At 45.5% G+C, this 285990-nt stretch overlaps 7 protein-coding genes, 1 non-coding gene and 2 pseudogenes across 32 annotated transcripts; 5 read left to right on the forward strand and 5 right to left on the reverse strand.

The window, feature by feature from the left end:
- Nucleotides 1–7492: 7492 nt before the first annotated feature.
- LOC123836639 (U6 spliceosomal RNA) lies at nucleotides 7493–7592 on the reverse strand (annotated as a pseudogene).
- Nucleotides 7593–17553: 9961 nt separating this feature from the next.
- On the forward strand, nucleotides 17554–62958 carry ANXA6 (annexin A6). Of its 2 annotated transcripts, XM_045902437.3 has the most exons (26): nucleotides 17554–17701; nucleotides 26717–26760; nucleotides 30854–30944; nucleotides 31665–31759; nucleotides 32309–32422; nucleotides 33386–33476; nucleotides 34386–34465; nucleotides 36466–36522; nucleotides 37367–37460; nucleotides 37886–37981; nucleotides 39097–39155; nucleotides 40197–40319; nucleotides 41351–41409; nucleotides 43056–43134; nucleotides 44787–44868; nucleotides 46011–46105; nucleotides 46710–46823; nucleotides 48736–48826; nucleotides 49482–49561; nucleotides 50104–50157; nucleotides 55328–55345; nucleotides 56129–56222; nucleotides 57388–57483; nucleotides 58918–58976; nucleotides 60267–60389; nucleotides 62560–62958. In XM_045902437.3, the coding sequence occupies exons 2-26, from the start codon at nucleotides 26743–26745 to the stop codon at nucleotides 62617–62619; spliced, it is 2022 nt and encodes a 673-aa protein (XP_045758393.1). In that variant the 5' UTR covers nucleotides 17554–17701; nucleotides 26717–26742; the 3' UTR covers nucleotides 62620–62958. The 2 variants fall into 2 exon arrangements, with proteins under 2 accessions (XP_045758393.1, XP_045758399.1); XM_045902443.3 differs by lacking the exon at nucleotides 55328–55345.
- An 11047-nt stretch (nucleotides 62959–74005) lies between these two features.
- Nucleotides 74006–123904, forward strand: TNIP1 (TNFAIP3 interacting protein 1). 9 transcript variants are annotated; one of them, XM_064596636.1, is made up of 18 exons: nucleotides 74006–74137; nucleotides 94925–95096; nucleotides 96276–96410; nucleotides 97765–97850; nucleotides 99200–99283; nucleotides 101910–102101; nucleotides 105710–105804; nucleotides 107384–107504; nucleotides 111575–111664; nucleotides 113488–113553; nucleotides 113710–113841; nucleotides 115879–116007; nucleotides 118127–118258; nucleotides 119549–119674; nucleotides 120158–120223; nucleotides 120532–120723; nucleotides 121558–121648; nucleotides 123151–123904. In XM_064596636.1, the coding sequence occupies exons 2-18, from the start codon at nucleotides 94961–94963 to the stop codon at nucleotides 123183–123185; spliced, it is 1908 nt and encodes a 635-aa protein (XP_064452706.1). In that variant the 5' UTR covers nucleotides 74006–74137; nucleotides 94925–94960; the 3' UTR covers nucleotides 123186–123904. The 9 variants fall into 9 exon arrangements, with proteins under 9 accessions (XP_064452706.1, XP_064452708.1, XP_064452707.1 ...); XM_045902455.3 differs by lacking the exon at nucleotides 74006–74137 and adding an exon at nucleotides 80011–80179; XM_045902475.3 differs by lacking the exon at nucleotides 74006–74137 and adding an exon at nucleotides 80011–80179 and having other exon boundaries at nucleotides 121562–121648.
- Nucleotides 123905–124439: 535 nt separating this feature from the next.
- GPX3 (glutathione peroxidase 3) lies at nucleotides 124440–133320 on the reverse strand. Its single transcript, XM_045902488.1, has 5 exons — nucleotides 133139–133320; nucleotides 128238–128391; nucleotides 126924–127041; nucleotides 126149–126248; nucleotides 124440–125518 (listed from the first exon to the last, which is right to left on the reverse strand). The coding sequence occupies exons 1-5, from the start codon at nucleotides 133223–133225 to the stop codon at nucleotides 125297–125299; spliced, it is 681 nt and encodes a 226-aa protein (XP_045758444.1). The 5' UTR covers nucleotides 133226–133320; the 3' UTR covers nucleotides 124440–125296.
- A 23162-nt stretch (nucleotides 133321–156482) lies between these two features.
- Nucleotides 156483–164980, reverse strand: LOC123863206 (zinc finger protein 239-like). The gene is made up of 5 exons (XM_045902498.3): nucleotides 164787–164980; nucleotides 162745–162789; nucleotides 161879–162005; nucleotides 161492–161587; nucleotides 156483–158739 (listed from the first exon to the last, which is right to left on the reverse strand). Exons 2-5 carry the CDS (start codon nucleotides 162757–162759, stop codon nucleotides 157820–157822), a joined length of 1158 nt encoding a protein of 385 aa, XP_045758454.1. The 5' UTR covers nucleotides 162760–162789; nucleotides 164787–164980; the 3' UTR covers nucleotides 156483–157819.
- A 263-nt stretch (nucleotides 164981–165243) lies between these two features.
- Nucleotides 165244–203780, forward strand: LOC123863227 (zinc finger protein 300-like). Of its 16 annotated transcripts, none has more exons than XM_064596642.1 (7): nucleotides 172462–172713; nucleotides 176147–176248; nucleotides 176928–177102; nucleotides 177695–177792; nucleotides 179066–179192; nucleotides 179523–179633; nucleotides 197911–203780. In XM_064596642.1, the coding sequence occupies exons 4-7, from the start codon at nucleotides 177703–177705 to the stop codon at nucleotides 199452–199454; spliced, it is 1872 nt and encodes a 623-aa protein (XP_064452712.1). In that variant the 5' UTR covers nucleotides 172462–172713; nucleotides 176147–176248; nucleotides 176928–177102; nucleotides 177695–177702; the 3' UTR covers nucleotides 199455–203780. The 16 variants fall into 16 exon arrangements, with proteins under 16 accessions (XP_064452713.1, XP_064452719.1, XP_064452712.1 ...); XM_064596650.1 differs by lacking the exon at nucleotides 172462–172713 and adding an exon at nucleotides 175546–175750 and having other exon boundaries at nucleotides 179523–179618; XM_045902547.3 differs by lacking the exon at nucleotides 172462–172713 and adding an exon at nucleotides 175547–175750 and having other exon boundaries at nucleotides 177661–177792.
- A 4233-nt stretch (nucleotides 203781–208013) lies between these two features.
- On the reverse strand, nucleotides 208014–210831 carry LOC123835531 (protein phosphatase 1 regulatory subunit 12A-like; annotated as a pseudogene).
- Nucleotides 210832–219561: 8730 nt separating this feature from the next.
- On the forward strand, nucleotides 219562–229776 carry LOC123863236 (zinc finger protein 300). Its single transcript, XM_054513951.2, has 6 exons — nucleotides 219562–219844; nucleotides 220556–220682; nucleotides 221343–221386; nucleotides 225619–225745; nucleotides 225988–226114; nucleotides 227216–229776. The coding sequence occupies exons 3-6, from the start codon at nucleotides 221372–221374 to the stop codon at nucleotides 228768–228770; spliced, it is 1824 nt and encodes a 607-aa protein (XP_054369926.1). The 5' UTR covers nucleotides 219562–219844; nucleotides 220556–220682; nucleotides 221343–221371; the 3' UTR covers nucleotides 228771–229776.
- A 28580-nt stretch (nucleotides 229777–258356) lies between these two features.
- On the forward strand, nucleotides 258357–258463 carry LOC123836365 (U6 spliceosomal RNA). The gene has a single exon (XR_006788951.1). It is a non-coding gene; the product is annotated as a U6 spliceosomal RNA (small nuclear RNA).
- A 25711-nt stretch (nucleotides 258464–284174) lies between these two features.
- Nucleotides 284175–285542, reverse strand: SMIM3 (small integral membrane protein 3). Its single transcript, XM_045902606.3, has one exon. The coding sequence runs from the start codon at nucleotides 285540–285542 to the stop codon at nucleotides 285360–285362; it is 183 nt and encodes a 60-aa protein (XP_045758562.1). The 3' UTR covers nucleotides 284175–285359.
- Nucleotides 285543–285990: the final 448 nt, after the last annotated feature.

The raw sequence follows: 285990 nt of genomic DNA on the forward strand, positions 1-285990 counted from the left end.
GTTGATGTAGATCAGCATGTACTTGGTAGAGATTTGTCTCAAGCTGCCCAGGCTGGCCAAGCAGAAGAGGGCCAGCCAAGGAATCTCGGGGCCAGTCGATGGTGAAGCCCTTATTCACATCGAAGGAGATGTCGATCCCATCCACTGGGACTTCCTCCGGGGGGAACTCCCAACGCAGTGTCACCTGGGCCAGAGGGTTGGTCACCTGGCAGGGAAGCAGGAACGGCTGATGGCTGCACAACTGTACCACTTCATAAGACTCCTCAGTGGGGACAAAGAGCTCTTCTGGGTCTGGGAAGGAAGGCAGGATAGAGAAGAACGAGCATGGCCTAAATTAGCTGTTTCCTGATGCTCTAGCACCCACGAGCAAGAGGTCCCTCATGGGGACTTAAAATCCCACTTTCCCTGCCCATTCTCAGTCCTAGACTGAGAACTGAAGCCCAGCCTGCTAGTTCCATCTTCGTCATTTTGATTGGCGTTCTTGGAGACCCCGACCCCAGGGCACCTGCGAAGAAGATGAAGGTCTCTCCCTGGCGGGCCTCGCCCTCAGCGTACGCGCTGTCCTGGCCGAGCTGAGCGTAGCAGCTGTAGTCCTGGTGTCTGCGCCCGTGGAGTTCACCAGCTGCTGCTGGCTGTGCCGGCCGAAGGGCTTGATTCCAAAAGACAGTCGTGGGGCTGGCCCGGGGTGCGGCGGGCAGCAGATGGGAGTGGCCGGGGACACCTAGTGAGCAGCGTTTAGCCGGCTGACAGCCCTCCTCCCCCGTGCTCAGCACGCCGCCCACCCAGTCTTCGCCCTTCCCCACTGACAGCATGAGGATTTGTAGTGACCTCACCTGGTTTCTGATTGCTCGCCTCTCACCAGCCCCATGCACATCTCCTAATGGGTCCATCTACTCGTCACAGAGCTTGTCCTTCCTTTGCAAATGGCATGCCCCAAACTGCTCTGTGCTCCCTCCTTGGCTCCTCCCATGTGTCCCTCTGTTCAGGCGGCAAATGCCCTCTAAGCAACTCCACCCCCTAACAGAGGCAGTGTCCCAGCAAATCTCACTTTAAGAGGCTGAGCTGAGAGAGGGTGGACAAATCTCCTGACCCGGATTAATATCCCAGCCTCTGCCTGATTTTCTTCTGGACTGGGGTGAGCAATGCTGGTGGGGTCAACTTTGCTTTTATCTCTGCCTTCCCTATGTTGGTGTCCCCGACATAAGGGTGTCTCAGCCTGACATTCAAACACAGGCGGGACAGTCAGCCTCCTTCCCTTCCCATGGCCACCTTACTCCCTACAGGCACTATGTGCTGCCCCCAGAAATGACATCCAGTACTGTGGGAAGCCATGTCTCCCCTTCTGTTGAACCACTATGCATCTGATGGGTCTTGTGAGCCCATCTTACTGTTCCTTTTTTTTAAAACACTTTTTAAAAGATTTTATTTATTTGAGAGAGAGAGAGAACGAGCAGGGAGGGGGGTGTGCTGGGGGAGAGGGACAAGCAGATTCTGCTGAGCACAGAGCCTTATTCAGGGCTCCATCCCAGGACTCTGGGATCATGACCTGAGCCGAAGTCTGACGCCTAACCGACTGAGCCACCCAGGCGCTCCCTGTTTCTTTTAGATGCCTGCAGTTGTACCTACTGGAAGCCCGTCGTGGGTTCTGGACCACTCTAATCACCATAAAAACTGTCCTCAAGTTGTCTGTGAACTGCTGCCCCCTCCTGGACCCATTCATGCTGTCACAGGAGTTCCTCCACCTCATACCTCAGGCGTTCCTCACCTTCCTCCTCCAGGTTCGCAGGTACCCTCCAGTGAGCTACCTGCCCCGCCAGCGCAGCTCCAGGGGATCCCCAGCCCGCAGGCTCAGAGAGTCCCCCGCCTTCTGGAAGCAGCCCCTCCCCAGCCCCTGGGTCAGGATGCGGTGGGGGGGGGGGTTGTGGCGCTGGGCTGCCACCTCCGCTTCTGCGGGAGTCTTCATCTACAGGGACTTCTGGCTCAGGTCTGATTTGGGTTTCCTCCTGCCTGTGGCTCCTGAGGGCTACCTCTCCAGGGCTGGTGGCTTTAAAGCCTCTCTTTTTCAGAGCCTTTGGAGTTCTGGCCGGCTCCTGGACTTCAGCTGCAGGGAGATGAGGTGAGTGTGGGGCCACCAGCCTTCACCATTCATCTCACATGGGCTCCTCTCCTCCCCCCAGCAGTTGGCAGAACCTCAGAGCTCTGTAAGGAATCCTCACTCTTTCGAGAAAAATTATAAAATACAGACAAACCAAGAAAAAGGGATTAAATTTGCCCCCAAACTTACCATCCAGAAATAACCACCATGATTATTTGAAGCATATTTTTCCAAGGCTTTTTTTTTTTTTTAAAGATTTTATTTATTTATTTGACAGAGAGAGACACAGCGAGAGAGGGAACACAAGCCCGGGGGGTGGGAGAGGGAGAAGCAGGCTTCCCGCTGAGCGGGGAGCCCGATGTGGGGCTCGATCTCAGGACCCTGGGATCATGACCTGAGCCCAAGGCAGACGCTTAACGACTGAGCCACCCAGGTGCCCCTCCAAGGCTTTTGAACGCAAATATTTTAAAGACATTGTTAAAAAAATAAAATGGAACCATAGAACACATATTTTTAATAATCTGTTTTTTCACTTAGTAATATGTTGTGATTACCATTCCATGTCAATAAACACACGTGTACCAAAACGTTCTGAACGATTTCGATGGTATTTCATGGTAGGGATGTAACAATTTATTTCTTCATTGTTGGGTATTTGGGTTTTTCCACATTCTTAGCCAAAATAATCAGTTCTGCAATAATTATTTCTTGCATGGGGATGCCTGGGTGGCTCAGTTAAGCGGCTGCCTTCGGCTCAGGTCATGATCTCAGGGTCCTGGGATCGAGTCCCGCATTGGGCTCCCTGCTCAGTGGGGAGCCTGCTTCTCCCTCTCCCTCTGCTTGTGCTCTCTCTGTCAAATAAATAAAATCTTAAAAAAAAAATTATTTCTTGCATGCACCTTTGATCAGATTGCTTCCTTAGAATGAATTCCTTAGAAATGGAATAGCTGGTGGGCTATGGAAGGGAACTTACACACTTTCTTATCCAAGTGCCAAAACCTTCCAGGACACACTCCAAAAGAGGTCACTTAACCTGCACTTAGATATGTCCAGCGATGGGGAGCTCAGTATTTAACAGTACTAGTAGCTACCATTGATGGCGCCTACAGTGTTTCTGGAAGAGTACTGGCCCCTTTCTATACATTTTCTTATTTCATCCTCCTAATGACTGCAAAGTAAGTGTTATTCTTATTTTACGGATGAGGAACTTGAGGCTCCCAGAGGCTCATTTTCCCCAGGTGCTGTGCCAGGGGGCAGGAGACCCTGAACTTAGACCCAGCTCAGCCTGGTTCCAGAGCCCATGACAGTTCCACCAAAAGCGTATCTTCAGGCTGAATGGCTCTGACTGCTAGAAAGACCTTTCAGATGCAGACCCCCTGTCTTCAACTTTTACTGCTGATCTGATTTTTCTTCCCCGTGGAAGAGGACACAGCCATTCCACATGCCTGCGTGCCACCCAGCCCCCAATTTTCTCTTCACACCGAGGTTGTGCAATTTGTACCAAGTTCCGAGGCTCTTTCTTGTCTGTCCTGATAGCTCCCAGATACATCCTTCCATCTTCGTCCCCACTGCTACTACCACTCAGTCCAAACCCTGGTCAGATCACATCTAGCCTACTGCAGTAGCTCCCAGCTGGTCTTCTGGCTTCCAGTGTGACACGCATCACACACCTCTTCGGAAACCATCATGTTAAGACCAGTTACAAAAGCCTGGGGCCACCCCATCCATCACGGGGAGCGGCAGGGGCAAGGGGCGGGTATAGTGTTTGGACAGCAGCAACAGAAAAGATCCCAATGGAGTTTAGCAACTGTCTTTTTTTTATGGCCCCAAACCATCATCACCAACACACACAGGGATCAATGGGCAAAACAACCAACAAAACAACAAAACAAAGAAAGGACCCAAACCGCCGCTTTCAAGCCTGAGACCTTTGGTTTTCGCAGCTGTTAAGAAAAAACTACACACCTTCTGTGTGTGTGTCATTTCCTCGCACACGACTACCACCCACAACACTTCTGACACCAGATTGAGGGAGGGAGATTTCCACACCAAGCAATTCTCTGAGACACCATAGGGGTATCCTACAAATCAACTCAGTTCTGACACTATTTACCTGGAAAGAGCATCAGACCCCACAGGTTAAGGGCTCAGGTTCACAAGGCTGCCCTTCCCCCACTTCAGATGCCAATCCCAAGTCCCAGGTTGTCACCTGTGCTTCTGGCTGACTGGCTATAAATTGGGGTTCCCGTGACCGCAGGCTGGGTTCGATAATTTGCTAGAATAGCTCACAGAACTCGGTGAAACACTTACATTTACTTAGGATAAAGGATAGAGATGAATATCCAGCTGGAGGAGATTCGTAGGACAAGGTGTGTGGGAAGAGGCTCGGAGCTTCCATGCCCTCTCCCCACACACCACTCTCCCAGAACCTCGATGGGTTCAGCAACCCGGAAGCTCTCCAGACCCCATCCTTTGGGGACTGTTATGGAGGCTTCATCACATAGGCATGATCCACCATTACCTCAGTCTCCAGCCCCTGACTCTCCCCCTCCTGGAGGATGGGAGGTGGGGCTGAAAGTTCCAAGCTTCCAATCATGGCTTGGTCTTCCTGGTGATCAGCCCCCATCCTGAAGCTCTCCAGGAGCCCACCTAGAGTCCCCTCATTAGAACAAAAGACACTCCTATCACCCAGGAAATTCCAGGAGATTTAGGAACTCTGAGTCAGGAACCCGGGTCAAAGACAAATATTAGAACAAAAGATGCTCCTAGTGCTCTTAACACTTAGGAAATTGCAAAGGCTTTAGGAGCCCTGTGCCAGGAACTGGGGGCAGAGACCAATATATTTATCTTCTATTATTTCACAACAATGTAAAAAGTCTCCCTAGTGGGAACATCTATCATGGCGGCCTTGCCTGGCCTTGGAGGGATAGGGTACTCCCCAAATAGTTTGGGGAAGTTTTGGTAGTTTGGGAGCAGGTTTATTGTGAATTTCTTACATGGGATGAGCACTTAGTTCCCAGAGAATTTTTCCAATGCATAGTCTGGTTTAATCCTTGCCATAGCCTGGAAAAAGCACCCAGCAAGCATTATTATTTCCTTTTTAAAGGTTGAGAAACTAAGCATCAGAGAGAACAGCTGGGCTCAGCATATTAATGAGGTGACATAGAACATTGCAGTCTAGCATCTGAAAACAAAGTTTCTCTAAGCAGTTATCTAGGCCGCTCCAGAGAAGGGGTGGGGAGCCCGGGTGAGCTGATGGAATATGGACTTTAGAGCCAATGGTGCTAGACTTTGAATCAAGCTAGCTGTGTGACCTTGGCCTAGTCATTTCATTTCTCTGAGGCCCAGTTTCTTCATTTAGAAAACACCTGCCTTGCAGGACTGTTCTGTGTATTAAATGAGATAATATACATGAAGCACTGAGTGCAGTGCCTAGCTTATAACAGAAGCTCAATAAATCCCTGTCGTCAAGAATAGTGTATTCATTTCCAATTGTCACTGTAACAAATTACCATAGACTTGGTGGCTTAAAACAATATAAATTTATTATTTTATGGTTCTGGAGGTCAGAAGTCTAAATTGGGTCTCACTGGGCTAAAATCAAGGTGTCAGTAGGGTTGCAATCCTTCTGGAGGCTCTTAGAAAATGTTTCCTTATCTTTTCCAGCATCTGGAGGCTGCCCAGATACCTTGACTTATGGTCCCATTTATCCATCTTCAAAGCCAGTGCTGTTGGATGGAATCTTCCTCATGCCACCACCTCCCTGGATCCGCCATCTGACCCCTCTTCTGCTTTCAAAGACCCATCTGAATGAATGAATAATCAAGACCACTTCCCTACTTTAAGGTCAATTGATTGGCAACCTTGATTCCGTCTTCATCCTTAATGCCTCTTTGCCATGGAAGGTTCTGGGGATTAGGACAAGATATCTTTGGGAGGCTATTATTCTGCCACAAATAGTATATTTTTTTTAAATGCAAATATAAAGCTAATGCTTTCATAGCCAAACTTGCATAGATAGAGGCCTTCCGTGAAGCAGAAGCAAGTCAATCACAGGGCAGGATAAGAGAGGTTTGGGGGTACCTGCTGGTTCTTTGATTGCCCTGACTGGGAAGCTATTGTTAGAGCCGCTAGCTGGAGGTATCTCTGGGTCCTGGGTCTCGAATCCTATTTGATCTGGAGTTGAAATTCAACCAAGGGTTGGGCCCGAGAGGCCCCCAGAGCTGGGGCTGCGCTGGCTGGATTCTGACAGGGCCCACAGGGACCTCTGTTTTGGGGGAGCATGCTGCAAACACATCTTCCTGAGCAGGGGCTCCACCTCCCAGCACGAGGGCCAGGGCTGGGCCGCTGGGCTGTGGGGGAGGTGACTCTCTGGGAACCATCAAGATGTCCTCGGCTTTGGAGCCTCTGGGTTTGCAGAGCCAGCAAGTCACGTAGGAAAACTTACGGAAGATACCAAGTCTGCTCTCAGGATCTGAGGATGATGATAATGACCTTAACTAAAAACTAGTGGGCACCCAGGTGCTGTGCAAAGTGCTTTGCATGCATTATGTCATTTAATGCTCACAAAGGGTTCTGGAAAGGGTTTGGAAGATCACGCAGTCCAATCCTGTCATTGTGCAGATGAGGAAGCAGAGCTCAGAGAGGGGACTCTGCCAAGGCAGCGCAGACAATCCGTGGGAGAGCTGAGCTTAGGGGTTCGAGTGCTCACTCTCCCCTGTACCCCCACCATGCCATCCACAGGGTACTCTTGGGAAAGGCAGAAACAAGGGGTCTCAGGATGCCCCAGGGGAGTAAAAAGATTCAAGACAGAAGTCCATACCTGAAATGACACAGATGAGCAGGCAACAGGACAGCCAGCAGAGGGCTCAGGGGTCTCTTGTGAAGGACCCGCAGCTCAGACCTCAGGCGATGTGGCCCAGGGGCTGCAGGGGAGACACTGATGCAGCCGAAGGGTGGGAGCAGGGAAGTGGCAAGGGACCCCTGGGAATGGGAGAGGAGGGGCCTGATTTCAAAGGCAAATCCAAGTCCTGAGTCCTGGCTTCTCTAGGACTCCAAACAAAATTCCTTTCTCAGGGTTCCCTCTGCCAAGGTGAGCAGAGCTATTCCGAGCCCTCCCTGTTCAAGAAAAAAGTCCTGCAGCCAGGAGAGGTGTGTCCCCCAGGGCAGACAGGCAGAGCTGGGATGCAGCTGGTGGGCCTCGGAAGGTCGCAGGAGGGTCACGAGGGGGCCCGAAGGACAGGACTACTTGAGGACCGAGCAGGTGAGTGTGGCTGGCAGGAGGTGGGGCTTGAAGTGGCCTTAACGCGGGGGCGGGGGGGGGGTGGCCAAATCTGCAGGCAGCAGCCCCCTTCTGCATAGCCAAGCTAAGAATGGCTTAACATTTTTTTTTTTAATTTAAATATGGAACCCTTCATGAATTCCCTGTCATCCTTGTGCTGCACTAGTCTTCTCTGTACGGTTCCAATTTCAGGGGATGTGCTGCCAAAGGGAGCACTTACCATTTTTAAATGGTTAAAAAATCTATATTTGGCAACGCATGAAAATGATATAAAATTCAAATTTCAGTGTCCTTATATAAAGCAGTCCTGGAAACCGGCCACACTCACTGGAGTACGTCCTGTCTAGGGCGGCTTTTACACCACAGCCGCAGACAGAGTAGGGGCCAAGAGATGCGGGGCCCACAGCGCCCAAAATATTACTGTCCGGCCCTCTGTAGAAAATATCAACTCTTGCTTGAAGCTTGGTATTTCTAAAAAATAATTTTACTGAAGTAAATAATATGTAAATAAAATTCATGCTCAAGAAAGATGACAGATGAAGCTTAAGTTCCCTTTGACCACCCCCCCCCCAACTTTCCTCAGAAGTCACAGCCTGGGTGCGCCTTCTTCTAGACTTCCTCCTGCACTTACATCGGCATGTGTGCATATCCATAGCAAAATAAAGGATCGTTTGGTGAATTTTCTTTCTGTAGATGGTTTTAGACGGTGCCTGTGCATAGTTTTTTTAAACTTGCTTTTTTTTTTGTGAACTTGGCCCCCTGTGAAGACCTACCCTGATACTTTTCAAAATGCTACATAATATTCTATGACTTGGCTCTGCGGTTTATTATTCCCTTACCAAAGGACACAAAGTGTGTTTCCTTTTTGCTATTGGAAACAATGCTGCAAAGAGCAAGGAGCATGCCAAGGCTCAACTAGCTACATGTCCTTGAAGATGGAACGCTTGTTAAATGAAAGAATGGTATTCCATACAGACATGTGAGCGGATGTATTCTTACTCATCTGTGTTTGTGACTCAGGACACACCACCAGGCAAGTCCCTCCCAATGTAGCCAGAAGCCTCCTGCTCTCCTTGCAGAGTGTTGGGTACCCGCCAACTATTGGTTGTAAGCAGGTAGAAAGCCTCCTGGCTTCCGGTTGAAACAGGATTCCTTCTGTACAAACTCAGTGGTTATTCTTGGAAGGTAGTGTGCGGGGGTGGGAAGTAGCAGAGAATGGGGAGCCTGGGAGCTTGGGGGCCCCGTTCTCACCTTCCCGCTTTCGGTGTGACCTTGAGCAGCCTCTTTGGGCTTCAGTTTCCCCAGCTGTTTAAGGAGGCTATGGGACTCTTAGAGCTCCCTGGCCTTTCGGAGCCCTACCAGCCTCTTCTCGGTGACCGAGTCCCTAAAGGAGCAGAGGAGTTCTGAGCGGTGGTGGTGTAGGCGCCCCCCGCATGGGCACAGTGCTGTCAAGGGAGGTGCGGGGAGCTAGGCAGGGCACCATGTTGAACCCACGCTGTCACTGATCATTCCCCAGGGGAGAGATTGCATGAAGAGGGCATCCATGCAGCCCACCTGAGCCCAAGGCCATTGTGGCCTTGAGCCCAGGGTCCTGGATCTGGACTGTGGGTTGTTAGATACTCCTGGAGCAACCTGTTTGCCTCCATCCTACAGCACTTACCACAGTTTGTTGTTCATGGTAATTTGTGTGATTGTGTCATAAATGTCCATCTCCCACCCTCTAGGGCGGGAGCTCTGTGAAAGCTGGGGCCAGGTCTATATTGCTCACCCTTTATCCCAGTCTACTAGCACAGTGCCTAACTCTTTGTGGGCACTAGACAAACCTCTGCTGAATGAATAAATGAGCTGGTCCAGCCTGGTCTCAACAACAGAGACATAGCCTTCTCTCTAAACCAAGGGCTCCCAAAGAGACAAATAAGGAGGAGTAGGGAGTAGAAGGGGCAGGGTACAAACAGTCTAGGCAACATCTCAGAATTAGAAAGGTCACTCCGTTCCTGAGTGTCAGCCCTCGGGTGAGGAGTGGTCTGGAATAGTAGTCCTTGGGGAAAAAATACTCACTGAAGCTTTGAATTGTAGTATGCATTCATTTATTCATCCATTCATTCATTTCTTTTTTTTTTCATTCATTTATTTCATTCACCAAATATTTACTGAGACTCTACCAAGCAATGGAGACATGAAGACAGGTATTTGCCAAAATCACACAAATAAATATCTAATCACCAGTGAGGACAGTGTTATGATGGGAAAGAACAGGATCCTAGGAGAGATGATGGGGAGGGGTATATAAAGTGCACTGGTGAAAGGATTAGGAAGGAATTTCTGAAGAAGTGCTATTTAAGGAGAACCCACAAGAATAGTTAAGCTTCTACCAGGCTTACAAGAAGAGCTTTCATTCCATGGAAATGGAATGTTTCAATAGAATTTTGAGTGAGTCATGGGATCTTAGAATTCCAGACAGTGAATCTCAGAGTTACAGAATCTTAATCCCGCAGAATCCTGAAACAAACACTTACAGATTCTTCAACAGCAAATGGAACCTTAGAATTGAGTGTTAGAGATTCAGTCTTCAGATGTAAGAGCAAAGGGAATCTTTTTTTTTTTTTTAAGATTTTATTTATTTATTTAATTGACACAGAGAGAGAGAGAGACAGCATGCGGGGGAACACAAGTAGGGGGAGTGGGAGAGGGAGAAGCAGGCTTCCAGCCGAGCAGGGAGCCTGATACGGGGCTCGATCCCAGGACCCCGGGATCATGACCTGAGCCGAAGGCAGTTGCTTAACCAACTGAGCCACCCAGGCGCCCCGAGCAAAGGGAATCGTAAGAGAAAGTTTATCCCATCCCCTTCTCTACTATTGTACAGATAGTAACAGAACAAAAGTGCACAGTCCTAGAACCCAGCCAGAACCCTCGCCTCTTATTATTAATAGATTAGGACTCTAACCATTTAATAAATAAAAATAATAGCAACAATGCTTATATTTATTGTCTCATTACTAGATGCTAATTGCTGCTAAGTAATTTATATCATTATTATCAGTGAATTCCAACACCAAACTCATGAGGTAGATGTTGTATAATACCCATGTATTATAACTAAGAAAACAGAATCTTGGGGGAATAAGGATGGTTAATGTTCACTCAGCTAGAAAGAGGTAGAACCAGAACCTTAGGGCTTTTTTTGCTTATTTGCTTTTTATTTTAAACACTGTGCTTTAAAGCATGGTGCTACGCAGCTTTTTCTTGTTACAGCTGCTTTCAGGCCTTTTCACAGGGACCCCAGCCTTCCTGTAACTTCCACCTTAGGGGTCAAGGTAATCTCTTGGCCCGACTCTGCTGTGGGGTGATAAGCATCCTGGAAGGTCTGTAGAACACTCTCATGTCAAAGGAGCCTTCTGAAACCGAAATGTGCTGTTAAACCTAAAAGAAGTGAGTCTGTTTATGGGATCCAAGAAACAGCATGGCATCAGGAAACCTAGTTCCCATCTTAAGGTAGGCACTAAATAGCTATGTTACGCCGGCTCAGTGATGGAGCCTCCCTGGGTCCCAGGTACCACGTCTTTTACGGATAGCGCCTGCTCTGTCCACCTCAGTGTGGAGCAATAATGCATGCAAACATGCTCTGTGATTCATGAAATATATGTAAGCATTCTAAGGTTCAGTGGTTTCTCTTCTACCTTGTGCATAAGAGCGTGGATGGATCTCCTCTATACGGGGGTAATTTGGAAATATCAGGAGCCTCAAAAAATATTGATTACTCTTTTATCTTGAATTCAAGTTTTAGGAAACAATATCGAAGCTGGGCTGAAAAATTCAGAATCAACCTAAATGTCCAATAATTGGTGATGAGATGAACAAATTATACTATTACCATGGAATGGAATTTGATATAGTTATTTTCAATGTTTTGGAGAATATTTAATCACACAAAACAGTGTCCACAACAAATTAAGGTGTTTCAAAGATAAAATAATATTTACGGTAAGTTCCAGGTTTTTGTGAATGAAAGTATACGTGTGTGGCATGTAAATGCTCCAGCAGTGTGGCAATTATAATTATTGCTGTTATTGTTGTTACAAATAGAAGAATGATGTTAATCGTAATGTTGCTGTAAGTTACCTTCGGACTGTAGGATTATGGCTTTAAATTATTTTCATCTTTTGATTATTTACACTCAATATTTTTACAATAAGAGAAACCAGAGAAACAAAAATCATTAGAAAAGTGATTCTGTGGTTTTTAAGCCTATTTTTTGTTTGCCTGCTGTTTCTCCATCTCTCCACCCTCCAAGTGACCTGCCTGCTCAAAACTAAGTGTCCTCACATCACTGAGACCCTATAGGGGAAAATCTGCTTCATGCCAAGTGGTTAGAAACTCCTTATGTTCTTTCCCACAGAGAGGAGCAATCCCCAAGCCTTTCAGAGGAATACCAGGCACTGAGACAGGACTTTCTTGTGGAAGAAGAGGGTCTTCCTGGTGGCCCTGTGAACAGTAACCCCTGGGGGTTCCTTCCTTTGGTCAAAGTGAGAATGGGAATGCGCCACACCGGGCACACTCTCCTGATAGAGGCCGGCAGAACTGGAATCTGCCAGCAGGTGGCATTATCTGACCACTTGCAGCTTTCCCAGAGGGCAACCCCGAGATCTGGAACATTTCTCCTCTGAAATCAGAGAAACTACAGCGCAGATAAAGGAGGGGAGAGAGTCTGGAATCCCAGTCCATTGTTCTGCCCACATCTCCACACCATATTGTCTCTCTTACAAACACTTTAGAAGGGCCACTCTATGTAGGAAGGGGCTTGGAACAGCACCAAAAAGATGAAGTCATCTTAGCGTGTTTCCGTCCCACATTTGCCTCCTTCAGGCTTTGTGTCCGCCAGCCAGTGAGGTTATGTGACCTATGTTTACTTGCTATTCCACGGCCCCTGGATGTTTACGTTGTTCCTTTCTGTGGTTAAAAATACCGTGTGGGACCTCAAGAGCTTTCTCTGTATTTCAAATTATTTGCTTAGGACTGATTCCCAGAAATGAGATGAGCAGTCTATTAGCCTTTCTTCTGCAGCTCAGGGAATAAGGGTCTGGGCTCAGCAGTCAAGGGGACCAGGCTTTTAATCCTGCCTCAGTCGTCAGGGCTGACTGTGGGCAAATGCCATATTTTCTCTGAACTTCAGTCATCTTTACTGCAAATGAAGGATACTAGCAGCCCCTACACTTGCCCATTAGATCCCATTCTCTCTCCAAATATCGCTTCTCTCTCTCTTCATTTCTTCACTCTATCTGATCATTCCCATCAGCTCACAAATATGCTGTGATGTCACCAATCCTAAACAAATAAACCAACCAAAATCCTCCTCTTGATCCCCACCCCCTGCCAAGGATGCCCCATTTTCTTTGCTGGCCTTTGCAGCAAAACTCTTTTTTTTTTTTTTTTAAGATTTTATTTTATTTATTTGACAGAGAGAGACACAGTGAGAGAGTGAACACAAGCAGGGGGAGTAGAAGAGGGAGAAGCAGGTTTCCTGCAGAGCAGGGAGCCTGATGCGGGGCTGGATCCCAGGACCCTGGGATCATGACCTGAGCCGAAGGCAGACGCTTAACGCATTCTTGGCTCCCCTCTCTGTCTCTCATCTTATATCCAGTCCTTCCAGAAATCATGTTAATTTTACCTTGAAGTATATCCAGTCTCTAACCACTTCTCACTGACTCCATTTATGCCACTCTGGCTGAGCCACCAGCATCTCTCACCCAGATTACTCCAAAAGCCTCCTACCAGATCTCCAGCTCCTATGCTTGCCCCCCGTTAGTATTCAGTATTCTTTACACAGAAATATATCATCTCCACAATATATAAAGAGCTCTTACAACTCAACAACAAAAGGACAACCCAATTTAAAGATGAGCACAGGAAAAAAAAAAAACTACAATGGGTAAAGGACTTGAATAACTTGAATGGGTGAAGGACATTTCTTCAGAGAGGATGTATGTACAAATGGCCAATAAGCACATGGAAAGGTGTTCAACATCATTAGTCATTAGAGGAATGCAAATCAAAATCAGGAGATACCAAAAGAAAAGAAAAGATTCAGCTACACTTCAATTATAAAAACAGAACACAAAATCACAAGATAACATTTCACACTGACTAGGATGGCATTAAAAACAAAAAATAAAAAACGGAAAATAACAAAGTGTTGGCAAGGACATGGAGAACCCTGTGCATTGCTGATGGAAACAGCTCAGCAGTTCCTCAAACAGTTAAATATAGAATTACCATACAGACTAGCAATTCCACTCTTAGTAAATATGGAAGAGAATTGAAAATAAGTTCTTGGGGCACCTGGGTGGCTCAGTCGTTATGCGTCTGCCTTCGGCTCAGGTCATGATCCCAGGGTCCTGGGATCAAGCCCCGCATCGGGCTCTCTGCTCGGCCGGGAGCCTGCTTCTCCCTCTCCCACTCCCCCTGCTTGTGTTCCCTCTCTAGCTGTCTCTCTCTCTCTCTGTCAAATAAATAAAATAAAATCTTTAAAAAAGAAAACAAGTTCTCACACCAGTATTTGTACACAAATGTTGATAGCAGCACTGTTCACAATGGCCAAAAAGAGGAAACAACCTAAATGTCCATCAGCTGATGAATGGATAAGCAAAAGGTGATATATATGTGCAATAAAATATTATTCAGCCATAAAAAGAATAAACTACGAACATATGTGTCAACACAGAGGAACTTCAAGACCATTGTCATGATGGTTAATCTTACATGTCATCTTGACTGGGCTAAGGGATGCCCAGAGAGCTGATAAAACATCCTGCCTGGGTGTGTCCATGATGGTTAGCATTTGATTCACTGAGAGATTAGCATTGGGGTCCAGTAGACTAAGGAACTGCCCTCATCAATGTGGTCAGGCATCATGCAATCCATCGAGGGCCAAATGGAACAAATGGCAAAGAAAGGGTGAATTCAGCTCTCTCTCTTCTTGAGCTAGGATGTATATCTTCCCGTTCTCACACCCCCACCTCCCCTATTCTCAGGCCTGCAGATTCCAGCAGAATCACACCACTGGCCCTCCTCGTTCTCCAATTTGCAGACAGCAGATTATGGGACTTCTCAGCCTCCATAAACTGCCTGAGCCAATTCCTATAATAAATCTCCTCCTATATCTATTTCTATATACCCTGTTGGTTCTGTTTCTCTGGAGAACCCTAATACAACTATGTGAAGTGAAAGGAGCCAGACACGAAAGGCCACACATAGTACCATTTCATTTGTATGACACGTTCAGAATAGACAAATCCATGAAGGCAGAAAGCAAATTGGTGGTTTCCAGGGACTGGGGGAGGGGAGAATGGAGAGTAATTGCTTAACGTGTTCGGGTTTTCTTTTAGGGGAATGAAACTGGTTTGGAACTATGCAGAGGTGGTGGTTAGATAAGAATGTGAATGTACTAAATGTCACAAAATTGTTCACTTTAAAATGGTTAATTTTATGTTGCATGAATTTTACTCCCAAAGAAAGAAGAAAATAAATGTCATGTCCCCCCTCTACTCAGCACTCTGAGTAGCTCCCCAGATGCCTCAGAGTAAAAGACTAAGTCCTTACGAGGACCCACAAGCCCCCTCCCCCACCCCCATTTGATTTGGTCCCTCCTTATCTCTGCTCTCCCTGTACTCTCCCTCCCCCTCACTCCACTCCAGCCACACTGGCCTCCTTGCTCTTCCTGGAACATTCCAGGCCTACTCCTGCCTCCAAGCATTTGCTCCAGCTGTTTCCTCTGGCTGAGAGACTCTTCCTACAGCTCGGCTACCTTCCTTACCTCTTCCACGTTGTTGTTCAAATCTCCCCCTCTCATTGAGCAATTACCCTGCAAATTATCTCATCTTTCTCTGGAGGGCCCCAATGGCAGATTCACTGGCACTGATTGAAAAATTCCTGATTGACCGGTTAAGACTACATTTCTGGGGGAGGTTGAAACAGATTAGGGATTAATCCCCAGGCCACGGTTTGTGAATTCAGTCTCCATGACACTGTTTTGGGCCAGCGGTTTTATTTTGAACAGATCTCATCATAAGGTAATTATGTTAATTTTTTCTTAGCCTCCTGCTAGATTCCATTCATCCTTCTGGTCACAACTTAACATCACTCTCATTTAGATGCCCAGGTTGGGCTGGGTTCATCTGCTGTGGGCTAGCTTTGCACTTTATAGTTTATAGATTACCACTCTCCAAACTTTATTGTAACAATGACCTAACCATCTGTCTTCTGTGAGAGTGAATGCTCCATGTGGGTAGGTCAGGGCCCCACTTCCTATGTGTTCACTTCAGTCTCCCAGCTCAGTGCCTGGCATGCAGCCAGGACTCAATACATTTTGTTGGGGGAATGAATATGTTGGGGAGGAAAAAATTCCTCAGCCCTTCAAGATCCTTCTAGCTGGATTAAGAATCAAATTGATATGAAACAGATTAACAGGAGAAAATCAAATTTAGTTTCATATGTAAGGGGAATCCATACAGACATGGAAATTCTAGACGTTGAGGCAACATGACACTTATATGAGCTAGGGAGGTGGGTAGGGATCTGAGGAAGACCATTAGCAGGAAGGTGAGAGATGTCTGGAAAATAAAGTTTGCCCTGTTATGAAGGTAAGTTTCTTAGGTAAATTGGAATGTCTTGTTAAAAGTTCTCTTCTTGGGTGCCTGGGTGGCTCAGTCGGTTGAGCACCCAACTCTTTTTTAAAAAAAAATTTTTTTATTTGACAGAGAGAGAGAGAGAGCACAAGCAGGGGGAGCGGCAGAGGGAGAGGGAAAAGCAGGCTCCCCACTGAGGAGGGAGCCCGATGAGGGGCTTGATCCCAGGACCCTGGGTCACAACCTGAGCTGAAGGCAGACACTTAACCGACTGAGCCACCCAGGTGCTTCTGAGCATTCATCTCTTGATTTTGGCTCAGATCATGATCTTGGGGTCCTGGGATTGGCCCCCTGTTGGTCTCCACCTCAGTGTGGGGGGGTTCTGCTCAAGGATTCTCTCCCTCTCCCTCTGCTCTTCCTCCCACTCTGCAAGCACGCACTCTCTCTCTCTCTCTCAAACAAATAAATCTTTTAAAAGGAGTTCTCTTCTTGGTACAGGCTCTTTCCTATGTAAATTTAGGCAGTTGAGGGGAGGGTAAAGAGCTCTTCCTGAATCTGGTTTTAACTCAAAATAATCTTCATGCCAAAGTGGTCTATCTTGGAGCAGCCTGCCTTGGCCCCTACAAATAGATGAAAGGACATACTTTCCAACCAGGTCTCCTTGTGGGATGCTTAGAGGACTCTGAACTAGTGACGGATTGAGGACAACCCTTGGAAAAAGCTTTGATTATCGCTATCTTTTGAATGAGCAAGTTGATAATCAAAGCAGTTAAGTGTCTTGCCCATGCAAACTAAGCAGGTGAATGGCAGCCCAGGGTTGCCATAGGTCTATCTTTTCACCAAAGCAGAACTTCTAAGGCGGTGTAGGGGATGGGAGATACTACCCACCTTTGCTGCAGGACTACCTCCTCCAGGAAGTCTTAACAAATACCCTGGGGGACAATCATTCTGTTTCCTCTGGATTCCCAAATAGTTTATCATTTTCTGTGTTCTAGCATTTTCCACACAGCCCTAGATTTTAACTGCTGGTCTCTTTGCCTTTCCTCTGAACTATGCACTCCCCAGAGCCAAGCTCGAATAAGCATCCCTTTGGAGTCACTAGACCAGGTTCGAATCCCAGCTCCACAACTTACTAGCTGTGCCACATTGGTCAAATAACTGGACGTCTCTGGGCTCTCCTGCTCCGCAAAGTGGGTGAGTAATGTCACCAGCCTGGTGGAATGTAATCTGATCAGGCAGATAAAGTGGTTGGCCTCAATTTTGTCAAGCCTCAACGTTCTGTTTCTCAACAAAGCTTTGGCGAGTGGTAGGAATTTGGGGGGAAATGTCCAGATCAGGGACTCGGAAGCCCTGCCTTCTGGCTCTGAGTGGCCATGTGTCCTTGGCCAAATCCCCCTGCCTTCTTTAGGTCCCGGCCGGGGTCTGAGCACTGACGTAGGTTCTCCTGGCGGGGCCCTTCTCGGCCGGTGACATTCTAAGATTCCAGGAGCGAATGAACTTGGGGGGTGGGGATGGAGGAGGGAAGGCGGGGCGAGCCCGATTGGCCTCTGCGCGCCACGTGTCCGGCCCCGGAGCCGCCAGCTGTCCTCCAGGTCCGCCCCGCGCTGCGACGGCTGCTTCTGCTCGGCTAACGGGCTCCCACCCCGCGAGCTCCGCGTCCGCGCGTGCGTCTGCCCGGTCGCGACAGGAAGCCTCCGCCGCGCGGTGAGTGCGTTGCGGCGGGAGAGGGGATCGCATCAGCCCCCCGCACCCCCCGAGGGCTGCAGGGACGCGGGGACGAGCGATAAACGCCCAGTCATCGCTGACCCGTGCCTCCCGCGGGGCTCCGGGGCGGGGCGCGGGCAGGTGGGGGGCCGCGGGGGCGGGCACCCGAGAGGGTCGCGAGCTGAATGTGTCTGGGGGAGCGCAGTGGAACAAATCTAGGGTGGCGGGCGCAGAAGCGCAGGCTGGGGGAGGGGAGGGGAACAGGGGAGGGGAGGGAGGCCGGACTCTGCGGCGGGTGTAGTCTAGGGGCCGGGGGCTCTCGGGCGGAGGCAGCGCAGGATGCTGGCCGTGCTTTGGGAGGGGTCGGGGGCTGGAGAGACTTAGAAGACCTGGGGTTGGGGGCAGCAGGACGGGGGTCTAAGGACCCGCAGGGAAGGGCGTGGCTGAGGCCAAAGACCGAGGCTGCAGGAAGAGGCAGACCCTCCAGCCGCCTGTGAAGTGGTTTGTGTGTGTTGTTGCGGGGGAGGGCTCTCGGTGTGCAGACCCGTGGGGAACTGGCTGGTTCACACCCGAGGGACCCTCCCGTCCCCTTTGGACCACCGCTGGCCTAAAGGAGACTTGAAAGCAGCTGGGCCCTAAGGGCAGACGCCCCACCCTTCTTCCTGCTCTCCGGAAGCCCAGTTTAGGCCTTCCCAAAACTTAGGTCTTCAGATAACTCCCAGAATACCAGCATGGGACTGAAATACCCTGAATCCAATCCCAGCTCCACCATCGACTTGCAGTGTGACCTTGAATCAGTAGCTTTCCCTCTCCGAGTCTCAGCTTACTCTTCCAAGTCCAGAGCTGATAAACCCAGCCCCTCTCCGTGGAAATGATGGCTGCCCTTAAAATTGATTTATTTGTCAGCTGCAAGGAATCATTTCAAATTTGGGAAGTCTTGATTGCAGGCTTGGGAAGCCTGGGCTACCCTTGTAGGCCCTGTGAGGGGAGGGGAGGGATCCTTTGGGAAGAGAATCCTGCCTTTGCTTCCTTCCTACCCCTCCCTTTCTCTAAACCCCCCGCGCGGGTCTTTCTGACAATTCCAAATTTGGACATATGGCTCCGGGGTTGGTGAAAGGATTCTGGTTTCCTCAGTCTGCCCTTTTCACTCACTTCCCCCTCCTGTCGCACCCAAAGCACACCTGAAATTGCTGGCCCCACCGACCCTGAAGGGATATCCTGTCCTGCTTTGCCCTTCCAGGTGAATGACCGTTCCAGCTGCAGCTCCCATAAAAACCCTGCCCTTCTGGCTGGCAGGCCCTGTGCCAGGCAGAGGGCACTGGCCTGGGAGTCTGTGGAAAGCAGGGTTACCGTTCCAGGTCCTGGAGGGGTCCTGGGGCAAGGTTCTTCCCTGCCTGGACCTTCATTAACCATCAGTAGCAAAGGCTGCTAAACCGGCTGCCACTTCCAGCGCTGGTATTCTAGGATTCAACTGTTCGAAAGACTTAGGATTCTGAGAGTTGGGTGGGGCTGGGGAGGGAGGCCCAGGCCTGCATCTCCCTCTGCAGCTGTGACAGTCACTCATCCATCTTCCTTTGCCTTCCACCCTTTGTTCCCAAGGTACTGGCTGCTTGGATTCAGAAAATATTTGCGGTTTCTGGGTTAGGGCCATAGCTCTTGCTGGGGCAGAATGTGGATACCAGTGTGCAGAGAGGGGGCTGTCCTTGGGAAGTGCAGGACCTTGCCTATCGGAGCTGACCCCGGGAAGGGGTGGGGAACGCTCTGCAGTGTTGGGGCGCTGCCAGCGTCTGGAGCATCTGCACTGCAGCACCCAGGAGGAGCCTTGGGCCACCAGGCTCCAGCCCCGGCCCCAGGCTCTGCCCTGCCTCTGAGTAGCCAGGGTCCCTGGGCACACCTGCCCCTCTAGGCCTTAGTTCCTTCCTCCCTAGAGGGGCAAGAGATGTGCCCAGGGCACCCAGCTGGTAAAGTGGGTTGGGGCTCCATGACTGTTGATGTTGCATTATTCTAGGATTTTCTGGGGAGGCCCAGGGGTATCACTTAGCCTCACCCCACCCAGCTTCACCAAGATACTTCCTGGGTGGGGACAAAGTACAGGATGTGGTCTGTACCCTGATTTCTGAGTATGCAAGTCCGGGTCTTATCTGCACCCCAGCCGCCCCCGCAACAGAGGAGAGGAAGTCTTGCCGGGGCGGCGGGGGGGGGGGGGGGGGGGGGGGGATCCTTTATGCTTATAAACTTCTTGGCTTGGAATCCTGGCCACACTGCATTTCCTTTCTTCCTGGAATTGAGAAGCTCCCACAGAGACTGGCTAAGGAGGAAGGACCGTCTTCGGGTTCTTTGAGCCTCAGACTGCGCACCTGTCAAAGGAAGACGAGGCTGGTACTTGTGCACAGAGAGGCCGGTGCTGCTGCTGTAATCGTGGAAAGGGTGTGGTGCCCTGAGCCTCAGGTTCCTCATCTGTAAAACGGGTGTCCTGGTACCTCTTAAATAATAATTAAATCATAACCTCCGTTACTTACCGAACCTTCCAACTTGCCAGGCCCTGGCTGAACCCTTGGTAGATTGGATGCTGCTACCATGCCCATTTTGCAGATGTGGAAAGTCAGCCCTCAAAAGTTTAGGGGAGAAATACTACTAAATGCCCATGTCTTTCCTGTGTGTCAAGGCCACGTCTAAGCTCTAGGTGTGTCTTCTTTTCATCCTCACCACGACTCCTCTGAGATAGGCGCTATTTTTATCCTGTTTTACATATGAGGTTAAGTACTTGCCCAAGGCCACACAGCTCCTAAAGAGCAGGTCAGGCTTCAGTCCCAGGCAGGGTGGCTGCAGCCTCTGTCCTGTTAGACACGACGCTTGTCTGCCTCACAAAAGTGACCTGAGCTGGGATTCAAACCCGGGCCCATCCAGTTCCAAGCCTGGGGCAACCTGATGATCTCCTGGGGCCTTGCCCAGCCCAGAGATCAATGGTTCTGGGTCAGGAGAGGGAAAGACACTGCTCTCTAAGAAACCCGAGTGTCTGGAGCTGGAGGGGGGGGGGGGGTGCCCAGGCACAGGGCCAGGAATGGCATTTACCTGGGCTTCATCAGAGGCTAGCTCCTGGAGGACGGTGGGGCTGGTCCTGGTGTCTTCCTGCAGGCTGGGGGCGGGGAAGGATCATGACCTTATAGGCCAGGGGCCTCTGAAGTCCGGTGCACACATCCTGGGAGGCACTAAGATGATTTTCTGGAAGAAACTATTAGGCCTCTTATTACATATGCTTTTAATCTCATGCTTATAAAATATATTTTTATCATGATGAATACTCCATTTTTTTTCCTTGGTTACTGGTGGTACATAGGATCAAAGCAATGACAGATTACGGCAGTAGATTGCCAGCTTTGTGTGGGTGGGAGACTCGTCTGTCTCATTTTTATTCCTCCCCTATCTCCTACCAACGGACATGCTCAGTAAATACTTTTTTGAAAAATGAGCTCCTGTTTAATCACTAATTTTCTTTATCACACTGGACAAATTATACTTAACCCCTCAAGTTATTTCCTCTCCTGGCTATATAATGAGGAATAAAGCACACTTTGAAGACCCCTAGGCTGGATGTTCTTTTATTATGTGATTTCCCCCCCTCCAGGGGGGTCACTAAAGAGGCATTAAAACAACTCAGTGTGTTTCACCCAATAATCCTTATAAGCCACCCTGTGGTCATGGGAGCAGCAAAGAAGCAGACACAGTAATTTTTAAGAAAGACAGTAAAGTTATGATTCAAAAGGTAGAAAAATTATCATGTGCCAAAGATTTGATTCTACTCACCTACTAATGACTGGACAGGCAGATGTTATGGCCAGCTTGAAAGAAAATAAGTAGACACTTTTATTAAAAGGAATGTGCAAATGGAGGCAGACTGGTTTTTCTGGTCAAAGGGGAGGGAGATTAATTGGGCTGTCACCAAATAGAACAGTATGAGCATGTCTGTAAGAATTATTTTACATTACCACCATTTACCTATAAATTACTGAGCTGTAAAATTGCTCAGACAGACTGGAATCATAACCTGGAGAGTTGGAAGTAGAGATTTTTTTTTCCTAGAATACCTGGAGGCAGGCAGCCTCCATCTACTCAAGGAATGGTAGATCCGCAATGGTTGAATCCAAGCCAGTCAAATGTAAGGTGGTTTCTGAGTACTGTGGGGCTTCAGAGGAGAGAGAAATCCCTTTTGGCTTCCTGGAAGAGTTGGGAGAATCACCTAGAAAAATTTTTAAAAATTACCAAAGCTCAGGCCTCACCCCAGAACTGATGAATCAGAATCTCGGAGGGTTGATCTTATGCTTCGGTAAATTGGAAAAACTCCCCAGGTGGGATTAATGAAGCCAGAATCGAAAAGCACTGGTTTTGATGCTCGAAGGCTGGATAGAAAATGGTGGTGGAAGAGGTTCTTGGCTTGGGGATGGGGGTGAAGAGGAAAGAGGGGAAGGCAGATAAATCAGGAAGGATGTTGTGGGCCTTGAAAGCTGAGCTGCAAGGGCCTACATTAAGGGGGTCACTGGGATCACGTGGGCAAGCAGTGACTCAGCTCAAGTTAGAGTCCCCTGGGCTCTCCTGCAGCACAGAGGTCTGGGTGAGTTTTTGCATGACCTTCCATGTTATTTTTTTATTTTTCTCCAATTGCTTTCCCCACACATATCTGGTTTCACCCCCTTACACTCAGCATCTCCTCCCACCCTAAAAGCACGCTCTATTCCTCCAAAGCATGCAAGATAGCTTTAGAGGACAGAAATGCTTTTTCTTAGGCTGGTGTTTCTGTTGCGTCTGATATCCCCTCTCTCCTCTGTCTGCTTCATTCCGTGATGCCAGACTCCTGATTGTGCTCACCTGTCAGCCTGAACCCCTAACATGTGTCTGTAACTTGATACGCATCACACATGCAACAGAAAAGGACAAGGTAAAAAAAAAAAGTTAGAAAGTTGTAACTTTCTGTGACTGGGATGACAGAAGCCACCACTCATTAGACATTTAATGTTTTCTGGCCATGCTGAGTATTTTACCTGCATTAGCCCATTGAATTTTCACAGAAAACCTTAGGATTAGCAATTCCTAGATGAAGACACTGAGTCAGAGAGAAATGACAGAACTTGCCCTAGGTCACGAACTAGGAATTTTCTGGAATGTCTGAATTTGAACTCAGGCCAGGACTGCAAAGCCTGCATTCTTTATTATGATGCCAGGCTGCCTCCCTTGTAAACGTTTGGGTTTATCATAATAAAAGCTTTCATTTCTTGAGCCTTTACTCCGTAATAGGCACTGGGCTTAGGGCTCTTCATCTGCTGTTTCATTTGTTTATCAGTACTTGGAGATAATTTTTATGTGCATTTTGCAGATGTGGAAATTGAGATTCAGTGAAGGCAATTTACCTAAATCACAAACGGGGGTGAGGGGGCAGAGCTGTGACTCACAGCTAGGCCCGACCTCAAAGCCCATGCCTCTTACATGAGTTGGACAAGACCCTTCCCCTGTCCAGTTCTTGGTTTCCCCAACTCTTGCACTTGGTCAGCAGCAAGCCACAAGTGGTGGTTCTCTCCCCCAGAGCGTTCCTCCTGGAATCAATCTGGAGGTCCCAGAGGGAAAGGAAGGAAACATGATTGCTTGTGGGCTAAAGAACTAAGGCAGGGGCTGGCCACAGTAGCCCAAAGCCACTAGGAGACTCTACCCTAGAATGGATTTCTGGAATGATCAGCCAGGATGAACCCTCATGGATATCCAGGTCCGAAGAGGTTCAGGGTTCCTCGGAGGAGAGAGGCACAGGTTTAGAGTGGCCACACCTGCCAGTCTTGAGAAGCTGTTTCAGCCAGGATGATAAAACTTGCATATTGGATAAGGGGGAGATTTGGGGAAGACCCCTCCTGGGACTGATATTCTGAGATTCTGCTGTGAAAATCCATGGTTGGAATCTATAAAAACCTTTCTCATCCACTCTGGATTTTCCCAAAGAGAGAGTGATATTATCCCCATCTTATAGATGAAGAAACTGAGGTCCAGAGAGGGAACCTGACTTGTCTGAGGTTACAGACAGATTGGGAACCAGACCTAGGTCTTTTTCTTTGGCCTCTTCCTAATCTCCTGTTGCAGCCAGAGTCCATGGTTGTGTGGGGGCTTTTGACCTGGGGCTCGGAGGCACAGATACTGTCCACGGTCTGGGCCTTGGCAAGTCACTTATTCTCCCTGAGATGTCTTTACCTCACCCAGAAAATGAGGGGCCTGATGTAGTGGATGGTTAAGAGCCCTCTGGGATTCTGAAACATTGTATATAAAACATTTATTCAGCCAATTTGAGAGGTAGGGTCCGGGTTGCTCTGGGAGGGAGCAGAGACCCTTGCAAAGCCAGGTAAACGGCACTGCTGTGGTTACCTCCTGAGCTTCCCTGAGCCCACAGAGGAGGGGCTGTTGGAACTGCAGTCTCCAGATCTAGTTCTGGAAGAAGCTTGTGTGTACACGAGACCTGCACTCGCATGAAGCCCATGTAAACTGCTCTCTGAACTGAGAATGTTTTCCCAAAGACTCAGAGGCCCTTCCTCTAAGCCGTCTCTCCTTGGAAAGAGGCTCTTGTCCAGATGGTCCTGGGCTGCAGCCAGCAGCTGAAGTTTCCAGCAACAAGGCCAAATGAAAACGCTTCCAGACTGGAGGTGCAGGTGACAGGCCTCAGCCCACCCTGCCCAGGGGACTTCCCGGGCCTCCTTTGGTCCCTGTTGCTGTGCTCGCCTTGGGGGGTCCCTCATCCCCAGCCCACACCATGCCCCAGGCCGGGGAAGCCGGAGCCTGGCCAGACCCTGGAGTAGATGTGATTCCCCGCCCCCTGCGGGGGAAATTTCCACTTTCTGGGAAGAGTTGCACATTTGTACAGAGGGGCCCCTGGTTGTCAGGGAAACAGCAGGGTTTCCTCCAGCTCTGCTGGGGTTGCAGGCAGATCTCTGTCCTCTGCCCTTCACCCCCAGCCCCACCTCCTGTCTGTCTGCTGACTGCAGTTTGGGGGACTCATGATTGGGCGCTGGAGCTAAGGACAAACACTACAAAGCCCGGTCAGAACTTGCCGCCAGTACAGTGAATGCCTGGCGTCCTGGGCTCTGCCCTTGACATATGTTAATGTCTCATCCTCCAACAGCCCTACAAGGCAGGAAAGGGAAAGCCCCAGTTTTGTACTTGAGGTGACCTTGAACTCAGAGATGAGCAATGTGCCCGAGGTCATGGAGCTAATAAGTGACAAAATGTAGTTGAATCCAGTTCTGTCCATCTGACTCCACACTTGATCTTAGCCAAAAGGCTGAGAAGCGATTGTCCATCGGACTCCAAAACCTGTGTTCTCCCCGCTGTGTCGCACCGTCTCCAGCAGGGTTATGGGCTGAGGTCAAGAAGGGCCGATTTCCCCTACGGTGTTGGTTTTGTTTTTGTTTTTTGGTGGCGGGTATGTGGAGAACTGGAAAGCACTGAGCTTTCCGCCCTGGTTTCTCCTCTTCTAGTTCAGCTCCTTGTAGGTCTTACTGAATAAGCCAGATAGAGTTTATTATTCTTACTTTTAAAAAAGTAATACATAGACATGGCTTAAAAAGATCAAATGGTACAGCCCTGACTGAAATGGAAAGCACTGGCCCTTCTTTCCCCTCTTGTCCTGGGAAAATTGCTTCACTTCCACCTTTGCCTTCCTGCTCTTCCTGCTGAGAGTGCTCACCGGCCCGCGCCCCCTTCTCTTCCATCTTCCCAAGCCAGTGACGGCCCTTTCTCCATTTCTTTTTAGGTGTAAGACATTTTTGTTGATTTCTTCCCTCTAAACCCTGTCTCCTACACCCTCCTTTGATAAGATCCTCTGTCCTGTTTGTCCTCACGGGGAGGAATCCAGAGCCTTTACCGTGGCCTCAGGCACTGGTCCCCGGCCCCCATTTCCTGCTGCCGCGTTAGCCGCCCCAGTCCTTTGACCACACACCCCTAGGTAGCCACATGGTTGATGATCCTCTGACCACTTGGCCTGGGCTTCTACTGCTTGTCACTCTCCCCTGACGACCAAGCGTTGTCTTTTCTCCTTACTTTTTGCCATATGCATTTGTTATTCTTCCCTGTTATAGAGTAAGCTGCAGAAAAACAAGAGTTTTAAAAAATCTCTTTTATTGATCGCTATACCCTCAGTGCCTAGAGCAGTGCCTAATCAGAGCAGATGCTCAAGAAATGCTCATTGACTTACATGGGAACGCTAGCCCTTCAGATACTTGCAGCAGGTGGCCCAGAGCCCTTTGAGCATTCTCATCTGCAGAACGTTAAGCCCTGGCTTCTGGAACCATTCTTGGTGACTTAGACGTAGAGCATGCTTGGTGCAGATAGCTTGGACTCTGGAATCTGGACTTTGTTGAATTCCGTTTTAAGCTGTGTGCCTTTGGGTAGATGATGCAACCTCCCTTACTCCCCATCCTCCATTTCCTCCCCTGGGGAAAGGGAGAATCTGATGATGGGAAAGATTGCCACGAGGATTCAGTGGGACATGTGGGAAAGTGCCCTGGACGGCCTGGAGGAGTTGTGTGGTCAGTGATCATGCCCTGTCTCCCTCTCAGTTCCAGGTCCCTCTCCCATCCTGGTGTGAGTGGACCCAGGCCAGTCTATCCATTGTCTTCTTCTTTTTTTTTTAACGATTTTACTTATTTATTTGAGAGAGAGAGAACACATGAGAGGGGATAGGGTCAGAGGACCAAGCAGACTCCCCGCCGAGCAGGGAGCCCGATGCGGGACTCGATCCCGGGACTCCAGGATCATGACCTGAGCCGAAGGCAGTCGCCCAACCGACTGAGCCACCCAGGCGCCCCTATCCATTGTCTTCTGAAAATGCGTCTGGCCTTGAGGCAGGTCTGGGTGTAATTTAACCTAAAGGGCTGGGGGCAGCTGGAAAGCAGCAGGGGGAGCATACCTTCCCTTGGGAGGCAAGGAGGGTGAGGAAATTGGGGGAAAGCATGGAGGGGACCGGATCTCATGGGTCTGTCTTCTCCACAGCATTACCTGCTGCAGAACCTGAGACCATGGCCAAGCCAGCACAGGTAAGGAGCCTCTCCCCTCCTGAAGACTGTGCTCCGCCTTACGTGGGCTCCTAGAGTCACTAGGCCCGCTCTGCTCTTCATCTAGAAGGGAGCAGTAGAGGTTCTCAGGCTTTGTTTGCTCCCGTTACAAGTCACGACCTTTTCCGTTGCACGTGCCCAATGGCAGCACACAACCTTCTAAGCAGAAAAGATGTGTATTGGCTTACGTGACTGAACAGCCCAGAGCTTCAGGTTTGGCTCGTTCCAGGGACCCAGATGGTATTGTCAGGATTCTGCCTCTGTGAGTTGAACTTCCTCTGGGTGGCTTCCTCCGTGGGCAGTTCTTCCCTCGTTTGGCACTCTAGCCACCAGCTGCCCCAGGCTTCCATTCTGCTTCCTGGGCAGCCTGGAGGACACAATATACTTTATTCCCGGTGATTCCAGGGCAAGTCCTAGGTTTGGTTCTCATTGGCTGGGCCAATGGTGACTTGGATTCAGGCGGTAGAGTTGGTCCTACCTGAACTGCATGGTCCAGAAGTGGTTCCCCAGGGAGAAGGCTGCCGGACAGGCAAAAGCATGAGAGGATTCTCTCTGCTCTGGACATGGAAGTGTCCCTTGTCACATGCATCTGGGATTAAATTTCCCTGCTTAGGAGACCTCTGTCTTTCATGCTGCAGGACTGTCTGGCTGGGCAGTAGAAATTGAGGTGTGGTGGAGCTTTTTTACTCCTGGGTGTGGTCAGGATCGGGTTCTGTCCTTGGGCAGAGCTAGGTGTCTTTCTCTGCCAGGCTTCACCGGAGACTGACCCCTGTTGGCTAGCATTAGAAAAGGAGATACGGCCACTGCAGTGATAGGATGGGGAAGGGAGAATGAAACCAAGGGACGTCTGACTAGGCCCCTTTTGCTCCTCACTTCAGTCACAGAGCTACTGGCCACAGACATAATACAAATGCTGTGTGATCTTGGGAGAGTTCTTTACCCTCTCTGGGCCTCAGGTTTCACGACTTGCCGGTGAACAAGGGCCTTAAGGATATCTAGTCACAATTTTTTTTTTTTTTTAAAGATTTTATTTATTTATTTGACAGAGAGAGACACAGTGAGAGAGGGAACACAAGCAGGGGGAGTGGGAGAGGGAGAAGTAGGCTTCCCGCGGAGCAGGGAGCCCGATGCGGGGCTCGATCCCAGGACCCTGGGATCATGACCTGAGCCGAAGGCAGGCGCTTAACGACTGAACCACCCAGGCGCCCCTCTATTCACAATTTTTGAAGAGCAGTGTTTCACATGATACAGGGTCAGCCCTCAAAAGAGTCCCAGCTGTGGCCTTCCTATCAGCCTCTGAGGATCGCGCTTTGCACAAGGGGCCTCTCTGACCAGGAGGAAAAAGTGCTAGTGGTTATGGGCAAAGGCCCAAGGCAGAACTTGCTATTCCCCATTTTCTATATGTAGTCATACCGCAGCTACTTCTTGGGAGGCATTCAAATTGCAGGGTTCTACATGACCTGAGTGGACAGAGCAGATCCTGGGAGGTCAGAGCGGCCAGGACCCCCGGGCACGGATCTTTGGAATCCTGCTCCAGTGCTCCCGGCCATGCTTCTGCCTGGTTGACCCATGGTTTGTTGTTGCCATGGATGGACCAGGGGCCAAGAGACAGTCTGCAAGCAAGAGTCCCAGAGTGGCAGAGCCTTAGGGGTCCCTCATCCCATGAGATGAGCTGGAACCCCCCCCACACACGGCACTCATGCTCTGGCGGAGGCAATAAAGGAGTTTTGTGGGCACACAGGTTAAGGAAGCTGGGAAAGGTGCCTGGAGAGAAATACCGGAGGAGAGGAAGGGGACTGATGTGCTCCAGGGGCAGGGGATGCTGGAACAGAAGGCCAGAGAGGAGATGGCGCGGTGTGTGAGGGGCAGCAAAGGTTAATTTGGCACGCTTGGCGTGCAAGGGTTTGGGTAAGGGAGGAGGTTGCAGAAGACGAAACGGGGGAGTTTGAGCAAGGTCTTTCTTCCGTTCTTGAGCTGAAGTTTGTATCTGTTGCTTCCAATTATTGACACCCAGTTCTGCATCTTGTGCACCCCCTTCCCAACCCACACATACCCCCACACACACATGCACAGAACAAGTCACTCACTCTTTTCTCCGGCGCAGATCACCCCTGGTTATTTCTGCTGTGTTAATTGTGCTGTTCTCCCTGGCTTTCCTTCTAGAGGAGGGGAACTTGGGGCTCAGAGATGTGAAGAAATAGTGTGGTGTCAGAAAGGTCCTGGACGCATGGCTCTGTGGCGTTCAGTTCACAGGGATGTTCTGGATTGGAACTTGCCAACTTGGGGCGTCTGCACTGAGCCCTGAAGCATCTGAGCTGCCTCCCCGAATGTTCTCACTTGCCCTTGCCTCCAGGACTTGACCGTCTGTTTCCTGTGTGAAGCCTTCCCCGTCTCTGCTTTTCTGTCCCCTGCCCCCAGCCCTTGGGGCCCTGCTGTCTCTCATCCTTTAGCACTCAGCGTAGAATTCCCCTCCAGGAAGTCATCTTTGTTCTGCTCAGAATATATTCAGTCATTCATCCATCCAAGTGCCTGTCCATCCAGGAAACAGATATTCAGTGGGTGCTTGGTTGTGCCAGGCTCTGCTGGGTGCAGGGGTGCGTCGGTGAGAAAGACCAACACTCCTAGGGCTTTCTAAAGGGACTGTCTCTTTCTGGTCTGGGTATTTGGCATGTGTTTCTCCTGCTCTGCCCAGGGGTGTGATCAGGTTGCAGGGGACTCACGGATGGCGGGAAGAGGGCCGTGTCCCTTTCTGGTCACCCGCCATGTCAGAACTTTAAATAGCAGCCCTGCACCCACGCATGCATACCTCAGAGGAACAGCAACTGCAAACATAAACCAAGGAGTCAGCCACACGTCTGGCCAGGTCCTTCAGTGTGGGCAGCGGGGGACGCAGGAGATGGTTGGAGGCTCATTTTTGCGTTTGCTTCTCACTCCTTTAAGGCACCGTGTATGTGGGCCGCCCCCAATCCGTGCACAGAGCCTTTCCTGGTTCCCTCCCCTCGCTGGAATTGGCCTCCCCTGTTTTCCCAAATTACTCTGCCTCTGTCTTAGGGTATTTATGGTGAGTTCTATGCTAATTTGTGTGCTTGTCTCTCTCCTCTGGGTCCGAAGCTCAGGAAAGACAGGGTCAGGTCTTCTTTCTCCCTGAATCTTCAGCCCTTAGCACTGGGCCTGGCCTAGGCTAAGTGCCCTCTCACCATGCTGTGGGCTCAGTGCTTGGGCTCCCGTATCCCCAGCCCTCCCAGCTCTCGGCCACTCTCCTGGCCCCATACTTCCCTGGGGCCACGTAGCTGACCCACATCTGACTTCTCTGTGAACCAGCCCATTGTGCACTCAGATTCAGTGTCTGGGATCCTCTGGCTCTGCCTCTCTTCCCTTTCAGCCTGGGGACCCAGCCAGCTTGTCCTCAGATGCCAGCTGCTAGCTCAGTTTACTGGGCCCAAAGGGCAGCATCTTGCCTTGGCACTGAGTCTGAGGGTGGCTCTGGGCTTCCCTTGGGCCACAACCTCACCCTCAGAAGCTGGCAGCTGCAAGGTTTCTGGAGCTGGAGAGCAGAGGGGCGCAGGCCAGAGAGCTGGGCTCTGTGGGACCCCCGGCAAGAGGCTTTTCTTCCTTGGGCTCAGTTTCTTTGTTTCTGTGATACAGATCATCTTAAGTGCTTCTGCAAGTTGGAATCACATTAATGGAGGCAAAAGGGCTTTGTAAACTGTAAAGTGCCATAAAGGTATGAGGAGCTCTTGTTACTCTTGCAGGGATCATTTCTACCCCTTGCACTCAGCCTGGCTTTTTCCTCTCTCCCAGGTCCTAGGAAGGTTGTGCAGTGCTGTGGGCTGGACAGAGCCACCGTCCCGCAGGGAAAGGGCACAGTCCTTGGGGCAGGCCGTGGCAGGAGGTACAGGGAGAGTCGTCCCTACCCTTGCCTGGGCTTTCTGTAGTCAGGGCTTAATTTTCGGGGAAGGGAACGCAGCCTAGACTCTGCCTATGGCCAGGGTTGAGAGTGTGATCTGGGGTTGGGGCTGGGAGCCCCGTTTAAGGCTAAGGTCAGCAGCTTACCTTCTGCTTTGTCTCTCCACAGGGTGCCAAGTACCGTGGCTCCATTCATGACTTCCCAGGCTTTGACCCCAGCCAGGATGCCGAGGCCCTGTATACCGCCATGAAGGGCTTTGGTGGGTGCTCGGCCACCAGCAGTGAGGCCCTAGGAAAGGGAGCAGGACTCACTGGAGCTGGGGGGTGTCCCCACATGTGGGCTCAGCCCAGAGCCCTTCTGGGGGTGAGGGTGGGGGGGAAGTGTTGAGATGTGCTCATTCATTCTTTTGTCACCTCTTTTTATTATTTTTCATCATTTTATAATGAAATATTCCAGACCAGCCCAAAGGTCTAGGGAATAATAGAAGCTTCCCCCATAGACCTGCCACCCAACTTGAGAAATAACACTTGCTTCCTCATAGAGTTGAAACCTCCTTGGTGGGTCCCCTCCTGAAGCGTCAGGCCCGGCTTTCCTCTTGGGAGTAACCACTACCCCGAACTTGGTGCTGATTATTCTCTTTTATTTTCTTGTTGTTGAAAGAACCCTGACTTGGGTGTTAGGATACCTGGGTTTTTCTAAGCCAGGTCTCATTGTGAAAGCTTGGATGAGTCCTTGCTCCTCTCTAGGCCTCAGTTTCCTTATGTGTCTGATGAGGGGCTGGGTTACAGGCCCTCTGAGCACAAATACTGTGGATGCTATGATCCTTCTCAGTAGGGGCTTGACAGGTCCCCATAGATCCTCCGCCACCGACACCACCGCCTGATGAACAGAAGGCTGGTGCTGAGGTCTGCGGGGAGCAGCCCTGGTGGGCTTCCTGGAGGCAGGTTGGGGGGGTCACCGGTGCCCTCCTGTCTTCCAGGCAGTGACAAGGAGGCCATACTGGAGCTCATCACTTCTCGGAGCAACAGGCAGAGGCAGGAGATCTGCCAGAGTTACAAGTCCCTCTACGGAAAGGTAACCGTGGCAACCACAGGGCGGGTGGGGTGGTGCTGGGGGCTGGTCTCACTCGCCTGTGTGTTTGTTGTATTCCAGCTCAGCCTCCATGCTGACACTTCTGCGCTCCTTCTGCTCTGCTCTTTAGTCAGGCCCCATTCTGCCACAGATAATTCTACAGCACTTGCTCTGTGCTTGGGCGCTGGGCTAGGTGTTGGCGCACGCAGGTGACGAGACCTGTGAGGCGTCAGCGCTGTGGACTCACAACAGTGGGAGAGACACCCAGTAAACAAGCGAACAAACAGTGCTGGGGGAGAGGCACGGTGCCATGGGCTTGGATCCTGCACCGCCATTTGCTCGCTGCGTGACTTTGGGCAAGTCACCTGACGTCTCTACACCCGTTTCTTAGGGTTGATGAGAGCCCATACCTCCCAGAGTGACAGTTCCAGGGGCTTACTTAGCCTGATGCCTTACAGAGTAGGTGCTCATTAAATGCAGTTCTTATAAGCACTCCTCCCCTCCCTCCTCCATCTCCTCCCTCCCTCCCTCCCCCCCCAACCCCTGACCTAGGACCTCCTTGCTGACTTGAAGTATGAGCTGACGGGAAAGTTTGAACGACTGATTGTGGGTCTCATGAGGCCACTTTCCTATTGCGATGCCAAAGAAATTAAAGACGCCATCTCGGTAAGAAGTGTGGATCTGTGTGTGTGTTGGGAGTGGGGGTGTGATGAATGGGAAGATTCTGGTCTCTGCAGCAAGTACTCACTGAGCCCTGCGCCCGCCAGCAAGGTGCCCTGATGTAAGAGGCAGCTTGCTCAAACCCTGTCCCAGAGGGGTGCCACAGTCTCCAGATGGCCAGATGTGGGACAGATGTTGGTGTGAGACAGACCTCATAAAGGGGGCCCTTGGCCTAGACTCCACCACGGCAGCCTATAGCCCTGAGGAAGCAGGATACAGGGCCATAAAGACAAACTGCCCGACACCCCAAGGCCAAGGGCATACTAAAGGAGGGCAGGAGGGTGGCTTAAGAGGGTGTCACAGAAGATGAGAGATCAGGTTGGGCCCAGAAGCTCCAGGGAGGATTTGGTTGATCAGAGTGGGAAGGTCATTCCAGGCTGAGTAAGAGGTCAGGAGAGGTGGTGGAGGTGTGTCCGGGACAGAAGTGCGGCTCGGTCTGGTTGAAGGAGAGGGTGGCTCCCTAGCAGGCAGGGAGGGATCAAAGCCCTCAAGTGTACCTGCACTTTACAATGTGTAAAGTGCTGTGAACTTTGCCTCAGATGAGCTATTCAGCGTGGATTTACTTGACATATTGGTAAGTTTTGCGATGCGAGAGGTTGCCTTCTCCATGTCCTTGTGAGTTGGGCAGAGCCACTGGCAGCCTTTCCATTTTACAGATGAGAAAACGGGGGCCCAGAAAGACAACGTTTCTTAGTGAGAGGTCACAAAACAAGCTGCTGGCAGAGGCAGGACTAGAACCTATGTCTTTTGATTCTCAGGGCAATGGCTCCGGTCTGCTGCCTGCAAGCTGTGGTAGGAGCACCCTGAGTGTTGGGGGTGTCATAGCTCTGGCCACTCCAGGAACCCAGCCCATGGCTGGCGGTGGCCTCCCAGCCCAGCCTGACTCCGACGTCTCTTCTGTTCCCCCAGGGCATTGGCACTGATGAGAAGTGTCTCATTGAGATCTTGGCTTCTCGGACCAATGAGCAGATCCACCAGCTCGTGGCAGCATACAAAGATGGTGAGATGGGCAGGGGGCGCCACTCAGGACTTAGATATGAAATGAGGGTAATTGCAAGGGTGGGGACCCTAAGATTATCCATCCACCTTCTTTCCTCTTGTCCTCTGATCTGTCCATCGTTTCTCCATGTCAGAAATAGCAGCTCTGTGTAGCAATGTGCTAGTTTCTCAGGATATGGTGGTGGGCAGAACCCATGTAGTCCCTGCCTCCTAGAATTTACAGATTAATGAGGTAACAAGGGATACAGACGACACACAGGTAAACACGATGATGACACATTGTTATACGATAAAGTAACAAGAATCAGACTTTAATTCGGGTGGACCTGCTCCAGACAAGTGGTCAGAGAAAGCGTGTCTTGGGAGGGAATGAGAAGGAGCCAGCTGTGTAAGGAGTGGCGAGAAGATCCTGGCAGCGGGAATGGCAAGCCCAAATGCCCTGGGGCGGAAATGAGCCTGGTAGATAGTGTGAGGCCAGAGTGGTAGAGGGCAGGGCAGGGTCACACAGGGCCTTGCAGGCCAAGAGAAAGAGGCGATGTTTGATTCCAAGGCCAGCGGGAAGCCAGGGAGCCTGTGATCAGGGAGGGCATTAAGAGTCACCCTTGTTGCTGTGGATTGGGGGGGTGGGGAGCAGAAGCAGGGGAAACAGTTAGAAGGCTGTAGTCACCGTCCAGGTTGTCGCCTACGGTATCTGGAGTAGGATGGCACAAGTGAGGATAGAGGAAGTGGACAGATTGCATCTCAGTGTGTCAGGGGTCCGTGCAGAAACCTGTGGAGGTACCCCCTGGGTCTTTCCATGACCAGCCCAGAGACTGGGTGCTGGGATCATATAGGGGGCAGCAGGGACCTTTATCCTGGGTCCCCGAGGTCTCACGGGGATGGGACTAGAACTTCTGTTCCTTCCCTGCAGCCTATGAGCGAGACCTGGAGGCTGACATCATTGGCGACACCTCTGGCCACTTCCAGAAGATGCTCGTGGTCCTGCTCCAGGTTGGTCCACGTTGGGGCCCTCCCAGAAGCTCTCTACCAGAGTGCGGGCGGAGGGCTGGAGGCCCCTTCTTCCTCTTGCCGCAGACAGCGTAGCCTGTGAGGGGTTACCTGGTGGCTCCTCAGGTATAAAGTCCCCATAAGCCGTGGCCACTCCCCAACACTCCCCATTTATCCTCGAACCTGAGATGGTTTCTCTCTCTCACCTGGGTGTAGAATCCGAGCACCCAGGGGTCTGCTGGGCCACCCCTGGTTTGCACAGGCAGGTGACCCGCATTTCCCTTTGCACACATCCCTCCACTTTTGTTCCCCGGGAAAATCCCCGCCTGTGACCTCCGTCCTCTCTTCACCCCCACCGCTCCCCCTCCTGCCTTTGCTTCCCCAGCCGGCATGGCCCACGAGTCACCAGCAGGGATGTGGCATTTCTGGGGCTTCCTGCGCTGCATCTCCTACAGCCAAGCCCCGCCGCTCCTCCCTCCCACCCGCAGAGACATGAAAAAGGACCATGAAGAGGCTGCAGACTGGCTTCAGTCTGCCAAGCTGGTTTTTTCCCCCTTGGTTTTCTACACAATGTGTTTTTTAAAAAATACTCTGAGTTAGTTGCTAACATTTAAAAATAGGGAGTTTTGGGGGCGCCTGGGTGGCTCAGTTGGTTAAGCGACTGCCTTCAGCTCAGGTCATGGTCCTGGAGTCCCGGGATCGAGTCCCGCATCGGGCTCCCTGCTCGGCGGGGAGTCTGCTTCTCCCTCTGACCCTCCTCCCTCTCATGCTCTCTGTCTCTCATTCTCTCTGTCTCAAATAAATAAATAAAATCTTTAAAAAAAAAAAAATAGGGAGTTTTTGCTCGAAAGCCAGATTTCTAGGTGCTTTAGAACCATGGGAAGTTCTGGCACTGGCAGGCCTGAATTTTGAATGGCTGCAGGGGGCTGGAAAACGTCGTTTCCCCGCACCCCTGCAGTTTCCCCTTCACCTGCCTGGCTCCCTGGAAGTCTCTGGCATTGATCTCAGGCATCGAGCAGTTTCAAGCCGACACTTGTCAGAAGCTTTATATAGAAATTAAGCCACTTCTTTGTTTCTTTCACTTGCTCCCCTCCCATACACAGCGTACCCCAGCTGCTCCCAGGTCTTTTTCTCCATTGCCATGGCAGTCCATATCCCATATTAAGCAGCTGGGGAATTACCAGAAACATCAGGAATGGGAAAGTGTGACCTTTGCCCCCAAGTGCAAAGCTGTTTGTTCTGGAGAGTTCCAGCTCCTTCTCAACATCTAACACCAGATGGGCAGTGCCGCAGCATGCACTATAAATGTGCGGGCTCTGTCTTCTGAAGCTCAGTCCTCAGGAGAACCAGGGGCTCTGAGATCCTGAGATGCCCAGTCCAGGGGCAGGAGGAGACCATGCCCACGGAAGCACGATGCCCGCTAGGGCTGGCCCCGTCCCCTACGAGTTCTGTTCTTTGTCGGATGGGGCACAGGGCCTGGGTGGGACAGCAGAAATACCAGTAGGATTTGGTGCTTTCAGTGCTTGTGAGCTCGGATCTCAGGGCCCAAGTCTCAGATCCTCCCTGGTGAGTTCTCTAGGTTAAGGTCTGGGAACCCCCGGTAGAACGCAAATGTGCAGACTTTTTAGCCCTGCGGTAATCATAGTTGGCGGGCATCGTGAGCCATACGGGGACTTGTGCGGGGTCCTGTTCTCAGTACAGGCTCTGGCTTGCTCTGGAATGGGGCTCCTGGAGGGACCTTGGTCATTACCAGGACTCCCCTCTTTGGTCCCAATTCTGAGGATGAAGGGAAAAGCCAATGAGAGGGACCCTATGATTCCCCGCAAAATAGATGCTTCGGTCTTGATGCAGTGGCAGCTGAAGTCACTGCTCCAGGATACGTCTGGGCCACCACGCTTTCTCTACCTTCACAGTCTCCACCCCTGGTATCCAGGCCTCTCCCCCCCCCTCGCCCACCCTGCCCGGCTCTGGTTTGAACCCTGTGTCCCTGTGTCTCTGCCCAGGGAACCAGGGAGGAGGATGATGTGGTGAGCGAGGACTTGGTACAACAGGATGTCCAGGTAAACCAGCACTGACCAAGGGCTCTTGGGGCACAGCAAGGGAGCCCCGAGAGTGGGGAGCTTGGGGATCCAGGGAGGGGCTGGGTGCCGGGGAAGGGCTGGGTGCCGAGTAATTTGCATCAAATACCAGAAATAACTGACTCATGGCCAGCATTTTATACAGTGCTTTGTTGAAGAAGGACTTAAATTGTTTTTCAAAGGTACACAACATATATAAAGTTGGTGAGCTATATTTTGGAGCTTTTGTCATTTGTTCCTTTATTCATTCAGTTAATTAATATGTACTGAATACCTACTATGTGCTGGGCACTCTGCCAAGCACTGGGGAATCACTAATGAACAAAATCAGACAGTACTGGGAGAGATAGGCATAGATTCATCGTACACACCTTCTCTGGGATATATCATTACATTCCAGGTGTTTTGAGCCCCACTTTGTGCCCGTGATACTGCAGGGGTAGATACAGAGAAGGCTAAGACAGAGTCCCTGTCTTTGAGGAGCCCATGCCATAGTGGGGAGCCAGGCACATAAAGTCATTATAATATACAGTGGAGCAAGCAATAAAGAAGCAAAAAACTATAGGAGCCTAGAAGAGGGAAGGAGGAGAAGAAAGTGAACTCTGCTTTGGGGATATCAAGAAGTACTTCAGAAACAAATGGGACATTTAATCTGGGCCTTGAAGGTTGAGTAGGAGTTTCCCTAGAAAGAAAGGAAGGTATACAGGTGTATGCAAAGGTCCTGAGGCTACCAGTTACTTGTATGTTCAGGGATCCAGCAGCAGTTGATTAGCTTGGCCAGCAAGTTCTGTCTCCTTTCAATGAAGTCCTTTCTCTTCCCCTTCAGGACCTGTACGAGGCAGGGGAACTGAAATGGGGAACAGATGAAGCTCAGTTCATTTACATTTTGGGAAATCGCAGCAAACAGCATCTTCGGTTGGGTAAGTTCCAGAGAAGAAAGACCTACAGCTGCTCCCTTGGGGGTTGTGCCAAGAATTCCATTCTTCCTTCCTTTTCTACTAATAGAGCAGGATAGTTACTTCATCTACAATGCAAGTACTAGTCCTGATTTTATTAGATGGTGGTTTGTGTAGTCCCTCAGCAAAGTCATTGACAGGATGCTCTACCTTCCCATCTCAGTACCAGTCCTGTCTTCCTGTTGGAGTGTGAGGTACACAGAGTCCCTCACATCATACCCGGCTTGAGTGCACGGTGGCTGGTGGTGTGCATGACCTCCCTGCCAGCTAGCTCCCCAAAGATCGGCCCTACCTTCATGCTGGGTGCCCTGGTCCTGGCCTCCCCTTCTGAGGTCCTGGTTTCTCCTGTGTTCTGGGACACCCTCAACATCCCTGTCTTCCTGACTCAGTGTTTGATGAATATCTGAAGACCATGGGGAAGCCGATCGAAGCCAGCATCCGAGGGGAGCTGTCCGGGGACTTTGAGAAGCTGATGCTGGCTGTGGGTACGTCCTGACCTTGCATTCCCAGGGGCATTCGAGGGATTCTGGGATTCTGGCCCAGGAACAAGAGGCCAAGAATGGGAAAGGGGGACTATATGATCTGGCAGCAGGAGGCAGTGAATTCTGCAGGTTGGTCAGGGGGGCAGAGTGGAGGCTCAGGTACTGACTTCCCACCACTTCCTCCCCAGGTGTATGTGGTAGGGCGAGGTAGAGCTGTGAGCCCAAGCTCGGGGAAAGAACCAGAAGGAGAGCAGGCTTGTGTAGAACACGTACCGTGTGCTGGGTGCTGCGCGGGGTGTTTAATCTTTAAAAAAGCCCTGGGCGGAGGGGGCATGATCTCCATTTCACAGATGAGGAAACCACATCTCACAGAGGCTGTGTCACTTGCCAAGGGGTAGTTCTGTCATGACTTGGGGGTGTCCCGGGCACGGGGCTTGCCAGGAGCTGACTAGCCAGTGGTGGAGTCAAGATGCAAATTCAGGGCTTCTCCCAAATCCGCTGTTGACTTGGAGCAAGTCCCCTGTCCTCACTGGGCTTCAGCTCCCTCATCTGATAAATGGGGGCAGGGGTGAGGGACTGCCTGACCCCAAGGCCCTTAGAAGCTGGACATTGCAAGAATCAGTGTGTCTGAGTCTGGGCTGGGTTGTATGTGTGTTCTGTGGGGGAGAGCTGTATCCCCGGCCTCATCCTCCTGCCCAGAGCTGTCCCGCTCCCAACTCTGTTTCAAGCAGTCAGGTTCTGGCTTGCTCTGCCAGCAGGATCCAGAGTGCATAGCTGCCAGCACTTTCTGCTGCAGCAGGATCTAAAGAAGCACCTCTCCCAGCTCCGCCCCAGACGCTACCCCCCACCCGGCCCCGTTCCGCAAACCCCCCAGAGGACTAGAAAGGTGAAGTGGGTCTTTAAGATGCACAACCCACATTTCAGCAGCCCGGTTCCTGATTTCTTTATGCTCTGGGTTTGTGTTAAAAGGGGGTGGGGCCTCGGGTTATCAGAAGCCTGGGTTCTTCCTTGGTTTGCACTTGGTGCTCCCCAAGAGGTAAAGATAAAGAAGGGGTCAGGCCGCCCCAACCCATTCTGAGGCAGCCAGAATAACTCTACCTCTTTTTCCCTCTTCTCAGTAAAGTGTATCCGGAGCACCCCAGAGTATTTTGCGGAAAGGCTCTTCAAAGCCATGAAGGTGTGTGGTAGGGTCAGTGGGAATGAGCTTGTGGGAGGGGGTCTCTGCCTATCCCCACGGGACTGTAGAGACGCTCTGACAAGTCTGTAGGGCCCACTCACTGGCCAAAGAGAGCCCTCGGGATTGGCCGCAGGAGAGAGGGATGGCCCTTTTCCCAGGTGAGCTCCCGAGCCTGGGATGCTTTCTGGTCTCACCCCTGCCCCCCCAAATACCTGCTCCAACCTCAGGATTGATCACCTGCGCTTGATTCATCCAGCCAGATGGGCTGGAAACCCACACATTTCAAAAATATTAATTGACCAGAATGTTTCTGTACAGTGTCTGTAGATTACACCACTTTGGAAGATACTTGTCATTGTCTTCTAAGGCTCATGATGTTTATCTCTGTGACCTGGCGATTCTACTCTGGATGTATACTTGAGAACAGTGATTCCCACTCTTTTGCACACAGGACACATGGAAACTGATGATAGTTCCATACATCTGCATTCATGATAGTACATGAATGCAGAGGCCACAGATCCAAGGCCCGGGAGCTCAGACCTTCCTGGCCCTGGTTGCCCATCCCACAAGGGCAAGGGAACTATGGCCCATTCACTGTCTTCCAGAGGGAGGTCAGGCAGCTCAGCCCGGGAGAGAAGGTTCCTGTGTGCATGCGTTCCTAAGAATGTGGCAGTGTTATCTGTGTTAGGAAAAATTTAGAAACAACGCAATGTCCATCCGGAGTAGCAGGAGAAATAAATGCGAAGTGGAGTGTTCACAGCATTCCAAGATATACAGACGTAAACAATCTATGCTTAGAGTTACAAAGTTATGATGAAATTACAAGGGAAACCAAGGATGGGCTGATGTATGAGGGGAGGAAGGAAATCAAAGTAAGAGGGACACATGGGGAGCTTCTGGGGGAATGACAATGTTGTGTTTCTTTTGTTCTTAAATTTAATGTTTTGTCACAAAAATTGTATTTCCAACTCAGCTGGGGGCTGTTAGCACTCTGGCCTCCTCTCAAGTTCCTGTCCCCCTAACCCACTTGTCTTCCAGGGCCTGGGGACTCGGGACAACACCCTGATCCGCATCATGGTCTCCCGTAGTGAGCTGGACATGCTTGACATTCGGGAGATATTCCGGACCAAGTATGAGAAGTCCCTGTATAGCATGATCAAGGTGAGCGGAGCTAACGGTACAGAGAGGAGCAGAGGACTTGGGAACCACTCCCAGGGGAAAAGAACTGTCCCGGAAAGCTGGGAGTCTCTTGGGAATTCCAGGAGCCCCTGTCTCATGGCACATTCAGGGAATGTGAGACAATTCAACGGAGAAGTAAGTGTCTGGCGGCGCTTGTGAGTCACGAAGCTCAAAAGGAAGGCCGGCCTGGGTCAGGAAGGGCATGCAGGCTGAATTAAGGGTGAGGACTCCATCCCAAGGGCGGTTGGGGTAGAACTCTTGGCCCCGGGCCAGGTGACTTGTGATGACTGGGGTGTCCAGCCCATGACACTTGGCCAAGAGACAGAGAGTTGGGTTTTTTCTTTTTGGGGTGGGTGAGGTAAAGCTTTATGAGTTCCAGCTATGTCCCCTGAACTATGTTTCCAAAGAGGAATTTTATAGGTATTACATGCAAAAATGGTTCATGGGAAATGTTTCGAAAAAACTAGTATAAGTAAAGACAAGCCAGTTTGTTAACTTCAGAACTTCTCACAGCCTTTAATATGTTAAATCCTTCATGAAGCTCAAACAGGGGTATAAAATACGCTACATCCATTTGTTTGGGTTTGGCATTTCCCGGTGTTTTTGCTCGTGGAGCCCTATTTTCATGGACTGTGTCACTTGGGAGGGCCGGGCTGGGGATTATCCGGGGGTAGTGGTGTGCTGGGCCCGGTTCGCACTGGCTCCACGTTCAGTGAAATCATTCTGGTAGCTTGAAAGTATCCCTGGTTGGATGTATTCACACCACAGAGATTGCCAAATGTTACAAATCGGGGCTTTTTTACTTTTTTCCCCCAAGAGCCGGTTGTTAAATATTTGCCAGCATACCATTGTTTGGCGGTCTCAGCCACCCCCAGACCAGAGGAGAGTTAGGGCAGCTACGAAAAAGTGTTCAGCCTTCCCCATCTTGGGCTCTGCAGAACGTCCCCTCCTTGTCTGAGGGAAGCCCAGGGGTGAGTGAGGTCACCTTTCTCTCTCTCTCTCTTTCTCCCCAGAATGACACGTCTGGTGATTACAAGAAGGCTCTGCTGAAACTCTGTGGGGGTGATGATGAGTAAGTGGCCCCCGGGGCCCCAGGCTGGAGGGAGTGGCCTCTGGGGGTGGCAGGCCTGGGCTCCCCTGGCCCTCATCCTGATGGATGGATGGATTGGATGAAGTTGGGGATTCCTCGGTGCCAGGAGCAACGCGCAGGTGAATGTGTGTGTACGTGTGTACGTGTGTGTGTGTGTGTGTGTGTGTGTGTGTGTGTGTGTGACGGGAATGTGCTCTCCCAGACAGGGAGGTGTCTGCTCCCGTGCACTTGGAAAGGCAGTCTGGGGGTGTGGACTGGGAATTAGGGGGGTCCAGACCCTGCTACCTCATAGCTACTTCTCCGTTCATCATCTGTTTGATGGAAGAAGTACTGAGTACATTCCGTGAGCAGGCCCTGTGGGGAAGGGCTGGTCAAGCCCCCAGCCCGGTGAGGCAAATGGACCAGGACCTGCACGAGGGGCCATCCTGGGATGGGGAAGGTATCTGTGCCTGGGAACGCACAGATCAGGGCATTATCCCAGACTGGGGGAGGCTCCTGGGGGTCAAGAAGCAGAGGCCTGAGGAGGAGGAAGTGAAGATAGGGTCTGAAGGAGAGTGGGCGGAGGAAAGGCCTAGAGATGTGCAGGTTCAGCCTGGTTCATTTCTGTAAACTGATGCTGCACTTTTGCAGCAGGCTGGGGAAGAGAGGAGGCTGAGAGGTGGGCAGAGCCTGGGGGCCTCCTGGCAGAAGAACCTCTCCTAGGGGAAGTGGGGAGTTGTGGAAGAGATTACACTGGACACAACTTGACCAGACTTGTGCCCTAGGAGGGGAGCGATGGGTCCTCTGATTTTCCCTCCCAGAGCTTATAAGGATCCAGCTAAGTAAGGGATATGATAACCTCCTGTTAACCTTTGACAAGTGCCTTGGGGGCTGATTTCAGTTCTTCAGACGTTTACCCAGCATGTGGTACACCCAGATGCTTTGCAGGAGGAGATATCGAGGTGACGTGGCCGTAAGGTGGTCACTGACTTGTTTGAGAGGGGAGACGTGGATAGAAATCACTCAGATCATGAGGAAGAAAGGGGAAGTCAGAGGATTCGAGAACTCCTGTCCTGCTTGGAACTTGGAACCAAGAAGGCTGCTGGGGAGAGCCAGCATTGCAGGGGGTCTCGAGAGAAGATAGAAGGTTCTCAGAAATGGAGGGGAGGGCTCTGAATGGACGAGGCTTGAGAGCAGGTGAAGCCAAACGGATTCACTTAAAGTGTGTGTGTGTGCATGTGTGTGCGCACACGTGGCCGTGTGTGTCCCAGCGCGTGCCGACACGTGGCCGTGTGTGTCCGAGCGCGTGCGCACACGTGGCCGTGTGTGTCTGAGCGCGTGCCGACACGTGGCCGTGTGTGTCCGAGCGCGTGCCGACACGTGGCCGTGTGTGTCCGAGCGCGTGCCGACACGTGGCCGTGTGTGTCCGAGCGCGTGCCGACACGTGGCCGTGTGTGTCCGAGCGCGTGCGCACACGTGGCCGTGTGTGTCTGAGCGCGTGCCGACACGTGGCCGTGTGTGTCCGAGCGCGTGCCGACACGTGGCCGTGTGTGTCCGAGCGCGTGCCGACACGTGGCTGTATTGTATGTGTGGAGTGTTGCCCACGATGACGGGCCCTCCTATCCTCTCCCCAACCCCCTCCCTTCCAGTGCCGCTGGCCAGTTCTTCCCGGAGGCAGCGCAGGTGGCCTATCGGATGTGGGAGCTTAGTGCAGTGGCCCGAGTAGAGGTCAGACCCTCCCCTCCTCCTGCTTGACCTCTTGACCACAAGCTTCCAGTCTTCTGCTCGCACCTTCCTGCTGCTCTGGTTGGCACCCAGCTGCCCCCTGGCTGCCAACCTGAGACACTGGTTCTCACATCTGAAGCTTCCTTGTCTTCTAGGAGTGAGGAGCTGGTGGGCGGGCACTCGGGTGTGGGCGTCTGATTCCTGCTGCAACTTCTAACGCGCCGGGAAGCATTCTGGCCCCCCGACTACTAACAGGGCTTGCTGGATGGAGGCATGTCTGGTTCTGTGGAGGGGCCTGTGTCGTCCTGGGTCGGACAGTTGGCCTTTGGAGGCATGACAACGAACAGAGGGCCACCGCTCGGTGCACTGGATGATTCAAGGTTGTTCTGACCATCCTGAGACCCAGGGTCCACAGACGGACTTGGGGCAAACCATTCCCGGGACTAGTAGCACTTGGTCCACATGAAAATATTTGGAACCTTGCCTTCTCTCTGTGACTCACGGAGCCATTTTTGGCAGGTCCCTACCCCTTTCCGGGCCTCTGTCTCCATCTTCAGAATGAGGCGTTAGACACGGCAAGCCCAGTGTCTTCCGAGGGCTCTTGAGCTCTGATGTTCCAGAACAGCATTTCCCAAATGACAAGGCAAGAACTGTCATTGCAGATGACCTTAAATTATATAAGAAATGAATCCTTTTGGGTGAGGAACCTCCATGGTATTCAGTAACACGGAACCTCACGTAGTGAGGGAGCGACTCCTTTTCGATTGCATCCACCTTCCTCATTCTGTCAGAGTCTGGTTTGGTGCTATACTCACTAGCTTTCCTTTTTCACAAACAGAGCTGAGAGAGCTCGCTTTAAGTGCAGAGCTCTTGACAAGCAACAACGTCTCGTCAAATTTGGTGATATTTGACAACACGGTTTTTTCTCTTTATTACATTTATGGTCATGGGTTATCATCTGTTGATGGCACATAATACCAGTTTTCTCTTTATGATAGTGATATAAAATTATTCTCATTCATTAATCCATTTAACAAATATTTCTTGAGTGCTTACTTCTGTTGTAGGCACTTGGGATCTATCCAAGAACAAAATGAACAAAACCTCTTGCCCTTTAGGAGTATTTAAATACTTAAACACTTAAAAATGAATGCGTTTAAGTAAAACAGAACAGATGTTGAATTAAGTAAAAATATTAAGAAATAGCACAGGGTGTATGCAAATAGGGAAACACTGAGAACCCCACTGAAGGAGTGACTGAAATTTGGGAGATTCTGCTCTGGTGTTTCAGACGTTTTGGTTGCCTTTTCAAGGGGAGGGGCTCTTGAAGAGGCAGGAGGGCCTTGGGGACAGGGCAGGATTCTGAGGGACTGGGGAGGCCCCAGTGCAGCTGGGCCAGAGCCGACTCCTGCGGCAGGAAGCTGGCTTGACCAGCACTTGCCACGCTCCCAGGCCTGGGTCTGTCTCTCCCCTTCTCCTTTCTCAGCTCTAGGGCAGGGGTCTGTCTGCTGTGCCTTCACCCCCGCCTCTTTCCCCTCAAGCTGCTTGGTGTGGAGCTCGTGGGGAAAGCTTCCCCTCCCTTGCATGCTCCTCTCTTGGCCTGGCCCCCAGGGGGGCCTCCAGACACCTGCTGAGTCTCTTTCTGCTTCTCCCAGCTGAGGGGAACTGTGCGTCCAGTTGACAATTTCAACCCTGACGCTGACGCCAAAGCACTGCGGAAGGCCATGAAAGGACTCGGTAAGGGAACAGGAAAGGGGCGGGTTGGCCTCTGGGGCAGCAGATGTGGGAGCTGAGGCCTCAAACTAGGGTCCACAGAACGAGGAGGGTCCTGGCTCCCTGAGTCTGGGGAGGAGGGGAGTGAGGGAGTTTGTAAGGAACTGGGCACAAGCCCTTCCCTGAGACCACGATGTCCCCAGCCTGTTAGGACCAGTGTCCTGGTGTAGAAGAAAGTACTAGGGCTTAAGGCCTGGGTTCTCCCCCTGGCTTTGCCTGAGACTCACCGTGTGACTTTGGGCAGGTCCTTCAGTGCCTCTAAGCGTCCATTTCCCCAAGTGTAGAAGAGATACAGACCCAATTCTGGGACGGGAGCGCCCCCTGCTGGCTCCCCCTTCAGGGCCTCCATTTGGAACTAGTGGGAAGAACTACTCTATGGGTGGATGCCCTGTTCTCAGAAAGGCCAGCAGGGACGGAGCGTCCAGGTTTGGCCTCCGTCACTCCCCCTCCCTCGCCCCTGCCCATCTAACGGCACCTCCCAGAGGCCTTGGCTTAAATCCTCCCCCTCTGGGCCTCATCTTCATTTGTCTCTTGGGAATGATAATATCCACTGGGCATATGTAGGACTGTGAGAATACAGGCGTACTGGAAAGGTAGAGTCCTGTGCCGGATCTGAGGTCGAAGGCATTAATCCGAGAGGCGGGCAGTGGCGTCCTGATGTCTTCCAGAGTTGACCTGCACCGATTAGAAGGACTTGGGCTCCAGCTCCCGGGGAGTTGAAGAGAAAGGACCCGGGGTCCCCATGGGGTTTAGAATGCCAGATTGGAAGGATCCTTTAGTAGCCACTCGGCCACTTCGTGGCGTAGGTGTGGGAATTGAGCCCCAGACAGGGGCCAGGCCTTGCTCCACCATGGCCAGAAGCAGGGCTGGACCAGAGACCCTGACTCACCGCAGGCAGGGCTCTCTGCTCCTCTGGGGGTCTTCTCAGCAGTGCAGGGAGGAGCCTGGCCTAAGTCAGCGGTGTGGGCCAGAGGCAGGGCTCCTGCAGGCGCTTGGAGCTCTAGCCAGGCTTCTGCCCTGACAAAGATCAGTGCAGCCATGGGCAGGGGGATGTGGGGAAGCTGGGCCATGACCTCCCTCTGAGCCACGCGGCTTGGGTGATTCAGGAACTGACGAGGACACCATCATCGACATCATCACGCACCGCAGCAACGCCCAGCGGCAGCAGATCCGCCAGATCTTCAAGTCCCACTTCGGCCGGGTGAGGCCTCAGCCGGGGCCCCGCACCACCCCCACCCCCCACCCCCCACCCCGGGGCTTGGCCTGTGACAGCCAGCTCTGTGCACCTGGGCGCCCGGGTCTTCACGGTCACCTGTTCTTGGAATACCACCCTCTTTGGTTTTGGGCTGCCTGCAACACATTCTGTCCATCCCCCAGTTCCTTGGGATCAACGCCTATGGGAATGGTTCAGCGCAGGGCTGAGATGAGGGACATGAGTTGCTTTCACACAGCATTTTCTGGATCTCGAAGTTCCAGAGGCTTCAAGGCTGAGCGTCAGTGATTACCGTGCCTTCGTGGGGAGCTGGCGAGTCGCCCCCAGGGTGGGAATGATGGCCTCCAGCCCTGCCCCCTTTCCTGTCCGGTCTCCTTGCCACCAAGGAGAGTGGATCTTCCCGCTGCTTGGGTTTTTTCCCCTGTCCTCTTTGCTGTCCTCTAAGGAGTAAGCATCAGCAGAGACAGACGCGGGCTCCCGCCATCCCCTGCATTCACACGGAGCCCCTGTTTCCTCGTTCCACATCTCCCTGTCCTGGGTCACACGGGAGCATGTGCTGATGTTGGCATGACCTCAGCCCTGCCCTTTGTAGGACTTGATGGCTGACCTGAAGTCTGAGATCTCTGGAGACCTGGCGAGGCTGATTCTAGGGCTCATGATGCCACCGGCCCATTACGATGCCAAGCAGTTGAAGAAGGCCATGGAGGTATGATGGGGGCACCAAAGGGATGGGATCCAGTCTGCAGGTGTTGGGGCGACACAGGTGCTCCCCACGAGCCCAGGTGTGGGTTGGCTGTAGCTCCTTGGCAGAGCCCTTCCCACGCCCAATTCAAACTGGCATGAACACCAAAGGGGACGTTGGTTCCCGTAACTGAAAGATACAGGACTCCATCTGGTTTTAGACGTGGCTGAATCCAGGGACTCGAATAATGTTATATGGACTCTTGTTTCTCCCCTACCTTGGTTGGCTCTCTCCTGTGGTGGCCTCACTCTCAGAGAGCCTTTCTCCTCGCGGTTGTATGTCCTACCAGCGAGCACCTCTGTTCCTTCTCCCCAGGAGTTCCACCAGTCTTGGCTTCTACTCTGGTTGATTCAAGTGAGGTCACATGCCCAGTAATCAGTGGTGTCAGGGGGATTTCAAGGAGCAGCTGGTGGAAGCAGGATGGGTCTGGAAGGGAAAACACCAGCAGTCGGAGTCTGTATTCTAGTCCAGGCCTGCCACTAACTCACTCTGTGATGTTGGGCCCCTTACACTTTCTAAACTTCATGCCTTCGGCAATCATCCCTGCCCTTCAAGCATTGGAGTGGGTCAAGCAAGGTCATGGGTGTGAAGGGCACTGTTAACTCTGACGACTGATTAGCAAGAAAGGACGTGGTGTCCCGGCCCAGCTCTTGCTGCAGCTGCTTTGCTTCCCAAGGCACCAGCTGTCCGGGGCTCCTCTCAGTCGTTAGAGCATACAGAGACCCGTCCTGAGCCCAGCTCCTTGTCTCATCAACCCACGAGGCAAGGCTATCGTTTTGTCCCCATTTTACAGATGAGGAAAGTCAGGCTCAGCCTAAATCACTTGATCAAAGTCACAGCATTACGAGGTTTAACAGCCGGGGTTCAGACCCAGTCTGTCGGACTCTGGAGCCTGACTTGACAACCACGTGACACCACTAGGGCTTTGGGTCCCTGGAGGATTCGGGGAAGAACAGACATTTCCCTGGGCAAAGCAAATTGAGGTTCTCGTCCTTTTAAAATGCCTAGACAAAAAAACCAAAGGATTTGAAAACATGGAGTTTAGGCGTTGAAGGGACTAGTGAGCTAAACTGACCCAACCCTTTCCATGCCCACAGTTGGGACCAGCCGCCCCACAGGCACTGACCTCTAAGGGCAGTGAATGTGCTTCCTTGCCTTTTTTTTATAGTTGTGGCCGCAGCGGCTTGTGCAGTGACGGGCACATTGCAGGTGTTCAACAGATACTTGAATCTATCGATCCGTCCGTCTCGTTCGCCTCCCTCCCCTCCCCCAAAGTGAGGACCTTTGAGCAGCTGTTTCCCAGAGCTGTCTCAGTCTAGAGGACCTAATGTGTCGGTCCCTAGGTCACTCCTCAAATGCAGATATCAACAGACACAGCATGTTTTTCCCTTAAAGCACAAAACCTTTTTTCCTTCTGACAAAATAATATGTGAGAAAGTCTACACAGAGCAAAAAAGAAGAAATGAGAAATCGCCTGTGATCCTTCGCCCACCCAGAGACCACAATCACTGTTACACTATAATGCATGATCTCTGTTCTTGTTATATACTTCAACATAAGTATTTCTATTCAGATATATATGTGTGTGTGCCTTTTAATATACACATGCCTATAGACCATATATTCTTTCCTTTTTAATTTTTGGTCCAAAGCAATTCTCATGGGAGGTTCTGGAAATCTTGACAAGCTGGCATGTTCCGCCCTGATTGTGCTGTCTCTGGTCTGGGGGTAAGGAGAAAATCCAGGAAGGCTTGGTGGTCTGAGCATTTGCCTCCTGGGTGGTTTCTTGAACAGGGGCCTTCTTGGCCAGGGCTCCTCGGGTCTCTGCATGGGGGTCAGGGCTGTGGTTCAAGTCTTCTTGGTCTTGACATTCTAGGGGGCTGGCACCGATGAAAAGGCGCTCATTGAAATCCTCGCTACTCGGACCAATGCAGAAATCCGGGCCATCTGTGAGGCCTATAAGGAAGGTGAGTGTGGGAGGCCTTGGGCCCAGCACCACTGGGAGGAGGTGGCAAAAGAGCCAGCTCACCCCACAGCACTGCCCACCTCCCTTCTCTCAGGCATGAGGCTCTGATAAGCCCCTGGGGATGCCCAGCCCTGTGCCTGAGAAAAGGGCACCCCATGCAGAGAGTCCCGGCTGGAGGGGAGGAGTGAGAGGAGAGCGTGTCCAGGCTGCCGGGGAGCCGGAGGGCGGCCTCCTGGGTGGGCAGCCTATGCAGTCACTCCAGGCCCTCGTTCAGAAGGCCTGTGCTCGGTCAGAATATTATTTTGAAGGATCTTAAGTACCAGTCAGAAATGTTTAAACTTTTCCCCTGGTAAGCAGCTTTAAAATGGGAGAAATTTTGAGTGGGGGAGTGACCTGGCCAGAACTGTGGCCAGAGCTTATGGGTCCGGCGCCTGTCCTACGGCGAGGGAAGGTAGGCGAGGGAGGACAGGGTGGCTGTGAAGCAGGAGAGGCAGGATTCCAGGAGCCCTCAGCTGGGACGGGGAGGGAGGCGATGGACTGAGGCGTCAGTGTGTCAAGATCCGCAGTGGCATGGCAGGTTGCTGCCAAGAACCAGCTTCTAGAAGCACCCCCCATCCTTAGCCAGCAGCTGCCCACACCCCCTTTCTCTGTTTCAGACTATCACAAGTCCCTAGAGGATGCTCTGAGCTCAGACACGTCCGGCCACTTCAAGAGGATCCTTATCTCTCTGGCCACGGTGAGTTCGTGGCCCCAATGCCTGCCTGGCTGGGAGAGGGGCAGGGAGCTAGGAGCCCAGTCCTAATGAAGAAAGGGTGTCCTCCCCACTTGCCTTCTCGGGCCCACTGCTGAGGCCATGACTGGCTCGTGTAAGGCCTTCTTCCTCTGTTCACTTTTCAAAGCTGGCCACTTCTCCGGGCAGCCCTCCCTGATGGCCCTCAGCCTGGGTTTTCGGGCTCCCAGCTGACAGGACAAGGCCATGTGCGTGACCCGCATGTTACCTGCAGGTTTCCTTCGCCATCAGTTGTATTCCTGCAGCCCAGACACTAGGCTCTGATGCACAGTATTGAAGATCCTTGTGTCTGAGTCACCTTGGGCTGAGTGTCTTCAAATGTAATGTTCACCACAGGCTCCCCCATGAGGGCAGGATCATTGTCCCCCTGTTATAGCTCAGGAAGAGGGTTCAGAGAGGCAGAGTGGCTGAGCCAAGGTCCTGTGGCTGCTGAGGGACAAAGAGGGTGGATGTTTGGGGACTGACCTTTCTCGCTGGTCCTGTTGCAGGGGAACCGTGAGGAGGCAGGAGAAGACCGGGACCAGGCCCAGGAAGATGCCCAGGTGAGAACCGTCCCCTCCAAGTGGCTCCAGCTCATGTCTGTCCATGCCATGCCCTGGCTGTCCGGGAGTGGGGAAGGTTCCTGGCAGGGACATGGCTGATTTAATTGGTGAACCCTTAGACTTGTGGACCCCTTGCACCTCTCTACCCTTAGAAGCGAGACTGAGTATTTTCACAACTTTCAGAAAGATTCTCATGAGGGCGGTGTTGGTCTTACTGGCATTTCCTATGTGGAAAGTAGGCTGAGAGCCTCCAGACCTTCAGAGCTGGAAGGGACTTACAGATCAGCCAGGTCAAACTCCTTATATTACAGTGGGAAAATGGAGGCCCAGAGAGGGAGGGATAACTTCTGAAGGTCACACAGCAAATCAGTGGCCCAGGTAGAACTGAGCCAGAGGGAGCAGGTCTGGGAGCCTGCTAGGAAGGGGGCCTAGGTGCTAATGGTCTCAGTTTATTATCTATGAAATGGGACCAAGGTTGAAGGAAGTGTTCTGAGAGAGCCTAAAAGTGAGTTCATCAAGGGCTGGGATCTTTGTTTTGTTCACTGATGCATCCCAGGTGGTCACATGGTCAGAACTCAGTAAATATTTGTTATTAAATGAATAAGGGAGTCAGGGGTTCTCTTGGGTCACTTGGCTGGTCTGTTTCTGCCATGCCCCCTAAGGCTGAGGAACTTGAGGTCTGGAGATGGTTTCTCATGGAGGCTGGACAACCCCACATCCCCTAAGGGTCCTTATGGTTGGGCAGGCCCTCTTAAGGCCCCATGCACTGTCCCCACTCGCCTGTGCCTTGCTCCCCGCACCCTCTGGCCTGGCCCAGGTCCAGGTGTTGGGCACAGACATCACTGACTGCAGATCCGGCCCCCTCCCTTGACAGTTGCTGGGTTGAAAAGAGCCCTGTTGGATCGGGAGTGGAGGCACCAGCTCTGTGCCCTGCTCCACTTATAGAAAAGTGTGGAGTGTTATAGCAGCATCTGAGCTGGAAGAATCCTTAGCTATAAACCTGACAGTTACAAAACTATAAAATGCGTACTAAGTACTGAGCATGATGCTAAAAGACTATTTTATACTTTATTATGCCCCCTTTTTTACTGGAGGAAAATGAAACTCCTATCCAAGGGTATGGTTTCTAAGTGGCTGTGGTATGATTTGAACCCAGGCCCACCTGACTCCAAAGCCTAGGTTACTACTATTTGATACCCTCCAGGACCCAGTACAGCAATTTCCCTACAGCCTCTGGACCAGGTAGCTGCTACTCTCCAGTTATGCAGCCCCCGGTTTGGAATGCAGCTGTCTGAAGCTGCAGGGCTGCATTTAAATGTGGTTTTCCAGCTGCATGTGAGAGTGTTTATGAGGGCTCACTTGGGAACCCAGCCCCTGGGGTGGTCTGTTGAGGCCACATTTCATTCACTTACTCAACATATATGTATTAAGTACTACTACAAATACACTTTGTCTCATTGCGCCCTTGAAGGTCTTTGATCCTGGCTTCCTCCCTAGAGCTCACCCCAAAGCCATCCTCTACCCTGAAATTCACCCTCTAGGGAATGCTTCCACCTGGGTGCTGTGCTGGGGGGGTGTGCTTCCAGTTGTTGCCAGCAGGGGGCAGTGGCGGGCTGCATTGGCAAACACTTTGCAGACGAGAAGGGGTGAGAGAGAACCTGGGGGCGCAGAAACAAGGGAGCCCGGCCCAACTCAGCTGCCTGTCCAGATTCACAGACGCTGGACCCTGATTAGTCTTAGTGGGGACTCATTTTCTTAGAGCCAGAATATTCGGTTTCTAAAGTAAGACCTATCCTTTTGTAGAAACTCTAGAAAATAGAGACAAGCCTAAATAAATAAACAGACCAATCAGTCAATCAATCCATAACCTACTAGTGACAGCCATTGTTAATATTTTGGAATATATCACTCTAGTTGTCTTTTTATGCGTATATATAAGTGGATCCCTGAATTAGGACAGTTAGAAAGTAATATGCCGTGAATGCGGTTCATACTATTTTTAAAAACTGACGTCACCTAATGGCCATGTCCTATTCCACTGAAGAAGCTACTACCAAGCTTTATTTGAACAGCCCTCTTCCTGGTCACCAACTCTTCCCTTGTATGCAGGAGTGTTTTCCTTAGATAGGTTTTCTGGAGGCGAAATGTGAATGCCAGAGGAGGATGTGCACAGAAATGGAAGGTGTTCGATCTGCAGGGCCAGGTTCCTCCTAGGAAGATGATGCACAGGGGGACTTGGCACAGTCTGTGTCACGCCTCCTCTTTCCCACACTCTACCCTGGGCGTCCAGCACACCCCTGAGCTCTTGGAGGTCCGGGTCTGCGACCACGGTGCATACAAGTGCGCGATGTTCACCCATGGTCCCACAGGGATCGCTGACCACTTCCCTTTCTCTGTGTTCCAGTTTGAGCAACAAATAACATAGGCAGTCTAATCCAGAGGGAAGTGAAGACCTGTGGCCAGTTCAGGATGATTCAGTCCCCAGGCTGTTTTGTAATATAACAGTTTTGTTGAAATTGAACCCAGACACCATGCTATCAGCCCATTGAAAGCAAACACTTCAGTGGCTTGTAGCGTCCTCACAGACGTGTGCAACCATCACAAGTCAATTTTAGAACGTCTCATCACCCCCAAAGAAACCCTGTACTCGCTCCTCATTTCCTCCCCGCCCTTCGTAACCACTAATCTACTTTCTGTCTCTTTAAGCTCACCTATTTCATATAAATGGTGTCATACAGTATGTGGCCCTTTGTGACTGGTCTCTTTCACTTACTATTTCCAACATTTGTATTTAGGCTGTATCGCTACTTCATTCCTTTCTGCTGCCAAATAATATTTCATTGCATGGCCATATCACCTTTTGGTATGCATTCAGCAGCTCCTTGACATTTGAGGTACTTCTCAAGAATAATGCTGCTTGCTGTAAACATGTGTGTACATGTTTTGTGTGTATGTATATTTTCATGTCTCCCAGGTAGATAGGAGTGGAATTGCCGGGTCATAGGATAACTCTTATGTTTAGGTTTTGGAGGAACTTCCCAGGTTAATTTTTGCGTGAAGTAGCTAGGCTAATAAGGAAAAGCCTTTATGTTGAGTATTTGGATATTTGTTTTAGTAGCCTACTGCATTTATCATATTACACGTATTATTGTCTTAAAGATGCTCTGACAAAACAAATATGTCTGGGGTTCTCTGACCCAAATAAATGAAGAATGGCACGTTAGATTCTTTTTTGTTTGATATATATATATATATTTTTTTTAGAGGGGGAGATCTCGAGAGAGAGGAAAAAAAGGGAGGGGAGGGGCAGAGGCAGAGGGAGAGAGAGAATCTTAAGCAGACTCCACGCCCAGTGTGGAGCCCTACGCAGGGCTCTATCTCACGACCTGAGCCAAAATCAAGAGTCAGACACTTAACCGAATCAGCCACCCAGGTGCCCCTTTTCTTTGATTTTTAAAATTGCTCCCTCTCTAAAAAAAAAACAGGTATTTTTTAGCATCGCTTTTTAAAAATTGTGGTAAAATCACATAATACATAATAAAGCATGACACAGTAAAATTTGCCATCTCAACCATTTTTAAGTGTAAAGTTTAGTGACGTCAATCAAGTACATCCACATTGTTGTGCAACCATCACCACCATCCATCTCCAGAACTCTCTTTATCTTGTAAAACTGAAACTGTGTTGTTCTCATTAAACAGTAACTGCCCCTCCCCCTCCCCCAGCCCCTGGCAACCACCAATTCTACCTTCTGTCTCTGAATCTGACTATGCTAGGGACCGTGTGTAATTGCAGTCCTACAGTATCTACCCGTTTATAACTGGCCTATTTTCACTTACCATAATGTCCTCAAATTTCAACTAGGTTTTTAATACAGAAAGGGATGAATAAAAACCAGAGGTATCCCATGATCCCAGTGGCCCTGATAATTCCTACTGGACATTGAAATAAAACATCAAAAGAACATACTTGCATGTTGAGAAAATGTAAACATTTCAGGAAAAATCAAATGCAAAAGCTTTCCCAGTCCTTCTCAAAGGTAACACCACTGCCCATGGCATCTTGACCATGCCTTTAGCATGACTTCCCATCAAATATGTAAGAGTGACATTTGTCTTTTCAAGAGTGCATTTATCTTTTCTTATCTAGATAAAAGGAACACTGTTGTAAACAATATGCTATACTTTACTTTTTTGCTTAATTTAAGGGGAAACTCTCTTTTTGGGCACTGTAGACTCATTCTTTTTAATAGCTGCGTGGATTTCCATTATTGAATAACCATAGTCTGTTTAACAGATCATCTATTGGTAGTTTCCAGTTTTTCTCTATTACGAAGAATGCTGCAGTGAGCACCCTTGCATGATATCTTGAAAGGCTTTCCTAGCAACGTAATTGCTTGATCAAATGTCACGTGCATTTAAAATTTTGAAAGACATTGCTAGTGTATATACTGAAAAGAGCTTTTTAAAGCATAAGGCTATTGTGAAGTTTACAAGGAGGATGGTTTGGGTCTGCCCAATAGAATCAAGTGGTCAGTAGAGTTGTAGGGAGACAGGCAAGGGCAAAACCCAATCTGGGGCACACGGGGCTGCCTAGATTTTGTTCCCAGGCACTCCAAGGCACTGCTACTTACCTAACAGAATCGCGTCCTAAGGACTCAGCATAATGCAGTGATCAAGTCACCCTTGTAAAATGACTGGAGAGCTGGCATTTTCCCACCGGATTTTGGCTGTGTACCCCCCCACAAGTCCCCTCCCCTTCCAGCCTCAGCTTCCCTGTCTCTCCTGCCCATAACATAAAGGGGTAAAATGGCAGGTCTCAGACCCCTTGCGGTAAAGGGTGTGGGGGATTCAGCACTTCTCTTGTTCTCACTTCTGGGCGGCTCTGTGGAGACCAGCAGGCTGAGGGTGGAGTCGCCCTAGGTGGCCGGGAGTGACAGGTAGAGTGCCCTGTTCTGTGTCCTCCCCGACCCCTCAGGCGAACACTTTAAATAAATTCCCAGGCCTATCCCCATTTGAGGCTCCAGCCCAAAGATCAGGAAAAGGTGTTTTCCCTCCTTCCCGCCCCCCCCCCCCACCAGACCCCTGCCCCTGCCCCTCTCCCAGCCTCCTCGGTCTCCTCTGACTCAAGCCTTCCCTCTCTCCCTCCTCTCTCTCCTCCCTGCTCTCAGGTGGCTGCTGAGATCTTGGTGAGTGTCCTGTTCTTCAAGGGGATTTTCATGGCTTCTCCGAGTGAGGGCTGAGTGGCTGTGCCTCTGGGCGGGACGAGCGGCCAGGCAGGCAGTGGTTGGGGGGCTTGCCCGTAGGTTCTCTCTCTCCCTTTCATGACTTTTTAGGAGCCCCACTGGGTAAAAAATGGGCCAGGCAAGTGTTTCCCAAATTTCAGCCACTTACCTCCCACATAATTTGTGCTACATACCACCAGCTGTGGGTATTTTTCTTTAAATGGATCCTTTTTAATCTGAAATGAATTCTTCTGAAGGGAAGTTTAGTGTCGATATGAATGGAGCTAGTAACTGGCTGGAAGATGCTTGTGGGAACATATATATGCGGTGTGTTACAGTATGTTTGCCTGTCTGCCACACTGGGGGAAACCCTTAGCTCAGCCATTTTCCTTGCAATGACAGACCTGCGTCCCCAGAGGACCTCTCAGAAGGGCTTGAGAACAGGAGAACTCCGAGTCCCCGTGCCCAGTGCCTGTTTGCCCTCCCTTGGGCCCCAGTCTTGAGGTCCTGAGGCCAGAGTGGAAGTGCCCTGTGCTAAGCCCCACCCCATGTCAGTCCAGAGGGTTCCTAGAAACTGGAGGAGGGGATGCAGAGGCTGAGGAAGGAAGGGGCCAATGTCAGCCTCCTTAGGTGGGTTGGCCCAGCTTCTGACCACCCTCAGCCTAGTCAAAGACATGAAAGTGCATAATAACCAAGGCTTTCTGGTGTTTTCCCTCCCAAATCCTTGCCCCCACCTGGGATCCGCAGGAAATAGCAGACACACCCAGTGGAGACAAAACTTCCCTGGAGACCCGCTTCATGACGATCCTGTGCACGCGTAGTTATCCGCACCTCCGGAGAGGTGAGGTCTCAGTCCCTCCCCTTCCCGATGCAGCAGGAAGGTCCCCAAATCTGATGGGAGCCTCTCAGCTCTCTATGACGAGAGGAGCCAGGTGTCCACCCACCCATTCCTTACCCCAGCAACGGAAGATTGTGGCTGGTGGGGAGTCTGGTCCTGGCTCTAACACTCAGCCTGGGGCCAACTCCCTTCACCTCCTTAGGGAAGCAGGTGGGATGCCTGGGATACGGATGGCAGGTGGGTGCCACCTCCAAGGCCACTCCAGTAGATTGGTGGTGGCTGCCTCCAGTGCTGCGCTGAGGATTCAAAGGTTCAGTGTCATGGCCCTTTGGTGGTGTCTGCCAGGAACAAGGCAATGAGGTGTGTTGATGGCCCAGGACCACCCACACGTCTTGAAGCCCCAGGCGGCCACATGCACAGGGCGCACCTGACGTTAGGTGCTCATGGAGTGCCCTGGTCACGAGGACATTTATATTTTAACATGGATTCGCCTGGCATTGTTCAGTAAAATACTTAAGGTGCTTTAGCATAGTGGCCGGAAGAATGCACTTGGGAGCCGGATCGCCTTGATTTGAATCTCCCACTTACCAGCTGTGTGACCTTGGGCAAGTTAGCGAATATCTGTGCCTTAATTCCCTTACCTGTCAATTGGGATTTTAGTTCTACCTCATGTGATTGTTCTAAAGATACAAAAAATATAATGCATGAAAAGCACTTAGCATAATGCCTGGCGCATGGTAACTTCCTCAGTGTCCTCGTTATGATTACTTACGTTAATCTCTATCCCAACTTGACACAGGAGGAAGGGGAGGCCCAGAAGGGGGGAGAGGTTCTCCCAAGGTCATTCAGTGAGCTCAGGGCAGAGCCTTTACCAGGACCCAAGCTCCTTTTGCTACCCCAGCTGAGGTTCCTAGAACGCGTCTAAGGCTCTGGGGCAGCATCTGACTTGACACAGATTTGGCTCTGAGACCAAGGCAGCCTTGAGGTCAGAATTTCCCTCCCACCACGATCCTGCCTTAGGCCTGGGCTGCGACCATACCTGCTGTCCCTTTTCCCTTTCCTGGGGCACGGCCTGCGAGGGGAGCTGGGTGGGCAGGGAAATGGTGATCTCTCCCCTCCCTCTGAATTGAAGTTCACCCCCCACCTGTGGGGCTTCTCTTGGGGCCAGTCTTCCAGGAGTTTGTCAAGATGACCAACTATGACATAGAGCACACCATCAAGAAGGAGATGTCCGGGGACGTCAGGGACGTGTTTGTGGCCATCGGTAACTGATGGGACCAAGGGACGGGGATGGATGTCCTGGGAAAGGGCTGGGGGTGCTGGGAACGTGGCCAGATTCACTGGACAAGTGTGGCCTTGGCAGCTTCCTGAGCTCCTAGTATTAGAGAATAAACCCCAGCACTGGGGGGGTCCTGCCAGCATGTGGTTGGGGGCGGGGGGTTATTGTGAAGACTTGTTCCAGGTTGCGGGGCAGGATGACAGAACAGCTCTCCCCAGGAGAGGTCACGGGGAAGGCGGTGGGGCAAGGCGGGGAGGGGCCCAGTGTTCTGCAGGACTAGGGTGTGCATGCGCGTGCATACACACACACACACACGCGCGCGCATACTATACATGAGGAGCTGGGAAGGTTGGTGTACGATGTGAGCTTTCCCGTGGGTTCCTGAGCCCGTGCATGACACATAGCCCGAGTGACTGTGCCCTTGGAGTGTGTAACCCCAGCCTCTTGCCCCTTGCCCTCCTCACAGAGATACTTTTATATCCAGAGTCATTCTGGATTTCTGATACAGGTGTCTGATTCCTGCTCCTTAAGCTGCCTGAGACATCCCTGTGTGGGCCCTGGAGCCTTGAAATTCAGCAGCTGCCGAAGGCTGGAGCCCCCCCCCCCCCCCAGGCCTTGAGAAGGGGCTGGGACTGGTAGAGCCAGGCAGCATTATGTGGGGGGGGGGGTACGTGGGGAGCCGGGGCTGCCAATGCACCTAGAGTGGGCAGGCTCTGGGGCCACACTCAGCCCCAGGGATGGGCACAGTGCCTTAAATTACACCTACAGACAGTCATTCTCTGGCCTAGTCTTCCTCTACATCAGTCGCTCTGCAACATGAGGCTGCACCAGAGTAGGGAGACCAACCCTTCTGGTCTGTACTAGAACCAGGGATGTCCCTGGTGGAGTGGGACAGTTCGGCCACCTCCTTTCAGAGTTGCAGTCTGAGCACATCTGGGATGGGCCATGAGAATTTGCATTTCTACCAGGTTCCCAGATGCTGCTGCTGGAGCCGTCCGGGAACCACGCTTTGCGAACCACTTTGCAAAATATTTCTTGGACCTGAATCTGTGGGGTGGCACCTAAAACCCAAGTTTTAATCAATTACTCCAGTGATTCTGAGGCACTTCGAAGTTTGAGGCCCGGTGCCTGGGGTTAATGAGGAGTTTCTTCCCTTTGAGTCCTCGACTGACCTTGGTCAGCTGCAAGCCCCTTAGCAGGAAGTGAGTTGCAACCCAGTGAGAGCCAAGTCGAAGGATGAGCCAGAGGAGGTGGCATCGGGAAGGAGGAGTGAAGGTCTCGGGCCCTGAGTATGAGCCTGGGGTTGGCCATGACCTGCACCCCAGGCTGGAGGGAGAGGAGGTGGGAGAAGACAGCCCAGCCCATAGTCTGGGCACACCGCCTCTGACCAAGTTTTCTGCATCTCTCTCTTCCTCCCAGTTCAAAGTGTCAAGAACAAGCCTCTCTTCTTTGCCGACAAACTTTACAAGTCCATGAAGGTAAACAAACTGTTCCTTTCCCTTCCAGCCCTTCTGCCCACTCACAAACACAGATGTGTGCAGTCACCTAGGTCAGGACTGGTGGCCACTGTTTCTTCCCCCTTGATGTTTATCAGCATCTGCCCCGTATTTGGCTCTAGGATAGTGATTTTGTCCCCTGGCGAACATTTGGCCATGTTCAGACTCATTTTGGTCGCCTCTACTTGGGGAGTGTTGCTGCTGGCATCTGGTAGGACGAGAGCAGGGGTGCTGTTAAATCCTACAATGCACAGGACGGATCCCCAAAGCAAAGAATGACATGGCCCCAGAGGCCAAGGTTGAGAAACTTGCTCTGGGGACACAGGGCTGAGTAGGGCTCAGTCTCTGCCCTCTTGGAGCTCACAGTCGAGCAGGTGACACAGTGTCTCCCGTGACAGATGATCACAAAGGTAGCCAGTGCTGGACACCGGGACTAGCCCTGGCTTCCTGAAAACCCAGGTCGCTCTGGCCACCCTCTCAGCCCAGTGAGTGGAGACTCAGCTGCTGACAGAGCCTGGGCAGGCTGTTTGGTGGGAGCGAGCCTGAGACCCCTCTCCGCCTACAGTCCCCAAACATGACAGCCATTTATTGAGCACTCGCCTTTGCCAGCTTTGACTCCGAAGATGGTGTTGCCGAGCCCCCTCGGAGCTGTTCCTTGGGCCCCCTATTCATTTCCCAGGGTTGCTTTAACAAATGACCACAGACTGAGTGATGATGGAAATTTTACTTTCTCGTGGTTCAAGAGGCCAGATGTCAAGAATGAAGGTGTTAGGTTCCTTCTGGAGGCTCTGAGGGGAGAACTCTCCCACGCGTCTCTCCTAGCTCCTGGTGGTTGCCGGGAATCCTGGTGTTTCCTGGCTTGTGGATGCGTCCCTCAGGCTCTGCCTTTATTTTCACATGACCTTCTCTGTGTGTATACCCATGTGTCCTCTTCTTATAAGGACACCGGTTGTTGGATTTGGGGCCCACCCTAATCCAGTATGCCCTCAACTCATTACATATGCAAAGACCTATTTGCAAATGAGGTCATGTTGTAAGGTTCCAGGTGGACAGACTTTTGGGGGCACACCATTCAACTCTTAAAACTCTTGTGTCTGGCCAGTCCTAGGCACTGGGGAATCTGGGTGACTATTTGTGGAAGACTGAGGCAGAATATCTCACCTGGTTTGGGAGGGAAAAGGAAGACAAGCAGATGGACACCCACGAGTTCTTGCCTGACCTGACCCTATTTCCCCTCCTGCCCTGTGTCTCCCTCTCCCCTGGCTCCACCAGGGTGCTGGCACAGATGAGAAGGCCCTCACCAGGATCATGGTCTCCCGGAGTGAGATCGACCTGCTCAACATCCGGCAGGAGTTCATTGAGAAATACGACAAGTCTCTCCACCAAGCCATTGAAGTAAGGGGGAAGGGCTAGAGATCAGTGGGGAAGGGCGTGAGCGTCACATCCCTGACCATGGGATTACGAGTCCTTTCTATTTCCAGTCTTTTTTTTTTTTTTTTAAGATTTTATTTATTTATTTGAGAGAGAGAGCACAGGAGAGGGGGGAGGGTCAGAGGGAGAAGCAGGCTCCCTGCCGAGCAGGGAGCCCGATGCGGGACTCGATCCAGGGACTCCAGGATCATGACCTGAGCCAAAGGCAGTCGCTTAACCAACTGAGCCACCCAGGCACCCTCCAGTCTTTTTCTCTATGAGTTCTCTCTGACAACAGAGATGTTGATAAATGAAAGACCTACTTCACTGTGTATACAAAAATAAATTCCAGATGGCTCAGAGGTTTATAATGAAGGACTTCTAAATAAAATAGCCCATTTTGGGGGGGCTTTTTAAAGACAACTTCATGGAAGCATAATTTATATACCATGAAGTGCACCTATTTTAAGGTGCATTTAATATTTTTTAGTAAGTCGAAGGAGTCATGCCTCATCGCCACAATGCAGTTTTAAAACATTTCCATCACCACACTAAGGTCCCTTGTCCCTGCTTACTTATTTCCATGCCTGCTGGTAAGCACCCATCAGGTGACTTTCTATCTCTGTAGGGTTGCCTTTTCTGGATATTTCGTAGAAATAGAGTCACGTGATATGTGATCTTTTGGGTCTGATTTCTCTCACTCACAGAGCCCATTTTTTTTGTCTTAGAGGTTGGCCAAGATCTTAAAGTTTGATACTGTGCTTGGTAGATAGCCTGTGGGAAATCTCACAGCGGTTTCACCCAGACTTGGGGGGGATGTACAGTAGTAGCACATCTTTGAAGGGTAATTTGGCAGATTTCAGAAATTTAAACACATACACTTTGAACTTGGTGATTCTGCATATGGGAATTGATCCTACAGACATAGCTTACAAACCAGCAGTCTGGATACCGAGGTTCAGATTTGCATCCGCATGCACGTGCTTTCCAGCTTCTGGCCAATCTCCTTCCCTCCCTGAGTCTCTACTTTTCTTATCTACAAAATGAGAGAGTTGGGCAAAAGGATGTTGACTTTCTCTTTTAACATTGACATTGTAGGATGTGCCCCCAAATCATCCCCTTTCCACTTCCCTCCTTCCATAGCTACACATGTTCCCAAAGATGTGGAGAATTTATGAATTTATGCCAGCATTGTTTACAGGAGCAAAAGACTAGAAGCCTTCATACAGAACTGGTTAGAGAAAGTGTGGTACATCCATAGGATAGGATACGATACAACCATGAAAAAGTGCGCGGGGGCTCTATCTGCTGATTTGGGATCTTCTCTAAGTCAAAAATGTATGTCCCAGAAGAGTGTGAATGCTGTGTGTCCATGTGTGTAGAAAAGGGACATTCTACACCTACACCTGTTAGTATATGCACAGACTGTTGCTGGAAACCCAGACAAGAAAATAGTCACCGTGCCTCTCTCTTGATTTGGGGAAAAAGGGGTCAGGGATGGGAGATTTTTATCGTATAATCTTTCCTTTGACTTACATTGTTTATAATAATGATTTTTTAAACCAAATACCAAAAATTATAAAAGAAAAGAAAAACAGCATATATCATAAAAATGACAGGAGCCACTGTAAAGGAGGGGGAGTCTGGCCTCCCATCGCTCTACTGTAGGCCAGACATTATGATGTGTCATAAAGACAGTGAGGTTCCCATAAATTCCTGCAAGGGCCTGGTACTCGGTAAGTGTTCCATAGTGTTTGTTCAAATGAGGAGTCTGGTTCATACATGTGTTAATGGCTGTGGGAGGAGGAAGGCAAGAATCGAGGGCAGGAACACTTCACAGAGGAGGGGGCATCAGAGGGCAGGCAGGATTTGGGGGCGGTGCAGAGGGCGTGCTGGTCGGAGGCGTGGTAGGTATTAAAGTGGGAAGATGAAGCAAGATGCTCCCAGAAGGGAGGCGGGAGGTGAAGCCAGACCACAAAAGGCCTTGAAGCCAAGCTGAGAGCTTGGCCATTTTCCTGAGGGTAGTGGGGAGCCACAGAAGGACGCAGTCACATTTGTGTGTTTGGGAGACATTACGCTGACAGCAGCTGGGAGGAAGGGGCATTGAGGCCATCAGGATTGTTTTCACTCACTGCTCTCCCTCTGCTCCTGCCAGGGTGACACCTCTGGAGACTTCCTGAAGGCCCTGCTGGCTATCTGTGGAGGCGAGGACTAGGGCCACCAGCGTTGGTCAGGAGCACCAGCCGCCATGACTGAGCCTGATTGCTCCAGCTGTTGAGACTAAGGAAGGGACGGGTGGGGCGGGGGGGGGTCGGGTGGGCTCTTGTCTTCAACTGGGGTTTAGGGAAGGCTTCCGCTCCCACAGGCCACTGAAGGCCCAGCACGGTCACCCTGCTCCCGTGAGAGCAGCTGAAGAACCGTAGCCACAGATCCCGTCCACCTCCACTCCCCGTCTTCCTCCTCAGCCCTTCTCGGCTTCCGTCCCTCGCTGCAGCCACTGCCCTGGTTTGGGCTTTGTCAAATCCAGAAACATACTGAGCCTCTGTCTGTGAAACGAGTGGAGTGTGTGCTTTGAATGGGTGGGGTGGGGTGTGGTGGCTGGTACCAGCTGAGTGTTCAAGGGGAAGGGAGGGACGGTCAGTGTCTTCCTGCCAATTGCCAGGCCTCCCACCATTTCACTACCCGCCCCATGCAGGTTTTTGCGCGAGAGATGGAACCAGGAGTCTGGATACCGAGGTTCAGATTTGCATCCGCACACACGTGCTTTCCAGCTTCTGGCCAATCTCCTTCCCTCCCTGAGTCTCTACTTTTCTTATCTACAAAACGAGAGAGTTGGGCAAAAGGATGTTGACTTTCTCTTTTAACATTGACATTGTAGGATGTGCCCCCAAATCTCACCCTTTCCACTTCCCTCTTGAAATAAAAACAGACCTACAGACTCACAAACACATTTCCAGGGGGGATCTGTGTTTTTGACTTAGACCTGCAGCCTGAGGTATTCACCCACCAGGGAGTAAGTCCTTGCCTCCTCCTGTCGCCGAGTGAGAGCGTGAGCTAAAGCTGGCCCAGCCCCCTCCAGGTCTCGGCTTTCCTCTCATCCCTCTGCTGCCTGGATGTTTCTCTGTGTTCTTCATCCATTACAACCCAACCCAAACTTCCTCTTTTGAGCTCTTCAAGGGCACCAGATGCGATTGTGATCTGGGGAGGCCTGTGGAAAGTTTCTCCTTTGTGAAGATCACTGATAAGCAGCAGGCTCAACTGCAACTTCTCGGTCTCCCTTCCGTGAGCTGTGTTTCTGCTCTGACACTTGGGTGTGAAGCTGTCCCCTGAGTGCCGTGAGGGTGCGGGCTGGCTGGAGGGCCCTTCTCCCTGGCCTGACTGGCCTCATCTCTGCTGGCAACTCAGAGCGCGTCTACGGTAGTAGCTGCCCAGGGAACAGGGGGTTTGGGCCAGCCGCTGTCCTCCCTGGGCATCTGGACAGCGGGGGTGGGCCCACCAGTTTTAAAGAGCCCCATCTTCATCTCTGCCATAATGAGGCTGAGAGCAAGAAGGTTACCTTGTTCTTCCCTCCACCAGGCTGTGAGCCCGGACACCAGGAGGGTCCGCTGAGAGCTTTTTGGGGGGATTTACCCAACTTCACGCAACTGTTACCAAAAGATAGAATTAACAAAGTGGTTAAGAGCTGTGGAGTCAGATCTTTGCCACCAAATGACCGTGAGCATGGCATTTCTGAGCCTCCAGTTACACCCATCCCCTAGCCTTTAGAGGAGGAAATGAGGTGACACCTGCAAGCGCTCAGCAGGGGGCTGCCCTGCCTGGATTTGGCTGTCAGCACCACCAGCCTGGGGGCAGGCCCCACTGTAGGAGCTGGTAAGTGGATCCCGAGATGATTTCTGAGCTCTCTTGTCCAGAAGTCAGCTGCACATCACAGAGACATCCAAAGACAAGCACGAAGTGCCTTAAAAATTTGTGCCAAGAGGAAAATAGCTCTGGAGTCGAAAGAGTGATGGAATCTGAGGGAATAGAATTGGGAGGCCCCCTGAGGCCAAGGGGAACACAAGCAGAGCAGGAATTTCTAGAATTCCTAGAAACCAGGAATGAGCTCAAACGGAGCGCTTGCAATGTACAAGACCGCTCTAATTCCTCACCGGGCAGTTTTCACTTACTTTTCAGTTATGGTGGGCTGCAGTCTGGGATTGGTCTCTGGTAGGAGGGAGACCCTCAGGGTTTGTCAGGCAAGGCAGATGAGATTGGAAATGGGAGTTTGCTCCCTCCACTTACAGAGGCCGTCAGGGTTTTTTCTTAGAACGCAGGGGGAGCCTTCGGAGGTTCTTGAGAGGGAAAGTATGTGGCTAGCCACCCACTTGAGAAAAACGTGTGAAGGAGGGCTGGCCAGTTGGGAGGCTGTTGTAACAGTCCCACTTGGGGTAAGACCCAGGTGCCTGCAGAACAAGCCACATTTTCCCTCTTGGAGCTGTGGCAGAGGGCAGAGTGGCCTCTATTCCGAATCCCGGGCACCTCCATCGGTCATTCATGCAGGCAGCGTATACTGACCGAATGCCCCGCCTGATGCTAAAGCTGTAACACGGGAGACTGTTGTGTCCTGATCCCCAAGAGCTGACACACGAGCGTCCCTCCCACCCAGCCTTCTCCAAAACGCGGTGTTGAGTGACACCAGAGATCGTTTCTGTGGCCAAAGTTCAACGGAGACAAGTGGCAGGGACTAAATTAAAACTAAAAGGAAAGAGAAAGCAGAAGCCCAGACCGCTGCTGTCTCAAAGAGGGAGAAAAGGAGGATGGTGATGTTCTCAGTGTGGAAGGGGCCCTCGGAAAGTCTCACCTCCTTCTCGCACTTACAGACAACTGTCACTTCCACAGAGGAAGCGACTGGCCCCGGGGCACTTGGCGTTTCAGCGGACGACCGAGCTGGAGCCCTGCAGTCCTGCCCGGCCCGACCTCCCACTGCCTTCCCTCTTGCCCTGGACCCCGGCTTCTCCCTCCCGCAGCCCCGCCCCGCCCCGCCTCTAGCTCCTCGCCCCGCCCCCTGCCTCCACTCCAGCCTCCACTCCTGCATTTTCCCTAACGAGGGAGCAATTCTCAGAAGTTCTAGACCGGGGTGCTCCGACCTCGGTCTTCGGGGCCACAAGGAAATGTCCCAAGTGACCGGCTGGGAGGGGGTTGCCGGGAACCGCCGTGGCCACATTTCCAGCCGTTGGAGAGCAGCGTGGGGACAGCTGGCTGTCCGAAACCCCCTGACTGTCCGGTGCCCCGGTTTTGCTGAGCAGCCAGTAATCCCCTAATCCCGCGGGAGGAGCTTCTCCTCCGCAGCCGAGACTTCAGTTGCGGTAGTGCCCGGTGATCCCCTTATTCTCCTGATGAGGAATCCGAGGGACCAAGCAGTGAAGCAAACTGCCTGAAGGTACAGGCGACACATCATGGATGGAGCCGGAAATGGGCCGAGAGCTCATCCAAACCAACGCCTCTTGTTTCACGAGTTTGAAAATCAAGGCCCCGTGACCATGGTATTGCTAAAGGCTGGATCTGGGGTCAGCACCCCGGTCTCCTGATTCCTGCTGTGCTCACTACTGACATGTCCCCTTCCTCCTCCTCTTGATTAAGGGAAGCCAGACCGCGCTGAGGATGGGAGGGAGAAGTGTCAAGTTGCCCAACCCGAATTTCAGAACCCCAAAGCAGCAAATCGGTGTTTCTAGCAGGCCTCTGAGACCTCAGGTTTCCCCAGGCAGACTTCCCCACTTTACAGCTGAGTTAGGCAACCAGGAAATTCTAGTTCCTAACTGAGCCCTCTACTCAGCAGTTAATCTATAGAGGCAGACAGGCTGGCTGGATTGGAAACTCAGCCAACCATTTAGAAGTAGCTAAGTCACTTGGCCTCTCTATGCCTTGATTTTCCCATCTGTAGAATGGGAATCACAAAAGTTTCTATTTCACAAGGTTTCGTGAAGATTAAATACAGCAACGCATGGATACCTCTGAGCACACTATCTGGGACATAATAAGGGCCCCATATTGGGTCTTTGGTATTAATACATAGGCTGGATTCCATGTCCTAGAGAAAGACTCGGAGGGGGAGTCTCTATCAACAACCTCTGATGACCACTGAGTCCCTACACTGTGCCCCCTAACCCCTCAAGAGCTAAGTGGGGAAAGAAGAGAAAAATATAACCAAGACACAGAGCAAGGGGTACCTCGTGCAGAGGCCACAGATAACCACAGAAGGACTGACACAGGATCCTTGGAAAAGGGGCATGTGCGAGGCACCTCAAAAGGTGAGGAGAGATGCCTTCAACACTAAAGGATATTGAAGGAGAAAGGGAGTTCCAGGCAGAGGCAACAGTGGGAGCAAAGGCCCAGAGGTGGGAAGTGGAGGCCATGGGAAGTGCCCTTGGGGGCCTTGGACCCCACATCCAGGGCGTGAGGACTCGGTCTGGGAGGGTCACAGAGAGTCCAGGCTAGAGTGTGGACCTTACCCTCCAGGCCCCAGCCAGCCCCGAAGGTGCCAGGGACAGGGGTAGCGTGAGTAGAGCTGTCCTTTAGAAAGAGGTCTCTGCGGCCAGTGTGGAGAAGGAAACTGGCCGGGAGACCAGTGGACAGGCTTGCAGTATTTCTCAGAAATGGAGGGATGGGGACATGAGCCAGGGCGGAAGAAGCAGACATGGAGAAAAGAGAAGAAAGACGTGGCGGTGTGAGAAACCAAGAAAGCTGCCCTATCTGCTGTGGGGAATTAGAGAGGGAAGCAGATATACAAAGCCAGATGTCATTACCTGGGAACCCAGAGGCAGGAAGTGCTTTTAAAAAGCAAGATGTGATGCCAGAGGCCACCGGTGCCTGCTTCTCAGGTAAGGACTGAAGAAGTCCTAAACCAGAGCCAAACCCTTCCCCCTGAGGCCCAGCTGTTGTAGCAGTTTCCAGAACATTCATTTCCTTCTGTGGGATGGTCTCACCCCTTCCAGCTACCACCATCTGCCTATTGTGCTGCCAACTGCAGTCAGAACCACCTAGCGGCCACCCCATTACCATCACCATGGACCTTGACCTGGAGATAGCCGTGGGTGGGGACAGGGTGGCCTGACAGGCGGAGCCGGGAGGGTGGGGAACGGACCTAGAGATCCCACGCCTGTGCCGGGCCAGTAATTTCTGTTCTCCCACACAGCTGGTATCCACTCAAAGCCCATAAATGCTATCACACATGCAGAATTCCAAATCACTGCCAGTCATACCCACAGGGACACACCGTGTGTATCCAGAATCAGGAAGAAGCACACTGCTGGTAACACACACACAGAAACACACACTGCAGACCACGTGGGGAAAAATACAATGATTGCGCCCACAAACACACTGCTCAGAAGTACAGATATTGTCATCCATACATGTACTACGGGCCGTACAGGAATCTCTTCGCACAGCTACCTAGACTTGCCTCTCACACACTTGCCTTTCACACGCACTCACCAGGGCGTGTATGCACTCGTACTTTGCTCGGCACACAGCCTTCGTGTCTGGCACACAACTCCAGACATCAGTGACCTGCCTGCTCTCTTACATACGTTCTTCCACAGGAGAACCAACCACCGGACTCTATGGAGGGCAGACTTTGCACCCAACTGCTCTGACTTGAGCCCTGTTCCTACTTGCAGCCCTGCTCAGAGGAGGCAGGAGCAGCTCCTCGGAGAACCAGGCTGCAAGTGGGGTCAGCCTTCGGAAGGAACAAAATCCCCAGGGAGGTCTTCCTGGAGTAGTGAGGCTCAACGTGAGTGAGATGGCAAGAGACAGGAGGGAGAGGTTTTTCCTTCAAAAGCCCCCATCCCATTCTGTTCCCTTTTCTAGGAATGTTCTAGAAGCTGGCAGTGAAAGGGTTAACAGTGCCGGGGCCACACACCCCACCCGTGGGCTTTGGAAAACCTGAGTGCAGGGATTTGCCCAAGGGAGGTCAGGGTCAACTATCTCCCCATCTGCGTTTTAGCTGTCCACAGGATAAAACTCCCCAGGTGAGTGAGATGGAAACCCAAAATGAAACTTTGCTGCAGTTCTCTGACTCTAGCCTTGTCACTGTCACTCTGGTCAGCAGCAGCAGCGGCAGCTCCAAATCCACCCTCCTCTTGGCTCTCCTAGGCCGGCTCTCCCCTCGGGGTGGTACTGCCTTCTCTTGGGCCAATGTACCCTCCCCTCACCAGGCCTCAGGCTCCCAGCTCTCCTGGGCTGCGAGGCTGTTGCAGGAACGAAATGAGATGCAGCCTGGTCGAGGAGCCTGGCACAGGGCTCTGTGATCAGGCTCTATCGCTTGCCTTCCCCATTTCCCTGTCTCCCGGGCCTCTCTCCCCAGGCCCCTCTCCCATCCTGGGGTCCAGGTTAATTGGACTGCATTATTTGCATAGACATGAGACCTCACCCCCGGGGAAATTCCCCTTGGTGACCAGGCTTCCTTTCTGAGGTCAGGCCACATCATCAGACGCAGCGCCTTCCTTTCCAGCTTGCCCCAGCCTCCCGCTGCCTTTGGCCCCGATTATCTGGCAGGTGGAGATCCAGGTTCACAGATTTAGTCCCGCCATGTGACCTGGGGGTGCTGTCCGAGAGAATGTGAGCATAGAGGCTGGGCTGGGGGCCGGAGCAAAGTCAGAAATGATAGATACTGGAGGCCTAGAGGAAAGACTGTAGGCAGGAGGCCGTTGAGAAGCCTAGTAATACTAGCTCTGTCAGCAACGCCCTACCTGACCTTAGGCACATGCCTTCGCCTCCCCAGGCCTTAGTTTCCCTTTCTGTCCAGCCAAGGGAGTGGTCAAGATAATCTCTACGTTTGTTCCAGATCTAATGAGCTAAAAAGCCACTTCCTTTAGCAGCACAGTCTTGCAACATTTGTCCTTGGATCTTCTTCCTTTGACAAGAACCTTGCAACATAGTGCCTTGAATCCATTTCCTTTCCTCTCCTTGGAAAGCACAATTTTGCAAAATGCATTCCTGAATCCCATTTTTTTCAGATGCTGCCAGAATTACATGTACCTCCTCTCCTCGTAGTGACTTGGTTTGAGGTTGAATATTTCCTTTCAAATCCACTATGTATAATGTCCTGTGGCCCACAAAACATGGAATAGAGCTCTCTTCTCTCCAGATTCTAAGATCTGTTGTCCTCTTAGTCTCTGATGCTGGTACTGAGAAGGCACATTCCCTGGAACAAAAAGGGGAACAGTGAGGTCCTGGGACCACCTGTATCAAAAACAACTGTTAGAAAGGCAGCTTTGAGAGCAGGAGTCACAACTTTGAATCACCTGGGGAGCTTTTAAATGCCAATCCCAGGCCACACCCCCCACATCCCCCAGATCCTGATATAATTCGTCTGGGGTGGGGCCTGAGCATCTGTATTTTTACAAAGCTCCTCGGGTGATTCTAACGTGCAGTCAGGATTGAGAACCTCTGATCTCAGGCCCCACCCCAGACTAAATGGGTCAGATGATTCTGGCAGACTCTCACATTGATGACCGCCTGACCTATGATACTCTTTATGAAATGATCTCAACGGGCACTTCTATGCACACAGGTATTCCCAGGATTATAGATGGGCAAGGAGAATCGCGACCCCCTTTCACAGATGAGGAAGGTGAGGGACAGAGAGAGGAATTGCTGCTCATGTCACACAGAGAGGTAGTAACAGTAGTGGGCCTGGTCCCTAGTGGGAACTTGTAGACTTGAAGCATTTTTGCAAAAGTCATGGATTTGATGCGTGGGTGACCCAGAGAAGTACCAGGATGCTAGGTATCTCCCACTGGTCCATGACAGTGAATTCTTGGCTGCCTTTATATGAGCAGTTAATGCTTACTTTGGAGCTGGAAGACCCAGTAAGGGAGCTTGGGCCTCTCAAACTACTAAGTACTACGATAACCCCTGGGAGCTTACTAAAAATGCTGCCTCTAGGGCTCTACTCCCCAGAAAGTATGATTTCTTAGGTCTATGGTGGGTTCCAGAAATCTGCCCAGAGTCCTGGACTAGGTCCCTGTGGCATAAGGAATTCCCATCCTTGGGGAGCATCAGCAGACTTGGTGAATCAGAACACCCATGGAATCAAATCCATTCATTTGCTAAATAAATATTGATTGACTATGATGAGACTGGCCCAGTTCTGTTCTCACAACATCAGCGAGACCAGAGATGTCAGGGTGGGAGCGGTGGGGCTGGGCAATTAGGTATCAAAGGAGTGGGCCTGTGAGAGGTTCCCTGTGTATATCCAAATTTCAGCCATCTTTTGAGGTCCAGCATGGATCATGTCTCCCCCAAGGTGAGTTCTGCTGACATGACCTGAGTTTGAACTCCAGCTGTGCTATGTACTAGGTGTGACTTAAGCCACGTCATCCATAAAGTAGGGGCACCTATGTCCTAGAGTTCTGATGAGGAAAGCATGAAACAGTTTAAGAGCCCTTAGTATCATGCCCAGTACACGTTAATCTTAAATATTAGCTATTAGTGGGCACCTGGGTTAAGTGTCTGCCTTTGGCTCAGGTCATGATCCCAGGATCCTGGGATCCAGTCCAGCATGGTTCGCTCCTCAGCGAGGAGTCTGCTTCCCCCCTCCCTCTGCCCCTCCCCCCTGCTCTCCCTCTTCCCCTCTTTCTCTCTCAAATAAATAAATAAAATCTTTTTTAAGAAATTAGCTATTAGTGTTATTATTTCCTAACCATCTTGGCCTGCCCTGATTTCTCCTTTTTCTCAACTTTTGGACTTCCTTACAGTGTCAAAATGGAAGGTCCCTTAGTGATCATCTAGTCTGATTCCTTCACATTATAGAAGGGGGAGCTGAGGACCAGAGAGGGGAAGGGACTTGCCCAGGCCACACAGCAGAGCCAGGACTCAAACTCAGCTCCTCTGATGCGCAGTCCAAGGGCCCCTTCCTCCTTGCTATCCATCCCATGGCCTGAACAAGGAAGGCAACTTCAGGGAATCCATGGCTGAAAGAAGAAGAGGTGTGAGAGAAGGCGGGAGAAGCTAATTGTGCTCAGCATTTCAGCACGGAGAGCCCAGAGCCAATCATCCCCCAGGACGTGCAAGCCAAGTGTTCCTGCCTAGAGATTCTAGTTCACGTGGGGCCAGCTTCTTGAGCCTCCTTAGCCCTTCAAGGTCATTCCACCATCTAAGATGCCATGAGCAGGAACCAGTCCAAGCAAGGCCTTGTGAATTCACCGAGGTCTATGATTACCGTGGCCTGTGGAGAGAAAATGTCATGTTTAGAGGAAACATTGTAATCCAGGAACGTCAGGGCTGAATTACACACTATACTGATGAGGGATCTGAAGCCCGTTTTCCTCAAGGAAGGGACATTCCTCAATTTCACAGAAGGCCCTGGCTGACCCAGATGGCTGGTCACAGGCCACCAGGAGGCTTCCCAGAGGGAGCCAGGGACAAGAGCATTCTCCCTGATGCTGAGTCCTGTCACCATCCTGTTCCTGCCCAGTTGGGGACATGGGTGAGGAAGGCCCTGCAAGCTGGTATGAGAGGACAGAGAGGGGAGCATCTGACACTGTCAGCGTGCGGTGTAATTTACTCCCTGCAGAGAAAAGGGTCTATGTGCTGGGAAGTGTATCATCCTTTCCACCTGATCTAGCTCGAGGATTGGTGCTGCTAGACCTGTAGAACTTTCTGTGTTGATGGAAATACCTGCACAGGCTGGTATGGAAGGCACTTGCCCATGGGGCTATTGAACGTTGAAAAAGAGGCCAGTGCGACCAAGGGACTGAGTGCAGTGTGGGAAAGAGCACTGGACTAGGAGTCAGGAAGTCCCTTCATTTACTCACCTGGGAAGTCACTTCCCCTGTCTGGCCTTCACTTCCTCATCTGTTGGGCCAGGAGTTCTTTCCAGCATTCCCCATGGAATCCCAGTCTGGAGAACACAGAAGCAGCAGAGGATTGGATTCAGGGCACTCACCTCCTACCCTCCACCTCCCAACCTCCTGCTCAAGCTGAGTGTGGCCCCTTGTGACTTGGCCTTGCTTATCTCTCCAGGCTCACCTCTTTACTTCTCCCTTGCTTCACACTCCATGTTCCACTCAGAGTGAACAATTTTCAGTTCCATGAATGTATTCTCTCTTTGCATATTCTATTCCCTTTGCTAAGAACACTCTTCCTTGTGCTCTTGCTTGGCTGCTTTCAGGTCTCAGCTGATGTGTCACTTCCTCCAGGAAGACTTCCCAGATCCCAAAATCCTGACTAGATGCTCCTGTAGCTCCCTGTATTTCTCCTGTCACTCCCTGTATTTCTCCTGTCATAACACATCTCTACCACTCTTCATTATAATTACTTATTAGCCTACAGCCCCCAGAACAATGCTATCCAGTAGAACTTTCTGTGGTGATGGAAATGTTCTATACATGTGCAGCCTATGGGATAGCCACATGTGGCTACTGAGCACGTGAAATATGGCGAGCTCTACTGAGGAACTAGTTATTCATTTATTTAACTTTAGCTAATTTATATTTAAATAGCCATGGGTGGCCTATGGCTACTGTACTGGACAGGGCAGCCCCAGAGTCTGTGACCTCTGAGTGGGCAGGAAGTGGGTCTGACTTATCCATTCCTGTATCCTCAGTGGTCTGTAATGTTGCTGTTAAGAACAAAGAAATTCCGGGGGCGCCTGGGTGGCTCAGTCGTTAAGCGTCTGCCTTTGGCTCTGGTCATGATCCCAGGGTCCTGGGATCGAGTCCCACATCGGGCTCCCTGCTCCGCAGGAAGCCTGCTTCTCCCTCTCCCACTGCCCCTGCTTGTGTTCCTGCTCTCGCTGTTTCTCTCTCCATCAAATAAATAAATAAATAAAATCTTTAAAAAAAAAAAGAACAAACAAATTCCGGAACCTGCAATGATCAAGAAAGGCCAACTCATCCACAGTCAACCCATGGCCTCACCAAGCATCTTTTCTGTGGATAATGAGCTAAGATCTTATGTTTGTAAAGTACTCAATCCTTTAGAAAGGATGTCTGTGAATCATTCTATTTTAATCACCCTCACAGGAGGCAGGCCCAGAAGGACTCATTATCCCCATTTTACAGCAGGGGATTACTGAGGCTCCCTTGGGATGGGGAAGTGCGGCGCAGGAGAACCACCTGGTTAGTGTAGAGCTGGGCTGCTCCTTGGTGGGTAGGTCACTAAGGCCCACTGGACATGGAAATGAGACCCAGCACAGAGGGAAGGAGTGGCCTTTTCCTTCCCGTGGAGAGTCCACAGACACTAAATGGAAACAGATGGAATAGGGATGGGGGGAGGAGGATATGGGCTGGGCATCTGGCCATTTCCTGAAGGCCCTGGGTGCTGGAATCCCCCACCTCAGGCAAAGAAGGAATTAGCAGTCTTCGGGAGAAGTGGGGGGGGGGGGGGGGGCAGTGGGATGTTGGGTGGGCAGACCGGGCTGCCCCTGTGCCAGTTCCTGGTCCAGCCGCAGAACCATCAGGCTTCCAGCGACTCCCCAGAACTCCCTCCCCTCTCAGAATGCTTGGCAAGTGATAGCCAGTCTGGGAAGTGACAGGTGGGGCACTGACAAAGAAGGGCCCTGTGCTCTGCCAGGGGGGCAGGATGGGGCCTCAGCTGGGCCTTGTGGGGCTGCCTCCAGCTCGGGGAATTCCCCTCCTGCCTAAAAGTCAGCCCAGCCCAGCCCTCCTTCCTGCAGAAGCACAGTGAGCCGAGGAGCCTTCACAGGGTGGCAGCCCCAGCTGTACCCACCTCGTCTTCTCCTGCTCCAGGTAAGTGACCCAGCCCAGGAGCAGCGGGCCAGGACAGGGCTAGGGCTCACTGCACGAGGGTGCCGGGGCTGCCAGACCACCCCCCAGCTCTACGCCAAGAGCCACCTGGCCTCCTACTTTCCTGCCAGCTGGGGTCGGCTGCTCCCCTGGGCCAGCTCCCTCTTCCCCCACCCGGGGCTTGGCTCTGGGTCTCTCTACCTCCTTGCCTGGCCTCATTCTGCTCTTGCTTCTCTCCCTCCATTTCTTATTTCCTCTTCCTGCCCTCCTCTTCTTGCCCCTTCCTCAGCCGCTGTGTTTCTTTCTCATCGCTGCTAGTTTTTCCCAAGGGAAGGAAAAAAAGAAAAGTCTATTTTTGTCTTATCCTTCCCTGAAGGAAAGGGATTGGGTTCACAAGTGTGAGCGTGGATTTGTGTTGGTGTGAGAATGTGTGTCTATGTTTGTGAGCATGTGTCAGACCTGTTGAGGCATACGTGTGAGTGCAAGTTCACAAGCATGTCTATGTTTGCATTGTGTCTGGGTCATTACGTGAATGTGTGTGTGTCTCTGTGTGAATGTGAGCTTTGGAGGGTGGGTGTGTGCCTGCATACTGGGCACGTTAGTGGTCTATATAGCGAGGTAGGAAGAGACCAGGTAGGAGCCTAGCGCTGCCTCCCTGAGGAACACGATGGAGGGCTGGGACGCTCCTCAGAGCTGGAGCAAAGGGATCTCTGGAGGGCTCTCCCACCTGCTTTCCTCCTAGGGCTGGCCGGGCCCTTTGGTGGTTGAACCTTCAATACAGGGTCTGAGGCACTGTGAGGGGGTGATTGCTGGCAGACAGTGGTGGTGGCCTCCTCTTTAATCACCAACAATCCAGATTTTTCAGAGCTGGTCAGAGGCCCAGCCCAGGGAAGTCCCTGGCTAGGAGGGGCAAGGTGTAGAGACCAAGTCACTGTCAGAGTGGCTTCTGGGCTAGAGAAGAATGGAGGGAGCAGGGGGGGTACCCTGGAAGGGGGAGTATGAGAAAGGACATGGGGTGAGGCTGTAGGAGGATTGCTCTCTGGGCCCTGTCAGGGCTTCCCAGGATTGGTAAATGTCTGGTTCCCGCGTGACTGCCTCCCTCAGGGGCTGGGCTGGGCTGGGCTGACCTCTCCCCACTTCCAGGAAGATGACAAAAAGCAAGCTTGGATCCAAACTCAGATCTGGCTTGACACCATGACCTGAAGACAGGGAGGCCAGAGGGAGAGGAGGTGGACTAGGGGAAGCCTAGGGCTCCTGGGAACTGTGGGAGGTGCCTGGCCACATATGCTCTGAGGCCAGGAATTTCCTCCCAGAGTCACTTGGCTCTTTCTTCTCCGTCCACCAGTGGCATCCTAGAAACCCTATCGTAAATGGCAGGCCCAGGGCCACAGTGGAAACAGCTGGGAGGGAAAAGGAGGAAAACAGGAAAGACCTTGGAGAAAAAGTCGGGAGACATGCCTTCTAGGCCCGGTGCTTCTGAGAACACTTTGTGAGGTCTAGGGCAAGTTCCTCTGCAGCTCTGGGCCCTGGGCTTTGCTGCCTTTAACTCATGCCAGTCCCTGTGGCACCTCATTCTTTCTCTACCCTATGCACTGGACTCTGCCCTTCGTGTTCTTGGTGAAGAAAGAGGCAGAGAGCAATCACAGGTATAAGGGCGGGCAGGGCTATGACCTAAACCCAAATCTGTCTGACTCCAGAGCCTAAACCCTAACCCTTGCATGACCCACATCCTCTTGGAGGAGGGGCAAATTGTGAGTATGATAGAGTTTGATTCACCTTCAGGTGCCTAATGAACGTGAAAACTTAGGGATCTCTCAGAGCCGTCTGTCCACCCCTTATGCGGTGATTTGGGAGGAAGATAGAGTTAAAAATGCTTCTGAGGCCAAGGGTGAGAAACAGGGACCATAGGTTCTGCTCACTTCTTTATTTCTTACCCAAAAAATATGATTACCTACTACAATTTCAGTCAACATCATGGGCTTGACATGCATTTCTCATTTAACTATCACTCAAATCTCTCTCTCATGTGCACACACCCAATACCAAAAAGCACCTAGAATCCACCATGGGTTTTATATTCCCCAGATTGCCTCCGGCTATAGAGCTGGGAGACTGGGTGGAAGGAAGGGACCCAGACCCGGGATCCCTCTCTTCCTAGTTCATTAGCCGCTCAGCTTGAGTTTCATTCCCCTGTAGCCAAGACCCAACTCACAAATTCACCTACTAGAGTAAGGCTGAGCTGGTTGGCTTTAGAAGCTCGTCTTCCCAGCCGTGGGATGTGTGGAAATAGCACTGCTCTGGGAGAAGGAGCCTTGGGTTCTAGCCGTCAGTACTGATCACAAACTTGCTGTGAGACCTCTAGCAAGTCCCTACCCTTCTCTGGCCCTTGGTGGCTTTATCCTTGTGAGAGAAAGCCTGGGTCTGATCCTTTCTAAACGAGCTTTTAAGGACTGGCATTTTGAGCTCTGTCTTACTGGCTGGCAAGACTCCATCGCCTAATGCTTAAGAGCGGAAAGAATTTAGGACTTGTTGCTGTATAAGACCTTGGGCAAGTCATCTAACACCTCAAAGCCCCAGTTTCATCTGTGAAATGGGGATGACAGGGGTAATGACCTCGGGGTGGTTGGGAGATACCCTGTTATGTCAAACTGCAGACCCAGCACACGGCAAATACTCCGTAAATGTTACCTCTTAATGTTTTTAATACGTCACCGCCACTCCTTTTTAGGCATTTGATTTAAAGTTCAGTCAGTTATGGGTGAGTTTCTTGGTATGTTTTATTTTTTTAAATTTTTTATTCTTATGTTAATCCCCATACATTACATCATTAGTTTTAGATGAAGTGTTCCATGATTCATTGTTTGTGCATAACACTCAGTGCTCCATGCAGAATGTGCCCTCCTCAATACCCACCACCAGGCTAACCCATCCTCCCACCCCCCTCCCCTCTAGAACCCCGTTTGTTTTTCAGAGTCCATCGTCTCTCATGGTTCGTCTCCCCCTCCGATTTCTTGGTATGTTTTTTAATTCCCTCAAATCTGGGCTTCGGTCTTTCTTTGGAGCATCCTTAGTGGAGGGGATGCAGAGGGAGGGAGTGGTGGAAGGGAGACTGGGAAGTTGCATGCTTTAAAACAAAAACAAGATAAAACACAGGCCTTTGAGTCTCCTCCCAGGTGGGGCTTTGTGCAGGTGCCTATTGTCATTCTGGAAGAGCAAGAAATTTCCAGCTGCCTGAGTCACTCAGCTCTTGGCTCGGACATCTCCTTCCAGATCTGGGGATGGCAGGGGGTGCCAGGCTAGGGGCCCTATTTCCATCCTGCCAGGGGTCTCGGGGACCACTGAGGATGTGGATGGTGACATGGAACTTGGGGAGGGTGCATTCCTGGGTTTAACAGTGAAGTTCTGTCCAGTGTTTGCAATCTGTGTCTATACACCACTATCGTTTCTCGAATGCCTACTCTGTGCCAAGCTTTCCTTGCATTAACTCATTTATCCTCATGATCACCTGAGGGGTAAGATACAATTTCCTCCATTTTTCTTTTTTTTTTCTTTATTTTTTATTTTTATTTTTTTAGATTTTATTTATTTTTTTGAGAGACAGAGAGAATGAGAGAGAGCACATGAGAAGGGGGAAGGTCAGAGGGAGAAGCAGACTCCCTGTCGAGCAGGGAGCCTGATGCAGGACTCGATCCTGGGACTCCAGGATCATGACCTGAGCCGAAGGCAGTCGCTTAACCAACTGAGCCACCCCGGCGCCCAGTTTCCTCCATTTTTCAGAGAGGAACTAAGGCTTAGGGAGACCACCCAGCTATCAAGTGGTTGAGTAGGGGTTAGAACCCAGTTAGTTAAATTCATAGCCTGTGTTCATAATGAGTGTTGAGTTTCTGTAGGAAAAATCATGACACTGGAAAGACAACATGGTGCTGTGGAAAGAGCACATATAACTGGAAAACCAAGGTCCTGGCTTCCAACAGGCATCACTCAATGGATGTGGCCCTGAACAAGTCCTTTACTATACTGAGGCCTCAGTTTACTTATCTGTCAAATAGGGGATAGTGAACAATGGTCTCCATGGCTTCTAACATGGTGGGAAGTTCTGAATTCAAACTCTAAATTCAATTTAAGACTTAAGAGGAGGGAAGGGGTAGGTGTGGTCATGACTTTGAAGAGCATTTTCTCAAACATTGTGTTAAGAAAAATTATGTCAAAATAGGGAATCAGTCAAAAAAAAAATGACCACATGACCTTTTTATGTCATACCAGAGTACTGTCCAGCAAGTCCACTTAGGGGTCATCAGGCACTTTAAGGGATGAAGCTTTTGCCTAACTCTCGAAGGTCAGACATTTTACAAAAACAGTTGAAATTGTTTGGAAGCAAAATGCAAATAGGTGGAGACTCTTCATTTTTTAAAGTAAATTTCAGTGTTCATGAGAAGACTTGGGTTGAGATTAGGAAGACAGCATTCCAGGAGGCAAATTGGGAACTGTAGACAAAGAGCAGGAAGAAAGCCGGTTTGGGGAAGCCTAATGGGTAGGGGTGATTCCTGTGAGCCGGTGGTGAACCAGCCCCAGATTCTAATCCTTCTGTACCCTCCCCTGTTGGTGACACTCAAAGGTGCTTTGCTTGGCCTTTGCATCCTCCTCTCCCCACCCTCTTTAAAATCAGAGTCTATGAGTACTTCTTTTCCTAGTTAAAATGAACAAAAATTAGTATTGTTCTGAGAATGTGGTAACACTTTTGAAGTAACTAAAGGCATCCCAGAATTTGAAGACAGCTTTGAATTAATTGAAGTCACAAGGCCTGAGAGGAGAATCCTCCAATTAGGTTTCTACTTGGATAGGGGTGTGTGTGTGTCTGTTCACAGTCGCAGTTGATTGACAGATCTCTCCTTCTGTAAAATGAGGGCCTGTATGACATAGCTCGCCAAGTCATTTCTGAGGACCAGGGCCTGTCAATGACTGTTTTCATCAGTTCCCAGGAAATAAGTCTTTTGCAATTGGTTTCTCATAAAGCTATATTTACCCCCACTTAAAGAGCTGTCCTTTATTCCCAGTTTAGGTCCTTTTTTGAAATTAAAACTCTCTTAAATAAAATGATGAGCTTAAAGAGAAACCAAAGAAAGTGTTCCCACCGTTAAACCAAGCCGCTCCTTAAGGGTCTGGGAAATCCCACAGCTGTTTGGACGATCTGTCCCACAAATACGCAGACAGGGTGGGAGGCAGACTCTAGATTTGCCCACCGGGGTTCGAATCTTGGTTCAGCCACTTACTGTCAACTAACCTCTCAGTGCCTGTTATGTTAATTTATTTACAGTAAACAAGGGTGGCCCTGCGAAAGAAAAAAAGTAAAGCATGCAAAATGCTTACAATGTCTGGGGCAGTAAGTATGCAAAAAAAAAAAAAGGAAAGAAAAGTTCTTTAGGGGGTCCTTTCAGCTTGAATTTCTGGGAGCTCTGCGAAGTTGTTCGGGAGCGCCCTGGACCCAACTCTGGGGCCCTGAGCTCTAGCTCTGGCTCAGCTCCAGATGCTTACGTGCCTTTTGGCAAGTCCCCTCCCCGCTCTGGTCCAGGAGCCCCTGGCAGCAAGGAAAGGATGGGGTGGTCTCTGCGGCTCGTCTCCGCTCTGAAATTCCGGCCTCATCCCGGACTCTGGGGCTTCCGGCGCGGGGAGTGCCACGAGGGGCTGCCCAGGCCCCGGAGGTCACCGCCCGAGGGGCTGGCCCGCGGGAAGGGGTACCCGCGCCGGCTCAGCCGCTCTCGGCCCCGGACCTCCCCGGGCGGCTGCTGTTTACCTCGCTCCGTCCCACCCCCGCGGCCGCGGGCCCGCCCCGACGGCGTAGCGCGATTGGGCGAGCGGCCTGTCAATCGCCGGGGACTTTCCCCGGGGTAGGGCGGCCCTGCCCCTGACACTTCCTCGTCCCCGGCGCGGTCCCCCGCCCCGGCCCAGGAGCCCGCGGAGCGCAGGAGGGCCAGACACTGGCCGCGGCCGATAACCCGGGGCTGGACGCAGAGAGGGGGACGGTGTGCTCCAGGGCCCCAACCTCAGGTAAGCCGGCCGGAGCGGGGCTGGGGCGGAAGGGAGTCCGCGACCCGGCCGTTCACAGCCTCGGCAGTGACCGGGCTGCGGAGGAAGGGGCTGGTCGGGCCCGGCCCGGTGGCCTGGGCTTTTCGGCTCCTGGGCCCCGGCGCGCGAGGTCCCGGCGGCGGCGACTCCCGGCCCCGCGCGGAGGGCGGTGGGCGCGCCTGCGCACTGCGTGGGCGAGCGCGTCTGGGAACGGCGTGCGGGCGGTGTGCAGGGCGTGCGGACCAGCCGGGTGGGGGAAGTGGGCCGGCGCGGGTCTGGGTTAGTGTGCGAGACCAGCTGGGAAGCAGTGTGCGGAGGTAAAGAAGAAGAAAATAATAATTCATTGGGTGCTTTCCAAGTGCTGATCTAAACCCTTTTCGTGTATTAAACTCTTGTAGTTGTCACATCTTTCTTTAAAATGAGTATTGTTATTATCATCCCCATTTTACAGTTGAGGAAACCGAGGCACCTGGAGATTGGGGTCACACAGCTAGGGAGTTGCAAAGTCAGGATTCGAAGCCTGGCATTTGGCTCCAGCGTTCCTGCTGTCCAGTTTCTTTTGAACGTACTTGGCACACTGTTGGAGGCAACATTTGTGTGCATGTGCAGTGCAGGGTAGCTGGAGTGAGTTCCTGGGAGTGATTTTAGGTGTGGAGTTTTTAGGTATGGGTGAGTTTTCCACTGTAGAACATTTGTGTATGTGTGTGTTTGTGTGTGTGTGTCATGGTACATATGGAAGTGATTACATTGTACATTCATTAATTGTATGTATGGAGGTGGGCGTGAATTTTGTGGGACCGGGTGAGAGATTGTGTTTTGGTTGGGGTGGTTTGTGGATGATGCAGAAGAATCAGCAACGTCCATCCCCACCTTCTTGCAGAATGACAGTACAGAGAAATCTGTGGATTCCTAATGCATCATTTTAATTGCACAGTATCATGAAAATAGAATTTAATCAGCATGTATTTTCCAAACAGCAGGGTATGGTAGAGGGGAATTCAGCATCGGATGAGAGGTCAGGAAACATGAATCTCAATTTTTTTTCTTTATTCCTGATCATGGATATTGCATTAGGAGGCGGAATATTTATTAGTACAAAGGCATAGGAGTCTTGTGATGTTGTATTAATATCCTTACAGCAGACAGAACCGAGGTAGTGAAAAACCAAGAGCGGTAATGATGACAGCGTACATTTATGAACACTTACCTCTGCCAGGCACAGTGCTTTATATTCAGTATCTCATTTAATCTTTTCAACAACCCTGGGAGAGAGTCACTAATAGTAGCCTCAATTTTCAAATGGGGAAATTGAGGCCCACAAAGGTTAAGACTTGGCCAAGACCAGTAAGCCTTGAATAGTATCACTCTGTTCCTTTTCCACTGACCAAGCTTTCTGTCCTCTCTGTGTCCTGGGAAAATAGTATAATCAGGAACTGGCCCTTGGTGGAAGCACTTGATCATGGCCCCCTGGGGGCTGCAGTTGTGAGTGTCTTATATTCTACATACTTCTGTGATCCTGTTTTCCCCCACCAATGGGTGCCCTGGGGGTACGGTAAGGTTCTCATGCTGAGGGGTGGTACCCGCCCCTATGCCCACACCAGGTCTTTAGGGGCCCCAGGAAGCCGTGGGGTCTGACTCATACCCTTACCCCTAATGCTGCCTGTGAGTTGGGGCCCAGATGTCCTGGGGTGGGTCAGGCCCACCTGGTTTGAGCACCTCACAATCGTAGGTGGTCGTCTGTCTGTCTGTCTCTCTGAGTACTCCTGGGTACGGCAGCTGCTTGCCCTGCTATTTAGCCAGGGCAGCCTGCTTTTTTTTTCCCTCCAACGTGCCAAGCTTGTTCTTGACTTGAGGCCTTTGTATGTGCTGTTCCTTCTGCCTGGAACGCCTTTCCCCATTTCTTTACATGGCTGGTTCTTCCTTATCTGTCAAGTCTCAGTGCAAATATCACCTCCTTAGAGGGGCCTTGCCTGACCTTTCTATGCAAAGTGGCCCCTTTTTTCACTTTCTGTCATATTACTATTGTGTTTTTCTACGCTCATCATGCTCTGAAATAATCTTGTTTATTTGCGAATGAGAAAGTATATGTATGGAACTTAGTGTCTAGAATATAATAATGTTTAGAGTTTCCTTGTTTGTTGCCTTTCTCTTTTCCTGGAGCAGAAGGGAGAGAGCAGGAACCACTTTAGTGCATGTGCATCTCTGATCCTGGATCAGAGTGTCTGGGGGTAAGGCTCTGCTGGGTTTGTTCAGTGGATGAGTAGAGTAGAAGAAACAAGAATAATGGTGCATTTCACAGATGCGGGAACTGAGGCCAGGAGATGGGAAGGCGCTTGTCCCAGAAAGGTAGTGGCAACGTCAGGATGAGAACCAGAACTTGCTCCCCAAGGGGATTTTTTTCTTTCTTTCTTATAGTCAGCAAATTTTCCCCGACTGGCCTCATGCCCAGGCTTCTAGAGGAGCATGATGCTCAGGTGCATAAGGAACGAGCCTGGCCCTCCAGAAACTTGTAGTGGAATGGGGAGAAATGTGCTCTGAGTGTGGTCTGGAAGGCATTGCGTGCCAGCAGGTGCCCAGCATAAGTCTCACTGGAGTGCAGGGCAATTCGGGGGCACCAGGGGGCCAGGGGGCTTCTCGGGGGAGGTAGCTTCAAGGCCAGGCTCTAGTAAGATGATGAGTGCAGAGTGGGGCCTGAGTGCCTTCTGGAACGTAGTAGACTGGGTAGAGGGTTTGGGGTAAGGCTCTGTTGGGTTGGGGGAGCCGGCCAGCCGGACCAGGAAAAACCCTAAGGTCTTGGCTACCAGGCAGAGAAGTCGTGGTTTCTCCCTGTGGCAGCATCGGGAAGTGATTAGAGTGGTTGGTTGGCAAACGTAAGCATGCACGTGAAGCACCTGGGTGGCTTGTTAAACACATATCGGTCCGTGTCCCCAGAGGGGCTGATCCAGAGGGTGGTGGCCGTGCTGCTGCGTGGCTGTGGTGCACTGGGGGAACCCCTGTGCTTCAGAGTTTGGCACACCTGAGTGGGTGTGGCCCCTGCTCCTGGGTCTGTAAGGTCCTCCCATGTCAGTGCTATCTTCTCTGGTGCTGTGAATGAATGGGACAGCCCAGGGCTGATCAGTGCTAGCTGCTGATCTTGTGAGTGAGGATAATCGTGAGCATGCTGATGGGATTTCAGTAGGAGATGGTGGGGATGGTCCGATTTTTCATGCTTTGGGATAACTCGCCTTTAACCCCTCTGCCACCTATGGACCATGCTGTGTCCTCTCTGGATGGGTTGTCCTTTGCTCTGGGTCCGATGTCTTTCCATCCCTGTTTGGAAACATGGACACTTACATGCGGGAGGGGTGCAGAGGACATCTGGCCCCCGTCCCCTCAACAGTACCCAGCCCCTCCGCAGGTGATCATCCAGTCTCGGCTTGACCCCTACCCCCAGAGTCAGGGAGTGCTGTACCTTATAGGCAGCCTCCTCCCATGTCATGGCTGGTTAGCTTTCAGTGAGTCCCCCTAGGGGCAGCTTCTTCCAATCTCACCTCCCTTTTCCCTCCTTGCCCAGCTGACCACTTGGAGGGAGGAAGGGCACGGTGCCGTGCGGTAAGAGAGTGCACGGCTGGCACCCGAAGGCCTAGGTTTGCCTCCCCTCTGTGTCATTGCCATCCTGTGCAGCCTCCGGCAGGTCTTCTTCCTTCGCTGGCTTTGGTGTCCCAACTGCAGCGTGGAGATTGCACTGGCTGACGTCTTAGAATGTTCTCTTTCAGCTCTTAAAAACTCTGGCCCAGTGACCGGGCTGCCCTCTCTCTGGCTCCATCCATTCCTGAGCTCTTTCCGGCGGGCCAGGCCTCTCTGGGCGCCCCCTCCCTCCCCACTTCTCCTTGCTGCTGCCCCCCTGCCGGCCCGCAGTGCCTGCTCCTCTTTGCCCTGTCCCTGTTGGAAGGGAAGGTGTCCGAGGCCCTCTGGAGAGTTGCCAAAAGGAAGGCTCAGGGAGGCAGGGGGAAGCTCCCTTTGTTCCACGGAGCAGAGCTCCCCAACCTCCAGAGACAGACCTTGGCAGTCACCTCAGCCTGTTAGTTGCAGGAAGTTTTTGATGTGTCGTCCCCCCCCCCCCCCCCCCCCCCGTGACTGGCCCAGGACAGTCACTCTTCCAAAAGGAACAGATGACTGGCCTGAGGAGCAGCTAGCTGGTTCTTTGTCTTCAGGCAAGGCTGAGCTCTTCTCTCCCCAGGGACCTCACCCTGAAGCTGTTCCCTGTGTCCTTGAACACCTACGGGGTGGACAAACTGGGTGGCCCAGCAGATGTATGTGTGTGGGGGGGGGTGGGGGCGCCGTGGGAGTTGTGTCACCAAGGAGTCATACTCAGAGGCCAGAGCTGGTATTTTTAGGGCAGGCATGGGGGGTGGCCCATGAGTCAGGGGCCTTTGGTTTGGTCTCCACCCACACTGGAGAGTGCTCGCTCCACTTTCCACTGTCTGGCAGGCCATCATCCTGGCCTTCTCGTGACCAGCTTCATCAGTGCTCTGGGGAACCCTGGTGCCTCCACATCGCCACTTCTGCCCCTGCCAGTGCTCTCCCCTCCCCAGGCCCAACCCCAAGGAAGAACAGGAGCCGAAGGAGAGCAACACTAACTTTTGGAAAACACGAAGGAATCTTTCAGATGTAGAGGGTAACATGCACACACCGGGCACCCACCCATCTGGCTTCGGAAATGACACATTTTTGTACACCTGAAATTTCTCCTTGATCATCCCCTTTCCCTCCCATCTGGAAGTAGCAAGAGTTCTGAATTTAGAGTTTATTCTCTCATATTTCTCTATAGTTTTATTATCAGTGTAGGGCTCCTTATACAATGTGTAGTACAGTTTTGTATGTTTAAGAATGTTGTTTAAGTGCCATCATACTGTCCGTATTGTGCAACTTCCTTGTTTTGCATAATATTATATTTGTGAGATTCAGTGATGTTCATATCTCTAGCTGTATGTAGTTCATTCATTTTCACGGCTGCATCATATTCCCTGGTATGAACTTGCCCCAATGTATCTATTTGTTTTCGTCTTCATCAGGGAGTTTCTAGCCTTTGCTGCTAGAACAAGATATCTTTGGCTTTTATCTGAGTGGTCTTACCCCTGTCCAGTTGTCCCCTTGCTAGCCATTATGGCTTCTGTTGGGGTGGCACTTCTAGGTCTATAGAGAGCTCTGTGGTTCCTAATTGGTCCTCCCAGCATTTCCATAGGGAGGAACAAGGGAAGTGAGGCCAGCTCAGGGTCACATGGCAAAGGAGCAGAGCCAGGATTTGAACCCAATGAGCCCTCCTTCCACCATATTTAGAGAAGGGGAATTCTTAAAAGTTGTCCTCTTCCCCCATAGAGGGGGGAGTTACAGGGTTGGAGAAACCCTTCATTGGGTAAACCAGCTTTTGGGCACACTGGGGACGGGGAGACAGAAGGACAGCCAAGTCCTTCATCCCTTTTGTCTAAGAGTGGACCTAGTGCCCTTTGTCCCCCTAGCTGATAGTCGAGGCAGTCCTTGTGGGCTAAGTGAGGTCCCAGCTGCTGGGAGGAAAGCCAGCTTCTAGGTGTGGACTTTGTGTACCTGTGGATCCCAGAAGCTGAGAGGAGGCATGCACGGAATAGAAGGAAGGTGGGCTGTGGTTGCCGGGGCTGTCTTCCCAGGGAGCTTTTTTTTTTTTTTTTTTTAAGATTTTTAATTTATTTATTTGACAGAGAAAGACACAGCGAGAGAGGGAACACAAACGGGGAGTGGGAGAGGGAGAAGCAGACTCCCTGCCGAGCAGGGAGCCCGACGCGGGACTCGATCCCGGGACTCCAGGATCATGACCTGAGCCGAAGGCAGTCGCTCAACCAACTGAGCCACCCAGGCGCCCCCCCCAGGGAGCTTTTGGCGACGGGGAGTACAGGGTGGGACCAGTGATGTGATGATCAGGTGTGGGTTCTGCTTCGTCCCTTGGGAATTGTGTGGCCTTGAGCCAAGCCCTGCACCTGTCTGGGCTCGGCTTCCTCTCCAGCAAAGCAGGTGTACCTGGTGTGAGGACCCACAGGCAGTGGGCGGGGAGCTTTGTACTTGTTCCCAGTTGAGGGTGGTTATCCAAAGTCTGCTGCTTCTCTTCCCATCTTTGTCACCTCAAGGCCAGCCCTGGCCTTCCAGAAGCAAGATCCAGGTACCAGGTTGAAACTCTCTTCTGCAGTTGCTAACTCTCCACCCACTGGCTTTTCTGACTAGAAAACTTGTTTCTAGACTTTTCCTCCTTATTGATGATCAGATCCCTCCAGCCTTGTGTGTCCGTATGAGGCAGGTACATAATGAGCTCTCACCCTTCCCCGTAGCCCTCCAGCCTCATTTGGTGCCAGAACAAGGGGACTTCCCTATTATTCTGACCTTGTCAAGACACTTACATTTTTAAAACTTAATTTAAAATATCCCTTTTTTAAAAAGCTACAAAATAACATTCTCATTGAAGGAAAAACCCCCCAAACTCAAGCAATACAAAAGATATAAAGTAAAAAGTGAAAGCTGTCTTCTCTCTCCTTCTTCTCCCCTGCCCCTGTTCCCACTATATTTTTTAATTAATTTTTTTCAATAGAACAGGACTAGATTTCCCTTGTAAAGAGTTTAAATTTTGTAGGTAAAATGAATGTTTCTTTTGTTTGCAGTCCCTATTCCAGGTCCTCCTCTAGAGCTATCTACCAGTAGCAGTTTGGTGTATATCTTTCCAAACTTTTTCCTATACACATTTAAAATTTTATATACGTATATGTATATATACATATATATGCACATACATACATATAGACATGTACGTAGTTGTATGTTTAGAGAAAAAAGTATCCTGGGGTGTGTGGCTGGCTCAGTTGGAAGAGCATATGACTCTTGGTCTCCAGGTCATAAGTTGGAGCTCCACATTGGATATAGAGATTACTAAAAAAATTAATAAACTTAAAAAAATAGTATTCTATTATACTTTGCTTTTTATTCTTTTTTTTTTTTAAGATTTTATTTATTTATTTGTCAGAGAGAGAGACAGAGCACAAGCAGGGGGAGCGGCAGGCAGAGGGAGAAGCAGGCTCCCCCCTGAGCAAGGAGCCCGATGTGGGACTCGATCCCAGAACCCTGGGATCATGACCTGAGCCGAAGACAGCCGCTTAACCAACTGAGCCACCCAGGCGCCCCTTGCTTTTTATTCTTAATGATGTTTTATGAACATCTCCTTGCAAAGCAGTGTGCCCCATTCTTTTTGATGGCTGCATAGTATTCCAGTGAGTGCCTGCACCGTGGTTTATTAAACCAGAGCCTCCCTGGTGGACATGTAGGACGTTTTTGCTGTTATAAAGCTGTGGCAATGCAGATCTTTGTTCAGCCCCTGTGGGCAGTGACGAAGAGATTTCTAGAATCTTAGGTAGAGGATTACTGATTCAGGCAGTGTCCTCTGGCCCTGTAGGTAACTAAAACCTCAAAGCATACTTTTCTGTAAGAGAACTTTGTTCTCAGCTAATCAGTTGTGCAAGCAGGTGTTGACATCATTGAGAAAGGACAGTCTTTGCTGTGGGTGGCCCAGCTATAACAAAAACAAGTGTATACAAGGCTACATCAAAAGAAACATAATACCTAAAAAGGTGGAAGTGAAAGTTCCTCTGTTTGGTCAGGTAAACCACACCTGGAGTGTTGTGTCCAGTTTCAGGACCCACTACAGATAGGGTAGGGGTAGAGGGTTGAGCGGGGTGGATAGGGAGGGGTCTGCAAGCCAGTCCTTCAAGGAACAGCACAGGGAACGGGGTCTGATTAGCTTTAAGAGAATGCTGCAGGTTCCACGTGTCTTCAGGGCTGAACTGATTCCAGACTCCTGATTGCAGAACCCCAGAGGGCAGAGTGAGGGCTGGTGGAAGGAGAGCTGGGAGTTGTCTGACTACAGCCAGTGTTGGCTCCCCAGGGGAAGGCCCTTAGGGAGGAAGTTGGGTCACCAAAGATGGTCATCCGGAGTCCCTTGGCTCCCCTGGGGACTGGAGAAGCACAGGGCTGCATTTCACTGAGCTTCCTTGCAGCCTGAGATTCTAAGCCCCGGTGACTGCAGGTGATCAGGGGCAGACTGGGACCCAACTGTACACAAAGTTAGAGATATGTAGAGGCAGGGGCTGCGAACCTGGGAGTCTGTTCCAGATAGCCGGGTGGCAGGACTGGTTTCCTCCCACTGAGCTTCAGCCTGTTGTCTCTCCGGCCTTGCAGGGAGCAGGGGGTGGGGGGTGGGGGGAGCAGTGCTGGAGCCTGGCACGTTGAGCCCAAATTATTTGTTCTGCTGCTCGCCAGCTGTGTGTTCTTGGGCAAGTGACTTCACCTCTCTGAGTCCGCTTCCTTATCTGAAAAATAGAGATACCACTATCTAGCTGGGAGGAGGTTTCCTTTCTGGAAAACAGGGATAATTTTCTTCTTTATGCAGTGAGAAGAAAATGAGGCCATGTGCCTCATGATGCAGCCCAGCGCTGGGCCTCTGGTGGCCCTTGACTGCCGGCCTCTCTCCCAGCCCTCAGCAGAGGCTCCTTGTCCGTCTTTCCCAGTGGTTCCAGCTGGCTCATGGCTCTGGTCCACCCCCTTGTCCCCAGGCTGTGGTATGGAGCCTGGGTGCTGTAGGTCGAGTGGAGGCAGTGGGCCTCCCTTGGAGGGTGAGTCCACACAGGGGAGGGAAGGAAGGAGGACACAGAAAAGATGCATGCTGTGCGTGAGGGACACAGTCCTCAAGCGGGGCTGGAGCCAGGGTGCATGCTAGGGAGCGGGGGGAGCACCCAGCGAAGGGCTGCAGGCATCATCTGTGGGTTTCCGACTGCCCTTGGGGGAGGTGAAGGCACCCGGATAGCACTTGTAGGAGGCCTCTTGGTTCAGGGAAATCCACCTGGGCATTAGGAGGGATTGGAGCTGAGGAGAGCAGCCTTCTCAAGGTCAGAAGGTTATAGAAAGGGGTGATAATAAATTGCAGGTTCCAGAATGTCAGAACTAGAAGGGGCCTTAAAGGTTGTCTAGTCGATCCCTTATGTTATTGCTAGTGTTGCAAATACAAACCCCTCCTTTTGGGAAACTGAGGCCCAGTGAGGGGCAGATGTTTGCTCTGGTGGTCCTTGCCTAGATCCCACAGCTTCTGGGCTCAGTTCCTTGTATTACATGATATACCTGCAGCCTCTTTATTACTGAATTGTTGTAAAGACCGAGTAAGCCCTGGGCTCGTGGCAAGGATGCCAAGGTGGGCTCTTTGATGGATGACCCTGGGTCCGTAGTTCCCCTGATGGTGAATGGGGCTGGGGTGGGGGTGGGGGGGCAGAGAGCATCATGAAGTAAGAATATGGAGAGATTTTTGCTTTAGTTTGCAAGGTGCTTTCATGACTTCCTGTCATCCCTGGGGGATATTGCAGGATATTCCCACCTACAGTTGAGGAAAAGGAGGCTCAGATGCTCCCCTGTCTTTCAAGAGTGTGGTTTCTCGGTCCATCGGCTTTTGGGAGCCGCATCTTCACTGACTGTGGTTGGACCAGTGTCCCTGCTTAATGGCTTTTTGCAGTTACCAGAAATTAAGTGGGTGTCACAACCTAGCTTACTGAGCCAGCAGAGGAACCTAAAAACTCCATTAAAAGGGGGAGTAGATGGGAGTGGGGGAGACTTGGCCCTAAATCAGTGGGGCAGAGTTGTGGGGCTGCCCCAACCTTTTACTGAGAACCCATTGCGTGCTAGGCATTTAACTAGGTGCTATACACAAATCATTATTACTTTGGAAATTTTATTATTATAAAATGAATGTGTTTCTTGTTGAGTAAATCAATAATCAGGAAGTACGAAGTAGAAAGTGAGAACTCCCTTCCCACCGTACACATATCGTTGCATTTAATTTCATTAATCTGACAACAGGTAGGTTCTCTCCTTACCCCTGTGTTTTTTTTTTTTATATAAGATTATTTATTTATTTATTTATTTGACAGAGAGAGAGACAGTGAGAGAGGGAACACAAGCAGGGGGAGTGGGAGAGGGAGAAGCAGGCTTCCTGCCAAGCAGGGGGCCCGATGCGGGGCTCGATCCCAGGACTCTGGGATCATGACCTGAGCCGAAGGCAGATGCTTAACGACTGAGCCACCCAGGCGCCCTCCTTATCCCTGTTTTGCAGCATACGCAGTGGAGGCTCAGAAAAGGCATGCAGCCTCCAGCGGGGGACAGGGGCAGACAGGGCTGGGATGAGGGAGGGGCAGACACTGGTGAGGCCCCCAGGTGCAGCCCAGGAGCAGGGCTCCTGCCTCCCAGAACCCCTTTCAGTGTTGTGCTGCGTGCCTCACCTGCTTCACCCCACACCCCGCATCACGTCGGGACCCTTTCTTCCGGACTCCATGGCTGTACCATCCTGAGTATGTCAGATCCCCTCTCTTTCCTTGCCTTGCTGCTGGCTCCCGAGGCTTGGGTCTCTGTGGATCCTTAGGCCAGCTCGACACCATCACCTGGTTTCTCTAGTCCAGGTTCCTCCCTTTGCACACGAGGGAACTGACGTGCAGAGAGTGCACAGGCTTGCCCATGGCCATGAAAGGCAGCAGAGTAGATCTAGCACCTTCTGATTCTCTGTCCTAGAGACCACTTCCCTTCAGCCCTCCGTTAGCCTCTCCCACTGGCATCCCGGGCAGCCCCTGCCTCTGCCTGGGGAGGTGGCCGTTGGTGACCTCCTGGGACCTCTTGGGACCTCCTGGCTCCCGGTACCAGAGATCTGCTTGGACTTTTCCCTCTGGGGCGGGGAGAACTTCATTTATCCCCAGCGTGTGGCCAGTGCCCGGCGGCCTTAGTTTGAGCTTATTAACGTTCCCAAGTGGGCCTCAGTTTCCTCATCTGTCAAACGGACACCGGCCCTGCCTTCTTCCCAAGACTGTTATGACAATCAGATGGGAAAACAAAGCTTGGGAAAATACTAGGTATTTTGCAGATGTTACAGGCTATGCAAACTCACCTCCTTTGGAGGGCCTGGGAGCCCCCCTCCCGGCACCAGAACGTGGCTGATAACAAGACAGTCTCTGCTGGGCCAAAGCTCTTCAGTGCAGGAGCTGAAACGGAGTGCGAGGGCAGTGGGCAGACTAGAGAGAGAGCAAGGACCTTCTAGTCCCAGCTCCATCCTGACTTGTTGGGTGACCTTGGTCTTCATGTTCTGGGCCCTGACTCATTGCCCTTACACTGTGAGGGAGAGTCAGGTGAGCTGATGCCCAGGATGCCTGGGCACTGACCTCCGGTACTGCCCCGTGTAGGGGCTGGGGTCCGCACCTCCTCCCCCCTCCACACACACTGTGCCGTCTGTGACGAGCAGAGGCCAGCCGTCCGCTCAGGAGGCAGGGGAGTGACGCAGCCCCTCCCTCAGAGGGCCTCTGGATGCCTGCTAATGGTCATCCTGTTGCTCTTGGAGATTCCCTTCCAGCTCTGTCATCCTGGGAATGATTCCCCTTTTCAGGAAACGTTCTAGAAACTACACTGACAGGAGGAGAGTTCCTGTCTGCCCAGAAGTCATCCTGGAACTGTCCCTGACCATCTGGGCATGAGGTCAGCAGGATGTGGAAATTCCCTGTTTCTCTATTTGTGTTTCTTCCCTCCGGAAGCCCAGGCCCTCCCTGGGGTGGCTCCCCCTGAGCTCCAGAGAGGGTTTTCTCACATCAGGCTGCTTTGTGTGGGTTCTGTTGGCCTACTGCCTGCCATCCTGTTCCCCCAGCTCCGCCTGCAAGGCCGGAATCCGGGGGAGTAGCCCTGCTTGCTCCTTCCTTGGCTTCCCTGACCCCCCTTCCATGTCAGCTTCCCAATGCTGAAGGAGAACCTGAGCATCACACAATTTGGAGGACACGGAGATGGGGTTTCGATTCCTGTAGCCCACATCCTGCTCTGTCGCTTGGCCGTATGTCTGGGCATCTCTGAGGGAGCACGGTTGTGCTAGCCCTGGTTCCAGAAGTATATGGTTGTCCAGAGTACCACTGGTCGGTGGGTCACAGCCGGGCTCTCGGGATGCTTTCACATGGCCTCTTGTGACAGAGCCAGGTCACGGGCTCCTTTGGTCCTTCAGTCTCTCTGATTAGAGGCTTACTGAAGCTCTGTTCTGGACCACCCGGAACATACACTGGCGGACAAGGTGGACCTGGCCCTGCTCTCGGGGAGCTCCTGGTCTACTGGGCAAGCCAGATGTGGAGTGAAAAACATACCCACATCATACGTAATGTCAGCTGTGAGTTCTGTTCAGGGCGAATGTAGAGGGGTGAGCAGGATCCAGGACACATGGGACCGCGAATCACCAAAAGTGGCTACAAGCCTCCTCCAGCCCTCTGTCTCCCCGTTTGGGAACCCCGTTCAGTTCTCAGTCACGGCTCACCTTCCAAGCACCAGACCTGTGCTGGGGGCAGATGAGCAGAGCACGCTCCCCGCTCCAGGACCTTCTCCGTCAAATGCGCAGGTGCTTACACCAGTCACTTGCACTGCATCCTGGGCCGTAAGGGTTTTGCTGGAAAGGCACCTGAGGAGGAGTGGGGAGCACAGAGGAAGGACTCCCCGCCCCCCATGTCTACCAACATTCTGAGCACCTTGCTATATGCCAGTCAACATGCTAAGTGCCTTATCCCGTCTCATACTTCAGTGAACACTTGGGTGCTTGAACTGCTCTGCTGTGTAACTTTGACCTTCTCAAGTTGAAAACAAGCCCCCCCTACACTAAGTGATGACTTTTGTGTTGGGCGTGTGGGCAGCTGTCCTTTGCTTCTGTGGGGCCCAGCCGGGCGTGGGTGCCTCTCGAAGTGTGTTTTCATCTTCTGCTTCTCAGTCTTTGGGGGAGGGGTCCCACTCATGAGAACTCTTGTTTTTCTTTCTGGCCCACGTCATTCCGCGCTAATATGGACCCTCGGGGCAAAATCCTTGTTACTTCCTGTGCCGCAAGGTAAGGGAAACAGCCCAGAGGGTACCTGATGGCTGGGCAGGTATTACCCCCCAGGCTGGAACTCGCTGGGGCCTGAGTCTTGTTGGGGATGTGGAGCCAGTGTAGCTGGGGGGTAGGGGGTGGTTAATTTAACTCGCTTTCTGAGGCAGAACCAGAGTTGCATCTTGACTCTCTAGTGCCGGCCACGTAATCCTGGCTGCATTACGTCACCTCACGGAGCCTCCCTCACACAGCGAGGTTAAGGCCTGTATCTTAGGGTTGTTGAATGGCTTAACGGAGATAATGCCCCCGAAACGGTGAGTGCGGTGCCTGGCAAGGGGGCCTGTCATGATTAGTCCCGGTTAATGAATGGGGCTGACATTATTAGTCCTTGTTCACTCTTTTCTTTCAGTGAGCCCTGTGTGGGTGCTCAGAGGGGCTTTGTGGATTCCTGACTGAAACAGTCTTTGCCCTAGGGGTGGTGACCTTGGGAGGGAGGTTTTGGGGCCCCGAGTCCTTCTGAGGCCCCCAGTGGAGCTCTTTCCCGTTGGCCAGCTCTTTGCAGGGCTGGAAGCTGGATCAGTTTTTCAGCCTCGGGACCTTTGCACTTAACTCTTCTCTCTGCCTAGAGTATTCTTCCCTCAGGTGGCTAGTTCCCTCAACCCCTTCGGGTCTTTGCTAAAATGCCTCCTTCTCTGCAAGGCCTTTCCCTGACAGTTCCACTTAAAATTAAAGTCCCTGCGTCATACTTCCCTGCTTAACTTTTGTCCATAGATGTTTTAAACACCCCTAAAAATCTGTTTATCTTCCTCTCTTCCTTGGCCCTTCCTTGGCCACTAGAAGGTGAGCTCCATGAGGGCTTTTTGTCTGTATTATTAGCGGATCATTTCGCAGCACCCGGACTGGTACCTAGGGCAGAGTAGATGCTCAATAAATAACTGCTGGATGAATGGAAGAAGGATGTTTCTCTGCTAAGTTACAGAACTAGGATTCTGAAGTCGCTTTGCACGGCGGTGTCAAACGAAATACAGCAGACGAAATGGAACGGGTTGATGCAAAACCCTGGCTGCAAGAGGAGAGAGTGGTTGGGTGGAAAATTCATCTGTTCATTAGAACTGGAAGGGACAGACCGTACGTGACATGGGACTGAAGGACGAGGGTGACAGTGTCAATTAGCGTATTAAATGTTAGTCAGGGTTTTTTCTTCTTCTTCTTTCTTCTAGAGAAGAGAATGTACCTATAAATGAAACTTGGGATTGGATTGACTTGCTTATCCCTTAGGGCCCAGGCGTGTTACTCTGAAGATCGCTGATTCCGTGTAAGACTTTCATTTCCCCTCAGAGCGGGGAAGGGACTGCCCGCGGTCCCGCAGTGAATTAATGGCGAGGCCATTGATTAATTCCCTAAGCGTTCACTGGGCACTCACTTTCTAGCTCTACTGAGCTGGGCACTGGGGCTGCGGTGATGCAGGGTCCCCATCCTTCTGGACCCCACCGATAGGACAGGGACTCAGGTTGTTTGACTCCCAAGTCCGTTGCTCTTTCTTGTACCCCACTGGCAGCTCACGCAGGTTGCTGTTCCAAATGAACCAGCAGTGCAGTGAGGCTGCTGAAAGGAACTGCTGCCTCTCTGGGGTTGTCTCTTAATAGAGATGCAGTGTCCAGCTCAAAGGAGGTGACCGTGCCGCTCCGCCATCCTGTGGCCAGAGCAGCCCCAAGCGCCGTGTTCTCTTCTGGGTGATGGGGACCGCCTTCCGGGGGCGCGGACGGACTAGGGTGCGCCAATGGCCTGGCCAGCCCCCTCATCTACTGCTGTTGTCCTTACAGCCAGGTGGGCGCCGCGGCAGGGGTTGAGCCGCCCTCATGGAAGGGAGAGGACCATACCGGATCTACGACCCTGGGGGCAGCGTACCTCTGGGAGAGGCTTCTGCGGCTTTTGAGCGCCTAGTGGAGGAGAATTCCCGACTGAAGGAAAAAATGCAAGGGATAAAGATGTTAGGTAAAACAGAGCCTGCGCTCTCCCTGCAAGCCTCCTCCCCGCAGCCTGCCATGCTAGCTGGCATCTGCCTCCACCCGAGTCGTCCCTCTGCCCCGCCTGGCCCGGCGTTGGCTCCTGCCTCGCAGCTCTGTCTTTGTGCTCTTCCGTAGCATGTTGGCAGCATCCCCAGCCCCGATTCTCAGCACCCCAGCACCAGGATGGTAGGACTCAGGATACCCGAGGGACCTAGAAGGAGGCGTGGGGTGGGGGAGGGAGGAGGGGCTGGAATGGCCGTTTTGTGCTCGTGGAAACAGAATGGTCTCGTCTTCTGGAAGCACCAGCAATGGGAGAGCTGGCCTCACCAGGGCAACAAGGGCACAGTCCCCATGTGTTGGAGCAGGGAGCTGAGCTTGGCTTGAAGCAAAGCGGGGATAGGTCCCTTGGTTTCTTTTTTCCTGGCTTTTGCTCGAGCTGTCCCCGTTGCCTGGAGCAGGTCTGCTTACCTCCCCATGACTGAACCAGCCCGGAGGCCATCTCATCCTCCATGTGCAGGATTCACTGATACCCTGTCCAGAGGAGTCTCTCTGCTCTCCACACCCCTAAAACTCTTCCTTTGCTTTGCTGCCACCTTCTCTGGCCTTAGGCTTTGGGGGTGAGCATAGGTCCCTGATTTTCCAACTGCTTACTCCTTGCTTGGCAGATCTCTGCTTGGAATGGCAGATTAGAGAAGGAGGAATGGAGTTTCCCATTCTCCACTTGTAGAAGGAAAACTGAGGCCCAGAGGGGTGGTGGTATTACCCAATGTCTCCTCCCTTCAGGCAGCCCCTGACTGGGGGGTGTAGGCTGTGGGTAGCCCCCAGGGGCCATGATGGCTGGTCTTGGAGAGCCCCTGGCTTTCTGTAGAGTCCCTGGCCAGGTATGGCAGGAGTGGGGCAGGAGGACAGTGCCTGGAGGCCAGGAGTTTGTCCTCGGTTCCTTTCTACTCCATTTTCCCTGATTGCGGGGCCCCTTCTTTCCCTGGCCCATCTCTGCTTGGGGGCTGGAATGATGTGTGTCGCACTCAGCCCACGGGGCAATGGTGGGGGCACAGCCCAGGGCCCGCAGCATCAGGAGCCACACGGAAGCAGGCTTATGGGTGTGGGGCCAGGAGAACGGGTGCACTGAGCTAAGTAACTCCTTTGCTCCCCGTTGTCTCCCCAGGGGAGCTTTTGGAAGAGTCCCAGATGGAAGCATCCAGATTGCGGCAGAAGGCAGAGGAGCTGGTCAAGGACAGTGAGCTGCTCCCACCACCATCTCCCTCTTTGGCCTCCTTCGACCACCTGGCTGAGCTCACAGGTACGAGGGGGGCCCAGGTGGACCTCTGCCTTTCCCCAGACTCCTAACTCTCTAGACGCTGAACAGTGGTCTCCCTCCTCATTTGGAAACCCACATCTCCTCCATTGATCCTGAGGCCACAGACCCTCCTCCTAGTCATGTTTTGTCTACAGCATCCCTCAGAAGGTCAGACATGGAAGGAACCTCAGAATAATTCTGTCCAAAAATGGCTGGTGACTCAGCACTCCTGAGGCCCTGGCAGACATTAGTGATGGATCACAATCCCCTGCACCCAGGATGTGGCCTCAGTATCTGTAGCAGCATATTTATTCAGCAGATCTTTAATGAGCAGCTACTATGTGCCAGGCATAGAGTTCCCCGCAGCTACTTTGGGTCGCTCAGAGTTGGCACATGGGTTGAAAGCTCTCTGGGCTGGCCCCCCTTTTTGCATTTTACCATGGGGGAAGCTGAGGCCCGTGGAAGAATCTGGATTTCCTATTAGCCTGCTGCAGTGTATTTCAGGTGTAAGGTATGCATACTACCTATTAAAGGAAAGCATTGGCTATGAGGAAGGCTTGCAGTCCCGAGTGGGGTCACCGTGCATTCCTCAGCGTGTCTCCGAGTACAGGGCAAGGTCGGGGACAAGGAAAGAAAAGGTCCCCACACATGAGGCTCAGGTGCCTTCTGCTGCAGCCCTCCTCCAGTCTTTGCCCAGGCCGGTGTGCCGGCCTTCCGCTGGCTGGTGGTTACATTTGCTGAATGGACAAGTGGAGGAAAGTGATGAGACCAGAGTCCACTGTGCTGCAGTCAGTGGGCGCTTCCAGCCTCCACTGGTCCACTCAGCGGTGATTGCAGAGTCCCAGCTTGGCGCCGGGCCCACCCCCCGAGGGAGAGGTGCAGCCACCCTCCAGCGGCTCCAGGAGGTCAGAGGGAGGGCCGAGTCTGAGCCCTGGTTTTGCCGTGGCTGGCCATGTGACTGTGCGCTGGTTGGTGACCTTTCCCTGCGTCCCATTTTCTTACTTGAAAATGGAGATACCGAGCTGACCCAAGAACTGGCTGAGATGATAAATATAAAAATACTTTGTTAATCGTAAAGTGTCCCCCTTGTCATCACCAAGGCAGGTCCAGGGTAGCGAGGAGCAGTGGCCACCTTGGGATTTTCCCAGCAATTCCAAAGAAGATGGTCTGTCTGCCCAGGCTCTATCTCATCATTTCAGTCATTTTCCTAGGCTACCGGTCCCTGGTGGGACCACCTCCCATTTTCCAAGACTCATGTAGGGAGAGAACTCTTCTGGCCCAGGCTGTCCTCGAGGGCGTGGTATGTGGGCTTTCCCCCCTTTTCCTGCTGCTTATCCATGTGTTCTCAATTTTCCAGGAAAGGATACAGGTGGCCCAGCACCGCCTGCTGACCCTGCACACCCCAGCGACAAACCAGAGCCGGTCCAAAAACCTCCATCCAGCGTAAGTTCCATTTGGAGTCATGGCTGAAAGTTGTCTGGACCTCAAGGGCCCATTGGCAGATACGAGAACTTGGAGAGAGAGGGTTGAGGTCAAAAAACTTGTGTTTTGACTTGCTAGGTGATACTGGACAAGTTGATCTCTGTCTCCCTGGGGCCTCGGTTTCCCTGTTTTCAAACGAAGGTCATAGTTAACACTTACCAGGAAGACCCCGGGATGCACAAGGCGTTCCTCCCATCTGCAGAGTTGCGTAAGGCCAACCCTGTGTTGACTGTGCACAGTGCTGGGAGAGTGGATAGATGTGACCTGGAACTCTCATTCTCCAAGGGCGTTCAGAAAGTGTCTTCTCCAGATTTGCCTTGAGAATTTCTTCTTGGTATCCTAGGACTGGAAGGGACCCTAGTGGCCATATTGTGTAGGGTCTTCATCCTACAGATGAGGTCCAGAGAGGGAAGAGAGTTTTGTCGTGAGGTCGCACAGACCACTGGGAAGTGGAGGTGAAAGGGAGACTTTCTCGGGCAGGGCTGAGATCCAGAGCTGGGCTCTTGGTGGCCGGGAGGCTCAGCCAAAGCTGAGTGCAGAGATCCTTCTATGTGTCTGCCCATTCCTGGGACGAGGGAAGGCTGGGATAGTCCTTGGAGACCAGATTTAATAGCAATCCCAGAGCCAGTTCCGGGTTGAGGGGAATCAGTGGCCTATCCGTTGGTTGCACAACCAGTGCATTCCACTTGGTATGGCTGAGAGGTGTGAATCGTCTGGAAGTCCCTGACCACCCTGCTTTTGGGTGAACCCTGGAGGTCTCTCCAAATTTGTTGGTGTACCCTTAGGACTCATTGCAGATTGGTCCACTCCTCTGGGATCTCTGGCACTGGGTTGGCAAGGCTGGCACGGGACTACCTTGTGGTGGCCATATTAACTGCTCTCTGTGTTGCCTGCTTTTGCATGAACTAATGACATGCCCTCGGTTTCCGCGTCTGTCCGAAGGGGACATAGCCCTCTGACCTCTCTGTAGGTTGCTTTGAGAAACAATGGAATTTGTGAAAACATTTAAAAAGTGCAAGGCCCTTAAAAGAGAATACAGCTGTAAAGTGCTAGTGGTTCAAGGTCACTAGTCCAATATCCCTGTTCTGCAGATGAGGGAACTGGCCGCGGAGGGGAAAGTGACCTCAGATCACACAGTGGGGTGCGGGAATCCTGCTCTGTGGTCTCACAGGAAGTGATATGGAGTTGCCCCGTGAGCTCAGCCTCCACGTGGAGGGGCTGCCCGGATGAACTGCTGCTCTGTCACGAGGCCCCGGAGGAGGGGCGAGGTGTTTTCCTCTCAGGCAGTTCCTAACTCCCTTTCTGTACAGGGCACCTCCTCTGAATTTGAAGTGGTCCCCGCTGAGGAGCAGACTTCTTCGCCAGCGAGCGGCGGCCACCCCAGAAACACCATGGTGAGTAGATGGCGGGTCCCCGGCTCATCCCACGTCTCCTCTCTGTTTCAGTCACCTGGCCCTGGTGGAGAGGCACAGGATCCACTCGGATCCCTTGGGCACTCTGGAGTCACTTGGGGATACATAAGGGGCCAGGGCAGGGGGTGCTTCTCGCTCACATATGCAAATTCCTGGCTGGTGACTTCCCCTACTGGGGCCATCCAGGCACCGGACCATTGAGAAAGTCTGGGCACATTGCCAGCCCTGCTGGTCTCGGCCTTGTGCTGGGCACCTCCACACACTATGACTCAGCTTTTGGGCCTGTGGGCTCCTAGCCTGGCTGGAGTAGAAAGGGCCAGAGAAACCCAGAACAGCTTAAGGCAGGTGATTTACCCTTTTGTGCAGGCTCTCTGTTCCTCCCAGGCACTCCTTCAGGGCATTTATGCACACACACACACACACACACACACTCCTTCAGCTCTGGAGGTGTCTATCCAGCATCCTCTTTCCTTATCTTACCCTACTTGTTGCCTTTATTCCAACTGTGTCCCCCTCTGCTGTCTCTTAAAATGGCAGACTTAGTGGAGAACCATGCAAAAGGTCTAGAACATCCTTTTTTTTTTTTAATAAAGATTTTTATTTATCTATTTGAGAGAGCGAGCGTGGCGGGGGGAGGGTCAGAGGATGAAGCAGATTCCCCGCCAAGCAGGGAGCCCGATGCAGGACTCGATCCCGGGACTCCAGGATCATGACCTGAGCTGAACCAACTGAGCCACCCAGGCGCCCCCTGGTCTAGAACATTCTTGAAAAGTCTTAAAGTGCTGTCCTCTCCTCCTTCTCCCTCCGTGTCCACTTTGAGATTTTTTTGGTGGTGGTTATAAGGCAGTAAGTGGCCTGACTCTTCCCCATGGTCTCTGTTTCCTCCTCCCACCAAGAACTAGGGGGCAGATGTTGCTCCTTAGTTCACTGGTGGCATGTTGTATCTGTTAGTTTCCCCTCCCCCCCTGTGCAAGGTCCCCATCAAGTGGTCATCCGGCTTACACTAGCATGCCCTCAGTGACAAGCGGCTCCTCACCGTATCAGGTAGGTCTGAGTATCAGAAGGGTTCTCCTGCTCTATCCCTGAAGGTTCTGAGATGCTGGTTGAGGAGGAAAGACACTCCCCCACCCCCCCACCCCCTCACCCCCCCGGCTCAGAGAGTATTTCACTCTCTCACTTGGACCAGTAGTTAACCATCTTGTTAATAAGTTCCTTCTTAGCCCCACCATGTGCCTAGTCTGTGCCAAGCAGAGGCAAGACGGCCTCCCTGCCCCTTGGGAGCTTGCAGGCTGGTGGGAGACATCGTAGGCATGAAGCAGTTCATGAGCCTTAAATAGAGCAGCGTTCACCACCTCAGATCCTTTGTGGGAAGAGGCAGTGGGGGAATGAATGCCCAGTTGAAGCAGGAGCTTTCCCTCCTGTTAGGAGAAGGGGCTAACAATGCTACGGAGGCATTCGCTGAGCACCGCATTGTGGCCGTAGGGCATTTCCAGGCCGCGGAGCACAGAGAGACAAGGGAGCTCCGTGTGGCAGGGCACTGAACTGGATCAAGAGTCAGAAGCCTACATTCCAGTCCTGGCTCTGCCGCTGAATCACTGGGCAACTTCGGACAAGTTCCTTCTGCCCGTGCTGTGGTTTCTCAGCCTGAGCCCTGAGGCTCCCCATGGCACTGACGTCTGTGACTTCCATAAATGTTTCGGGGAGGCTGCTAGAGGAGCTGAAACGTGGGCAGGGCTGGGAAGGATGGGCAGAGGGGACACTGCGGGAATGAAGACTGAGGGGGCACGGGGCCTGGTATGTAGAGGCTCAGGCAGGGGAAGGTGGGGACTCAGATACCCGTCAGGGGAGCGGGGCTCGATGCGGTGAGCTGTAAGGTGCCAGTGAGGATCCTTGGGCATGGTGTTGGCATAACTAGGGCACCATTGTCTTTGGTAAGAATGTTCTAGGCAGAGGAGAGGTGGCTAAAGAGAGAGAGAGAGAGACTGATTATTGAGATTGGACTCCCACAGTTTGCTTCATTTCTTATATACTTTACTAGATTGGGACTCTTTGAACCCTCTAAAGCAATGGTTCCTGACCCGTTTTGACTCTGGGGTTCTCTGATGAGTTGGTAAATGCTTGGACCGTTCCCTAGAAGACACACCTGTAGACGTAAAAGTCAGACAGTTTTGGTCTCTGCATGGCTCCCTGCTCAAGGGTCCCGGAACCAAAGAAGCAGTGCTGTTTATAGAGTGACACCCCTCTCCTGAGCTTGCAGCTTTCACATGTCATTCACCCTCATAAGAACCCTATGACGTAGAAGGGAAGGGAGGAGTGTGTGTACATTTAGTAGAGGAGGATTTAGAGGCCTGGTGGATGAGTGGTTTACCCACAGGCACTCAGTGAGGCCCAGAGTGTGGGAGGAAGGTGGCCTGCTGCTGGTAAGCCAGCCTGTGGCCTGGGAGTCCCAGGTCCTGCCCCATGAGTCAGCCCCAGACAGGGAACCTGTGTAACTGGAGAATTTCCCTGGGCTGAGCGAGGCTTAGAGGGGAAACTGAGTCATGAGGCATGGGGAAACCAAGGGAGAATGGCCGGTGATGAGTGGTCGGTGTGCCTTCCCTCCCGCCAGGCGTTCGACCCCCCGCCCCACGAGGACAGCAACCTGATGCTGCATCTGCAGCGCCTGGAGACCACACTGAGCGTGTGCGCCGAGGAGCCGGACCGCACCCAGCTCTTCACGCACCTGGGCCGCATGGCCCTCGAATTCAACCGGCTGGCCTCCAAAGTGCACAAGAATGAGCAGCGCACCTCCATCCTGCAGGTGAGGCCAGCTAGGAGGGGGGCCGCGGACGGCAGGTGTGCCCCCCCACCTGCCCCCGTTCTTCCTGGGAAGCCAGGGGTACCACAGGCACCTCTGAGGGTGACGTTGGGGGCTGACTCCGGGCTTACCTTTCAGGGTGGTGAGCAAGGTCAGGAAGGTGTGGGAAGGCACGAGGAAGAGGAAGGAAATTGGAAAACGTGGGTGGGCAATGCAAATTTCATGGCTGGGGATACCACCGGGGCATGGATGTGGGCAGGTTGGTAGCAGTCCTACCTCTAGTAGGTGGAAGAGTTGGGATTCAGACCTCAGCCTGTCATGCTCTAAATCCCATGCTCGAAGCATCATCCTCACCTGCCTCCCAACCCTCCCTGCATCGTGGGAGTGAAGTCAGATTCCTTCCTAGGCCAGGCCAGGCCTTGGAATAGAATGGTCCTTGGTTCTAGTAGTGACTTTTTGGGGTTTTTTGCTGTATGACGATGGACAGGTCACTTATCCTCTCTGTCCCGCACTGTCCCTTTCAGTAACATGGAGTTGGGAATGCCTGCCTCCTGGGATTGCTGTATTAATGAAGCAGCCAGGGCAGCCTCAAACACAGCAAGTGGTCACTGGTAGGGTTTCGTGGGCATCAGTCATCTGTACTGGGCAGGGGATCTTAGCCTCAAGGGCCTTGGGTAGGGAAGGATTCCCAGATAGCGAAACTGAGGCTCTAGGAGGACCTGAGTGCCTGTCACCTTAGTGACAAGGCATAACCTGAAGTCTCCTTCCTCCCTCTGTGCCAGTCACTGTTCGGTCACGGATCTATGGTCTCACTCGTGTCAGCAGACATTCAAGATGGTCCAGTTGATTGGGGGCAGTGGTGAGGGGGGAGTCTGCTGTGTGTGACCTCGGGAAGGGCTGGGCTGACAAGAGCCGGAGGGGGGTCCAGGCTGGAGACAGGTGTGAGGAGAGAGGTGAGGGGCAGAGGACTCCAGGGAGAAGGCAGGACTCCCATCCCACCATGAGGGAAGGGCATGTTGAGGGGAGTCAGTGGGGGACACAGTGAGGGCCTGGGGGTTCCAGGCTGAGGGAGAAGTCTTTCTGCTATCACAGAGGCTTAGAGGTGTCCGAGCCGAGCTCTGGGGAGGTGAAGATGGTGCCCTGCACCCGTTCTTGGTGAGATCACTTTGAGTGTCAACTTTTTGGCTTTGAAATGGCGATTGATACCGGGCCTCCTAAAAGAGGGTCCTGCCAAACTCTCGTATTTTTTTATATCTCGAGCTCCTGTGTGTGTTGCCTTCTTGGCTCTTACCATAGTTTGTTAATAACTTTATTTTCTTGGGTGGTTTATCTACTTTGTGCTTCATTTTTTTTCCCCTGCGCTCCCTGCTCAAATATAAGGCTCACAAGGCGGGGCAGGCACCTTCTCTGTCATATTCACCACTGTATCCCAGTGCCCAGCATTTAGCGGGTGTTTCGTGCACATTTTTGAGCGGGTGAGTGAGTGAGTGATCAAAGGACCTCACAGGTAAGCTCTCTTGGCCCCTCTGATGGAAGGTGATGATCTTAGTGACATCCTCCCTCCACCAGCTGTTTCGTTTCTGGGGCATTTGCCCAGAGACGCGGAGAAAATAGCCCTCTGAACTGGGAGGTCGACAGCACACGAGTCCTCGTCCCGGCCTTCCCTTAGTGACTGGGAGCAGGACATTCTGTTCCCGCCCAGGGCCGTGGCATCCTGGGTATTTGTCTAGCCTCTGGGTGGAGGCACATTAATCTAGTTCCTCCTCATTTATTCATTGATTTGTTTCTTGGTTCACTCAACAAACACTGTCAAAGGCACGTATGGTGCAAGGCCTCTGCTAGACACTGGAACCAGTCACGGTAGTGTTCTGTCCTCTCGGCCTCGGATCCCTCGTGTCCTACCAGCCTCCATTTCCAGGCTGTCTCCTCCACGCAGCCTTCCCGGGTCTCCCCTGTGTTAGCCAGAAAGGGCTGGGTTTTGCTGTGGAAACAGGCAACTCTGAAATCTCCCTGGCTACTGTGCAGTTTTCTCTCAGATTCCGTGTGGTTGGGGCTTGTTTCTGCTCCTCAGTTACTGAGCGGCCCATGCCGACAGACAGCCTGGCATCTCGTGCCCTTTGGCACGAGAGAGAGAGACCGGAGAGTTGTGCCTGGGCCAGCCCAGAAGTGGACTCATGTCACGGCTGCGCACTTTCACGGGCCAGGAGTAGTCAGCTGATGGCAGAGAGCCCGGGGCTTGGAACCGGAAGGGAGCCATGGAAGGCGGTGATTGCCACGGGCTACAGGCCTTCCCGCCCCTCTCTGCGCCCGCGGCGCAGCGGGGGGCGGGGGGCAGCGGGGGACACCCCGCTTTCCGTCTGCCACATGGAGTACAGTCCCAGTGGTGATTCTTAGCAGCTGTGCAACCTCATGCACATCACATCACCTGCACTGGCTGCTTTTAAAACAGAGATGAGTTAAGTAGCTTTGGGGAAGCCGTGCAGCTCCCACGAGCAGCGAGCAGAAGAGCACCTGGCCATGGACGTGACGTGTACTAGGTGCTCACTGAGTATTTGTCGGAAGAGGGAGTAACTTCGTACCGACACCTGCAGCACATTCCTAGTCGGCACCCCTGCCCTCCCTGGGCCTGGCCGTCCCATCTTCCATGCCCCATCCCATCGCCGTGCTCCCAGCAGGAGTCCTCAGATAGCATCAGGGGACTAGCAGGCCACAGGGCCCTTGCACCCCAGGGCTCTTGCTTGTCTGTAAAGGAGGCAGAGGAGGAACGTTGTCCCCATGCGGAGAGGGGGGATCTGTGTCTCCGAAGTGAAGCAAGCCCGAGCTACACCTGAGACCTTGCTGAGGTCTTGACCGAATGCCCTGTCTTGCCATCTGGCCACACCAGAAGCCTCTGACATTCTCCAGATTGACTAGCTCACAGGCCTCCTAGGACTCCTCTCCTCACTGTTGGTTCCTTCACTGGACCCCTCCGTCATGCAGTCGGGCATTCCTTCAGCAGAGTTGAGCGTTGGCTGCGTGAGGTCCTGAGCTGGGCTGGGGATCTGGCAGCGGACAGGAGAGCGGGGAGGGGGTCCTGGGCCTCCGGGCGCTCACAGACTGGTGGTTCTTCAGCTGTACTTGTCACAAGTCCTAAGCAGGGTGAGAACGGGGCCTGTGAGCAAGGATAATGGCAGTGACCTCACTCACCCGAGGTGTGGGAGTCGGGGAGGCTTGCTCTATGACGTGATGTTTAGGCTAAGACCTGAAGCAGGAATAGAAGTCAGCTGGGGGAGGGCTGGTGAGGAAGGGTGTTCTACGCTGTGGGAATAGCAGTGGAGGAGGAGGAGGGATGGAGCCCTCTGCCTAGTAAGACCAGAAGGTCCTGTGGCTGATTCTTGGTCAGGCATCCTCATGGCTGGCTCCTGAGGGGGAGGATGCATAGAGGAGCCTGCATGGGCCTAGCACCTGGATTCCCAGCTGTCCTGAGAGGGCCTGGGTGAGGGCCACGCAAAGGGGATAATGTGTTGGGACCTGGTGTGTCTATGGCCCCTCCCCTGTCCTCCATCCTCAGCCTGCATTTGGGATGCACCCCTTCCCTCACCTTGCCCCTTGTCTACCCCTCTGCCGTGCAGACCCTGTGTGAGCAGCTGCGGAAGGAGAATGAGGCCCTGAAGGCCAAGCTGGACAAGGGCCTGGAACAGCGGGATCAGGCTGCTGAGAGGCTGTGGTAAGTCCAAGCTCCTCAGGAGCGAGGAGTCAGACGGGCAGGAGGAGAGGGGTAGTACCTGGCACCGATTTCTGGGCTGAGGGTTGAGGGCTCTGAGGCTTTGGATGTCAGGTCTCTTGGTCCTTCTCCTTGGGCACCTTCTCCGGCCCTTCTAATACTGTTCTAGAGTGCCTTGAGAGCTTCAGAAGAAGGTCCGCACAAATTGTGCTCCTTGGGAACTTGGCCCCTTAGCCTGGTAACAGCGAGCGGCCTGCCTGCTGTTGGGCAAGGGCTCAGCGCTTTGCTGCCCTCTGCTGGTCACCATCGTGTCCTGCCGTCTTCCTGCTGACCGTCAGGGGTCCCTCATTTGCCTGCTGGCTCTCGGATTTCATTATGCCTCAGGATCACTGAGGGTCAGGGAAGGCATTACACGTTCACACTCCCACCCCTCCCTCCTCTGCTGAGATCCTGATTCAGTGGATGAGGCAGGCCTAGGCATTTTCCCGAGGGCCTCTGTGATTCCAATGTAGGTAGACCCAGGATCACACTTGAGAAACACTGCTCTTGACTGTCAGAGTTTGAAGGGCCCCTCGAGGTTAGGCAGGTCAGACCCCGCATTGTGCAGAGGGGAGACTGAGGCCCAGGGAGCGCAATGTGTAACTACTGATTCACTGTGCCATTTTGAGTCAGCATATGTGTATTTACTTCCGCATGGCCTAACAGTTGGGAGTGTTAGAGCCATAATGACTCCATCCATGGATCTAAGACCGCAGGCTGGAGGAAAGACTCATGACTAGAAGGCATGAGTGCAAGTCCCTGCTGTGTGACCTTTGGAAAGCCACTTGACTTCTCTGTTTTTCTATTATTACATGGAAACTTAGCTGGCAGATACAACGTAAATATTTTCCCTATTTCAGTCATACCTGAACCCACATCAACACTTTTTATTATGTCCTATGTCACCTACCTTATTGATTTAAGAATTTGCTTTGATTTGAATCGTGTTTTTACTTAAAATTATGATAAAGAAAACTTGCCCTGGAGTTAATGGAAAACAGCATTACCTGCAATGAATAGAAGACAACCCCAACAATAAATAAAATGAACATGGAGGGGTGTTACTAAGTTCTGGCCAAGTGCCGCGACCCACGGGAGGCTCTGAGCCTGAAGCCTGCCCTCTCCCTGTGAACAACGCAGACCAGCATGTCCTGGAGGAGAGCTCCAGACCTGTTAGCCTCAGCTAAGACTGTTCCCTGCTCCACACAGGAAGTTTGAAACTGACTGGAAAGGGTGTACCTTTCTCCCTGGAGCGTGATCAGGGTCATTTAATGCAGGTTTGGATGCATCCTGGAGATCTCATGTATGCAGACCTCACACAATTGGGAAACCCTGCTGTTGATGACCAGAGACTTCTAGAGAAGCCCAGATTGCCAGCAAAGGGGCCTAGGGATGCCTTCTTTTGTCCTCCCCAAGGGCAGGTTTCAGGGTCCTGCTTCTTCTCCAGGATGCAGCTACACTTCAGATGAGTAGTAGGTCCGAGGACCCCAGCCTCCTTAACGCAGGGCCAGCAATGTGACCTCTCTGTTTGCCTCTGACCCAGGGAGGAAAATATGGAGCTCAAGAAGTTGTTGATGAGCTGTGGCAAAGAGAATGCCTGTGGGCAGCCAGGCTCACCAAAGACAGAAGGCACAGGCAAGAAGGGAGTGGCCGGACAGCAGCAGGTACGTGCCCAGAAACTCCTTCCATGGCATCCTCGATCACCAGGGCCAGGCCTCTGCTGCTGCGTCCCATGGCAGTGAGCCCACCATCTCCTGCTGCAGCCAGCATCCCTCTTACAAGGTTTTCGATAGACAGCGTCTCCTTAGCTTAGCCTGACAGCCCGCGCCCCTGGAGCTTCTACTCCTCAGCCCTCATTCCGCATCCCATCCCCTGGCATACACGCTCGGGCTGCTGGCCATGACCATGGCTCGGTGGCCCCCACAGACCTTCTCTTCTCCAGGCTGAGTAGCTCCAGTTCCTTTGGCCACTGCTCATAGAAAGTGGTGTCGAGTCCTTCGCTCGGTCTGGGCACATTCCCTAAACGTGTTCCCGTTTGTGAAGATCTCTGTTGGGTGGGTCTCAAAAGTCAGTTTAACATCTCAGATATTCCTGGCAGAATTAGGGTGTTGGGTGGAGAAAGCCCCTCAGGGGACTCGGGTAAGTTCCTGGGATTGCGTCCTGGGGCCTCTGACCTGGAGAGAAGTAGGGGTTAGCTGACATTGCCATGGCCGGGCACCCCTTCCCACGGCCGCTCCCAGCTGTGGCTCACATCCAGTTCCCACGCACGAGCTGGCACGAGCTGGCTCTCCTCCCTTGCCCGGTCTGTGCCTTTCCCCTTCCTGCAGAGCTGAGTCCCAGCTTTTTCCTGACACGTTTTCCCCTTTTAATGGGGTTTAATGGCTGCACAGCAGGACTCAACATCTTTAACAAACCCCACACCTATGTAATAGCAACAATTACCTTAATAACTTAATTTCTCGTTACTATGTGGCAATGGGGAACGTACCTGGGACTTGCAAATCTGTCATCCTATTTGGATCTCCGCTCTGCACGTATGCTAGGCAGGGCCGGGCCAATTACTCCATGACACAGCCGTGGCAGGAGGTGTGGAGAGGTCACGTGACTTCCTGTCATCAAGATCCCTGCATCACCTGCCAGCAGGCCACCAGCAGTGCGGCAGAGACCCATGCTGTTAAATGACGGTCTGCACTCCAGCCCGTGAAGCCCCTCCCTTCCTCCATTTACCCCTCAGGGCAGAGCCTGCCTTGGCCGTCCTCTTGTGGAAGTGCCTGGTGGAGCCCCCGGTCTCCCGTGCGTTCCCTGAGCCACCACGGGTGTGGGATTCAGTGGGCAGGCCTCTTCACTTTCCCGAGCGCTTCGGTGTCCGCTCCTGCCGCTCGACTCCCCGGAGGTCCAGCTCATCCTAGCAGCCTGCCGGGGAGGCAGGGCCCGCGGGGGGCATGTGTTTCGGCGGTGGCGGAGCTGGCCCCCTAGAGCCACACGCGGCCTGAATGCTGGCTCCACCTCTGGCCAGCACGGCCACCTTGGATGAGTTACGTAGACCAACCGTGTGGCTTCAGTTTCTTCTTCTGTAAAATGGAAGCGGTAACACTGGCCTCAAAGGATGGTGGGAGGGCTCAGTGACGTGATACCCGTGAAGTAGGTTTAGCGCGGGGCGCGTGGTAACCCGTGAACGTTAGCTGTTGCTTTCTTTTTTTAAAGATTTTTTTTTTTTTTTAAGATTTTATTTATTTATTTGAGAGAGAGAGAGAATGAGAGACAGAGAGCACGAGAGGGAGGAGGGCCAGAGGGAGAAGCAGACTCCCTGCTAAGCAGGGAGCCCGATGCGGGACTCGATCCAGGGACTCCAGGATCATGACCTGAGCCGAAGGCAGTCGCTTAACCAACTGAGCCACCCAGGCGCCCAGCTGTTGCTTTTAATGGCCGCTTTGGTGCTAGCAGCCCGGTGGGCTGACTCTTCTCTTCTTCGTGGAGGTTAAGGGTGTACCCCCAGGAGCCCCCATCCCCTCTTCCTCCTTGCCCTGTAAGGAGGCAGCGGGCTTCTAGGGGCAGGCCCATCTCTTGCCTTCCGGAAAGGCGAGGGTCCCTGGAGGGCTTCCCCAGCCCGCTCCCCTTCCTCCCTGGTTCTGTGGTGTGCTGACAGACCTTAGCCTGCAGGGGGCACTGGAGCCTCACGAGTTCTGCCCTCATGGCCCGCCCCACCCTCCACTCCCACCCCAGCACTGGGGGAGTGTGGAGGGGGCAGGAAGGCAGGGGATAGAGAGAATGTGGGCAGTGACCCCAGGACAGATGCTGACAAGCCCACAGGACACCAGAGTCTGGGGCCTTTGGAGCCCATCTTGTTTGACCTCCTGGTACCAAGGCCCAGAAGGGGTGTGGGTCTTGGGCTCAGGCTGGACTCGGAGCGAGAACCAGCACTCCGCTGCTGGCCTCCTGAGCCTGTTCTGCCCTTTCGCCCCAGCATTTCCTAGTTCAAAAATTTTTTTTTCTTACTTTGAAATAACTTTAGATTTACAGAAGAGTTGCAAAAGCAGTCCAGAGAATTCCCATACCCCCTTGACAAGTTACATAACTGCGGTTCGGTGATCGAAACTAGAAAATAAACAGTACTATTAACTAAACTATAGACTTTGTTCAGATTTCACCAGTTTCTCACTCGCGTCCTCCTCCTGCACATTCCGTGTGGGCGCCGCCAGTCCAGGACTCCACATTTCCTTAGCTTCCTCCAGTCTGTGACCATCCCCAGCCATGCCTTGTCTTTCACGAGCTTGACACTTGGGAGTTCTACAGGCCAGTGATTTTGTAGCGCGTCCCTCAATGTGGGCTTAACTGTGATTAGATGAAGGGTGTGCACTTGGACGAGAACACCACAGGAGTGACGCTGTGCACTTCCCGGTGCGTCCTGGCAAGGGCACGTGACATCAGTGTGTCTTATCACTGTCCACCTGATTGCATGGCTGAGGGGGTGTGTGTCAGTTTCTCCATACTAAAGGAACAGTTTTCCCCTTGTAGTTAATAAGTACTTATTTTTGAGGAGGAACTTTAAGTCTGTGCAAATATCCTGTTTCTCCTTATACTTCTCACTAATTTTAGTATCCATGGTGGGTCTCACCCGCAGAGATCATCATTACCGTCGTAGATTTTGAATTTCCCTCGCTCCTTCTATATTCAGTAATTGGAATTCTTCTGTAGGGGAGAGTCATCCCTTCTCCCCCACTTATTTATTTATTCAGCTATTCCTTTCCACCAGTTATGGACTCGAGGATATTTATTTTATTCTTTGGGTTATAATCCAGTACGACCATGATTTATATTTTTGTTCAGATTGTTCCAGCTTTGGCCATGGGACGCTCTTTCACGTTGTCTCCTGTACCCACAAGACATGCCTTTCTTCTTCTTCATCATATTATTATTGAGCACTTCCTTTTTTTTTTAATAAGATTGATTTATTTATTTTAGAGAGGTGGCGGAGGGGCAGAGGGAAAGATCTCAAGCAAGCTTCACCCCCAGTGCAGAGCCCGACATGGGGCTCGATCTCACAACCCCGAGATTATGCCCTGAGCCTAACTGACTGAGCCACCCAGGTGTCCAGGCACTTTCTTATTTTCTGGTACAAGATACTGCAAATTCTTGCTTATGTTTTCCCTGCCCCTGGAATCAACCACTTCTCTAAGGAACCCTATGTCTTGTTGTTGGAGAGCAGCACTTAGAAACCAAGATCTGGGCACTAGGTGTGCCCACTGCCACTGGAGTGTCACCGTGTTAGGCTCTCGCAAAGGACAGAGCTAGGAAACACACATACATGTACTGATCACACATGCACGTCTTTATTCCATATCTTTCTAAAAAGCTTTATAAGTAAACATTTTAGAAAATGTTAAAAAAAAATCTGTAACTCTTGCCTTCTAGGTCAGAGGATTTTTGGTTGATGTTGGGTGGGGGATGGTGGCAGTACCTTAGAGATGGAGTCTGAGCAGGGCAAGAGGTGGCCATGGGAAGGGGAGCGAGCGGAGGGCAGGAGGGCAGGGGAGGAGGAATGATGATCTGGTAGACTTTCCAGAGCAGGCTTAGTCATGGCTGGGATGTGTAGTGGTGTCCTGGCCGGTGGGCAGATTAGAGAAGTGGGAGACCAAGGGCTGGGTCCCTGGGTGTAGGCCTTCAAGGAGCACCGAGTGGGCGACAGAACTGTTCTTTGAGGCTTTGCTGAGGGCCGTTCTCTGGTGCTCCCCAGGCCTGTGTGGCAGCAGGGAAGACCCCAGAGGTGGGGGCCTTGGGTGCGGCTGAGAAGAAGGTGAAGATGCTGGAACAACAACGCGCTGAGGTAGGTGGCTGGAGGGGGTGGTGGTGGTGGTCAAGGAGGACTCTCCTTCCCTCCTGGGTCTGGCAGGACAAAGGCCCTCCTGGCCCCCTGTCTCATCCCAGGTCACCGTGGTTAGTTGCCATGGTGACCACGGAACCATCTGCCCGTGGGAGAGACCTGCTGCCTTGTCCTGGGCTCTTGTTTCTTAATCAGTTCCCCTGCCTACAAGGGTCACTCGGAAGAGGTGGCGTTTGGGGCCTGGCCTAAAATTGTTGGCAGGGGGATAGTTTAGGAAGGCTCCCGTGGTACACCCTGGATGGTGGAAGGAGGCTGTGATGAGGTAGGCAGGTGGCAGCATCAGGGATGGGGAGCCTGGGGCTCCTCTGTCACTGGGGAAGCTGGGTCGGGGCGGGGGGCGACTGTCACAGAAGGAGAGGATCCGACGCCTTCTAGTAGCACTGCTTCTCACCAGCTGGAAGTCTCCAGAGTTGAGGCTGTGCCCATGTGCCTCCTCCATCTCCCATCCCGGGCCAGTATTTCCAGACTGGAGGTGGAAGCCCGATCCTGTCTGTTGTCTTAGCCACTCCTCCCCTCACAGCTCAGCTTCTCCTATGGATTCCTGGGCCTTGCTGCCCTCCCTGGGCCTCCAGCACATGTGCAGGTCAGGCCTCCCTCAGTCTTTGCTTATGTGTGCATATCAGTTCTAGTTTTCTTTTTGTATTGCTGTGAGGTCTTTGTTATGATGACAAAAGTAACATAATGCTCATTAGAAAAATACTGAGAACCTCACCACCTAGGGATGCCCACAAGTTGGCAACAGTCCTAAGTTTTATTATGTACTTACTAATGTATAATCGGTTTTTTTTTTTAAGATTTTATTTATTTATTTGACAGAGAGAGAGACACAGTGGGAGCAGGAGCACAAGCAGGGGGAGTGGGAGAGGGAGAAGCAGGCTTCCCGCCGAGCAGGGAGCCCGATGCGGGGCTCGATGCCAGGACCCTGGGATCACGACCTGAGCCGAAGGCAGACGCTTAACGGCTGAGCCACCCAGGCGCCCTATAATCTGTTTTTTAAAATAAGCAGAAAAGTTTATATCCTTGAACTGCATGACTGCAGATTACTGTTTTTCTTTTCTCCTCCCAAATTAGCTGTATCTTTAAGGGTAGTTATTTATGTATCAAGCATACACTATATTTCTTCACTTCTGAGTACTCTTTATCATATGTTAACATGTCTGAAATGGGGATTCCCATTGTTTTATGTAGTTAATGGTATAGGATTGTTTTTCTTCCCTGAGGAAGTGTTCTGTCACGTCTGGCAAATAATTGGGGTCATCTTAGAAATGCAGCAGTGTATCGGGGGCCTGATTTTCTTAATACCTGCACAGCACCTCATTTTCAGTCTGTAGTACGATTTTCTTAACCCACCTCCTACGTGTCGGTAGTCCTCTAGGTTTTGCAGGCACACAGACGTTGCCGAGACGGCCAGCCTGGTACGCGTGTACTTACACACGCTTGTGCAAGTGCTTCTTCGGGTTTCATTTTCAGAGACAAAGGAGGCTTTTGTACGCAATCCCGGTCGCACATGTGTAACTGTACGCCAAAATTCCATGCTGTTCCTTGGGTGTTAGCCTTGCGTCTCTGGCGAGGATAAAATAGAGCACCTGATGAAGCCTCCTCCTTGGGGATCACCGAGTCTTCAAGGAGGGAGGGTTTCAGGCAAAGCGTCCGCGGCCACCGTTGCCCCCCACACGCCGCGCGCACCGTGGGCAGCTGGTCTGCGTGGGCTTGTCCCTCTTTGTCTCTTCGCGGCTTATCTCCTGCTAACCCGTCTCTCCCCACAGCTGCTCGAAGTGAACAAGCAGTGGGACCAGCATTTCCGGTCTATGAAGCAGCAGTACGAGCAGAAGGTAGTGTGGGGTGATGGGGACTCGAGGCTGAGCCCCAGTTCCCGGCTGTGCTCCCGGGACCTCCCCCGTCTCGCCTGCTGCTTCCTTCTCGGAGCTTGGAACCTCGGAGGTTCACCCCTTCCCTCACGCACTCCCACTCTCTGCCTTTGAACCCAGATCACTGAACTTCGCCAGAAGCTGGCTGACCTGCAGAAGCAGGTGACTGACCTGGAGGCCGAGCGGGAGCAGAAGCAGCGTGACTTTGACCGGAAGCTCCTCCTGGCCAAGTCCAAGATCGAAATGGAGGAGGCGAGTTGACTGCTGGTCCCTGCTGGCTCCGCTCAGGAGGCCTGGGGGCTCCAGCTCTGGCTCAGGCGCTAAGGGCCGTGTGGCCACAGGCGGAAGCACTGTCCTTCCCTGTCCCTCAGTTTCCCGTCTGAACACTGAGAGATTGGACCAGCTCTCGCGTTCCATATTTTCGTGTTTGCATGCAGAAGAGCTGTTTGTTCACTTAAAATGGTGCGGACCAGGGGACCGTACAGGGAAGCACAGAGTATAAAGGACACATGCAGGCTGCCCGGGTGCTTGATGGGAGTGGGCTGCTGCTGAGTGTTTAGAGTAGTGATGGCTGTCTGGGGGGGGGGGGCTCAAATATTAGACAGAGCTCCCTTTCTTCACTCGTCCAGCCGCTGTTCAACAGAGCGTGCACTTGGCGCCGTGCTGGGCGCAGAGACTCAGCGGGGAGCAGATCAGCGGGTGGGAAACAAGTCATTGCAGAAACAAATATGAACAGGTGTGTTCAAGTATCACAGGAGAAGTTCCAGGGAGCGGGGGGAGGGCGTAAAGGGGAACCAGGTCAGTCTGAGGGGGGCCAGGAGCAGGTGCCCTGAAGAAATCGCATCTGATCCGTCAGTGTGTGACCGATAGCAGCCAAGGCCTCCAGGATCCTGGGCCAGCTTAACAAGGAAAGGCCTCAGGGCCCCCAGACTCTTGGAAGATTGTATTTATGTCATAGTGTCTTCCCCTTCATGGGAACTGGGCACAGGCTGCTTTGGCCTAGCTTAAAAATGGCCATTTTCAACACGGATTGCATTTCAGAGTTCCCTCTGTCAGCATGTGACACCCAGGGGCTTTATCCGAGGGGTCAGCCTACCTCAGTGACCACCCCTTGCCTTGAACGTGTGTGTTAGTTAGGGAGGACCCTGCCTGTCTTTTCTCCGAGTGCAGTCACATCTGCGACTGTCCACCGGACCCCTGGCTCTTTTGTCCCTTCCCCCAGCTTGCATCCGTGGGTGAGATAAGTCCCCCAGGATGGGACCATCCTCCCTGTTAGCTGGGGGGGAGGTGGCCCTGTGTTAAGGACACATGGTGATAAGAGGCCATGCTAATCCTGGAGCCTCTCAAGTGGGAGTCCAGAACACCTCCCACAAGGTCTTCCCAAGGCTGCTCTCCCCAATCTTTGGCTGACCTCCCCTATTTGAAACACTTCCCTTGACTTGCAAGGGGAGAGGGAGCACCAGAATTAGGAGACTGGCTTCTAGCCCCAGCTCACTGTGTAGCCTTAGGTAAGTCACGTCTCCTCTCTGGACATTCATTTGCCATCACATCAGGGATTAGGGTTTGATGCTCTCTTAAAGGCCAGTCCAGCTGTGGCCCTCTGCAGTGAAGGATCCCTGCCTGTTCCATAGTGTGTGTGGGAGCGGGTCTTCCACCTGGATGCCCTCCCTGGTTTCTTAGCTGTGGCGCTCTTTCTTTTCACCTCGCAGTACTTTGTTCCTCTGCGGAGGAACACTCTCTACCTTTTATGCTGCATTTATTTAAGTGTCTTCTCTCCTAGGCTTAGAGGCTGTAAGAGCTAAAAGGTCCTTTCAGTGTTCTCAGTGGTTGATCACTTCTGTGCCTCACAGAAGACCCCGTGCAAATCTCGTGGAAACTATGGCTCTTCTCCTTAGAAAATTGCACAGGCAAAATTTTCCCTCCCGTTTTGGGGCTCACAGACCTCCTGACACCCATCCGTGACTCCTGTTAAGAGACCCCGACCCATGGCAGAGAGGGGAACATAGACCAGAGAGTACTGTGGCAGTGGCCAAGGTCTCAGCTCGTTGGCAGAGTTGCTGGTATCAGAACCCAGAGTCTTTCAATGAACTGAGCTGCCTTTTCCTTGAGGACAGGACGGTATGGGCATTACGGCTCTGATGCCCTGCATGGTGTCTTCACGTGAGCGCTGGGGACTGCTGAGGGAGAGGCAGAGAGGAGGCCTGGCTGACGGGGGGCTGGGGCAGGCGGTGCGGTGCGTTCAGGCCTCCTGGAGGGGCTCCCTGCTGACCAACCCTGTGTTCCCTGCAGACCGACAAGGAGCAGCTGACAGCAGAGGCCAAGGAGCTGCGCCAGAAGGTCAAGTACCTGCAGGATCAGCTGAGCCCGCTCACCCGGCAGCGGGAATACCAGGAAAAGGAGATCCAGAGGCTCAACAAGGTGGGCGCCTTGCATCTCCTTTGATGGCCTGTTTGATGATCTGTCTTCCCCTCTGGGGGTTGGGGGGAGCTGCTCCTCTTCACCAGCCTGTGTGCCCCCAGCGCCCGGCACAGTGCCTGGCACCAAGCGCATGCTCAGGAAACACCTGCTGAAGGGAGTGGATGAGCAGAGGCCTGAGGGTTCCTGCCCTTGAGAATCGGGACCCAGGGAGATGGGGCATCCGGGTGGAGGCTGGATTTTATTTTATTTTATTTTATTTTATTTTATTTATTTATTTTTAAGATTTTTATTTATTTATTTGACAGAGAGAGAGATAGCGAGAGCAGGAACACAAGCAGGGGGAATGGGAGAGGGAGAAACAGGCTTCCCGCCGAGCAGGGAGCCCGATGTGGGACTCGATCCTAGGATCCTGGGATCATGACCTGAGCCGAAGGCAGACGCTTAACGACTGAGCCACCCAGGCGCCCGGAGGCTGGATTTTAAAGCAGAGGCCTGCTGTTTTGAGCCAAGGCGAGTGGGTAGGGGTGAGGCCGGCTCTGGGGGCTGGTTCTAGTCCCAGCTTACCCACTCCAGCCTCTCCGGGCCTCAGTTTTGTCATCTGAACCCTGGTTGGACACCTTCCAGCCCTGCCTACCTTCCAGCCCAGGGGTTAAAGGAGTGAACTAACAAGAGGAAGCTTTGAAAGGAAACGTTCTCTGCAAGCCTGGAGGAGTTGTCCGTGGTTCATCTTTGCCTCCTTTCCTGTCTGTCTGCCTTCCCCCCGCCTCCTGACCTTGCCCACAGTAGGCTCTGTCATGAGTTTGGCATATTCACTGGGCCCCAGCCCTGCTAGGGGAACCCTTTCTATTTGGTTTTGGGGTTTGATAAGCATTGATTTTGCCGAGTCTGGGGAACCTTGGGACCTGTTCTCAGAAAAAGAATGACCTGTCCCGAGCCGGGGGACTTGGAGGCCTAAATCCGGGCACGATATTGCACATGGTGCCAGATCCTAGAGGTCACTCAGGTTGGATCACTGCCCTCCGGGTTTCCCTGGCATTGCGGGGGACAGAGACACACGTGTGGGTGACTGCTTTGCTTGTGACCTCAGGCAAGTCTCTCCCCGTCCCTGGACCTCAGTCTTCTCATCTAAAAAATAGGCACATGGAGCAGGAGGATAAAGTAGAGCCATGACTTCCCCTTGCAGTGTCCAGGGCTTACTCTCGGCTCAGCAGTTTCCATGGGTCTCTGGGAGAGTCAAAGAGACTAAGCGGGGGCCCAAGTCCAAGTTGGGGGAGGTTTTCTTTGTCCCCCCACTGTCTAGGGAGGCGCTGTGGGCACTGCTAATGTGTGGCAAGCAGAAGGCTAAAGTCCAGGTGGCGATGAGCGTGGTGGGTGCTGAGCAGCGTTCCAGAGTTCTCGAATACCGCATTCACCGAGCTGAAGGGAAAACCCGTTAATAGAGACCTTTTAAGTTCTGAGCACACTGCTTCCATAAAGGAAAGGATTTTGTGAGCGTGGTAGAAGAAGGGTGCTTTTATTTTCTGTTTTCAAAATGTTGTTTGGTGATGTTTCAGCCCATTTTCAGGCTTAGATAGGCAAAATACTAAATAAGTCAAAATTAAATTCCAGTGTAATCTAACTAGAGAAGAGCTGGGGACAGAAAGATTGGCTTGGTAACCATAGGTTTGGAAAGCTCAAGAATCAGAGGGCAAGGCAGTGGTTGAGGACATGGAAGCTTCCCCGAAGGGCTTAATATTCTCTCTAGGTCTGGGTGCTAGGAATTGAGCTGCACCTGCTCGGGGAAGGGGAGATTCTCCCTTCTATGTGAGGACCCCCCCAGTTAGTCTGCTTATAAGCTGTGTGACTTTGGACATGTCATGGATTTCTGAACCTCAGTTTTCACATCTGTCAAATGGGGTTGACGATCATAGTCTTTCTTCATAGGACCGTGGAGAGGATCCAATGAAATGTTGTGTGTAGAGTGTAAATAAATATGGTAGCACTTATTAAATAGTCCTGGTGGTGGCAGTTATTATTGTCACTCATGTCAGGAAGGCGGTCACTGAAGATGACCTCTCCAATGGGGCCAAACTTCCAGGGCTTCTGCTAATGGGCCTGTCTCCCTTCTTCCCAATCCCAGGCCCTGGAGGAAGCACTGAGCATCCAGGCCTCCCCCTCCTCTCCACCAGCAGCATTTGGCGGCCCAGAAGGAGCTGGTGGCCTCCTAAGGAAACAGGAGCTGGTCACACAGAACGAATTGCTGAAACAGCAGGTGAGCCCGAGAGGTAGGAGGTGCTGAGTGGGGAGCTGGAGCATTCCTGAGGACCCACAATGGGCTTGGCATCATGTGGAAGCTCTAATTAGTAGTCCACATTCTGGCTGCTGGCCTGGACCCCTGTCTGGTTATAGGTTTATCCTTTCTAGCACTGTGTCCCTAACTAGGTCATTCCTCTGCCACCTTTTTGAGTCAACCATCTCTATACCCCAGTTGTGCTATTATTTACCTAATATTTAAAAAAAATTTTAGGGGCACCTGGGTGGCCTCAGGAGGTTGAGCATCTGCCTTTGGCTCAGGTCATGGTCCCGGGGTCCTGGGATCGAGCCCTGTGTCGGGTTCTTGCTCAGCGGGGTGCCTGCTTCTCCCTCTTCCTCTACCATTTCCCCTGCTTGTGCTCTTTCTCTCTTTGTCAAATAAATAAATAAAAATCTTTTAAAAAATAATAAAAAAAAATTTTAAATTAGTTACTTTCAATAAATATATTTAAAAAGGAACTTTATATCACTACTATAAATGGAAAACACTGTTTATAATTTGCCACAAATGGAAAGTAACTGTAAGCAATAAATACAGTAAAAGAAAAACAGTATTATTAAACTCTAACTGGATACTCTTGCCTGATGAAGACTCTGAACTTGAGTCCTCTTCGAGGGAAGGGAAGGGAAATTAATAAGTACTGGAAAGATGTGAAAGACGTGAGAGCATAAATGGAGACTTTCTCCTTGAGGGGCACAGAAGGACTGAAAGGAAACTGGAAAGGCTAGGGCTCGCCCATGTGTTTCTATTTGACGTCATGCTCTGGAGCCTCATAAACCATCTCTAACCCGGCCAGTGTCTCACTGGTCTGCAGTGGGATATGAAAGTGCAGGCTCAGAAGCAGGGAGCCACGAGGCCCCCTCGAAGCCTTGGGAGAGTTCTGTAGGTCCTCTGGGAGCCAGGAGACAAGCTCCAGTCTTGCACCCACACTCTGGGCCTGTGGCTTCACCTCTCGTGGGGGCCTTAACAGAATGAAAGGGTTGGACTGGCTGGGGGCTTGTGACCCCCTTTTTTTTTTTAAGCCACAGATACCTTGTTTAAATAAAGCCCTATGTTGAGGCCCAGAATATAAAATAGAGGGACCCAGATCTACCCTGTTTGCAGGTGGGCGTGGGGAGCCAGAGGTACACCCGTTCCCCTCTTCACAATGTCTGTGAGGATGGGGTGAAACCAGCAGGGGGCCAGAGCGGCCTGAGCCCCTCCTCCCTCACCTTCCCCACCCCTCCCCTTCTCTCTGTTCCCCTCCAGGTGAAGATCTTTGAGGAGGACTTCCAGAGGGAGCGCAGTGATCGAGAACGCATGAATGAGGAGAAGGAAGAGCTGAAGAAGCAGGTGGAGAAACTGCAGGCCCAGGTCACCCTGTCCAATGCCCAGGTGAGAGCAGCTGGGCCAAGGAAGGGGCAACCAGCCTGTCCTCACAGGGTGGGGGTGTGGATCGGAGGGTCCCTGGTGAGACTGGAAGTCAGGACACACACTGGTTCTTCCAGCTCTGCTACCAGATTTCTGCGTACCTCCGCAAGTCCCTTCCCCTCTCTGACCTCTGACTCCCACCCCCACAGTCGGAGCCCCCCACTCTCACTGAGTGGAACTAAAGGGTGTTAATAGGGATGCAGAGCAATAGGAGGCTCGTGTGAGCCCTCCTGACCTGTGTTCAGGCCCCCCACGGTGAGCAGGCCTCACCTGCAGCCACCAGCCGGGGCTGTGCTCTGCCCCACGGGGCCTTCCCTCCCCGGGCTGGGCCAGGCGGGCCGCCGAGAGTGCCGGCCCCGTGCATCCGTGCGTCAGTCCGGCCTGGGTCCAGGCCTGGCCAGGAAGCACCCGAGCCAACAGTCTTCTCTCCCTCCCTCCTCCTCTCAGCTAAAAGCGTTCAAAGATGAGGAGAAGACAAAAGAAGCCCTCAAACAGCAGAAGAGGAAAGCAAAGGTGAGGAGGTTTGAGGGAGGAAGCAGCACTCACCTCATCTTACCTCATTCAGGGAGCTACAGTCTGAGGGGAGAGGCAGTGTCTGCTCAGCTGTCCAGCTAATCACGGAGGTAATGCAGGTCGAGCACTTCGACAGTGCTTGGTACAGAGTAGGCGCTCGGGACACATGAGCTGTCATCGGTGGATATTCTGTGCCCATCGACCAGCCTTCAGAGAACTAAGATACCAAGTAGAGAAAGGGAGAGGAGACGGGTGTCACTGGGGATGGCCTGTCACAGGCCAGAGCCCGATGTCAACATCTCTTGCAGGCCTCGGCCGAGCGCTACCACATGGAGCCCCCCCCAGAGCACGTGTGCGGGGCCTACCCGTATGCCTACACGGCCGTGCCAGCCCTGGTGCCACACCACGGCTTTGAGGACTGGTCCCAGATCCGCTACCCCCCGCCCCCCATGGCCATGGAGCACCCACCCCCGCTCCCAAACTCACGCCTCTTCCATCTGGTGAGTCTGTGTCCCCCCTTCAGTCCAGAACACGCGGAGCGGCCAGCCCACGCACTTTGCGGAGGGCGAGGCCAAGTGAGGGGGTCTGAGACCGCATCCTTGGCTCTTGGCTGAACCACACTGTGGTGTGCAGGCAGATGTCCAGAGCCAGGCAGGACCGTCCAGCCCAAAGCCGCTCAGGGTCTCTGGTGTAGGACGGGAAGGGCTCAGGGAGGGCAGGAAGGAGGGCTCCCTCCAACCAAGCAGGCCACAGGGATCAGAGTTTGGGTTTGACTTTTTCTTAGAACTTGCACTTGTAACCAGGTACCAGGCCCTCACCGTGCATTCCCTCCTTTGCTTTCCTTCTCTTTTCCCCTTTTCCAGTTTCCCTTGCATTCCTGTCCCCTCCCCTCTCTTCTTTCTTTCCTTTTATTTGCAAAGAGCTCCTGCCACCTGTCCCGTCCTCTCCTTCTGCTTTGGTGTCCCCACTCCCACCTGGACAGTGGCAGTGCCTCCTGCCTGGCCTCTCCCAGCTCTTCTGCTCTGCCCAGTCCTTACACACATCCTCTTGGCAATCTACACTGGAGTGGAATGCGGGCCTTAGGAGAAGGGCTCTGGGGTTATAGAGACCTAGAACCGAAGGTTGGCCCCCTTCTTAGCTCGATGACCTTCAGCAAGTTTCTTAACCCCTCTGAGCCTCAGTTTCCTTCCCTGTAAAATGGGGATGGCCCCCTGGGTTGTCGTAAGGATTCAGTTGTGCTGGGTGAGCACGTGCTCAGTGCCTTGCTGGCGTGGTGGCCACTACTGTAACTTTGGAGCGTGATTATTGACTACTAAGCACCACTTTCGTTGCAGCCAGAATACACCTGGCGGCCGCCCTTTGGAGGCATGCGCAATCAGAGCTCCCAAGTGATGGACTCGCCCACAGCCAGGCCTGTGGAACCAGGTGAGCGTGGTCCAGTCCTGGGTCTTGTCTTCCCCTTGGGGAGATAATGTCTTACCTGCCAGGAACGCCCCAGTCTGGGGATGATATCACCACCTTCTGCTTTTGGTGGAAGAGAGACCTCATGTTCCAAAACAGTGTTGAGAGGATGGGGAGGTGACTGCGGGGGGAGGGGGTTGAAGTCATTCATTCATTTATCTGAGTGTGGTGTCCAAATGCCAGGTGCTCTGCTGGGTGCCAGGGAAGCCACGTGAGTACAAACAGATAATGGTTCCTGCCCTTGCGGAGCTTACTGCCTAGTGAGGGAGGAAGAAATGAGTAAAATGCACACACAAAGTCACACAGACGGGCCTTTGATTGCACTTAGGTGCCGTGAAGGAAGGAGAGCAGGTTTCTATGAGAGCAGATAGCAGGGTGACCTGACCTGGGCCGGGGGGCAGTGATGTTGGAGTCGGGACCCTCAGAGTGCATGGCATTAACCAGGTGAAGGGGGGACAATGGAGGATGTTCTTGCAGAGAAATGACAAATACAAAGGCCCTGGTGGGAGGGAGGGGAGAAGGGAAGCCAACTGGAGGATGGAGAGAAGGCCAGAGAAGACTGGAGAAGCCGAGGACAAGGTGGGGAAGGAGAGCTGGGCGAGGCAAGGTCAGGAAGGTAGGTGAGTCCAGGCTGAACAGGGACCTGCAGATGATGGACAGGGGGGCTGGTCTTTATCCTAGCGACGATGTGCTCCCCTTGGACATGTTTAAAGCAGAGTGGCATGACAGATCAGATATGCATTTTGAAAAGCTCCATCCGGTCATGGTGCTGGCCAGCAGCAGCTGAGGACCGGAGGTTGGTTCACAGGTCACAGGAGGACTCCGGGGCCCCAGTGACCGCCTTTGCTTTCTGCGGGGCTCTGCGGGGCCGAAGGCACTCCCTTGCCTCCTGGGGGGGAGCAGGGGAGCCGAGTCCTTCTCAGCACAAACAGGTGTTTTCCACGGGTTGTGGCTCTGCCGGGAGGGAGAGGGCCCCTCACAGAAGGGATGCAAGCAGGGGCTGCAGGAGGATGTGGAGGCACTGTGGGTGGGAGGAGGCATCGGGCTGCTCAGCTGTTTTCTCATGGCTCCTGGCAGAGCCCTAGAGGTTGTGTTGGAGCCCCTGGGATGTGGCTGGGATGAGGGGCGAATGGGCAGGGCTCTCCCCACCCCGAGAACTGCTCCACCTCTGGGATCTGGAGCCAGATGGGCTAAGCCCAAACGCTTCCTAGATCTGGAACTTTAGGCAAATTCTTAAAAATCTCTCTGTGTCCTTATTCCCTCCTCCATAAAGGGAAAATAATCTGCCTGCTTCAAAGGGCAGGGCAAGGATTGAATGACAGATGTACCTAAGGTCCTAGCCCAGGGCCTGGTGCTCAGCAGCATTCAACTCTGTGATTTCCATTGTTACTTGCTCGTTTCTCTAGGCCTTTGAAACCTCCTGTGCCCCATCATTTTTAAAGTCCTCAATGTTTTTCTTTATTTAGAGTCTACGAAAAATGACCGTGAGGGGCCTCAGTGAGACCAGATTATGTCACTTGGCTCCACCTTCGTCTTACAGAGCCACCTGATCTGATTGCTGAAAAACTAGAGGCCATGTTCTCTGTGTGGCCAGAGCCTTGGTTGGACGGGAGGCTGATGGGCCACTGGGTTGTGCCCCAGCCCGAACTAAACCGTTTCCGGACTGGAGAGGCTCGACCCGGAAGGCTTCCATTTGGCCCCTCCTTTGTGGTGACCAGGAGAAACTCACTACCTTGCAGCCAAGTGGCGAGAGGCCTCATCCGACTTTGACCTGCCATGCTTTGTGGAATAACTGGGGAACCTCAGTCTCAACAGTGGGGTGCAGTGGAGACCCCTTCCTTTCGAAACTTCCCTGGAAGTGGTTCCAGCCCCTCGGTGGAACATGTCCCATTCACGTGTGTGTTTAAGTTTTGCTTCAAGCTCTATGGTAGCCGGACCCGCCCCGTGCCCAAGCCTTCCCCTCTGAGGAGCTGCGGGAAGAGCGGGTTTGCTCCCAGAAGCAGGAGAGAATGACAGGCGTCCTGTTGCAGGACCACTTCCACCCACGGCAGCCTTGCCAGCACCATGGCAGCCTGGGATGAAGGCCCCGCCGGCCACATGTGCTGAGGGGCCCACCGTGAAGCTGGAGGCTTGGGGTGCCAGAGGCCCAGATCAAGGTGGCTGGCTGTCCCTGGGCAGCTGTTTGCACGAATCTTGGACATAAATCCAAGTTGAAGATCAGTGTTCTATGATTTGTGTTCTTTTATGCCCTGGCTAGCGTTCCCCTCCCAGTCAGTGAGAGTGCTGCTTTCTGTGTCCCGTTCCCCCTAGTCCCCTGAGAGCATCACCAGGGCTCTGGGCAGATAGCCCCGGGGCTCTGCTCTGAGCCTCTCCAAAGGTGAGGCGCCCAGGGCCAGTGGAAGGAGTCTGGGCCGAGAATCAGGGGACCTGGGTTTCAATTCCCGTCCTGCCCCTCACACGTCAGGGGGCAGTGGGCAAGGCCGGCCCTTTGGTGAGGCTGTTTCCTCACCTGTCACAGGGACTACCTCGTCTCAGCCCCGGCTGCCTGGAGAATTGTGGGAGGGAGTGAGCGTGGATGGGAACTGGTTTTGTAAACTCCAAATGCCAAGTTAGAGAAGCAGAGTGGGTCTAGGTAGAAACCAAACAGCAGGGGCCCGAAGCATTCCCTCCATTTCTTTTTTCTTCCTCCAACTCCCCCCGCCCCCCCCCGCAACCAAGGGTGGCCCCATGGAGGAAGCACCACAGTAGGCTCAGGTGTTGCAGAAAGGCCTTTACTAGGCAGACGGGGGGTGGGGGGAGTCTAATGCCAGGGACCAGGGTGAGGGGAGAGGGCACATCCTCCGGAAAAGCAGGGGCGGCATCCCTGCCCAAGGGCCTCAGCCTGAATGCACTAAGGGCTGGCCCTTCGGACAGGCTCAGGGGAGGTCCGCCCATAAGGGCTTCGGGCCCCTCCTTCATGGAGATGCCATTCCTGACCCGGGGAACGTGGCCCTTGCTCTCACATCTGCCTTGGCTGCTGTCAGGGAGCACTATGGGGTGGGGTAGGGGGCTTGGGAGGGCCCTTCAGGAAGAGAGGGGCTGCATGGTGGAGAGTAGGGAGACTGGGCAGTGTGGTAGACCCAGAAACTTCTGGGCCTTTCAGTGGTGATATCTGGAGGCAATGGGAGATGCTGGACCCAAAGTCGAGGTGTAGGTCAGAACAGAACAGTTGGATCGAGAGCTGGTTTTGCCGTGGGCTCAGCTGAAAGTGAATGGTTATCGTCAGAATTGGAGAGAAAGGGGAGGTATTTTCTCGCACTCTCTGCAGCACGCAGCTGTGCGTACGCATATGGTATGCGTTGCCCATGTTCCCGCAGCTGGACCCAGGTGGCTGTTCACTCGCGCGCACACGGGGTCACACGCGCCTATGGGCATGCGTGCAGACACCCACGTGCACGGCAGTACAGACACAATCGTACGCACATGTTTGCGTCAGGTGGGGGCCTTGTGGAACAGCGAGGGGTCTATGGCGGGAGTGTGGTGTGGTTGGAGAAATGGATTCCTTCCTGAATGGAGCCCCTCCCCAGCCCCCGCACGGTGGACACGGGGGGGGGGGGGGAGGGCAGGTCTGATTTACTGCCCCTTGACCGCCAGAGCCGCCTGCCGCCGCATGTAAGCCAGGATGTCCATCTTGACGGTGTTGACCGTGGTCCGGTGGTACCAGCGCATGATGGGTACACCGTCCGGCCCCACCAGGAACTTCTCAAAGTTCCAGCGGATGTCATGGACCTTCATAGGCTCCCAGAAGAGGCGGCCCGGTGAGCCCAGGAGCTCCGAGGTGGGAGGGCAGGAGTTCTGCAGCGGGGAGAAGAGCATCAACCCTGCTCAGGGCCCTTCCCACCCTCCCTCTCCAGGCCTTCCGGGGTGGAGGTAGGAGAAGCCTGGCACTGAGCAAAGAGCACCAGTTTTTGAGTTGAAAATGGAATCCCAGGGGCGCCTGGGCGGCTCAGTCGTTAAGCGTCTGCCTTTGGCTCGGGTCATGATCCCAGGGTCCTGGGATCGAGCCCCGCATCGGGCTCCCTGCTCAGGGGGAAGCCTGCTTCTCCCTCTCCCACTCCCCCTGCTTGTGTTCCCTCTCTTGCTGTGTCTCTCTCTGTCAAATAAATAGATAAATAGATAAATAAATAAATAAATAAAAATAAATATTAATTAATTAATTAATAAAAAGAAAATGGAATCCCAGGACTGGCTTTGGCTCTAGCAGATTGTCCCTTCTGGGGCCCTGCTTGGGCCTTATCTATAAAATGGGCTGTTGAGATCCTAGAGTCTGCCAAGCCTTATGGTTGGAATGCGAGATGCCAGGAAATCCCCCCAGGGGCCTAAGGCACGGGCCTTGTCTCCGCATGGGCTGGAGCCAGGAGTGACTGCAGCTCTGTCCAGAACCAGGGTCAGCTGGGCTGAGCACAGCGGCGGCTGTGCACTCACCTTCAGGAATGTGTAGAACTTCTGCTCTTTCTCCCCGTTCACATCGCCTTTCTCAAAGAGTTGGAAATTGGGGACGAAGCCCCCGCCCGGTCGGACATACCTACAAGGAATATTCTTATGTGGGTCCCAAGGAGATGGGGCCTAGGGCTCAGATGACAAGAAGGGACTGAACAGGGCGCCTGGGTGGCTCAGTTGGTTAAGCGACTGCCTTCGGCTCAGGTCATGATCCTGGAGTCTCAGGATCGAGTCCCGCATCGGGCTCCCTGCTCAGCAGGGAGTCTGCTTCTCCCTCTGACCCTCCTCCCTCTCATGCTCTCGGTCTCTCATTCTCTCTCTCTCAAATAAATAAATAAAATCTTAAAAAAAAAAGAAGGGACTGAACAGGGAGGAGGCGCTGGGAATCTGGATTTTATTCCTCACCAGGCAGTGGGAGCTGATGAGTATTGAATGGGCATAGGCATAGTGTGGGTGTGCAAGCTTCTTTTTCTGGTTTGGTACCTTCTCAGTAACCCTGTCCCCTGCCTGCACTCTCCCCACCCACGCCCTCCCCCCGCCATCCCATCATGCACGCACACACAGTCGTCCCTGTGTCCAACCCCTCTTCCGTTCATGCCAGTGAACGGGGTTCCTGGAAGGGGAGCGTAGTTCTTGGTGGCTAAGTACCCATCATGAGTAGGGGCCAATGCAAGAGAGGCCTGGCGCCTCGGCTGGGGCACAGGGGCGTTGTGCTTTCTCAGAGGAGCTTTCTCGGGACACCAAGCAAGCAAGCACTCACTTGAGGCTGGGTAGGATTTCCGAGTTTTCTCCTGGCTCCTGTTTTCCGAATTGGTTGCAGGGGAAGCCCAGAATGACCAGGCCAAATGGTTCAAGCTCTTCCTGTAGTGCATTCAGTTCTGGGCCAGGGAGAAGGAGAGCAGAGATGAAGGTAGACTATCAAGGACTCCTGCCTCGTCTGCACCACTCTACCTGCTCACCCACCGTGAGCTGAAATCACCGAGGCCTGACAGGGGAAGGGCCTTGGCCAAGATTGCCTAGGGAGTGTGACAATGCTGGGATACAAGCCCCATTCTCCTGACCAATCTGGTTGGGTTGGAGGTCTGGGGAGGAAAGAGCAGTACCCTTTCTCAAATCAGGAGTCAGTCAGCTGCCCACTGCCACTGGGCCAGTAGGCTGAGGGCTCCTTCAGGACTCTCAGGATTGAGTTTCTTAGAGCAAGAGCCATACATCCCTGGGCAGAAGGCAGAGGACTTCCCGGCAGTTTGGGAATCGAAGGGAGGCCCTGGCCCAGCTCTCCAGTTCCCTCAGTGCCAGCAACCAGCCCATCTCTTGCACAAACACACTCTGCTCTATTCCAAGGGCTGGACAGAAGCATTCTAGACAAGAGTACCCAGTGCCCACTGGGCCATCCAGCCCACCATCATTCCACTTCCAGGAATTTGCCTGAGACTGCCGGGCAGACATTCAGGGTCAGGTTGCCCTTGCTTCCCCCCAACCCCGCCAGCAGACTGTGCTCAGCCCCACGACATTTTCCTGTGGGTGCGATCAGATGCCTCTGGCCTGCCTGTTCCCTCCGGCTATCTCCTCTGCCCTAGCTCGGCAGAGGGGAGTGAGGATACCAGGATCACGAAACCTGGGTGAAACACCCGGGATTGCCACTGACACACGTACTCAGGGCCTCCGTCTAACTGCCTGGTTTCCAGATGGGGGCCAACAGAAGCACTAGAGCAGATGGGGCTGAGGGCAGATGGGAAATTCTCAGCAGGATAAAGCTACCATTTCTTACTCCACTGGAAGAACACACCAAGCACAGAACCAATCTCCTCCATCCCTCTGCTTTCAGGGCAGTTGGGGTGCCCAGGGATGAAGGGTCACTGGGAATCTTCTAGAACATAATCTGAAGGCAATCAGACTTCAGGCTTATATGGTAATCTTCACGGAAATATTGAAGACAATAGAATTGGGATACAGGGCTTGGAATCTCATGATAAGGGTCACCCCTTCCCACTTGCACCAAAAAAGCTCCTGTGATTAAAATGTGCCCAACTGGCAGAAACAGCCCTACAGCAGGGGAGCAGGGCTGGGCTCTTACCAATGTACTGGCCTGTCAGGCCTCAGTAGCTGGCCACGTTGACAAAGAGGATGTATTTGCCAGCATACTGCTTGAAGGGGACGTACTCCTGCCCGTCGATGGTGAGGGCGCCGTACTCATAGATGGTGCCGCTCACGTCAGCGTGGCAGTCCGTCTGGAACAGAGGAAGACCAGCACCAGGGAGCGGTGAGAGTCGGAAGGGAACCTGGGCATCTCCATTTTCGGGATCATGAAAGATACCAACAGGGAGAGTGACTTGCCCAAGACCACTCCGAGAACTGGAACTGGACCAGAACCAAGGTCTACTTCCTTGTGCAAGGGAATGCTTATGAAAGCACTTAATCTGCTGATGAGTGTGCGGAACCCTGCCGTACTGCTTACTGTGACCATTACTTCGCCTCCCGTGCTCGCATGGAAACGTTTGCCAGGCCCGGAGAGAGACCGTGCCGGGACGGGCGGTTGCCTCATCAGAGGCGCTGCTGGAGGCTCCTGGGGCGGCCATCGCAACCAGCCTGGCAGGTGACGATGTGGGCCTGAATGACAGCATTGTGAAGGAGGAACTGAACAGAAAGGAAGAAGGGGCCGTGTAGAGAGGGGTGATTCAGATCTGGAGGACTGGAAAGCTGAAGCTGTTGCTATAAAACAGGGAAGCAGGAGGAGCCAGGAAGGGGAGAGGCCTGCCAGAAGGATTCCGTGTGCCGGCAAGGGGAAAGCAACAGGGCCTCGCCCATGGGACACGTTCTCTGTAAGCGTGCAGCTGGGATGACCGGTATGTCTTCCTCCGTGCCCGGCTGCTGCCCCCGGTCAAATCTAGAACAAGTATCAGACGACGGACTCGGGTGGGGGACCTGGATTCCATGTCCAGCTCTGCCACTAACTCCCTGTGTGGTCTGGGGCTAGCCCTCTCTCTTCTCTGGGCCGCAGTTTCCTCTTTTCTGAGATGAGAACCTTGAGCTGGATCAGCTATGCTCAACCATGATGGCTCACCAGCGTCACCAGCAGTGGGGGAGGAGGAATGGGACCACTGCCAACCAGCAGGGCATTGCATCCCACTCCACTCTACGCCCACCCCAGCTCTGGTACAGGCCATGAAAACCCGGGTCTACTCTTGAAAGGGTGTCTTGGCACCCATCACGCAGTCAGCAGCGGCGATGGTCATGACGGGAAAGGAAGATGATTGCCAGCATTGTATCAGGTCATCTCTGGCTGTGATGGAGGAGGAGAGAGGTGCCAAGACAATAAGCAAATGAAGTGCAAACTAGCATTATAGATCAGGAGAGACAGAGACAGGTGGTGGGAGTTAGAAAAGCAAATCCACACCCTCTCCTCACCATCAGTCCCGGAAGGCTTGCTGTTGAGGTGAGGTACCTGGGCCCAACTGGGTGAAGGGAGTCATCTGGCTGGCAGGGTGTGGCCCCAGGAGGGTGTAGAAAAGCCATCTCAGTCTGGAAAATGTCGTAGGCCTGCTGAGCCAGGCCTTGTCGTAGGCCTCCTACAAGCCATTCCCAGAGAGCTGCAAGCTCTCTTCTTGGCTTCAGGGCCAACTCCCTGTTTTCCATGAGACTGGCATTCCATGCCCCGTGACTTCTGGTGGGTGCTGGAGGCACGTCCAAACCTTAACTCCTCTAGCCCCTGTGCCTCCCTGGCCCCAGCTGGGTCAGTTCCCCCACAGAATACAACCAGAGCCCAACAAACCCAGCCCTGCTGGCCGCAGAGGTCCAGCAGCCGGAAGGCAAGGCCTCCCGGCTCACCCCTCCACCCTGATCCAAAGACAGATTCTGGGAAATGAAGAGAACAAAAGCCAAGAGGAGGTCGAAATAACAGAAGCTTGTAAACAACAGGACGATCCACTTCTGGGCACAGCTTCGGGATGGGGGTGGGGCGAGGGGAATCTCCTCTCACTAGGCTTTTTAGTCTTTGCTGGCCCTGGCGAGTGAGTCACTTTTACTCTCTGAGCCTCAGTAGGCTGACAGGCGAGGATAATGCCACCTGCCTCCCCAAATGGCTGTAAGAATCTATGTGCAAAACAAAACAGTCTTGAAACCCTCTTGGAGAGAAATCCCCACATCAGGAGATAGTGATTATTCTGCCTACAGCTAGAGTGAAAAGCCCTGAGTTTCCTCCGTTATTGTGAAGAAGCTTTGATGGTCCCCAGCCAGTGTAGAGAAGATGATGCTGCAAGGTGTCTCCGGGGGAAGGGATGAGGACAGAGCCTCCAAGCTGTCTACCGGGGCCACTGAGACCAGGGTTGTGGGTTCAGACGGATGGGGGTCAGAGGGTGGCCCATGGTGGTGGAAGCCATGGCCTAGATCAGGACTGAGCCTTAGGTGAGCTGTGAGCTGTCCTTAGGTGAGCTGTGGGCCCCCTTCCCTCCTCTGGGGCCCATGAACGCCAGAGACCCTGCACCTTGAACAGGGAGGCCAGAGGAGGCGGCAGGTGGGGGACTCAGGTGGGGGGTGGGCAGTGCACATGCCCCAGTCCTGCCACGGCTGGGCAATATGGCAGAGTGCTGCTGGCTTGGCAGTTGGAGGGGGTCTCAGCCAGAACCCTGGCTGGCTTGGACTTCTGCTCTTGGACCTTTCTCCTCTCCCATCTACCACTGCCATAAGTGTGGGGTGGTGAAAGGAGCCTGGGCCTGGGGGCGGGAGACCTGAGTTCTGGGCCTGGCTGGGACTCTGACTCTGTGTGACCACTCCTTTCCCTTCTGTGGGGCTCTGGCTGCTCGCCTGTCAAATGGGCTCAGAGTCAGTGTTGTCTTAAGGGCTCTTCAGCTCTGTCAGCCTGCGGTTCCATGATTCTCTCTGCCTCGTTTAGTCACCTAGAAACCAGCGGTTACTAGGATCCCATGCACGTCAGCTGTTGTTACCCTCTCCAGCTTCTGCAGAGTCCTTCTGCACAGCAAGAACAGGGAGCCTGAGTAGCTTGAAGCTGGACTGCAGAGAGGACACAGCAAGGGAAGGAGGATTTCCTTCCTTATCCGGCTCCTCCCTTTGAGCTGGGAGGAGGCAGACATCCTTCCAAGACTGTCCCCTATTGCCCATCCCATTCCTCACATGCCCCACCATCCTACCCTTGGCCCTGGGAGTCGGAGGTAAGGTAGATGGTTGAGTCTTAGAATCCGGAGCTATGACATCTCGACTCTAAGGGCCTGGGAGCAGAGATGGACATGCCCAGACTGTCGTTAGTAAGCAAGTCCTAACCGGCTGCATCTGATAGGATCATACCTCACCCTAAGACTTTTCTAGACCATACCCATCCTGTTCTCTTTGAATCCACCTATTCCTCCCCCAGAGTCCTGCAAAGAAAACACAGCTATGATGAGTTATTCATGGGGTCCACATTCTTCCCTCCAGCCTTCTCGAGTCAGGGCCCAATCTTCTACAGCTTTCCCCAAACTGAGAGTCAAGGGCTGACTCCATGGTGCTGGCCTGCCTACGCCTACCTCTACCCCACATCACAATCTTGAAACTCAGTCCCATCCCTGACCTGGAAAATGCCTTTTGAGCTGGGGATAATGAACAGGGCTGGATACAAAGGAGAAGAGGGGGACGAAATGCCTTCATAGCCATCCAGTTTCTAGGATTACTCCAAAAAGAAACAGACTGAATGGGATTTAGCTGAGGACAGGACAGGATGGGAGGTTAGAAACATGCAGAAGGAACCCTGTGCATGGAATGGGCTAATTGAACAGCAGATAGAACTTTGGAAATAGAATTGGACTCCTAAGATCTTAAAATAAAGACCCAGAAGATTTTTAGAAAGACAGAAGCTCAAAGCTTCTCTTGAGCTTACACAAGCATGTGGGGTGTGTGTGTGTGTGTGTGTGTGTGTGTGTTGGGAGGGTGGAGACGAATCTCTCTCTCTTTGGGTCTATACCTAAGCCTGGCTTCTGCCTCCCACCCTGCGTGAGAAGAGCGGTCTACTGGGCCCACTTTTGCAGGTGCTATCCTAGGAGATAAGCGTGCTGGGTCACCCCACTCTTGGCTTCAGCATCCCCACTCTAGCTAAGGGTCACACACACTGCTGGGGGTAGATGAAGGCTCAGGAAAATTCTGCCTTTCCTATTGAGCTGGCAGTCCCCAACTTTCTCCGACTACCAGGTTTGCTCAGGCTGCTGTGGGCAGTGGGTGGTGGGTAGTGAGGCTGCCGCAGACAGACCTTCACAGAGCAGCGTGTGGATTTTGCAGTTTCTCCAAGCATTCGCTCTGAAACCATCAGCTTCATTGTGCCCCTCCCCCACCCTCCCCACTCCAGCCCGCCCCCCACAGATGGACAAATGGAGGCCAGAAAGGATTGAGGGTCTAGCCAGGGTCCTGGGGGTTGTGCACTGCCAATCCAGAGTGCTTCTTGTCACAGATCGCTGCCTCTTCTACCAACGCCCTGGAATCCAAGTGGGCATATCTACCTGCATTAATTCCTGGGCTAGAAGAGGCCTCGTCGCAATTCTTCCAGACGGGGACCACCCAGCTCCTTCCCTTTCTCCTTGCCTGTCAGTCTCCCCGGGGAACCTCCGCAGCCAACCCAGACGCGGAGTCTCTAGCCTTTCTCTGTGCCCCCACCCTCTTCAGGCCCTCCTGGAGGGGAGTAGCTGGGGACAGTCTTGGCATGCACGTAGCAAGGCGACACTGAGGTAGCCGTGGGGCAGACGGGGTCAACTCGGCGAGAGTGACCCTCCTCCCTATTCATTCTGCCCTCCCAGGGCACCCAGATCTCCCATAGATGAAACTGCGAAGACACGGGCGCGCCGGGTGGGGGTCCCGGAGGCGGAGAGGGAGGTACCGGAGTTAAGGGTCAGCGCACGAGGTGTTGGCTCTCCTGGAGGGGAGTCCGGGAAGAGAGGTGCCTCGCCACCGACAGGCTCTGTTCGTCCCGCCGGGCCCCCACCCCCGAGGCTCACTCACCTTCGACTTCTCCTGCCCCCGGCCCGGCGGGACGAAGCCAGCCAGGAGCAGTGAGAGAAGGCAGGACGCCCGCAACAGCCGGGCCATGGCGGGCAGGGGGCGCGTCTGCGGTCTGAGCCCGGGCCAGCGCCGTCTGAGGTGTCCGATGCTCTCAGCCACCTTTCAAGCCCTCAGCGATGACCAATCCGCGGCCGGGCCGGAGCCCCTGCAGCCAATCGCAGGGCGGCTGGCATTTCAGGGGCGGGCACAACTTACCCTCCTTCTCCTCCCTGGGCTCCGAGCGACAGTGACATAAGCAAGTCTGGGCAGAAATGGGAGCCGGTCCTTGTCAACCCATGAGGCTGCCCCCTCTTCTTTGGGCTCTAAAGTGCAAGAGGAGGCAGGCACTACGTCCTCCAGCACAGCCAGGGGACAGGGCTTTAAATGATCACTGAAGAACTGATGGAAGCCTCAATCCTAGGAAACATTTCTTACTCCTAGGTTTTGAAACACCCCGTGGTGCTCCCTCTTTCCTCCTTCCTCCATTCCAGTTGAAGGAATGTTGAGGATTAAAAATGACAGCAAGCTCTGAAGTGAGACTGCTAGGAACATTTGCTCCATGCAGGTTTAGCAAGTAAGAAGCACAGAGTGGAGGCACCTGGGTGGCTCAGTTGTTGAGCATGGGACTCTTGTTTTGGGCTCAGGTGATGATCTACCGTGGTGGGAGGAAGCCCCACATCAGGCTCCATGCTTGGGGAGGAGTATGCTTTGGATTCTCACTCTCTGTCTGCCGCTCCCCCTGTGCACCATCTCTCTCTCTAAAATAAATAAAATCCTCCCCCCCCCCATTTTTTAAAAAGCAGCAAAGAGTGGATGCCACAGATTTTGAATGCAGCCCCCTCCTGGAAAGAACACTGGGATACCTCAGCCGATTTGGGAGCAGAAAATACATTTGTTCCCTGTGTAGTCTTTTTTTTTTTTTAAGATTTTATTTATTTGACAGAGAGACAGCGAGAGAGGGAACCCAAGCAGGGGGAGTGGGAGAGGGAGAAGCAGGCTGCCCGAGAAGCAGGGAGCCCGATGCGGGGCTCCATCCTAGGACCCCAGGATCATGACCTGAGCTGAAGGCAGACGCTTAACGACTGAGCCACCCAGGCGCCCCGCTTGCTGTGTCGTCTTGAATGTGTTGCTTTCCCCCTCTGGGCCTTGGTTTCCCCAACTGTGTAATGATGGGATTAGCTGATGACCTCCTGATGCCCTTCTGGTTCTGGCTAGCTTCTAAAATAAGTGAGAGACCTAGAACAGAAGTTCCTTGAGAGTAGGGACCATAATCACCACCTGGCCCAGGGCCTAGAGCACAGGTGCTAAATATTGCATTAATCAACCAAAGAATTCATTTCTCTGCTCGGAGATACCGTTGATGAGGTAGGCAGCTCTAGGTCTGGGCTATCTTGGTATGATCCTGTTCATAGATAGGGGAATGTGTTGGGATCAGTGCTTCCCAAATCTGCCCGACTACCAGAGTCACCTGGGAAGCTTCTAGTCGATTCCCAGACCCCACTCCAGAATCACTGTATTAGAATCTCTGGGGGCAGAGGCTGAGAATCTGCCTTCAGACACGTTCCAAAGGTGGTTCTGAGGCAGGCGATCCTGTCTTCTGGCAGAGAAGTGCCTTGAGATAGCATGCCTTTCCTCTGACTGGCGATATTGTCCCCGTGGGAATTTGGAAGTTCTCTCTCAAGTCCCACATTCTCCATAAAGCCTTTCTTCAAACCACAGCCTGTTGAAAGGAAGGGAACCTTGAAGTCCAGAAAGTCTTTAAGTGAGTTAAAGCGCAGAAGTGTTTGAACAGCAGCTGACACAGAGCATGTGCTCAATAAATGTTATTCAACCGCCTCATTTCCCTGAGGCCTAGAGATGAAGAACAATCTGCCCAAGTTCCCACAGTAAATCGGTGGCAGAGCAGGGACCAGAATCAAGATCTCTAGACTCCAGGGCGCCTGGGTGGCTCAGTTGGTTAAGCGACTGCCTTCAGCTCAGGTCATGATCCTGGAGTCCCTGGATAGAGTCCCGCATCGGACTCCCTGCTCAGCAGGGAGTCTGCTTCTCCCTCTGACCCTCCCCCCTCTCATGTGCTCTCTCTCTCATTCTCTCTCTCAAATAAATAAATAAATAAATCTTAAAAAAAAAAAATCTCTAGACTCCAGTCTCAGGCAGTCTTCCCTTTGTTCTGTTGTCTTTTGAAGGTCGTATTTACCCAAAGATACAAATGTCTGTACACCTATCAGTTTGTCAGAAATCCATTGTTCATTATCCTCAGTAGGCATCTAGTGACCCTCCAGATATGTGCCTGGCACCATGTTAACACCATGAGAGACGTCAGAGAGTTTTCTGGAAGTTGCAATCTCCATTCTCAAGGTGTGTCCCACAGAGCCAGGAGTAGGAGGAGGCCAGTGGCCACCTAGGGTCTTGCAAGTGCTCAACTGGCAGCCGAGAGTGAGATCCTCCTTCAATTTTGCACCCTATGTGCCTGACTTGCCTCATCCTAGTCCCAGCCCTGGTGTTCAGTTTCTTTGGGGGAAATAAGAAGGAGTCAGAAGCCGGAGGCTTGCTGTGGGGCCACACACAAGTTACTTTCCTTCTCTGGGCCTCAACTGGTCCAACTCTTAATCAAGAGTCTTTGGCAGTCTCTTGGTGATGGTCTCTGCGGCTCTACAGTTCCAGAAGGGTCTAAGGAAAGCGTGTCTACAAGAAACTCATGAGTACTGGCCTCACAGACAGGTGGGGGGACCGCTGGGGGTCGGGGGAACATGGCGGGCACTGCAGACTGCCTGCACACTACTTTCAAGAGGGCTGAGCCTTGGCACCAAGAACATGAAGACAAACATGGAAATAGTATGCCCCAGTCTTTTCACTGCCCACCTTATGAGCTCATTTAGTTGATTTGTTCCCAGAACCCTATGTTTTGAAAGATGTTATTCTCCACCAGGCTGTTTCCTCTTGGCCCCAGGTTGAAGTCCAAATTCCTTAGTGCTTTAGACAATGTCCTCAAAGTCCAGCCACACTCCTCTCATTCTCTCTAGCCCAGCTGTACTGGGCCTTTTTCTCGTTCTTCCAACATACCTAATTCTCTCTTACCTCCAGGTTTTGTCTCGGCTCTTCCCTCCGCCTGGAGCACTCCACATTCTCTCCCTAACTGGTTCACTTTCACCATGTTTCAGGTCTCCACTTCTGTTCAGGTCCCCTTGCTTAAGTATTGTTCCTAGAATATTTGATACTTTCTATATCAACCCTTTGTTGTCCTTTATCATCATTTCTTTTTTACTTTCTACACCAAGTCACAAGGGCCACAAAGGCTTCATTCCCAAAACTTTGCACAGGGCTTAATACATAGTAGATGCTCAGTAAATATTAAATAAATGTCAAACAAAACACTATTTAGCATCTAGAATAAGCAGAGCTTCAGGTCAGCATGTGCTAACAATTTGAGCCCACAAAACTGGTCGGATTCTAGCAGCTAGGATGATCTGAGACATGTGAGTGATGCGAAGTGAGCTTATCACAGGAGAGTAAATGATTTGCATTGGGTTTCAGGAAAGGAAGGGTAGAGACAGATGTGCTGTAGAGGAATCAGAAGCCAGTTATGCTTCCAGCCCGAGAATGTGCTCTACAGAGTCCCAGACAAGTGGGCACCCAGTGCCTCTTCATTTTTTTTGGAGACATACACAGGGAGCTTACTACTTACCTGTTTGGTAGGTAGGTAGGGACTACAGATGACTTAAAGAAGGTTTTTTAAAAAAGTGCTGATGCTCTGTGTCTTTGAGGAAGACAGAACATGAGTTAATAAACAAGAAGGGCTGTAAAAAGCCAGAACAATGGAAGCCAGCCTTATCACTGCTGAGTAGGCACTGGACTTGACGATGGGGTCAGCCAGCCCAACTGATGGGTCGAGATGGGGGCAATAGAGGGGAGGCCCAGCCCCCATCACCTCAGTGCCAATTTCAAACAGTAGCCCTGTTTTGCAATCAAGAAGAGATTGCAGAACCCAGGTATGGCCTGTTGCTGCTGGTTTTCTGACTAACTGGCTGACCCAATCTCAGAGTCAGCCAGGACACAGGGAGTCCATCAAGAGGAGACGTAGCTAGAGCCTTGACTTTTGAAACCAGGGCCTTTCAAACTCAGGGCCTTAGTTTCCTCATCTATGGAATGAGGAGTTGGACAAGTTGATCTCAAGGGCAAAACTGTTGGACAGTAAGAGTAACCGCCAACATTCACCCAACATCCTACATGTCCCAGGTATTGTTTTAGATTTATTAACTTTTTGAAAAATCCCTGCAACCTCATGAAGTAGCTAACATTATTATCCCCATTTTGCAGATAAAGAAACTAATACATAGAGAGGTTAAGTAATTTTGTTTAAGGTCATGCAGTTGGTAGATGGTAGAGCCAGAATTCTGACCCAGATGTTCTGTCTCCAGAGCCCTTGCCGTTGATCGCTCACCTGTGTTGTCCAACATGGCAGCTACGAGCCAGGTGTGGCTAGTGAGTGCTTGGAACGTGGCTAGTCCACATTGAGATGTGCCACCAGTATAAAATACACATGGGTTTTTGAAGACTTCATATGAAAAAAAAGAATGTAAAATATCCCAATAAATGTTTATATCATTACATGTTGAAATGTTCATATTTTATATATTGGGTTAAAGAAAACGTATTTTTTTAAAAAGACTATTTATTTACTTTAGAGCTAGAGAGAAAGAGAGAGCGAGAGCCTGTGAGTGGTGGGAGGAGCAGAGGGAGAGGGACAAGCAGACTCCGCGCTGAGTGCAGAGTCCAATGTGGGGATTGATCCACGACCCTGAGATCATGACCCAAGCCAAAATCAAGAGTCAGATGCTAAACCGAATGAGCCACCCAGGCACCTTGAAAATATATATATTTTTTTTTGAAGATTTATTTGACAGAGAGAGTGAGAGAGAGAGAGAGAGCACAAGCAGGGGGAGCAGCAGGGGGAGAGGGAGAAGCAGGCTTCCTGTTGAGCAAGGAGCCCAATGTGGGGCTCGATCCCAGGACCCTGGGATCATGACCTGAGCAGAAGGCAGACACTTAACTGCCTGAGCCACCCAGGGACCCCCTGAAAATATATTCTTGAAGTTAATTTTACCTCTTTTTACATTTTAAAATGTGACTGCTAGAAAACTTTACATAGGCAACTGATGTTATATTTCTACTGGACAGCACTAGTTTAAGCTATATAATCTTAAGAGATTGGTAAAGGATTATGGTTGCCTGTGAAATCTTGGCTTATCACCTGAGGTCCCCAAGACCATTTCTAGGTTCAGTGATTCACAAGGACTCATAGATCTCAGCATATAGTCATACTCATGCTATCACTTATTATAGTGAAAGCTCACAAAGCAAAATCAGCAAAGGGAAAAGGTGCATGGGACAAGCTCTGGAGGAAACCAGGAACAAGCTTCCAAGAGTCCTCTCCCAGTTGAGTTACACAGGATGTGCTTAATTCCTCTAGCAACGAACTGTGACAACACATGTAAAATGTTATCTGCCAGGAAGACTCATCAGAGACTCAATGCCCAGGGCTTTTCCTCGGGGCTAGCCATGTAGGCATCCGCTGTTTCGCATGTACCAAAGTTCCAGACTCCCAGAAGGAGAGCAGGTGTTCAGCATAAACCACATTGTTTGTATCAACAGTTTGGGCACAGTGACCCACTCTTACCAATTCTGGGAATGGTGGAAATTCTCCTGAAACTGAAGTTCCCAAAGCCAACCAAGGGCCAACTGTGCAAACAGATCTTTCTTTTTTTTTATTTTTTATTTATTTATTTTTTAAAGATTTTATTTATTTGACAGAGAGAGACACAGCGAGAGAGGGAACACAAGCGGGGGAGTGGGAGAGGGAGAAGCAGGCTCCCCACAGAGCAGGGAGCCCGATGCGGGACTTGATCCCAGGACCCTGGGATCATGACCTGAGCCGAAGGCAGTCGCTTAACCAACTGAGCCACCCAGGCGCCCAACAAACAGATCTTTCTAAGCAGAGCAGTCCTGCTATGTTTACTCTTTTCTGCAGATCTCCCAATTAAACTTGACCAGGACCTGGCCTGGCAAGTTTGACCAGGTTTGTTGAGTTTACCTGACATGAAGTGAATGACTCCCATTTGCTCCAAAGCCTGTTTAGTGGGAGGGAGACTTTTAAAAAGGGGAAGAGCCCCTCTTAGAGACTATCTCATTCAACCCTCTCATCTGAGAGGTTGAATGATTTGTTTAAGGTCCCACAGCAAATACAAGCATCTATAAGGGTGACACCTAGGCTAAATGCAGCTGCAGGCTTTCAGCCAAAATGCCCCTTCCATTCTCTTGGATGCCCTTACATGTTGCTAGAACCCCAAACTCTTTTTCCCATTTCTTAGTAGTAGGGAGTCCTACCTATGTCTCTGCTGGCCTCACACCACCCACCTCTATCCTTTCTAGGTTATTGTTGGGCTGGGAGAAACTCTAGTGCTGGAAGAGCAGTAATAACCCTCATAAATAATCACTTACCAGTGAACAACCCACATCCTACTTCCTGTGGGTTAACTAACAATGCACAAAACCAATGAGGACTGGAAGGAACTGGTAAACTCCAGAGCAGAACAACAAGATGGGGTAAGTAGCTTATCCCTGCCCCTCCCCCACTGGCTTCTCCCAACATGACCACAGCTAACAAATGGCCAGGTCAGGTCCATATCATTCCTACCCCTTCCCCAACTCAGAAGGTTCATGTCAAGGGGGCTTGTGAAGTCTACTTGAGAAGGTTTTGGAGTGACAGTCTGGAGTCCTGGTCCTTTCTCAGTATGTGCCATAGACTAGTCCCTTCTCTCTGATCCTTGCAGTCCCTCCAATTCAGAAATGAGGAAATTAGAATTCTGGGGTTTTGTCCATCCTGGTCAGTCTAAGAGGGTGCAGCTTCTCATGAACCGAACCCAGGGAGGAGTCCATGATGACAAATGGGGTGGTGCCTAGCAGAATCTGGGCTGGGTTACAGGGCGAGGGGTACTGTGGGTAAATCATATGGTCTCCTCCTTCGTGGCTTTTGTCTCTCTCAAATGGCTATTTTGATTTGAAATGCTAGGACACGGGTAGTTCAGAGTCTGCATATTACCATGCCCATGCACATCTCCCACAAGGTGAAGAGGTTGGGCCGAAGTCTCTAGGGCCCTAACCTTATTCAGACATACTCTAACACTACCTGCCTGGGTAACTTCAGCCAAAGCAGATTCACCCCTCTGGGGCATGACCTTCCCCTGGGAGGTGTTAAATGGGGTCAACGCCTTCTGCCCTGCTTGCTCAGTAAGCCTTTTAGAGGGCTCTGATAGAGTGTTGGAGCCGAAGGATGCTAGAACATGAACTTCAACAAGAACTGAGGAGGGTTTTTTTCCTTTCCAATTCATTCTTTCTCTCTAGGGCTATGCCTTGTCAGTGCCTTTTCCTCATATTACTGAACTGTTAAACTTACTAAACCAAGTATTCCATAAGCACATTAGTAAACAACAGGTGTCTATTAAGCACTTACCAGGTGCTATGCACTGTCCCAACTGCTGAGGATTCAGGGACTCAGAGTGAATGAGGAGTGATTCCTGCCCTCAAGAGGCTCACAGTTGGGTAGGGAGGTGACCATAAGCCGACTGCAGGGTGATGGATACTCTCACAGGGGAAGTGGCAATACAGAGTGAGAAGCCGAACTCAGCTCGGTGGCTGCAGGGCTGACTTCCAGGTAGAAGTAACTAGTAATCTGGGAAGGAGTAGGAGGACTCCTTCACGATGAGTGAGACACAGGAGTGTTTGGAGCCGGGAGCCGAAGGAACCACTGGCTCAAAGGCTGACTGGCCTCTTCCAGCTTTGATACCCTGTGTTCTTCATGGCTAAAGCAGAGAGCTCAAGGTGAAAAGTGAGGAGAGGTAAGGCTGGAGAGGTAAACAAAGGCAGATGGAGATGGGCTTTGATGACCTTGGACTCTATTCTGAGGACAGCAGACAGAAGCAGCCTCCTTCCCCACATCACTTTGTTTTGTTACTCTTTTATTACTTTTCACAATTTTAAGTGAGCTCATTCATTTATTTATCTACCTATCTAAGTAAGGTCTATCCCATTCTCCCAACTCCAACGTAAACAACATGGGCGGGGGCCAGGATTAGGGAGAAGGGATGAGGTGGAGGGGGAGAGGGGAAAGGCAAACATGTTTTAAATACCCATTGGTTGTGCTAAACACAGTGCTAGGCACCTTCTCTGATATTCTTTGAGGAGAGCCCCATTATTACCCCCATTTCACAAGGGAGGAAACGGAGACTCTGAGGGATGAATTACCTGCCCAAAGTTATTAAATGTGTCTAATGTGGAAATGGATCTTCTCTCCATTATGGAAGAAGGGCGACAGAAGGGGACAGGAGAAGAGAAAGGAAAGAGGAGGAGAGCCATGGCAGGGAGAAAGAAGAAGGGAGTAAGGTGTGGGGGCCCTGGCGCTCTGCCAGGCAAGGGCAATGGGCCCAGAGTTGTCCTTGCATCCCAGAAGGCTGACGGGGGATGTTTATGAGAAATCTCAACATTCAGAAGGAGCATGACCTCCCAGCCTGCCTGTTCCTGCCTCGTGACTGCTCCTGGCTATAAACAGCCTGTTTACTAACTCCAGAAAACTGGCTCCTCTACCACTTAGCTTTATCTCCTGGGATGGACGGGCTTGGAGAGCACGGGGTGCCTGGCCAAGAGTGTCCAGACTGGCAGAAGCAGCTGCTGGAAACTCAATGATCCTTAAAGAGGTGGGTCAAAAGAAGCCACAGAGAGCACACATTCTGTCTACATCCACCCCCTTGCAGAATTGTCCAAGGCTGCATGGTAGGTTAATGGGCCCGAAAAACCCTTGACCCGATGGCTGCCACTTCAAGGGAATTAAAGTTTGACTCATCTCATTATTTTTCCTAATGACCACCATCATTAGAGCACTAATGGTGAAAACAAATGAAATGGTGGTTATAAAGGCACTTGGCAAACTGAACCCCCCCTGAGCACTTGAGAATTTGTTTCCAGTCCGGTCCCTCATGCTCTCCAATTACCACTGTCCCTACTTAATCCCTTAGGACAAACTAACACAAGGAGACACACACACACACTCACCCACCACACACCAGGTCTCAGCTGTGAAATGAGGGTCGTTATTATTTTTTTAAGATTTTATTTATTTTTGAGAGAGAGAGAGAACGAGAACGAGTGTGGGGGGGAAGGGGCAGAGGGAGAAGCAGACTCCCTGCTGAGCAGGGAGCCCAATGTGGGACTCAATCCCTGGACTCTGGGATCATGACCTGAGCCGAAGGCAGATGCTGAACGCACTGAGCCACCCAGGCATCCCAGAAATGAGGGTTATAGTAGTACCAACTAGGTTGCTGGCAGGATTAAATGAGATACTTATATGAAGTTTAGCACCATGCATGGCACCTCCATGTGCTCAGTCAGTGTTAGCTACATCCATGCCGGGTGTCCCTTGAGAAATTCCATTAAAAACCTCCCATGGCAAGTGACCTGGAACAGGAATATTTTTGAATGGGGGACAAGAGACATGGCAGGTATTTACTGGGTTTTCATAGTCTGAAAGACTGGAATGAGAACACCAAGAACCCTGGGGAATTTCTGGGAAAGGAGGGTATGTCCAAACACAAGTACTGGATGAAATGTCTTAGGACATTTACAAGTCAGAAAGAACAGAAAAACACCAGCTTGTTCCAAGGCAAGTGGTAGGACATGGTGACCTTTCAAGGACACAGGAGCTTGGCTATAATTGAAAGCTGTTGAAAACTAGCTAAGCTCACAGGGCTCATCCTGCTGGTTGTCCCTACAGAGTTGGTGAGTGCAGAGGATCCCCCTCCCCCCGCCCCCTTGCACTTCCAGAAACTTCTCCCAGTGTTTCCATTAATATTGACTTACCTTGAGTCTTGGAATATGTCCCTGTCTCTTCCATTCTCTCTTATTCTCATTGGACCTATAGATTTTTTTAATAGTTTGAGAATTTTCATTCACATAATATATGATTACATTCCTCTTGTAAAATCAAAACTTGATAACTAAGGCAAAAATCCCATTCCACCCCTTCTGCTTTCCATTTTTGTCACAACTCTTCTCCTCTAGCATAATTAGCAGTCTGTTTATCCTTCCGGAATTTTCTCTGTGCACCCACACCCATCACTTAAAATACGTACGTGAAAGCATTTTTTTGTTTGTTTGTTTGGCATTTTTCTCCTTTATTTTTTTCATGGCACATTATTATTGTGCTACAATTTGCCTTCCTCGTCCACTGTGTGTTTTAGAAATCTGTCCATGTGAGCATTTTAAATCTACTGAATTATTAACCCCTACACAATGTGGACATTTTATGGTTTATTTGCTCACTCCTCCCCTCACGCATCCTTTCGCTGTGACAGCCAATGCTGCCTGAACATCCTTCACACATCTTGTCACAGGTGATTTTGCTTCTCTATGACAGAAATCTGGCAGTGGAATTACAAGTTATCAGGGTATGAACGTCCCCTGCTGAATCTTAAGTATAAATTCTCCCTAGCCAGTTCCTGGGGCAATTTCTTGTGATTCCCAGGTACCATATCTAAAGCACAAGCTTCCTACTTCCAGCTCCTCAGTGAGCATCTCCACCCAGAGCTCCCTCAGGCCCCTCAATCTCACATAAGAAAAGTGACGTCATCTCCTTTTCCCTCCCAGCAGCCTCTCCTTTGGAATACACATCCACATTCTCTGTTACCCAAACCTGGAACTTTAATCATAGCTTTCCCTTCTCTCTCCCCAACATCTGATGAAATGTCAAATTCTATGGATTTTCCCTACCTAGTCTCCTTGTCCCCTTATGCAATGCAATAACTTCATCTTGATAAAGCACAGGTCATGTCATTCTCTTTGGTTGGTTCCCCCGATTACAAAATCCACTAGGATCTCCTTGGCTTGCTATTCCCAGACTTCTCCAATCTGGTTTAGTCTTCTAGTTTTGATCTCCTCAGATTCCTCTTCTTTCACCCTCCAGGCACAATGATCACCTTGCATTTGCAAACGTCCTGGTATTTCTTGACTCCAAGACTTTGTTTCCCTGTTTCATCTCCTAAAAGTCTCTTTCTGACCTCTGCCTGTTGAAAGTCTACCATCCCTATTAGGTCCTATCAACTGACTTGAAGGATGTGGATTCTAGCATTCTTCTACAAGTAGCCAATTTCTTAACTCTCTGACCATTAATTTTCTTTCCTGTAAAAAGGATATAATACCTTCCAGGTCTATGGGGGAACTTTTTTCTTTTTTAAAAAAGATTTTTATTTATTTGAGAGAGACAGAGCACACAAAGCAGGGAGAGGGGCAGAGAGAGAGGGAGAAGAAGACTCTCCAATGAGCAGGGAGCCCAACGATGTGGGGCTCACTCCCAGGACCCTGAGATCATGACCTGAGCTGAAGGTGACCTGAGACTGAGCCACCCAGGTGCCCCATATGGGGGAATTTCTAATAAATGCATATAAAGCACTTAGCACAGTGCCTCTTAGAGAGTAAAAGCTAAATAAACCTTAGCTCTTAAAACTATCAAGTCTCTTTCATAAAGCCATTCCTAGTCTCACTACAAAGTGACTTTCCTGCCTTCCTGGGCTCTCTCTATTCTGGTGGGCATTTAGTCACTCAGTTATTTATGTATAAATCTGTCCTCACACCTGATAATGACCCTCTGAGGGGCAGGGATCCTCCCATTTATTTCTGCGTAGTATGCCAGCCCAGTGCCTAGAACTGAACTGAACGTGGGGAGAAAGTTTTACTGCTGTCAACTTCGGAAGCGCAGGGAAATGAAGCAAGCAAGCTGAATGGAATCAGAAGACAGCTTTGAATCCCACCTCAGCACTTACTGGTTGGTGAGAATGACTCCTCACACCCAGTTTCCTTACGTAGAAAATGGGGAAAATATTAATATCCACCTCACAAGCTTGGGGTGAGCTTATATATGCCAAAGAACTTTCTAGTTGTTTTTTGCTTTTAGAGCTTAGCTTGTCTTCTCACAGTAGCTTGCTTCCCCCTTGTGGATAAAATTCAAACTGCATATTAAGCTCATAATCTAGAAGCCAGAGGTTATCTCAGCATCGTTTAGATTACTGAAAAACTGAAAACAAACCAGGCCTCCAAATAGGCGTTTGGCTAAATATATTGTGGCATATCCATAAAGAGGAATATTATCAAGCCATTTTAAAATAATGAAATAGATGTCGATGGTGTACTGCTAAGTAAAACTCTAGTTATAAAACATATAAACTACGCCCTGTTTTTTGTAAATATCTATGCACATATGAAAGGATAACCCATTAAATGTTAATAGTGTTTACACTGGGTGGTGGAATACAGCTGCTTTTCACTTTCTTTACAGTTGTATGTCCGATTTCTCACAATAAGCATGAATTATTGCTATTAGAAAAATATAGCTCCTTTGGGGTGCCTGGGTGGCTCAGTCGGTTAAGCATCTGCCTTCGGCTCCGGTCATGATCCCAGGGTCCTGGGATCGAGCCCCGCATCGGGCTCCCTACTCAGCAGGGAGACTCCTTCTCCCTCTCCTTCTGCCTGCCGCCATGCCTACCTGTGATAGCTCTCTCTCTGTGTCAAATAAATAAATAAATAAAATCTTAAAAAAAAAAAAAGAAAAATATAGCTCCTTTAATCGTGGGGGAACCTGTCAGTAAAACCAGATACCTATAAGTTACCTGTTGTGACAAGCCAAGCTGATTTGGGGAGTATTCTGAATCATATTTTTAAAAAAGATTCCATGCTCCAGGACAATGCACACACACCATAAGCTGATGCTAAAGTCACCCCGGGACACATGGGCCTCCGAGAGTGGCAGCGTCGACAGTCATTTATCTGCTCCTTGGGTCTGCTCCAGGAGCTCAGGGGATAGGAAGAATCTCCTGGGGCAGAGGGTAGGAAAAGTTCCTGGAGGAGATGGCTTAAGTAAGTTTAATAGATGTTGGTTCAGTGTTTACTCAGCATTTCTCAAAGACTCCACACCCAAGGGCCACTTCACGGACATCCAGAGCACATAAAAACTCTACAGTTTAAGTGTTTTAATAATCACGACTTAAAACAAAATTTAAATTATAAAAAAGTAACACTCTCATATCATCAGCAGGAAGGGTGATGATACTGTTTTCAGTCTTTAACCAGGGCCTGTATATCTGGCTCTATGAGGGAAGGTCAGTTTTCAGCTTCCAGTTTTTTTTTTTTTTTCTTTTTCTTTTTATCATATTAGAAAGTCTGAACTTAAAACTGTACATCAGAAGTCACTGCAGAAAACAGTATGGTGGTTCTTCAAAAAATTAAACATAGAATTACCATATGGCCAAACAGTTCCACTTCTAGGTACATACCTAAATAAACTGGAACGAGGCACCCCAAAACTTGTGCTCTTAATCACTGAGCTATACTACTTCCCCAGGTATCCAGAGAGTTTTTAAAACTTAAATGACAAAAACTGACCCCATTAGTACCAAAAGGCAAGTGAAAATCTAAATGACAGTTACATGCAGTGGCTCTGGGCAGAATAACCATTTACAGAGCCATGAATACATGGGGCAAGCTTAAAAGGCTTGGTGCCTTTGGTGCAAACATCATGATGAATTTACAAGATTTCCATGGCTTGCAGATATTATCTTGAATCTTCAATGTTCTGGACAGAAGAAGGGCAGGAGGACACTGTGCCATAAACTCTGGAGTGTAGGTCAACTCTGCTGCTTACACCAAGTCTGTGACTTAGAATTCTGAGATCACGGTCCCTGTTTCATGGAAATGAGGCTCTCCTTGTGCTCCTTCTTCAAGAGTTCTGAAGGGTGCCAGGACAGCAATACCTCCTTGAGCATGGGAAATTGGTGGGCTTTCCTGGAGGATCCCCAAGCCACTTGAGCACTGGTGTGGAGGAGTTAGAGGGCTGGACTAGGTCACTACAAAAACCTCTGCTTAGACCAGGCTATTGTGCAATGTTCTTCCCGAGCTGACAATCTCCACATGGGGGTGAAATCTGGGGGAAATTCAGTACTTGTTTGGTATCTTCTATCTGGGTTCAGAAGGTGGGTAAACCCTGTGAAGAAAGTGCATGTGGGTTCCCTTCAGCTGCATGGCAGAGACGTTCCTGGGGTAGATGACAAATGGACCACTGGGTCCTCAGAACACTTGTCCGAGGATACACTAAAAATACCTGGTGGGTATCCTTCCAGGCTGTTCCTCCCACATGCTTCTAAAGCCTGAATTTTGGAACCTGTTAGATGATAATCAAAATGGACACAACTTGAGATTTTCTTTCAGGGGTCAGTAAGACATCAAGCCCTATCACTGCCCACCTGCTCTCCTCCCATTACATTCTCATGTCGCTGCTCTTGTGACTTTCCTGTACTCCCTTCACTCTCAACAACAGGAGCCCAGTTCCTAGTGCTTTACTGATGGTGTCTTGTACTAACCTGGTGGGACGGGTGCTTCTCCTACTCTTCATTCTTGTCCCTCTTTTCAACTTCAGTCAAAAATAATAATAAAATAAATAAATAATAAAATATGTTAAAAAATAACTGCTACATCCATACAATGGAATATTATCCAGTGACAAAAAAGAAATGAGTTATCAAGCCACACAAAAACATGGTTGCATCTTAAATACATACTGCTAAGTGAAAGAAGCCAAATGGAAAAGGCTGTATACTGTATGATTCCATTGATAGGACTATGGGCAAGAAAACTATACAGACAGTAAAAATATCAGTGGCTTTCAGGAATTCAGAGAAGGGGAGGGGAGTTGAACAGGGGAAGTACACGTGATTTTTAGGGTATGAAACTATTCTGTGTGACACTGTAATGAAGAATATACATGACACTGAAATTGTAAAAACCCATAGAACTTAGCACAAACCATGAACTTGAATGTAATCAATTAAAAACATAATCTGGGCAGTAGGAGGATTTCAGGATGGAGTTTAGGCTTTGACAAAAGAATCTAACTGTAGCACACATGTATGAAGTAACCTCACTACAGGGGGTGAGGGGAAAAAGTATTGGCCTAAATTAACTTGGGAAATGGGTGGAAGAGTAAGACTAGAGGCAAATAAACACTGTACCCTAGTTGCTAATGTTGTTTTCCACAGAGGTACAAGATAATAATCCTGAACCACTACACATGTATACTGGAATTGAACAATTAAATAAATGGGTGGTAGATGGGGGAGCCAGGTTTCTCATTGTTGGAGTGCCAGGTTATAGATAAGTACGTGGGGAAGGTTAGGATGGTCCACATGATACTGGATTAGAGCTGGAGACTGTGAAATCATGCTTAGTGACGGTGGGTACAGATAGATATATACAGAGATACTTACAGGTTTGTGGATATACAGGAGTTAATATAAACATATTTCTTTCCTCTCAGCTGACAGGGCCTAGAAGCTGTGATGCTCCAGTAGCAACAAGCATTCCCAATCCCAGATCTGGTTTCCTTCTCCTTCCTTCCTTCCTTCCTTCCTCCTTCCTTCCTTCCTTCCTTCCTTCCTTCCTTCCTTCTTCCTTCCTTCCTTCTTCCTTCCTTCCTTCCTTCCTTCTTCCTTCCTTCTTCCTTCCTTCCTTCCTCCCTTCTTCCTTTCTCCCTTCCTCCCTTCTTCCTTCCTTCCTTCCTTCTTCCTTCCTTCTTCCTTCCTTCCTTCTTCCTTCCTTCCTTCCTTCCTCCCTTCCTCCCTTCTTCCTTCCTTCCTTCCTTCCTTCTTCCTTCCTTCCTTCCTTCCTTCCTTCCTTCCTTCCTTCCTTCCTTCCTTCCTTCCTCCCTCCCTCCCTCCTTCCCTTCCTTCCTTCCTTTCTTTCTTTCTTTCAGAGAGAATGAGAGAGAGAGAGCAGGAGAGGAGGGAGGGTCAGAGGGAGAAGCAGACTCCCCACCGAGCAGGGAGTCTGATGTGGGACTCGATCCTGGGACTCCAGGATCATGACCTGAGCCGAAGGCAGTCACTTAACCAACTGAGCCACCCAGGCGCCCTGGTTTCATTTTTATATATAACAGTTTGAGATATAATTCACATCCTTGGTGCAACCATCACCATTATCATTTTTAGAATATTTTCATCACCCCCCCAAAACTCTGTACCCATTAGCAGTCACTCCCCATATCTCCCCAACCTTCCCATCTCTAGACCACCACCAATATACTTTGACCCTGAATCTTCCTAATCTAGACATTTAATATAAATGGAATATTGCAATGTGTGGTCCTTGTTTCACTTAGCATAGTGTTTTCAAGGTTCATCCTTGTGTCATGTATTAGTAGTTTACCTCTTTTCATGGCCAAATAATATTCCATCATATGGACATGCCAGCTTTTCTTTATCATTCATCAGTTTGTGGACAGTTAGGCTCTTTTCACTTTTTGGCTATTATGAATAATGCTGCTATGAACATTGGTGTACAGGTTTTTGTGTGGGCGTATGTTTCCATTTCTCTTGAGTAGATACCTACGAGTGCAATTCATCTTTTGAGGAACTATCAGACTGTTTTCCAAAGCAGCTTTTTTACAGTTCCATCAGCAAAGAAGTATATGAGGGTTCCAGTTTCTATACATCCTCTCCAACATTTGCTCTTGCCCATTTTTTCTTTTTTTTTTTTAAAGATTTATTTATTTATTTTGAGAGAGCGAGAATGAGAGAGAGAGAGAGAGTACATGAGTGGGGAAGGGTCAGAGGGAGAAGCAGGCTCCTCGCTGAGCAGGGAGCCCGATGCGGGACTCGATCCCAGGACTCCGGGATCATGACCTGAGCCGAAGGCAGTCGCTTTACCAACTGAGGCACCCAGGGGCCCCTTGCCCATTTTTTCAATTATGGACACATTAGGGGGTGTGAGGTGGTATCTCATTGTGGCTTTGCTTTGTATTTTCCTGATGGCTAATGGTGTTCAGCATCTTTTCATGGGCTTATTGGTCATCTGTATATCTTCTCTGGAAAAACATCTATTCAGACCCTGTATCTACTTTTTTTTTTTTTTTTTTTTAAGAGAGAGAGCATATACGTGAGTTGGGTGGGGGGGAAGCAGAGGGAGAGGGAGAGAGAGCATCTTAGGCAAGATCCATGCCCAGTGCAGAGCCTGATGCAGGGCTTGATCTCATGACCCCGAGATCATGACCTGAGCCGAAATCAAGAGTCAGAAGCTTACCAACTGAGCCGCCCGGGTGCCCCTCCTATATCTACTTTTAAGTTGGGTTATTTTTCTTTTCAATAGGAATTCTATATATTCTAGATACAAGTCCCTTATCATATACATAATTTTCCAAAATTTTGTCCCATATCTATTTGGTTTCTTGATAGTGTCCTCTGAAGCACAAAATTTTTAAATTTTGATAATAACCAATTCATCTTTTTTTTTTACTTTTTTGCTTATGCTTTTGGTGTAATATTTAAGTATCTATTGTCTTATGCAAGGTTACAAAGATATGCCAGGTTAACTGTCAATAGACTGAAGATTATAAGAACTTGATTTCAGAAGTAGCAGCATTCACATCTGTGTTAAAGTTTGTACCTTATATGTTAAAACCAAAGGCAGGTGAATGAAAGTCTTAATAATAAAGAAATTTCAAGGGAAGAGATAAGGGAAATAGCAGTCTTGATCTCTCCACCCCACCTCATGCACCTTCCATTCTCCACTTTCAACACCTTCAAACCCTGATCCAGTAAATGCTTCTGACTCTCCTCATCATCTTTCTTTTTCCCATAGCTTCTGGTACGTCAGGGTTTTGGGTTTATTTTATGCTTTCATCAGGCAACCAAGAAGATACTACTATTCTTGTCCTGTGTGTTCAGTTTCAAGAAAATAAGCCACATGGCTAAAAACTTCTTCTAATCAGGTAAGTGATAATTTTTTTGTTGTTGTTAAATTGTTAGATTACGTGAGCTCTCTAGTACCACCTGGATCCAAAATTCTGTGACTCTGTTTCCATGGTGCTATGGTTTTAAGATTCTAATCCATTGGTGGTTTAGTTGTCAAGGCAGTTACAGGCAGCCTCACCCTCTTCTCTGGTCTCCTGTTTCTGGGATTTCAGACATGGCTGGCGGGTATTCCTAAGCCAAGTGATATCTTCTTCAAGAAAGTAAACACAGCCCACCCGTGGGTCTATGTGCCCTACCTTATAAGGAGAAGACAGCCACAAAAACCATCCTTATGCTCAATAAGGCAGGCAAGTTCCAGTGAGGAGAAAGGACATTGAAAAACTACCCTGGCTAAGTTTTTTTAGAAAGAGACATAGTGTACTGGCCACTAGGCTCAGATGAGTTTGTGGAGAAAGATGCAAACATGGATGGAGTGGTCAATATGTCCTCTTACAAGGAACCCATCTTAGAATACAAGACGGTGACTCTTCTCAAGGGCCAATGCTGGATGATGGTATAACTCCCTGGAAGAGGAGAGGACCCAGCAGAATTCTGTCTTGCAGCCAACCAGGAAAGGAAAACCAGTCCCCTGGGAGAGAAAGAGATGGAGGTCTGGTCTTTCATCAGGGTTTCTTACCCTGGGAATTTTCTTACCAAAGGAATTTGCTGTTCTGTGAGGTGAACAGACGGTAAGACCCTCGGCTTCAAAAATGTTTCAAAATCACTCCAATCCCAGATGTATGGTACCTACCCTGCCCCATTTCCCCTGCACTCCCCCCCAATCCTGCCAACTGTCTTTTTCCATCATGCCCTGTGTATGGGGAGGTGTCAGGATGCTTCCCAAGTAATTTCTATTAAGGAAAAAGGAAGGGGGCCAGAAACCTCTTACCCTGCCTTGTTGGTTACAAATTTCGTTCCACTTCACAGGGCTTTCTCAAGAACTTCTAGTGGATGATTCCATTTGTGGTGGATACCATTTGTGGATTCTCTAGCATGTAGACTGATAGTCAAGATTATATATACTGTTGATTCTATTATTTTAAGCAGTTTCCCTTTTATTAACAGATTACATTCTACGGAACTTTTGTTAGAATAAATGAACCAATGTTGATACATTATTAATTGAAGTCCATGCTTTACTCGGATTTCTTTAGCTTTTATCGGATGTCCTTTTTCTGTTCCAGGATTCCCTCCAGGATACTACATTACATTTAGTCATCATGTCCCCTCAGGCTCCTCTTGCTGAGGCAGTTTCTCTGACTTTCCTTGTTTTTAGAATCTTGACGGTTTCGAGGACTGGGTCAGGTACTTTGTGAAATGCCCCTCTATTGGGATTTTTCTGATATTTTTCACATGCTTAGACTGCAGTTGTGTGTTTTTAGGGAGGAAGATGACAGAGGCAAAGTACCGTTTCATCATATTATAGCAAGGGTGCCCGCTGCCAGCCTGACTTAGCAGTGTTGGTATCAACACTGATCATCTGAGATAATGTTTGTCCCATTTCTCCACTGTGAAGTTACTCTTTCCCCCTCTCTTTCTACACTGTCCACTTTGGAGCTATCAGAGCACACACTTCAGGACAGAAAAGCTGTGCTCTCCATTCTGTTTTCTTTCTTTTTTTTTAAGATTTTATTTATTTATTTATTTGAGAGAGAGAGAGAAAAACAGCATGAAAGGGGAGAGGGTCAGAGGGAGAAGCAGACTCCCAGCTGAGCCGGGAGCCTGATGTGGGACTCGATCCCAGGACTCCAGGATCATGACCTGAGCCAAACGCAGTCGCTTAACCAACCGAGCCACCCAGGCGCCCTATGCTCTCCATTCTTGAGGGCAGAGTTTCTACTGATTTTTAAACTATTTGTTATTTCCTCAGTGGTTGTTCTAGGGCTTAGACAGTATCTCTTAATTTGTCATAATATCCTTCAGATTAATCTTAATTCCAAGATATATAGAACATCTGCCCCACCCCTCACTTTATGCTATTGTTGTCATGTCTCTATATATTAAAACCCAACAATACAGTGTTATAATTGTTGCTTTACATAATTTTACATCTTTTGAAGAAACCAAGAGAAGACAAGACACACACACTTACTTAATACTTCCTTACTTCCCCATAACTTTTCTTCTCCTCTCCTTTGTATTGTAATATTATATCTCTTTATGTTACAGACCCAGCAACTCAATTTTTGAAAGCATATTTATGGAGATATAGTTTGTATATCATACAATTCACGCATTCAAAGCATAGCATGCAAGGGTTTCAGTGAAAGCACAGACACGGGTCACCATCCCCTGGGAAACACGTTCTATAGCCCTTAGCCATCCTGCCCTCTAACCTCCCAGTGTCTGCCTTCCTTGCTAGTATTCACAGCAGTGGTTTGTCCTGTGACCTCAATTCTTTGCAAGATCCAAGAAGAGTTGTTGGTTTCCAGTTTGTTCAGATTGTTTTTCTTGTTTTAAAAAATGGGATTGATAACTCCAAGACTATTCCGTGTCAGACAAGAAATCAGAAGGCTGCTCAGTTAATTATTCTTCATTCTTTTTCTGTTCTCAGAATGTATACTAACAATCTAGCTTCAAATTTACTGATTCTTCTGCCAACTTAAATCTACTGTTGAGCCCCTATAGTGACTCGTCATTTCAGGTACTGTTACCTCTCAATGCCAGAATTTCCACTTGGCTCTTTCAAATAATGTTTACCTACTGATAGTCTCTATTTGATGAGTTACTGTCATAAACGTAATTTCCTTTAGCTTTTTGAAACTATAATAGCTTTTTTGGAGTCTTTGCCATATGAGTTCATAATTTGGGCCTCCTCAAAGTAGTTTCTATTGCCACTACTTTTCCTGTATTGAAGGTGATAATACTCTGTTTCTCTGCATCTCTCATAGTTTTTGAGATAATACAGTGTTGCAACTTTGGATTATGATACATCCCTCTCAGGGATCATTGATGTTGCTCTGTTTTGTTAATTTTATTAGTTGGCTTCATGGCTTCCCTGGACTAATTTCCGTGGAGTCTGTTTTCCCCAACAGTGTGTAGCCTCTGATGTCAGTGCTCAGTTTCCCCATGTGCTTCCCAGGAGTCACCCAGGCTCAAAAAAGCGTAATGTTTAGCCAGTGATCGGTGAGAGGCTGTGCTTAGGCCCCTTGAGCCAGTAAGGCTTCCACTCCTTGTTCATGGATCTGTGTATGACTTGGGAATTCCTTCAAGCCTGCCCCATGTCTAAGAGTGACTAGGGCCTTTCAAGTGCCTGCTCCGGTTGGTCCTCGATATGTGTGTGATACCTAGACATGTGCACAGCTTTCCAGATGGATTATTATAACTACAATCTTACAGGGCACTTTTTAGCTATTTCCCTGATTCTTTCTGTTAAACTTCTGGATGGCCTGCTGTTTCATTTGTTGTTGTTTTATAGAACTATTAGAATTATAATCGCTTACAACTAAGGTCTCTAAGTTCACCAATGCCTAAGTCATGCGTTCCCCCCACTGTGTAGCAAATAAAGGCAGCTCCTTCCATGGAGCTGTGGAGCTCCAGCCCTCCCTTCCTCTTCTCCCTCTGGACAGGTGTCTCATTTACTGCATCAGATCAATAGAGGAGGTGGAAGGGGCAGCCTATTTTTCCTGGAGTGACACATCTATCCTACAAGTGGAGTTGAAGAAACTTCTTGGCTTCTCCTCTTGCATAGAAACTCCACCCTACAAGTGGGATTTTGGAGGAGAAATGGGAGCCCAAGGTCTTTTTGAGTCACTCCTTCCAGGATAGAACCTCTGCTCTATAAGTGGGACCTGGGAGAATGATAGCTTGCTGTCCTTTCATCCTGCCCCCTAGCATGAAACATCTGCCCTACAAACTAGAGTATGGGGGGTGGGGTGGGATCAGGGCCCCAGGACTCTTGGCCTTCCTTGCCTTGGGTAAAGCCTCTGCTGTATAAGGCAGGAGCTAGGTTGGGCATGGAAGCCCCAGTCTTCTCAGCTGCAGCTGACTAAAATTGAGCTTCTTAATATGCAGCCAGAGTGGCAGATGAGGCTCTCCTTTGAGGATGACAGGCTTGAATGAGATTTTAGCCCCTTAATAGGATCTTTTTTTTCTGAGTCCCTTTATTTCACTGAAAAGGTTTATCAGGTTGTTGATACTTAAAGTCTTTTAGGGGCGCTTGGTTGGCTCAGTCAGTTGAGTGCCCAACTGTTGATCTCAGCTCAGGTCTTGATTTCGGGGTTGTAAGTTCAAGCCCCATGTTGGGCTCCACGCTGCGCGTGGGGCCTATTTAAAGAAAATAAAGTCTTTTAAATCATTCTCTTGTCATTTGAAATCTAGAATAGTTGGTTTTTCTTTAACTCTGTAAGACTCCAAATGTCTGGACTCTATTTGCTTTCATTTTGGCTGGTCAATCATTAATTTTGCCCAAGTTTATCTCTTTCTTGTAATAGTTTGCCAAAGACAGCTAAGATCAATCAGCAAATATTGCCAATATTCTGTTTTCTAGTATCTTCTAGAGGTGTCACACAGTCGGCTTATGTAGAGGAGACAATTTTACCATATGTTTTGCCAGTTTGTCACCATCTTTCCAGGCTCTAACATCGGTTTTCTCACTGCCCCAGGATTTGGCGAATGTTACCTCTTTTAGTTTTTGTTACATTAGCAGTACACTTCTAGGAGCAACCTCTAAACAAAGTAGCTTAATACAGGAAAGATGCAGGGCAGTGATTCCAGCCCTATACCCTTGTGAGAATGAAACAGAATGATGCATGCAACCCCCACAGGCCAATCTCCCTACATCAAAGCACTGATCACAGTGAACTGTTTCCTTAACTGTTTAATTACAATGGGAACTCCAATTATACCCTTGGAAAATACAAAAATAGCTAACATCTTATGAGGACCATACATATATTATATTGTATAATCCTGGCAATAACCCAAGAAATCATAGCACGATTCTAATTCACAGAAGAGAACATGAGGCTCAAAGCAAATCCAGAATCTAGATCTAGCTGGCTCCAGAACGAGACCTCTCACACCAACTCTTGTATGTTTCCTGTCTGTATTCCTAAATCTCTATTAAAACTCACTTCCGAAGAATGAAGTTCCATCTTGAATTAATAAATAAGGAACAAGTTGATTTCTAATGCCGTAGATAGTCATATGTAAATTTGCAGGATATCTCCGCAAATTTTATTTTAAAAAATGAAGGATTCTCTGGGGTGCCTGGGTGGCTCAGCTGGTTAAGCATCTGCCTTCGGCTCAGGTCATGATCTCAGGGTCCTGGGATCAAGCCCCATGTCGTGCTCCCTGCTCAGCGGGAAGCCTGCTTCTCCCTCTCCCTCTGCTGCTCCCCCTGTTGTGCGCTCTCTCTCTGCCAAATAAATAAAATCTTAAAAATATAAAATGAAAATGAACGATTCTCTCTGAAAGAAGTCCCTACATTTCTGAATTGTAAAATCCTTATTAAAGTATTTCTTACTATTCTATCACAAGGTGAATTAGGAAATGCCAAATAGACGGAAATGGTGCACAGTAAAATGAACCCCCAAACATATTGTTGGGTTATGGAGTACTTATAATTTGTATCTTCAGCTTTATGAAGTAATCCAGTGAAAAAGAGCAGTAGTGTATGTATTAGGGCTAGAGCTTGGGCTAGGGCTGCCATAACAAAATGTCATAAACTGGGTAGCTTAAGAAACAGAAATTTATTTTCTCACACTTCTGGAGGCTGGGAGTCCAAGATCAAGGTGCCAGCACAGTTGGTTTCCTCTGAGGCTACCCTCCTGCTGCCTCTTCACAGGGTCTTTCCTCTGTCACCTGCATCCCTAGTGTCCTAATCTCCTCTTCTTATAAGGACACCAGTCAGATTGGAGTAGGGGCCAGCCTAATGGCCTCATTTTAACTTCATTGTGCTTTAGAGGCCCTATCTCCAAATACAGTCACACTCTAAGGTACTGGGCATTAGGGCTTTAATTAGTGAAGACAATAACAGTATGTAAGAAGAGGGTAATTTAGTCACCAAAAACAATTATTTAAATCATAGTGAATGTCGTAAGAAGCCATGGCTATTTTCTTTCGCTCATTCTCATATATCTATGTCGTATGTACATATGAACAACAACAACACCTTTTCATATTCTTTCATTGATCAAAATGAGCCGAAGTCATATATATGTGTGTATACATACACACACACATGTACTAGCAATGAACAGGAAAAAAAGTTAATTTTACACTTTAGAATCTTTTTAATTGAAGTATAGTTGACATATAATATTAGTTTTAAATTCTTCTTGAATGATATATTTTCTGTTAAATAGAAGAAAAATAGTATTATTCAATGTGGAAGATCTTGGTAGATGGCATTGTACATGTAATACTTATTTTATATTCATATTTATGTTAACTTCAAATATACAATTCCAATACATGATTTATGTTATGTGGCGTATAACATATTATAATACAACCAGGACTATAATGCTTTCATACTTTGCAAATTGTCCACATATGCTTTTCTAATTTTGTTCTGACTAGTCCACTTACTAATATTCCAAAGGTCTTTGTAGGCCATAGTGAGCGTTTATCCTTCAACGAGGGGTACTTTCTGTAATATCTTTGAGAAATGCTTTGGCATCACATATGGAATACGATTTCTACAAAAACATAGCTACCTACTTTAAAAATATGTTGAATAGGCTTGACTTCTTGATACATACTAAGATTTGATTTCTACTGAGGCTTTTATTTGTAGATATTCCCGTATTAGTTTCTTTTAAGGAATTTTTTCTTGATGAGTCCTTTTATGTCGACAGAAGGCTGAGCTATGTCTGAAGGCTTTTCCACATTGATTGCATTTGTAGGGCTTTTCTCCTGTGTGAGTTCTGTGATGTATAATGAGGTCAGACTTCTCAGAAAAGGCTTTTTTACACTCATTACATTCATAAGGTTTCTCCCCAGTATGGATTTTCTGATGTCTCATAAGGCATGACACTTCACTGAAAGCTTTCTCACACCTGGTACACACATAAGGTTTCTCTCCTGTGTGTATTCTCTGATGTACAAAGAGGTGTGACTTCATGCTGAAGGCTCTCCCACATTCATCGCACCCATAGGGTTTCTCTCCAGTATGAGTTCTCTGATGAATGTTGAGGTGTGATTTTTGGAAAAAGGCTTTCCCACACTCACCACATTTATAGGGTTTCTCCCCAGTGTGGATTCTCTGATGTTCGATGAGGTGTGACTTATGGGCGAAAGATTTTCTACATTCAGTACACTCGTAAGGTTTCTCTTGAGTATGGATCCTCAGATGGATAACAAGGTTGGACTTCTTGCTGAAGGCCTTTCCACACTCCGTACACACAAAGGGCTTTTCTCCTGTATGAGTTCTCTTATGTATAATGAGGTCTGACTTCTGGAAGAAGGCTTTCCCACATTCGCTACATTCATTCTTTCTTCTGTTACCACTAAATGAGCCTAAATAATTCAAACTCCTACCATAGGAGGCATATTTTTGGAGTCTTTGTTTGGAAGAAACAAAGTCTGTGCTCAGAGGAAATATATTTCTAAGTGCATGACATTTGTTGCCCTTTTCCCCAGTCACAGTTTCCTGGTCAATGAATGCAACATGTTTCAAAAATGTTTCTTGGTTCTCTTGGTGTCTTTCCAAGGGGTTATCAAGTTGCCAGACTTCTTCTATAAGGAAGCATAATTAGCTCTGTTTGTGAATATTTCTGCTAATGTATTATGGTTCATAACTTTTCACCCTATTGTGAGATTGAATCTTTACTTTAAGGCCTAGTATCCCTAATGAACAGAAATACCAAGGCTACATGGAATCTATACCCCTGAGCTTTGTAAGAAAACCACAACTTAAAAAAAAATCATATTCGTAGAAACAGAAATAGAGAATATGACAAAGAACACAAATATATCTGGCTGTCTGCAAATAGGACTTTGCAAACTGGGAAGAAAAACAAAAATAATTACAAGGTGCAATAAAAAGGAACAAAGGAGGACAGCTGTTATGGGGTCAATAGGAAGAGCCCATCTAGAGAATTACAATGACTGGCTGAAATGGTGATCAGAGGAAATAAAGGAGAGATTGGATGAGGAACAGAGAGATCTGAACTGGTGTCTCATCGACTCATTGTTGGATTGCTCTAGTTTAATCCTCACTCGTCTCTCTGCTTCCAATGTCTCTGAGCTCGTCTAGTCATCCATCAGCATGAAACGGACTTGACAAAGCCATCGAGCCCACTTGCAAGCAGTAGCCAGTGCCTCAGAAAGCCGTAACAGTAATTCGTTCTTATATGGGTGTGAAGGCCCAGGAACCCATGTGTCCAGTAAGAGAGAAATAAGCCACAGAATAAGCCAAATACAAATGCCTCAGGGTTAGATTAACTACTGAATTCTCACTCCTGAGTGTGTCATCTTAGTCTATTAATAGTTCACAGATACTACATTAATCCTGACTTTTAAATACTCTCCCCCCTTTCTTCTCTACCTAGCACATATAGAAGAGGAATCACAGTTAAGAAAACAGGTACTAAGTCCAGATTACCAGGGTTTCAATCCTACCTCCATCACTAATTAGACATGTGGCAGAGGTCAAGTTCCTTGATCTCTTTGGGCCTCAACTTCCCTTTCTATAAAAAAAGGGATAATAATAGCACCTACCTTGTAGTGTTGTCATGAGAATTAAATGAGTCAATAGACGTAAAGTACTCAGAATACTGCCTCACACATAATACGTTTTGTCAGTTAGATACCATTATTACACGTATTATTACTGACAACTATGTGCTTGCCACTTTTGCTTTACATCGTGTTTTCCAAATTTCTGGATTCTATTAATGTGGAGACGCTAAGCAGCAGATTTCTCACTCTGGATCTAAAACCCTATCTGTCTTCATTTTCATCTATTTTATAAACCTCTGACAGTACTTGACTACTGTTAAACTTATGCTACCTACATCCAGAGCAATAAAGTCATTCCCTGGCTCAGAATTCAATAATTCTCCTGAACTTCCTAACCCAGTTCCTGACATATGAGCCATCAGTCTTTAAAGAAAGTGAGTAGATTTCTATTCTTTATCCAACACTGGCTCCCCAGAGGCTAGACTGGACACCTCTCCTAGGAAGATACACACATGGCCAAAAAACACATGAAAATGTGCTCAACATCACTAGTCATTCAGTGCAAATCAAAACCATAAGATACCACTTCATACCCATTAGGATTGCTACTAGAAAAACAAAACAAAACAAAAAATAACAAGCGTCAGTGAGGATGTGGAAAAATTGGAACTTCTGTGCACTGCTGGTGCGAATGTAAAATTGTGTGGTAGCTGTGGGAAACATCACAGCAATTCCTTAAAAATGTAAACACAGAATTACCACATGGTCCAGCAAATTCACTTCTGGGTGTATACCTAAAAGAACTGGAAGCAGGGGCTCAAACAGAAATTTGGACACCAACGTTCTTGGAAGCATCATTCACAGGAGCCCAAAGGTAGAAACAACTCAAATGTTCATTGCAAATAAATGGATAAACAAAATGTGGCATACACATACAAGAGACTATTCTTCAGCCCTAAAATCAATCAAATTCTATCACATGCCACAACGTGGATGAACTTCGAAGATATACTAAGTAAAATAAATCAGACATAAAAGGACAAATACTGTTTGATTCCATTTATATGAGGTATCCAGAATGGTAAGATTCTGAGCAAAGAAAGTAAAGTAGTGGTTAGCAGTAGCTAGCAGGGGAGGTAGGGCGGGGAGGTATAGTTTAACGGGTACAGAGTCTCGGCTGGTGGTGATGAAAGAGTTCTGCAGATGGATGGTGGGGATGGTGCACATCAACGTGAATGTACTTAATGCCGCTGAACCATACACTTAAAAATAGTAAATTCTATGGTATGTATATTTTGCAAAAATTTAAAAAAGGCAAAAAAACTTCTCAAAGTCTTAAATGAAGTTGGTTAAGAATCACAGGCAGAATATACCTGGAAGGGAAAATGTCACTCTCTAATAGCCATGCAGAGAAGAGCATTAATGTGGGAAGGTGATATATGGAAATGGCATTCAGGTAAATAAGGAACTTATGTCAACCATCCCAGTTGTTTTCAAAGGGCCAAAGGCTTTAAGAAGAGAGCCCTGAAGCATATTTTTCAAAGATGCCAACCCTTACTGATCAACTGTGATCTTTTAAAAAATTTTCTTTTAAATTCCAGTAAACATATAGTGTTACATTAGTTTCAGGTATGCAATATAGTGATACAACAGTTCCGTATATTTCTCAGGGCTCAGGACAAGTATACTCTTAATCCCCTTCACCTATTTCAGCCATCCTCCCACTATCTCTGCTCTGGTAACCATCAGATCAACTGTGATCTTAATTTCATTCACTTCCATCCACAGAGTCCTTTACCTAACTCACCTGCATAGTTCCAATTTGGGATTTCTCTCTCCACCATCCATGGTTCTTCACCTTGTTCCAACTTGTGGATCACAGATGGCTTTGTGGTTTGATATCCTGTCAATGGGAAATGATAGAGGATTTGGACCTAGCTACCTGGGCTTCAGGTCCTTTGAACTCTGAACTTCATCAGGGACTTCCTGATGAAGGTGCCCATTTGTACCTGAAAAAGAGAGGTCTTTAAACAAACTTGAAGCCAGACCTCCCAAAGACTGTCAATCTTAAATCTACTAAGACCCAGAGCCATACTTGTAAAAGTACTTCAAAGGGCTGATTATTTGGAGCAACTGAGAAAGGTAAGGTAGTTAACTAAGCACATGGCAATCAACACTGGGAAATGGTCCTCACCCACTGAGATGAGGTTGATATAGTTCTCTAGCATCACATCCCTGTATAGATCCCTCTGGGGAAGGTCCAGATACTGCCACTCCTCCTGGGTGAAATCCACAGCCACGTCCTTGAATGATACTGGTCCCTGCAACAACACATTCCTATTCCAACTAAAGTCATCAGTACTGCACAAAATGGAAAAAAAAAAAAAGCATGGCAACTTGTTTAAAGCATGCTCATTATTTGATAATGCTTCTTAAAATTTGGCCCCATTTCATTTTGGGTGATAGTATACTAATTTGGTCTCATTCTGTTTCTCCTGCCCTATGCTTTGATGCCCATTTGTCTAGTTTTATGTTTCATTTTGTGGGTAACACAAAAATCATATGTGAAACATTTTACACTGAATATTCATTATTCATTAGGCCATTCTTTCATTGTCATTAAGCAAATATTTACTGAACACCCCATACACATCCAGAACTGATTGTCCTAGATGCAAAGGACCAAATATCAGAATCCGATCCAATTTGCCAAGGCACAGAAAAGATGCTCACTTGGTATCAAGTTATACAAAGAGAAGGCGGCACTGTTCAAAATGCTCTTGATAAGTTTTTTTTAACAAAGTATTTTAATTGTCAATGTTTAAATTAACAATGTACTAAATATCTGTTTTGCTATTTTTCATTTTCCTATACTTGTATGACCAACAGTAAGAGGATTTAATGTTTTAACCAACATTTTTAAAGGTCACAGAACAACTATAACCAATATAAAAAATCCCATTGATTATTAAGATTTCTTTGCATGATTTTAGCTCACATGGTCATTTTTACAGTCCTCCACTACTGTTCCTATATAATGAACGGAACAAACTAACTCACCTGGGACTTGGTCATTTTCTGCAGCCTTTGGGTGAAGACAGAGATCTATGAACACAGAGGTAGGGGGAGAGATGGAGCCATGAGAGACCAGGTATGACTTGAAGATCCCAGAATCCCTGGTGTGACAAAGCCATCCACAGCTGCCTCAACAGTTCAGTAGGGGAAGCCACTCTGTGAGAGAATGTCTCCTGGGCCCTCCAGAACTCATTGTGAGAAAAACCACAGATTTGCACTAAGATTTAGCTGCAAGACCATCTGTTGCAGCACTTCTTAACATACTGAAAAATTGGAACAAATTAAGGAACTGGTAAAACAAACAGATATATACTCCAAAGATAAAGTAATTTACAGTCATCAAAAATGATGTTGCCAAATGTTTATCAATATGTAATGGCAGTTGGTGCACATCCTTCTCTGACCATTTAGTCATGCCTTCTGTGGATTCTAACCAGGGCTGTAGGAACAGACAGGTTGGAGTCTGAAGGTAGAATGTACCAGCAACAGGTTCTCAGTGGGACCCAGGAACTGCGGAAGAGACACCAACAGACCCTGGACATATAATGTCCACATCGTGAGATTCGTGCCACGGTCTTTCTGGAATCTTTCCCGGGGAGCTGAGTTGCCGATCCCTGTGTTTTAAGCTAAGGGGGAGGAGAGGTCAGTTAAATGCTATGTTTTAGGTTGGGAGACATATAAAGAGTAGGAGATTTGGAGGAAAATATTTGGGCTTGAATTTACCTCTGGCTGTTTGACTTTGGGCAAGTCAGTCAACCTCACCTCTCCAGCCTCAGTAAAATTAGAAATCATATCTGTGTTATATCAGAGATTAAGGTAAGAAGCATATTTTGATTAAGGTAACAAACATATTTTACAGAACCTAATGTTAATATGTTAATGTGTGTGTGTGTCCATGCTGGCTGTTTCCTCTACCCAGCACACTCTTCTATTTCTTTCTTTCTTTTTTTTGAAGATTTATTTATTAGAGAGATAGACCGGGGGGGGGGCGGGGAGGAAGGGTCAGAGGAAGATGAAGAGAATCTCGAGCAGACCCCCAGCTGAGCATGGAGCCAGACACAGGACTCCATCTCATGACCCTGAGATCATGACCGGAGCAGAAACCAAGAGTCAGATGCTTAACCAGATTGAGTTACCCAGGCATCCCCACTCTTCTACTTCTTCAACTCTTTACTCAAAAATCACCAAGGAGGCCTCCACTGTCTACCTAAGTTAAATTTAATCCCCCCCATTTCCCTTACCCTGATCTACTTTTTCTTTGTGTATAAATTCTAATATATAATTTACTATCTAATATACTATATGATTATGCTTATTGTTAACTGACTGTCTCTACTTACTAAAACTAAGATTTCATAAAGGCAGGGAGCTTGATTCAGTACTGTATATTCAGTACTGTATCCCCAGCACTAGAAACAGTGTCCGGTTCATGGATGCCCAATAAATAGTCTTTTAAAAAAATACAGTTATATGTAGTAAATTTCATAAAACAATCCTTATCACAAGGGAATACACATGTGCTATTTTACAGTATTTTATCTATTTTTTTTAAGTGCCTGCTTACTGTAGGATTCCATTCATATGATGTTCTACAAAGGCAAAACTAACCTATAGAGATAGAAATTGGAAACTGGTTGGTTCTTAAACAGGTGGGGGGAGGAGTTGACTAAAATGGAGCAGAACTTTCTGGGGGATTAAAATGTTTGATGGGGGTGGTAGTTACATGTGTGCATCAACAAATTTTACACTTTTGTTCTCTGTAAATTATATGCAAATCATTCTGTGTAAGTTATATCCGACCTAAAAGTACTGGCAAATAACAATACTAGTCTTGGCTCATTAAACAGATTTCACCACCCATACTCACTACTGGGTTGCAGCCGATGGTTTGAAAAGCTGACTTAGAGAGTTGCTGTAAGGGTTAAAGGTTAGATGCCTTTGAAAAAGCAGGTAGCACTCCACCTGGAACATTTCAGACCTTCAGTAAAGCTTGGTTCTCTTTCCACACCCCGGAGGGCGCTCCTCACCTGGGTGTCCACCACTTGGCGCGCACTGGCACCCCCCTGGATGCGCCGGATGCGCTCCGGGCACGACACCTGAAGCGCGACACCAGCAAGAACGCAGTCCCGGGACCCCGCCCACTCCGGGCTCACGGACCCAGGTTGAGGAGGGTAGCTTTTGACACATCCCGATCCACGCCTACTCCAAAGTCCTGCTGAATCCTATTGTTCTTCCCCCACCTCCCCGAGCCCGCGCCCACTGCCTCGGCGCACCTCCAGCCCAGACGAAGACCAAGCGGGTGCGGTGCTTAGAGCCTCCGGACTCGCCCCCGCCCCCGGGGCACTGCGGTGAGGACAGGAAGGGCACACATGCGCAGAAGAGGGCGCCGCGCGCGCGGGGCTCGCAGGAGCCCGTTGCCTTCGACTGCAAAATACATCTCCCAGAATGCCTGCGCTGCGACGCTGCACATGCGCAGCGAGAGGCCGGGAGCGAGTAGGGCGCTCGGGGGCTTTGCACCTGATCCCAGCACTGCGCCTCTGGTCCCCCCACCCCCGGGTTTCCAAGCCCTTCCTCCAAAAAGACCCATATGGAAGGTCTAACGCGCGCGCACGGAGCCACGAGCCTAGCGATAGAGGCAAGACCTACAATGTTTCGAGAATTCTACCAGGCCTGAGCACGTTTCACTAAAGGTTTGAGGACTTAACTCTGGAATTTCAGTTTGAGCCCAAAGCCTTTCGGATTTTTGTGTTCAGCCTTTCTGCTTCTCTGAATGGACCTGTGAGTATAACGTTTTGAGCAAAGGGGAAATACGTCTCAGAGATTTCACTAGAATGCCTGTAAATCAAAGCTAACAATGGCATATTTTCTAAGAACACACAAATTAATTTCGATTACACAAATATGAAGACCAGTAGCTAACTCGTCTGAGTAATAGTAAAAAAAAAAAACTTGGAAAAAAACCTAGGGACAGTTTTCCTCCACAGGGCAGTTCGATGTTATGAAGACACTGTTGCTCCAGATTGATCTTGTGCAACATTAATCAGTGTCCTGGTAGGTGTCCATAGATATTTTTTTGGATGATCACCTTCCACGTTGTGCCAGTTTCCATATGGCTTAAAAGTTATAACAAAAAGAAATACCTATAAAGCATTTACTTGGAGTAAAGAATATGGCTGGCAAAATAAAGATTTTTGTCCTTGGTTACCGAAGGGTAGCCTCTAGATTCTTGGAATTTCCCCAGTAATATCCCTGGTGGGCCCTGATAATTCATCCTACCTAGATGATTCATGGTGGGTCCCTGGATAGTTGACACCAAGAAGATGACTCAGGGTAGGAGCTGGCCACTCCACAAAGACCATGTGACTAGAGAGTTGGGGTTTTGAATCACAAGATACATTTGTATACGTGCTGCCTAAGGGAGCATCACAAGATACATTTGGAGGACTTCTTGACCTCTGGGGAGTGAAGCAGGGTTGGAGATTGAGTTCAGCTTGAAGGCCTGTGATTCAGTCATTAGTGCCTAGATAATGAGACCTCAATAAAAACTCTGGACATCTAGCTCAAGTGAACTTTCCTGGTTGGCAATATTATATGTATTGTCATACATTGATGTGCTTGGAGGGTATGACATCCTGACTCAACACAGCGAGAACAACAGAAGTTTCACTTTTGTAACCCTTTCAGATCTTACACTATGAGTCTCTCCCTTTGGCTAGTTCTCATTTATATCCTAATGCTATAATAAATCTGTAATCATAAGTATAGTGCTTTCCTGAGTTCTGTGAGTCACTGAAGTGAATTATCAAAGTATCAGAGGGGGTACTGGAAACTCCTGGATTTTTGGCCCACTAGCCAGAGTAGCCCAGAGTGGGGCCCTGAGAACTCCTGGGCTTCTGGCTGGTGACCGAAGTGAGGGCAGTCTTATGAAGACCTGTGAAGTTTGGCCCAATTCCAGCTGGTTGGTGTCAGAAATCACTGAGAATATGTATTTTGCATGATTCTAGGTACTTTAAATGTATTAACTGATTTAATACTTCCTAACAACTCTATGAAGCAGATTCTATTAACCTCATTTTAGGCATGAAGGAATTGAGACCTACAGATTAATCTACTTATTGGGGGACACACAGCTAGTTAGTGGGAGAGCAAGGCAGAATGGCTGTAGACCATGGGTTGTAAATTGCCTCTCTCAGGCCACATTGGGCAGCTGCCTGTTTTTGCACTCTGTGACCACAGAATGATTTTTTTACATTTGTAAATGACTGGAAAAAAATTAAAAGAATAGAGTTGTGTTTGGGTCTTAGTTTATAAAAAGTGACTGCATGATGACACAGAGAGGTCAGTGTCATTGAAAGAAAAGTTTAATATTACTCAAAGTTGCCCTAGAAATGGGAGGCAGAGTCAAAGTTTCTGGGTCCCAATTCCACTGAGAGGGTTCCCCACACCAACAATAAGCAATTCTGTGACATCAGCCAGGAGTCCTACAGTTTAACTCAATTCTGCCACATCTCCTGGGAGATAGCATCTGATCCCACAGATTAAGGGTTCAGTCCTACAAGACTGACACCCCTCTCCACTTCACACCCCTCGCCTAGCCACAAGCCCAGGTTATTATATGCTTCTGACCCACCAGCTACAGAATGGAGGTTCCCAGGCTTCCTCCTTAAACTACAGATGCCAGTCACAAGTCTAGTTGTTACTTGTAGTTCTGACTGGCTATAAATTAGAGATTCCCACCACCCTTTCCTTGGGTTCAATTAATTTGGTAGAACCACTCATAGAACTCAAACATTTTACTTACTAGATTACTGATTTATTATAAAAATATATGACTCAGGAACAGCTAAATGGAAGACATATGGTGGGCAGGTATGGAGAAGGGGTGTGGAGCTTCCATACTCTCTGAACAAGTCACTCTCTCCACATCCCCACATGTTCACCAACCTGGAAGCTCTTCAAAACCTGTCCTTTTGGGGTTATATGGAAGCTTCATTACATAAGTGTGATTGATTAAGTCACTGACCATTGGTTATTGATTCAACTTCCAGCCCCTATCCCATCCCTAAAGATCAGGGGGTGGGACTGAAAATTTCACCCCTGTATTCTTGGTTGGTTGCCCTGGCAACCAGCCACCATCTTTAGGTGCTTTCCACAAGTCACATCAGTAATGTAAACCCAGTTGTGGTGGAAAAGGGCTATTACGAATAATAAGACACCCATTTCACCTTTATGGCTCTAAAGCAATTTCAGAAACAGGACAGGAGACCAATAGGATGGCAAAAGATGCTCCTTATCACTCTGGAAATTCCAAGGCTTTTGGAAGCTGTGAGCCAGGAACCATTGACAATACCATATATATATGAGAAATATATTTTGGTCATCTGAGTGACCAAATACGTTTTTCTTATAGATTATAGTATCACACAGGGCCACAGAGAGAAGCACCAGTGTTAGGAGGCCTTTTTTTTTTTTCTTTTTAAGATATGAGTGCTTTTTTTTAAAATTCTAGTATAGTTAGCATACAGTGTTATATTAGTTTCAGGTGTACAGTGTGGTGATTCAACGCTTCATACATCACCAAGTGCTCATCACTACAAATGCACTACAGACCATAGCTTTTACTAGCATTTTCATGGGAAAGGATAGGCAGAGCAGGGTAAACAGTTTAGGATTGGCTGGTTTGAGTAATTCTGCTGGGCTTTGGGACATTGGGATTGTCCTTAATTTTCTATTACCTGGCCCTGGATTGATTTAGGGCAGGGGAATATTAGCTTGGTGTGTGACTGTTAGATAAAGGAGGTGGTTAGGAGTATGGACTTGGGATTGGCTGGTTTACCTATTAGAGGAGTGCTGTCAGGCAAGTTATCACAATAGGAATTATTATTTTTTTAAAGATTTTATTTATTTATTTGACAGAGAGAGCAAGAGCAGGAACACAAGCAGGGGGAGTGGGAGAGGGAGAAGCAGACTTCCTGCCGAGCAGGGAGCCCTATGTGGGAGTCGATCCCAGGACCCTGGGATCATGACCTGAACCGAAGGCAGATGCTTAACGACTGAGCCACCCAGGCACCCTCACAATAGGAATTAACTAGTTCTGGGAGTTTCCCCAGCCAGCAAAGACCCCCACCCCAGGAGATCAAACATCATAACACAGAGAAAATTAAAAATATGGTTAATATAAAATAGTATCTCAAGATACATGAACATTATGTGAAATTCTAATTTTAGTGTATATAAACTTTATATTATTGGAACACAGCAACATTTATTTATTATTGTCTGTGCCTGCTTTTATTCTACGACACTAGAGTTGACTTATGAGAGAAACCATGTGGCCTGCAAAACCTAAATTCTTCACTATTCGGCCTTACTAAAAAAAATTTGTCAACCTCTGCTCTGTAGTAAATGCCCTTAATCTGTATGAAATACTGCATAAAAATGAAAATGTAAAATTATAAACGTTTTAAAAATAAAAGGCTATATGTACTGAATCTTTGGGTGCAGAGACTTTAACATGCTACTATTATAAGGAAAAATAGATTCAATTATGGAAAATATTAAAACTTTCTATGGTAAAAAACAATTATAAAGGTACTTCCACTTCTAGGCAGATGGAGTAGATACAGTTTTCCCTACTCTCTCTGCTAAGGAAGAGCTCAGAATTCTATACATCTATACATCATTGTTTTCTGGCTTTCATAGTTTCTATTGAAAAGTCAGTTAAAAATCTTAGTCTTTAAAGGGAATATGTTTTCCTCTGACTACTTTTAAGATTTTCAGCTTTTTTCTTTTTTTTTAATACTTTTAAAAAAAGATTTTATTTATTTATTTGACAGAGAGAGGCACAGCCAGAGAGGGAACACAAGCAGGGGGAGTGGGAGAGGGAGAAGCAGGCTTCCCGCGGAGTAGGGAGCCCAATTCGGGTCTCCATCCCAGGACCCCGGGATCATGACCTGAGCCGAAGGCAGACGCTTAACGACTGAGCCACCCAGGCGCCCCTCAGCTTTTTTCTTTTTTAAAGAACATCTTTATTGAGATATAATTCACCCATTTAAAGTGTATAATATAGTGGCTTTTAGTATAGTCACTGATACGCACAACCATTGCCACACTCAATTTTAAAACATTGTTAGCACTTCAAAAAGAAACCCTGTACCCTTTAGCTATTATTCCACTATTCACCATATCCTGTGCCCCAAGCAATCACTAGTCTACTTTCATTCTCTATAGATTTGCCTATTCTATTTATATTTTATTTAAATGGAATCATATAACATGTACTCTTTTATGATTGGCTTCTTTCCCTTAATGTAATATATTCAAGGTTCACCCATGTGGCAGCATTTATCAGTGCTTCATTCTTTTTTATGGCTGAATAATATTCAATTATATGTATGTACCATGCTTTCTTTATCCATTCACCATTTGATGGACATTTGGCTTCTTTGTACCTTTTTAAAAAAAAGATTTACTTATTTATTTTAGAGAGAGAGAGTGCGAGGTCAGGGGGGCAGAGGGAGAGAGAAACTCCAGCAGACTCCATGCCCAGCACAGAGCCCAAGGCAGGGCTTGATCTCACGACTCTCAGATCACTACCTACGCTGAAACCAAGAGTCGGATGTTCAACCCGACTGTGCCACCCAGGTGCCCGTTTGTACCTTTTGACTTTTATGATTAAATATATAAACAGTGTATACATTTTGGTGTGGACATACCACTTTCAGTTGTTTTGGTTAGATTCCTGGCAGTGGAATTACTGGGTCAAATAGTAATTCTATGTTTAACCATTTGAGAAACTGCCAAGTTTTTTCCAAAGTGGCTACACCATTTTACATCCTCACCAGCAGTGTATGAGGGTTCTGATTTCACCACATCATCACTGAGTTGTTATTGTCTGACTTTTTGATGCTAGCCATCCTTGTGGGTGTGAAGTGGTATCTCATTGTGGTTTTGATTTGCATTTCCCTGATGACTAATAATGTCAAGCATTTTTCATGTGTTTGTTGGCTATTTGCATATAGTGTAAGGTAAGGGTCCAGTTTCATTCTTTGTCATGTGCCTAGCAAATTTTCCAGGGCCATTTATTGAAAGAACAGTCCTTTCCTCATTGAATCATCTTGCCACCCATGTCAAAAACCACTTGAATATAGGTGTATGGGTTTATTTCTGGACTCTCCATTCTATTCTCTTGATCTATATGTCTATCCATATTCTAGTACCACATTATTTTGATTACCGTGATTTTGTAGTAATTTCAACACAATGTTGAATAAAGGGCTGAAAGAAAGCATCCTTGTTCTATGCTTATCTTAGGGGAAAAACTTTTAGTCTTTTACCAGTGAATATAATGTTATCAGTGAGTTATTCATAAGTGGACTTTATCATGTTTAGCAGTTTCTTTCTGCTCCTAGTTTGTTGTGTTTTCATCATGAAAGGGTATTGGACTTTGTAAAATACTTTTTCTGCATTAATTGAGATGGCGAGATGATCATGATTTCATCCGCCTTGATTCTTAATGTACATTGATAGATTTTTTAATGATGGGTGACTCTTATTTCTAGGATAAATCCCACTTTGGTTAAGGTATATAATCCTTTTAATATGCTGTATTTGGTTTGATAACATTTTGTTGAGGATTTTTCTCATATATATTCATAAGAGATACGGGTTTGTAGTTTTCTTGTGATGTCTTTGGCTTTTGTATCACTTCACACCCACTAGGATGAATAGCATCAAAAAGTCAGATAATATTGGAAGGTTTGAAAATAATTTTCATTAATTCTTTAAGTGTTTTGTAGAATTTGCCAGTTAAGCCATCTGGTTCTGAGCTTTTCTTTGATGGGAGGTTTTTGCTTACTGATTCAGTCTATTCGTTATAACTCTGTTATAGGACTGTTCTGTTTCTTTTTGAATCAGTTTCGGAGGTTTGTGTGCTTCTAGGAATTTATCCATTTTCTAGGTTATCTAATTTGTTGGTATATAATTGTTCATCGTATCCTTATAATCTTTTTCATCTGTAGTTCTGTATTAATGTCCCCACCATTGTACAGTTAACCTTTGAATAACATGGGGTTTAGGGGCAACTACCCACCCCCCATGCAGTTGGAAATCCATATATAACTTTTCACTCCTCCAATATGTAACTAATAGCCTTCTGTTGACTAGAAGCCTTACCAATAACAGTTGATTAACACTTTTGTATGTTGCATGTGTTATATACTATGTTCTTAAAGTAAGCTAGACAAAAGAAAGTGTTACTAAGAAAATCATAGTGAAAATACATTTACAGTAGTGTACTGTATTTGTTGAAAAAAATCTGCATATAAGTGGACCCATGCAGTTCAAACCCATGTTGTTCAAGAGTCAACTGTGTATGATTTTAGTAATTTGGGTCTTTGTTTCTTGGTCAGTCTAGTTAAAGGTGTGTGAATGTTGTTGATCTTTCAAAGAAACAACTTTTGGTTTTGTTGATAATTTCCATTGTTCTTCTCTATTTTGTTTATTTCCACTCAAATCTTTATCATCTCCTTCCTTCTGCTAACTCTGGGTTTAGGTTTCATGTCTTTCTAGTTGCTTAAGGAGTAAAGTTAGGTAATTGCTTGCAATATTGCTTCTTTTTTTTTAAATGGAGGCGTTTACAACTCTAAATTTCCATCCATACACTGCCTTTGCTGTATCCCATTAGTTTTGGTATGGTGTGTTTATTTCATTTGTCTCCAAGTATTTTTACTTACCTTGTGATTTCTTCTTTTACCCATTGGTTAATAGTGTCCTGTTTAATTTTTACATATTTGTGGACTTCCCAGTTTTTCTTCTCATTAATTTCCAATTTCATTTCCTTGTGGTTGGAGAACATAGTTTATATGATGTCAGTTTTTTAAAATGTATTGATACTTGTTTTGTAGCCTAAAATATGGTACATCCTGAAGAATGTTCCATGTGAACTTGAAAAAAGTGAGTATTGTGCTGTTGCTGGGTGTGGTGTCCTATATGTCTGTTAGGTCTAGTTTAAGTGTTAATCAAGTTACTTCCTTACTGATTTTATGTCTCTATGTTCAGTCCATTATGTAAAGTATCTGTTGAAGTCTCCTACTATTACAGAACTGTGCATTTCTCCCTTAATAATGTAAATATTTGCCTCAATATATTTGATCTTTGTTGTTTAGCTCATAAACATTTATAATTGTTAATCTTCTTGATGAATTGACCCTTTTATCGATATATAGACCTTTTTTCTCTTGTAACAACTTCTGACCTTATGTCAGTTTTGTTTACAATAACATCATAAAGGTGAAGGTAAGGGGAGGACAGAGTTGTAAAGGATCAGTGCTTTGTGTGCTGTTAAAACTATGATGGTAACGATTCAAAGTAGTTTGTTGTACATTTAGGATGTTAATTGTAATTTCCATAGCAACCAATAAGAAAATAACTAAAACATATTCAAAGAAAGAAATAAGCAGGGAATCAAAATAGTACACAGTAAAAAAAAAAAATATACAAAAGAAGGCAGTATTGAGGGAATTGAGGCACACAAAAAAAGTCACATAGAAACAAATAGCAAAACGACAGAAATTCTTAACAGTAGTCACTTTAAATGTAAATGGATTAAATTAATGGATGGGAAAAAAGAAAACATGCTCCAGCTATATGCTATCTCCAACTATATGCTGTTTTAGCAAGTAAGATGTTTTCATTTTCTTTGATAAATTTATAGAGTGAATCGAACTGGCCTAGATTTACATTTGCAGTGTCTGCTGAACATTTTTTATAGATGAGCAATGTCTAGTTTACAATTGGACAAGATATCAACAATTTTATATTGTATTTAGTTTCATGAAAATCTTTATAAAAATGAAGAAGACAGTTTGACCTCTGTTTTTCAATCCAAGAGTGAAGAGCTAGGGGATTTTTTTTTTCTTGTCATGATTTGATGTATCATCTGATATACTCTTGAAAGCAGGATTGGCTCTACACTGTAAGGGGCCAACACATCTGTTATCAAATATCTCCTTTTGTTTGTCCACAGGGCATTTTAGTTGCAACATTTGAGTTTGGAAATGTAACTTTATTCAGTTTTATATATCAGTGAATAGAAGTATACAATAATACACGTTTATGTTGTCTAATATAATTGGGCAGTCACTATTTTCAACTCAGCATCTGTGTCTTTTGGGGAGACAAAAACCCGTTTATTTATTTAGAAGTACTTGCTTGTCATCCTAGATTTGTTTCAGTCTCCATATGTGCTTTTACATCCCCTTCACCACCATGCCTAAGCCTGAATTCTCTTTTGCATATTGTGCAATTTGCTGTTGTAGTTATTTATCTCCCTAATCCAGGTGTTGATGCATCTTTATATCTGTCATTAAAATAAGAGGCTTTTTTGGTGATGTATGGGTCATGCTGTCGTTGGTATTATAATTGTTTTCATTTTCATTTCTGAACTCTTAGAAAACACGGTCACAATACTTACAATATTAAAAAATAAACTAGCGCTATGTCCGTACAAAGTACAAGTTAATCCACAAAGCCAAAGACTGTAAATGTTTTGCTTTTTTTTAAAAGATTTTATTTATTTATTTATTTGAGAGAGAGAGACAGAGAGAGAGCACATGAGAGGGGGGAGGGTCGGGAGGGTCAGAGGGAGAAGCAGACTCCCTGCCGAGCAGGGAGCCCGATGCGGGACTCGATCCTGGGACTCCAGGATCATGACCTGAGCCGAAGGCAGTCGCCTAACCAACTGAGCCACCCAGGCGCCCCCAAAGACTGTAAATGCTTATGAGTGCCATGCATTTAAGTTACATACTTAAGACGCATCACTCGTGAGTGATGCAGCGATGGAGAGGTAATTCATTATTGTAAACCTCAATCATGGTCGCCAACATCAGAAACGGGGGGGGGGGGGGGGGCAGCAATAGTGACTAGGAAAGGCACAAAATCTGTGCCTTATCCACTTGAATTTAAAAAGATGTTGCTCACCGCCTTACTTTTTGAGGCACCTTATAAGTTCCACACTTTCCCTCAACTTTGCCCACCCATCTGCTCAAACCCGGACCTTTAACGTCCAGGCGAAGGATTTCCTGGGACATTCCAGACAGACTTGGACGGTCGGTCACCCTCCGTCTCCCTTTTCCACTCGTTTCAGTTTTCTCTTTCAGTCTCCCCCCTCCTTCATTCTTCCCTCGTCTCAGACCTCGTTCTCTCACTCTCAGTCCTCCTTTGTCTCCTCTTTTTCCCTTAGTCTCCGTTCTGTTTCTCAGATTCTCCATTATTTGTGCCTCAGTCTCCTCTTCCCTGTCTCAATTTTCCTTTTTTCATCAGTCGGTCCCTGCAACATATTACTGAAGTTGTAATTTCCCTTAGGCGATTCCTTCTCATTATTTTTAGCATAATTGGCGGTTTATGACACCTCTCCGCCCCCCTTGAACTCGGCCATCACTTCTGCCCCTCGGTCCCACAGTGGAATCCTCCGGTATAGGGTTGTACCATTACCAGCACTTTTAAGTAGAATCCCTTACAAAAGGATTGCACCATTCCAAAGTCCTTTTTCCCCAGTAAAGGACTGCACTACTGCAACTTCTTCCCCAATCCTCCTGCAAAAGCTCTCTGCAAAACTTCGCACCTCTTTGGTTTGTATAATCCTCCTTTCCTTCATCTTGCCTCCTCCCCTCTCTGCCGCGGTGGCACGGCCCAAATTCAGGTTAGGAATAAACCAAATTCCTCCGCGTGTACGGACCTGACTGGACTCTCAATATGGCGGCTCCTACAAAGAGACACAGTGCCTGGGAGCCGCCATCTTGCCTCCTGAACAAAGCCGCCGAGGGTGCAGAGGGGGCCAAACCGCTCTGTACGGCTCGGCGCATGCTCGGGAGCCCCGTGCTGTGCTCTCCCAGCCAGGAAGCGGGAGAGTTCGTCAATTCACGTTAATCTGTGACAGCTGTCGGGGGTTATGCTGGGACGGACGTTTCGGGACCTGATAATCGAGCTGGGGGTCAGAAGGGGAATTTATGGGTTAAGTCATGAGGAAGTCTGGCATTGATATTGGGGCGGGGGTCTGCGAGGGTCAGTAATTGGAGGTCTATGAAGACTGATGGGAAGTCTGTGGGATGAATGTTGGGTACGTACAGGGGTCAGTAGTAGGGAGAGCTGTATGATCTGTGGGTCAGGGATGGCAGGTCTGTGCGCTGTTGGAGCATCCGTGTGGCCAGTGATTTGTGGACCTGTATGGCCAGTCGTGTGATCGGGGTTCTGTGGAGGTGCTCTTTTGGGATTTGTGATTTCTGCACCTGGTGATTCAGTGATTTGTAGGGGGGTTTTAATGCAGCCAGGGACTGATAAAGGTCAGCTCTAGTTTAGTGGGAAAGGCCTCACTTTACAATTTCTGCAGGTCAGAGGCCGCCCCCAAGTTGAAGCCCCTCCTCAGATGTTTTCTCAAACGTCCATCTCCCTCCATCACTCACGTCCTCACAGAAGAAAACATTCTTTGAACGTAAGACCAAACAAATCTGACGAATAACATTATTATTGTCAATTCTCTCTAGCCAAAGACCACCAGGAACACCCTGAGTTGAATAAGTTGGGTATATGGCTGTAGCATCTAGTTGGGAACATGCACACCATGGGGAAAGTGAGGGCTTCTTGTAAGAGGGTGTTAGAACTTACAGGATTTCTCCTTGTGTTAGGTGATTTTGAGGCGGGCCTAAGGGGGTGGACCTTGCTCTGAATTGGATGTTGTGAGGAAGTGGGGTAATTCAGTGATGGGGGATTTCAATAAATCTAGAGTGAGGAGACTACCCTGAAGCTAAAGCTGTAATAGGTAAGGAAGTCGCAGTCGCTCATGTTAACTCAGAGAGGGGGTGTTTTGTGGATTGGACAATGTTGATGTTTTGTCTGTGTTCAGACATGATTTCAGACAGGTCCTGTTTTTGTCTTATTCTGTCATGGTCACAGAGTGGCCTTGTCTGATGTTGATGTTCTATGTAATTATGTTAAATAGGAGAATTTGAGTGCCAGGGCAGCTCTGAAATGTGAGGGCTGCTTTTTTTTTTTTTCTTTTCTTCTTCTTAATGTGAGGTGTGATTTCAGTCCCCCGTCTTCCTGTTTACTGAAATTGTTCTACATCCTGTTCAGCAAACATTTATTAAACACCTGCTTTTTACTTGTTTCAGAGCTCGGTGTCCAGAGAGGAGCATGCCTATTCGATTGTTTCCTTCCAGGTTTATTTTGACAAAGCCTGGGATAACCCCATAGGAAACAGTCTACCTTTCATGGGAGTACTCATTTCTGTGAGTGAGTGCAGTCTTCTCTGCGTGACCCATCCTGGGACTGAGAAGAATTTACCAGGTATGTATCTTTACGCATTGTAGTATATTCCTGTTTATCAATGGTTCTAACATGACACTCTATATTCTTATATAGACAACTGCACTATTGAATATCAGCAATACAAACAAACAAAAAACATGTTAAAATTAACAAAATCAACAGTTTTAATTTATGAATATTGACTTGGCAAGAGAATTTGCTGAGTTAGGGGAAAATATAAAAGAGCTATTAGGATTTTGCCGGCTGCTTATGTCTAGGGAATATGGGTGCATTCTCGATTTTCTACTTGGTCATTCCTATTCTTTTTGTCAGGGAACTGCTTCATCTGCAGTTAAATCTTACATATATATGTATACATAATTATTGTCTTATGATAGAGTCTTACAGATAGAATTACAAATAGAATTGCTGGTTCAAAGGGGAACAATAAGGTGTTCGTATATCAACAGAAATATCTGCATTCATCCAATTAAAAATACACCTTGTACAAGTTCTATGTGATTATATAGTCACAAGAGGACTTTTTTCACGTGGTACTTACAGACCCTTCTATAAGGATCAAATGACCTTCTACAGGGTGGCCTGTTTTCCTCTTGGTGGTTGTTTCTAGACTGGTAAATGGCTCCTGGAGATTTAGTCTGTCTTTCAGTCCTGATTCCTCAGACTTCTGCTCTTTTGGAAGAGAAGCAGAAAATGACCAAGTCTCACGTGAGTTGCTTGCTTATTTTGTACTTGGTTTCCATATAATCAAATGGAAAAGTGCAGAAAGCTAGAAATTAGAATTAGGGAAAATGTAGAGAGAACAAAGACTTGGAGACGAGTTGCTATGTAATATGTAGATTATGTGGTTTTAAGCCACATAAAACAACTATTATAGTTCATATATATATTTGTTATGTAAATTTTATATAAATATAATGTACATTATATTTACTTTATGTGAGTGTGTAAATTAAAGCGCAAATTTGAAAAAAAAATAAAGCGCAAATTTGTTCGATCTTTTCTAGCAGCCACAGGGGGGAGGTAGAGGACATCATATACATAATTTGGCATTCTCCACAAATAGAAATCAACTGAATTTTCAATGAAAATATTTCTTGACATTAGGACAAAAAGAAATTCATTTTGGGTGATCTTCTATAGATGATATCCTGACCTATACTTCTGCATAAATGTGTCAGATTTTTTGTGGTTGTGTCTTTAAATATTTTTTTTTAGAAGGTAGTTAGCATAATGTTAGAGCTGAACTCCATAAGCATTATTCTTTGGGGAACTAAAGTATAGTTTATCCAGAGATAAAACCTAGATAAGATGGAGTGATGAGTATCTGTTTGTCTCCAAAGTAATTATTTCTCTCAGATAGGCAGTTCTTTACTTAAAATTCAGTGGCAAACACTTGGGAGCACAGGGGTCTCTGATTCTCCATAGCCTTTGCTATGGTCTCAGAGTTTGTGAGGCAACTCCCCAACTGAATGCCAGTTTTGGGTCCATTTTTTTCAATTTATAAAATCATTTTACTATTTTTTGTCCTGGCCTGAATTATTTTAAACATTTTAAAAAACATAAAAAATAAAATAAAAATTATAAAGTGAAAGGGACCCTAACATTTCCTTTCTCCTGGAATAACCAGTATTAATAATTTGTGATGCTTAGATTTTTCTCCATCTGGAAATTATTGATTCTCTTGTTTTTAAAACATAAAGTCTCAACTTTATTATTTAACTGATTGACTATCCAGTTTTCCCAAAACCATTTGTTGAATAATTCATTTATTTGAAATGCTGCCTTTATTGAATTCCCATTTGTGATTAAGTCTCTTTTGCTCTTCTGTTCTTTTGATGTGTTTGACTCTTTTTGCTAAAGACAGAATTTTACATCATTTTTCTGAATAGGCATGATGTAGAACTGGGCATATGGTTTGGCATGCTATGGTAAAAATAAGACTGATCACTTCAGATTGAACAGGAGCATGCTGTTATAGGGTCCATTGTCATTTGAGGATGTGGCCATAGCTTTCACCAAGGAGGAGTGGCAGCAACTGGACCCTGCTCAGAGGACCCTGTACAGAGATGTAATGCTGGAGAACTTCAGCCACCTGGTCTCATTGGGTAAGGATGGCTTCCCCCCATATCACAACATCTTCCAATCCAGTGCCTCTCTCTTCTCCTTTGATCAAGTTGGGTGGGTTCCTGACATATGTAATGACTGACTTTGTGCTCTCTTTTCTCTCTCCAGCAGAAGGTCAGCTGGACAGCTTTATTGTGGGGCTCCTAAAATAGCACCCCCCCTTTTTTTTAAGTAGGGCTTGACTCACGACCCCGAGATCAAGAGCTGAGCTGAGATCAAGAGTCAGACACTTGACCGACTGAGCCACCCAGGTGCCTTTCTTTTTTCTTCAGTGTAGTCAACCCAATTCCTCTCTGATTTCTCTATAATAGGGCATCCAGTGTCCAAACCAGATGTCATCTCCAAGTTGGAACAGGGAGAAGAACCATGGATCATAAAGAGAGACATATCAAATTGGATCTGTCCCGGTAAAAATCTGGCAGGTGGGAGCCAAGGAAAGTGAAATCTCAGTTTCTTTGTTTTTGTTTTTAATTGGCTGGTGGCTGAGATTTATGCTTCCACCCAGATTGGCAGCTCCTATTCCTTCTTGCTCCTGTGCTGAACATGTAGTAAGTATTCAACAACTTGTTAATTAGGTAATAGTGAGCATGAAGAGAAGAAAAATTTCTTACTGATTCACTCATATCTTGGTAGATATGATTCAGAATCATATTTTTAGTGCCTTTCTAGAAGAAATTCAAAGGCAATAAAAGTCAGATGCTTTTCAGAACCATAGGTTGTACATGGAAAGACAAGGCATCAAAGTTCATGGCTGTATAAAATTGCACAACCAATATAGTTAATGTTTTAGGAGTTCACTGAAAATTACAGTCTAAAGAGACGTGGCATAACTTAAGAAGGTGTTTTTTCCAAGCATGAACCAGCTACTCTGAAGTATATTTGAAGTGTGGGTTAGGCAGGAGGAGGGTGAAGGCAAGCTCTAGCAATGGATGTGTACAGATTTTTGGAGTTAGGAATCATTATGCCTTTTCTGCAGAAATTTGCTAGGCTTGCCTTCATAAAATATATTTTTGGGGGAATAATGGGATATAAGCATGAATACACAGTGTGACTATGGACAGTAAAGTGCATACTGTACCTATACTCTGAAATATTCTGGTATTATTGTATTTAAACAACTTCGAGGTATAACTCACATGCTTTACAATTCACCCATTCAAAGTTAACAATTCAGTGGTTTTTTTATAGTGTATTCACAGATATGTATAACGATTCCCACTGTCAATTTAAAACATTTTTATCACCTACGAAAGAAATCCTGTACCCTTTAGCTATCACACCCCTGTTACTCATCTCCCAGCCCTAAGCAACCACTAATCTGCTTTCACTCTCTATTGATTTGCCTACTCTTGATCTTTTATTTAAACGAAATCATATAACATGAGGCCTTTTGTGACTGGCTTCTTTCGGTTAGCACACTTTTTGAGGGCCATCCACCTTATAACGTGTATCAGTCCTTCGATTCTTTTTGGCTGAATAATATTCCATTGTATGGATATACTACATTTGGCTGTCCATTCATCAGTATTTGGCTTGTTTCCACTTTTTCGCAACATGAATAATGCTACTATAAACATTCATATACAAGTTTTTGTGTAAGACCTATGTTTTATTTTTTCTTTGGTATGTACCTAGGAGTGGAATTGCTGGGTCATATAGGAATTTTGTGTTTAACTAAAATGGTCCCTAATGACTAATTATGTTTAGCATATTTTCATCTGCTTGTTGGCCATTATGTATCTTCTTCGGAAAATAATTTGTTGAGATCATTTGTCTATTTTGAGTTGTCTTTTTATTATTGAATTGTAAGAATTCTTTATAGAGATAAAATTCTTATACAGAAGTTATATGGAACTTTTATGTAAAGTTCTTTGTATAGGTAAGGTGTTTTTTATAGAGTTCTTTTGTTCACTGGTACTAATTTTATTATTAATTAGGACAGGCTGGATAACACTATATTACAAATTAACCTCTAAATGCCAGTGCTTTAACACAACAATGTTTGTTTTCTTTTCTTTTTTTTTTAAGATTTTATTTATTTATTCATGAGAGACAGGGAGAGAGAGAGAGAGAGGCAGAGGGAGAAGCAGGCTCCCTGCTGAGCAGGGAGCCGGATGCGGGACTTGATCCCAGGACCCTGGGATCAGGACCTAAGCCGAAAGCAGACGCTTAACCGTCTGAGCCACCCAGGCGCCCAACAATGTTTGTTTTCTTTACATGTTGCATATCCAACACAGTTCAGCAGGGGGCATGCTCCACATGGTACCTCAGGAGATCAAATTGAGTGAAGTTAACACTATCTGCAGTCCAGCTTGTCACTGATACAGGGGAAGAGAAATCTGGAGGACTCACATGGCTCTTCTGTGCTTTACCTAGATTGCCAGTTTACTCTAAAAGGATATAACCCAGGAATATCCAGCTGGAGGAGATACATAGGGCAGGGCATGGGGAAAGGGCACAGAGCTTCACGGCCTCTCCAGGTGCACCACTCTCCCGGCACACCTCCATGTGTTCACCAACCTGGAAGCTCCTAGAGTTCTTGTTTGATGTAGGTCTCTTAACCAGACATATGATTTGCAGATACTTATATCCTGCGGGTTGTCTTTTCACTCTCTTGATAGTAGCCTTTGAAGCACCAGATTTTGTAATTTTGATGAAGTCCAGTTCTTCTATTTTTCTTTTGTTACTTGTGCTGTTGGTATATCCAAGAATCTATTGCCAAATCCAAGGTCATGAAGATTTACCCCAAGTTTTTTTTCCTAAAAGTTTTATACTGTTAATGCTCTTACATTTGGGTCTTTGATCCATTTTGAGTTAATTTTTGCACATGGTGTGAAGTTAAGGGTCCAACTTCATTCTTTTGCATATGGCAATCCATGTGTTCCAGCACCATTTATTTATTTACTTATTTATTCATTTATTTATTTTTATTTTGATTATGACATGCATTTTTGTTTATGTTTATTTATTTTAATACCTATATAGTCAAATACAGTGTTGTATTAGTTTCAGGTGTACAATATAGCAATTCAGCAATTCCTTGTATTACTCAGTGCTCATCAAGATAAGTGTACTCTTAATCCCCTTCATCTGTTTTACCCATCCCCTCACCCACTCCCCTCTGGTAAACCTCCATAGTTGTTTGTTCTCTATAGTTAAGTCTGTTTTTTGGTTTCTCTTTTTTTGTTTGTTTTTTCCTTTGTTTGTTTAGTTTCCTAAATTCTACATAGGAGTGAAATCAAATGGTATTTCTCTGACTGGCTTATTTCATTTAGTATTATACTCTCTAGATCCATACATGTTGTTGCAAATGGCAAGATTTTAGTCTTTCTTATGGCTGAATAATATTCCATTGTGTATATATATACCACATCTTCTTTATACATGCATCTGTTGATGGACACTTCCATAATTTGACTATTGTAAATGATGCTGCAATAAACATAGGGGTGCATGTATCCCTTTCAATTAGTATTTTTGTATTCCTTGGGTAAATACCCAGTAATGTGATTACTGGATCACAGGGTAGTTCCATTTTTAATTTTTTGAGGAACCCCCATAACGTCTTCCACTGTGGCTGCACCAGTTTGCATTCCCACCAACATGCACAGATGTTCTTTTTCTCCACATCCTCACCAACACTTGTTGTTTCCTGAGCTTTTGATTTCCTGACAGGTGTGAGGTGATATCTCATTGTGGTTTAGATTTGCATTTCCCTGATGATGAGTGATGTTGAGCATGTTTTCCGGTGTCTCTTGGCCATCTGGATGTCTTCTTTGGTGGTATGTCTGTTCATGTCTTCTGCCCATTTTTAATTGGATTATTTGATTTTGGGGTATTGAGTTGTATAAGTTTTTTTAATATAGTTTGGATACTAACCCTTTACCGGATATATCATTTGCAAATATCTCCTCCCATTCCATAGGTTGTCTTTTAGTTTTGGTAGTTGTTTTCTTTTCTGTGCAGAAGCTTTTTATTTTGATGCAGTCCCAGTAGTTTATTTTTGCTTTTTGTCTCCCTTGCCTCAGGAGACACATCTAAAAATGTGTTTTTACAGCTGGTATCAGAGAAATTACTGCCTGTACTCTCTTCTAGGATTTTTATGGTTTCAGGTCCTATATTTAGGTCCTTAATCCATTTGGAGTTTATTTTTGTGTAAGAAAGTGGTCCATTTTCATTCTTTTGCATGTGTCTGTGCAGTTTTCCCATTTCATATTCTTGTCTCCTTTGTTGAAGATTAATTGGCTATAGAATTGTGGGTTTATATCTGGATTCTCTATTCAGTTTTTAAGATCCACTCGTCTGTTTTTGTGCCAGTACCATACTGTTTCGATTACTACAGTTTTGTAATATAACTTGAAGTCTGGAATTGTGATGCCTCCAGTTTTGTTTTTCTTTTTCAAGATTTCTTTGGCTATTCTGGATCTTTTGTGGTTACATACAAATTTTAGGATTGTTTGTTTTAGTTCTGTGAAAAATGCTGTTGGCATTTTGATAGGGATTGCCTTAAATGTGTGGATTGCTTTGGGTAGTATAGACATTTTAACAACATTTGTTCTTCTAATCAATGAGCATGGAATGTCTTTGTGTTATCTTTAGTTTCTTTTATCAGTGTTTTATAGGTTTCAGAATATAGGTCTTTCACCTCTTTGGTTAAGTTTATTCCTAGATATTTTATTATTTTTGGTAAGGTTGTAAATGGGGTTGTTTTCTTAATTTTTTTTAGCTGCTTCATTATTAATGTATAGAAATGCAGTGAATTTCTGTACAATTGATGTTGTATCCTGTGACCTTATTGAATTCATATATCAGTTCCAACAGTTTTTTGGTGGAATCTTTAGGGTTTTCTATATATAGTATCATGTCATCTGCAAATAGTGCAGGTCTTACTTCTTCCTTACCAATTTGGATGCCTTTTATTTCTTTTTGTCAGATTGCTGTGGCTAGGACTTCCAGTACTATGTTGAATAAAAGCGGATATCCTTGTCTTGTTCCTGACCTTAGGGGAAAAGCTCTCAGTTTTCCCCCATTGAGTATGATGTTAGCTCTGGTTTTTCATGTATGGACTTTATTATGTTGAGGTATGTTCCCTCTAAACCTACTTTGTTGAGGGTTTTTATCATGAATATATGTTATACTTTGTCAAATGCTTTTTCTGCGCTATTGAAATAATCACTTGGCTTTATCCTTTTTCTTATTGATGGAACATACCAGTTGATTTTTTTTGCGAATATTGAACCACCCTTGCATCCTGGGAATGAATCCCGCTTGATCATGGTGAGTGATTGTTTTAATGTATTGTTGGATTCAGTTTGCTAATATTTTGCTGAGGATTTTCACGTCTGTGTTCATCAGAAATACTGGCCTATAGTTCTCTTTTTTTGTGTGGTGTCTTTATCTGGTTTTAGAATCAGGGTAATGCTGGCGTCATAGAATGAATTTGTTGCATCACCATTTATTGAAGTGATTATTCTTTTCCCATCAAATAGTCTTGATGCCCTTGCCAAAAATCAATTAGTCTTACATGAAAGGGTTTATTTCTAACTGTACTATTCTGTCTATCTGTATATTTGTCTCTATGCCAATCTCTGGACTATTGTTGCTTGTAGTAAGTTTTGAAATTGGGAAATGTCATTCTTCCAACATTGTTTTTCTTTTCCAAGATTGGAAACATTGGCTCTTCAGGAATGAATTTTGGAATAAGCGTATCTATCTCTACAAATAAATATCCTTAGATTCTGACAGGGATTTGTTGAATTTGCCAATCAATTTGAGGAGTATTGCTGTCTTAATAATATTAAATCTTCCAATGAACATGTAATTTTTCCCTTTCATTTAGATTAATTTTTTTCGAAATAGTTTTCAGAGTGTAAGTTTTATAATTGTTAAATTTATTTCTTAGTATTTTATTCTATCTGATGCTATTGTATATGCAGTTGTTTCATTAATTTCATTTTTGGATTGTCCATTGCAAGTGTATGGAAATATGATTGATTTTTGTATATTAGTCTGGTATTCTGCAGACTTACTAATAAACTCATTTATTAGTTCTAATCATTCTTCAGTTGATTTTTTAGGATTTTCTGTATAAATGGTTTTGTCCTCTATAAATTGAGAAATTCAATTGGATGCTTTTTTTTTTTTTTTTTTTCTTTTTCCTGCCTAAGTACCCTGGCTAGAACCTCCAGTACAATATTGAATAGAATGGTGAGTGGACATCCTTGTCTTATTCCTGATCTTATGGGGAAAAGTCCAGTCTTTCAGTGTTAAGTATATTAGCTGTAAGTTGTCATGCCCTTTGTCAGTTTGAGGAATTTCTTTTCTATTTCAATTTTGTTGGTGTTTTTATCATGAAAATGTGCTGGAATTTGACAAATGCATTTTCTGCATTTACTGAGATGGTCTGTTTATATGCTATATTATGGAATTTCAGTTAATTTGTTATTGGATAGTAAACCAACCTTACATTCCGGGACAAGTTCCGCTTGGTGATGGTGTATAATTCTTTTTATATATTGCTGGATTTGGTTTGCTACTTGTATTGGATGGGTCTGGAAGATCACCCTTAGGTTTGATGATTTTCTTTCTTTTTTTTTTTTTAAAGATGTTATTTATTTATTTGACAGAGAATGACACAGTGAGAGAAGGAACACAAGCAGGGGGAGTGGGAGAGGGAGAAGCAGGCTTCCTGCAGAGCAGGGAGCCTGATGCAGGGCTCGATCCCAGGACCCTGGGTTCATGACCTGAGCCGAAGGCAGATGTTTAACCGACTGAGCCACCCAGGCGCCCCTGGTTTGCTGATTTTCTAGAAGAGCTCACAAACTTAGAGAAGCTGTTATACTCATGGTTGCGGTTTATTACAGTGATAAGAATTTACCAGTCCAGGTCTGGACTTTTTTTGTGGGAAGATTTTTATTTATAAGTTTCTTCCTTTTTTTTAAAGATTTTATTTATTTATTTGACAGAGAGAGACACAGCGAGAGAGGGAACACAAGCAGGGGGTGGGAGACGGAGAAACAGGCTTCCTGCAGAGCAGGGAGCCCAATGCGGGGCTCAGTCCCAGGACCCTGGGATCATGACCTGAGCTGAAGGCAGATGCTTAACAACTGAGCCACCCAGGCACCCCTATAAGTTTCTTTCCTTGATGTGAATCTATTCAAGTTATCTTTTGTCTTGAGTCAGTTCTGGTAATTGTGTCTTTAAAGCAATTTTTTTATGTCATTCAAGTTGTCAAATTCATTGGTATAAAATGTTTCATGATAATCCTCTATTGTTCTTTTATGTCTGTAGGGTCTAGTCTAGAGGTATTCTGTCCTTCATGCTGATATTGCTACTTTATGCCAGCTCTCTTTTTTCTCATTGTTACCTAAAACATATTAATTTTATTAGTTTTTTTCAAATAATCAGTTTCTTATTTCATTGATTTTTCTCTATTGTTTGTTCATTTTCTATTTCATTGACTTCCACTCTGATCTTTACTTTTCCTGTCTTCCACTTATTTGGGGTTTAATTTGTTCTTTTTCTAGCTTCTTAAGGTGGAAGCTCAGATTATTAATTTGAGACCTGTTTTTTTTTTTTTAATTTTTTTTTTTAAAGATTTTATTTATTTATTTGAGAGAGAGAGAATGAGAGACAGAGAGCACAAGAGGGAGGAGGGTCAGAGAGAGAAGCAGACTCCCTGCCAAGCAGGGAGCCTGATGCGGGACTCGATCCTAGGACTCCAGGATCATGACCTGAGCCGAAGGCAGTCGCTTAACCAACTGAGCCACTCAGGCGCCCCTAGACCTGTTTTGTTTTCTAACATGAGCATTTACATACAGGTGATTCTCATCTTGTATGGTAGTAAGGGACCATAAAAATTACCAAAGAAGTTAGAACTTTGCAAAGTAATCTTCATAATCAATGGAAAAAAATTACAGTTGTTTTGTGACCTTTAAACTTTTTTGTGAAAACATTAAAAAACCATCTCACCGTTGGTTATAGCTCTATAGAAAAATGAAAATATAGCAAAATGAATATTTACTACCTTGCAAGTAAAAACATTGACAGCATTGAAAATGTGGGGTTTTTTTTCAACAATCCTATATAGTTTGAGCAGTGTCTACCTTCTTATCATTGTATAACTTACGATAGGAAGTGAGCCTGTTTTCTATGTCTTACTGAATTATCAAACTCTTTTTTTTTTTTTAAAGATTTTATTTATTTATTTGACAGAGAGAGAGATAGCAAGAGCAGGAACACAAGCAGGGGGAGTGAGAGAGGGAGAAGCAGGCTTCCTGCCAAGCAGGGAGCCTGATATGGAGCTCGATCCCAGGACCCTGGGACCATGACCTGAGCCGAAGGCAGATGCTTAACGACTGAGCCACCCAGGCGCCCCTATCAAACTCTTTTCTAAGGTTGAATCAGCTACCAACATTTTACCCTTTGTGTTTTCAGTGTTGTGAAATATGTCCAAGATACTGTGAGGATTTTTCGTCAGGGTCGTTTTCTCTGTAATATATTTATTCTTTTCATCATAACCCAAGAATTTTTGTCAGTAAGTTTTGCCTTCACTGAGTTCTTCTGGCTATCTACCTAAAGTGTCATGAATAGTGGCAATGCCAAAGCTATCTTCAAACCACATCCAATGTTGTTAGTGTTGTTTCTTTGCTGCATTTTCATCTTTGCAGGCCACTTCCCTCTTCCGGCTGTCCATTTTTGTAAAATGCCATGTGGGTTTATCAATGGGAGACAAGGAGGAAACACACCTATACACTTTGCACTCTGTATATATATTGGATAACAGATGTGCAGTTAAAACTCAGTGACAGACTTTGAAGTAAGGGAAATGATTGGGTACAGATCATGATGTGTATCTGTTATTTGCATAGTGATTTGTGGACTTTAAGTGCTGGCAGTGAAATTTGTACTTTATGCTATTAGTCACAAATAGTATACTGTGGTAATTAAAATGTTAACTGTGTTGTTGCCAGACTGGTGTTATGTACTAAACTGTGCTAACTGAAATTCATGCATATCAAAATTACTCAAAATGAGGACTACCTATATATAATTTGTCCTTTTAAGTACTGCTTTGACTTTGTTTCAAATTTTGACATATTGTTTTCATTTTCATTCAATTCAACTTATTTTCTATTATTGGACTTTTTAACATACAGGTTATTTACACATATGTTGTTTTCCAAATATTTGCGGGAATTTTCAAGATCTTTTTGTTATTTATTTCTAATTTCATTATGGTTGTAGAATATATTCTGTATAATTTCTGTCCTCATAAAATTATTGCAGCTTGTTTTGAAGCCCAATATGTAGTCTATTCTGATGTTTGATTCACGTGTTCTTGAAATGTGTGTTCTGTTGTTGTGGGGTATCTATAGATGTTAGGTCAGGTTCGTTGATACTTACTGATTTTTTTTTTTTTTTTTGTCTACTTGTTTTAGAAATCTTTGTGAGAGGGATGTTGAAATTTCTGGACATAATTACTAATTTGTTTTTCCTTTCATTTTTGTTAGTTTTGGTTTGTGTGTTGTGGGCATCTGTGGTTAGGCACAGATACATTTATAATTGTTGTATCTTCTTACAATTCTCCTTTCACAATTTTGAAATATACTTCTCTGTTTCTAATAGTATTTGTTATCTTGAAGTCTATATTATCTAATATTAATATAGCTACTTCACCTCTCTTGTGCTTACAGTTTGCATGATTTTTCCCCCATCCTTTTATTTTCAGCATATTTGTCTTTGAATTTAAAGTGAATTTCTTATAGACAATGTATAGTTGATTCTTACTGTTTTATTTAGTCTGACAGTTTCTGATTGGAGTATTATTCCATTCCCAGTTAATGTAATTATTGATTTGTTTTGATTTATTTTTGCCATTTTGCTATTTGTTTTCTATTTGCTTAATCTCTCTTTAGGTCCTTTTTCTTTTCCTGTCTTTTATGTTGAAAGAACTTTTTTTAGCATACCATCTTAATTTCCTTGTTGAATTTTTCTTCTTAGTTCTGTCTCTCTATGTGTGTGATATTGCTGTGGGGATTACAGTATGATATTTAGCTTCTTATAACCTAATGCACATTAATACTGCTTTATTTTTCTGGCAAAACATAGAAATTTTGTGCTAGCATAGTTCCATTTTCTACTCTCCCTGACTATCCTGTGCTGCTTTGTTCTTTTAATCATGTGTGTTACACTTACGTTTGTGATAAATTTGACAATGTGTTATTTTTGCTTTATTGTTTTTTTAATTTTATTATGTTATGTTAGTCACCATACAGTACATCATTAGTTTTTGATATGGTGTTCCACGATCCATTGTTTTCGTATAACACCCAGTGCTCCATGCAGTACGTGCCCTCCTTAATACCCATCACCAGGCTAACCCATCCCCCCACCCCACCCCCAAAACCCTGTGTGTTTCTCAGAGTCCATAGTCTCTCATGGTTCATCTCTCCCTCCGATTCCCCCCCCTTCATTTTTCCCTTCCTTCTCCTAATGTCCTCCATGCTATTCCTTATGTTCCACAAATAAGTGAAACCATATGATAATTGACTTTCTCTGCTTGACTTATTTTACTTAGCATAATCTCCTCCAGTCCCATCCATGTTGGTGTAAAAGTAGGGTATTCATCCTTTCTGATGGCTGAGTAATATTCCATTGGATATATGGACCACATCTTCTTTATCCATTCATCTGGTGAAGGGCATCTCGGCTCTTTCCACAGTTTGGCTATTGCGGACATTGCTGCTATGAACATTGGGGTGCATATGGCCCTTCTTTTCACTACATCTGTGTCTTTGGGGTAAATATCCAGGAGTGCAATTGCTGGGTCATAGGGTAGCTCTATTTTTAAATTTTTGAGGCACTTCCACACTGTTTTCCAAAGTGCATGCACCAACTTGCATTCCCACCAGCAGTGCAAGAGGGTTCCCCTTTCTCCACAACCTCTCCAACATTTGTTGTTTCTTTCCCTGTCCATTTTTGCCATTCTAACTGGTGTAAGGTGGTATCTTAATGTGGTTTTGATTTGAATTTCCCTGATGGCCAATGATGATGAACATTTTTTCATGTTTCTGTTAGCCATTTGTATGTCTTCTTCAGAGAAGTGTCTTTTCATGTCTTCTGCCCATTTTTTGACTTGATTATTTGTTTTTTGGGGTGTTCAGTTTGAGAAGTTCTTTATAGATCTTGGATACCAGCCCTTTATCTGTAGTGTCATTTGCAAATATCTTCTCCCATTCTGTGGGTTGCCTCTTTGTTTTGTTGACTGTTTCCTTTGCTGTGCAGAAGCTTTTTATCTTGATGAAGTCCCAAAAGTTCATTTCTGTCTTTGTTTTACTAGCCTTTGGAGATGTATCTTGAAAGAATTTGCTGTGGCTGATGTCAAAGAGATTACTGCCTATGTTCTCCTCTAGGATTTTGATGGATTCCTGTTTCACATTGAGGTCTTTCATCCACTTTGAGTTTATCTTTGTGAATGGTGTTAGAGAATGGCCGAGTTTCATTCTTCTGCATGTGGCTGTTCAATTTTCCCAGCACCATTTATTGAAGAGACTGTCTTTTTTCCATTGCATGTTTTTTCCTGCTTTGTCAAAGGTTATTTGACCACAGAGTTGAGGGTCCATATCTGGGTTCTCTATTCTGTTCCATTGGTCTATATGTCTGTTTTTGTGCCAGTACCATGCTGTCTTGGTGATCACCGCTTTGTAATATAGCTTAAAATCGGGCAACGTGATGCCTCCAAGCTTTGTTTTTCTTTTTCAACATTTCCTTGGCGATTCGGGGTCTTTTCTGATTCCATACAAATTTTAGGATTGTTTGTTCCAGCACTTTGAAAAATGTCATTGGAATTTTGATCGGGATGGCATTGAAGGTATAGATTGCTCTGGGTAGCATAGACATTTTAACAATGTTTATTCTTTTGATCCATGAGGATGGAATATTTTTCCATCTTTTTCTGTCTTCTTCAATTTCTTTCATGAGTGTTCTGTAGTTCCTAGAGTATAGATCCTTCACCTCTTTGGTTAGGTTTATTCCGAGGTATCTTATGGTTTTTGGTACTATTGTAAATGGAATCGTTCCTCTAATTTCTCTTTCTACAGTTGTGTTGTTAGTGTATAAGAAAGCAACTGATTTCTGTGCATTGATTTTGTATCCTGCCACATTACTGAATTGCTGGATGAGTTCTAGTAATTTGGGGTGGAGTCTTTTGGGTTTTCCACATAAAGTATCATGTCATCTGCGAAAAGAAAGAGTTTAACTTCTTCTTTGCCAATTTGAATACCTTTTATTTCTTTTTGTTGTCTGATTGCTGTTGCTAGGACTTCTAGTACTATGTTGAACAATAGTGGTAAGAGTGGGCATCCTTGACGTGTTCCTGATCTTAAGGGAGAGGCTCTCAGCTTTTCCCCATTGAGGATGATATTCGCTGTGGGTTTTTCATAGATGGATTTTATGAACTTGAGGAATGTTCCCTCTATCCCTATGCTCTGAAGAGTTTTAATCAGGAAAGGATGTTGTATTTTGTCAAATGCTTTTCTGCATCAATTGAGAGGACCATATGGTTCTTCTCCCTCCTTTTATTAACGTGTTCTATCACATTGATTGATTTGCGAATGTTGAACCACCATTGCATCCCGGGGATAAATCCCACTTGGTCGTGGTGGATGATCCTTTTAATGTATTGTTGGATCCTATTAGCTAGGATTTTGTTGAGGATTTTGGAATCCATATTCATCAGGGATATCGGTCTGAAATTCTCCTTTTTGATGGGGTCTTTGCCTGATTTGGAGATTAGGGTAATGCTGGCCTCATAGAATGAGTTTGGAAGTTTTCCTTCTGTTTCTATTTTTTGAAACAGCTTCAGGAGCATAGGTATTACTTCTTCTTTGAATGTTTGGTAGAATTCCCCAGGGAATTCATCAGGCCCTGGACTCTTGTTTTTTGGGAGGTTTTTGATCACTGCTTCAGTCTTGTTACTGGTTATTGGCCTATTCAGGTTGTCAATTTCTTCCTGTTTCAGCCTTGGCAGCTTATAGGTTTCCAGGAAGGCATCCATTTCATCCAGATTGCTCAGTTTTTTGGCATATAGTTGTTGATAATAATTTCTTTTTTTTTTTTCCAAAGATTTTTTATTTATTTATTTGAGAGAGAGCACATGAGAGGGGGGAGGGTCGGGAGGGTCAGAGGGAGAAGCAGACTCCCTGCCGAGCAGGGAGCCGGACGCGGGACTCGATCCAGGGACTCCAGGATCATGACCTGAGCCGAAGGCAGTTGCTTAACCAACTGAGCCACCCAGGCGCCCCAATAATTTCTAATAATTGTTTCTATTTCCTTGGTGTTAGTCGTGATCTCTCCCTTTTCATTCATAATTTAATTAATTTGGGTCCTTTCTCTTTTCTTTTGGATAGCTGGTCAGTGGTTTATCGATCTTATTAATTCTTTCAGAGAACCAACTTCTAGTTTCGTTGATCTGATCTACTGTGTTTCTGGTTTCTAATTCATTGATCTCTGGTCTAATCTTAATTATTTCTCTTCTAATGCATGGCTTAGGCATCGTTTGTTGCTTTTTCTCTAGTTCTTTAAGGTGTAGAGTTAGTTGGTGAATTTGGGATTTTTCTATTTTTTTTGAGTGAGGCTTGGATGGCTCTGTATTTCCCCCTTAGGACCGCCTTTGCAGTATCCCATAGGTTTTGGACCAATGTGTTTTTGTTCTCATTGATTTCCATGAATTGTTTAAGTTCTTCTTTGATTTCCTGGTTGACCCAAACATTCTTGAGCAGGGTGGTCTTTAGCTTCCAAGTGTTTGAATTTCTGCCAAATTTTTTCTTATGATTGAGTTCCAGTTTTAAAACATTGTGGTCTGAGAATATGCGGGAAATAATCTCAATCTTTTGGAATCGGTTGAGACCTGATTTGTGACCCCAGTATGTGGTCTATTCTGGAGAAAGTTCCATGTGTGCTCGAGAAGAATGAGTATTCTGTTGTTTTAGGGTGGAATGTTCTGTATATATCTATGAGGTCCATCTGGTCCAGTGTATCATTCAAAGCTCTTGTTTCCTTGTTGATTTTCTGCTTAGATGATCTGTCCATTGCTGAGAGTGGAGTATTGAGGTCTCCTACAATTAACATATTGTTATCAATATGACTCTTTATTTTGGTTAACAGTTGGCTTATGTAGATGGCTGCTCCCATGTTGGGGGCATAGATATTTACAATTGTTAGATCTTCTTGTTGGATAGACCCTTTAAGAATGATATAGTGTCCTTCTGTGTCTCTAACTACAGACTTTAGTTTAAAATCTAATTTGTCTGATATAAGGACTGCTACCCCAGCTTTCTTTTGAGGTCCGCTGGCATGGAAGATGGATCTCCATCCCTTCACTTTCAGTCTGGATGTATCTTTAGGTTCAAAATGAGTCTCTTGTAGACAGCATATGGATGGGTCCTGTCTTTTTATCCAGTCTGCAACCCTGTGCCGTTTTATGGGAGCATTTAGGCCGTTCACGTTGAGAGTGATTATTGAAAGATATGAATGAATTGTCATCATGTTGCCTGTGAAGACATTGTTTTTAGATTGTCCCTGTAAATTTCTGTTGTATATCACTCTTGGGGTCCTTCTCCTTTTATAGAACCCCGCTTAATATTTCTTGCAGGGCCGGCTTAGTGGTCACATATTCTTTCAGTTTCTGCCAGTCTTGGAAGCTCTGCATCTCTCCATCCATTCTAAATGACAGCCTTGCCAGATAAAGTATTCTTGGCTGCATGTTCTTCTCGTTTAGTACCCTGAATATGTCTTGCCAGGCCTTTCTGGCTTGCCAGGTCTCCGTGGATAGGTCTGACATTATATGATGTTCCTCCCTCTGTATGTAAGGAATCTCTTCCCCCTAACTGCCCTTAAGATGGTTTCCTTGGTTCTAAGATTTGCGAGTTTTACTATTACATGCCAGGGTGTTGGCCTGTTTTCCTGATCTTGGGACGGGTCCTCTCTGCCTCTAGGACGCGAATGTTTCTTTCATTCCCCAGATTAGGGAAGTTCTCAGCTACGATTTGCTCAAATACATCTTCTAGTCCTCTCTCTCTCTCCACTCCCTCCGGAATTCCAATTATTCTGACATTGGAACACTTCATGCATGGTGTCACTTATTTCTCTGATTCTATTTTCAGGGATTCTGAGTTGTTTTTCCCTGGCCTCCTCTTTTCCCTTATTATCTGTTAAATTGTCTTCCAGGTCGCTTATTCATTCTTCTGCCTCACTTACTCTAGCTGTTAGATTATCTAGATTGGATTGGATCTCATTGATAGCATTTTTAAGTTCTGCCAATTCAGCTTTCATTTCTGCCCTTAGAGACTCTATGTTGTCATTAATTGAATTCTCCGTTGTAGCTATTGTCTTCACAATTGCTAGCCTGAATTCCATCTCAGACATCTTGGTTATATCTGCATCCATTTGTAAATCTGTGGCATAAGTCATATTTTCTATGACTTCTACATATTTTCTATTTTGGGGGTTCCTCCTCCTTGTCATTCTGTTGATGGGTGGTTGAGGGAATGTATAGAGTCCAAATTATTGACCACAACCTAAGCAAGATGCACCTGTTTTATAGGTACCTTAGGGTTGCTGGCCTCTTGTTTTCCCATCCTGTCTTCTGGGGGAGGGTCCTGCCATGCTGTTAGTCAGGCAACCCTGTTAGGGCAGAGTTGCCCTGCCCCTCTGTGGCCAGGGTTGGGCTCAGTGGGAATCATTTTTGGGGGGCTTTTGTTCTCTGGTGGCTTTCCCTGGCAGCTTTCCGCATCTCTTCTGAGAGTCAGAGCAGAAGAGACCATTTCCAGCCCTCTGCCTCAGAGCAGAGAGATCGCAGTCTGTTCTTCAGTGAGCTCTCCAGGCCACACTGTCTCCGTTTCTGTCCGTGCTGCTATAAACTGCAGCGTCCTGGGTTGTGCGCCCCTCCTCTGTGCTCCCAGTCCTGCCTCCAGGTTGGGGCACGTCTCTGCCCTTTGTGCTTCTAAAACTGCCAGCTGCTCCCAGTTCGCACGCATGTGACCCTGCCGCTCCAGGTTTCCGCCCTGGGGGCTGCCCTAAAGTCCTTTCCCCGCCACTACCAGTCTGCAAGTCTGTGCCCCGTCCCCAGTGCGCGAGGCTGTTGCTCACCGGTGGTGTAGGATCCCCACGGACAGGCTCCCTCCCACTGCCATTTATCCTCCAGTATCTGCCCGTGGAATCACGGCTCCCCACTTGGTCCCTCAAAACCAACCTCCTGCAATATTCTATTTGTAGAGATCCAGATCTTCTTACATCTCAGGCTGATTTCATGGGTGCTCAGAGTGGTCTAGTAGATATCCAGCTCAATTCCGGACCAGTTGAAATAGGGTCCCCTACTCCTCCGTCATCTTTTCTTCTTTATTTGTGCTTTAAAAAGCTTTTTACAGAAAAGAAAAAGAGAAAAGGCAGACATCTTTAAATTCCTTATATTTACCTACACACTTAAAAAAATTGTTAGTGTCCTTTGGATTTAAGTTATCTTCTGGTACTATTTTGTCAGACAGAGAGATTTTCTTTTGTATATTTTGTAAATCAGTTCTGCTAGCAAATATTTTTGTTTATCCGCAAATGCTTTTATTTTGCCATGTTTAAAGGAGTTTCACTGGATATAGAATTCTTGGTTGACAGGTTGCTTTCTTTTAGTATTTTGAATATGTCATTCCAGTGTTTCCTGGCCTCAGCGTTTTTGTGTTGAAACTCAGCTGGCAGTACTATGCTTCTCCTATGCATGATGTGTCATTTTTTTTTCTTACTGCTTTTAAGTTTTTTCTCTCCATTTCTCAGCAGTTTGATTTTGATGTGGCTAGTTATCCAGGTATCCTGCCTGTACTTTATGGAGTTTCTTGGATATGTAAATTAACATTTCTCACCAAATAGGGTGATTTTAAAGACATTTTTCTTTTCTTTTTTCTTTTTTCTTTTTTTTGCCTTTTTCTCTCCCCTGTTTCTACCACTCCAGTTACACATGTACTGGATGGAATGCCTATTATTACACCACAGATCTCTGAATTTTTGTTTATTTTTTTATAATCCTTTTTTCTTTTTGTTCTTTGGGTTAGTTAATTTTTAGTGATATCTCAAATTTACTGATTCTGATCTTGCTTTCTGCTTTCTCAAATCTAATAAGCCCATCTGGTGAAATTTTAATTTTAGCCTTAGACTTTCCATTTGGTTCATTTATGTTTTAACTTACACAAAATTAATGTTGTTTTTTTTTTTTAAGATTTTATTTATTTGCGAGAGAGAGAATGAGAGACAGCATGAGAGGGAGGAGGGTCAGAGGGAGAAGCAGACTCCCTGCTGAGCAGGGAGCCCGATGCAGGAATCGATCCCGGGACTCCAGGATCATGACCTGAGCCGAAGGCAGTCGCTTAACCAACTGAGCCACCCAGGCGCCCCTTACTTACACAAAATTAATGTTAAGCATAGAGTAAGTTAACTACTACCACAATCATGATACAAAAAAGTTCTAATACTCAAGATTTCCTCTTTCTGTCTCCATATAGTCAAACTAGTTCCTTTATATACTTTTTTCTCTTTTAAAATTACATATTTATGCACTCATTGCCTAGCAGTCTTTTCCTTTGAGTTAATATGTTTATAATAGCTTCTTTGGGAATCTTTGTTTACAAAATACAGCATTTGTACCCACGTAGAGCTACTTTCTATTAACTGATTTTATTCCTTAGTTTAGGTCACAGTTTTCTGTTTCTTTATATGTCTAGTAATTTTTGGTTGAAAATTCTACATTATAGATGATATGTTGTAGTCTGGATTCTTCTGATCTTCCAAGCGTTTCTTTTCTGTCTTAGAGGCATTTAATTTGCTTGGGCTTATACTGTGACATCTATCTCTCCCATAGAGTGTCATTGCTGATGTCTCTGGTTTTTGTTTGTTTGTTTAAGTCTGGCTCTCTAAGAGACTCCCCTTCACCTGGATAAAGTAGAGGTGAGCTAGTGATTTGGACAGAGGTTGTAGTAGACATCAGAAGCCAGTGTGGCTTTCACTCTTTGCTGCCTGAGTCGTGTATGTGTCAGAACACTTTAAAAGTATAGCAAATTTGCAAGACTCCCCAAACTTTCAATCACTGCTAGGCTCTCTAGGATATCTTTGCACAAATATTTTAGTGGTGAGGTGGGAGTATAGGGAGAGTTTATCATCTCAACCTTTCTATGACTCTTTTGCTTCCAAATTCCCATTAAGTTTTTAGCTGCTTTACTAACAGCATTAAGTTGTATCCTGTGGATTAGTGTTTTAATGCCCATAACTAGGGGTGGGAGATGGGAAAACCTTAGGAAAGAATGCCACAAGCTCCCCATTCTTACCTAATGAAGTAGAAGTTTTGGGTGAGTAAGCATTTTTCAGCTTATTACCTCCCATTGGTAGTTTTTCAGTGCCCTAAATTAGTTTTTGCTTTTTAATCATTTTATTTTTGTACTTGTTTTTTGGGGAGGAGAATTCTTCAACTACCTCATGCCACCACTGTTGGAAGTAAAGTCCATCTTTAGGTACTCATGTGATAAATTTACACGTTTCAAATGGCCCGTTGCCCTCCCAATTCTCTGTCTCCTGGACCATCATGTATCATCCATTTGTTTTTAACCTCTTTTGTCCTCTACTAAATCTTTTTACCTGTTTGATTTTTTTTTATTCTTTCAGAGAGGGAGACTAGACTTGAAAATCCTCAATTGGACATACTTGAAGGTGTTTCCTTCCATAAGGAGATATTGGAAGGTGTAACAAGAGATCATTCATTGTACTCCATTTTTAAGGTATGGCAGGATGATGACCAGCTGGAGAGAGATCAGGAAAATGAAGACAGACTTCTCAGGCAAGTCATGGCCATCAAAAACAAAACAGTTGTTGAAGAATCAGGCTATTCATATAAGGCATTAGGAAAAATGTTTCATGACTACACAGACCTAGATGCTTCAGGACAAGGACGGTATACACGTGACTCATTTGAAAAGAGCTTGGAACCGAATATAAACTTATTCAGTTGTTACAGGGGTTATGCAAAAAGAAACACTGGTGAGCATTTTAGATGTGGGAATACACTTATTTCTTCCTATTCTAAGCATGAAGAAATTCATAATGGAGTGAAACACTGTGAAGATAGTCAGTGTGGAAAGATTATCAGCAATAAACAATCTCTTATTCAATATGTGAATGTTGAAAGTGGAGAGAAGACCTGTTTGTGCATTGAATGTGGAAAATCTTTTCTAAAAAAGTCACAACTCATAATACATCAAAGAATTCATACTGGAAAGAAACCATATGATTGTGGTGCATGTGGGAAAGCCTTCAGTGAGAAGTCACATCTCATTGTACATCAGAGAACTCACACTGGGGAAAAACCTTATGAATGTTCTGAATGTGGAAAAGCTTTCTCTCAGAAATCGTCCCTCATTATACATCAGAGAGTACATTCTGGGGAAAAACCGTATGAATGTAATGACTGTGGAAAAGCCTTCTCCCAGAAATCACCCCTCATTATACATCAGAGAATTCACACTGGAGAGAAACCTTATGAATGTAATCAGTGTGGGAAGGCCTTCTCCCAGAAGTCACAGCTGATTATACATCATAGAGCTCATACTGGAGAGAAGCCATATGAATGTACTGTATGTGGGAAAGCCTTCTGTGAGAAGTCCCACCTCATTATCCATAAAAGAATTCACACTGGGGAGAAACCATACAAATGTGCTCAGTGCGAAGAAGCCTTCAGCAGGAAGTCAGAACTCATTATACATCAGATAATTCATACTGGGGAGAAACCTTATGAATGTACTGAATGTGGGAAGACCTTCTCCCGGAAGTCACAGCTCATCATACATCAGAGAACGCATACTGGAGAGAAACCCTATAAATGCAGTGAATGCGGAAAAGCCTTCTGTCAGCAGTCACATCTCATTGGACATCAGAGAATTCACACAGGAGAAAAACCTTATGTATGCAGTGAATGTGGGAAAGCCTTCTCTCAGAAGTCCCACCTCCCAGGGCATCAGCGCATTCATACAGGAGAGAAACCTTACATATGTGCTGAATGTGGAAAGGCCTTTTCCCAGAAGTCAGACCTTGTTGTACATCGGAGAATTCATACTGGGGAGAAACCCTACCAATGTACTGTATGTGGGAAAGCATTCATTCAAAAGTCACAACTCACTGTACACCGGAGAATTCATGCAGTGGTAAAATCATAAGAATGGACTAAGCACAGAAAAGTCTTCAGTATCTGCTCAAGCCTTAATAAGTAACACAAAACCCATGAATTTCAATGAGTTTGGGGGCATCTTTACTGATAAAATTTTACAAGTGAAATAAACTTCCTAATGTATGTAATTTTTTTATCAGATAATACAGACATCTCAGTTACATAAATAATGGGCATTTTCACTATGGCATGTAAAACTTTTGAGATTGTGAACTGAATAATTAATATATCAAGTTACATATATATAGTTTATTTTGAAGTTATGTATTTATGATTATGTTACATAGAAAGAATTGGACATGTGATAATATTGTTATTGTTAACTTAGCATAATTATAGCTGTGCAGTAATTCCCTGTAGAGGACATGAAGAAAGCTTGAGTCAAAAGATGCCATGACCTAGAACGGTGCCTGGGGGAAGGATTTGATTGTTACTCCTAAGGGTATCTGTAAAATTATTCTTGTAGATAGATGGAAAGATGGGTTGATGAGGTCCAATAAATGGGGTATCTTTGTTTTATTTCAAGAATATAAGTTGATCTGTGTCAGTGGATGGACCCAGGATCTTGGAATTGACACTTCTTGCTATTTTCTTTCTTTTACTCCTCCCCTTTAGGAACTTGGTGTGATGAAAAGACATAGATGGCCATGGGTTTTAATGCTTATTCCAGTACTCACCGATTGTGTAACTTGTGTAACTCACCGATTGTGTAGCCTTTTTTCATCCACAGTATCTGTTCCCTGATCTATATATAAAATTCTGGCAGAGACATGTTTTTAGCTCATATTTATCCCCTTTATCTTCCCTTTCTGTTCTTTTGAAGGAGGTTGCTAATACCCAGATGTACACCTTTAAACTTGATTTGCATTCCAGACACTGTGTTTCTGATTCTCCTGAATTCCTTTTCTATCTTTTTTCCATTAACACTGCCTTGTGTCTGGTGGCCTAATTCATACGTTATGGAGACCTCACTTTTTATTTTGCAAATACATGTACGTTGTGGTGCTTGCACATAAAGACCGTGTATGATACCATCACAGATCCTGTTTTACCCTTTCCCAAAAGCACCAGTTCTTTTTCCTGAGAATTGAGTGGCCCTCAGAGGAAAATCCATAGGGAATGTGGAAGACATGCCTGGGATAGCCTACATGGGCAGGTATGAATCCCACCTGCTATCTCTAAAATGTTTCTGTATTCTTCGTTGTGGGCCCAACTCTTCTCTGTAAGAATCTTTAGGAAAGCATCTTGATGGGGAGAAGTCATATGTAGCAGGGATATAGTGACCTGTGTGGCTAAATATGGTTTCTGCCAGAAAGTTCCTACTTGATTCCTTCATATGTCCTGCTTAGCTGACCATTTCTCTGCAGGGCCCCAGTGTTTACTCTGAGAAGTAAGACTCTGTATGGGAACCTCTGCAGAGGACATAGCGTACCTCATAAAGATATGCAAATGTGTGTGAGAAAATTCTTTGTGTCATTGTAAACGGTTATTGATACTGGCTATAATTGGCCATTTGGATCCGGGAAATAAAACCTTCAGGCATGTACCATGGAGTGATCTGCTTTGAGAGGTCTTGATGGAAATTGGCCCTACCTGGCCCTTATGGAAGGCAGCTATGCTAACCACTATACCACCAACGCCTACCTGGCCCTTATGGAAGCATGGGAAAATCAGGATCTCAGGAACATACAGAAATGTGAGAAGGAAATGATAATATAATAACACTTACAGAAATATGTAAGGAAAATAAAGACTCAAGAGTTCTTATCTTCTCATGGGCCTTCCATTTTGCCTTTTTACCTTCCAGGAAACCTCACTGATCTGATCATGACATAATATGTACTATATATTACCATAAAATATAGCAAAATTTAATACTTATTGGTGTATAGAAAATTATCCCTCTAAAGTCTGGAAAAAAGATAATGCCCATTCTCACCAGTTTTATTCAACATTGCATTGAAAGACCTAGTCAGGAAAATCAGGCAAGAAAAAATTGGTGTAATTGATTAGAAAGCAATAAAACATTATTTATTGATAAAATTATATGCATAGAAGATGAAAATGTATAGGTTAATTATTAGAAATAGAAAGTAGCAATGTTTCTGTATATAAAGTTTTTAAAAATAAAGTTTATGCAATAGATATAAAATGAAAATTTAAAGGTATCAGTTACAGTGGCATGAAAAATACATCATGTCTAGAAAACGTGTATTTCCAGTACTATGTTGAATAGAAGTGGCAAGAATGGACATCCTTGCATTGTTCCTGATATTAGAGGAAAAGCTTTCTTCACCACTGATTATGATGTTAGCTCTGAACATGCCATATGTTGCCTTCATTATGTGGAAGAACATTCTTTCTGTGACTCATTTATTGAGAATTTTTATCATGAAAGGATGTTGAATTTTTGACAAATAATTTTTCTGCAAAATGTTGAGATGATTTTTTTATCCTTTATTCTGTTAATGTGGTGATTACCTCTATCAATTTGTATATGTTAAAACATCCTTGCATCCCAGGTATAAATCACATGATCATGGTGTATGACCCTTTAAATGTGCTGTTGAATTCTGTGTGCTTATATTTTGTTGAGAATTTTGCATTTATATTCATCAAAAATGTTGGGCTTTTCTTGTAGTGCCCTTATCTGGCTTTCGTGTCAGAGTAATGCTGGCCTTGTAAAATGAGTTTGGGAATGTTCCCTTCTTCAGTTTTTTTGACGAGTTTAAGTAGGATTGTTGTTAATTCTTTAAATATTTGGTGGAATTCACCAGTGAAACTATCTGATCCTGGGCTTTTCTTTGTTGAGATGTTTTTGATTACTGATTCAGTCTCTTACTCATTATTGGTCTGTTAAGATTTTTTATGAATGGTTCAGTCTCATATGTTGTATGTTTCTAGGAATTTACTTCTTGGTTATGCAATTTGTTGGCATAATTGTTCTAAGTGACATTATGCTCTGTAGTATTTCTGTGTTATCAGTTGTCTCCTCTTTCATTTCTAATTGTACTTGAGTCTTCTCTCCTTTTTTCTTAGTGTGACTAATGGTGTGTTAATTTTGCTTTTCAGAAAACCAGCTTTTAGTTTTGTTGATCTTTTCTATTGTTTCTCTGCTCTCTATTTCATTTGTTTCTGCTCTGACTCCATTATTTCCTTTCTTCTGCTAATTTTTGGCTTAATCTTTTCTTCTTTTTCTATGTCTTTGAGGTGTAAAGTTGGTTGTTTGAGATCTTTGCTTCTTAATGTAGGTATTTATCACTATAAACTGCCTGCTTAGAACTGCTTTTGCTACATCCAGTAGGTTTTAGTAAATTGTGTTTCCATTTTCATTTGCTTCAAGATATTTGTAAAATATCTTGGTTCAGGTATGTGTTAAATTTCCACATATTTGTGAGTTTCCAGTTTTCTTTGTTATTTTCTAGTTTCATACCATTGTGGTCAGAAAACATACTTGGTATGTTTATTCAGAGTCCCTTGAGATTACATATGAATTTTAGGATGGATTTTTCTATTTCTGCAAAAAATTAAAAAAATGCCATTGGGTGGGATTTTGATAAAAATTTTGTTGTGTCTGTAGATCACATTGGGTGATGTTTACATCTTAAATGTATTAAGTTTTCCAATCTGAATATGCGGTTTCTTTCAATTTGTGTGTTTTGTTTCTTTCAGCTGTGTTTGTAATTTTCCAGTGTACAAGTCTTGTCTCCTTTGTTAAGTTTATTCCTGTGTATTTTATTAATAATTGGAATTATTAATTTCTGTATTAGATTCTTCCATGTTAGTGTATAGGAACGAAGCAGATTTTAGTGTGTTGATTTTGTATCCTGCGGCCTTACTGAATTCATTTATCAGATCTTTTGTTTTGTAGAATCTTTAGAGTTTCTGTATATAAGATATCATCTGAGAACAGCTAATTTTTCTTTTCTGTTTTGGATGACTTTTGTGTCTTTTTCTTGCCTAATGGCTTTGGCTATGACTTTCAGTGCTATGTTGAATATAAGTGGCAAAAGCAGGCATTCTTGTCTTGTTTCTGATCTTAGAGATAAAGTTTCATTATTTTACCGTTGAGTATGTTAACTCTGGGCTTTTTATGTATGGCCCTTATTTTCTTTCGATTTGTACTTTTTGAATGTTTTATTTAATCATGAAAGTGTGTTGAATTTTGTCAAGTGCTTTTTCTGAACCAGTTGAGGTGATCCTGTGGTTTTCATTCATTCTATTCATATACCATATTACATTGATTTTCATATGTTGAACCATCCTTGCATTCCAGGAATAAATCCCACTTGTTCATGGTGCATAATCCTTTTAATGTGTGTTGAATTCTGTTTGCTGTTATTTTATTGAAAATTTTTATATTCATACTCATCAGGAATATTGGTCTGTAGTTTTTTTCTCTGTGGTATCTTAGTCTGGCTCTGATAGCAGAAAAATGCTCCGAGAATTAGTTTGGAAGTATACCTTCCTCTTCAGTTTTTTTAGAAGATTTTGCAGAAGAGTGTGTTTATTTTCCTTTAAATATTTGGTAGAGTTCATTAGTGAGGCATCAGGTCCTGATTTTATTTGATGGGAGTTATTTTATTTGTTTTAGTTTTATTTGTATGTGTCAAAATACATTTTATTTCCAAAATAGTTTTTGCAACTATTTTCATGCAGAAACTGGGTCTGCTCTGTACTATCAGTAGAATCAATATAGCATGGTAGCTGTTCAGTTTTAGGTATACAAAGAATACATAATCTAAATAGAAAATGCTGAAATACTAGAAACATGCATTTAATTATTCAATTATTTGTATATGTTACATCCACATAAGACCCGGAAATACTCTATATTCAGATGAACTATTCATACAGTTTAAGTATAATAAAAAGTAAACTCCCCACAACTATCTTTGTATCTTTAAAAACCAAGACTCTGAGCTGGTTTAATAGAATACCATATGTCTTCTTAAAACTAACTGAGAAAGGGGGCACTTAAACTACTGACTTAATAATACTCCGGTTTCAAAATAATCTAAAATGGGCAATAGAACACAATGACCTGTTAAAGGGGCACACAGAAACAAACTCAGGCTTATATGGTCAATTAACCTTTGATAAAGGAGCCAGGAATATACAATGGGGAAAAGACAGTCTTCAATAAATGGTGTTGGGAAACCTGGGCAACAATATGCAGAAGAATGAAACAGGACCCCTCTCTTAAACTATACACAAAAATACACTCTAAGTGGGTTAAAGACTTAAATATGAGACCTTAAACCATAAAACTTCTCAAAGAAAACATAGGCAATAGTCTCTTGGACATCAGCCTTAGCAACATTTTCCTAGATCTATCTCCTCAGGCAAAGGAAATAATAAAAATAAACTATGAGGACTACAGCAAAATAAAACATTTGCACAGGAAAGGAAACCCATCAGCAAAGCAAAAAGGAAACACACTACATAGAAGAGGATACTTGCAAACAATATATCTGATAAGGGGTTAATATCCAAAATATATAAAGAACTTCTACAACTTAACACCAAAAATAATAATACATGATTAAAATGGGCAGAGGACCTGAATAGACATTTTTCCAAATAAGACATCCAGATGGCCAACAGACACATGAAAAGATGTTCACCATCACTAATCATCAGGGAAATGCAAATCAAAACCACAATGAGAGATCACCTCACACCAGTCAGAATGGCTAGTGTTAAAAAGACAGTAAATAAAAGATAAATTATAAGTGTTGATGAGGATGTGGAGAAAAGGGAACCCTCATGCACTGTTGGTGAGAATGTAAATCGATACAATCACTGTGGAAAACCGTATGGAGGTTCCTCAAAAAATTAGCAATACCATGTGATGTCATAATTCTATTACGGGGTACTCAAAGAAAAACACTAACTCAAAAAGATACATGCACCCTTATCTTTATTGCAGCATTATTTATAATAATCAAGCTATGGAAGCAACCTAAGTGTCTATTGATAAATGAATGGATAAAGATGTTACAAATATATTTATATATGGAATGGAATATTATTCAGCCATAAAAACGTGAGATCTTGCCATTTGTTACAGTATGGATGGACCTAGAGAATATTATGCTAAGTGAAATAAGTCAGAGAATGACAAATACCATATGATTTCACCTATATGTGGAATCTAAAAAACAGATTAAGCAAAATAGAAGCAGAATCATAAATACAGAGAACAAACTGGTGGTTGCCAGAGTGAGGGGGTTAGGAGGAAGGGTGAAATAGATGAAGGAGATTAAGAGGTACAAATTTCCAGTTATAAAGTAAGTCACAAGGATGAAAAGTACAGCATAAGGGATATAGTCAGTAATATTGTAATAACATGGTGACATATGGTTAACTACACTTACTGTGGTGAGCACAGTATAATATATAGAATTGTCAAATCACTATGTTGTACCCCTGAAACTAATGTAACGTATATCTACTATACTTCAATAAAAAAATTCTTAAAAAAATAAAATGAAGGGTGCTTGGGTGGCTCAGTAAGCTAAGCATCCAACTCTTGATTTTGGCTTAGGCTGTGATCTCAGGGTCATGGGATCAAGCCCCGCATTGGGCTCCATGCTCAGCATGGAGTCTGCTTGGGATTCTTTCTCTCCCTCTCCCCCTTCCCCCACTCACGCTCGCTCTCTCTCTAAATGAATAAATAAAATCTTTAAAATAAAATGAAGGAACACACACACATTTAATATGTACAATCAGTAATACAGTTGGCCACTATAAACTTTACAGTGTATGGTTTATTCAAATGGCTAAACTGTTTAGTGGTTAAGGAGACAGTTATTTGTTAGATATTTTTTTCCCATGGCTTAATGAGAATAGAAAAGCTATTTTTCCAAATAAAAAACTATCTTCATTATGAACTTGGTTTTCCTCTTAAAAAATTTTTATTTATTTATTCATTCATTTATTTATTTATTTATTTAGAGTGCAAGTGGGGGAGGGGCAGAGGGAGAGAGAAAGCATCTCAAGCAGTCTCCTTGCTGAGCATGTAGCCCAGTGCGGGGCTCCATCCCACAACCCTGAGATCATGACCTGAGCCGAAATCGAGAGGGACACTTAACCAACTGAACCATACAAGTAACCCAGGTTTTGCTCTTTTTTTAAAAAGAAAAGGCCACTGAAATGTATAAAGTAGTCGGAAGATGTTGGCAGTATCAAAATTAATGTCTCTTTACATGGCAATGACATGCATTTAACAATAACAGGTTAAGTCTGCAAATGCTGTCATAGCATTACTTTGGCTAGCACAGGGTTTTACACAGTAGTCAGATAAATTTAGGTATGTGATGTGTAAAGAGTTACCTTATGCAACCTTAATCGGGGTCGAACACTAAGAAATAAAAAATGAAAAGAAAAGTAAAAGCACTTTAAAGTAGAAAAATGAGGGCACCTGGGTGGCTCAGTCGGTTAAGTGTCTGCCTTCAGCTCAGGGTCCTGGGATGGAGCCCTGCATCAGGCTCCCTGCTCAGCAGGGGAGTCTGCTTCTCCCTCTTCCTTGGCCCTTCCTACCCCACTCATGCTCTCTCTCTCTCTCTCTCTCTCTCACTCTCAAATAAATAAATAAAATCTTTTAAAAAAATAAAGTAGAAAAATATTGTAAGGATAGGGCTCCACCTGTTGTATGCCTTTTAAAGCCTTTATTCATGCTAGCATATTTTGTTTTTTACACAATTATGGAGTAGCCTACTTTGCATTAACAGATATGTGAAATAAGAAAATAGTCAAGCATGACGTGGTAGTCTAAAGATCAAAACAAGACACTTGTCTATATATACAGCATCACTCAGGACCTACTAAAATGTGAAGATTACAGCATCTAATATCTTATACTACAATAATAAAAAACAAACTGACCAATGAAGGCAGAAAATAGGGCTTAAAGGAGTCTAATCTCAATTGACTTTAAAGCTTTACACAGGAAATAAATGCATATTGCATAGTGAAAGCAAATATTCCACCAAGAAATTTAGGTGAGAGACAACACAACATTAGCCTAATTAATACATAACAATGATCTCAGAAGAGCATGTGTCATTTTCTATAAATGAAAAAGCTGAAAACATGGAAGAGTCTGGCACATGGAGAGTTAGAAAGGAAAAAATACAAAACCAAACATATAAAGTAAAAAAATATATATATTGAAAAACTCAAAACTGTGGCTCATCAAAAATGTTGAATACTTGTCCTCTGTGAGAGCTCAAAGTTTTTATTGACATGAAAGTGTTTATGTAAAATTAAGCCTTATTGGTTAAATATCTGAGGAAGATCTGGCCTTGAGCACTTTCTTTATATCCTAGACTTGTAAACCAAGTTTTCTCAGTCATTAAAACAAACCTCTCAGCAGCTGCATTAATATGGAACAATGGTCTCAATACAAGAAAATAAAAAAATGAAACAACCTAGGTAAGTGGGCATTTGGCAGGATATCTGAAAATGATAGTCTCCAAGGATTCTTCCCCGGTTTCAAGTGACTCGATTATGGGCTGCTGGGTTGCTAATATGTGTGGTTCCATTACTTGCTGCTTCTCTTTTTAATTTGGAAAGTGTGCTCAGTACTGACCAATGCCCTATTTTCATCCTTTAACTTTTATTTGTCTGCTTTTAGGTCTGGTAGCATTTGAGCTCTACTTCTACTTCAGGTCTTCATTCTTTCTAAAGCTCTTTGTTCCTTCTTTTCCATTTCTAATAGTGACCTCACAGCAAATCTTTCTTAACTCTGGGTGGCCTTTTCCAACTACGATTTAAAATCTGTCAGTTCCATATTTGCCTCATGTAGCTATTTTAAGCTTTTTCTTTTCAGCTAGAATTTGTTCGTAAGGGTTCTTATAGTCTGGAATCAATCCTTTTTTAGCCTGCTACTGTAAGGTTTTCTTTCTTTTAAGAAACTATGCTCCAGAGCATTCCAGGAGGCATCATACTGATCACCTAGCTGATGCGGGATGGGCTTCTTATCTAGAAATGGAATCTCAGTTTTATTCTTATTTGGATCCCTCTTCTCTATGATTGTTCCTCTTGTACATTTTCATTGCTGTCTTATTTCCGATATGAAACTTCCATAGATCTTATTTCTCCTTTTTGCCATCATTCTGTGATTGATTTAGGTTATGGTTTATCTTCTTTTTCCTTTTTTTCTTTCTCCCTCTCTTTCAATTTTCCTTTGTTAACTCTGGAGTAAACAGAAATTACACCTACAGGACTATTTGGCCTGTTTAGTTGACTTGAAGCATAGAGTGAACTGTTCATGGTAGACCATGAAGAGGACAGGATGGTTGAACTTGAAGTTGATTCTAGTCTGTAACGCATAAAGCTCATATGTTCTGAAGTACTTTTGTTTATATTCATCTTCTCTAGACCTTTCTGACTCCTTTTCTTCTTGATTCTCTTTATCCTGTTTTTCTTCATTCTTATTCTCTGGTTCTGGTAGAGCAACTTCTTACTGTTTTTCAGCCTCTTCAGTGTCACCCCCTGCATTGATCTTCTAGACTGTTCTAATTTTCTAGATCTTCCTTTTCTTTGGGATTCAAATTCTTCATCTCTAGGAGGAGTGAGATATGATGTGCATCTCTCTTTGACCTCTGATGTGGAGGAGACAGTGCCAGCAGCAGATGTAGTCAGGATTATCTGTTTGGAGGTTTTTGATTACTAATTCAATCTCCTTACTAGTTTTAGGTTAATTCAGATTTTCTACTTCTTTATCATTCAGCAATGGTAAGTTTTGGGTTTGTAAGGATTTGTCCATTTCATTTAGATTATCCAGTTTGTTGGTGTACAATTGTTCATAGCACACTCATAATCTTTTTTATTTCTGTAAGATCAATTTTTTATCTTTTTATCTTTTTTATTTCTGATTTTCTATGAATCTTTTCTCTTTTTTCCTAAGTCAGTCTAGCTGAAAGTTTGTCAATTTTGTTAAAGTTTTTGAAGAACAATTTCTTGGTTTCATTGGTTTTTATTATCTATGTTTTTTCTATCTGCTCCAATCTTTATTATTTTCTTTCTTCTGGTAGCCTTGAGCAGGCACTCATAACTATCATTATGTAATTTTATCACTGTAGAATTGCAGTGTATTATGATTCTGTGTTCTTAAATAACTGATTAGATCAGACTTCTCTAAGACTAGCAGGTTTCCATATGTAACAAAAACTCCCCCCAAGTGCTACGACTTATCACCTTGCTTTATTTCACTTTTTTAATGGCACTTTTTTCATGTTATAATTTATTTTGTTTATTTACTCTCAGTCCACTTTGGTAGCATTTAAGCACAATTGGGGCAGAAATATTTAGCTGCATTATTATAATGATATGGCTCAAGTTCTAGAAGAATGCATAGTACATAATGTTCACTAAATATTAGTTGAAGGACCAAATGATAGGGTGAATGAACAGTTTTACTGACTTAATCTGTGTGGAATAATATTCCAAAATTTCATAGATTAGGAAGTTTATATGGTGTGGGTAAGCTGGGATTAAGAAAGACCAGAAGAGAAAGGTATTTTTGTTTTGGGAAGATAATCTAAATCTTATTTGCTATGGCAGTTGGAGAGAGTAGTGATAAGTTTATATACTAGTAAGAAGAGTGTTCTCAAAAGCCTTGAGGTGAAAGCTGGGGAAGAACAGACTGAAGTGGAATGGATTAGGGGAAGAGGTGTTTATATTGTCAAAAAAAGGAGCAGATACATGTAGGGCATTTTAAGCATGGTGAAGTTTTTTTTTTTAAAGCAAATTTATTGAGATATAATAGACACAATAAACTGCACATATTTAAAGTATATAATTTGGTAACTTTTGGCTTATGTATATATCAGTGAAACTATCACCGTAATCAAGACAAGGAACATGTCCATCCCTAAAAGCTGCTTCTTACCCCTTGGTAGTTAGTCTTTCACCAGCTCTCCACCCTCTCCCCAGACAACCACTGATCTGCTTTCGGCCACTATATATATTCTTTTGCATGTCCTACAATTTGATATAATGGAATAATAACATGTAAATTCTTGTTTTTACTGGTTTCTTTCCACATACTGTTTTGAATTTAATCCAATTTGTTGTGTATCAAGAGGTCATTCATTTTTCTTGCTAATTAGTATCCCATTGTATGGATAGTTTATCCATTTGCCTATGATGGATATTTGAGTTACTTCCAGTTTTTGTTACAAATAAAGCTGCTATGAGCATTCCTGAATAACTATGCACACATGTCTTGGATATTGTGTGTTGTATGCACACATGCCTAATACTTATTCTCTTGGATAAATATTAGGCATGAAATGGCTGGATCATATAGGTTTATGTTTAAAGGAAATTACCCATTTTCCAAAGTTATACGCCATTTTGCATTTCTACCAGCTCTGTGTAAAAGTTCATTTCTCTACATCCTTGCCAACATTTGGTAATACTAGTTTTTAGATTTTGGCCATTTTAGTAGGTGTGTAAGTGGTATCTCACTGTGGTATTAATTAGCAATTTCCCTAATGACTACTGATGTTGGGCATCTTTCTATGTTCTTTTTTGCCATTAGTATATCTTTAGTAAAGTGTCTGTTTAAATCTTTTGCTCAGTATTTAAGATTTGGTTGTTAGAACTCTTTATACATTCTAGCTACTGGTTATTTATCAGATACATGATGTGAAAATATTTTCCCCTAGTCTGTGGCTTGTCTTTCCATTCTTTTCATGGTGTCTTTTGAAGACCAGACTTTCAACTTATCATTTATTCTTTTGTGGTTCATGCTTTTATTGTCCTTACCTAAGAAATCTTTGCCTAATCCTAAATCCCAAAGGTTTTCTCCTACATTTTCTTCTAGGAGTTTTATAATTTTAGATTTTATATTTAGGGTTATGGTCCATTTTGAGTTAACTTTTTGTATATGGTATGAATAATGGATTAAGGCTTCGTTTTAAAATATAGATATCCAGTTATTTGTTGAAAACACTATTTTTCCCCTCACTGAAATACCTTTGTTGAAAATTTGTCATTATATCAGTTGGATCTATTTCTGATCCATTTTGTTGCATTTATCCATTTTTCTATCTTTACACCAGCACCACACTGTCTTGATTATTGTGGCTGTGTATATAATAAATCTTGAGGTCAGGTAGTATTAGACTTAAAACAGTTTTTTTTTTTGCAAAGGTTTTTGGCTATTCTTAGACCTTTTCATTTCCATATGAATTTTAAGAATCATCTTGTAAATTTCCTCTCAAAAGCTTGCTGCAATTTAAATTGATTGCACTGAATCTATAAATCAATTTGAGGTTTACAATAATGAGGTTTCTGACACATGAACAGGACATAGTCCTTTTATTTAAGTCTTCTTTCATTTCTATTTGCAATGTTTAGTAGTTTTCAATGTATAGATGTTTCACAATTTTTGTCAGACCTACCCCCAAGCCTTTCACATTTAAAAGAAATTCTGTAGATGTTTTAAATTTTAGTCTGATAATTTGTTGATAGGTATATGGAAATACAACTGTTATTGATCTAGTATACTACAACCTTTCTAAACTTACTGATTAGTTCTAATAGTAGCCGTTTTGTTACAGGTGGTAGTAGAATACATCCGATTTTCTATATAGAAGACCATGTATCTATAAATAAAGATTGTTTTATATTTTCCTTTCCACACTGGGCATCTTTTATTTCTTTTTGCTTTATTGCACTGATTAGAACTTCCAGTACAATGATGAACAGAAGTTGTGGGAATGATTCCTTCAACTTTATTCTTTATTGTTAAGATTTTTTAGTATTCTATGGCTTGTTCTTTTCCATTCAAATTTTAGAATAACCTTGTCTAAGTTTACAAACAACAACAACTTGCTGTGATTTTAATAGAAATTACATTAAACCTATAGATCAGTTTGGAGGAGAAATAACTTCTTTACAGTTTATGAATCTTAAACTCAATGGATATGATGTATCTCTCCATTTATTTGATTTCTTTCAACAACATTTTGTAATTTTCTTCCTAAAGATCCTTTAAGTGTAAGCCCAAGTATTTTGATCTCTTTGTACCAATTGAAATGATATTATGTTTTTATTTCCATATGCTTATTGTTAGCCTATAGAAATGTGATTGATTTTTATGTACTGATGTTCTTGTATCCTGTGACTTTGCTGAACTCATTTTTAAAAAAGACTTTTATTTATTTATTTGAGACATAGAGATAGCAAGAGCAGGAGTGGGGAGGGCAGACAGAGAGGGAGAAGCAGAATCCCCACCGAGCAGGGAGACTGATAAGGGGCTCGATCCCAGGACCTTGAGATCATGACCTGAGCTGAAGGCAGACACTTAACCGACTGAGCCACTCAGGTGCCCCTGCTGAACTTACTTATTAAGTTTTAGGCTTAATTTTGGTAAATTCCTTTGGATTTTCTATAAAGGACTGACATCATTCATGTCAGTTTTCTTTCTTTCCTTTCTGATCTCTACAGTTTGAATTTTGTCTTCTTGTGTTATTTTAATGGGTAGAATTTCCAATACTATGTTGAGTTAGAGTAGTGAGAGCAAACACTATTGCCTTGTTCCTGATCTAAGGAGGGAAATGTATAATATTTCACCATTAAATATTTGTTTGCTATGGGTTTTTTGTTCTTTTTTGTATATGCTCTTTATCAAGTTGAAGAAATTCCCTCTATTACTAGTTTGCTGAGTGTTTATCATGAATGGTGTTGGATTTTTGTCAAATGATTTTTCTGTGTTGGTGGATATAATCACATACTTTTTCTTTGTATCTTGTTGATAGATGGGTTACATCGATTGGTTAATTTCCAAATTTGAGCCAGCTTTGCATACCTGGAATACATTCCACTTTGTCATAGTGTATAATTCTTTTAATAGATTGTTGGATTTCGTTTGCTAATATTTTGTTAAGGATTTTTGTGTCTAAGTTCATGAGGCACATTGGTCTATAGTTTTCTCTCTTGGTATGGTTTTGGTAATAATTTCCTGATAAAATGATTTGGCATGTATTCCCTCCTCTGTTTTCTGGAAGAGATTAATAAAATCGATGTTATTTCTTTAAATTTAGATGAATTCTCCAATGAAACTGTCTTTTCTTTTTGCAAGATCTTTAATTAAGAGTAGATTTTAATTTGGACTATGCAGATTATCTATTTCATCTTGGTTGAGTTTTGGTGTTTGAGAAAATGGCCCATTTCATCTACCTTCTCAGAGTTATGAGGCTAAAGTTGTTCATAATATTTTAGTACTATCCTTTTAATAACTGCAAGATTTATAATAACTTGTTAACATCCAGGTCTGCAATTTCCAATATCTTTTTCAAATCTGATTTCTTTTCTTTTTCTTTGATTTTTCTTCTTCTTATGAGTATCATTTTCCAGTTTCTATACATGTCCAATAATTATTTTTTTAAGCTTTTATTTATTTATTTGTCAGAGAGAGAGATACAGAGAAAGCACAGGCAGGGGGAGCAGCAGGCAGAGGGTAAAGCAGGCTCCCCACTGAGCAGGGAGCCCCATGTGGGACTCAATCCCTGGGATCATGACCTGAGCCGAAGGCAGACTCTTAACCAGCTGAGCCATCCAGGCGTCCCTACGTGTCTGATAATTATTGATTTGATGCAAGACATTGTGAATTTTACCTTGTTGGGTGCTACTTTTGTATTCCAATTTTTTGTAAACCTTTCCTCTGCAGTTCAGTTGTTACTTGGAAATAGTTTGATCCTTTTAAGTATGATTTGTTAGGTGGCACTAGAGCAAGATTTTAGTGTAGAGCTAACTACTTTCAGTATTGAGGCAGAACCTTTTGACTACTCTTCCCAATGCCCCATGAATAGCAAAGTTTCCCAGTCTGGCTGGTAGAAACAGGTATTGATCTTGGCTTTTTGTGAGATCCAGTTACTGTTTCCTCCTTCATTTCATGTGTTTATTTTCCCAAACTTTGATAGCTTCCTTATATACATACACTGAGCAATATTCTGATGAGTACTTGAAGTAGATCCTCTGCAAGACTCTGGAGTTCTCTTTTTGGTACAGCTTTCTCCTCTTTGGTCCTCTGCTCTGTGATCCTAGCTTCCTTGGTTCTTTCTCCTCACTCTGGGAGTCTGCTGGACTTTGCCTGTGCTCCCTTTCCCTGTGTTGTGTCCTGGAAATGTTCTCAAGGCAGCAAACTGAGCAATCAAAAGGAGTTACCTCATTTGTTTCCCATCTTTAAGGATCACTGTCCTTAAATGCCTGATGTCCAATGTCTTGAAAACCATTGTTTAATGCATTTGTCTGGGTTTTCCATTGTTTCAGGCAAAAGTGTAATCCAATCCTTGTTATTTCACTTTGGCCAGAAGTAGAAATATGGGATTGTTTTATAAAATTTAATTTTGTTTCATAATGTTATAAGTATTTTGAGGTTCTAAAGTCAAATTAACAGAACATGTACATTCAAAGAAGATTATGTACTATCTCTGTCCTCTCTATCTTATTTTCTTCTTCCCTGTGGTAGCAAGGGTCTACAATGGGCAATGATTCCCACCTCCTGGTATTCATGGCCTTTGTAATACCCTCCATATGAGTAAGTAGCATTGAACCAATAGAATATGGCAACATAGAGTGAGTGTTACTTCTGTGATTAGGTTATAAAAGACTGTGACTTCCATCTTGCTTACAGATTCTTTCTCCTGCCTCAATAAATATATAAGTCACAAGTTGGAGAGTCCTGCATGGCAAGGTACTATGGGTAGCTTCCATTCAACCGCCAGCAAGGATGTGAATACCCTTCATTTAACAATCCTTGAGACAGTGAATTCTGCCAACAGTCATGTAATTGAGCTTGGAAGTGGATCTTTCCTCATTTAAACCTTCAGATGAGACCCCAGCCTAGGCCAATACCTTGATTATAGATTTGTGGGAGACCATGAAGCAGAGGACCCAGATAATCCATGTCCAGATTCCTGACACAAAGAGACAATAAATGTGTGTTGTTTTAAGTCACTTAGTTTTGGGATAGGTTGCTACATTTAAGTAGATAACTAACAGCACTCTTTATAGGTAATATTTTGATGGTTTATTCTTCCATTATTTGCTTTTTATTTTTCAGATACACACACACACATGCATACAGTTGGTCTTCATTATTCACAGATTCCATATCTGCAAATTCACTTAATTGCTAAAATTGACATAACCCCCTGATCAATGTGGTGCTTTTGCAGTCATAAGACATGCACAGAACAGTGAAACATTTGAGTTGCCTCATGCACACATTTCCATGTGAGGTTGAACTGAGGGGATGCTCTTCCTCTTGTTACAGCTTTCAAGAGGATGGAGACAGCAGGGGCAGTATAGTATAAGAAACTCCAGCTCTGGGGCCACTCTGTTATAGTTTGAATCTAACTCTGGCACCTGTTAGTGTAGTGACCTCAGGTAAGTCACTTAATGCTTCTGAACTTCATTTTCTCTTTTGTAAAATAAAGAAAGTAGAATCTCCTAGGATAAGTTGATTTTAAGATTGTTATAAAAGTTGTACAAGTTGTAAAATTCACGAAGTTGCAATATAAGATTATAATACCTGTAATACATATGTATTGTGTGTATGTGTCTTATGTATCTGTATATGTATAAGTATATATATTTATATATTTCCCCTAAGAGCAATGTTTCAGCATTCACTAATTCTGTTTGCAGCAACCTTATATAGAACATAACTATAATGAATAATGGGACTTGACTGTATATATATTCATTCATTTTCATATTTTATAAAACTAAGTAGTAAAAAACCATCTTCATTTTTCCCCATAACATTATATCCTGAATCTCACTCCATATAGTTACATAGAGATTTTTCTGTCTCTCTTACTGATGAACAGTACTGTTTTATGTGTATATGATAATTTATACAACTAGACCTCTGTTAATAGATGTTTATCTTTTTTTTTTAAAGATTTTATTTATTTATTTGACAGAGAGAGAAACACAGTGAGAGAAGGAACACAAGCAGGGGGAGTGGGAGAGGGAGAAAGCAGGCTTCCCGCCGAGCAGGGAGCCCGATGCGGAGTTCGATCCCAGGACCCTGGGAACACGACCTGAGCTGAAGGCAGATGCTTAACGACTGAGCCACCCAGGCATCCAGATGTTTGTCTTTTTTTTTTTTTAGTATTTTTTATTTATTTATTCATTCGAGACACAGAGATACAGAGAGAGAGAGAGCATGAGCAGGGGGAGAGGCAGAGGGAGGGGGAGAAGCAGGCTCCCCGCAGAGCAGGGAGCCCAATGCAGGACTCAATCCCAGGACCCTGGGATCATGACCTGAGCCGAAGGCAGACGCTTAACCATCTGAGCCACCCAGGTGCCCAGATGTTTGTCTTTTGATATCAAAAAAATAATACTAAATTGTAATGAATAATCTTTCTTTTGACTATTTTTTTGGTCCTTTTTTTTTTTGCCAATGCATCTTTGAAATATATTCTTGGAAGTGGAGTTTCTGAATCAAAGGGTGAAAGTTAATGACAATAACTTTTGACCGTCCTCCCCTTAAGAGGTGGGGCTCAATTCCCATTTGATTGTCAGTGGGCAGGCCTTCCTGAATCATTTTTAGCAAACAAAAGACAGAAGAAGTAATGAGATATTACTTCTAATTTAGGTATAAAAAGACTGTGGCTTCTATCTTATGTGCCCTTGCATGTGCGCTCTCTCTCTCTCCTTTGACTCACTTGGGCTTGGTAGAAGCCAGCTATCACATTATGAGGCAGGCTTGAAGAGAGGGAAGACCACTACCATGTCAAGATAATCAAGTAGCCTGTAGAAAGGTCCACATAGTAAGGAATAGAGCTTGGAAAATGATATTCTGAGATGTATAATCAGCCATTTGATTGAATCTGAAAGCATATCCTTCTCCATTTGAGTCTTGAAATAACTGCAGCCCTGACCAACAGCTTGACTGCAAATCCATGAGACTAAATCTGAACCATCCAGCTAAGCCATTCCCAGATTGACTCACAGAAATATTTGACAATAAACATTTGTAGTTTCAAAGTGCTAAGTTTCAGGTAATTGATTACACAGCAAAAGATAACTAATACATGTATTTTTGCTAGCTATTGCTAAACCACCTATACAGGGGCTGTATCATTTTTCTGTCCTACCAATAATACATGAGAATTCCTGATTCCCATTGTCCTTATCAACACCATGTATTTCCAAAATTAGAATATTTTTTTAAACAAGCAAATAAATGAGACAGAACCTTACTGCAGCTTTAATTTGTATTTATTTCATTATGAAGGAAGTCTTCTTCAGTTTCTTGTTTACTGAGACACATTAGGGACAGCTTCTCATCACTCTTTGGATCAAGAGCTGCAGTTTTTACAATTCCTACAAGGCTCTCCATGGTTTCAGCCCCTTCCCATATCTACAACTTACACTGGCATCACTCCTTGAGGATTCTGAATTAATCATCACTGTACCCTTTGTGCAGTGTGCACTGTACCCTTTGTACCCTCAGTCTTAAGCCTGAGGCATGCAATAAATATTGATGTAACTGTGGGAGTTTAAATTGAAGAGAATGAGCACAACTGCCCACTTCTTACCCTCTTCTTTGTCTTGACCAAAAGTTAGGCCTCTCTCTTCCCTCAGGCACCTAAGCTTTGGCTCCTCCCCAAGTTTAAACAGAGACTAAAGCAAGTTGTATATGCAGAACATCCTCCCTTAACAGCTTTTTCTCAGAATGTGAGGACCCCAGAAACATTTTAAAGTGCCCTGTTTTTGCCACATACACACTCCGACCTCTTCAAAGTTCCCGCTAACCCATCTTAACCCTATGTTAAAGAAAGGGCGGGGGGGGGGGGGGCGGGAGTGGGGGGGCGGGGTCAGTTTGATTTTGAGATGCTTGCAGATTTCTGAGATTGAAGTGTTCTCCCATCTTTCTTTTTTTTTTTTTTTTTTAAAGATTTTATTTATTTATTTGAGAGAGAGAGAGCACAGAGGGAAAGAGGGAGAAGCAGACTCCCCACTCAGCAGGGAGCCCCAGGCAGAACCCCGAGATCATGACCTGAGCCCAAGGCAGACGCTTAACCAACTGAGCCTCCCAGATGCCCCTGCAATCATCTTTCTGAATAAAATCTCTCCCTAAGTCCAGATTTGTTTTTACTTGACATGAGAAATATAAGTGCTCAATGTAAAATTGCTGCTCATTTAATTACATGAGCCAAAAATAATGTCTCCTTTGAAAACCATGATTCAAAATCGGATCTATTTAAGCACATAAAACATGTTAACACATATAACACACACATATATTCATTTATATCTTATAAATATATAAAAGCCTGGCGTATGACCTAATGGTTATGGTAAGTGGTTTGTAGGTTTTTTCACGTGATACTTTCCTGAAATCTAACCTCCTCGCCGGCTTCCTCTCCATTTTTTTCTTGTTTTTCAGTCTCCCCTTTCTCTGTCTCAATCTCCCTCTCTCTCCGAGTCTCCCGCGTTGTGTCCTTTAGCGTCCCACTTCTGTCCCTCTGCGCCCCGTTTTCTGCCCTTCAGGCTCCCACCGCTGCCTACACAGGCCCCTACTTTCTCCGTCTCAACGTCATCGCTCTGGGCCTCAGTCTCCTCCCCGTCTCTCAGTTTTCCTTTCTTCTTCAGTCCGCCCCTGCAACTCCCTCCAACATTAGTAATTTCCCCCAGAGAATTCCTTATAATCGCTTTTAGTTTAAAGTTCATTTCTGCTGTGTATCCCTCTCCTCCACCCACCACCACTTTGGCCCCTCTTTCCCACAGCGGCAGCTCCACGGAGGGGACACTACCATTTCACGTTTCACCCCTCTCATCAAGTAGAATCTCCCGGTGCAGGGCTGTACCATTTACAAACATGTTTAAGTAGTGTCGTCAATGAGAGTATTTTAACATTCCAAATTCTTTCTCTTTCACCAAATGCAATCTTTTACTAGAGGTCGTATCACTCAAACTTCTTCCCCAATCCTCCTGTAAAAGCTCTCTGCAAAACCTCGTGCCTCACTGGTTTGTAAAGTCCTCCTTTCTGTCATCTTTCCCCCTCCCCTCGCTGCCGCGGTGGCACAGTCCAAACTCAGGAATAAATCGAACTCCTCCGCGTGTACGGATCTGGCCGGACTCTCAATATGGCGGCTCCCACAACGAGATACAGCGCCTGGGAGCCGCCATCTTGCCTCTTGAACAAAGCCGCCGAGGATGCAGAGGGGGCCAAACCGCCCAGTACGGAACAGCGCAGGCTCAGGAGCCCCGCGCTGCGCTCTCCCAGACAGGAAGCGGGAGAGTTCGCCAGTATGGCTGTGACAGCCGTCCCGGCTAAAGCGGTGATGGGCGTTTCGGGACCGGATAACAGAGCCGCAAGTCGGAAGGCGGCTGTGTGCGGTGAGTCCGTTAGATTGGTAACAGGAGGCAAGGGGTCTTTGAGGGTCAGTGATTGGAGGTTTATGACGTCAGCGGTGGGGAGGTTTGTGGGATTAGTGTTGGGTTTATTTGGGAGTCAGGGTTGGAGTGAGGTATGAGGTTAGTAATTGGGGCATGACGTGTCAGTGATGGGGTTGCCTGTGGGATCAGAAATGGCGTGTAGGGGCCTGACTGGGGTCAGTGATTTAGGGGACTCTGGAGAATCAGTGATTGGGGAGGAGGCTTGGACTAAATGACCGGGACATCCATGTCGTGGTCAGTGATATGATGGTCATGGGGGAGTTCTGTGAGTGTGTCATTGCCAGGCCCGAGGATTCAGAAATTTGGAGGGAGCAATAATCGGATCAGACAGTCATGATGATCAGCCCCAATTTACTGGGAAAGACTTTTACATACATTTAAAATTTCCACAGGTTTTAGGCAACCCTTGAGTTCTTAAAGTTAGACGCCCTTCTCAGTTCACCATTGCACCCTGAGCCTGGTGCCTCCCCACCCCCCATGATCATTTTAAAACAAGACCGAACAAATAAAAAAGGATGGATTATTACCAAAAGTGTGACTTTCTGCCTTTTTCTAAGCTTATTGAAATAATTTTATATTTTATTCAAGAAACACTGAGCACCTGCTGGGTACCCAGACATGAGCATTACTATTTTGGTTGTTTCCTTCCAGATCAGTTTTGACAACGCCTGGAATACTCCATATAAAACAGTCTCCGTGTCATGGGAGCATTCAGTTCCTCTGAATCAGTTCAGTCTTGTCTGCATGACTCCTCCTGGGACTGAGAAAAATTGACCAGGTATATACCTTCCTGCATTGTAGTATATTCTCTTGTACGAGTGCTTCCAACCTATCACCATTTTTATACACAGATGACTGCACTGTTGAAAATCTGCAATTACAGTTTAAACAGAAAACATCTTAAAATTAACATTTTGGTCCATGAATATTGATTGGCAGGAGAATTTGCTGAGTTGACGGAAAATATAAACGCTCTCTTGGGAGATCATTGAATTCAGCTACTGATTCTTTCTGGGGAATAAGGGAACACATTTCTCAGTTTTCCATTTGGTCATGGCCATTCTTAGTGCTAGGGAAGTCCATCTGCAGTTAATTTTTATATAAATCTATTCATGTTTATTGCCTTATAAAAATATTCTACAAATAGAATTACTGGTTCATAGGGGAACAATAAGCTCTTAGTGAGTCAATATGAAACATATCTATACAATTAAATCGCCTTGACCAAGTTCTTTATCATCATAGTGTAGTCACAAGAGGACTTCCTTCACCTAGTGCTTCCTGACCGTTCTGCAAGGACCAAACAGCCTTATCCCTGGTTGTCCCATCATCCACCTGACGTCTAGTGGTGAATGTTTCTGGATTGGTGAATGTGGAAGCTGCAGACTGGGTCTGGTCTGTGAAAATGTCCTTCTGATCACCAGTTTTGCTCTTTCAGGCTTCTGCCCTGTTGGAAGAAAGCAGAAAATGATGAAGTCCCAGGTGAGTTGCTTTTACTTTTTTTTTTTTTTTTAAAGATTTTATTTATTTATTTGACAGAGACCAGAGACAGCGAGAGCAGTAACACAAGCAGGGGGAGTGGGAGAGGGAGAAGCAGGCTTCCTGCTGAGCCGGGAGCCCGATGTGGGACTTGATCCCAGGACCCTGGGATCATGACCTGAGCCGAAGGCAGTCGCTTAACCAACTGAGCCACCCAGGCGCCCTGCTTTTACTTTTAATTTTTAAAATTTCCTCTTTCATTTTCTGTCCAGTCAAATGGGGAAGTACAGATAGCTACAATTTGGAGTAGGGAAAAGGTAACCAAAATAAATATCAAGACCTAGAAAGAGTTCTAGGTAACATGTGGATAACCTGGCCTGAAAACATTTTTAAAAACGGATGTACCAATTTTTCTGATCTTCTTGCAAACATTATCAGTTATGCAGTCCTCTAAAGAGAAAACAGATACATTTCTCATGGAAAGAAATTATTTCTTGCCATGTAAGACTAAAACAGATTTCCATTCTGGGTCTTTCTCTAGGTGGTGGAGTGTATACAGTGTTCTTACCAACACTCCTGTGGTAAATGCAACAGATTTCTTATAGCTATATCGTACAATGATCTCTTTTAGAGGGAAGGTATCATAATGTCATAGCTAAACGCCTTGAACCTTATTCTTCAGAGCTGGGCGCATCAAACTACCGCCTGTAGGCGAAATCCAGTTGTCTGTTTTTATGAACAGTTTATTGGCAGCGCAGCTGAACTGTTTGTTCATGTATTGTTGTCTATGGCTGTTTTCCTGCCACAATGGCATTGTTGGGTAAGTCAACAGAGACCGTATGGCCTGCAATGCTGAAAATATAAACTTTACGGGAAAAGTTTGTTAGGTTTCTGGTTTAGAGGACCTTATTGATTACAGAGGCTTCCTATTGTCCAATTTTATCTACTGATAAAATCTATAACACAGGATAGGTACATTTTGAATGGTCTTCCAAAATCTATTTTCTTCCCAAAGGGCAGTTCTTAAATTATAATTATCTGGCAAAGCTTTGTAGAGCACAGGCCCCTGATGTTCCATACCCTTCATTTGATTTCAGATTATGTAGGATCACTGTCCAACTCAAGGCCAGTTTCTTCTCTGTGCTTCCATTTTTAACAGTCTACATTACTTTTTCTCCCTGCCAACATTGGCTATATACATGGTATATAAGTTTTAAACTATATAAACGATAAAAATTTCAAAACTGAGACTCATTTTAACTTAAACTCTCTTCCTCCTGAGATTATCAGTGTTCACCATTTGTTTGTAATCTTCCAAACCTTTTCAATATGAGTATAACTGATTAAGTGTGTACATGTGAAAGTACAGATGTATAAGAGTGTCTCTTTATTGTGTTTTTCTTTTGGAAAAATAATGTTACGTAAATATTCTGTGCTGCAGCTTTTTTTTTTTTTTTTTTTTAGATTTTACTTGTTTATTTGCTAGAGAGAGAGAGAGAGTGACAGTACAAGCGGCGGGGGGAGGGGGGGCGCGGGTGGCAGGTAGAGGGAGAAGCAGGCTCCCTGCCGAGCAAGGAGCCCGATGTGGGACTTGATCCCAGGACCCGGGGATCATGACCTGAGCCGAAGGCAGACGCTTAACCAACTGAGCCACCCAGGCATCCCTGCAACTTGTTTTTTAATTTTACTGTCCCATGTAAAGATTTTTGACTACCTTCCCGTGCCAGTACCTAGATTTCTTTATTATCTTAGCAGATGCATAATATTTCTTTGCAACCTGGTTGACCTGGGACTATTTTCTTATCTTTATAATGGAGATTAGAATCCTCATAGGGTTGTTGTGAGAGTTAAGCGAATAAAAACCATGCTTGGAACTGTATCTGGGGATGGTTTGTTCTGTATTAAGTGTTAGTTATTGTTATTGTTACTATTATTATTATATCATCATCACTGTTAATTGTCAAATCTAGAAATCTCATGTGTATTTTACAGTAGAGCTTAACAAGTGAGTTCTATTGTGAAAAGATGGGGTCGTTTTCTTCTGGATGTCAGTAGCTTTGGAGTTGTGCGGTCCAGCACGGAGCCACCAGCCACATGTGATTACTAAACATTTGAAATTGGTTAGTCTGAATTGAGATGTGCCGTAAGTGTAAAATACATACTGAGTTTAGAAGATATAGTTCCAAAAAGCTCACTAATAATTTTTAAAGACTGGTACACTTTGAAATGATATTTTGGATGAATTGGGATATATATATTTGAAAATTAGTTTTTGATTATGGCTACTGGAAAGTTTAAAATTACCTATCTGGTTAGTCTTATATTTCTGTTAGAGCAGCTTTAGAGAAGGAAAATGGATTTATTATTAGCTTAATGAATCCAACTACCAGGGCTAATTAACTGATTATATGCCTCTTCCTGTAAGAAGAGGGATTTGTATTTTTTCCATAGTGTCCAGAAGTGAAGTCATGTTTGCACACATGTCTATTCTTACTTTCTCTTTCTAACACCTGCTCTCCATCTCTTCCATTCTCCCAGTCACCCAAGCCACAAAAAAGTGTAGATGATAAAAGTACAATTTCCCACTGATTATGTACTGTATTTTTCTCACAGTTAACAAAATCTATACATACTTAGTATATTGAAGCATTTGAGTATATATTTTTTTAAGATTTTATTTATTTGAGAGAGAGAGCATGCACAAGTGTGGGGGGGAGCAGAGGGAGAGGGAGCAGGAGAAGCAGACTCCCCGCTGAGCAGGGTGCCCCATGCAGGGCTTCATCCCAGGACCCTGAGATCAGGACCTGAGCCAAAGGCAGACACTTAACCGACTGAGCCACCCAGGCACCCGAAGTATTTGAGTATAATTAATAAAGCAAAATCCGAATGTTAGAATTACATCTATTAATCTTCCTGTCAGAATAGATTTTCTCTACATTCCACATATATTTTTTTTCCTCATGTCACTGTTATTCAGATCAAAAGAATATAACTGCTTAATGCACAAACTATTTTTAATTAAATGTGAACTTGATTTTATTCTCTATAATCATCATTCATTCCTTTTTAGCAAACATTTGTTGAGTACCTAATGTGTGTCATATGCACTGGCTGGCTGTGGAGTATCTCAAGATTTAGGTATGTTTTTTTTTCTGGGAGGAATGCAGAGAAAAATTAGGTAAACAGATATGGAAACCAGCATTGACAAATAAAAGCTCTGTAAGAGACATGGGAGCAAAGAACTGTTAAAGCAGAGATGGGGAGCAACTTAGAAAGAACCAGCTTTCTAAGGAAGTAGAAAATAGGCTCAAAGGATTATTAAATCATGAGGGAAGTAGGATAAAGATGGGAAGTATTTGCAAAAGTAGAAAGAGCAGAGTGGTTTTAGGAAGGCTAAGAATTTGAAGAAAACTAAAATATAGGGTGTTTCACGGGAAGTTTGACTAAGGGTGTTATTAAAACAATAAGATGCAAAAGATCTTGTTTACAATATCAAGGAGACAGTGTGGAGTGCAGGGGTCAAGAACTCAAGCTATCCATTCAGAATACATGCTTTTAAATCTGCGAGTTAATCATATATTCAATGTATAACCTCTGGCAAGTAGTTACTTAACCACTTTAATCCTCTGTTTTCTCATATGTAAAATGAGGAGATTGATAAGGCTGTTTAAGGGACAAACTAAATACCTGGCAGCTTGATGGTGTGAATGTGGATGAGAGGCACCTTAAGACTGAGATCACTTAGATGAGACTGATTGTATATGCAATATATAAAATTGTATATTAGGGTCCACCCTAATGACTTCATAGAATTACCTCTGCAATGACCCTGTTCCCAAATAAAGTCACATTCTGAGAAATTGGTGGTTAGTACTTTAACATATGAATTTTAAAGGGCTACAGCTCTACCTTGAACATATGGATTCGACATTATTCTTTTCCTGTTGGCTAACCAGTTGTTTCAATATTATTCTTTGAGTAATCTGTCTTCCTCTCAGTTATTTGAATGCTGCTCTTATCATTTATTAAATTACCATTTTCATCAAGTAGGCCTTTTAATTTACCTCTTCTGTTTTCCTGATCTGTTTCTGGCTCTTCTTGTAAAGACAGGATTTTGTATTGTTTCTGCCAAATACCATGATATGATATAAAAGTAGGTGTAGTACAATTTTGTATACTGCAATAGAAATGATGAGAATGATCACTTCAGATTGAACAGGAATATACTGTTACAGGGCTTAGTATCATTCAAGGATGTGGCTGTGGATTTTACCCAAGAGGAGTGGCAGCAACTGGACCCTGCTCAGAGGACCCTGTACAGAGATGTGATGCTGGAGAACTTCAGCCACCTGGTCTCAATGGGTAAGGATGGCTTCCCGGCATAACTCAGACTTGTCCATCCAAGTTCCTTTCCTTATCAGGTGCTATGGTTGGTAGTTCCTGACATATATAATGACTTTTATGATCTTCAGACCTTCCCAAATGGAGGTCATTGTTTTTGCTGAGGGCCACCTGGATTGCTTTATTGTAGCCCTCCTGAAACTACACCTTCACTTTTTCCTTCACTGCAGTCAATCCCAATTCCTGTGATTTCCATTTAATAGGATATCCAGTTTCCAAACCAGATGTCATCTCTAAGTTGGAACAAGGAGAAGATCCATGGATCATAAAGAGAGACATACCAAATTGGATCTTACCAGATGAAAATCAGGCAGATGGGAGACAAGGGAAGTAAAATATCAGTTTGTTTTGTTTTCTTAACTGATGCCTGAGGTTTATGTTCTGTCCTTACTGAAATCTCTTATTCTTTGTCCCTGTGCTGAGAATTTAGTAGGCATTCAACAAATAATTAAATAGTTGTAAGCTTTTAGAAGGGGGAGCTATTTCTTACTGATCTTCTTTCTCTCTGCGTATGTGTATATTTTTAACACCTTTTATGAGAGGCAATAGAAAGGCAAATTCCTCCCAAGAACATAGGTTGTACTTCAGATGGTAAGACCTCCAGGTACATGGCTCTACACAATTATATGTCAAATATAGTTACTGTTTTAAAAGTTCAGAGAAAATGAGAGTCTAAAGATACAACAATTTGAAAGGCGTTTTTCAGAGCATGCAGCTGTAGCTGCTTTGAAAGATATATGAAGTGTTGATGATGCTGAAGGAGGAGGCTAAAGGGAGACTGGTGGGGAGAGAGTATATGAACAAAACCTTGAAGTTAGAGAATTAAAGCTTTTCTGGGAGAACTTTGCTAGTTTTACTTGGGACATATAGGAGGTATTAATGACAAGTAGTGGAATATAAGCTTGGGTTTTAGGTGTGAATCTGATACTGAATCCATAGCAGGATCTTGGACTTTTCTGTTGTTTGTGTTAGTTTTTAATTAGGAAAGTAGACTAAGGAGAGTTAAAGTATTTTGAGTGCAGAGGGACCTTGTTTCTGTGGCTAGCGGTGGCAGGATAATAGTAGTTAAGTATATATATAGGAAATGGTTTGTAAGATAAATGAATTCAAAAGGTGAAAAAGGTTTCCATTCAGAAAGCAGGGAAAATGGAAAGATTCTAGAAGAATAATCCAAGATTCAGAGTGATAATAACGCAGATACTTTTCTGTCTCCGTCAGTTCTAATTTTTTCCATGAATTTTTCTCTTTAACATCCTTTTCCATCCATTCATCTGATCATACTCTATGCTGTACTGGCCTACGAGATGGCTTGTCCCCATCCCTGTGTTCTGAGTTCATCAACTACATTGAATAATCATTTGTTCTGTTCTTCTGCATTCTGTTAATTGTTCTTTACAGTTGTTTTATTTTATCTTTCTTTCTTTTAGACAGGAAAAGTAACCTTGACAACCCCAAATCATGTATTTTGGGGTCTGTTTCCTTCCGTAATAATATCCTGAAAGGAGTCACAAAGGATGGTTCATTGTACTCCATCTTAAAAGTCTGTCAAGATGGTGGCCAGCTACAGAGATGTCAGGAAAACCAAGACAAGCTTTTCAGGCAAGTAACAGTCATTAACAACAAAACAGTGACTGTGGAGTCAGGCCATAAATATAATGTGTTGGGAAAAATATTTCACGATTGCATAGAGCCAGATACTTTAAGACAAAGATCCCATAACTATGATGTATTTAAAAAGAACTTGAAATATAATATTGACCTACGTAGTTGTAATAAGAGCAATTCAAGAAAAAGCCCTGATGAGAGTTTTGGATGTGGAAAATCATCTAGCCATGGTGCATCTGATTCTAATCTTGAGAAAATTCACAATGGAGTAATGCCCTGTAATAATAATCAGTGTGGAAACATTTTTAGTAGTAAACAATCCCTTATTCAGTATCAGAATGTTGAAACTAAGGAGAAAACCTGTGTATGTATTACGTGTGGAAAAGCCTTTGCTAAGAAGTCACAGCTCATTGTACATCAACGAATTCATACTGGAAAGAAACCATATGATTGTGGTGCATGTGGGAAAGCCTTCAGTGAGAAGTTTCATCTCATCGTACATCAGAGAACTCATACTGGGGAGAAACCTTATGAATGTTCTGAATGTGGAAAAGCCTTCTCTCAAAAATCTTCCCTCATTATACATCAGAGAGTTCACACTGGGGAAAAACCATATGAGTGCAGTGAATGTGGGAAAGCCTTCTCCCAGAAATCACCCCTCATTATACATCAGAGAATTCACACTGGAGAGAAACCTTATGAATGTAGAGAGTGTGGGAAGGCCTTCTCCCAGAAGTCACAGCTGATTATACATCATAGAGCTCATACTGGAGAGAAGCCATATGAATGTACTGAATGTGGGAAAGCCTTCTGTGAGAAGTCCCACCTCATTATCCATAAAAGAATTCACACTGGGGAGAAACCGTACAAATGTGCTCAATGCGAGGAAGCCTTCAGCAGGAAGACAGAACTCATTACACATCAGTTAATTCATACCGGGGAGAAACCTTATGAATGTACTGAATGTGGGAAGACCTTCTCCCGGAAGTCACAGCTCATCATACATCAGAGAACGCATACTGGAGAGAAACCCTATAAATGCAGTGAATGCGGAAAAGCCTTCTGTCAGAAATCACATCTCATTGGACATCAGAGAATTCACACAGGAGAAAAACCTTATGTATGCAGTGAATGTGGGAAAGCCTTCTCTCAGAAGTCCCACCTCCCAGGGCATCAGCGCATTCATACAGGAGAGAAACCTTACGTATGTGCTGAATGTGGAAAGGCCTTTTCCCAGAAGTCAGACCTTGTTTTACATCAGAGAATTCATACTGGGGAGAGACCCTATCGGTGTGCTGTATGTGGGAAAGCATTCATTCAAAAGTCACAACTCACTGTACACCAGAGAATTCATAACAGTGGTAAAATCATAATGAACTGAACACAGAAAAGCCTTCTGAGTATTAGCTCAAGCCTTAATAAGTACTAGGAACCTGACTGATTTGATATTTATGGGACATCTTTATAGATAAAATTTTACAAGAGAATTCGTGTCTTTAGTGTGGTGATACCTAGCTCAGCAAAGATGATGGAAAATAATCATAAATGAAGAACATTTCCAACATGGTGTATAAAACTTTTAAAGTTATGGTCCGTAGAACAAATTATGTATATAGAATATTGTCAAGTTACATATTCTTTATTATACTACATTAACAATAACCAGACATTGTGAAATTGCTAATATTAGCTTGACATAATTTTGGCCATACAGTAATTCCCAATAAAGGACATGAGGAAAGCTTGAGTAAAAAGAAAAAGAAAATCAACTCCTAGAAACTACATTATAAGGAGGGGCTTAGCATGACCCCTAAAGATACATGTAAAATTCTTGTACAAAGATGGAAAGATAGGTGGATCAGATTCAATACAGGTGATGTTTATGCATTTTCCCATCTCAAGCATATAAGTTGACCTGTCTCTCTGGAAGGATCCTGGACCTTGAAATCAATGCACCTTGACTAGATCTCCCATTTATTCTTCCTCACTGAGAGTTTGGTATTGTGGAAATGCTTTGGTACTGAGCCAGATGGTCTTGTGTTTTAATCCTGGCTCAGCTACTCACAGATTGTGTGACTTCAAGCAAGCCTGCTTAACCCATCTGAATATTTTCTCTTATCATTAAAAAAATGTAGAGCACATTTTCAGTTTATATTAGTTCTTTTTATCTTTCTCTTTATCCTCCCACAACTGGATGCTAAGACTAATGTGTAAAAACTACATCTAAACTTGCTTTGCATTCCAGACACTCTGCTTTTGATATCCCATTCCCATGCCTGTTCATTTTACTGTCTTTGACCCTGGTAGCCTTGATTCTTGGTATGTTAAAGTGACATTTTATTATGCTTTTATTATTTTTTACATACATTTATATAAACTGGTGATTACACATAAAGACCCTGTCTAATGTCTCTCCAGTTCTTTTCTGACTCCCGCCCTCCCCACAACTGTTTTCCCTGGGAACAAAGGACACTTGCAGAGCAAAACTCTTGGGATGAGAAATTATGCCTGCCACAGATTTGAGAACTTGGTATCTCTAAAATATCTCTTGCTCTCTTTCCTGTGGTTCTGCCTATTCCTCCATGAGCACCCTTGTTTGTGGTGCCCGCAGAAGGGCAATGCTTGGCAAGAATGAGGGTGTCTGTATACTTCTGTTCACATAGTTCTTCATATAGTTCCCACTTGATTCCTTCACATTTCCTGCCCACCTGATCCTCTTCCTGAAGGGCTGAACTGTCTCTTATGAAAAGATGGGGACCCTGTGGGTAAGAACCTCTGCAGGGGAGAGGGCATGCCTAACATGGATGTGGGAAATTCCTAGTTTGTGTGGATAAGTTCTTGACTTCATTATGAACAGTGAGCTGAGAACACTGACATCAGATATAAATTGACCATTCAGACCTGGGAAAGAAGGCCTAGGAGTACAGATTTTGGGTTGAGCTACTCTGACATTTTCTCATGGAAGATGTCTCAACTGATCCTTATGAAGGCATGAGAAGGACCAAAAAATGAATAAATAAAATAGAATAATTTTGTGAACACACAGAAATTTAGTGAAGAGTGAGTTGTTTTTTTTTTTTTAAAGATTTTATTTATTTATTTGAGAGAGAGAATGAGAGAGAGCACATGAGAGGGGGGAGGGTCAGAGGGAGAAGCAGACTCCCCGCCGAGCAGGGAGCCTGATGCAGGACTCGATCCAGGGACTCCAGGATCATGACCTGAGCCAAAGGCAGTTGCTTAACCAACTGAGCCACCCAGGCGCCCAACTAAGAGTGAGTTCTATATAGTGACAGCTATGGAACTAATGTAGATATAACAAAGATTCATAATTCCTACTTTACAGGCCTTCCATTTGGTTTCCCACTGTCACAAACCTCCAGCCAACCTTGTTGATCTGATGATGGACTTCTATAAGCATCCCAATTTAGACTTAGCACCTACTAATTTAAGACTTCACCACTTCTTTTTTGAGCCTTTTATCAGAGGAGCTAATCAGTGCAATGCAGCAAGAATAGGAAAATAGGCATAAGGATTAGAAAGGAAAAAGTAATATGGACATTGTAGATTATGCAGTTGTGTATAAGAAAAGCAAAAATAGACTGATTAAATATTAGAAATAAAGGAGTTTAGTTGCTTTATACAGTTTCAATATTGAAAAATAAACTAATTCTACATGTGAGCAGCAGAGTGAATTTTTTTTTTTAAGATTTTATTTATTTATTTGACAGAGACACAGCGAGAGAGGGAACACAAGCAGTGGGGAGTGGGAGAGGAAGAAGCAGGCTTCCCATGGAAGCAGGGAGCCAGAAGCAGGGCTTGATCCCAGGGCCCTGGGATCATGACCTGAGCCAAAGGCAGACGGTTAACAACTGAGCCACCCAGGTGCCCTGCAGCAGAGTGAAAATTTAAAGATACCATTTACATTAGCATCAAAAATAAGGACCACCTGAAATAAATCTAATCATGTAGTGTAGGACCACTATATAGAAAATTATAAAACATTACTGAATAAATTAAACAAGGCTTAAATAAATTGAGGGATTTATCAAGTTTTTTGGCTGAAAGGCTCAATATTAAAGATGCCTATTTTCCCCCAAAGTGATTTATACACTGGGGAGATGAGGAAAGAAATTGAAATCCAAAGGAATAAGCCCATTCATAAATATAGAGTTAGCTTATTTTATTGAGCAACAACAAAATACCATATAGCATGCAGGTAACCAGCAACTGGCTACAAATTTCTGTGAGGATTTTTAGCTCTATTATATGGCATTGAAGCTACGGTTGTTATGAATCATCCTACTGTTAGTAAATGGCATATACTCCATTTTTATCACTAGTTAACTGAGCTTGCTCTGATGTCCTGTTATGCTTAATTCTGTATCAGGCTTATTCTGATCATCTATTCTTCATAATTTTAACAGTACCTCTTCCTATGGTTGCCCACAGCACTGGATGTAGCACATATGATTATTCATATCCTTTGGCATCCCTCAATAAAGATCAATTTCCCACAATATTCAATGCATTTCATATCAAAACCCCAGTAAGCTTTCTTTTTTTGGAAATTTTACAATTTAATTATAAAATCACATATGGAGATGTTAAAAGGCAAGAATAGCCAAGATACTTTTGAAGAGCAAACTTGGAGAATTTACCAAAGACTTCCCGGAAACTAATAATAAGACAATGTGGTATTGCACATGGGTAGTCAAATAGACCAATGGTAAGAGAATCCAGAAACAGATAGTTACCTGTAGATTCTTGAGTTATGACAAAGGTGGCAATGTAGAATAGCAGGAGAAAAGTAGTACTTCAGTAAATGTTTCTGGCTCAGTTATCCATACAGGTAAAACAAAAAATGAAAACTTAAATTACTGCATACTATTCACAAAATCGGTTCCACCTAAACCTGTAATAGAAGGAAAAGTATTACAACAAGTATAGATCAGGCAAGAGGAAAGCCTGAAAATATCTAAGCATCCAACTCAATAGGTTAGAATAAAAACATTGTGAAATACACTCCAAGAAAGTAAAAAAGAAAGTGATAAAAAGAAGATGAAAAATAGAGGGGGAAAAAAAACATAAAATAGGAACAACAAAACAACATTATTGATGAAAAAGATCATTAATCCCATGGCAATACAAAGAAAAAGAAGGCATAAGTACCTATAACAAGCAACGAAAGGAAACAGCATCACTTAAGAATCTAAAGATAATTAAAAGATCTTAAAAAGATTTGAATACAACGAAATAAAAGATAATGGCAATTCTACAATATCTATTCCAGAAAAGAGAAGAGCAAGGATCTTTGACATATTTTATGACCATGATGCTAAAGCCAGACAGAGACATAAGAAAAAACAGTTGGTGACCAATATTTCTCTTGAACATAGGCCATAGCCATCCTTAATATTTGCACATCAAATTTAGCAATATTTTAAAAGGAAAGTACATCATGGCCAAGTAGAGTTGAATTCAAGAATGCAAGATTGGTCCAATATATGAAGCCAATTGGTGTACTTCATCATATCAGTAGCCTAAAAAAACATATGATCATTTCAATTGATGCAGGAAAATTATTTGACAAAAATTCCACACCTATTTAGAATAAAAACTAAGCAAACTAGAAATAAAGGACAGCTTCCTCCTATTGTTATAAGGCATCTGTAAAAAAATCTAGTCATCATATTTAATGGTGAAAGACTAAATGCTTGCCCCCAAGTTTTGGGGGTTTTTTTCTTCAAAAGGTCAAAGGTGTATGCTTTACTCTTCCTAGCGAACACTGTGCTAGTGATCTTAGCTACTGCAGTAGTGAAAACAAAAAGGGAAGGTGGTGGTGGGGGGTAGTGCATAGGTTTGGGAAAGGAAGAAATAAAATTGTCTCTATTTGCAGACAACATGGTCTTCTACACAGAAGATCTCAAAAACTACAGAGAACCTAATAGACTTAATAAGTGGCCTTTGTGGGGAATTTAAGAAATGAGCAAAGGATAAAAAAAAAAAGAGAGGCAAACTAAGAAACAGACTCTTAACTATAGAGAACAAGCTTAATAAACAAACCCAAAGGGGAGGAGGGCAGAAATGGGTGAAATAGTGATGGGGATTAAGGAGTGCACTTATGATGAGCACCAAGTGATGTATGGAAGTGTTGAATCACTATATTGTACACTTGAAACTAATATTACACTGTCTGTTGACTAACTGGAATTAGTAAAAAACTTTTTAAAAAGTGGCTCTTGCAAAATATCTAAATAAATGGAGAGATACATAGTGTTTATGGTTGGAAAGATTCAATGTCAAGATATTAATTACCCCAAATCGATGTGTATATTCAATCTAATCACCCACAAAAAAATTCCAATGGGCATTTTTATAGAAATTGACAAGCTGATTCAAAAATTTATATGGAAATGCAAAAGACCTAGAATAAACAAAATACCTTTGGTGAAAAAAAGAAGGGGAAGAATCATATTACCTGATTTCAAGGCATATAAAGTTAGAATAATCAAGGCTGTGGTATTGGTATAAGAATACCAATTGAACAAGATAGAGAGTCTAGAAACCAAACCATACATATATGGACAACAGATTTTCAACAAAGTTGTCAAGGTAACTCAGTTGACAAAAGGTAGTCTTTCCAACAAATAATGCTGGAACAATTGGAAATCCATATGCAAAAAAAAAAAAAAAAACCCAACAAATAAAAAGAACTTTGATCCACAGTTCACACTATATACAAAAATCAACTTGAAATAGGTCATGGACATACATGTAAAAGTAAAAACTATAAAGTTCTGGAAGGAAACAGAAGATAACTGAGTTTTGTTATGCAAAGGTTTTTCAGGCAAGAAAAACACAGCATTAAATTAAAAATTGATAAATTAGAGTTCATTATAATGATAAGTTATGTTCTTTGAAAGACACTGTTAAGAAAATGCCATAGTTATAACACTTCAGATTCATCCTGCATATTGCCTCTGCCAGACTTGGAGTCAGCCGTTCCTCCAAAGAGCACTGGTTTCTCTTAGTGGGCAATGGTATTTGAAAACCCCAGTCTGGCTGCTTCAGGTGCTCCTAACCAATGGGGTGTCATTGAGTCTTGACCAACATCAGTGGACATGGCAAGGAATCACAACATACTGTTTTAAGTTATGAGCGTATACTGATCTATTCATATTTTTCATAAAACCCTGATATTTTACTAGTACTTCTTTCATCTTACACTGAAAATAATGGTTCCCAAACACATTAGCAGAATTACTTATTTTATCTTACAGTGCGCTTAAACATTTCAAATTTTCAACACTAATATTACTTTAACAATAAATGAACAAAAACATAACAGATGAACAAAATCTATTCTCATGTTGATACCTTAGTTATAATATTTTTCCATTTCAATGGCTATAAAAATTCAACCAAGTTAAAAATAATTTCATTAACAAGCTAAAAATGTGAACAGGATAGGTATTTAAGGAAGTATAGTCATATATAAGATGGTCTATGAAAACTCAAATTCCCCCTTCTTACTACCCACAAAATTCTCTTTTTAAGTCATCTTTGCAGATGAATCATTGACATACTTCCCCACATTGATGCTTAATTTCATTTTCTATATGTCATTTTTGTTTTCTCGTTGCCAGCTCTATATCATTATGTTTACCCACCAGGCATAGCCAATGTCAACATCATTTCTATTATGTAGTTATAACTAGGAATTTCATCTTCCTTTTGTGCCAGCGAAAGACTTGATGTTTAAATCCTTATCTGCATGGGGCGCCTGGGTGGCTCAGTCCCTTAAGCGTCTGCCTTCGGCTCAGGTCATGATCCCAGGGTCCTGAGGTCGAGCCCCGCATCGGGCTCCCTGCTTGGCAGGAAGCCTGCTTCTCCCTCTCCCACTCCCCCTGCTTATGTTCCCTCTCGCTGTGTCCCTCTCTGTCAAATAAATAAATAAAAATCTTTAAAAATAAATAAATAAATAAATCCTTATCTGCAGTAGCACCAGAAGAACTTACTCAATCGTCTTTTTTTTTTTTTTTTAAAGATTTTATTTATTTATTTGAGACAGAGAGAATGAGAGAGAGCACATGAGAGGGGGGAGGGTCGGAGGGAGAAGCAGGCTCCCCGCCGAGCAGGGAGCCTGATGCGGGACTCGATCCCGGGACTCGATCCCGGGACTCCAGGATCATGACCTGAGCCGAAGGCAGTCGCTTAACCAACTGAGCCACCCAGGCGCCCCCTTACTCAATCATCTTAATGAGGAACTCCTGTGGTCCATCATGTTGTGATACAAATTGAAGATTCTACATTCTAATGACTTATACTTTAAATGGATTAAAGAGGTTCTGATACTTTCCTGCCACAAGGAAACAATGTATTTCTGAGTTGATAAGACTGAAAGGTCACAGAATTCTCTGGGAATTCATTCAGTTACTGTCCAGCACTTACTCGTGCGAATCTGGGTTTATGAGAGATCTCAGGTAATTCTTGAGATGGTTACCTGGGATTTTCTCCAGTTTCCTGAAGGACTATACCTCTTTCACACCAGCAGGAGTTTCATAACTTTGTGGATAATAGACTGCACACCCATCATGACTCACCTCTTTGCCACATCGATGCATGTCACCACACCCTCTTGGGATCTTTTCACTAGACTAAATAAGACAGCATCTTCATACAAAGACTGATATCAATATTTTAAAGCAGGGAAGCTGTTTTGAGGCACACATTTTTCTATCACCGAAACAAACCAAAAAAGTCTTTTTAACTCCTTTCCTTTATAACTAAAAGAAAACCAAAGTATCCAACAAACAAAAGAGCTACTTAGTTTTAATTCATCAGAAATCATAACTCAAGCCCAGGTATTCTGATTTCAGAGTCCACACTTAAAACCAGTATGTTGTGCTGCCCCTCCTGCTTTGCTCTCCCTTCTAAACTGTTCTTTGAGCTAGCTTCATAATTTGTGATGCCTGTATATAGTTGCCTTCTATTTAGTCAACCTTCATTTTTGACAAAAAAAAAAAAAAAAAAATCTGCACTAAAAAAACTTTTTACATCACCATTTTAAACAATTCAAAATTTTATCTTAATCCTTAAGTTTAGGTGTTCAAAAGGACTTATCCTACATCCCGGCAACGAGTTGGTTGGGAACGCATAAAACATGGAAATTGGGCTGGATTTTTAAATAAGCTGAGAACCAGTGCATAAAGAACATTGGGGAGGCCAATGATGCTACATATTCAGTGAACCCCCTAAACTTGGGCTTCTAAGACTGGACCATCTAGAAATATAGTCCCTTGGGAGGTATGTCCTGATTGATATGATACTTTTTTTGTTGCAGGTGGTTCCAAAAAATTACCTGCAGACGCTGGCTCTGGATTTTGTTGAGGTGACCAAGACGAAGCCTGATCTGATGTCTCATATTGTTTTGGGATTCCTTATCTAAGGAATTCCTTGGTGAGCTCCTGGATATGGCTATTTGAAGAAGGTCACACCATCCATAATTATACCTGTGAAGCCAAGCCACTCATTGGAGGGACCATATGGTATATCTTTTTTCATGATAATGAATATATCGTAAGGCTCTCATACTATACATGAAGTGGTATATTATTTGCAGGTAGATTGGGACAAACTAAAAGTATGTAGTAGAAATGCTAAATAAACCACTAAAGTAACAAAACAGTTGTAGCTAATAATCCAAAAACAGGATAAGAAGGAATCATAACAAATATACAATTAATCCAACTGCAAGCAGAAAAAGGGAAAAGATAACAAAGAATAGATAGGACAAATAGAAAACAAAATTGAGATGATAGGCTTAACCTAACAATATAAATGACCACATTAAACATAAATGATCTAAACACCAATTAAAAGAATAGGTTGTCATATTGGATAAAAAGGCACAGCCCAACTTTATGCTGCCTACAAGAAACACACTTTAAATATAAAGACACAAATAGGTTAAAAGAATGAAAAAAGATATACTGGGCTAACACAAATTAAAAATTAAACTGAAGGGACTATATTAATATTAAATAAAATATATTTCAGAACTAAGAATAATTACAAGGAATAAAGAAAAACACTTCATAATGCTAAAGGGGTCAGTTTATTAAGAGGATGTAATACTAAAAGTTTATGCACCCAGTAGCTGAACTTCAAAATGTATGAAGCAAAAACTGATAGAACTGTAGGAAAACTAGACAAATTCACAATTGTATTTGGAAATTTCAGTCCTCTCTCTTAATAATTAATTGAATAAGGACATAAGCAATCAGGCAGGATATAGTAGATAGACTTGAACATCATCACCACCAACCAACTTGACCAATTTAGCATTTGTAGAACATTCCACCCAAAGACGACAGGACACATTCTTTTTAAGTGCGTGCAAAACATTTACCAAGGAAGGTCATATTCAGGGGTCATAAAACAAGTCTCAATAAATTTAAAAGATCAAGTGTGGGGGTGCCTGGATGGCTCAGTCCTTAAGCGTCTGCCTTTGGCTCAGGTCATGATCCCAGGATCCTGGGATCGAGCCCCGCGTCGGGCTCCCTGCTCAGTGGGAAGCCTGCTTCTCCCTCTCCCTCTCCCCCTGCTTGTGATCCTGCTCTCACTGTGTCTCTCTCTGTCGGAAAAATAAAATAAAATCTTAAAAAAAAAAAAAAAAGATCAAGTGTGTTTTCTTTTTCTTTTTTTTTTAAAGATTTTTATTTATTTGACAGAGAGAGACACAGTTAGAGAGGGAGCACAAAAAGGGGGAGTGGGAGAGGGAGAAGCAGGCTTCCCGCCGAGCAGGGAGCCCGACGCAGGGCTCAATCCCAGGGTCCTGGGATCATGACCTGAGCTGAAGGCAGATGCTTAACGACTGAGCCACCCAGGCGCCCCTCAAGTGTGTTTTCTAAGCACAACAGCATTAAGTTAGAAATCAGTAACAAAATATCTGGACAATCCCCCAATATTTGTAAACTAAATACATCCTTCAAAATAATCCACTGGTCAAAGAAAAACATCAAAAGGGAAATAAAATATTATGAACTGAATGAAAATGAAAATATAACGTATCTAAATTTGCGGGATGCCTCTAAACCAGTACTTAGAGGGAAATATAAGGCATTAAATACCTTTATTGGAAAAGATGAAAGGCCATAAATCAATGACTCACTTTCCATGTTAGGAAACTAGAAAAAGGAAAAAAATGAAACCCATGGTAAATAGAAGAAAGGGAATAATCATTCAGAGAAGAAATCAAATAAAAAAAAAAGAAAATACAGTTGACCCTTAAACATTGTGGGAGTTATCAGGGGTGTCAATCCCCCATGCAATTGAAAATCTGCATATAACTTTTGACTCCCCAGAAACTTAGCTACTAATGGCCTACTGTTGACTGAAAGCCTTACTGATAACATAGTCAATTAACACATATTTTTAATACATATTTTGTATGTTATATGTATTATATACTGTATTCTTCCAATAAAGTAAATTAGGGAAAAGAAAATATTATTAAGAAAATCATAAGGAACAGAAAATATAGTGCTGTGCTGAATTTATTGAAAAAAATATGTACACAAGGACACCCACACAGTTCAAATCCATGTTGTTAAAGGATCACATGTAAAGGAAAGCAAAAGCTGGCTTTTTGAGAAGATTGATGTGAGTCACAGTCTCATTAGAATAAAAGAGAGAGACAATCAGAATCAGAAATGAGAGAAATGGCTCATCTCTGAGTCCATTGCATTAAGCCCTCAGTTCCAAATCACAGGCTCTGCTTCCTAATCTACTGTGATTCTTTGACACTCAGTCTTGGTCCAGCTTCAGTAATGAATAGCTGTGGGGATAAAAGCCCAGTTTTGATCATGTCACTGCTCCAGAATGGTCAATATCTTTCTAATTTTTTAAAAATAAAGTTCATTCTAATGTCTTTGTGTGGTAAAAAAAAAAAAAAAAGAGAGAGAGAGAGAGAGAGAAATGACATAACTACAGGTTTTGCAGACATCCAAATAATAATAAGAAAATATTATGAACATCTTAATGCCAGGAAACTTGATAACTTAGATGAAATGGACAATTCCCTTGAAAGATCAAAATACAAAAATCAAATGTATATCTACATACTAACAACAATCAGAAACTGAAATTAAAAAACAATACTAATAATAGCATTAAAATATGAAATATGGATAAATCTAATAAAATATATGTAAAACCTGTACACTGAACATTGTAGAACGTTGCTGAGAGAAAGAAAAAGAACCAAAATAAATGGAAAATGTATCTGGTTGGTTGGGCAGAAGACTCAAATATCAATTCTCCCTAAATTGGTCTATACATTTGATATAATCTCTATCAAAATCTTAGCAGGCAATTTTTTTGTTTTTGTAGAATTTGATGGGCTGATTCTAAAATTCATATGGAAATATGAAAAACCTAAAATAGCCAAAAAATTCTTGAGAAGGAAATATAAATTTGGAGAGCTTACTACACAATTTCAATACTTTCTGTAAAGTTACAAAGTTACAGTATGAAGATAGCATGGTACTAGTTTAAAGTTAGTGAGATATATATGACCTCATTTATATGAGGTCCTGAAATAGGCTAAGTTAATCTATTTTTTTTTAAAGATTTTATTTATTTATTCATGAGAGAGAGAGAGAGGCAGAGGGAGAAGCAGGCTCCCAAGGAGCAGGGAGCCCGATGCGGGACTCGATCCCAGGACCCTGGGATCATGACCTGAGCCGAAGGCAGACGCTCAACCATCTGAGCCACCCAGGCGCCCTAAGTTAATCTATTGTATAAGAAATCAGAATTGTACATCTGAAATTAATATAACACTGTATGTTAACCCTACTGAAATTTTTTAAAAAAAGTGACAGCAGGGGTTACCTCAGTGAGTGGATTTACTGGGAAGGGACATGAAGGAAAATTTTCATTTGATGAAAATATTCTGTATTCTAATGTGGGTATGCATTTCTTAAAACTCATCAAACAACACCCTTAAATTTTTTGCATGTCACTGTGTTGCTTATACCACAATGAAATGAACAAGACAACAAAAAAAACCGCATTGTAGATTTTTAAAAAATGCAGCTTTAGAAATGAAAAGCATTTCAGTAAGAGAACAGACTATGAAGGTGAAACCTATTTTATATTTTTAAATAGTAGTTGATAATGTTCTGAGGTTCTGGTTTCTTGGAAAGGATCTTCATATTATTAATTATAGTTATAAATCAATGATATTATTTGGAAAACCTGCTTTAATATCTGTATTTGTTGGATAATTCCATAATTCCTCCTTTTTAGCATTTCCACTTATGTATGTGAACTTGCAGTCTCCTTTCCATTGGTTTGTAGCAGAGGTTTCTTCATCATATATGATTACAAAACAAGCCAAAAAAAAGGCTATGGTTGTGTCCTATCTTCAGAATTTCAGACCTTCCCAAGTAGGCTGGACTAGACCAGCACTCTCCACAGTGAGACGCACAAGCTTGAAACCTACGGCCAGTGGGCAGAAGTGTCTGTTCAGGGTGGAAGAAGAGGAAGACGATGAGGAGGACAAGAAACCCTTGTTCTCCACACAAGTGGTTTTATGCTGGAAGCCGTCTGTGATCACCGCCTGACGTCTAGGAAGAGTGCTCCTATCTTCAACCAGGCCTTTGAGGAAAGGGAATCTGATGATGGGTTTGACACGGAGGAGAATCTACCTCCCAGGCTGAGCAGGTTGAAAATGAATGTGGTTTCTCTGGGTACAATTCACAAATCTACTTGAAGGTGTCAAGAAGTGGTCCTCAGCACTTTCATTTTCTCAGGGATGTAGGGAGCATTGTAATCACTGAAAAAATATATATATTTTTTTAAAAATTTTATTTTATTATGTTATGTTAGTCACCATACAATACATCATTAGTTTTTGATGTAGTGATCCACGATTCATTGTTTTCGTATAACACCCAGTGCTCCATGCAGTATGTGCCCTCTTTAATACCCATCACAGGGCTAACCCATCCCCTCACTCCCCTCCCCTCTAAAACCCTCAGTTTGTTTCTCAGAGTCCAGAGTCTCTCGTGGTTCATCTCTCCCTCCAATTTCATATAGACCAATGAAACAGAATAGAGAGCCCAGATATGGACCCTCAACTCTATGGTCAAATAATCTTCGACAAAGCAGGAAAAAATATGCAATGGAAAAAAGACAGTCTCTTCAATGAATGGTGCTGGGAAAATTGGACAGCCACATGCAAAAGAATGAAACTCGACCATTCTCTAACACCATACACAAAGATAAACTCAAAATGGATCAAAGACCTCAATGTGAGACAGGAATCCATCAAAATCTAGAGGAGAACATAGGCAGTAACCTCTTTGACATTGGCCACAGCAACTTCTTTCAAGATACATCTCCAAAGGCTAGTGAAACAAAAGCGGAATTGAACTTTTAGGACTTCATCAAGATAAAAAGCTTCTGCACAGCAAAGGAAACAGTCAACAAAACAAATAGGCAACCCACAGAATGGGAGAAGATATTTGCAAATGACACTACAGATAAAGGGCTGGTATCCAAGATCTATAAAGAACTTCTCAAACTCAGCACCCAAAAAACAAATAATCAAGTCAAAAAATGGGCAGAAGACATGAAAAGACACTTCTCCAAAGAAGACATACAAATGGCTAACAGACACATGAAAAAATGTTCATCATCATTAGCCATCAGGGAGATTCAAATCAAAACCACATTGAGATACCACATTATACCAGTTAGAATGGCAAAAATTGACAAGGCAAGAAACAACAAATGTTGGAGAGGTTGTGGAGAAAGGGGAACCCTCTTACACTGTTGGTGGGAATGCAAGTTGGTACAGCCACTTTGGAAAACAGTGTGGAGTTGCCTCAAAAAATTAAAAATAGAGCTACCCTATGACCCAGGAATTGCACTACTGGGTATTTATCCCAAAGACACAGATGTAGTGAAAAGAAGGGCCATATGCACCCCCATGTTCATAGCAGCAATATCTGCAATAACCAAACTGTGGAAAGGCTGAGATGCCCTTCAACAGATGAATAGATAAAAAAGATGTGGTCCATATCCAATGGAATATTACTCAGCCATCAGAAAGGATGAATACCCAACGTCTACACCAACATGGATGGGACTGGAGGAGATTATGCTAAGTGAAATAAGTCAAGCAGAGAAAATCAATTATCATATGGTTTCACTTATTTGTGGAACATAAGGAATAGCATGGAGGACATTAGGAGAAGGAAGGGAAAAATGAAAATATATTTTTGAACTAAACCTGGGTCTTGAGTTCCACCTTAGGTGGACTTCCTTTCCTTGCATTAATTCTTCACATGATTCCGTTCCCCCCTCCCCTTAAGATCTGGCCAATGATTGACTTGTTCTGAGTTTCAGTGTCCTCTTTACCCAGAGAAGCAGCTCTGATTTCTAGTAGATCTGGACTCTGCATAGAAGCTGACAGTGTTTTGGTTCTGTGCCATGGGTCTTTTTGTCTCTTCTGTCCAGTGAATGAAGCCACTGGAACACACACTTATTCCTGTTTTCTGAGTACTCTTTGGTGGATCCTATGGTGGGTAGTAGGATGACTTGTTCTTAGGAGTCTCTAACAGGATGCCCTGAGCAGAGGATGGCCTCCCTGGGGTGGATGGTCTCTAATCCTACATTCCCTATTTTATCTTCTCAAGCCAAAGGTATCCTAGCATTCTCAGGGTCTTTTGTCTTAAGTTGGTGAAAGATTCTTGTCCTGTTTCCTCTCTTCCTCAGCCTGAGCCCATGAGCCTATGAGCAAAATTTTAGGAAGATAACCACATGGCCATCTGGCCTTTTTTTTTTTTTTTTTTTTTATGTTATGTTAGTCACCATACAATACATCATTGGTTTTTGATGTGGTGATCCATGATCCATTGTTTTCGTATAACACCCAGTGCTCCACGCAGTACGTGCCCTCCTTAATACCCATCACCGGGCTAACCCATCCCCCCTCCCCCTCCCCTCTAAAACCCTGTTTGTTTCTCAGAGTCCATAGTCTCTCATGGTTCATCTCTCCCTCCAATTCCCCCCCCCATTTTTCCCTTCCTTCTCCTAATGTCCTCCATGCTATTCCTTACGTTCCACAAATAAGTGAAACCATATGATAATTGACTTTCTCTGCTTGACTTATTTCACTTAGCATAATCTCCTCCAGTCCCATCCATGTTGATGTAAAAGTAGGGTATTTATCCTTTCTGATGACTGAGTAATATCCATCTGGCCTTCTTTATGCACAGGTAATCATGCAGGAAAGGAGCTATTCAGGCCAGGGACTGAATCTTTCCTCTCCTTGATCTGCTTGAGGGTTTCCTCCAAGGGGCTTTTTGTAGCCTCAGCTATGGGATCAGCCTTTGAAATATGGGTGGCTGAAGAAGGAAGGTGTATTCATAAGTCTGGAGTCACAGTCAGGAGTTAGGTCTAAAGACAAAGAGGGTCTAGCTGGGAAACAGGGCCCAATATCTGAGTGTTCTCTAGAGGAGGAAGGGCAAAGGGAAGAGGTGGTGTGGAAGAAGATGGTGTGAACAATGTTGCATTCAATGTTAAATGGAGCTCTGATGAAATGCCCCCAGTGTTGATGGTGGAAACAATGGAAGAGAAAGGGTGGTCCAATCCAGTGGAAAATGGGAGGCCAGAGTGAGTGACAACTCAGTGAATCCCAAAGGTGATAGAGAGTCAAACAGCATTTCCCCCCAGCTCCTCTTCCCACAGGATGTCTGCTGCTTTGGTCGCTCTATTATACTCCTTGGAGCATGGATCTTGTTCTAACTTCTCTAGAAAGGTACCCTCAAAGGAGAGCTTGTGCAGGTGCCTGTAAGAGACAAGAGGTTAAAAAGGTATCCAGGAGCAGAATGGGGATGGGCTGGCCTAGCAGACCTGGCAAAGGTCACCTTTCTCAAAATTCCTGACTTCATGATACCCCTATTATCTCTCAACCCAAGGCTTCCTGTCGCATTCCATTCTCTTTTCATGCCATCTCTAGGCTATTATGGGGTCCTGGAATTTCAAGGGACAAACCAGGAAGAGGGACATATCAAAAATGGAAGAAACAAATCATCATTTCCAAAGAGAAAGTTGGTCTTGTGTCATTTTTGTGCCTTTCAGGTAAGCTCCCAAGTTAGGAGAATAGCTTATCAGTTGAAGGAAGAAACGAGACCATATAGGAGGCTTTGTAAAATGTTCGACTGGGAAAAGCCTACTTCAAAATTCAATGCTGAGAGCCCCAGAAATTAGGACTTAATGTCAAAAGGTCAATGACAAAATAAGAAGGCTAACCTAGATTACAATGCAGTGTCATTTACAAAGTGCTACCATGCACGTTGTCCCAGCTGATTATCACAACATCTCTGTGAGGTTGCCAAGTCAGATGCTCTCTCAAAGGATGAGTGAATATTAGGGAAGTTTACAACTTGTACAAAGTCAGACCTCAAAATGTTGCCTCCAAAACAACCTATATAACTTCTGCTACATCTCAGAAGGCCACCCCATGCACACAACACATAGGCCAGCTTCATCAGTGTTTAATTCCCATGGAGGGTCAGAGAAGGGTTAGAAGTGTCCCAGATTCTGATTTACATCCAATGGGCTTTTCTCAGAGGACGATGTTTTTTGAGGACTGACTAGGAACTGATATCCCAGCAATTGTGGACCTAAGGCCTCAGAGAAAAAGATTATTCCTGGGGGAGGCCTGGGTTGAATAGCAAAATCTTAGCTTTGAAAGCTTCCACTTTGTTTTTCTTCCTGCTATTGAGTTGATGCTGAAAGGGGAAAAAATGAGAAGTGGGATGGATTTATTTCTTATACTCCTCATTCTAAGCAAGCAACAGACATTCATTAACGAGGAAAGTGACATTCTGTGTTGATTGATTTCTGTATCGCTTCCATGTTACTCATTTTTAAAGTAGACATAATTTCTACTGATTTTTTTTTGTAAACTTTAGGAATGGTTTACTGCCTATGGTCCTCAATTGATATTTCAGACAGTAATCCTCTACTGTAAAGGGGCACAGAAACTCACATTTTCCAAAACTTGTATGCTCAGTTCTGTAGAATTCTGCTCCATGAGTAGAATCTGTATCAGAGGCTTTCAGAGGCTAAGCATTGCTCTCCAAGTCAGCCTTAACACCAGGGAGAGGCTTGGCGCGGACACACTTAAAATGGGAAGGCAGCAACTGAACAAGTACTGAAGGCCTGTTTTCCCCAAGTACCCTAAACTCCGTGAACCAGTGAATCAATCCATGGCTCATGAATCACAGTGTTTGGAAGTTTACCCTGAAACTCTTTATCACATCTAGTAGATAGTCTGTAACTTTGTATAGAAACCCTAGTCTCCACTATACTCCTTGCCCACCCAATCTCTCCTCCTGGACAAATGATATGCTAATCTCTCCTGACAATTCCCATAACTGATTTAGAATAGTGAGAGTAGGAAAAGAAAATAATAGGAGTCAAGTTGATCTCATTTGTGGGCTGAGCCTAGAGTTTCCTTACCTGACTGATGTCTGTTTTTTTCAAATGTTTCTTTCAGACATAAATATGTATACCACTGAATTCAGTAACAAGACAGAAAATGCCAATTCTGTACAAAAAATAAAAGATGGAACCAATGCCTAAGGACTCACTGAAATGCAAAAGCAACCAGTCAAAGTTCTCCCTCATCTAAAGTGTACTACTAACTCAGGCAGCTGAGAACAGAGAGTAGAACTCCAGCCTAGACTTCCAGGCCTGCATCACAGAGCTAGGGAACAGTGACAAAGTGTTCTGGAATGTGAGGGGGCCAGAAATGAGGAAGGTGAACCTAATCCCTATCCCCCAAGATCCAGTCTAGCAGATCCCTCCTGGCCACTAGATTCCTCCTGGTTCTTTCCATTTTCTACCTACAACCTACAATTTTATTTTTTACCTAGAATTTGGCACATCATATGTATGTATATATACGTATACCTTAGTGCAAGTTTCTCTTTACTCCCATCTGTAACCCAGATATTAGTGGTTTCTGTTTCCTCCTTGGACATACAGGCTTAGACCTTACCAATTCCACAGCCTTTGGAGGTTTGAAGACCTCCCAGGAGTTTTTACTAATATCCAGGCTCTATTTTTAAAAACATATTTTTAAGAAATCTAATGCACAGACAGAAACTGCAAATATATTCAGCAGGCAGTATGATGAATTTTCACACGCTAAATATACTGTGAAACTAGCACCTGTATTAAAAGGCAGATTTTTTTTTCAGGACCTAAAATCCTCCCTCGTGCTCCCTTCCTCACCTGTCCTGTTGTGCATTGAGTGTAACCCCTCTTGTGCATTCTAACAGAACCAATTACTTTTGCCAGGCACACTTTTATGCCCTTCATGTATATTTATTCATCTGGTAAACACATTCTTTACCACCAAGCTGTGTTGTGTAAACTATCATGGCAGGCTGGATCAACAGTCCAAATCAATGCAATTGGATGTGTTGAAGAATTACCACTTATCTCTATTTAGCACTTACCACATGATTTCAAACATACTCTTTTTTTAAAAGATTTATTTATTAGAGAGAGGTGGGGGAGGGGCAGAGAGAGAGAGAGAGAATCTCCAGCAGACTCCCTGCTGAGCAAGAAGCCCAATGCAGGGCTCCACGACCCTGAGATCATGACCAGAGCCAAAATCAAGAGTCAAGTGCCTAACCTATCGAGCCACTCAGGCGCCCCTCAGACATACTCTTCTAACTGACACAGTTACACTTGTGGCTCAGAATACTGTGGGAAACATGAGACTCTGAGAAAGGGACTCGCCCAAAGGTCACAACTGTTAAAGAGCAGACAGATTTGAGCCCTCAGGAGATTAGGGTGCATTATTTTCTTCTCCATTTCTCAGAGGACAAGAGGAAACTGAGGCCGGGAGAGGTTAAATGAGTGATAGTGCCCTGTCTCTAACTTGTCCAGCTCAGCACTCTGCATGTGGTTGTTGCTAAACTTGTATAAAGTCCTAGTTAGTCCTTGTGTCTGTACTGAATATTTACATGAAGCTTGACCCTTGGGGTAGTCTGGGTTCTTGACAACATTTATGCAGGTAATAGGAGATTTTTCTCGAAGTCCAGGCAGATGCTGTAGAAAGATGAAAGGAGAATTAGGGATATAAAGAAGGCAGAGGGTGAGCAGGGCATAGCATCTCTGTGGATTGGGGATCCAGTAGGGGTGACTTGTGGGCACTTGACCTGTCTTTATAGCCACAACCACCTTTGGAAAGGAGTGAACAGCAACTACTTAAGGCTGTGGGGCATTACGGTTTCCATCAGCGCACTTGGGTAGACATCCTAGCTCTGCAAGTCACTAGTTGTACACCCTGGGTGGATCATTTCATCCCTCAGGGTTCTGCTTTCTTCATTTGTAAAATAGTGTTGATAGTATGACGGCTCACCAACATGACAGTTGGATTAAATAAGGTCATTTATTATTTACCTTATAGGTGGCACAAAAGATGCCATCAATACTTTTTGTTTCTCTTCCCTATGTCCTGTCTTTGTTGAACTTTCTTCCCTTGATACTGATTTAGGGTAAGTATTGATGAGATCTTACTCCCTTGCAAAAGAGAAATGAAGTGGAAAATAATGTTTTTTTTAAAGACCACTTTATTGAGGTATGATTGACATACAAAACTGTACACATTTAATGTATACAACTTGATGAGTTTGGAGATAATAATAAGGCTTTCTTTAATGTCTTCTTTTTTTTAAGATTTACTTATTAGAAAGAACGCGTGCACGAGTGGGGGGAGAGGCAGAGGGAGAGAATCTTCAAGCAGGCCCCCCCACTGAGTGGGGAGCCCAATGTGGGTCTCGATCTCACAACCCATGAGGTCATGACCTGAGCCAAAACCAAGAGTCAGACACTCAACCCACTGAGCCACCCAGGCGCCCTATCTTTAATGTCTTCTTAGTGTTCGGTGGTTTCATCAATCTTACATGACTGGCAACAAGGCCTAATTTAGATATACTGAGTGGGGAGTAAAGAACATTGGATATACAGGACAGGAGAACACTGTGAAAGAGAAAGAAGATGTGTTATGTACTGCTGAGCAAGGAAAAGGACGACAGGCAACTTGTCAGTGGAAATAATGCCAGCCAGAAGATAGTGGAGTAACTTCTTTACAGTACTGAGATCTGAAAAGGAAAGGAAGAAAGAGGAAGGAAGGGGGGAGGGGGGAGGAAGGAGGAAAGGAAAGAAGGAAAGAAGGAAGGAAGGAGAAAAGAAAGAGGAAGAAAGAAAGGGAAAGAGAAAGAAAAAGAAAGAGAAAAGAAAGAAGAAAGAAAGAAAGAAAGAAAGAAAGAAAGAAAGAAAGAAAGAAAGAAAGAAAGAAAGAAAAAGAAAGAAAAAAACTGTTCACCTAGAATTCTTGGTTCAGCAAAAAATATATTTAAGAAACAAAAGTGAGATGTAGATGTCTTTAGAACTACAAAAACTAAAAGAATTTATAACCAACAGATGTGCACTGCAAGAAAGACTGAAGAAAATCTTTCAATCACAAGGAAAATACAGCAGATTGAAATCTGGATATATTTGAGGAATGAAAAGCATATAAATGTAACACTTTTTTCCTTCATTTAAAAATCTCTTCAGAAGATAATTGCCTAAGGCAGAAATAATAACATGTAGTAGGGTTTTTTGGCATATGTGTAATATGCATAACAAGAATAGTACAAAGGCAAGGAAGAGGTAAATGGAAGTATATTATTGTATGATTCTTAGATCTGTACCTAAAATTGTATATTACTTGAACATAGTTTGAAACAAGTTAAAGATGTATGCTATAAATGTTTGGCTATGCATACATCAAGAAATAAAACAGAATTATAAAACCTACTGAATTATTACAAAACAAGACCCCCCAAAAAGGCCAAAAATATATATAGCAGGTTGCTAGGTTTAAATACAAAGTATCATTAGTAACAGTCCAAATGACTGAATTAAAAGCCAGAGATTTTCAAATTGAATATAAAATCAATACCCAACTATATGTTACCCATAAGAAACTCATTATAAATATAAAAAAGACTAAAAGTAACAAAATGAAAAAAATATACCATACAAAAACTAATTCAAAGAATGAGTAGCTATGTTTCTATCAGGCAAATTAGATTAGAGCATAGAATACAACCAAGGATGAAAGGGTCATTTCATAATGATAATGGGGCCAATTTATCAAGAAGATGAAACAATACTAAATTTTTATGCACCAAATAACAATGCATCCAAATACATGATGCAAAACTGATAGACCTAAAAGAAGAAATAGACAAATCCACAATTATAGTGAGAGAATTTAATACCAATCTCTTAGTAATTGATAGAACAAGTAGAAAGAAATTCTGTGAAAATGTAGTAGAATTAAACAAAACATTCAACTATACTGACCTAATTAACAGGACACTCTACCAAAACACAGCAAAATACCAATTTTTTCTCATGTGTGCATGGAACATTTACAAAGACAAATCACATTTTGTGCCACAAAATTTTTTTGTGTGTGTGCCACAAAATTAAGAGACATAACCAAATACAAGGTGTAGACCTTATTTGTATCCTGATTAGTATGAACCTTCTGAAAAAAAAAAAAAAAAAACCAAGAGGCAAAAGAGGAAATTTAAAAAGGTACTAAAACAATAATATTAAATGATTGTTAACTTCACAACTTCCTCCATTTATTTTGGTGTCATCATTGACCCTGTTCAGAGCCAATTCTTTTTTTCTTTCTTTTCCTATGTTATATATTTCAGGAGACTTTTATCCACAGTTAAAATATTTGGTCAAATTATGACAACTCCATTAATCAACATTATCATTTCGTGTAAGGTAAGCAATTCAGATGGTGGTTTCATGCAAATTTTTAAGGTTGACATATCTGTTCAATTGAATTATACTAACACGATATATATTTTCTTTTTTTTTTTTAAATACTTATTTTAGACAGAGCGTGAGTGGGGGTGGGTAGAGGGAGAGAATCCTCAGGCAGACTCTCCACTGACCATGGAGTCTGGCCTGGGGCTCGATCTCATGACCCATGAGACCATGACCTAGCTGATACCAAGAGTCAGACGCTTAACTGACTAAGCTGCCCAGGTACCCCACAATATATATTTTCTTAAAGTCTTTTGAGTTAAGACATTGATTTGTTTCCCAAAAGGATGCATTAGATTTTCCTAATTGCCTTCTATCTCTCACCCTCCTCAATCTCGGGCTCAAGGAAGGGATGGGTTTTGTGCTGGGTTAGGGTGGCAAAGAATTGCACAAGGGGTAGAGCCACAAGCAGGACAGAGCTTATTCACTTTCCGGGGGGAGAGGGGCCAGACATCTAGAGAAATGTCTGCCCCAAGCTTCTGTCAGGCTGGGCCTTTTAAGGGGTTTTTAAGGATGGAAGAGGGTTGCAGCTGTGCCCATGGCAGATTGTGGGGAGGGGGTCAATTTTTGGCCAGGTCGAGCAGAAGGCAGCAGGTTTTTTGAGGGGCTCTGTCTGGGGCTCGTCTGGGATGTGGATTGTGGTCAGGCTAGAGAAAAATATATTTTGTAGTTGGGGTCAGAAAAACAAAGAGATAGGGCCAAGTACAGACACCTGTGAGTTGTATGAAAGTGGGACTGGGCGGGGCGGGGGAGGAGGGTGTTTTGAATAGATTCCTTTCGTGCCAGAAGTAAACCCAGATGCGAATTGTAGACATGAGGGAGGAGGAGAGGAGCCATCATGCAGAGAACTCCAAGAATTTTTCCAGACTCAGGCTCCTCTTACCGGAGGAGGATGGACTTACCGTCTAGTGCTAGAAATACTCCTAGGGGCCTGTGGGAGAAGAGCCTTCTGAATTTTCTGATTCCTGATTCAAATCTCCCTTGAGATGGGAACTTGGAAGTTCCAATTGTTGATGAATTTGCATGTCCCAGTTCGAGCCTGTTTGAGCGCAGTGTATGGACTCCTGCAGGAAAGCAGACAGGGCCCCTTAGCAGAGAATACGGAGCTGGGCCACAGGCCAGGCGGAGAACAGGGGCTAAGAGTACCTGCCGCTTTCCATGCCTCTGTCACCTGGGAACTTCACACAGAAGACCAGAGCCCGGAAGAAATAATTCTCCAGGAAGGAAATGAAGAAAACTATTAGTGAGGAACATTTATTATTCATTAGTTTATGGTTGTTTAGAGAAGGACTATTACACGAGAGAAGAACAATTTTATATTCTGATCGTAGTTCTATTTTGTAAAAATGTATTACTCCAAAGTGAAATATTAGTGACTCAACTGAGTACACTTAAGATTTTTGCACTTCACTGTGTGTTAATGTCAGTGGAAGAAATAAGAAACAACAAAAATCATATTATAAAAATAGCAAAAGCAAAAATTTTAAATGTATCACCAGTAATGGAAATTATTCCAGTGAGAAAGGATAATAGAAAGGCTCAACTAGGGGCACCTGGTGGCTCAGTCGGTTAAGCGTCTGCCTTTGGCTCAGGTCGTGATCCCAGGGTCCTGGGACCAAGTCCCACATCGGGCTCCCTGCTCAGCGGGAAGCCTGCTTCTCCCTCTCCCACTCTGCCTGCTTGTGTTCCCTCTCTCGCTGTGTCTCTCACTGTCAAATAAATAAATAAATAAAATCTTTAAAAAAAAAAAGGCTCAACTATTTCATATATCTAAAGAACAGTTCAAAGTTACCCCTAAGATGCTTACCTCTTAGAAAACGATAAAAGAATGTGATTATTGATCATTCATATTAATGATTACAGTTAAAAGCAACAGAATTATTTGGAAGTAATCGTTGGTGGGGTTATAATATCTTTATGCAGATATTTCCATTTTTTCCTGTGTACAATTTTGACTTATGTTTTCAAATTCATAGTCCCCCTTTTATTAGTTTGCATCAAAGGTTCTTTGAATTTTAATCATTACCAAAAAAGACAATGTTTTTTCTCCTGTTCTCATAATTTCAGATTGTCTCATCCATCTTTATGGACATTCTTCATTAATATCATCCTTATTCAAGATAAGATCACTATAGTCATGGGAATGAAAGGTACAGCATAGGGAATAGTAGTCAGTGGTACTATAATGGTGATGTATGGGGACAGATGGGAGCTATACTTGTGGTGAGCATGGCATAATGTATAGAATTGTTGAATAGCTATACTGTATACCTGGGACTAATGTAACATTGAGTGTCAACCAGACTCAAAAAAAAAAAAAAAAAAAAGCCAAGCAGCAGGTGAACTTCCCCATCTCAAATAACTTCCCAAGGCTGTTTTAATTCAATTTTAAAGTAGAATATTCTGATGCCAGTAAGCAAGGCAGGTGGTACAGGCCCCGAGCAATTGGCCTCATCGCTGTGTCTGTATGTGCACAGGGATCACTAAGGTGGGAGCCACAGAAGCAATAGTGGTGACAGCAACAGGTACAGCCCCAAGAAAGAAGAGGGGCTCCACGTGGAACAGCAAGCACAGGGACCTGGCTGGATTCCTGACCATTCCCGGACCCCACCCCTCTAGTGACTGTAATGAACTCTCTGGCCTGAGCACCAGAACAGGTACTGTAGATGCCCAGGCAGTAAACTTTGTCAGTAAATTATTACAAAATAACAGCATATCCATGGACATTGTAATAAAACATATCAAGAAGTTATTAGAATTCTTCAAAGAGTTCAGAGTCTCTGAAAATTTGAAAATTGCTGGGTCAATGCAAGTACCCACAAGCTAGAAATACAAATTACATTTAAAGATCACCCAATTCAACAGAAAAAAAAAGAAACTCCACTGTGTTTTTACATGAAGCTTTGCATAAACCAATTAAGACAATTTGAAAATTAATTTTTCTTTTTAATTGAATATACAGAGAGACAATGTGTAAACAGGTGTTTTGTGCTATTTCATGAAGGCACTTTGGTTTCTTGCATGACCTCCACAAATTACAGAAAATGTTATAGGAAACATTAAATTGCCATTGCATAACCTTTAAAGTTAAATTCAGACAGGAAACTCAGCTGTATGAAGAGCTAAATCTTTTTTTTTTTTTTTTAAAGATTTTATTTGACAGAGAGACACAGCGAGAGAGGGAACACAAGCAGGCAGAGTGGGAGAGGGAGAAGCAGGCTTCCCGCGGAGCAGGGTGCCCAATGCGGGGCTCGATCCCAGGACCCTGGGATCATGACCTGAGCCGAAGGCAGACGCTTAACGACTGAGCCACCCAGGCGCCCCAAGAGCTAAATCTTTTTAGAAAAAGTGTTGTGAAACTCATCAACTGTAAAGGTACGATAATTTATACTTCAAGATAATTTATCAGAAATATGTCCCAGTGTTGTCACAGTCTATAAAATACTCTTAACAACTCCAGTAATGGTTGCATCAATGGAAAGTCTTCTCAAAATTAAAAATTATAAAAAATCAGTTGCAATCTTGGATTTGCCAAGAGCTACTCACTTTGCTTTCAATTATATCAATTTGATAATAAAGTTACTAAAAGTATAAATTTTGAAGACATAATAAATTTGCATAAAGACAAGCCAAAAGTATCTGCTCAATCAAGACATCAAAATCATATAGTATTTTATCCATTATTTTATATAAATTATGACACCAAAATAATATTTTTTTACAATTTAAAAATTTACATTCTTATATATCATTATTACCTCTATTATATTTTATAAGTAACAAAATATTTTTAAGGTAAAATCTTTATATTTTAGTATCCTTAGTAGTCCTTTCTTTTAAATTTTTGAACAAGGGTCCCCATATATTCATTTTGCAGTGGGCCCTAACATAAAACAATATGTTACACACACTCCTATTTACTCAATAATTTTTTGGTTTTATGATTAGAATTTTTTCATTTGTAGGGCACATACAATTTGCTTTGATATTCTTTCAGTTAGTTTATATGTTGATGCATTTTATAAAATTGTGTACCTTTAAGAAAATTTTGATATTTAACATGATGCTCAAAGTGCAGTGCAGTTATATGTCACCTGTACATGAAAGATCACAAATAGTGATTTGTATTATTTGAAGGAAAAGTAACAGGAGTACCAACCACCACCCTAGTTTTGATCGCACAGCTCCAGATACTCTGGGCTCACTGCTATCTGGAAATGTCCCAAAAGCTTAGAACAATGTCTGTCAGAGAGTAGGTATCCAGTAAATATTTGCTGAATAATTGAATAAAAAATTTCTTGATTCTGTGCATGGGAAAATAAAGGTTTAAGTAACTGCATCTCTTCAGCTTAGTAGGTGTTACTTAATATATATATATTAAATATATATTTATGGAGTAGGCACATATGCTGTTTAGATTTTGAGTGTTGAGTAAATAGGATGTTATTTAATATACATTTTGTAGGGATAGAGAACATATGACCTAGGATTGCCTTTTAGCCGAAAATGTGGTTGTTGGAGGAAGGGTAGGCCTGTGAGCTTAAAGATGACAATGTAAGAGTCAGGATCAGCTGAGATTGGGAGAAAGGAGGTAAATTCTATGATAAGCTAGTAGCAATTGGGTAAGGACTAAATCACCCAGTAATAATGACAGGTTACTTCATACGTATGATGACTTCGTGTTCATGGTACCTACACCCCTTATGGACCAGAAAGGTCCATGAATTAGACCTGCTATTTCTGGCCTGAGCACGGTGGCTCTGTGACATTGGCAGCAATATTTTTTTGGCATCTGATTCAAGAGACAGAGTCTGTAGAGAAAAGTCCAGATACGTTCTTAAGTTGCCATTGCCATAATTAAGACCGTGGGCTGAATGCTTTGAAAAAGAAAGAAACATCAAAGCTCTCAAAATCTTCACTTAAACCCTGTGGCTTAAGGTTAAAGACTGGCAGGAAAAATTTAAGTAACAGTATAAGTTACCAATTTGACAACTCTTTCTTCTACATTTGAGTTAATTTTCTGGATATGTGTTGCTTCTTATTATTTTTAAAATATTTACATAGGATAGAAATTCAAAATTCATTTATCTAAAATGCTTACAAACTCACTGTAATTATGTGTAGTATATACAGATGATTCGTTCTAATTGAATTATTCTCTTTATCCCAAATATTTTTTTCTAATGCTGAATCCCCTCAGATTTTAAATTCAAAATCTGAACAATATCACAAGATATTTGATGCATATGTTAGATCCCTATGGAAAATTAAGCCAAGTATCATGGGCTCTATGATAAAATATCTAGTTTATAAACAAGAACCAAATTAATCATAATATGGAGTAATTTTTGTTTACTAGTTATTGTGAAGTTGAGATTATCATTTAGACATAGTCCCCAAAGTTTTGTGTTCATTATAATTACTAGGTTTACTCTAGTCTAGCTGAATATTTGGAGCTGTGTAAACATGGATTTAAAACCCAAAAATGGGGGCACCTGGATGGCCCAGTGGGTTGAGCCTCTGACTCTTGGTTTTGGCTCAGGTCGTGATCTCAGGGTCTTGAGATGGAACCGGCTTAGGCTCTGCACCCCACCTCAGGCTCTGAGCTCAGTGAGGAGGCTGCTTAGGACTGTCTCTCCCTCCCCCTCTACCCCTTCCCCGCCACGCTCATGCTCAAACATGCAATCTCTGTCTAAAAAAAGAAAAGATAAATCTTTTTTTTTTTTTTAAGATTTTATTTACTTATTTGAGACAGAGAGAATGAGAGAGACAGAGAGCACATGAGAGGGGGGAAGGTCAGAGGGAGGAGCAGACTCCCTGCCGAGCAGGGAGCCCGATGCGGGACTTGATCCCGGGACTCCAGGATCATGACCTGAGCCGAAGGCAGTCGCTTAACCAACTGAGCCACCCAGGCGCCCCAGAAAAGATAAATCTTAAAAAAGAATGTTTTCTAAGCTCTAGCTACTGGAAAAGAAGCTTGACATATGGTAATGTGGAGATGTTTTCTGGAAATATCAAGTTGATACTCTTTCCAGTTATACTGGATTCAACAAGTACCAAGAGTTTTGACTCCCAACTTTCCCAGGCTCCGCTTAGAACACCACACAGACACTGAGAATAGTAGGCACATATGCTGTTCAGATTTTGAGTGTTGAGTAAACAGGATTTCCTGAAATGAACGAAGAGAAAAAGAAGGCTCATAATTACTTGATGGTTTTGGCCCAATCTAACTGGAGTGATGGAATTGCTATTCATAGAGTCTGGGTAACTGTTGGTGAAACAGAGGGAAAATAATAGTTCCATATATGTTTATCTTTTTATCAATATGTAAGAGCCCCTTAATGGTAGAGAAATATTGATATAAGTTGCAATTTTTATTGTTTTATGGGTTATTTTTACTAACCCATAACTATAATTAGCATTGCTAATTATACATTTTTGATAATTGATTGTATTTTATTGTGGGTACATTTTTCATTAGACTTTTAAATGCCTTTCTCACACAAAGATTTTTAAATAACTCTTACCTTCTTTTTTTTTTTTTAAGGTTTTATTTATTTATTTGACAGAGAGAGAGACACAGCAAGAGAGGGAACACAAGCAGGGGGAGTGGGAGAGGGAGAAGCAGGCCTCCCGAGGAGCAGGGAGCCCAACGCGGGGCCCAACCCCAGGACCCTGGGATCATGACCTGAGCCGAAGGCAGATGCTTAATGACCGAGCCACCCAGGCACCCCAAATAACTCTTATGTTCTTTAGTACATTTTGATTTAATCTTAACACTTAAATCTTTGATCTATTTGAAGTTATTCTACAGTAAAGTATGTAATAGAAGTGAAATTTATTTTCCCCCATAGGGCTATCAAGTAGTCTCAAGTTTCAAGTCTAATTATTGAATATTTCATCTTTTTTAGGCTAATACTAATCACCAACTTTATAACATATAAAATTTATGGATATGATTGAGCTTATTGTTTTGTTCTTTTGAGAAGATAATATACAAAATCCAAGTTTGGAAATTTGAATCTCAAGAGCCATTGGAACATCTGTGTATTTCTGAATCCTTCTTCTAATTCACCTCCATTGCTCACGCTATTCTACCTTACTGAAGTCTGATGTACTGCATATATTGAAACATGCTTGAACTTCATCAGATGCAAACTGATCAATGTACCATTTCTATTTGTAATTTACTCTAAGTATATTCATTCCATCTGTCATGCCTGCTGCCTTTAGCCTTGCTCCCTGCTTTATATTGCATGCCCCATGGATCCTCACTGTGCACAGAGACAGAAAGCTGGAAAATATATAAAAAGAAGTTCTAGACTATGAAGAATTATGAGCCCAGAGGATGGCTAAGAGAGGTGAGGGTCAGAAGCATTCTCATTGGAGCCCAGTGTCCCTTTCATGCATGCTCAGAAATGTGTCATTGTCTTCCACCAGTGCCTTAAGAGAAGCCACATTTCACAATGTACAGTAAGGTGTCTGGGGAGTGCAGGATGATCTGGCATATGCTAATTCACTCTCAGTACTCCCTGCCATGATCTGCACTGCTACTGATGCAGGTCCCTGCAAAAAGAAAAGAATTAACAACGGCTCTGTAACTCCCTCTTCCATGTAAACACTCTGATGGAATTTACAAGTAGGAAGATAACCAAAGAAGTTCTCATCTAAGAATGTTTTTAGTGGAATTTTTGCATTGCTTACTATGAACTAATCTGGAATTCATGGATTAGGGGTACAATTTAGAGGACAGAAGTTAGTCAGGTAAGTTCCCTGTGTAACTGATGGAATGTAAAAACGAAGAGGCTCTGAACTTAAATAGCTTCCTAGGACAAGCTGTACAACACATGTACAACACACACAGTGAACACTCATCTCTTTGCCCGAAAACAAAATATATCCCAGTGGAAAAATCTATTGTTTTGGAGGTACAGATGATAGTTCGGACCCTTCCAGAGATAGATGTTGCTATCTTTGTGCTTGCGTTTTGCTTGTATCCTTCACTGATTATTAGTAAAATTTGCTGTTAAGTACAGTGCTCGCTTTGGCAGCACATATGCTAAAATTGGAATAACACAGAGAAGATTAGCATGGCCCCTGCACAAGGATGACCCACTATTAAGTAAAGTGCATTCTTTCTAGGGCTCTGCTTTGACAATTTGACCTCTGTGGGTAGAGTGTAAGAACTTCTCATCAGAATTGTGCCATTCAACCAGCTTTTAGTGTGCTTCTGAAACTGCCATAAATTCTTTTTTTTTTCTGTAGTTGTTAATTCTGTTTTAACGGACCCAATGTGTACCCATCCATTTTTTTTTAAATTCTTATGCTCAGCTTCTCATTATTATCTTATTTTCTCCAAAATTTTCAATTATTTTAGGTCTTCAAATTTTCTGGTTCTTGTCTTTTTCTGCTACATTTGATTCCTTGGGGGGCAATCATTAATTTTGATAAAGTTATTCATAAAATCATTGTTTTCTCCCTAGGTTGTACAGGAGATCACAGTCCTTCTGTTTGGTTCATCATATTCAAAACACTCAATGAGAATCAAAACACTTGATTTCTTAGTTGAACTGCTTGTCCCCTCTCATTTTATAGGAATAGAAAATTCCTCACATATTCTCATCGAGAACAGTGATGCCAAAGTGGTCCATCTGGTGTGTAAAGCTGCAGGGTGGTACCCAGAGCCTGAGGCAAGCTGGAAAGCTTAAAGCCACACTCTAAAGGTGACAGCACAAATGGGAAAAGCTCATTCTCCAATGAATCTTTCATCCTGGTAACTGAACTCAAAAGACTGTGCTCTCTGTTCCATCCTCAACTCCAGGCTCAACCGGAAAAAGGGGACAACTATTTCTGTTTCAGGTTAGTGTCTATAATTATATCTCATTGCCTGGAGAAGTGTTTTTAAAATGGAACGCATATTGTTGAGTTTCTAACAGAAAGGAAAATGATACTGAGTTCCTGTCCTGTACTTGTTAGGCAGCCTTACCAAACGTACTACATCATTCTCCGATCTTTATTATTTTCTTCTTTCTGCTAGCTTTGAGTTTACATTGTTCTTCTTTTTCTAGCTCTTTAAGGTGTACATTTAGGTTGTTAAATTGAAATCTTTCTTTTTTAACATAAGGGTTTACAGCTATAAATTGTTTCTTTAGTATGGCTTTTATTGTATTCTATAAATTTTAGCATGTGTTTTGTTTTCATTTGTCTCAAAATATTTTCTAATATCCCTTGCAATTTCTTTGACCTGTTAGTTGTTTAAAAGTGTGGTGTTTAATTTCCACATACTTGTGAATTTTTTGGTTTCTCTTCTGCTATTTTTATTTTCATTCCATTGTGATTGGAAAGATACTTTGTGTGATTTTAGTCTTTTAAAATTTATTAACGATTGTTTTGTTGTCTAATATATTGCCTATCCTGAAAAATGTTCCATGTGCACTTAAGAAAAATATTTTCTGTTGTTGTTGGGAGGAATGTTCTGTATGTGTCTGTTAGGTATATTTGGTCCTTTGGTGATGTTCAAGTCCTCTATTTCCTTATTTATATCCTGTCTGGTTGTTTCATACATTATTGAAAGTGGGGTATTGAAGTGTCCTACTATTGTTGTAGATCTGTCTATTTCTGTCTCCAATTCTAACAGTGTTTGCTTCATCCAGTTTGGAGACATGTTTGGTATATATATGTGTATAATTGTTATATCTTCTTGGTGAATTGATCCTTTTATCAATATAGAATGTCCTTCTTTGTCTCTTATAATAGTTTCTGACTTAAAGTCTATTTTATCTGATATTAGTATAGCCACCCTGCTCTCTTTTAGTTATTTGCATGGATATCTTTTTCCCATCCTTTTACTTACACACTATGGTGTCCTTAGGTCTAAAGTGAGTCCCGTAGACAGCATATAGTTGGATCATTTTTTAATTCATTTTTGTCAATCTCTACCTTTTGATTGTGGATTTTAATCCATTTACATTTAAAGTAATTGCTGGTAAGATAGGACTTTCTTCTGCCATCTTGTCATTTTCTATGTCTTGTAGTTTTTGTACCTCACTTCATGACTACTTTTCTGTGTATTTAGTTAATTTTTTGTATTTATGTGTTTTTATTCCCTTCTCACTTCCTTTGGTGTATATTTTATAGATACTTTTTTGTGGTTACCATGGGGATTACATAAAACATCTTAAAGTTATAACAATCTATTTTGCCTTGATACCAATTTACTTTCAGTCATATCCAAAAACTCTACTTCTTTATAACTATAAATTAAACTTTATATATTGTGAACCTGTTCATATAAATTTATTATTTTTATGCCTTTTCTTTTAAATACTATAGAAAATAAAAAGTGGAGTTCAACAAGCCAAAAGTACAATACAAGCATACCTCAGAGATCTTGCAGGTTCAGTTCCAGACCACTGCAATAAAGCAAATATTGCAATAAAGCAAGTCAAATGAAGTTTTTGCTCTCCCAGGGCATATAAAAGTTAGTTTTTAAACAATTAAGCAACCAGCCTTCCCTCCTGCCCTCTTTGTCTTTCCTCTTCTCACCTCCCTCTCCTCTATAGCCATCTCTGGTATCACAGCCTGGGGTCAATATGAAAAAGCCAACTTCATACTCAGTTGGATACACATCACATATAATTTATGACCTAACCATCTGTTCCTCATGAACAGTGTCACCATTTTGACCTGTATTCACAATCTCATAACTTTTAAGACATGGCCAAAATAATTTCTCTATGGAATTCACTGAGACCACTTCCTAGAATTCACAGCGTATGGTCCATTTTCTTTCCTAATTATAGTGGCAGACATATAGTAATTTTTCATACTTGTGTGCCAAATTTTTTTCCATCCCTTCCTTCTCTGTGTCTTCTGAAGTTCCATGGTCTTTATTAAAACTGCTTTCATCACAGTTGACCTTAGTTTGAAGATCAGGAATTTGTCTTCTTATTCTTCATCAATCTGTGTAATATGCTTTTTTTTTTTTTAAACTAAAGGAAAATTACAGACATTTTGGTACAATGAGTTTCTACCATGTTGACCCAGGGTAATAAATCATTTGGATTTGTTTGGGACTAGACCAGTTTAGTGGTGAAAGTTATGTGTCCCAGGGAACCCCTTTTCATGATACAGAAACTCCCAGTTTTCTGTAATGGGTGCAGAAGGTTGGAGGAAAACTCTAAAGCCAAAACAGCAGCCCTCAAAAATAGAACTGAAAGAACACTCATTTTAATATCAAATGAATACAGCATAGATTATCTGCCTTCTTTAGTCACTGCCACTTGAGTCGCTGTCACTGTCCTGAGCCCTGACCTTAGTAATCATAATTTACAGTTCATAGTAATAAATCACCCATTGTTGCATCAGTCTGAGTGATACAACTTAAGTGTGCAAATTAATTACATTGTACTCATGAGCATTACCCATCCACCTTTGACTTTCTTGTAGATTAACTACTGTGCATTGTATCGAGATAGTGCTAAAATTTTTTTGTGAAAAAATTCTGGCTTAAAATTTCCCAAATTTGATGAATAGTACAAACTCAACAGATCTAAGAAGCTCAGTGAACCCAAGGCATAAGAATCATAAAACTAGGGGCGCCTGGGTGGCTCAGTTGGTTAAGCGACTGCCTTCGGCTCAGGTCATGATCCTGGAGTCCCTGGATCGAGTCCCGCATCGGGCTCCCTGCTCGGCAGGGAGTCTGCTTCTCCCTCTGACTCTCCTCCCTCTCATGCTCTCTGTCTCTCATTCTCTCTGTCTCAAATAAATAATAAATAAAATCTTTAAAAAAAAAAAAGAATCATAAAACTATACAAAGTCACACCATAATCAAATTGCTTAAACCCAGTGATAAAAGGGAAAATATAAAAAACAGAAAGAAAAAAGATACATTAATAAGAATTACAGCAGACTTGTCAGAGAGACAAATGCAGTAGAAGAGAGTAACTTTTTTTAAAGCATTAAAAAGAATTTTTTTAACTGTCAATCTACAATTTACCCATCAGAAATAAATTTTAGAAGCAAAAGTAAAGTACTTATTCACCTTATTCATCACTTACTACTTTCACCTACAAAAGGTGAAGGAATTCATTACCAACAGAGCTGCACTATAAATGTTCAAGGAAGTCCTGTAATTACAAGGAAGCTATAGCAGGTGGAAATCTGAAAAATGATAAATATAGAGACAAATGTAAGACTTTTATCCTTAATATTTAAGTATCTTCAGAAGATGATTGACTGCTTAAAGTGAAAATAAGATTATGTTTGTGGGTTTTATGACATATGTAGAAGTAAAATGGGTGAGAAGATAGGCACCAAGGCAAGGATGGGTAAATGGAAGAGTATTTTTGTATGGTTTTTAAACTGCCATGAGTATAATATAATAATAATTGTGGTATGTTGGAGATGTGTATTATAAATGTTTAGCTAAGAATCCATCAGGATCTAAAACATAAAGTATAATCAGAGGGAAAAGCTAAAGTTGTGCACTGTTCCTAGAAGTTACCATCGTTCATAGGCTGGAGGATGTGCTGAGGATGGAGTTAGCAGGTGTCAAGCCACAGAGGGCTTTTAAAGGCAAGAGGGTACCATGAAAAAATTTTAAAGCAAGGCTGTGACAAATGACATTTAGGTTTTAGGAAAAGGGTTCCAAAAGCTTCTTGGAAGATGACTTGAAGATGGACATCTGAGGAATCTGACCAGTTAGGAGGCTTTTCCAACAGTCTGGACAAGAGATGGTGACCTGATTTGAGATGCTAGATTCAGGAATCATGAAGGGATTAAATCAACAAGACATGGTATGGATGAGATGGGGTAATGAAAATATGGATCATAGAGCTTGGGCTCTTGGAAGATGGTATTACTACCAACCAAGACAAACAATGTGGAAGAGTAGGCTTGTGGGGCAATGGCCAAGTTCAGGAGAGGACATGTTGAGTTGGTGGCAGCTAAGAGGCATTGCATGGAGGTGGTCAACTGTGCAGATGATTCTGAAGCTCTAAGGAGAAGCTGGGTTGGTGGTAGAAATTGGAAAGTCCTCAGCACAGAGAGAGGTGAAACCACAGATGGATGAGTTCACCAGAGATGGGAGAAGAAATGGAACCCAGGAAGGAGACAGAGAAGGAAGAGTCAAGGAAGTGTGAGGGAAACTGGGAGTGCACATTGTCATGGAGCCTAGAAGGAGTTTCTAGATGGAGGAAGTGATCAGCCACACCAAGTACAGCAAAAAAGTTATGATTATACAAAGGCTGAATAAATGGCCTCCATTTGGGCAATGCCAAAGTCATAGTGACCCCAGGCTGACGTAACGCAGTATCATCCAGATGCCAACCACTTTTATTCAAATGGCTTACATTTAGGTAATTACTCACAGTCATTTTCGTATTTCCCCTCTCTCCTTCAAAGTTTAAAGTGTTTGATTTGCTGGTGTCCTGGCTGACTCTGAAATTATGGTTGCACAAGGAATGTTTTCCATATTCACTCTCTGCCCTTTCTATTTACCACTGTCACCTCAGAGTCAGCGTGGGCCAGTGCAAAGGTAGGTGCAGGCATCCACCAGTGAAAATAGGTTATCTTGTTGCAGGGTTTACCTCCCAGGGTTCTAGACCACCTTGTTTTCCTTTCTTCCCCGGATGAGGCCACCTCACTATTGTTCAGTAATGCTGGTTGTTTCTGGTGGTGATGCCCCCGCCATCGCCCCTCAGCTCACCTTTAGTGCTTGTGTCTCCATGATGCTCACACACAAACTGTTGGGTATCTGTTTTGTGCAAAGCTTTTGATGGCTCTATATCTTGGAACACAGCTATATAACAGAAATGAGGGAATGCTCAAATGCACAAAGTCCCCAGGGAAGTGGGATGGCCTGGGAACTAGAACAGAGAGAAAGTGAGGTCTAAAGAGGACTTTTCTTCTCTGATAGAGGGGGAAAGGATGGGGTGGGCAGAAACAATTTGGAGAGAACAAGAAAGGAAGCATTCACCTAATGTCCTCCATTTGTTCTAGACATAAGAATTTTTACCCTGGGGGACCATGGAGCCCTTGGGAGTTTGTGGGTAGAATTCAGAAAATCCATGGAATTGGATGGAGAAAAAAAAAATCACATTTTTATTTTCTCTTTTTGGTGTCAATATAAATTATTTAACAAGCACATAATGCTTGCTATGTTCTAATCACTGTTCTATATCCTTTAAAATCCTCTAAAATACCCTTTAATCTTTATAACAAGTTTATGAGGCAGGTGACTACTGCTGCCTCCTTTTTACAAAAGAGGGAAATGTGTTAGTAATCTATTGCTACATAGCAAATTACCAAAACTTCCCAGCTATCCCATTTATTACTTCCCAGTTTAGGGGATCAGGAATCTGGGCATGGCTCACAGTCTCTCACAGGGCTACAGTCAAGATGTTATCCAGTTCAAGGACTCATCTGAAGATTTGACTGGGGAAGGATCTGCTTCCAAGCTCATATACGTGGTTGTTGGATTTAGTTCCTTCAGGGCTGTTGGACTGTGGGCCTCTGTCCCTTGCTGGCTATTGGCTGGCTGCCACCCTCAGTTACTGGCCACATGAGCTTCTCCAACATGTCAACTCTCTTCATCAAAGCCAGAGGGAGCGAGCGAGAGAGAGTTTTCCAGCAAGATAAAAGTCATGGAAGTGATAATCTCCTCATCATTGCTTCTATTGGTTAGAAGCAAGTTACATAAAAAGGATGGGATTATATAATCTGTGAAGAGCAGGAGGTAGTGATCATAGGGGGCCATTTTAGAGCCTGTCTACCACAGGAACAGAGGCCCAGAGGGGATTAGTACTTACCAAAGGTCACACAATTAATAGCAGTGTCAGGATTCCAAGTTAGGCAATTTCATTCCAGAATCTATGTTCCCCCTGCACTCTGCTGCTTCCTATGATGTAAATTAGGTGAACCAGTGCATACACAGAATTTTCTGTAAGGTCACACTAGAAACCATGGATAAAAGTTTCCTGAGAGAAGGACAAAGAGTGAATAGGATATTAATTCTTTATCAGATATATGACATGCAAGTATTTTCTCCCAGTCAGTAGATGGCTTTTTCGTTTTGCTGGTGGTCTCCTTTGCTGTGCAGAAGCTTTTTGGGTGATGTAGTCCAGCTTGTTTATTTTTGCTTGTGTTGCCTTTGCTTTTGGTGTCAAATTTAAACTACATGCGTGTAGTTCAGTATTTTATCTAGTCTAACACTCTTGATTTCTTTTTCTTTTTCTTTTTTTAGAGAGAAAGAGAGAGAAAGCCTGAACGGGAGGGAGGGGCAGAGGGGGAGAGAGAGAGCAAAAATCTTAAGGAGGCATCACATCCAGTGTGGAGCCTGATGTGGGACTTGATCTCACGACCCTGAGATCAGACCCATCAGATCATGACCTGAGCCAAAATGAAAAGTCAGACGCTTAACCAACTGAGCCACCCAGGCACCCCTAACACTCTTGACTTCTAATTAGAATATCTGTTTACACTCAGTGGAATCAATGGTGTATTTTGGTTTAGTTCTATTATCTTAATATTTGTTTTCTATTTCACTTAGCTGTTGTGTGGTTTTAATTTTTTTTTTTAAGATTTTATTTATTTGAGAGAGAGAATGAGAGAGAAAGAGCACAAGAGGGGGGAGCGGGAGAGGGAGAAGCAGACTCCCTGCCGAGCAGGGAGCCCAATGCGGGACTCGATCCTGGGACTCCAGGATCATGACCTGAGCCGAAGGCAGTCGCTTAACCAACTGAGCCACCCAGGCGCCCGTGTGGTTTTAATTTTTTAACATTAAACCATAGTATAGCTTTGTGGATAAAAGCACTAGTTCTGGAGTCAGGCTGTGTGTGAGCATTTCCTAGTTCCACTACTTACTAGGTGTAACCTAGGCATGTTTCTGAACCTTTATAAATTCCATTTTCTTAACTGTAAAATGGGAAGATAATAGCAATCATAGCAATTTGGGCTGTTGTGAGAATTAGTTTTTAAAAATCACAGGCAAAAAATAGTAGTACTGTTTATACAATATGCTTTGTGTCCATCTTAACCACTGTTTTATTAACAATAAAAATGATTTCTAAAGCTAATATATTTCCATATCTGACCAAAAAAGTAGGAGCTGCATCTGCTACTTCCTGCCACCTTTCAAATCAATGTTTTCCAATAATTTCGCTTGACATTTGTATGTGTTTGACAAGGAAATTTTTGTGCATGACTTTTTCTTGTCTCTTACATTATCTTCTTGGATTCTGTAGCGTGGGTTTTTGATGCCCTGCCCTATATCCACTTGGCCCTCATGAGTTTAGCAATAACCACAATAGATATTTTCCCTGGAAGCTTTTCCACCTCAAGAGCCTGGATCTCTTTCTTCTGCCTGAGAGCTTTCTCAAGCACCCTGGGAGCTTGCTCAGCTGCTGGGAGGAGCATCCCTGAAGTGCAGGGAAGGACAGTCAGTAGATAAATGGCCTAGCACCCCCTGTCCTCTGCTAGTGTGATTCTGAGGCATTTTTCTCCCGATTGTTTAGAGTCCTGGTGAGCTTGTCCAATTTCGCAGAGCAACCCGCTCACTAGTGCACTCCTCTTGGCTTTCCTTCCAGCCTTGTCTCACTGGCCCGCTTTTCTCACTTGTGTTTTCTGGGCTCGTCTTCCAAATAAATACGTGCACTCAGAGTTCTTCTCAAATGTACTTTCTGTACATATTGAGATTATCATATGCTTTTTCTCCTTTGTGTCTTACAGTGTGGTGGTTTTCAATAATTTGTTTTCAAAAGTTAATCAACATTGCATTCTGAAAACAAAGTTAATACAGTTGTGATATACCATTAGATAGAATAGGCAAGATGAGATAAGATGGATAGATAGAAAGATGGATGGTTAGATGTAAAGATAGATAGATATAGATAGATAGATAGATAGATAGATAGATAGATAGATAGATGATAGATAGATGATAGATAGATAGATAGAAAGAAAGAAAGTAAGGGACTCTATTTGCTAACATGGTATAATATAATTTTCATTTCTTATAATGTCCTTACCAGGTTTGGGCATCAAAGTTATGCAGTCTTTATAAAATGAGGCGGGGAGTATACCATCTTTTTCTGCTCTCTGGAAGAATTTGTGGGAATTTTTATTTCTTCCTTAAATGTTTAGAATTCCTCATGAAAGTCATCTGGATCTATAGCTTTCTTTATGGGATGGTTTTTATTCTATTCAATTACTTTATTTTTTAAAAGATTTTATTTTACTTATTTATTTGAGAGAGAGCGAGAGCGAGAGAGAGAGCATGAGCAGGAGGAGGGGCAGAGGGAGAGGAAGAAGCAGACTCCCTGATGAGCAGGGAGGCTGATGCAGGGCTCAATGCGGGGCTCCATCTCAGGACCCTGGGATCATGACCTGAGCCAAAGACTGACACTTAACTGACTGAGCCATCCCAGCGCCCCTCAATTATTTAATAAATAGATCTGTTCAGATTTTCTGTTTCTTCATGGAGCAGTTTTGGCAAATTGTGTTTTCTAGTTATTAGTAAATTTCATCCAAGTTGTCAAATATATTGTCATAAAGTAGTTCATAGTATCTTCATATGAAATTTGTAATCTCTATGGGACACTTTTTCTGTTCTCTTTCCCTTCTAAAGATTTATTCCTATTTTAAATTTCTTATTTCATATCAGTAGTATTTTGAACATGAAAAGAGGCAAACATTAGCTTATTGTGTCCTATTTAATCATAAATTCAATTTAAAAATACTCTGAATTTGGGCAGAAAATAATTGAAAAATTTCTCAAAGAGATTGTCTTTCATGGATATAAAATCACCTCTGATGACTTTTTTTGTTAAAGGTTTTATTTATTTATTTGTCAGAGAGAGAGAGAGAGAGAACACAAGCAGGGGGAGCCACAGGCAGAGGGAGAAGCAGGCTCCCTGCTGAGCAAGGAGCCTGATGCGGGGCTCATCCCAGGACCCAGGGATCATGACATGAGCCAAAGGCAGATGCTTAACCAACTGAGCCACTAGGCGTCCCACCTCTGATGGCTTTTGAAGTGAAATTTTCTGAAGCTCTCATTCTGTACTCCTCCCCCCCCCCCCCCGCCCCCCGCCCATCTTGCATCGGAGAGAGAATCACAAGCCGACTCTTCTTTGGAACCAGAATTTATATCTGGTTTAATTTTCTTTCTATTACGCTCACCAAACCTCCCTACTGTGTCCAGGTTCAATCCCTCCATTACCAGCAAAAACCATCTTAGTTTACCAGAACTACTCCAGCCTTGTATTACTTAAATGGGAACAAAAATCACAACTCAGAGTTGCAGTAGAACTTAGACATAACACATTAGAAGGGACAAGCACAGCATTTGCTTCACAGTTGTACCATATGTGAGAGCTACCATTATTGCTTTCTATGCTTGATGTGCCAACGTGCACGAGGATGGCAGCCCATAATGAGATGGGTGATTTTTCATACATCTCGGTAAATCTCTCACTGTGGTCAATAACTGGCACGTAATAGATCCAAAATAGGTATTTTTTATTTGAGAGTCTGACTTGAAGTCCCGATCTTCCAGTACAAATCTTGTCCCTTAGAACCCTAGAACCACTATAAAGTTTCACAGTTTGATAAAGGCAGCATAGTTCTTTCCTGTAGTATATAAGAGGGTATGGTCAAGTGATGAGTCACGAATGCCTCACCACCACTGAGTACAGTGCCTAACACACAGGTAGTTAATAGTTTTTAGTGATTGCATATTGAGGAGAGGTAGAGGAGAAGAAAACTCCCCTACAGAATCTGAACTCTTTTCACGTACATGCTTTATTAGCACTATGCCCGGCATATAAGGATGTTCAATGTGTTTAAAATAAAGTATTACTTTTGTATTTTATAAAGAGCACATACAAATCAACAAGTAAAGATGGGCAGGCTAAAAGACAAACAGAAAAGAAAAACAAAATTTACAAAATGCATTTTTGAATATTCAACATAACTAGTATTCAAAAACTACAAACTTACAGAAGAGGATATCTACCCACATACAAATAAACTCAACTAGGCAAAGAAATAGCTTAAAGATTTTCTGCAGAATTGGTGAGGGTGCAGAGAATAAGATGCCCTTATAAAATGCCGGTGTAATGGCACGTGGGCACAATGTTTCTGGGTAAGACAACTGGGAAATGCATATCAAAAACTTTAAAACTAAACAATACTCTTTGACACAACATCTCCTTTCTTAGGAAATTATTGCAAAGAAATTACTAGATAATTTTATGGGAATGTAGATACAAAAAAATTGTTACTTATATAAATAAAAATAAAGGCATTGGAGAAAAAATGCCAACAAGTTAAGGAAACTTTTATATCTTAATTCTGATGTATATTAGTGGGTTTTATTTCAAACACTCAAAAACCAGTGAGTAAAAGAGAATAATTGTTATGATCACCAGGTGGCAATGTGGCTCTTTGTTTCAAATGGAGCATTTTCCCATTTGCTCCAGGTTTGCTCTATAGAAGTTCACAACTTTCTTGGCAAATGCATTCAGGTTTCTATTATCAGAGTCCTGGAATCAAAACTGAGAGTTGCAGGGGAATTCAAAAAACTTACCTAGTTCTGACTCCTCACATCCTTTCCATGCCTGACTAGAGTGTTATCCACTAGGGTTAACCTCTGCATGTTAAAACAGCTCCTACCAAAGCTGCCTTTGGAGATGTTAGGGAACTCTACTTAAAAGTACTTAAGGGGTGCCTGGTTGGCTCAGTCGGTGGAGCATACGGTTCTTGATCTCAGGCTTGTGAGTTCAACCCCCATGTTGAGTAGAGATTACTTAAAAACAAAACATTAAAAAAAAAAGTTCTTTAAACAAAAATTTACTCCCATTCATCCCAACTGACTGCTCTCTGGTGCCACATAGAGCATGTCTCCTCTCCCCTCCAGAGCTCAAAAATAGGTAAAGATAACTAGCACTGTTTTCCCATATTTAATCTTACTATCTTCTCCAGTTTTCTGTTCTTGTACCATTTGCTGCTTTGTTTTAGTTTTCTCTTTGTATTTTGCTGCCATTCCCACATTTTCCAAGCAACCATGTAGCTAGTGCTTGCAGCCCGGGGCTTTGCGATCCCGACACTGCTTCCTAGTTGCATGTACTTGGGCGAGTTACTTATACACTCCGAGTTTCAAATTTTCAACACTGAGTGAGGAAAATAGTAGACTCTATGACCTCGTTAAGTGGTGGTGAGGATTGAATAAGACAGTGTGAAAAGCAAATGGCACCATTCCTGGCACATAAGAGGCATTCTGTTTGTGTGAACTAGAACTAAACTTCTATTTTATGTAAAATAATACTCAGTTCATAAGTCACTGTGGGAATCTAATCAGAATGTCAGTAAACTGGCTCACACAGTGGCTCACACTCAGGTAGCATTGCAGAGGTGAGCCACTGTGCAGGGGTGCCTAAGGCCTCAGTCACTCAAGACTTTTGAACACATAAATGAGGGAAAGAGTGGTAGTTTGGTTTTTTTGTTTGTTTGTCTTTTGTGAGACTTTAAGATTTTTTTTTTTTTTTTTGACATAGACAGAGATAGCGAGAGCAGGAACACAAGCAGCGGGAGTGGGAGAGGGAGAAGCAGGCCTCCTGCGGAGCAGGGAGCCCGATGTGGGGCTCGATCCCAGGATCCTGGGATCATGACCTGAGCCGAAGGCAGACGCTTAACGACTGAGCCACCCAGGCGCCCTTTTGTGAGACTTTATTTTTTTAGAGTAGTTCTATGTTCAAAGCAAAATTTAGAGGAAGGTAGAGAAATTTCTCCTTGTTCCCACACATGCAAAGCCTCCCCCATTTTCAACATTCCCTGCCAGTGGGGTACATTTGTATCAACTGATGAACTGACACTGAATGTCATAATCACCCAAGTTTACTTCTTCTCCTCCACTCCCATCCCCAACTAGATACACTTTAGGTAGAACCCAAAGCCAGCAGGAAAGTTCGTCTCACCAAAAAAGTTGAGCCAAAAGAAAATGGTCTTTGGTGTCCCCAGGCTACATTTTTTGGTGTTACGTACTTTTTCTACTTCATAGTTATCTGAGACTGCCTTCCATTTTCAGGGAGTTGTTTTCCTATATTCGCTCCCCAGTTCCCTATCTAAACCCACACTTAGATCTTCCATTCCATTTAAAGTCCTTTAATCTGTAATGATTCTTAGGGTAGTTGTCATGAGAGAGATTCCTAATCTTTTATAAAAGTATCCCTTCAACACAAGATTTATTTAACTGATTTGGGAGAATATTACTGATGTCTGCTCATTGGGAGCTGGGAAATAGGACAACTTCCCCACATTAAAAAAAAAACTTATTTATTTATTTGAGAGAGAGAGAGCACGAGGGCAGGAGGGACAGAAGGAGAGGGAGAGAGAGAATCTTAAGCAGGTGACATGCCCAGCACGGAGCCCTGCCAGGCTCCATCTCACACCCTGAGATCGTGACCTGAGCTGAAGTAGAGTCAGATTCTCACCCGACAGAGCCACCCAGGTGCCCCAGCAACTTCCCCGCATTTTAAGATTATTGTCCTGGTATAAATGATGCCAAAGCATAAGACTTAATTCTATCTACTCATATCACATATCTTACATTTCTCAAGTTTAGTATCCCAGATTGTCACTCTCTTGCCTGAGCTGTTCTATATGCCAGGGAGAGTTGAACCAATAAACTAAAGATGACTCTTCACCCACTCTAGTTCTATTATATTGGTGGCCAAAGGATCAGATTTCTCTAGAACCTTACTTGTCTCATTGGAAAACTCCCCAGTGGACATGGGACAGAGTCAAAGCTGCAGAAGGGCTCCCCTTCTGGAGTAGTTTTTCTGAACCCAGGATCACAGCTCTGAGAACATTCAGAGACAGGAGTCTGAACAGAAATTGGAGAGTAGCATTCAGGAAGGATCTGAATATCAATTTCAAATGGGGAGGGGAAGAATGGAATAGAAAAAATGCGAAAATGTATACAATACATAAGGAAAGAAGTTACCATAATCAACAAAGTGAAAAGGCAACCTATGGGGGGTGCCTGGGTGGCTCAGTTGGTTGGGCAACTGCCTTCGGCTCAGGTCATGATCCTGGAGTCCCCGGATCGAGTCCCGCATCGGGCTCCCTGCTCAGCAGGGAGTCTGCTTCTCCCTCTGACCCTCCCCCTTCTCATGTGCTCTCTCTCTCATTCTCTCTCTCAAATAAACAAATAAAATCTTAAAAAAAAAAAAGGCAACCTATGGGATGGGGCAATATTTGCAAACCATGTATCTGATAAGGAGTTAATTTCCAAAATATATAAGGAACTCCTAGAACTCAAAGGCAAAAAAAAAAAAAGCACAGATAATCTGATTTAAAAATGGGCAAAGGAACTGAGTAGACATTTTTCCCAAGAAAATATACAAATGGCAACAGATACATGAACAGTGGCTCAACATCACTCATTATCAGGGAAATGCAAATCACAATCACAATGAGCTATCATGTCACACCTGGCAGAATGGCTGTCATCAAAAGGACAAGAAATGACAAGTGCTGACAAAGGAAACCCTGGCGCGCTGTTGGTGGGAATGCGAACGAGGGCAGCCACTGTGGAAGACAGTATGAAGTTTCCGCAACAAATTTTAAAAATATTTATTGAACGGGCGCCTGGGTGGCTCAGTCGTTAAGCGTCTGCCTTCGGCTCAGGTCATGATCCCGGGGTCCTGGGATCGAGCCCCACATCGGGCGGGCTCCCTGCTCAGCAGAGAGCCTGCTTCTCCCTCTGCCTCTGCCTGCCGCTCTGCCTACTTGTGCTCTCTCTCTGTCAAATAAATAAACTTAAAAAACAATCTTAAAAAAAAAAGAATAAAATACAGATAGTAAATGTGGATGGTACAAAGGAAACCTAAGACAAAGCATCCAAATGTTGTGTACAAGTATAGGAAGATCTAAAAATCTAAATATTGTGCCAGAAATAAATGCTCAATTACATCACAATGAATGATTTAGTAATATAAAAGTTAGTACGGGGCGCCTCGCTGGCTCAGTCACTGAAGCATGCAACTCTTGATCTCAGGGTTGTAAGTTCAAGCTGAACATTGGGTGTAGAGATTACTAAAAAAATAAAAAACTTAAAAAAAGTCATTATGTATATTGTGATTTTTATAACAAACAGTAAAGAGTTAACTTCTTGGCGTGCATACAGACATAATCTCTAATGCCTGCTTATATTGTTTTTATGTTTTATATTATAAGTTGCCACATATTCCAAAATTTTGAACAACTTTTTTCAATACTTTTTTTTCCATGCAAATGGCTTCCTTTGAAATGAAGTAATTTTATTCATGCGGATGGTGTGCAGATTTAACTAAAGAGGCTGAGAATTATTGGTGTTACCTCTCACTCTTCTTGCTATGGCAATTTATATCAATTCTGACCTTTTTCTTATAAATCAATATCCACTCTATCACCTCATCACAAATGATAAATTCTTGACCTAATGATTCTTTCAGGATGAACTCCCCCCTTTTCTCCATGCTTCAATATTAGAAACATAGTTCATAATCTCATATTTTGCTTCTGGGATTTTTCTTCAACTATATGATCACCCATACTCTTGTTAAATCTGGTGGTCTTCAGAAAAGAGTGGAGCTGAGAGGGGGATCCTGGGATGCTGACATTGATCTGTGTTTTGACTTGATTTGTATCTATATGAGATACAAATTATGGTTTATATACAGATATATACAGTATATTAGTTAATTATACTGTGCAATTATTATATGCCTTTTCTGCATGGTTAACAAAAAAAGATTTTTAAAAAGTAGTTAGATAAGGGGCGCCTGGGTGGCTCGGTTGAGTGTCTGACTCTTGGTTTTGGCTCAAGTCATGATCTCAGGGTGGTGAGATGGAGCCTGGCATAGGGCTCCCTGCTCAATGTAGGGTCGCTTGTACCTTTCCCTCCCTCCCTGCCCCTCCCCCGCTTGTGTGTGAGCTCTCTCTCTAAAATAAAATATTTTTTAAAGTAGCTAATTAATTCATATTTCTAACAATTTTTATGAAAATTATCTTGTGTTTCATATGTAGACCATTATATATTATCAATATATAATGACAATTGCATTTCTGATTTTCCTGATCTTTGTCTTTACTTCTCCAGTAGAACAGGCTTTGACCTCTACTATAAATGTCAAATAAAAAAATAATAGTATAAATCCTTTCCCTTGTATTTCTCTCCTAATAAAAGCTTTCATCATTCCCCTATTTTGAATAACGTTGATTCATAAGTTTTTCTGTAGATACCATTATCAGATTAAGGAGGTTCTCTTCCATTTCCAATGATTAAAAGTTATTTTTTGGTTTCCTGTTTAATTAGAATGGATGCTGAATTTACCAAACACTTTTTCTATATTTATTGAGATGTTCGTGTATTTTGTTCTTCTTTAATTGGTTAATGGGATGAGAACCTTTTATACATTTTCCGATGGAAAAATCATCTAATGACTGCTGGATTCATTGTGCCAATATTTTAAGTTCTTATATCCACATTCATGGGTAAAAAGATGCTCTAATGTGCCTTTCTTATCCTGTCTTCATCTGACTTTGTTATCAAATTAAATTAGCTTCACAGAATAAATTGGGGTGTAGTTCCCTCTATTTTGATATTCAGAGATTTTCAGGAGGGTTGGAATTGTTGGAGAATTGCCTATAAAACTGTCTTTACTTGGTGTTTCTTATAAGGGAAAATAGTAATTATTTTTGCAATTGCTTTAATTATTATGGGATTATTTAGATTTTTTATTTTTTATATATTTTAATAGGTTATATTTTCCTAGAAACATCGATTTCATCTAAGCTGTCAAATGATAGATATAAAATCATTTCATGGTATTCTCTTATTATGTTTTAATCTATACTAGATTGGTACTTATGTGCTTATTTTAATTCTCTTTTCCAAGAACCATCTTTTGACTTTCTTGGTTCTTTCCATTTTACCTTTGTTTTCTAATTTAACTATTCTACTTGTAGTTAGTGCCTTCCCACTATTTTATCTGGCGTAATTTTGTTGCATATTTCTTACCTTCTTTATTTGGACTCACTATTATCCTGCAGTCTCCATTCTTAATATAAGAACCTATATGTATAAATCAAAATATACAAAACCAAAAATTTTTGGTACATGGTTTATTCACTATCATCAATTTGTTAATATTTTAATTACTATGACTTTTTCTTTGGCCCATGGGTTACTTGTAAATGTACTTTAATTTGAAAATATATTAGAGATTAAACCCATCTTTTTTGTTCTAATTTCTAATTGTGTTGTGGCCAATAAGCATGATCTGTAATGGCGCCTGTTCTTTGAAATGCGTGAAGATGAGTTTATGACCTAGTTAGTACAGAAGCAATTTTTACAGATGTGCCATATAGCCTTTCTTTGTGCTGGGTACAAGGTATGTCCCTATGTCCAGTTAGACCAAGATGAGATTGTGTACTTCCAATCTTCTTGGCTTGTCAATAATTAGAAGACATGCTTGAGTGTTCCATTTTGATGGTGGATCTTTCTGTTTCTCAGTGGTTCTATTATTTTGCTCATCATCAACTTTAGAGCTATTTTATTAGGTACGTATATGTTTAGAAGTGCTGTAACTTCTAAAGAAATGGAATTTTTTGCCATTATATACTTAGCCTCCTCTGCCTAATGATGTGTTTCATCTTAAAATCTTTTTTTACAGTATAATATAGTCACACCAGTTTTTTTGTTTAGGCTAGTTTTTTTGCTGACACATACCTTTCCATCCTTCCATTTTCAAGCTATGTCCATATGTTTTGGGTGTCATTATGGTAAATAGCATAAAGTTCAAGGTTTTAAAAATCCAATCTGACTATTCATGTCTTATTAATTAATTTTAATACATTGGCCTTTTGGTATCTTTTAAATATTTGGTGTTTTTACCATTTAACCATTTTATATTTATTGCTGTGAGTATACTTTTTTTTATTGTATTAGTTTATTAGTTTATTCTCTTACTCCACTTCTCTCTCTTTCTGATTTGTAATTTATATACTCTAATTTTGACTGGTTATCCTTGAAATCTTGGCATGCATTCTTAAGATATTTAATTTAAAGCCATTATTTGGCATTTTTCCCTTCCCTTCCATTCTGTAGATTTAGTCTCTTGTACCTAGATGTTACTACCGCTGTTATATACAGAGCTTTCAGTTAGATATTTCTACATATTACCAGTTTATTGTTTTTGTAGACCATATATCCTTCTAGGATAATTTCCCTTTTCCTTACAGTGCAATTTTCACATTGTTCTTTGGATTTAGAGAATTCCACATCTCCTAAAACCCCCCTTTTACATTCCTAATCAGAATATTTTTTAAATATTCTAAGTTCACCAATTATCTTAGTAGTGTCAAAACCAATGGGCATTTTCTTTATATATTGCTTAATCTGTATTAGATATTTGACATTTCTACCTCCTTAAAGATCAATCCATCATGAGCTTTTGTGTATCAGCTCTCACTTGATTTTCATCTATCATTTTTAGTCACTTTTTGTTTAATATAATGCTTCTGGAACTCTACATGTTCCAAAAAAGTCAGGTTTCACATAGCTCTGGCCTAGGCTCTCTATTCTTTTCTTTTCTTTTTTTTTTTTTTTAAAGATTTTATTTATTTATTTGAGAGAGAGAATGAGAGACAGAGAGCATGAGAAGGAGGAAGGTCAGAGGGAGAAGCAGACTCCCTGCTGAGCAGGGAGCCCGATGGGGGACTCGATCCAGGGACTCCAGGATCATGACCTGAGCCGAAGGCAGTCGCTTAACCAACTGAGCCACCCAGGCGCCCCTCTCTATTCTTTTCATGTAACGAACACTTAAGTATATGTAGTTCCTGTTGAAATTTTTAAAATATAATATATAAAATATAACATATTATTCTTAGTCTAGATCTCTTTGATAAGATCCACACATATATCTTAAGTATGTCCTGAACATCTCCAATCAGATTAGTAAAAGCCACCACAGATTCAAAATTTCCACAACTGAACTTATTTTCCACCAAACTCTGCTTTTATTCCTCATCTCAGTGTATCATACCTTTACCCAGCTAACTAAATAATCCAGAATCTTAGGATTTATTCTACATGCCCTCTTATCTCTCCAGTCCAGGGTGATAAACCAACAAGTTATCTCCAGTCATACACTGTCTCTCCCTCCCCATTCCCATTGCCCCGACCTCCTTCCGGGATGACAGCATACTCTCCTCACTGACTGACCTCTGGCCACACTGGCCACCCCATAACTGTAACTTCCATGCTGCACCCCAGGTATTCTCTAAAAACGTAAGCTTTTCAATGGCTCCTACCACCTAACAGAAATGAAGTTTGGCTTGGATCTCTTAATAATTGACATGTTACCTTAATTAGTTACCAATATTTAAAAATTATAGTTTACTTACCTTCCAGATTTAAGCACCTCTTGACAACTTGGGTGGCCTGGCAGTGCTGGCCCTCTAATTCCTCCATGGCAACATTAGGCTGGACAGATGAGCAGTTGCCCAAATTTCACCGAGCTTGTATGTCACTTAATAAGTGGTCTCTGATTTAAAGACTAAAACCAGAGCTCTGTGACTTAGAAAACAGAGTACTTGGTACTATGGAAGCTATCTAACTTTCTGTCCTTACTGCTCACACGGTTTCACATGCTTTCTTTCAACTCTGCCTAAAGGTACCAAGAACTTTTTGTTCAAACACGCCATGATATAGGATACATCAGTACCTTCAGACTTGCTGCTGATTTTGCCTAGAATGTCCCTCCCTCTTGTCTCCATCTAGTTAATTACTATTCCATTTTTAAAATTCAAGTCAAGGGGCACCTGGGTGGCTCAGTTAAGCGTCTGCCTTTGGCTCAGGTCATGATCCCAGGGTCCTTGGAACTCAGTATTATGACCCACCCAGATAATCCAAGATGATCTTTTCTCATCTCAAAGTCCCTAATTTAATGACATCAATAAAGTTCTGTTCCTCAAATAAATGCACATTCACAGGTTCTGGGAATTAGGAAGTGGGCATATCTTTTCAGGCCACCATTCAAATTAGTCCCTTTTAAGTGTGACAAAATGAGAAGTTATGGTTCATTTACCTTAGCTTCCCATAAATTTAAAATAATTTAGTACTAAACATGAAAAAAGAAAAAAAAAAAATAAGAGTGATCTACCACCCTGATGTCCACAAATCATTCTTTGGCTAATTGCTGTTCAATTCCTAGAACACAAATATCTTCCTTTTTAGAGTAAATATCAATTATTACACACAACATAAACATTTGCTATGTACAATGAGACAGAAACATTCATATTGGATTTTTTTTCTAACAACAACAACAAAATTTTAAATATGTTTTCTGAGGTGCAAATCTTGCGTAAAGGCAAATAGAAGTATATAGGACTGCAGTAGGGGAAATTCTAAAGTCAATGATAGAAATTCAGAAGTTCATAATAAATATATTATTCATATTGTTGTTATGAAATTTGTTGTTGAAATGAAAAATTATGAAAACTATTTTTTTTAAGAAAACTACCTGTTTTTTTCTCTCTACATTTGTCTGTGTCTTCATTTCATTAACACTGAGTTCCAACCACTGCTAAACTTTTATTGTACGGTCATATTATAATTTGGGAGTTTTTTGTTAATGTCACTAAGACAAATCTGAGAGGGAAAACTTGATCATTAAAATAATTTTAAGAAAAATATATAAATAGAATATGAGCATAATAGTTATTTGAATTAGCTTTTTATGTTATTTCCTAATTTCTCCTTAGACAGTTTAGCTGTTGTGATATTGTGATTTATAAAAAAATATATGTATTTGGTCATTCAGACAACCAAAATCTATTTGTTCATTGTCCACAGTTCCTGGCTCTCAGCTCCTTGGAATTTCCTGAAGTGATAAGAGCAATGAGGGCATCTTTTGTCATCATATTTGGTCTCTTGCCTTCAGTTCCTGAAATTGCTTCAGAGCCATAAAGGTGAAATGGGGGGTCTTGTTATTCATAACAAGCTCCTTTCCACCACAACTGGATTTACGTTAGTGAGGTGACTTGTGGAAGGCAGGTAAGGATGGGGCTGGTTGCCCCATGGCTGGACAGGGAAACCAACCATGAATATAGGAGTGGAACTTTCAGTCCCCACCCCCGATTTCCAGGGAGGGGAGAAAGGCTGGAGGTTGAATCAGTCACCAACGGCCAATGATTTAATCAATCATGCCTATGTGATGAAACCTTCATAAAAACCTAAAAGGAGGGGGTTCAGAGTTTCCATGTGCCACAGTGCCAGGCCCCAAGCTCCACAGGGATAGAAGCTCCTTTGTTCAGGACCTCACGCTATGTATCTCTCCATCTGGCTATTGATTCATATCCTTCAATATCCCTTGTAATAAATCAGTAATCTAGTAAATAAACAGGTTTCTCTGAGTTCCGAGAGGTGCTCTAGCAAATTAATGGAAGGCAAGGAGGAGGTTGTGGGAACCTCTGATTTATGGCCAGTCCGAAGTAGAGGTAACAACCCGGACTTGACATTGGTGCCCTGAGTTGGAGAGGAGTTGTTGGGTCCTCCAATTTGTAGCCATAGGTCAGAAGCGCAGGTAACAACTGGGGTTTGCGCCTGGCCTGTGATGTGGAGAGCAGTCCTGTGGGACTGAACCCTTCACCTGTGGGATCTGATGTTCTCTTTCCAGGTGGAGAGTGTCAGAACCGAATTCGCAGACACCCTGCTGGTGTCTTTGCCTCTTGGTGCTCTCCTGCGGGTGCCCTGGGAATGTTTCCTCGGGTGTTTGGGTGAAACCAATCCAGCAGACTTGCCCCACCCGTATCTGTATATAAAAGAGAGAGTTAACGATCCTCCTCCATTTTTAGGTAACATAGAAGCGCTGAGTACTTCCTGCAAGTTGGGGTCTGTAAATATTTTAGATACGGTGTCTTGCTTAATCTCAGAGGCACCACAGAGATAAGCATGACCTCCCGTTTTACAAATGAGGGCAGTGAGACTCTGAGACAGCTGTTTTCAACAGAACATGCTGGTGGCGCCACATGGATTTCAGTGTGCTTGTCCGGAAGTTCACACATGTAAACAATTCACTGTATAATGGTAGCTGTCCAACTTTAAATATATATAAAAACTTTTTGGATGTTGACAAGTAATGTCAACATTACTTGCTAACCTGCTAACACAAACTTTTTTTTAAAAAGATCTTATTTGAGATAGTGAGCGAGAGAGAAAGAGAGCATGAGTGGTGTGGGGGCAAAGGCAGAGGGAGAAGCAGGCTCCCCACTGAGCAGGGAGCCCGACGTGGGGGGCTCGATCCCAGGACCCTGGGATCATGACCTGACCCAAAGGCAGACGCTTAACCGACTGAGCCACCCAGGCACCCAAAAAACTTTTTTCTAGCATGTAAATCTCTATGGGAATTGAAAAGCCTCTCATACACCTCAATCAAATTCTTCGTGTGATCTGGACAATTTAAAAGTTGCTTCGACTTTGGTAATTAAAGATTTCAAGATTTTTTTTTTTTAAGATTTTATTTATTTATTTGAGACAGAGAGAATGAGAGAGAGAGAGCACATGAGAGGGGGGAGGGCCAGAGGGAGAAGCAGACTCCCCGCCGAGCAGGGAGCCAGATGCGGGACTCGATCCAGGGACTCCAGGATCATGACCTGAGCCGAAGGCAGTCGCTTAACCAACTGAGCCACCCAGGCGCCCAGATTTCAAGATTTTATTATCATCATTTCACATCACAATCCTCTTTCCATTCTCTCTTTAGCAAGAATCATGTAAAGGCCTGATGAAAATTTTATCTTACTGAAAGGTTTTTAAATTTTTTTTACACTTAAAAATGTAGAAAGCAACTTCTGTAAAGGATTAAAACTTAAAAGTGGAAACACTTTGTGTTTGATTAAATAATGGTGAATAAGTTATGAAATAATTTCTAGGGGCGTCTGGGTGGCTCAGTCAGTTAAGCATCTGTCTTCGGCTCAGGTATTGAACTCGGTGTCCTGGGATCAAGCCCCGCATCGGGCTCTCTGATCATCGGGGAGCCTGCTTCTCCCTCTGTGCTCTGTCTCTCAAATAAATAAATAAGAATCTTAAAAAAAAAAAAAGAAAGAAAGAAAGAATTTCTAAAGGGAGATTAATATAGAAGAGGTACGACTTTTATACTTGTTTGAGGCCCTCCGTGAATTTAGTGCCAATGTTACTAATTTAACTGGTGATTTAAGGATCCAACCCCATTAGGTCTTTGGTATTTTTGCATTATTGGCCATATATTATAGTTACCATTATTGAGAGGCTACTATGAGTCAGGCACTGGCCAAATTTTTTACTTTTTGATCTCATTTAATCCTCTCCACACTCAGAAGTAACTGTCATCACCATTTTACAGATGAAGAAACTGGGACTCGTTAGTAATAGATCACATGTATTGAGCATTTGCTGTATTTTACCATTTCTCCTTGTGGCTGTGACCACATTTAATCCTTGTAACAAACCTGTGAGGTAGCTAGAGTTACTTCTATGCCTATTTTACAGATGAGGGAATTAAGACTCAAAGAGTTTGTTAACTTGTCCACAATCAGAGAGCCAATGCATACTGAAGCCAAGATTCTTCAGGCCCTTGCTCTCCTGGCAAAGGAGGGAGGGAGGATGACAGCCACCATGTAATGCAAAGTGTGAATTTCCCACCCAGGCAAGATGGTGGGGTGAGGTAAGTCATGACAGCGATCTTCATTCAGAATGCTCAGAAGCGGGTGCCTGGGCGGCTCAGTCAGTTACGTGGCCAACTCTTCTGCTCAGGCCACGGCAGGCTCTGCACTCAGCAGGAGTCTGCTTGACATTCTCTCTCCCCCCCCTCTGCCCCTCCCCACCCCATTCTCTCTAAAATAAATAAATAAATCTTTTTAAAAAAATGTTCAGAAGTTTCCCCAGGAAAAGGAAGTTGATCTCTTCAGGGTGGACCCAAGAGGGCAGAGCTAGCATCCCAAGACCTGACTTCTCTCTTAAAGGAAGAATTTTAATACAACAGCTGTCAAGGAGTGGTTTCAGTAAGAAGTGGATTCCTTTCCACCAGCATGTGGTTCTCCACGTTTAACCTGCTCACTGATCACCCAGGGAGCTTGTTTTTACAAAGCAGATACGCAAGACCTTTTCCCAGAGATTCTCAGTAAGTGTGAAGCAGGCCCCTGGGAGCCGAATTTATAAATAAATGCTCCTGGGTGAACCTGTTGCAGGTGATCTAGAACAACACTGGGAAATACTGAATAGGCCACACGTGGCAACCTTCTCATTCGAGAGGGGATTCCTTTATTATAGGGGAGGTTGGACTGGATGTTCCTAAGTTACCTTCAGAGCTGCTGAAACCAGAACCAGAAAGATAAAATGTTGAGCTGCTAGGAATGTGATAAGATGGGCTGAAAACTTCTGTGAGCTAACTACTCCACTTGGAAAAAAAAAAAAAGCTGTATCGCCATCTGGGGGGCTGCCTAAAAGTCTCTTATTTACACTCGACCCTAAAATCATAGAATGATTTTCTCATTTAATTCTGATACCTTCCACTCTACAGACCTGGAATCAGACTCAGAAAGGCTAGGGAATGCACAACACAGCCTACGCCCACATTCAGCAATTCCCAGGGTGCTGCTTCTCGTAGGCTTGAATTGCCCAAGACTAAGATTATGCTTATCAATTACAAATGTTCCAAGGTTTCTTCCAGCAAGCAATTAGGAGGTTTAAGTTCTGGGCAGCTGTCACAGTGAAACAAAGTTCCCAGATACTTCGGTACTATGCTTCTCGAAGGACAGGGCACCGCATTAAAAACGCGGAATTCTTGGCTCTGTCTTTTGCCCATAGCTATGGATCGACAATGGGACCGTGGATGTTTCGCACCCTGTGGTCTCTGTCCCAAGCCCAGCTAGGTCCCACACGGAAGCCTCACATGTGTGCATCTGATTAGCAAAACCTAAATCACGTCTGAATCTCTGACTGTAGTTCAGTTAGGAAAATGTGGTGTTCACATTCATTGTAGGTTTTCACTTTCTAGCCTCTGTTACCCAGGAAGGCATATTAGGGGAAAAGAAAAGAAAAGCAAAAGTTGGGATGGATGCTGAGCAAACCAATCAGAATCTTATCACGTATATCTATCCCCCTTGACCATTCTTCCCAAACCCTCCTCCCTTACCTCTAGACTACAGTCCTATATCTGGAAAGAGGTGTCCCTTCTGTCTCTGCTTCCTCTCCTCTGACTCATTCCTTAACTCACACAGTATGATCGCATCCCCCCTCATATCACTTCTTAGCACATGACCTTTTCCACCTCCTTGCTTTGTCTCCCCCCACCCCAACCCATCCCCCTTCCACTCCTATGTAGCATCTGCCAAGTTCTGCATTTAGCACCTCACTGCCTCAGTCTGTGTACTCTGCCTGGGTGGTCCTGTCCACTTGTGTGGCATATCTACCATATGCAGATAATCCCCCGAAGTGTAACTCCAGCCATAAAATTTTTCCCAAAGAACACACCCAGGTTTCCAGTTCATCCTGAGTGTCCGCCTAAAGATCACAAGCACCTCAAACTCGACATCTCTAATACAAAATTCATCACTTACTTAGAAAATTTGTTCTTCCCTCTGCATCCTCTGTGTATGTAAACTGCGCAACTACCCACTTGCCAAAGATAGAGCCCCGAAGTCGACTGGATTCTTCTCTTTCCCTTTCAGTTCTTACATTCAAATGGTCTCTAAGGCCCATAAATTCAGTGGAATCCTTTTACCTGAGTTCCTGAGCTTAATAAGTGCTCTCTAAAGAAAGATCTCAGACATGTTCATTCTAGCACTTTATTGGAAATTGGTTGTATACATCAATGAAGTCAGACCAAAGTCAAAGCATCACTTCCACATAATATTCTGATATCTGTGCTATCTTTTTACATAACTTAATACATCCCAAGATACTCCTGATTTTGGTCAAGGAGCTTGAGTGGTCCAGAAATCTCTCTCTATAAATATAGATCATAGCATCTAAAATAACCATTGTTTTTGAGTTAGTTCCAACAGTCCGGGAACATCTCTTAAAATCTGTAGCTTAGACTGGCTGCAGTGCTTGCTGGTGGGAGGGAATGAAGGGCTTACACTTCACACCATGGAGCTAGTTACAGCGGGTGCTGGGGCGGCGGGGACAGAGCTCCTCGAGTGTGGGGCACACAAGTGGGTGGGGGTTGGACATCCTGAAAGCTGCCCAGGCCACTCAGCCACCCTGTGTTTTCCAACATTGCTTGAGTGTCAAAGTGAGGAGACTCCAATGTAGAAAGAAGCCCATCACCCCAGGTCCCTTGGCACTGCCAAGAAATGGCACAGCCTCCTCTAGATTGTTATAGGGGTAGATGTTCTGGCACAGAGAAGGTCCTGGGAAGTCCCACCCATCTCCCTCCCCCTGCCACGCTCAATTCCCTCCAAATTCCATAACTTGAGGGAGTGGCACCACAAAGAAAATGACTTTGAGCCAAAGTGCTGCTGGCTCCTTGGAATGAGGACAGGGTGCCTTTGCTTCGTTTGACCTGGGGGGCACCGGCGAAGGCTGCTCTGCCCCCAGCATCTTCCTCGCCCCCCTGAAGGCCAGCGTCAGCGATCAGGTACTTTGGTTCTTCGAAGCTTCTCAGCATTTAGCAATAGCACCTGTGTATCTGTGGTGGGCTTTACTGCTCACAATCACCAACAGCTTTAACCCCCACCAAGTCATTGGTTCTTGCAACCCTATGAGGTAGGAAGGGCAGGGATCATGATCCCCATTTAAAAGAGAAGGAACCTGGAACCCACAGAATTAGGTCCCTTGCCTGAACTCACACAGCTGGCTGGTGGCAAAATCCAAACAGAACCCCAGTCTCCTCTCACGCGGCAGGCTCCCGAGGCCACACTCCAAAGCCCCTCCTGCTGCTTTTCCGAGAAGGAAGAAGTGGGGGGAGGGGACACCATCCACATCACTCCCTTGCCCCTCTTAGGAGATCTGATCTCAGACGGCTCCACTGAGGACAGGATGAGTCCGCATGCGATAGAGAATGACTGCAGTGGCCGGACACAGCAACAGGGAGGTCATGATGACAATGGTGGCCAGGATGATGAGGACAATGACCCAGATATCCAGGATGTGCTTGGGGAGCGTGGCTTCCACCGGGACCTGGCTGACGGCGTCCATGCTGCTTCACTCTGTGACAGACAGGAAAGAGGAAGTCACTATCTTGCACCCTCTCCGGGAGTCAGAAGCTTGCATCCCTTACCACTTCCGTGCTCTTCAGGTTACCTGACGGATACGAATAATGGGCTCACTTACCGAGGGCTTCCTACGGGCCAGGCCCCACGCTAGGCACTTTCTGTGTATTAACTCACTTAGCCCTCCCTTCAACCACCACCTCCATGAGGCGGTCAGCCTTTTGTATTTCTTGGACTTTATCTTCAGTTATTTCCATTTTACAGATGAGGACCCTAAAGCCTTTACAGATGTAGTTAATTTGCCCAAGGAAGTGAAGCCAGATGCTTGGGACTCCAGAGCCTGCATGTTTAACTATTAAACTATCACACTACCAGTCTGGCCCCTCATCTGTTAATTTGTCTTTGGTCCTGTGCCCCTTCTCCCATTCTCCTGG

Source organism: Mirounga angustirostris, unplaced genomic scaffold, assembly GCF_029215605.1.
Source record: "Mirounga angustirostris isolate CCGP_5_RB_7025 unplaced genomic scaffold, mMirAng1.0.hap1 SCAF_7, whole genome shotgun sequence".
Lineage (NCBI taxonomy): Eukaryota > Metazoa > Chordata > Mammalia > Carnivora > Phocidae > Mirounga > Mirounga angustirostris.

What these genes read in the sequence shown, in the direction of transcription:
- ANXA6 (XM_045902437.3), top strand. An exon ending in CAAACAGCATCTTCGGTTGG is followed by an intron (nt 37,461 to 37,885) that starts GTAAGTTCCAGA and finishes TTCCTGACTCAG; the next exon opens with TGTTTGATGAATATCTGAAG. An exon ending in GAAGGCCATGAAAGGACTCG is followed by an intron (nt 44,869 to 46,010) that starts GTAAGGGAACAG and finishes TGGGTGATTCAG; the next exon opens with GAACTGACGAGGACACCATC.
- LOC123863236 (XM_054513951.2), top strand. An exon ending in CAGCCACCTGGTCTCAATGG is followed by an intron (nt 225,746 to 225,987) that starts GTAAGGATGGCT and finishes TCCATTTAATAG; the next exon opens with GATATCCAGTTTCCAAACCA. An exon ending in GCAGATGGGAGACAAGGGAA is followed by an intron (nt 226,115 to 227,215) that starts GTAAAATATCAG and finishes TCTTTTAGACAG; the next exon opens with GAAAAGTAACCTTGACAACC.
- SMIM3 (XM_045902606.3), bottom strand. Translation starts at nt 285,542, where the DNA reads ATGGACGCCGTCAGCCAGGTCCCGGTGGAAGCCACGCTCCCCAAGCAC.
- TNIP1 (XM_064596636.1), top strand. Translation starts at nt 94,961, where the DNA reads ATGGAAGGGAGAGGACCATACCGGATCTACGACCCTGGGGGCAGCGTA. An exon ending in TGGAACAACAACGCGCTGAG is followed by an intron (nt 111,665 to 113,487) that starts GTAGGTGGCTGG and finishes CTCTCCCCACAG; the next exon opens with CTGCTCGAAGTGAACAAGCA. An exon ending in AGATCCAGAGGCTCAACAAG is followed by an intron (nt 116,008 to 118,126) that starts GTGGGCGCCTTG and finishes TCCCAATCCCAG; the next exon opens with GCCCTGGAGGAAGCACTGAG.
- LOC123863206 (XM_045902498.3), bottom strand. An exon ending in TATCAACCTCATCTCAGTGG is followed by an intron (nt 161,588 to 161,878) that starts GTGAGGACCATT and finishes TCCCATTGACAG; the next exon opens with GATATCAAACCACAAAGCCA. An exon ending in CCCAAATTGGAACTATGCAG is followed by an intron (nt 158,740 to 161,491) that starts GTGAGTTAGGTA and finishes GCTTCCTTATAG; the next exon opens with AAGAAGTCTGGCAACTTGAT.
- LOC123863227 (XM_064596643.1), top strand. Translation starts at nt 177,703, where the DNA reads ATGGCTCCTGGAGATTTAGTCTGTCTTTCAGTCCTGATTCCTCAGACT. An exon ending in CAGCCACCTGGTCTCATTGG is followed by an intron (nt 179,193 to 179,522) that starts GTAAGGATGGCT and finishes TCTCTATAATAG; the next exon opens with GGCATCCAGTGTCCAAACCA. An exon ending in TCCCGGTAAAAATCTGGCAG is followed by an intron (nt 179,634 to 197,910) that starts GTGGGAGCCAAG and finishes TTATTCTTTCAG; the next exon opens with AGAGGGAGACTAGACTTGAA.